The 288,358-nt window shown below is 44.5% G+C and overlaps 3 protein-coding genes and 1 pseudogene across 13 annotated transcripts; 2 read left to right on the top strand and 2 right to left on the bottom strand.

Annotated features, from left to right (window-relative positions):
• Positions 1-102,544: 102,544 nt before the first annotated feature.
• On the bottom strand, positions 102,545-135,332 carry tcn2 (transcobalamin II). Of its 2 annotated transcripts, XM_072247527.1 has the most exons (10): positions 135,061-135,332; positions 131,225-131,312; positions 129,570-129,753; positions 126,906-127,051; positions 122,250-122,405; positions 117,188-117,384; positions 113,897-114,068; positions 111,123-111,318; positions 110,024-110,145; positions 102,545-103,726 (listed from the first exon to the last, which is right to left on the bottom strand). In XM_072247527.1, exons 2-10 carry the CDS (start codon positions 131,280-131,282, stop codon positions 103,665-103,667), a joined length of 1,293 nt encoding a protein of 430 aa, XP_072103628.1. In that variant the 5' UTR covers positions 131,283-131,312; positions 135,061-135,332; the 3' UTR covers positions 102,545-103,664. The 2 variants fall into 2 exon arrangements, with proteins under 2 accessions (XP_072103628.1, XP_072103629.1); XM_072247528.1 differs by lacking the exons at positions 126,906-127,051; positions 129,570-129,753; positions 131,225-131,312; positions 135,061-135,332 and adding exons at positions 122,516-122,592; positions 124,506-124,692.
• A 13,221-nt stretch (positions 135,333-148,553) lies between these two features.
• LOC140190803 (Y-box-binding protein 1-like) lies at positions 148,554-167,088 on the top strand (annotated as a pseudogene).
• Positions 167,089-170,066: 2,978 nt separating this feature from the next.
• Positions 170,067-233,696, top strand: ccdc117 (coiled-coil domain containing 117). 6 transcript variants are annotated; one of them, XM_072247660.1, is made up of 8 exons: positions 172,876-172,983; positions 173,318-173,490; positions 180,156-180,508; positions 183,596-183,649; positions 185,967-186,215; positions 190,255-190,392; positions 191,214-191,448; positions 194,909-198,433. In XM_072247660.1, exons 3-7 carry the CDS (start codon positions 180,204-180,206, stop codon positions 191,419-191,421), a joined length of 954 nt encoding a protein of 317 aa, XP_072103761.1. In that variant the 5' UTR covers positions 172,876-172,983; positions 173,318-173,490; positions 180,156-180,203; the 3' UTR covers positions 191,422-191,448; positions 194,909-198,433. The 6 variants fall into 6 exon arrangements, with proteins under 6 accessions (XP_072103762.1, XP_072103765.1, XP_072103761.1 ...); XM_072247661.1 differs by lacking the exons at positions 172,876-172,983; positions 173,318-173,490 and adding an exon at positions 170,067-170,087; XM_072247664.1 differs by lacking the exons at positions 172,876-172,983; positions 173,318-173,490 and adding an exon at positions 172,817-172,866.
• LOC140190800 (uncharacterized) lies at positions 219,054-285,429 on the bottom strand. Of its 5 annotated transcripts, none has more exons than XM_072247650.1 (18): positions 285,340-285,429; positions 269,660-269,754; positions 266,337-266,430; positions 259,911-261,476; positions 258,841-258,922; positions 256,406-256,568; positions 251,912-252,000; positions 249,715-249,832; positions 248,491-248,607; positions 244,821-244,922; positions 243,922-244,104; positions 242,344-242,475; positions 241,018-241,265; positions 236,702-236,813; positions 233,568-233,654; positions 230,323-230,522; positions 221,251-221,323; positions 219,054-219,353 (listed from the first exon to the last, which is right to left on the bottom strand). In XM_072247650.1, exons 1-18 carry the CDS (start codon positions 285,356-285,358, stop codon positions 219,159-219,161), a joined length of 3,675 nt encoding a protein of 1,224 aa, XP_072103751.1. In that variant the 5' UTR covers positions 285,359-285,429; the 3' UTR covers positions 219,054-219,158. The 5 variants fall into 5 exon arrangements, with proteins under 5 accessions (XP_072103751.1, XP_072103752.1, XP_072103755.1 ...); XM_072247651.1 differs by lacking the exon at positions 285,340-285,429 and adding an exon at positions 272,051-272,119; XM_072247654.1 differs by lacking the exon at positions 259,911-261,476.
• Positions 285,430-288,358: the final 2,929 nt, after the last annotated feature.

The following is a 288,358-nucleotide window of genomic DNA, read 5'->3' as shown; positions in this document are numbered from 1 at the left end:
AAAGGTTCACCATTCGGGACGTGTCACTAACGAGCTTCACCATCCAGGACGTCACTAAAGTCACTATCCAGGACGTGTCGGTGAAGCGCTTCACCGTCCAGTCCGTGTCACTAAAGATTTTCACCATTCGGGACGTGTCACTAAAGAATTTCACTATCCAGGACGTGTCAGTAAAGAGTTTCGCCATCCAGGACGTGTTACTAAGGATTTTCACCATACAGGCCCTGTTGCTAAAGACTGTCACCATCCAGGACGAGTCACAAAAGAGTTTCACCATCCAGGACGTGTCGTTAAAGAGTTTCACCATCCAGGAGGCGTCAGTAAATACTTTTAACATCGTGGCTACGTCACTAAAGAGTTTCACCATTCGAGACCTGTCACTGAAGTGTTTCACTGTCGGGGATGCGTCACTTAATTGTTTCACTATCAAGGACACGTCACGAAAGAGTTTCACCATTCGGGAAGTGTCACGAAAGAGTTTCACCATCCAGGACGCGACATGGAAGTGTTTCACCATCCAGCAAGGGTCGCTGAAGAGTTTGACTATCCAGGAAGTGTCGGTAAAGAGCTTCACCATCCAGGGCGTGTCACTAAAGAGTTTCACAAACCAGGATGCGTCAGTAAATACGTTTACCATCGTGGACACGTCACTATAGAGTTTCACCATCCAGGACTTGTCGGTGAAGCGCTTCACCGTCCAGGCCGTGTCACTAAAGATTTTCACCATACAGAACGTGTCGTTAAAGAGTTTCACCATCCAGGACGTGTCACAAAAGAGTTTCTCACTCCAGGACGTGTCGTTAAAGAGTTTCAACATCCACGAGACGTCGTTAAAGAGTTTTAAAGACCAGGTCGTGTCACTAAAGAGTATCACCGTCCAGGACGTGTCACCAAAGAGCTTCACCATCCAGGACGTGTCGTTCAGGAGTTTCACCATCCAGGACAAGTTGTTAAAGTTTTTCACCATTCAGAACGTGTCACTAAAGAGTTTGACCATCCAGGGCGTGTCACTAAAGAGTTTGACCATTCGGGGCGTGTCACGAAAGAGTTCCACCATCCAGGACGTATGATTAAAGAGTTTCATCATCCGGGACGTTTCACTAAGGAGTTTCACCATCCAGGAGGCGTCACTAAAGAGTTTCACATCCGGGACATTTCACTGAGGAGTTTCACAATCCAGGAGGTGTCACTGAAGAGTTTAACCATAGAGGACACGTCACTAAAGAGTTTTACTATTCGGGACGTGTCACTAAAGAGTTTCACTATCGAGGACGCGTCACTAAAGACTTTGACCATCGAAGACACGTCACGAAAGACTTTTCAGTATTCGGGACGCGTCTATAAAGAGCTTCACCATCCAGGACGTGTGACTACAGAGTTTCACCATCCGGGACGTGTCACTACAGAGTTTCACCATTCAGGACGTATCTTTAAAGAGTTTCACCATACAGAATCTGTTGCTAAAGAATTTCGCCATCCAGGACGTGTCATTAAACCGTTTCACCATCCAGCATGTATGAGTAAAGAGTTTCACCATCCAGAACATGTCACTAAAGAGTCTCACCATCCAGGACGTGTCGTTAAAGAGTTTCACAATCCAGGAGTCGTCAGTAAATACTTTTACCATCGTGGCCACGTCACTAAAGAGTTTCACCATTCGGGACGTGTCACGAAAGAGTTTCACCATTCAGGAAGTGTCTCGAAAGAGTTTCACCGTCCAGGGCGTATCGCTAAAGAGTTTCACCATACAGAACGTGTCGTTAAAAGGTTTCACCATCCAGGACGTGTCACTAACGACCTTCAGCATTCCGGACGTGTAACTAAAGAGTTTCACCATCCAGGCCGTGTCACTAAAGAGTTTCACCATCGAAGCCACGTCACTAAAGAGTTTCACTATCCAGGACGTGTCACTAAAGAGTTTCACCATCCAGGACGCGTCACTAAAGAGTTTCACCATCCAGGACGCGTCACTGCAGAGTTTCACCATCCAGGACGTGTCAGTAAAGAGTTTCACCATGCAGGACGTGTCCCTGAAGAGTTTAACTATCCAGTACACGTCAGCCAAGAGTTTCGCCATCCAGGACGTGTCGTTAAAGATTTTCACCATCCAGAACGTGGCGTTAAAGAGTTTCACCATCCAGGACGAGTCACAAAAGAGTTTCATATTCCAGGACGTGTCTTTAAAGAGTTTCACTATCCAGGAATTGTCCTTAAAGGATTTCACCATCCAGGACGTGTGGTTAAAGAGGTTCACCATCCAGGACGAGTTCTTAATGAGTTTCACCATCCAGGACGAGTTCTTAATGAGTTTCACCATCCAGGACGAGTTCTTAATGAGTTTCACCATCCAGGACTCGTCGATAAAATGTTTTACCCTCCCGGACGAGTCGCTAACGCGATGCACCATCCGGCACGTGTCACTAAAGAGTTTCAACGTCCGGGACGTGTCACTACAGAGTTTCACCGTCCAGGACTCGTCACTGACGAGTTTCACCATTCAGGAAGTGTCGGTAAAGAGTTTCAACATCCAGGAGGCGTCACTGAAGTGTTTCACCATCGAGTCACGTCACTAAAGAGTTTCACCATTCGGGACGTGTCACTAAAGGGTATCACTATCGAGGACATGTCACAAAGACTTGCAGTAGTCGGGACGCGTCTATAAAGAGCTTCAACATACAGGACGTGTCGTTAAAGAGTTTCTCATCCGGGACGTGTCGCTAAAGAGTTTCACCATCCAGGACGTGTCACAAGAGTTTCACCATCCAGGACGTATCGTTAAAGGGTTTCAGCATACAGAACGTGCCGTTAAAGAGATTCACCATCCAGGACGTGTCACTAAAGCGTTTCACCATCCAGGACGTGTCGGTAAACAGTTTCACTGTCTAGGAGGTGTTACTAAAGGGTTTCACCATCCAGGGCGAGTTACTAAAGAATTTCACCATCCAGGACGTGTCGCTAAAGGATTTCACCATCCAGGATGTGTCATTAAATAGTTTCACCATCCAGGAAGTGTCACTAAAGCGTTTCGCCATCGAGGACACGTCACTAAAGATTTTCACCATCCTGGACATGTCACTAAAGAGTTTCACCATCCAGGACGTGTTCTTAATGAGTTTCAGAATCCAGGACGTGTCGTTAAAGATTTTCACCATCCTGGACGTGTCACGAAAGAGTTTCACATTGCAGGACGTGTCGTTAGAGAGTTTCACCATCAAGGACACGTCGTTAAAGAGTTTCACCATCCAGGACGTGTCCCTAAAGAGTTACGCCATCCACGACCTGTCTTTAAAGAATTTCACATTCGGGACACGTTGTTAAAGAATTTCACCATCCAGGACACGTCACTGAAGTGTTTCACCGTCTACGGCACTTCACAAAGAGATTCACCATTCGGGAAGCGCACTAAAGAGTTTCACCACCCGGGACGCGTCACTATAGAGTTTCGCCATCCTGGACGTGTCACTGAAGAGTTTCACCTTCCAGGACGTGTCACTAAAGTGTTTCACCATCCAGGATGTATCACGAAAGAGTCTCACCATCCAGGCCGTGTCACTAAAGTTTCACCATAGAGGACACGTCACTAAAGACTATCACCATCCAGGACACGTCACTAAAGACTATCACCATCCAGGACCCGTCACTAAAGATTTTCACCATCCAGGACCTGTCGCTAAAGACTGTCACCATCCAGGACGAGTCACAAAAGAATTTCAACATCGAGGACTTGTCACTAAAGAGTTTCACCATACAGAACGTGTCGTTAAAGAGTTTCAGCTTCTAGGACGTGTCATTAAACCGTTTCGCCATCCAGGATGCATCAGTAAAGAGTTTCACCATCCAGGACATGTCACTAAAGAGTCTCACCATCCAGGACGTGCCGTTAAAGAGTTTCACCATCCAGGAGGCGTCAGTAAATACTTTTAAAATCGTGGCTACGTCACTAAAGAGTTTCACCATTCGGGACGTGTCACTGAAGAGTTTCACCATCGATGACACGTCACGAAAGAGTTTCACAATTCGGGACGTGTCACGAAAGACTTTCACCATTCGGGAAGTGTCACGAAAGAGTTTCACCATTCAGGACGTTTCACTGAAGAGTTTCACCATCCAGCAAGTGTCGCTGAAGAGTTTCACTATTCAGGACACGTCAGCCAAGAGTTTCACCATCCAGGACGTGTCGGTGAAACGCTTCACCATCCAGACCGTGTCACTAAAGAGTTTCACCATCGAGGCCACGTCACTAAAGAGTTTCACCATCAAGGACGTGTCACTAAAGAGTTTCACCATTCAGGAGGCGTCAATAAATACTTTTACCATCGTGGCCACGTCACTGAAGAGTTTCACCATTCGGGACGTGTCACGAAAGATTTTCACCATTCGGGAAGTGTCACTAAAGAGTTTCACCATCCAGGACGTGTTACTAAGGATTTTCACCATCCAGGACGTATCGTTAAAGAGTTTCATCCTACAGAACGTGTCGTTAAAGAGTTTCACCATCCAGGACGTGTCATTAAACCGTTTCACCATCCAGCATGTATCAGTAAAGAGTTTCACCATCCAGGACATGTCACTAAAGAGTCTCATCATCCAGGACGTGTCGTTAAAGAGTTTCACCATACAGAGGCGTCAGTAAATACTTTTACCATCGTGGCCACCGCACTAAAGAGTTTCACCATTCGGGAAGTGTCACGAAAGAGTTTCACCATCCAGGACGTGTTACTAAAGTGTTTCACCATCCAAGACGTATCTTTAAAGAGTTTCACCATACAGAACATGTCGTTAAAGAGTTTCACCACCCAGGATGTATCAGTAAAGAGTTTCACCACCCAGGACATGTCACTAAAAAGTCTCACCATCCAGGACGTGTCGTTAAAGAGTTTCACCATCCAGGAGGCGTCAGTAAATACTTTTACCATCGTGGCCACGTCACTAAAGAGTTTCACCATTCGGGACGTGTCACAAAAGAGTTTCACCATCCAGGACGTGTTACTAAAGTGTTCCACCATCCAGGACGTATTGCTAAAGAGTTTCACCATACAGAACGTGTCGTTGAAAAGTTTCACCATCCAGGACGTGTCACTAACGACCTTCAGCATTCCGGACGTGTAACTAAAGAGTTTCACCATCCAGGACGTGTCGGTGAAGCGCTTCACTATCCAGGCCGTGTCACTAAAGAGTTTCACCATCGAGGTCACGTCACTGAAGAGTTTCACCATCCAGCACAAGTCTGCCAAGAGTTTCGCCATCCAGGACGTGTCGTTAAAGATTTTCACCATCCAGAACGTGGCGTTAAAGAGTTTCGCCATCCAGGACGTGTCGTTAAAGAATTTCACATTCGGGACACGTTGTTAAAGAATTTCACCATCCAGGACTCGCCACAGAAGAGTTTCACCGTCTATGGCACTTCACAAAAGAGATTCACCATTCGGGACGCGTCACTGAAGGGTTTCACCACCCGGGACGCGTCGCCAAAGAGTTTCACCATCCGGGACGAGTCGGTAAAGAGTATCACCATTCAGGACGTGTCCAAAAGAGGTTCACCATCCAGGACGTATCCTTAAAGCGTTTCACCATCCAGGTCATATCGTTAAAGAGTTTCACCATTCAGGACGTGTCGTTAAAGAGTTTCACCTTCCAGGACGTCTCACTAAAGAGTTTCACCATCCAGAATGTGTCGGTAAAGAGTTTCACCCTCCAGGAGGCGTACACTAAACAGTTTCAACATCCAGGAGGCGTCACTAAATAGTTTCACCATCGAGGACACGTCACTAAGGAGTTTCACCATCGAGGACGTGTCGTTAAAGAGTTTCACCATCGAGGACGTGTCATTATACCGTTTCACCATCCACGATGTATCACTAAAGAGTTTCACCATCCAGGACATGTCACTAAAGAGTCTCACCATCCAGGACGTGCCGTTAGAGAGTTTCACCATCCAGGAGGCGTCAGTAAATACTTTTACCATCGTGGCCACGTCACTAAAGAGTTTCACCATTCGGGACGTGTCACGAAAGATTTTCACCATTCGGGAAGTGTCACTAAAGAGTTTCACCATCCAGGACGTGTCAGTAAAGAGGTTCACCATCCAGGACGTGTTACTAAGGATTTTCACCATCCAGGACGTATCGTTAAAGAGTTTCACCATTCAGAGGCGTCAGTAAATACTTTTACCATCGTGGCCACCGCACTAAAGAGATTCACCATTCGGGACGTGTCACTAAAGAGTTTCACCATCCAGGACGTGTTACTAAAGTGTTTCACCATCCAAGACGTATCTTTAAAGAGTTTCACCATACAGAACGTGTCGTTAAAGAGTTTCACCATCCAGGATGTATCAGTAAAGAGTTTCACCACCCAGGACATGTCACTAAAAAGTCTCACCATCCAGGACGTGTCGTTAAAGAGTTTCACCATCCAGGAGGCGTCAGTAAATACTTTTACCATCGTGGCCACGTCACTAAAGAGTTTCACCATTCGGGACGTGTCACAAAAGAGTTCCACCATCCAGGACGTATCGCTAAAGAGTTTCACCATACAGAACGTGTCGTTGAAAAGTTTCACCATCCAGGACGTGTCACTAACGACCTTCAGCATTCCGGACGTGTCACTAAAGAGTTTCACCATCGAGGCCACGTCACTGAAGAGTTTCACCATCCAGCACACGTCAGCCAAGAGTTTCGCCATCCAGGACGTGTCGTTAAAGATTTTCACCATCCAGAACGTGGCGTTAAAGAGTTTCGCCATCCAGGACGTGTCGTTAAAGATTTACACCATCCAGAACGTGGCGTTAAAGAGTTTCACCATCCAGGACGAGTCACAAAACAGTTTCATATTCCAGGACGTGCCTTTGAAGAGTTTCATCATTCAGGAATTGTCCCTAAAGGATTTCACCATCCAGGACGTGTGGTTAAAGAGGTTCACCATCCAGGACGTGTCGTTAAAGAATTTCATTCGGGACACGTTGTTAAAGAATTTCACCATCCAGGACTCGTCACAGAAGAGTTTCACCGTCTACGGCACTTCACAAAAGAGATTCACCATTCGGGACACGTCACTAAAGGGTTTCACCACCCGGGACGCGTCACCAAAGAGTTTCACCATCCGGGACGAGTCGCTAAAGAGTTTCACCATTCAGGACGTGTCCAAAAGAGGTTCACCATCCAGGACGTATCCTTAAAGCGTTTCACCATCCAGGTCATATCGTTAAAGAGTTTCACCATTCAGGACGTGCCGTTAAAGAGTTTCACCATGCAGAACAGTCACTAAAGGCTTTCACCATCCAGGAACGTCAATAAAGAGTTTCATCATTCGGGACGTGTCGCTAAAGAGTTTTACCATCGAGGACTCGTCACTGAACAGTTTCACTACTCAGGACGCGTCAGTAAAACGTTTCACCATACAGGACGTGTCTGTAAAGTGTTTCACCATCCAGGACGTGTCGCTAAAGAGTTTCACATTCCGGGACGTGTCGTTAAAGAGTTTCACCTTCCAGGACGTCTCACTAAAGAGTTTCACCATCCAGAATGTGTCGGTAAAGAGCTTCACCCTCCAGGAGGCGTACACTAAACAGTTTCAACCTCCAGGAGGCGTCACTAAATGGTTTCACCATCGAGGACACATCACTAAGGAGTTTCACAATCCAGGACGTGACACTAAAGAGTTTCGCAAACCAGATTGCGTCAGTAAATACGTTTACCATCGTGGACACGTCGCTAAAGAGTTTCACCATCCAGGACGTGTCGGTGAAGCGCTTCACCATCCAGGCCGTGTGACTAAAGGGTTTCACCATCGAGGACACGTCACTAAAGAGTTTCACCATCCAGGACCCGTTACTAAAGAGTTTCACCATCCAGGACCCGTCACTAAAGATTTTCACCATCCAGGATCTGTCGCTAAAGACTGTCACCATCCAGGACGAGTCACAAAAGAATTTCAACATCGAGGACGTGTCACTAAAGTGTATCACCATCCAGAATGTACCACGAAAGAGTCTCACCATCCAGGACGTGTCGTTAAAGAGTTTCACCATCCAGGAGGCGTCAGTAAATACTTTAACCATTGTGGAAACGTCGCTAAAGAGTTTCACCATTCGTGACGTGTCACGAAAGAGTTTTACCATCCAGGACGTGTCACTAAAGAGTTTCATCATCCAGGACACGACATGGAAGAGTTTCACCATCCAGCAAGGATCACTGAAGAGCTTGACTATCCAGGAAGTGTCGGTAAAGAGCTTCACCATCCAGGACGTGTCACTAAAGAGTATCACAAACCAGGATGCGTCAGTAAATGCGTTTACCATCGTGGACACGTCACTAAAGAGTTTCACCATCCAGGACTTGTCGGTGAAGCGCTTCACCATCCAGTCCGTGTGACTAAAGAGTTTCACCATCCAGAACCAGTCAATAAAGATTTTCACCATCCAGGACCTGTCGCTAAAGACTGTCACCATCCAGGACGAGTCACAAAAGAATTTCAACATCGAGGACGTGTCACTAAAGAGTTTCACCATCCAGGACACGACATGGAAGAGTTTCACCATCCAGGATGTATCACGAAAGAGTCTCACCATCCAGGACGTGTCGTTAAAGAGTTTCACTATCCAGGAGGCGTCAGTAAATACTTTTACCATCGTGGCCACGTCACTAAAGAGTTTCACCATTCGGGACGTGTCACTGAAGAGTTTGACTATCCAGGAAGTGTCGGTAAAGAGCTTCACCATCCAGGACGTGTCACTTAAGAGTTTCACAAACCAGGATGCGTCAGTAAATACGTTGACCGTCGTGGACACGTCGCTAAAGAGTTTCACCATCCAGGACCTGTCACTAAAGAATTTCACCATCCAGGACTTGTCGGTGAAGCGCTTCACCATCCAGGCCGTGTGACTAAAGAGTTTCACCATCCAGTACCTGTCGCTAAGGACTGTCACCATCCAGGACGAGTCACAAAAGAATTTCAACATCGAGGACGTGTCACTAAAGTGTTTCACCATCCAGGATGTATCACGAAAGAGTCTCACCATTCAGGACGTGTCGTTAAAGAGTTTCACCATCCAGGAGGCGTCAGTAAATACTTTTACCATCGTGGCCACGTCACTAAAGAGTTTCACCATTCGGGACGTGTCACTGAAGAGCTTCCACTGTCGAGGACCTGTCACTGAGGAGTTTCACCATCCAGCAAGTGTCCCTGAAGAGTTTCACTATCCAGGACACGTCAGCCAAGAGTTTCGCAATCCAGGACGTGTCGTTAAGGATTTTCATCATCCAGAACGTGTCGGTAAAGAGATTCACCATTCGGGACGTGTCACTAACGAGCTTCACCATTCAGGACTTGTCACTAAAGTTTCACTATCCAGGACGTGTCGGTGAAGCGCTTCACCGTCCAGGCCGTGTCACTAAAGATTTTCACCATTCGGGACGTGTCACTAAAGAGTTTCACCTTCCAGGACGTGTCACTAAAGTGTATCACCATCCAGGATGTATCACGAAAGAGTCTCACCATCCAGGACGTGTCGTTAAAGAGCTTCACCATCCAGGAGGCGTCAGTAAATACTTTAACCATCGTGGACACGTCGCTAAAGAGTTTCACCATTCGGGACGTGTCACGAAAGAGTTTGACCATCCAGGACGTGTCACTAAAGAGTTTCACCATCCAGGACGCGACATGGAAGTGTTTCACCATCCAGCAAGGGTCGCTGAAGAGTTTGACTATCCAGGAAGTGTCGGTAAAGAGCTTCACCATCCAGGGCGTTTCACTAAAGAGTTTCACAAACCAGGATGCGTCAATAAATACGTTTACCATCGTGGACACGTCACTATAGAGTTTCACCATCCAGGACTTGTCGGTGAAGCGCTTCACCGTCCAGGCCGTGTTACTAAAGTGTTTCACCATACAGAACGTGTCGTTAAAGAGTTTCACCATCCAGGACGTATCGTTAAAGGCTTTCACTATACAGGACGTGTCGTTAAAGAGGTTCACCATCCAGGACGTGTCACTAACGACCTTCAGCATCCAGGACGTGTCACTAAGGAGTTTCACCATCCAGAACGTGTCGGTGAAGCGCTTCACCATCCAGGCCGTGTCACTAAAGAGTTTCACCATCGAGGACACGTCACTAAAGAGTTTCACCATCCAGGACGTGTCACTAAAGAGTTTCACCATTCAGGACCCATCAGTAAGGATTTTCACCATCCAGGACCTGTCGCTAAAGACTGTCACCATCCAGGACGAGTCACAAAAGAATTTCAGCAACGAGGACTTGTCACTAAAGAGTTTCACCATTCGGGACGTGTCACTGAAGAGTTTCACTGTCGAGGACGCGTCACTAAAGTGTTTCACTATCGAGGACACGTCACGAAAGAGTTTCGCCATTCGGGACGTGTCACGAATGAGTTTCAACATCCAGGACGTGTCACAGAAGAGTTTCACCATCCAGCGAGTGTCGCTGAAGGGTTTCACTATCCAGGACACGTCAGCCAAGAGTTTCGCCATCCAGACCGTGTCGTTAAAAAGGTTCACCATTCGGGACGTGTCACTAACGAGCTTCACCATCCAGGACTTGTCACTAAAGTTTCACTATCCAGGACGTGTCGGTGAAGCGCTTCACCGTCCAGGCCGTGTCACTAAAGATTTTCACCATTCAGGACGTGTCACTAAAGAATTTCACTATCCAGGACGTGTCAGTAAAGAATTTCGCCATCCAGGACGTGTTAGTAAGGATTTTCACCATACAGGCCCTGTTGCTAAAGACTGTCACCAGCCAGGACGAGTCACAAAAGAATTTCAACATCGAGGAAGTGTCACTAAAGAGTTTCACCATCCAGGACGTGTCACTAAAGTGTTTCACCATCCAGGACGTATATTTAAAGAGTTTCAACATACAGAACGTGTCGTTAAAGAGTTTCACCATCCAGGACGTGTCATTAACCCGTTTCACCATTCAGGATGTATCAGTAAAGAGTTTCACCTTCCAGGACATGTCACTAAAGAGTTTCACCATCCAGGACGTGTCGTTAAAAGATTTTCACCACCCAGGAGGTGTCAGTAAATACTTTTACCATCATGACCACGTCACTAAAGAGTTTCACCATTCGGGAAGTGTCACTAAAGAGTTTCACCATCCAGCACGTGTTACTAAAGGGTTTCACCATACAGGACGTGTCGTTAAAGAGTTTCTCATACGGGACTTGTCGGTAAAGAGTTTCACCATCCAGGACGTGTCACAAGAGTTTCACCATCCAGGACGCATCGTTAAAGAGTTTCAGCATACAGAACGTGCCTTTAAAGAGATTCACCATCCAGGACGTGTCACCAAAGAGCATCACCATCCAGGTCATGTCACTAAAGCATTTCAGCATCCAGGACGTGTCGGTAAACAGTTTCACTATCTAGGAGGTGTCACTAAAGAGTTTCACCATCCAGGAGGCGTCACTAAGGAGTTTCACCATCCAGGACATGTCACTAACGGGTTTCACCACCCTGGACGTGTCACTAAAGAGTTTCAACATGCAGAACTGTCACTAAAGGCTTTCACCATCCAGGAACGTCACTAAAGAGTTTCATCATTCGGGACGTGTCACTAAGGAGTTTCACCATCCAGGAAGTCTCACTAAAGAGTTTCACCATCCAGAATGAGTCGGTAAAGAGTTTCTCCTTCCAGGAGGCGTCACTAAATACTTTCACCATCGAGGACGTGTCACTAAAGAGTTTCACCATCGAGGACGTGTCACTAAAGAGTTTCACCATCGAGGACACGTCACTAAACAGTTTCACCAATCGCGACGCGTCACTAAAATGTTTCACCATCCAGGACACGTTGTTAAAGATTTTCACCATCTAGGACGTGTTACTAAAGAGTTTGACCTTCCCGGGCGTGTCACTAAAGAGTTTCACCATCCAGGACGTGTCGCTGAAGAGTTTCACCATTCAGGCGGAGACACTAAAGAGATTCACCATCCAGGAGGCGTCACTAAGAATTTTCACCATCCAGGACGTATCGTTAAAGAGTTTCAAGATCCACGACGTGTCACTAAAGAGTTTCACCATCCAGGACGTGTCGTTAAAGGGATTCACCATCCAGGATGTTTCGTTAAAGAGTTTCACCATCCAGGACGTATCCTTAAAGAGATTCACCATCCAGGTCGTACCGTTAAAGAGCTTCACCCTCCAGGACGTGTCGTTAAAGAGTTTCACAATGCAGAACCGTCACTAAAGGCTTTCACTATCCAGGAACGTCACTAAACATATTCACCACTCGGGACGCGTCAGTAAAATGTTTCACAATACAAGACGTGTCGGTAAAGTGTTTCACCATCTAGGACGTGTCACTAAAGAGATTCACATTCCAGGGCGTGTCGTTAAAGAGTTTTACCATCAGGGACGTGTCACTACAGGAATTTCACCATCCAGGACGTGCCACTAAACAATTTCACCATACAGGACGTCTCACTAAACAATTTCGACATCCAGGACGTGTCACTAAAGAGTTTCACCATTTAGGACGTGTCACTAAAGAGCTTCACCATCCAGGGGGTCTCGTTAAAGAGTTTCACCATCCGGGACGTGTCACTACAGAATTTCACCATCCAGAACGTGCCACTAAGCAGTTTCACCATCCAGGACGTGTAACTAAGCAATTTCAACATCCAGGACGTGTCACTAAAGAGTTTCACCATCCAGAATGTGTAGGTAAAGAGTTTCACCTTCCAGGAGGCGTCACTAAACAGTTTCAACATCCAGGAAGCGTCACTAAATAGTTTCACCATCCAGGACATGTCACTAAAGAGTTTAACCATACAGGACGTCTCGTTAAAGAGTTTCACCATCCGGGACGTGTCACTACAGAATTTCACCATCCAGGACGTGCCACTAAACAGTTTCACCATCCAGGATGTGTTACTAAAGAGTTTCACCATCCAGAATGTGTCACTAAACAGTTTCACCATCCGGGACGTGTCGTTAAAGAGTTTCACCATCCGGGACGTTTCACTAAGGAGTTTCACCATCCAGGACATGTCGTTAAAGAGTTTCACCATTCAGGACATGGCGCTAAAGAGTTTCACCATCCGGGACGTTTCACTAAGGAGTTTCACCATTCAGGAGGCGTCACTAAAGAGTTTCACATCCGGGATCTTTCACTGAGGAGTTTCACAATCCAGGAGGTGTCATTGAAGACTTTGACCATCGAAGACACGTCACGAAAGTCTTTCAGTATCCGGACGCGTCTCTAAAGAGCTTCACCATGCAGGACGTGTCGTTAAAGCGTTTCACAATCCGGGACGTGTCACTACAGAGTTTCACCATCCGGGACGTGTCACTAAACAGTTTCACCATCCGGGACGTGTCACTAAACAGTTTCAACATCCAGGACGTTCACTAAAGAGTTTCACCATCCAGGACGTGTCACTAAAGCGTTTCACCATTCAGGACGTGCCGTTTAAGAGTTTCACCATCGAGGTCGTGTCACTAAAGGGATTCACCATCCAGGACGTTTCGTTAAAGAGTTTCACCACCAGGACGTGTCACTAAAGAGTTTCACCATCCAGGACGTTTCGTTAAAGAGTTTCACCACCCAGGACGTGTCACTAAAGAGTTTCACCATTCATATCCGTCACTAAAGTCTTTCACCATCCACGAACGTCACTAAAGAGTTTCATCATTTAGGACGTGTCACTAAAGAGTTTCGCCATCCAGGACGTGTCGTTTAAGAGATTCACTATCCAAGACGTGTCACTAAAGGGATTCACCATCCAGGACATATCCTTAAAGAGATTCACCATCCAGGTCGTATCGTTAAAGAGTTTCACCATGCAGGACGTGTCGTTAAAGAGTTTCACTATTCAGGAGGTGTCATTAAAGAGCTTCACCATCCGGGACGTTTCATCTAAGGAGTTTCACCATCCAGGAGGGGTCACTAAAGAGTTTCACATCCGGGACCTTTCAATGAGGAGTGTCACAATCCAATTGGTGTCAGTAAAGAGTTTCAGCATAGAGGACACGTCACTAAAGAGTTTTACTATTCGGGACGTGTCACTAAAGAGTTTCACCATCGAGGACACGTCACTAAAGAGTTTCACCATCCAGGACCTGTCGCTAAAGACTGTCACCATCCAGGACGAGTCACAAAAGAATTTCAACAACGAGGACTTGTCACTAAAGAGTTTCACCATACAGAACGTGTCGTTAAAGAGTTTCACCTTCCAGGACGTGTCAATAAACCGGTTCGCCATCCAGGATGCATCAGTAAAGAGTTTCACCATCCGGGACATGTCACGAAAGAGTCTCACCATCCAGGACGTGCCGTTATAGAGTTTCACCATCCAGAAGGCGTCAGTAAATACTTTTAACACCGTGGCCACGTCACTAAAGAGTTTCACCATTCGGGACGTGTCACTGAAGAGTTTCACTGTCGAGGACGCGTCACTAAAGTGTTTCACTATCGAGGACACGTCACGAAAGAGTTTCACCATTCGGGACGTGACACGAAAGAGTTTCACCATTCGGGAAGTGTCACGAAAGAGTTTCAACATCCAGGACTTGTCACAGAAGAGTTTCACCATCCAGCAAGTGTCGCTGAAGGGTTTCACTATCCAGGACACGTCAGCCAAGAGTTTCGCCATCCAGAACGTGTCGTTAAAAAGGTTCACCATTCGGGACGTGTCACTAACGAGCTTCACCATCCAGGACTTGTCACTAAAGTCACTATCCAGGACGTGTCGGTGAAGCGCTTCACCGTCCAGGCCGTGTCACTAAAGATTTTCACCATTCGGGACGTGTCACTAAAGAATTTCACTATCCAGGACGTGTCAGTAAAGAGTTTCGCCATCCAGGACGTGTTACTAAGGATTTTCACCATACAGGCCCTGTTGCTAAAGACCGTCACCAGCCAGGACGAGTCACAAAAGAATTTCAACATAGAGGAAGTGTCACTAAAGAGTTTCACCATCCAGGACGTATATTTAAAGAGTTTCAACATACAGAACGTGTCGTTAAAGAGTTTCACCATCCAGGACGTGTCATTAACCCGTTTCACCATTCAGGATGTATCAGTAAAGAGTTTTACCTTCCAGGACATGTCACTAAAGAGTTTCACCATCCAGGACGTGTCGTTAAAGATTTTCACCACCCAGGAGGCGTCAGTAAATATTTTTACCATCATGGCCACGTCACTAAAGAGTTTCACCATTCGGGACGTGTTACTAAAGAGTTTCACCATCCAGCACGTGTTACTAAAGGGTTTCACCATACAGGACGTGTCGTTAAAGAGTTTCTCATACGGGACTTGTCGGTAAAGAGTTTCACCATCCAGGACGTGTCACAAGAGTTTCACCATCCAGGACGTATCGTTAAAGAGTTTCAGCATACAGAACGTGCCGTTAAAGAGATTCACCATCCAGGACGTGTCACTAAAGAGCATCACCATCCAGGTCATGTCACTAAAGCATTTCAGCATCCAGGACGTGTCGGTAAACAGCTTCACTATCTAGGAGGTGTCACTAAAGAGTTTCACCATCCAGGACGCGTCACTAAAGATTTTCACAATCCTGGGCGTTTCGCTAAAGAATGTCACCAATCAGGGCGAGTCACTATAGAATTTCACCATCCAGGACGTGTCGCTAAAGGATTTCACCATCCAGGATGTGTCATTAAATAATTTCACCATCCAGGACGTGTCACTAAAGCGTTTCGCCATCCAGGGCGAGTCCCTAAAGATTTTCACCATCCAGGAGGCATCACTAAGGAGTTTCACCATCCAGGACGTATCGTTAAAGAGTTTCACCATCTAGGACGTGTCACTAAAGACGTTTCACATTCCGGGAAGTGTCGTTAAAGGGTTTCACCTTCCAGGAAGTCTCACTAAAGAGTTTCACCATCCAGAATGTGTCAGTAAAGAGTTTCACCTTCCAGGAGGCGTCACTAAATATTTTCAACATCCAGGCGGCGTCACTAAATAGTTTCACCATCGTGGACGTGTTACTAAAGAGTTTCACCATCCAGGACGTGTCACTAAAGAGTTTCACTATCGAGGACGCGTCACTAAAGACTTTGACCATCGAAGACACGTCACGAAAGACTTTCAGTATTCGGGACGCCTCTCTAAAGAGCTTCACCATACAGGACGTCTCTCTACAGAGTTTCACCATCCAGGAAGTGTCACTAAATAGTTTCCACATCCAGTACGTGTCACTAAAGAGTTTCACCATCCAGGACGTGTTACTGAAGGATTTCACCATTCAGGACGTGTCGGTGAATAGTTTCACCATCCAGGACGTGTCACGGAAGAGTTTCACCATTCAGAAGGCGTCACTAAGGAGTTTCGCCATCCAGGACGTGTCGTTTAAGAGTTTCACCATCCAGGACGTGTCACTAATGGGGTTCACCATCCAGGACGTTTCGTTAAAGAGTTTCACCATCCAGGACGTGTCACTAAAGGGGTTCACCATCCAGGACGTTTCGTTAAAGAGTTTCACCTCCAGGACGTTTCACTAGAGAGTTTCACCATCCAGGACGTATCCTTAAAGAGATTCACCATCCAGGTCGTATCGTTAAAGAGTTTCACCATCCAGGACGTGTTGTTCAAAAGTTTCATTATTCAGGACGTGTCGCTAAAGAGTTTCACCATCCGGGACGTTGCACTAAGGAGTTTCACCATCCAGGACGTGTCACTAAACAGTTTCCACATCCAGTACGTGTCACTAAACAGTTTCACCATCCAGGAGGCGTCACTAAGGAGTTTCACCATCCAGGACGTATCGTTAAAGAGTTTCACCATCCAGGACGTGTCACTAAAGGGATTCACCATCCAGGACGTTTTGTTAAAGAGTTTCACCTCCAGGACGTTTTGTTAAAGAGTTTCACCATCCAGGTCATGTCGTTAAAGAGTTTCACTATCCGGGACGTGTCACTAAAGGGATTCACCATCCGGGACGTTTCGTTAAAGAGTTTCACCACCCTGGACGTGTCACTAAAGAGTTTCAACATGCAGAAATGTCACTAAAGGCTTTCACCATCCAGGAACGTCACTAAAGAGTTTCATCATTCGGGACGTGTCACTAAAGAGTTTCACCATCGAGGACACGTCACTAAACATGTTCACCAATCGTGACGCGACACTAAAATGTTTCACCATACAGGACGTGTTGATAAAGAGTTTCACCATCTAGGACGTGTCACTAAAGAGTTTCTCATTCCGGGAAGTGTCGTTAAAGAGTTTCACCATCCAGGAAGTCTCACTAAAGAGTTTCACCATCCAGAATGAGTCGGTAAAGAGTTTCTCCTTCCAGGAGGCGTCACTAAATACTTTCACCATCGAGGACGTGTCACTAAAGAGCTTCACCATCCAGGACGTGTCGTTAAAGAGGTTCACCATCCAGGACGTGTCACTAAAGAGTTTAACCATCCAGGACACGTTGTTAAAGATTTTCACCATTCAGGACGTGTTACTAAAGAGTTTGACCTTCCCGGGCGTGTCACTGAAGAGTTTCACCATCCAGGACGTGTCGCTGAAGAGTCTCACCATTCAGGCGGAGTCACTAAAGAGATTCACCATCCAGGAGGCGTCACTAAGAATTTTCACCATCCAGGACGTATCGTTAAAGAGTCTCAAGATCCACGACGTGTCACTAAAGAGTTTCACCATCCAGGACGTGTCGTTAAAGGGATTCACCATCCAGGATGTTTCGTTAAAGAGTTTCACCATCCAGGACGTATCCTTAAAGAGATTCACCATCCAGGTCGTACCGTTAAAGAGCTTCACCCTCCAGGACGTGTCGTTAAAGAGTTTCAGAATGCAGAACCGTCACTAAAGGCTTTCACCATCCAGGAACGTCACTAAACATATTCACCACTCGGGACGCGTCAGTAAAATGTTTCACAATACAAGACGTGTCGGTAAAGTGTTTCACCATCTATGACGTGTCACTAAAGAGATTCACATTCCAGGGCGTGTCGTTAAAGAGTTTCACCATCCAGGACGTCTCACTAAAGAGTTTCACCATCTAGATGTGTCGGTAAAGAGTTTCACCTTCCAGGAGGCGTCGCTAAATATTTTCAACATCCAGGCGGCGTCACTAAATAGTTTCACCATCGTGGACGTGTTACTAAAGAGTTTCACCATCCAGGACGTGTCACTAAAGAGTTTCACTATCGAGGACGCGTCACTAAAGACTTTGACCATCGAAGACACGTCACGAAAGACTTTCAGTATTCGGGACGCGTCTCTAAAGAGCTTCACCATACAGGAGTCTCTCTGCAGAGTTTCACCATCCAGGACGTGTCACTAAACAGTTTCCACATCCCGTACGTGTCACTAAAGAATTTCACCATCCAGGACGTGTCACTGAAGAGCTTCACTATTCAGGACTTGTCGCTAAAGAGTTTCACCATCCGGGACGTTTCACTAAGGAGTTTCACAATCCAGGATGTCTCAGTAAAGAGTTTCAGCGTAGAGGACACGTCACTAAAGAGTTTTACTATTCGGGACGTGTCACTAAAAAGTTTCACTACCGAGGACGGTTCACTAAAGACTTTGATCATCGAAGACACGTCACGAAAGACTTTCAGCATTCGGGACGCGCCTCTAAAGAGCTTCACCATACAGGACGTCTCGTTAAAGAGTTTTACCATCAGGGACGTGTCACTACAGGAATTTCACCATCCAGGACGTACCACTAAACAATTTCACCATACAGGACGTCTCACTAAACAATTTCGACATCCAGGACGTGTCACTAAAGAGTTTCACCATTTAGGACGTGTCACTAAAGAGCTTCACCATCCAGGACGTCTCGTTAAAGAGTTTCACCATCCGGGACGTGTCACTACACAGTTTCACCATCCAGAACGTGTCACTAAACAGTTTCACCATCCGGGACGTGTCACTAAACAGTTTCAACATCCAGGACGTGTCACTAAAGAGTTTCACCATCCAGGACGTGTCACTAAAGCGTTTCACCATTCAGGACGTGCCGTTTAAGAGTTTCACCATCGAGGTCGTGTCACTAAAGGGATTCACCACCAGGACGTGTCATTAAAGAGTTTCACCATCCAGGACGTTTCGTTAAAGAGTTTCACCACCCAGGACGTGTCACTAAAGAGTTTCACCATTCATATCCGTCACTAAAGTCTTTCACCATCCACGAACGTCACTAAAGAGTTTCATCATTTGGGACGTGTCACTAAAGAGTTTCGCCATCCAGCACGTGTCGTTTAAGAGATTCACTCTCCAGGACGTGTCACTAAAGGGATTCACCATCCAGGACATATCCTTAAAGAGATTCACCATCCAGGTCGTTTCGTTAAAGAGTTTCACTATTCAGAACGTGTCATTAAAGAGTTTCACCATCCGGGACGTTTCATCTAAGGAGTTTCACCATCCAGGAGGCGTAACTAAAGAGTTTCACATCCGGGACCTTTCAATGAGGAGTGTCACAATCCAATTGGTGTCACTAAAGAGTTTCACCTGTAAGGAGGCATCACTATGGAGTTTCACCATGCACGACGTGTCACTAAAGAGTTTCACCATCCACGACGTGTCACTAAAGAGTTTCACCATCCAGGACGACTCGTTAAAGAGTTTTACCATCCGGGACGTGTCACTACAGGAATTTCACCATCCAGGACGTGCCAATAAACAGTTTCACCATATAGGACGTCTCACTAAACAATTTCGACATCGAGGACGTGTCACTAAAGAGTTTCACCATTTAGGACGTGTCACTAAAGAGCTTCACCATCCAGGACGTCTCGTTAAAGAGTTTCACCATCGAGGTCGTGTCACTAAAGGGATTCACCATCCAGGACGTTTCGTTAAAGAGTTTCACCACCCAGGACGTGTCACTAAAGAGTTTCACCATTCATATCCGTCACTAAAGTCTTTCACCATCCACGAACGTCACTAAAGAGTTTCATCATTTGGGACGTGTCACTAAAGAGTTTCGCCATCCAGGACGTGTCGTTTAAGAGATTCACTCTCCAGGACGTGTCACTAAAGGGATTCACCATCCAGGACATATCCTTAAAGAGATTCACCATTCAGGTAGTATCGTTAAAGAGTTTCACCATGCAGGACGTGTCGTTAAAGAGTTTCACTATTCAGGACGTGTCATTAAAGAGTTTCACCATCCGGGACGTTGCATCTAAGGAGTTTCACCATCCAGGAGGGGTCACTAAAGAGTTTCACATCCGGGACCTTTCAATGAGGAGTGTCACAATCCAATTGGTGTCACTAAAGAGTTTCAGCAGTAAGGAGGCATCACTACGGAGTTTCACCATCCACGACGTGTCACTAAAGAGTTTCACCATCCACGACGTGTCACTAAAGAGTTTCACCATCCAGGACGTCTCGTTAAAGAGTTTTACCATCCGGGACGTGTCACTACAGGAATTTCACCATCCAGGACGTGCCACTAAACAGTTTCACCATATAGGACGTCTCACTAAACAATTTCGACATCGAGGACGTGTCACTAAAGAGTTTCACCATTTAGGACGTGTCACTAAAGAGCTTCACCATCCAGGATGTCTCGTTAAAGAGTTTCACCATCCGGGACGTGTCACTACAGAATTTCACCATCCAGGACGTGCCACTAAACAGTTTCACCATCCAGGACGTATCACTAAATAATTTCAACATCCAGGACGTGTCACTAAAGAGTTTCACCATCCAGAATGTGTCGGTAAAGAGTTTCACCTTCCAGGAGGCGTCACTAAACAGTTTCAACATCCAGGAGGCGTCACTAAATAGTTTCACCATCCAGGACATGTCACTAAAGAGTTTAACCACACAGGACGTCTCGTTAAAGAGTTTCACCATCCGGGACGTGTCACTACAGAATTTCACCATCCAGGACGTGCCACTAAACAGTTTCACCATCCAGGACGTCTCACTAAACAATTTCAACATCCAGGATGTGTCACTAAAGAGTTTCACCATCCAGAATGTGTCGGTAAAGAGTTTCACCATCCAGGAGGCGTTACTAAACAGTTTCAACATCCAGGAGGCGTCACTAAATAGTTTCACCATCCAGGACGTGTCACTAAAGAGTTTCACCATCTAGGACGTGTCACTAAAGAGCTTCACCATCCAGGACGTCTCGTTAAAGTGTTTCACCATACAGGACGTGTCCGTAGAGGAGTTCACCATACAGGATGTGTCGTTAAAGAGGTTCACCATCCAGGACGTGTCACCTAAAAGCTTCACCATCCAGGACGTGTCGTTCAAGAGTTCCACCTTCCAGGACACGTTGTTAAACATTTTCACCATTCAGGATGTGTCACTAAAGAGTCGACCATCCCGGGCGTGTCAGTAAAGAGTTTCTGCATCCAGGACAAGTCACCTAAGATTTTCACCATCCAGGACGTATCGTTAAAGAGTTTTACCATCCACGACATGTCACTAAAAAGCTTCACCATCCAGGACGAGTCTCTAAAGAGGTTCACCATCCAGGAGGCGTCACTAAGGAGTTTCACGATCCAGGTCGTATCGTTAAAGAGTTTCACCATCCACGACGTGTCACTAAAGAATTTCACCATCCAGGACATGTCGTTAAAGAGTTTCACTATTCAGGACGTGGCGCTAAAGAGTTTCACCATCCGGGACGTTTCACTAAGGAGTTTCACCATTCAGGAGGCGTCACTAAAGAGTTTCACATCCGGGATCTTTCACTGAGGAGTTTCACAATCCAGGAGGTGTCACTGAAGACTTTGACCATCGAAGACACGTCACGAAAGTCTTTCAGTATCCGGACGCATCTCTAAAGAGCTTCACCATCCAGAACGTGTCACTAAACAGTTTCACCATCCGGGACGTGTCACTAAACAGTTTCAACATCCAGGACGTGTCACTAAAGAGTTTCACCATCCAGGACGTGTCACTAAAGCGTTTCACCATTCAGGACGTGCCGTTTAAGAGTTTCACCATCGAGGTCGTGTCACTAAAGGGATTCACCATCCAGGACGTTTCGTTAAAGAGTTTCACCACCAGGATGTGTCACTAAAGAGTTTCACCATCCAGGACGTTTCGTTAAAGAGTTTCACCACCCTGGACGTGTCACTAAAGAGTTTCACCATTCATATCCGTCACTAAAGTCTTTCACCATCCACGAACGTCACTAAAGAGTTTCATCATTTGGGACGTGTCACTAAAGAGTTTCGCCATCCAGGACGTGTCGTTTAAGAGATTCACTCTCCAGGACGTGTCACTAAAGGGATTCACCATCCAGGACATATCCTTAAAGAGATTCACCATTCAGGTAGTATCGTTAAAGAGTTTCACCATGCAGGACGTGTCGTGAAAGAGTTTCACTATTCAGGACGTGTCATTAAAGAGTTTTACCATCCGGGACGTTTCATCTAAGGAGTTTCACCATCCAGGAGGGATCACTAAAGAGTTTCACATCCGGGACCTTTCAATGAGGAGTGTCACAATCCAATTGGTGTCAGTAAAGGGTTTCAGCATAGGGGACACGTCACTAAAGAGTTTTACTATTCGGGACGTGTCACTAAAGAGTTTCACCAGTAAGGAGGCATCACTACGGAGTTTCACCATCCACGACGTGTCGCTAAAGAGTTTCACCATCCACGACGTATCGTTAAAGAGTTTCACCATCCAGGACGTGTCGTTAAAGAGTTTCACCATCCAGGACGTCTCACTAAAGAGTTTCACCATCTAGAATGTGTCGGTAAAGAGTTTCACTTTCCAGGAGGCGTCACTAAATATTTTCAATATCCAGGCGGCGTCACTAAATAGTTTCACCATCGTGGACGTGTTACTGAAGAGTTTCACCATCCAGGACGTGTCACTAAAGAGTTTCACTATCGAGGACGCGTCACTAAAGACTTTGACCATCGAAGACACGTCACGAAAGACTTTCAGTATTCGGGAGGCGTCTCTAAAGAGCTTTACCATACAGGAGTCTCTCTACAGAGTTTCACCATCCAGGACGTGTCACTAAACAGTTTCCACATCCCGTACGTGTCACTAAAGAGTTTCACCATCCAGGACGTGTCACTGAAGAGTTTCCCGATTCAGGAGGAGTCTCTAAAGAGTTTCACCATCCAGGTCCTATCGTTAAAGAGTTTCACCATCAAGGACGTGTCACTGAAGAGTTTCACCATCCAGGACGTATCGTTAAAGAGTTTCACCACCCAGGACGTGTCACTAAAGAGTTTCACCACCCAGGACGTGTCACTAAAGAGTTTCACCATGCAGAACTGTCACTAATGGCTTTCACCATCCAGAAACGTCACTAAAGGGTTTAATCATTCGGAACGTGTCACTAAAGAGTTTCACCATACAGGACGTGTCGGTAAAGTTTTCACCATCTAGGACGTGTCACTAAAGAGTTTCACATTCCGAGACGTGTCGTTAAAGAGTTTCACCATCCAGGACGTCTCACTAAAGAGTTTCACCACTCAGGACGTGTCACTAAAGAGTTTCACATCCGGGACCTTTCACTGAGGAGTTTCACAATCCAGGAGGTGTCAGTAAAGAGTTTCAGCATAGAGGACACGTCACTAAAGAGTTTTACTATTCGGGACGTGTCACTACAGAGTTTCACCATCGAGGACGCGTCACTAAAGACTTTGACCATCGAAGACACGTCACGAAAGACTTTCAGTATTCGGGAAGCGTCTCTAAAGAGCTTCACCATACAGGACGTGTCGTTAAAGAGTTTCACCATCCGGGACGTGTGACTGCAGAGTTTCACCATCCGGGACGTGTGACTGCAGAGTTTCTCCATCCAGGACGTGTACCTAAAAAGTTTCCACATCTAGTACGTGTCACTAAAGAGTTTCACCATCCAGGACGTGTCACTGAAGAGTTTCACCATCCAGGACGTGTCACTAAAGAGTTTCACCATTCAGGAGGAGTCACTAAAGAGTTTCACCATCCACGACGTGTCACTGAAGAGTTTCAACATCCAGGACGTATCGTTAAAGAGTTTCACCATCCATGACGTGTCACTAAAGAGTTTCACCATCCAGGACGTATCCTTAAAGAGATTCACCATCCAGGTCGTATCGTTAAAGAGTTTCACTATCCAGGACGTGTCGTTAAAGAGTTTCACTATTCAGGACGTGTCGCTAAAGAGTTTCACCATCCAGGACGTTTCGTTAACGAGTTTCACCATCCAGGAGGCTTCACTAAAGAGTTTCACATCCGGGACCTTTCACTGAGGAGTTTCACAATCCAGGATGTCTCACTAAAGAGTTTCAGCATAGAGGACACGTCACTAAAGAGTTTTACTATTCGGGATGTGTCACTAAAGAGTTTCACTATCGAGGACGCGTCACTAAACACGTTGATCATCGAAGACACGTCACGAAAGACTTTCAGTATTTGGGACGCGTCTCTAAAGAGCTTCACCATACAGGAGTCTCTCTACTGAGTTTCACCATCCAGGACGTGTCACTAAACAGTTTCCACATCCAGTACGTGTCACTAAAGAGATTCATCAGCCAGGACGTGTCGTTGAAGAGTTTCACCATCCAGGACGTGCCGTTAAATAGATTCACCATCCACTAAGTGTCAGTAAAGCGTTTCACCATCCAGGAAGTGTCACTAAAGAGTTTCACCATCCAGGAGACGTCACTAAATAGTATCACCGTCGAGGATACGTCACTAAAGAGTTTCACCATTCGGGACGTGTCACTAAAGTGTTTCACCATCCAGGACGTGTCACCAAAGAGTTTCACCATCCAGGACGTGTCACTAAAGAGAATCACAATCCAAGACGTGTCGTTAAACAGATTCACATCCAAGACACGTATTTAAAGACTTTCACCATCCAGGACGTGTCAGTGAAGAGTTTCTCCATCCAAGGACACTTTGCTAAAGAGTTTCACAATCCAGGACGAGTCGTTAAAGAGATTCACCACACAGGACGTGTCACTAAAGTGTTTCACCATCCAGGACCGTCACTAAAGAGTTACATAATTCAGGACGTGTCACTAAAGTGTTTCATCATACAGGACATGTCGTTAAAGAGTTTCACCATCAAGTAAGTGTCAGTAAAGTGTTTCAGCATTCAGGACTTATCCTTAAAGCGTTTCACCATCCAGGACGTGTCACTAAAGAGATTCACCATCCAGGACGTGTCGTTGAAGAGTTTCACCATCCAGGACGTGTCGTCAAAGAGTTTCACCAGCCAGGACGTGTCGCTAAAGAGTTTAACCATCCAGAACACGTCAGTAAAGAGTTTCACCATCCAGGACGTGTCGATAAAGAGTTTCACATTCCGGGACGTGTCGTTAAGGAGTTTCACCATCCAGGACGTGTCGTCAAATAGTTTCACCACCCTGGACGCGTCACTAAAGAGTTTCACCATCCAGGATGTGTCGTTAAACAGTTTCAACAGCCATGACCGTCACTAAATACTTTCAGCAACCCGGGCCGTCACTAAAGAGTTACATAATTGGGTACGTGTCGTTAAAGGGTTTCACCATCCAGGACGTGGCGTTAAAGAGTTTCACCATCCAGGACACGTCGTTAAAGACTTTCACAGTCAGGGACGTGTTACTGAAGAGTTTCACCGTCCAGGACTCGTCACTGAACAGTTTCTCCATCTAGGACGTGACGTTAAAGTGGTTCACCATCCATGACGTGTCACTAAAGCGTTTCAGCATCCAGGGCGTGTCCCTACAGAGTTTCACCATCCAGGGCGTGTCACGAACGGGTTTCACAACCCAGGACCTGTCGTTAAAGCGTTTCACATCAAGGAAACGTTGTTAAAGAGTTTCACCATCCAGGAAGTGGAACTAAAGAGGTTCACAATCCAGGACGCGTCAAAAAAGAGTTTCACCATCCAGGACGTCTCCCTAAAGAGTTTTACCATCCAGGACGTGTCGTTAAAGGGTTTCACCATCCAGGAAACGTTGTTAAAAAGTTTCACCATCCGGGACGTGTCACTACAGAGTTTCACCGTCCAGGACGTGTCGTTAAAGAGTTTCAACATCCAGGAGGTGTAACTAAAGAGTTTCACCATCGTGGTCACGTCACTAAAGAGTTTCACCATTCGGGACATCTCACTTAAGATCTTCACTATCGACGACGCGTCACTAAGGAGTTTCAGCATCGAGGACACGTCACCAAAGAGTTTCACTTTCCAGGACGTGTCGTTATAGTGTTTCACCATCGAGAACGTGTCGTTAAAGAGTTTCACCATCCGGAGCGTGTCACTAAACAGTTTCACCAACCAGGAGGCGTCACTGAAGAGTTTCACCATCCAGGAGGCGTCACTAATTAGTTCACCATCGAGGGCACGTCACTAAAGAGTTTCACAATTCGGGACGTGTCACTAAAGAGTTTCACTATCCAGGACTTGTCACTAAAGGGTTTCACCGTCGAGGACGCGTCACGAAAGTGTTTCACCATCCAGAACACGTCACTAAACACTTTCGCCATCCAGGACGTGTCGTTAAAGACTTTCACCATCCAGGACGTGTCGTTAGGGAGTTTTACCATCAGGACGTGTCACGAAAGAGCACTAAGTGTTTCACCGTCGAAAACACGTCACTAAAGAGTTTCTCCACTCGGGACGCATCATTGAAGTGTTTCACCATACATGACGGGTCGTTAAAGTGCTTCACCATCCGGGACGTGTCACTAAAGAGTTTCACCATCCAGGACGTGTCGTTAAAGTGTTTCACCATCCGGGACGTGTCACTAAAGAGTTTCACTATCCAGGACGTGTCACTAAAGAGTTTGACCATTCGGGACGTGTCCTTAAGGAGTTTCACCATCAAGGAAACGTCGTTAAAGTGCTTCATCATCCGGGACGTGTCCTTAAAGAGATTCACCATCCGGGACGTGTCCCTAAAGAGTTTGAACATCCAGGAGCAGTCAGTATAGATTTTCACCAGCGAGGACACGTCAGTAAAGAGTTTCACTATTCGGGACGTGTCACTACAGAGTTTCACCATCAGGGACGTGTCGTTAATGAGTTCCACATCCAGGACCTGTCACTAAAGAGTTTCACCATCCAGAAGGCGTAACTAAAGAGTTTCACCACCGTGTCACGTCACTAAAGAGTTTCACCATTCGGGACTTCTCACAGAAGATCTTCACTATCGACCACGTGTCACTAAGGAGTTTCACCATACAGGACCTATCGCTAAAATTTTTCACCATCCCGGACGTGTCACTAAAGAGTTGCACCATCAGGGACCTGTCGTTAAAGAGTTTTACCATCCACGACGTGTCGTTTAAGTGTTTCACCAACCGGGATGTGTCACAAAAGAGTTTCACCATCCTGGACGTGTCGTTAAAGAGTTTCACCATACAGAACGTGTTGTTAAAGAATTTTAACATCCAGGATGTGTCACTAAGTAGTTTCACCATCCAGGACCGTCACTAAGGAGTTTCACCATTCGGGACCTGTCACTAAAGAGTTTCACTATCGAGGATGCTTTACTAAAGGGTTTCACCATCGAGGGTACGTCACTAAAGAGTTTCAGCATTCGGGACGTGGCACTAAAGAGTTTCACTATCCAGCACGTGTCACTAAAGAGTTTCACCGTCCAGGACGCGTCACGAAAGAGTTTCACCATCCAGGACACGTCACTAAACAGTTTCACCATCCAGGACGTGGCGTTGAAGAGTTTCAACATCCAGGAGGTGTAACTAAAGAGTTTCACCATCGTGGTCACGTCACTAAAGAGTTTCACCATTCGGGACATCTCACTTAAGATCTTCACTATCGACGACGCGTCACTAAGGAGTTTCAGCATCGAGGACACGTCACTAAAGAGTTTCACTTTCCAGGACGTGTCGTTATAGTGTTTCACCATCGAGAACGTGTCGTTAAAGAGTTTCACCATCCGGAGCGTGTCACTAAACAGTTTCACCAACCAGGAGGCGTCACTAAAGAGTTTCACCATCCAGGAGGCGTCACTAATTAGTTCAGCATCGAGGGCACGTCACTAAAGAGTTTCACAATTCGGGACGTGTCACTAAAGAGTTTCACTATCCAGGACTTGTCACTAAAGGGTTTCACCGTCGAGGACGCGTCACGAAAGTGTTTCACCATCCAGAACACGTCACTAAACACTTTCGCCATCCAGGACGTGTCGTTAAAGACTTTCACCATCCAGGACGTGTCGTTAGGGAGTTTTACCATCAGGACGTGTCACGAAAGAGCACTAAGTGTTTCACCGTCGAAAACACGTCACTAAAGAGTTTCTCCACTCGGGACGCATCATTGAAGTGTTTCACCATACATGACGGGTCGTTAAAGTGCTTCACCATCCGGGACGTGTCACTAAAGAGTTTCACCATCCAGGACGTGTCGTTAAAGTGTTTCACCATCCGGGACGTGTCACTAAAGAGTTTCACTATCCAGGACGTGTCACTAAAGAGTTTGACCATTCGGGACGTGTCCTTAAGGAGTTTCACCATCAAGGAAACGTCGTTAAAGTGCTTCATCATCCGGGACGTGTCCTTAAAGAGATTCACCATCCGGGACGTGTCCCTAAAGAGTTTGAACATCCAGGAGCAGTCAGTATAGATTTTCACCAGCGAGGACACGTCAGTAAAGAGTTTCACTATTCGGGACGTGTCACTACAGAGTTTCACCATCAGGGACGTGTCGTTAATGAGTTCCACATCCAGGACCTGTCACTAAAGAGTTTCACCATCCAGAAGGCGTAACTAAAGAGTTTCACCACCGTGTCACGTCACTAAAGAGTTTCACCATTCGGGACTTCTCACAGAAGATCTTCACTATCGACCACGTGTCACTAAGGAGTTTCACCATACAGGACCTATCGCTAAAATTTTTCACCATCCCGGACGTGTCACTAAAGAGTTGCACCATCAGGGACCTGTCGTTAAAGAGTTTTACCATCCACGACGTGTCGTTTAAGTGTTTCACCAACCGGGATGTGTCACAAAAGAGTTTCACCATCCTGGACGTGTCGTTAAAGAGTTTCACCATACAGAACGTGTTGTTAAAGAATTTTAACATCCAGGATGTGTCACTAAGTAGTTTCACCATCCAGGACCGTCACTAAGGAGTTTCACCATTCGGGACCTGTCACTAAAGAGTTTCACTATCGAGGATGCTTTACTAAAGGGTTTCACCATCGAGGGTACGTCACTAAAGAGTTTCAGCATTCGGGACGTGGCACTAAAGAGTTTCACTATCCAGCACGTGTCACTAAAGAGTTTCACCGTCCAGGACGCGTCACGAAAGAGTTTCACCATCCAGGACACGTCACTAAACAGTTTCACCATCCAGGACGTGGCGTTGAAGAGTTTCAACATCCAGGAGGTGTAACTAAAGAGTTTCACCATCGTGGTCACGTCACTAAAGAGTTTCACCATTCGGGACATCTCACTTAAGATCTTCACTATCGACGACGCGTCACTAAGGAGTTTCAGCATCGAGGACACGTCACTAAAGAGTTTCACTTTCCAGGACGTGTCGTTATAGTGTTTCACCATCGAGAACGTGTCGTTAAAGAGTTTCACCATCCGGAGCGTGTCACTAAACAGTTTCACCAACCAGGAGGCGTCACTAAAGAGTTTCACCATCCAGGAGGCGTCACTAATTAGTTCAGCATCGAGGGCACGTCACTAAAGAGTTTCACAATTCGGGACGTGTCACTAAAGAGTTTCACTATCCAGGACTTGTCACTAAAGGGTTTCACCGTCGAGGACGCGTCACGAAAGTGTTTCACCATCCAGAACACGTCACTAAACACTTTCGCCATCCAGGACGTGTCGTTAAAGACTTTCACCATCCAGGACGTGTCGTTAGGGAGTTTTACCATCAGGACGTGTCACGAAAGAGCACTAAGTGTTTCACCGTCGAAAACACGTCACTAAAGAGTTTCTCCACTCGGGACGCATCATTGAAGTGTTTCACCATACATGACGGGTCGTTAAAGTGCTTCACCATCCGGGACGTGTCACTAAAGAGTTTCACCATCCAGGACGTGTCGTTAAAGTGTTTCACCATCCGGGACGTGTCACTAAAGAGTTTCACTATCCAGGACGTGTCACTAAAGAGTTTGACCATTCGGGACGTGTCCTTAAGGAGTTTCACCATCAAGGAAACGTCGTTAAAGTGCTTCATCATCCGGGACGTGTCCTTAAAGAGATTCACCATCCGGGACGTGTCCCTAAAGAGTTTGAACATCCAGGAGCAGTCAGTATAGATTTTCACCAGCGAGGACACGTCAGTAAAGAGTTTCACTATTCGGGACGTGTCACTACAGAGTTTCACCATCAGGGACGTGTCGTTAATGAGTTCCACATCCAGGACCTGTCACTAAAGAGTTTCACCATCCAGAAGGCGTAACTAAAGAGTTTCACCACCGTGTCACGTCACTAAAGAGTTTCACCATTCGGGACTTCTCACAGAAGATCTTCACTATCGACCACGTGTCACTAAGGAGTTTCACCATACAGGACCTATCGCTAAAATTTTTCACCATCCCGGACGTGTCACTAAAGAGTTGCACCATCAGGGACCTGTCGTTAAAGAGTTTTACCATCCACGACGTGTCGTTTAAGTGTTTCACCAACCGGGATGTGTCACAAAAGAGTTTCACCATCCTGGACGTGTCGTTAAAGAGTTTCACCATACAGAACGTGTTGTTAAAGAATTTTAACATCCAGGATGTGTCACTAAGTAGTTTCACCATCCAGGACCGTCACTAAGGAGTTTCACCATTCGGGACCTGTCACTAAAGAGTTTCACTATCGAGGATGCTTTACTAAAGGGTTTCACCATCGAGGGTACGTCACTAAAGAGTTTCAGCATTCGGGACGTGGCACTAAAGAGTTTCACTATCCAGCACGTGTCACTAAAGAGTTTCACCGTCCAGGACGCGTCACGAAAGAGTTTCACCATCCAGGACACGTCACTAAACAGTTTCACCATCCAGGACGTGGCGTTAAAGAATTTCACATTCCAGGACGCGTCGTTAAAGACTTTCACAGTCCGGGACGTGTTACTGAAGAGTTTCACCATCCAGGACGCGTCACTAAAGCGTTTCACCATCCAGGGCGTGTCCTTAAAGCGTTTCACCATCCAGGGCATGTCCCTAAAGAGTTTCACCATCCAGAGCGTGTGACGAAAGGGTTTCACAACCCAAGACCTGTCGTTAAAGCTTTTCACATCAACGAAACGTTGTTAAAGAGTTTCACTATCCAGGAAATGAAACTAAAGAGGTTCACAATCCAGGACGTGTCACTAAAGAGTTTCACCATCCAGGACTTATCCTTAAAGAGATTCACATTCCAGGTCGTATCGTTAAAGAGTTTCACTATCCATGACGTGTCGTTAAAGAGTTTCACTATTCAGGACGTGTCGCTAAAGAGTTTCACCATCCAGGACGTTTCGTTAACGAGTTTCACCATCCAGGAGGCCTCACTAAAGAGTTTCACATCCGGGACCTTTCACTGAGGAGTTTCACAATCCAGGATGTCTCACTAAGGAGTTTCAGCATTGAGGACACGTCACTAAAGAGTTTTACTATTCGGGATGTGTCACTAAAGAGTTTCACTATCGAGGACGCGTCACTAAACACGTTGATCATCGAAGACACGTCACGAAAGACTTTAAGTATTCGGGACGCCTCTCTAAAGAGCTTCACCATACAGGAGTCTCTCTACAGAGTTTCACCATCCCGGACGTGTCACTAAACAGTTTCCACATCCAGTACGTGTCACTAAAGAGATTCATCAGCCAGGACGTGTCGTTGAAGAGTTTCACCATCCAGGACGTGCCGTTAAAGAGTTTCACCATCCAGGACCTGACATTAATGAGTTTCACATCCAGGATACGTTGTTAAAAAGTTTCACCATCGGGGAAGTGTCACTATAGAATTTCACCGTCCAGGACGTGTCGTTAAAGAGTTTCAACATCCAGGATAAGTCACTAAAGAGTTTCACCCTCCAGGACGTGTCGTTAAAGCGTTTTACCATCCAGGACGTGTCACTAAAGAGCTTCACCATCCAGAACGTGTCGTTAAAGAGTTTCACCATCCAGGACGTGTCACTAAAGCGTTTCGCTTTCCGGGACGTGTCGTTCATGGGGTTCACCATCCAGGACGTGTCACTAAAGAGTTTTACCATCCAGGACGTGTCAATAAAGAGTTTCACCATTCGGGACGTCTCATTAAAGAGTTTCACCATCCAGGACCTGTCACTAAGGAGTTTCACCATCCAGGACCCTCACTAAAATGATTCAGCATCCTGGACCGTCAATAAGGAGTTTCACCGTTCGGGACGCGTCACTAAAGGTTTTGACCATCGTGGACGTGTCACTAAAGAGTTTTATCATCGAGGACACGTCTTTATAGAGTTTCACCATTCGCGACGCGTCACTAAAGCGTTGCACCACACAGGACGTGCCTTTAAAGTGTTTCACCATACAGGACGTGTCACTAAAGAGTTTCACATTTCGGGACGTGTCGTTAAAGGGTTTAACCATCCGGTACGTGTCACTAAAGAGTTTCACCATCCAGGACGTGTCGTTAAAGTGTTTCACCATCCGGGACGTGTCACTAAAGTGTTTCACCATAATGAACGAGATGCTGGCCCTGGCTGAAGGACACAAACCCTGCCTCATGTTTGAGCAGGCGTTCCTAGAGCAGCTGCCCGAGGACATATGCCTGCTGCTGTCCGACGCAGATTTCAGCAACCCCCGGGAGGTGGCGGCCCGAGCAGATGTGCTGTGGAATGCCAGGAAAGAGAGAGGGGCATCGGTCGCACAGATCACCAAGCCGCGTGCCCAACGACAGACCAGACCAGGCCTGGCAGCAGAGCCTACAAAACCCGGCGACGGGACTGAGGGGCCCAACGAACGATGGTGTTTCTACCACCAGCGGTGGGGCACACAGGCCCGCCGCTGCAGACCACCCTGCAAATTCCCGGGAAACGCCAGGGCCAGCCGCCGCTGATGGCTACGGCGGCTGGCCATCAGGACAGCCTCCTGTACGTCTGGGACAAGCAGTCGGGACGCCGCTTTTTGGTCGACACCGGAGCGGAGATCAGCGTCTTACCTCCAACGAGTTACGACACCCGCAACAGAGAACCGGGACTCACCCTGAGGGCCGCTAATGGCAGCACAATACGAACCTACGGCACCCGCACGGTGCGGCTACAGTTCAGCTCCAGCCGGTTCACGTGGGACTTCACACTGGCCGCCGTGGCCCAACCACTGCTGGGGGCAGATTTTCTGCGAGCCCACAGCCTACTGGTCGACATGCAAGGGAAGCGATTAGTCCACGCCATGACTTTTCAAACATTCTCCCTGGGTGAAGCACAGTTGCCAGCCTCATACTTGGACTCCATCACTTTGTCCGACGATGAATTCACCAGGGTCCTGGCGGATTTCCCATCAGTACTGACACCGCAGTTCACGGCAGCCATGCCCAGACACGGAGTACAGCACCACATCCCGACCCAGGGACCACCCCTCGAAGGCTTCCCCCGGACAAGCTCCGACTGGCGAAGGAGAAGTTCAAGAAGATGGAGGAATTAGGGATCATACGACGGTCCGACAGCCTATGGGCCTCCCCCCTTCACGTGGTGCCCAAGGCAACGGGGGGCTGGAGACCATGCGATGACTACCGCAGACTGAACGAGGCTACAACGCCAGACCGCTACCCTGTGCCGCACATGCAAGACTTCGCAGCAAACCTACACGGCGCAAGGATCTTTTCCAAGGTAGACCTCGTCCAGGGATACTATCAAATCCCTGTACATCCGGACGACATCCCCAAAACAGCACTTATCACCCCGTTCGGACTTTTCGAATTCCTCCGAATGCCGTTTGGTCTAAAGAATGCCGCACAGACTTTCCAGCGGCTAATGGACGCGGTGGGACGCGCCCTGGACTTTGCATTCATCTATTTGGACGACATCCTCATAGCCAGCAGTAGTCGGCAGGAGAATCTGTCCCACCTCTGCCAGCTCTACTCCCGCCTGAGCGAATTCGGCCTTACAATCAATCCAGCCAAATGCCAGTTCGGACTCGACACCATCGACTTCCTGGGCCACAGGATTACTAAAGACAGGGCAACCCCGCTGCCCGCCAAGGTAGACGCTGTCCGCCACTTCCCCCGACCCAACACAATCAAAGGCTTGCAGGAATTCGTGGGTATGGTGAATTTTTACCACCGTTTCCTCCCCTCAGCAGCCGAACCATGCGCCCCCTGTTCACTCTGATGTCGGGTAAGGTCAAGGACATTACCTGGGATGAAGAGGCCGCAACCGCTTTCGTTAAAACCAAAGAAGCCTTAGCAAACGCTGCGATGCTAGTGCACCCCAGAACGGACGTTCCTACTCCCCTAACGGTGGACGCATCCAACACAGCGGTCGGTGGAGTGCTGAAACAACTCATCGAGGGTCGCTGGCAACCCCTGGCGTTCTTCAGCAAACACCTACGACCACCCGAACTCAAATACAGTGCTTTCGACCGGGAGCTATTGGCACTATACCTGGCAATCCGGTATTGCAGGTTCTTCTTAGAAGGTAGGCCCTTCACCGAGTTCACAGACCACAAACCGCTTACCTTTGCGTTCACTAAGGTGTCCGACCCCTGGTCGTCCCGCCAGCAGCGACATCTGTCCTACATCTCCGAGTACACGACGGACATCCGGCATGTCTCTGGAAAGGACAACGTCGTGGCGGACGCACTTTCCAGACCTACCATACAGGCCCTGTCCCAGGAGGTGGACTATGCAGCACTGGCAGAGGCACAGCAGGCAGACACTGAGATCACCAGTTACAGGACTGCAGTCTCCAGTTTGCAGCTTCAAGACCTCCCCGTAGGCCCAGGTGAGAGGACCCTACTATGTGACGTAGCTACCGGCCAACCCCGCCCCGTCGTCCCAGCAGCCTGGCGCCGGCGGGTTTTCGAGTCCATTCACAACTTAGCGCACCCCTCCATCAGGACAACCGTCCGGCTGGTCGCCAACAGGTCCGTGTGGCATGGACTTCGTAAGCAGGTCAGTGAATGGGCCAAAACGTGCATGCAGTGCCAAACGGCCAAGGTGCAGCGGCACACCAAGGCTCCGCCGCAGCGGTTCGAACCCACCCGCCGGAGGTTCGACCACATTCATGTGGATATCGTGGGGCCCCTGCCAGTGTCGCAAGGAGCGCGGTACCTCCTAACTATGATAGACCGGTTCAGCAGATGGCCAGAGGCAGTCCCGCTCACATACACCACCTCCGAATCCTGGGCCCGAGCACTGATCGCAACCTGGGTAGCACGCTTTGGGGTACCGGCCCACATTACCTCCGACAGGGGCGCCCAGTTCACTTCCAGCCTGTGGTCGGCTATGGCCAGCCTTTTAGGAACACAGCTACACCACACAACTGCCTACCACCCACAGCCGAACGGACTAGTGGAGCGCTTCCACCGTCACCTGAAATCGGCTCTCATGGCCCGCCTGAAGGGGCCTAACTGGGTGGACGAACTTCCCTGGGTCCTGCTCGGAATCCGCACGGCGCCCAAGGAGGATCTACACACCTTGTCGGCCGAGTTGGTGTACGGCGCGCCCCTGGTCGTCCCAGGAGAGTTCATACCAGCCCCAAGGGGGCAAGAGGAAGAACCCACAGCAGTCCTGGACAGACTACGCGAGAGGCTCAGTAACCTGGCCCCCATCCCCACTTCACAGCACGGACAGAGCCCGACCTGCGTACCCAAAGACCTGCAGAACTGTAAGTTTCTTTTTGTACGACGGGGCGGACACCGGGCACCGCTACAGCGGCAGTACGAGGGACCGTTTAAGGTAATCAGGAACAACGGGTCCACGTTCGTGCTGGACATTGGGGGGAGAGAGGAGGTTTTCACGGTGGACCGACTCAAACCGGCCCATGTGGACTTGGCGCAACCGGTCCAGGCTCAGGCACCGCGGCGCAGGGGCAGACCTCCCAAACAGAGGCCGATCCAGACTGTAGACATTGGGAGAGGTATCACCGGTTCTGGGGGGAGGGGTTATATGGCGACCCACTTTCTGGCACACACGAACCGGCTCACAACAGCGCGCGCAGGCAGAGGGCCGGCCCCAAAAAGGGCGCCAGGCCATCTTCACCAGCAGGGGAAAATCCCGCGCGCAGAAAGAGTCTGGGAATATGCATTCCCCACAGCAATCCCGCCCCAGGGAGGGCGGGAACGGGAAGGCTTTAAAGCGGGCCGCGAAGGTTGAATAAATCTCTTTCATCGCAACTCTAACTCACCGACTCCGTGTGGTTATTCTAGCGCTGTGTGTAGCACATCGCAACAATACGTTGCTAAAAAGTTTCACCATCCGGGACGTGTCACTACAGAGTTTCACCGTCCAGGACGTGTCGTTAAAGAGTTTCGACATGCAGGCGATGTCACTAAAGCGTTTCACTCTCCAGGTCGTGTCGTTAAAGTGTTTCAACATCCAGAACGTGTCGTTATAGCCTTTCATCATCCAGAGCGTGTCACTAAAGCGTTTCACCATCCAGGACGTGTCGTTAAAGAGTTTCACCATCCAGAGCGTGTCACTAAACAGTTTCACCAACCAGTAGGCGTCACTAAAGAGTTTCACCATCCTCAAGGCGTCACTAATTAGTTCACCATCGAGGACACGTCACTAAAGAGTTTCACCATTCGGGACGTGTCACTAAAGAGTTTCACTATCCAGGACTTGTCACTAAAGGGTTTCACCGTCCAGGACGCGTCACGAAAGTGTTTCACCATCTAGGACACGTCACTAAACACTTTCACCATCCAGGACGTGTCGTTAAAGTGTTTCACCATCCGGGACGTGTCACTAAAGAGTTTCACCATCCAGGACGTGTCGTTAAAGTGCTTCACCATCCGGGACGTGTCCCTAAAGAGTTTGAACATCCAGGAGCCGTCAGTATAGATTTTCACCAGCGAGGACACGTCATTAAAGAGTTTCACTATTCGGGACGTGTCACTACAGAGTTTCACCCTGAGGGACGTGTCGTTAATGAGTTCCACATCCAGGACCTGTCACTAAAGAGTTTCACCATCCAGAAGGCGTAACTAAAGAGTTTCACCACTGTGGTCACGTCACTAAAGAGTTTCACCATTCGGGGCTTCTCACAGAAGATCTTCACTATCGACCACGCGTCACTAAGGAGTTTCACCATACAGGACCTATCGCTAAAATTTTTCACCATCCCGGACGTGTCACTAAAGAGTTGCACCATCAGGGACCTGTCGTTTAAAGGTTTTACCATCCACGACGTGTCGTTTAATTGTTTCACCAACCGGGATGTGTCGTTAAAGAGTTTCACCATAGAGAACGTGTTGTTAAAGAATTTCAACATCCAGGATGTGTCACTAAGTAGTTTCACCATCCAGGACCGTCACTAAGGAGTTTCACCATTCGGGACGTATCACTAAAGAGTTTTACTATCGAGGATGCTTTACTAAAGGGTTTCACCATCGAGGGCACGTCATTAAAGAGTTGCAGCATTCGGGACGTGTCACTAAAGAGCTTCACTATCCAGCACGTGTCACTAAGGAGTTTCACCGTCCAGGACGCGTCACGAAAGAGTTTCACCATCCAGAACACGTCACTAAACAGTTTCACCATCCAGGACGTGTCGCTAAAGACTTTCACCATCGGGGAAGTGTCACTAAACAGTTTCACCATCCAGGACGTGTCGTTAAAGAGTTTCATCATCCAGGACACGTCTTTAAAGACTTTCACAGTCCGGGACGTCTTACTGAAGAGTTTCACCGTCCAGGACGCGTCACTACAGAGATTCTCCATGCAGGACGTGTCCCTAAACGATTTCACCATTCAGGACTTGTCGTTAAAGTGGTTCACCATCCAGGACGTGTCACTAAAGCGTTTCAGCATCCAGGACGTGTCCCTAAAGAGTTTCACCATCCAAAGCGTCTGACGAAAGGGTTTCACAACCCAGGACCTGTCGTTAAAGCGTTTCACATCAACGAAACGTTGTTAAAGAGTTTCACCATCCAGGAAATGGAACTAAAGAGGTTCACAATCCAGGACGTGTCGTTAAAGTGTTTCACCATCCATGATACGTTGTTAAAGAGTTTCACCATCCGGGACGTGTCACTGAAGAGTTTAACCATCCAGGACCTGACATTAATAAGTTTCACATCCAGGATACGTTGTTAAAAGGTTTCACCATCCGGGACATGTCACTAAAGAATTTCACCGTCCAGGACGTGTCGTTAAAGAGTTTCAACATCCAGAATAAGTCACTAAAGTGTTTCACCCTCCAGGACGTGTCGTTAAAGAGTTTCACCATCCAGAATTGTCGTTAAAGCGTTTCACCATCCAGGACGTGTCACTAAAGAGCTTCACCATCCAAGACACGTCACTAAACAGTTTCACCATTCGGGATGTGTCACAAAGAGTTTCCCTATCGAGGATGCTTCACTAAAGAGTTTCACCATCGAGGGCACGTCACTAAACAGTTTCACCATCCAAGACGTGTCGCTATAGAGATTCACCATCTAGGGCACGTCACTAAACAGCTTCACCATTCAGGACGTGTCGTTAAAGAGTTTCACCATCGGGGAAGTGTCGCTAAAGAGTTCTAGCATCCAGGTCGTGGCGTTAAAGAGTTTCACATTCCAGAACGAATCGTTAAAGAGTTTCACCATCCAGGACACGTCGTTAAAGACTTTCGCAGTCCAGGACGTGTCGTTAAAGTGATTCACCATCCAGGACGCGTAACTAAACAGTTTCACCATCCAGGACGTGTCGTTAAAGAGTTTCACCATCGGGGAAGTGTCACTAAAGAGTTCTAGCATCCAGGTCGTGGCGTTAAAGAGTTTCACATTCCAGGACGAATCGTTAAAGAGTTTCATCATCCAGACACGTCGTTAAAGACTTACACAGTCCAGGACGTGTCACTAAAGAGTTTCACCATCCAGGACGTGTCATTACAGAGCTTCACCTCCAGGACGTGTCAATAAAGAGTTCCACCATCCGGGATGTGTCGCTGAAGAGTTTCACCAACCTGGACCCTCACTAAAATGATTCACCATCCTCGACCGTCATTAAGGAGTTTCACCATTCGGGACGCGTCACTAAAGGGTTTGACCATCGTGGACGCGTCACTAAAGAGGTTTACCATCGAGGACACGTCTTTATAGAGTTTCACCATTCGGGAAGCGTCACTAAAGCGTTCACCACACAGGACGTGTCTTTAAAGTGTTTCACCATACAGGACGTGTCACTAAAGAGTTTCACATTTCGGGACGTGTAGTTAAAGGCTTTCACCATCCGATACGTGTCACTAAAGAGTTTCACCATCCAGGACGTGTCGTTAAAGTGTTTCACCATCCAGGACGTGTCAATAAAGAATTTGACAATTCGGGACGTCTCCTTAAGGAGTTTCACCATCAAGGAAACGTCGTTAAAGTGTTTCATCATCCGGGACGTGTCGTTAAAGAGTTTCACCATACAGAACGTGTTGTTAAAGAGTTTCAACATCCAGGATGTGTCACTAAGTAGGTTCACCATCCAGGACCGTCACTAAGTAGTTTCACCATCCAGGTCCGTCACTAAGGAGTTTCACCATTCGGGACCTGTCACTGAAGAGTTTCACTATCGAGGATGCTTTACTAAAGGGTTTCACCATCGAGGGTACGTCACTAAAGAGTTTCAGCATTCGGGACGTGTCACTAAAGAGCTTCACTATCCAGCACGTGTCACTAAAGAGTTTCACCGTCCAGGACGCGTCACGAAAGAGTTTCACCATCCAGAACACGTCACTAAACAGTTTCACCATCCAGGACGTGTCGCTAAAGACTTTCACCATCGGGGAAGTGTCACTAAACAGTTTCACCATCCAGGACGTGTCGTTAAAGAGTTTCATCATCCAGGACACGTCTTTAAAGACTTTCACAGTCCGGGACGTCTTACTGAAGAGTTTCACCGTCCAGGACGCGTCACTACAGAGATTCTCCATGCAGGACGTGTCCCTAAACGATTTCACCATTCAGGACTTGTCGTTAAAGTGGTTCACCATCCAGGACGTGTCACTAAAGCGTTTCAGCATCCAGGACGTGTCCCTAAAGAGTTTCACCATCCAAAGCGTCTGACGAAAGGGTTTCACAACCCAGGACCTGTCGTTAAAGCGTTTCACATCAACGAAACGTTGTTAAAGAGTTTCACCATCCAGGAAATGGAACTAAAGAGGTTCACAATCCAGGACGTGTCGTTAAAGTGTTTCACCATCCATGATACGTTGTTAAAGAGTTTCACCATCCGGGACGTGTCACTGAAGAGTTTAACCATCCAGGACCTGACATTAATAAGTTTCACATCCAGGATACGTTGTTAAAAGGTTTCACCATCCGGGACATGTCACTAAAGAATTTCACCGTCCAGGACGTGTCGTTAAAGAGTTTCAACATCCAGGATAAGTCACTAAAGTGTTTCACCCTCCAGGACGTGTCGTTAAAGAGTTTCACCATCCAGAATTGTCGTTAAAGCGTTTCACCATCCAGGACGTGTCACTAAAGAGCTTCACCATCCAAGACACGTCACTAAACAGTTTCACCATTCGGGATGTGTCACAAAGAGTTTCCCTATCGAGGATGCTTCACTAAAGAGTTTCACCATCGAGGGCACGTCACTAAACAGTTTCACCATCCAAGACGTGTCGCTATAGAGATTCACCATCTAGGGCACGTCACTAAACAGCTTCACCATTCAGGACGTGTCGTTAAAGAGTTTCACCATCGGGGAAGTGTCGCTAAAGAGTTCTAGCATCCAGGTCGTGGCGTTAAAGAGTTTCACATTCCAGAACGAATCGTTAAAGAGTTTCACCATCCAGGACACGTCGTTAAAGACTTTCGCAGTCCAGGACGTGTCACTAAAGAGTTTCACCATCCAGGACGTGTCATTACAGAGCTTCACCTCCAGGACGTGTCAATAAAGAGTTCCACCATCCGGGATGTGTCGCTGAAGAGTTTCACCAACCTGGACCCTCACTAAAATGATTCACCATCCTCGACCGTCATTAAGGAGTTTCACCATTCGGGACGCGTCACTAAAGGGTTTGACCATCGTGGACGCGTCACTAAAGAGGTTTACCATCGAGGACACGTCTTTATAGAGTTTCACCATTCGGGAAGCGTCACTAAAGCGTTCACCACACAGGACGTGTCTTTAAAGTGTTTCACCATACAGGACGTGTCACTAAAGAGTTTCACATTTCGGGACGTGTAGTTAAAGGCTTTCACCATCCGATACGTGTCACTAAAGAGTTTCACCATCCAGGACGTGTCGTTAAAGTGTTTCACCATCCAGGACGTGTCAATAAAGAATTTGACAATTCGGGACGTCTCCTTAAGGAGTTTCACCATCAAGGAAACGTCGTTAAAGTGTTTCATCATCCGGGACGTGTCGTTAAAGAGTTTCACCATACAGAACGTGTTGTTAAAGAGTTTCAACATCCAGGATGTGTCACTAAGTAGGTTCACCATCCAGGACCGTCACTAAGTAGTTTCACCATCCAGGTCCGTCACTAAGGAGTTTCACCATTCGGGACCTGTCACTGAAGAGTTTCACTATCGAGGATGCTTTACTAAAGGGTTTCACCATCGAGGGTACGTCACTAAAGAGTTTCAGCATTCGGGACGTGGCACTAAAGAGTTTCATTATCCAGCACGTGTCACCAAACAGTTTCACCGTCCAGGACGCGTCACGAAAGAATTTCACCATACAGGACACGTCACTAAACAGTTTCACCATCCAGGACGTATCGTTAAAGAGTTTCACCATCGGGGAAGTGTCACTAAACAGTTTCACCATCCAGGACGTTTCGTTAAAGGGTTTCACCATCCAGGATACGTTGTTAAAAAGTTTCACCATCCAGCTTGTGACGTTAAAGAGTTTCCCATCCAGGATACGTTGTTAAAAAGTTTCACCATCCGGGACGTGTCACTACAGAGTTTTACTGTCCAGGACGTGTCGTTAAACAGTTTCAACATCCAGGCCATGTCACTAAAGAGTTTCACTCTCCAGGACGTGTTGTTAAAGCGTTTCACCATCCAGAACGTGTCGTTATAGCGTTTCATCATCCAGAGCGTGTCACAAAAGAGCTTCACCATCCAGGACGTGTCGTTAATTAGTTTCACCGTGCAGGACGCGTCACTAACGTGTTTCACCGTCGAAAACACGACACTAAAGAGTTTCTCCACTCGGGACGCGTCACTGAAGTGTTTCACCATCCAGGACGTGTCGTTAAAGAGTTTCACCATCCAGGACGTGTCACTGAAGTGTTTCACCATCCAGGACGTGTCGTTAAAGAGTTTCACCATCCAGGACGTGTCACTAAAGTGTTTCACCATCCAGGACGTGTCGTTAAAGAGTTTCACCATCCAGGACGTGTCACTAAAGTGTTTCACCATCCAGGACGTGTCGTTAAAGAGTTTCACCATCCAGGACGTGTCGTTAAAGAGTTGCACCATCCAGGATACGTTGTTAAAAAGTTTCACCATCCGGGACGTGTCACCAAAGAGATTCACTTCCAGGATACGTAGTTAAAAAGTTTCACCATCCGGCAGGTATCACTAAAGAATTTCACCATCCAGGATGTGTCACTAAAGAGCTTCACCATCCAGGACACGTCACTAAACAGTTTCACCATTCGGGACGTGTCACTAAAGAGATTCCCTATCAAGGATGATTCACTAAAGAGTTTCACCATCGCGGGCACGTCACTAAAGAGTTTCAGCATTCGGGACGTGTCACTAAAGAGTTTCACTATCCAGGACATGTCACTAAAGAGTTTCACCGTTCACGACGCGTCACGAAACAGTTTCAGCATCCAAGACGTGACGCTAAAGAGTTTCACCATCCAGGGCACGTCACTAAACAGTTTCACCATCCAGGACGTATCGGTAAAGAGTTTCACCATCGGGGAAGTGTCACTAAAGATTTTCAACATCCAGGTCGTGGCGTTAAAGAGTTTCACATTCCAGGACGAATCGTTAAAGAGTTTCACCATCCAGGACACGTCTTTAAAGACTTTCACAGTCCGGGACGTGTTACTGAAGAGTTTCACCGTCCAGGACGCGTCACTAAAGAGCTTCTCCATCCAGGACGAATCCCTAAAAGATTTCACCATCCAGGACGTGTCACTAAAGCGTTTCACCATCCAGGACGTGTTCCTAAATAGTTTCAGCATCCAGGCTGTGTCACGAAAGGGTTTCACAACCCAGGACCTGTCGTTAAAGCGCTTCACATGAATGAAACGTTGTTAAAGAGTTTCACCATCCAGGACGTGACGTTAAAGATTTTCACATCCAGGATATGTTGTTAAAAAGTTTCACCATCCGGGACGTGTCACACCAGAAATTCACCGTCCAGGACGTGTTGTTAAAGTGGTTCACCATCCAGGGCGTGTCACGAAAGGGTTTCACAACACAGGACCTGTCGTTAAAGCGTTTCACATCAAGGAAACGTTGTTAAAGAGTTTCACCATCCAGGACGTGTCCCTAAAGAGTTTCACCATCCAGGACGTGTCCCTAAAGAGTTTCACCATCCAGGACGTGTCGTTAAAGAGTTTCACCATCCAGGATACGTTGTTAAAAGGTTTCACCATCCGGGACGGGTCACTAAAGAGTTTCACCATCCAGCTGGTGACGTTAAAGAGTTTCATATTCAGGAAACGTTGTTAAAAAGTTTCACCATCCGGGACGTGTCACTGCAGAATTTCACCGTCCAGGACGTGTCGTTAAAGAGTTTCAACATCCAGGACATGTCACTGAAGAGTTTCAACCTCCAGGACGTGTCGTTAAAGACTTTCACCATCGAGAACGTGTCGTTAAGGAGTTTCACCATCCAGAGCGTGTCACTGAAGAGTTTCACCATCCAGGACGTGTCGTTAAAGAGTTTCACCATCCAGAACGTCTCGTTAAAGAGTTTCACCATTCAGAAGGTGTCACTAAACAGTTTCACCAACCAGGAGGCGTCACTAATTAGTTCACCATCGAGGACTCGTCACTAAAGAGTTTCACCATTCAGGACGTGTCACTAAAGAGTTTCACTATCGAGGATGCTTCCCTGAAGTGTTTCACCATTCCGGACGTGTCAAAAGATTTACACTATCCAGGACGTGTCACTAAAGGGTTTCACCGTCCAGGATGTGTGACGAAAGAGTTTCACCATCCAGGACGTGTCGCTAAAGTGTTTCACCATCCAGGACACGTCACTAGACACTTTCACCATGCAGGACGTGTCGTTAAGGAGTTTCACCATACAGGACGTGTCACAAAAGAGCTTCACCATCCAGGACGTGTCGTTAATTAGTTTTACCGTGCAGGACGCGTCACTAAAGTGTTTCACCGTCGATAACACGTCACTAAAGAGTTTCTCCACTCGGGGCGCGTCACTTAGTGTTTCACCATACAGGACGGGTCGTTAAAGTGCTTCACCATCCAGGACGTGTCACTAAAGAGATTCTCCACTCGGGGCGCGTCACTTAGTGTTTCACCATCCAGGACGTGTCGTTAAAGAGTTTCACCATCCAGGACGTGTTACTAAAGGAATTCACCATCTAGGACGTTTCGTTAAAGAGTTTCACCTCCAGGACGTGTAACTAAAGAGTTTCACCATCCAGGACGTATCCTTAAAGAGATTCACCATTCAGGTCGTATCGTTAAAGAGTTTCACCATCCAGGACGTGTCGTTAAAGTGTTTCAACATTCAGGTCTTGTCGTTAAAGAGTTTCACTATCCAAGACGTGTCGTTAAAGATATTCACCATCCTGGACGTGACGTTAAAGAGTTTGACATCCAGGATATGTTGTTAAAAAGTTTCACTATCCAGGACGTGTCGCTAAAGAGTTTCACCATCCATGACACGTCAATAAACAGTTTCACCATCCAGGACGTGTCGTTGAAGAGTTTCACCATCGGGGAAGTGTCACTAAAGAGTTTCACCATCCAGGACGTGTCGTTAAAGAGTTTCACCATCCAGGACGTCTCACTAAAGAGTTTCACCATCCAGGACTGTCACTAACTAGTTTCATAATTCGGGACGTGTCACTAAAGAGTTTCATCATCGAGGACAGGTCACTAAAGAGTTTCACCACTCGGGACGCGTCATTAAAGTGTGTCACCATCCAGGGCACGTCACTAAACAGTTTCACCATCCAGGACGTATCGGTAAAGAGTTTCACCATCGGGGAAGTGTCATTAAAGAGTTTCAGCATCCAGGTGGTGGCGTTAAAGAGTTTCACATTCCAGGACGAATCGTTAAAGAGTTTCACCATCCAGGACACGTCGTCAAAGACTTTCACAGTCCGGGACGTGTTACTGAAGAGTTTCACCATCCAGGACGTGTCACTAAACAGTTTCACCAGCAAGGAGGTGTCACTAAAGAGTTTCACCATCCAGGACTGTCACTAACTAGTTTCATCATTCGGGACGTGTCACTAAAGAGTTTCATCATCGAGGACAGGTCACTAAAGAGTTTCACCACTCGGGACGCGTCACTAAAGTGTTTCACCATACAGGAAGTGTCGCTGAAGAGTTTCACCATCTGGGCCATGTCACTAAACACTTTCACCAGCCAGGACGTGCCGTTGAAGAGTTTCACCATCGGGGAAGTGTCACTAAAGAGTTTCACCATCAAGGAGACATCACTAAATAGTATCACCATCGAGGATACGTCACTAAAGAGTTTCACCATTCGGGAAGTGTCACCAAAGAGTTTCACCATCCAGGACGTATCACTAAAGAGATTCACCAGCCAGGACGTGTCGTTGAAGAGATTCACCATCCAGGACGTGTCGTTAAATAGATTCACCATGTAGTAAGTGTCAGTAAAGCGTTTCACCATCCAGGAAGTGTCACAAAAGAGTTTCACCATCCAGGAGACGTCACTAAATAGTATCACCGTCGAGGATACGTCACTAAAGAGTTTCACCATTCGGGACGAGTCACTGAAGAGTTTCACCATCCAGGACGTGTCACCAAAGAGCTTCACCATTCGGGACGTGTCACTAAAGAGTTTGACCATCCAGGACGTGTCACCAAAGAGAATCACAATCCAGGACATGTCGTTAAACAGTTTCACATCCAGGACACGTGTTTAAAGAGTTTCACCATCCAGGACGTGTCGTTAAAGAGATTCACCACACAGGACGTGTCACTAAAGAGTTTCACCACCCAGGACTTATTGTTAAAGCGTTTCACCATCCAGGACGTGTTTCTATAGGGTTTCACCAATGAGGACCTATCAGCAAAGTCTTTCACCATCCAGGACCGTCACTAAGGAGTTACATAATTCAGGACGTGTCACTAAAGTGTTTCATCATACAGGACGTGTCGTTGAAGAGTTTCACCATCCGGGCCATGTGACTAAACCCTTTCACCAGCCAGGACGTGTCGTTGAAGAGTTTCACCATCCAGGACGTGTCGTTAAAGAGAATCAGCATCCAGTAAGTGTCAGTAAAGAGTTTCACCATCCAGGAAGTGTCACTAAAGAGTTTCACCATCCAGGACGTGTCGTTGAAGAGTTTCACCATCCAGGACGTGTCGTTAAATAGTTTCACCATCCAGGATGTGTCACTAAAGAGATTCATCAGCCAGGACGTGTCGTTGAAGAGTTTGACCATCCAGGACGTGTCGTTAAAGAGTTTCACCAGCCAGGACTTGTCGCTAAAGAGTTTAACCATCCAGAACACGTCAGTAAAGAGTTTCAACATGCAGGACGTGTTCTTAAAGAGTTTCACCGTCCAGGACACGTCGTTAAAGAGTTTCACCGTCCGGGACGTGTCACTAAAGCGATTCACCGTCCAGGACGCGTCACTAAATAGTTTCACCATCCAGGACGTGTCGATAAAGAGTTGCACATTCCGGTACGTGTCGTTAAAGAGTTTCACCATCCAGGACGTGGTGTTAAAGAGTTTCACCATCTAGGACACGTCGTTAAAGACTTTCACAGTCAGGTACGTGTTACTGAAGAGTTTCACCGTCCAGGACTCGTCACTAAACAGTTTCTCCATCCAGGACGTGTACCTAAAGGATTTGACAATCCAGGACGTGTCGTTAAAGTGGTACACCATCCAGGACGTGTCACTAAAGCGTTTAACCATCCAGGACGTGTCCCTAAAGAGCTTCACCATCCAGGACGTGTCCTAAAGAGTTTCACCATCCAGGACGTGTCACTAAAGAATTTCACATCCACGATAAGTTGTTAAAAAGTTTCACCATCCGGGACGTGTCACTAAAGAATTTTACCGTCCAGGACGTGTGGTTAATGAGTTTCAACATCCAGGACATGTCGCTAAAGAGTTTCACCATCCAGGAAACGTCACTAAACAGTTTCACCATTCGGGACGTGTCAATAAAGAGTTTCCCTATCGAGGATGCTCCACTAAAGAGTTTCACCATCGAGGGCACGTCACTAAAGAGCTTCACTATTCGGGACGCGTCACTAAAGAGTTTCGCTATCCAGGACATGTCACTAAAGAGTTCCACCGTCCAGGACGTGTCACGAAACAGTTTCACCATCCAAGACGTGTCGCTAAAGAGTTTCACCATCTAGGGCACATCAGTAAACGGTTTCACCATCCAGGACGTATGGTTAAAGAGCTTTACCATCGGGGAAGTGTCACTAAAGGTTTTCAGCATCCAGGTCGTGGCGTTAAAGAATTTCGCATTCCAGGACGAATCGTTAAAGAATTCACTATCCAGGACACGTCGTTAAAGACTTTCACAGTCAGGCACGTGTTACTGAAGTGTTTCACCGTCCTGGACGCGTCACTAAAGAGTTTATCCATTCTAGACGTGTCGCTAAAGAGTTTCACCATCCGGGACGTGTCACTAAAGAGTTTCACCATCCAGGACCTGACATGAATAAGTTTCACATCCAGGATACGTTGTTAAAAAGTTTCACCATCCGGGACATGTCACTAAAGAATTTCACCGTCCAGGACGTGTCGTTAAAGAGTTTCGCCATCCAGTATTGTCGTTAAAGCGTTTCACCATCCAGGACGTGTCACTAAAGAGCTTCACCATCAAGAACGTGTCGTTAAAGAGTTTCAACATCCAAGACATGTCGCTAAAGGGTTTCACCATCCAAGACATGTTACTAAACAGTTTCACCATTCGGGACGTGTCACTAAAGAGTTTCCCTATTGAGGATGCTTCACTAAAGAGTTTCACCACCGAGGGCACGTCAGTAAAGATTTTCATCATTCGGGACATATCACTAAGAGTTTCACTATCCAGGACATGTCACTAAAGAGTTTCACCGTCCAGGACGTGTCACGAAACAATTTCACCATCCAAGACTTGTCGCTATAGAGTTTCACCATCCAGGGCACATCATTAAACAGTTTCACCATCCAGGACGTATGGTTAAAGAGTTTCACCATCGGGGAAGTGTCACTAAAGAGTTTCAGCATCCAGGTCGTGGCGTTAAAGAGTTTCACATTCCTGGACGTGTCGTTAAAGAGTTTCACCATCCAGGACACGTCGTTAAAGACTTTCACAGTCCGCGACGTGTTACTGAAGAGTTTCACCGTCAAGGACGCGTCACTAAAGGGTTTCTCCATCCAGGACGTGTCCCTAAAGAGGTTCACCATCCAGGGTGTGTCACGAAAGTGTTTCACAACCCAGGACCTGTCGTTAAAGCGTTTCACATCAAGGAAACGTTGTTAAATAGTTTCACCATCCAGGAAGTGAAACTAAAGGGGTTCACCATTCAGGACGTATCGTTAAAGCGTTTCACCATCCAAGATACGTTGTTAAAATGTTTCACCATCTGGGACGTGTCACTAAAGAGTTTCACCATCCAGGACGTGACATTAATAAGTTTCACACCCAGGATACGTTCTTAAAAAGTTTCACCATCTGGGACGTGTCACTAAAGAATTTGACTGTCCAGGACGTGTCGTTAAAGAGTTTCACCATCCAGGACGTGTCGTTAAAGAGTTTCACCATCCACGACGTGTCACTGAAGAGTTTCACCATCCAGAACGTGTCGCTAAAGAGTTTCACTATCCAGGACGTGTCGCTAAAGAGTTTCACCATCCAGGACGTGTCGTTAAGGAGTTTCACCATGCAGGATACGTTGTTAAAAAGTTTCACCATCCGGGAGGTATCACTGAAGAATTTCACCGTCCAGGATGTGTCGCTGAAGAGTTTCACCATCCAGGACGTGTCACTAAAGAGTTTCACCATCCAGGATACGTTGTTAAAATGTTTCACCATCTGGAACGTGTCACTAAAGAGTTTCACCATCCAGAACGTGACATTAATGAGTTTCGCACCCAGGATACGTTCTTAAAATGTTTCACCATCTGGGACGTGTCACTAAAGAATTTGACTGTCCAGGACGTGTCGTTAAAGAGTTTCACCATCCAGGACGTGTCCCTAAATAGTTTCACCATCCGGGACGTGTCACTAAAGAGATTCACTTCCAAGATACGTAGTTAAAAAGTTTCACCATCCGGGAGGTATCACTAAAGAATTTCACCGTCCAAGATGTGTCGCTAAAAAGCTGCACCATCCAGGACACGTCACTAAACAGTTTCACCATTCGGGACGTGTCACTAAAGAGTTTCCCTATCGAGGATGCTTCACTGAAGAGTTTCACCATCGAGGGCACGTCACTAAAGAGTTTCACCATCCAGGACGTATCGGTAAAGTGTTTCACCATCGGGGAAGTGTCATTAAAGACTTTCACCATCCAGGTGGTGGCGTTAAAGAGCTTCACATTCCAGGACGAATCGTTAAAGAGTTTCACCATACAGGACACGTCGTTAAAGACTTCCACAGTCCGGGATGTGTTACTGAAGAGTTTCATCGTCCAGGACGCGTCACTAAAGAGTTTCTCCATCAAGGACGAATCCCTAAAGGATTTCACCATCCAAGACTCATCGTTAAAGTGGTTCACCATCCAGGACGTGTCCCTAAAGAGTTTCACCATCCAGGCTGTGTCACGAAAGGGTTTCACAACCCAGGACTTGTCGCTAAAGCGTTTCACATCGAGGAAACGTTGTTAATGAGTTTCACCATCCTGGAAGTGGAAGTAAAGACGTTCATCATGCAGGAAGCATCAAAAAAGAATTTCACCATCCAGGACGTGTCCCTAAAGAATTTCACCATCCAGGACGTGTCCCTAAAGAATTTCACATTCCAGGGCGTGTCGTTAATTAGTTTTACCATCCAGGATACGTTGTTAAAAAGTTTCACCATCCGGGACGTGTCACTAAAGAGTTTCTCCATCCTGGACGTGACGTTAAAGAGTTTCAACATCCCGGGTGTGTCACGAAAGGGTTTCACAACCCAGGACCTGTCGTTAAAGCGTTTCACATCAAGGAAACGTTGTTAATGAGTTTCATCAGCCTGGAACTGGAAGTAAAGAGGTTCACCATGCAGGAAGCATCAAAAAAGAATTTCACCATCCAGGACGTCTCGCTAAAGAATTTCACAATCCAGGGCGTGTCGTTAAAGAGTTTCACCATCCAGGACGTCTGCCTAAAGAATTTCACAATCCAGGGCGTGTCGTTAAAGAGTTTCACCATCCAGGACGTCTGCCTAAAGAATTTCACAATCCAGGGCGTGTCGTTAAAGAGTTTCACATCCAGGATATGTTGTTAAAAAGTTTCACCATCCGGGACATGTCACCTACCGAATTTCACCGTCCAGGACGTGTCGTTAAAGAGTTTTAACATCCAGGACGTGTCACTAAAGAGTTTCACCCTCCAGGACGTGTCGTTAAACAGTTTCACCATCCAGAACGTGTCGTTAAGGAGTTTCACCATCCAGAGCGTGTCACTGAAGAGTTTCACCATCCAGGACGTGTCGTTAAAGAGTTTCATCATCCGGAACGTCTCGTTAAAGAGTTTCACCATTCACAGCGTGTCAGTAAACAGTTTCACCAACGAGGAGGCGTCACTAAAGAGTTTCACCATCCAGGAGGCGTCACTAATTAGTTCACCATCGAGGACACGTCACTAAAGAGTTTCACCATTCGGGACGTGTCACTAAAGAGTTTCACTATCGAGGATGCTTCACTGAAGAGTTTCACCATCGAGGGCACGTCACTAAAGAGTTACACTATCCAAGACGTGTCACTAAAGGGTTTCACCATACAGGACGTGTCGCTAAAGTGTTTCACCATCCAGGACACGTCACTAAACACTTTCACCATCCAGGACGTGTCCTTAAAGAGTTTCACCATCCAGGACGTGTCGTTCAGGAGTTTCACCGTTCAGGACGCGTCACTAAAGTGTTTCACCTTCGAAAACACGTCACTAAAGAGTTTCTCCACTCGGGGCGTGTCACTTTGTGTTTCACCATACAGGACGAGTCGTTAAAGTGCTTCACCATCCAGGACGCGTCACTAAAGAGTTTCACCATCCAGGACGTGTCGTTAAATACTTTCACCATCCAGGACGTGTCACTAAACAGTTTCACCATCCAGGACGTGTCGTTAAGGAGTTTCACCATCCAGGACGTGTCACTAAAGAGCTTCAGCATCCTGGACGTGTCATTAAATAGTTTCACCATGCAGGACGCGTCTCTAAAGTGTTTCACCGTCGAGGACACGGCACTAAAGAGTTTTTCCACTCGGGACGCGTCAGTGAAGTGTTTCACCATACAGGACGGGTCGTTAAAGTGCTTCACCATCCAGGACGTGTCACTAAAGAGTTTCACCATCCAGGACGTACCATTAAAGAGCTTCACCGTCCAGGACGCGTCACGAAAGAGTTTCACCATCCAGGACGTGTCGCTAAAGTGTTTCACCATCCAGGACACGTCACTAAACACTTTCACCATCCAGGACGTGTCGTTAAAAAGTTTCACCATCCAAAACGTCTCGTTAAAGAGTTTCACCATCCAGAGCGTTTCACTAAACAGTTTCACCAACCAGGAGGTGTCACTAAAGAGTTTCACCATCCAGGAGACGTCACTAATTAGTTCACCATCGAGGACACGTCACTAAAGAGTTTCACCATTCGAGACGTGTCACTAAAGAGTTTCTCTATCGAGGGTGCTTCACTAAAGAGTTTCACCATCCAGGAGGCGTCACTAATTATTTCACCATCGAGGACACGTCACTAAAGAGTTTCACTTTTCGGGACGTGTCACTAAAGAGTTTCACTATCGAGGATGCTTCACTAAAGAGTTTCACCATCCAGGAGGCGTCACTAATTATTTCACCGCCCAGGACGGGTCACGAAAGAGTTTCACCATCCAGGACGTGTCGCTAAAGTGTTTCATCATCCAGGACACGTCACTAAACACTTTCACCATCCAGGACGTGTCGTTAAAGAGTTTCACCATCCAGGACATGTCGTTAAGGAGTTTCACCATCCAGGACGTGTCACAAAATTGCTTCACCATGCAGGACGCGTCGTTAAATAATTTCACCGTGCAGGACGCGTCACTAAAGTGTTTCACCGTCGGAAACACGTCACTAAAGAGTTTCTCCACTCGGGACGCGTCACCGAAGTTTTTCACCATACAGGACGGGTTGTTAAAGTGCTTCACCATCCAGGACTTGTCACTAAAGCTTTTTGCATTCCGGGACGTGTCCTTAAAGGATTTCACCATCCAGGACGTGTCGTTAAAGAGTTTCGCCATCCAGGACTTGTCACTAAACAGTTTCACCATCTAGGACACGTCACTAAACAGTTTCACCATCCAGGACGTGTCGTTAAGGAGGTTCACCATTCAGGACGTGTCACAAAAGAGCTTCAGCATCCTGGACTTGTCATTAAATAGTTTCACCATGCAGGACGCGTCACTAAAGTGTTGCACCATCGAGGACACGGCACTAAAGAGTTTTTCCACTCGGGATGCGTCACTGAAGTGTTTCATCAAACAGGACGGGTCGTTAAAGTGCTTCACCATCCAGGACGTGTCACTAAATATTTTGGCATTCCGGGACGTGTCCTTAAAGGGTTTCACCATCCAGGACGTGTCACTAAAGAGTTTCACCATCCAGGACGTGCCATTAAACAGCTTCACCATCCAGGACGCGTCACTAAAGAGTTTCACCATCCGGGATGTGTCATTAAAGAGCTTCACCATCCTGGACGTGTCACTAAGGAGTTTCGCCATCCAGGACCCTCACTAAAAAGATTCACCATCCTGGACCGTCACTAAGGAGTTTCTCCATTCGGGACGCGTCACTAAAGAGATTGACTATCGTGGAGGCGTCACTAAAGAGTTTCACCATCGAGGACACGTCTTTATACAGTTACACCATTCGGGACGCGTCACTGAAGCGTTGCACCACACAGGACATGTCTTTAAAGTGTTTAACCATACAGGACGTGTCACTACAGAGTTTCACCATCAGGGACGTGTCGTTAATGAGTTCCACATCCAGGACCTGTCACTAAAGGGTTTCACCATCCAGGAGGCGTAATTGAAGAGTTTCACCATCGTGGTCACGTCACTAAAGAGTTTCACCATTCTGAACGTCTCACTTAAGATCTTCATTATCGACGACGCGTCACTAAGGAGTTTCACCATCGAGGACACGTCACTAAAGAGTTTCACCATCCAGGACGTGTCGATAAAGAGTTTCACCATCGGGGAAGTGTCACTAAAGAGTTTCACTTTCCAGGACGTGGCAATAAAGAGTTTCACATTCCAGGACATGTCGTTTAAGAGTTTCACCATCCAGGACGTGTCGTTAAAGAGTTTCACCATCCAGGACGTGACGTTAAAGAGTTTCACATCCAGGATATGTTGTTAAAAAGTTTCACCATCCGGGACGTGTCACTACAGAAATTCACCGTTCAGGACGTGTCGTTAAAGTGGTTCACCATCCAGGACGTGTCACTGAAGCGTTTCAGCGTCCAGGGCGTGTCCCTAAAGAGTTTCACCATCCAGGGTGTGTCCCTAAAGAGTTTCACCATCCAGGACGTGTCGTTAAAGAGTTTCACCATCCAGAACGTGTCGTTAAAGGGTTTCACCATCCAGAGCGTTTCACTAAACAGTTTCACCAACCAGGATGCTTCACTAAAGAGTTTCACCATCCAGGAGGCGTCACTAATTATGTCACCATCGAGGACACGTCACTAAAGTGATTCACCTTTCGGGACCTGTCACTAAAGAGTTTCAGTATCGAGGATGCTTCACTAAAGAGTTTCACCATTCCGAACGTGTCACTAAAGGGTTACACTATCAAGGACGTGTCACTAAAGGGTTTCACCGTCCAGGACGCGTCACGAAAGAGTTCCACCATCCAGGACGTGTCGCTAAAGAGTTTAACCATCCAGGACACGTCACTAAACACTTTCACCATCCAGGACGTGTCGTTAAAGAGTTTCACCATCTAGGACGTGTCGTTAAGGAGTTTCACTATCCAGGACGTGTCACTAAAGAGGTTCAGGATCCTGGACTTCTCATTAAATAGTTTCACCATGCAGGACGCGTCACTAAAGTGTTTCACCGTCGAGGACACGGCACTAAAGAGTTTTTCCACTCGGGACGCGTCACTGAAGTGTTTCACCATACAGGATGGGTCGTTAAAGTGCTTCACCATCTAGGACATGTCACTAAAGCTTTTCGCATTCCGGGACGTGTCCTTAAAGGGTTTCACCATCCAGGAAGTGTCACTAAAGAGATTCACCATCCAGGACGTCTCATTAAAGAGCTTCACCATCCAGGACGCGTCACTAAAGAGCTTCACCATCCAGGACACGTCACTAAACAGTTTCACCATCCAGGACGTGCCATCAAAGAGCTTCACCATTCGGGACGCGTCACTAAAGAGTTTGACTATCGTGGACGCGTCACTAAAGAGTTTCACCATCAAGGACGTCTTTTTGCAGTTTCACCATTCGGGACGCGCCATTGAAGCGTTGCACCACACAGGACATGTCTTTAAAGTGTTTCACCATACAGGACGTCTCACTAAAGAGTTTCACCATCCAGAGCGTGTCACTAAACAGTTTCACCACCCAGGAGGCGTCACTAAACAGTTTCACCAACCAGGAGGCGTCACTAAAGAGTTTCACCATCCAGGAGGCGTCACTAATTAATTCACCATCGAGGACACGTTACTAAAGAGTTTCACCATTCGGGACGTGACACTAAAGATTTTCACTATCGAGGATGCTTCACTAAAGAGTTTCACCATTCCGGAAGTGTCACTAAAGGGTTTCACCGTCCAGGACACGTCACTAAACACTTTCACCATCCAGAGCGTGTCGTTAAAGAGTTTCACCATCCAGAACGTCTCGTTAAAGAGTTTCACCATCCAGAGCGTTTCAGTAAACAGTTTCACCAAACAGGAGGTGTCACTAAAGTCTTTCACCATCCCGGAGGCGTCACTAATTAGTTCACCATGGAGGACACGTCACTAAAGAGTTTCACCTTTCGGGACGTGTCACTAAAGAGTTTCACTATCGAGGACACGTCACTAAACACTTTCACCATCCAGGACGTGTCGTTAAAGAGTTTCACCATCCAGGACGTGTCGTTAAGGAGTTTCACTATCCAGGACGTGTCACAAAAGAGCTTCACAATCCAGGACGTGTCGTTAAATAGTTTCACCGTGCAGGACCCGTCACTAAAGGGTTTCACCGTCGATAACACGTCACTAAAGAGTTTCTCCACTCGAGACGCGTCACTGAAGTGTTTCACCATACAGGATGGGTCATTAAAGTGCTTCACCATCCAGGACGTGTCGTTAAGGAGTTTCACCATCTAGGACGTGTCACTAAAGAGCTTCAGGATCCTGGACCTGTCACTAAGGAGTTTCACCATCCAGGACCCTCACTAAAAAGATTCACCATCCTAGACCGTCACTAAAGAGTTTGACTATCGTGGACGCGTCACTAAAGACTTTCACCATCGAGGACACGTCTTTATAGAGTTTCACCATTCGGGACACGTCACTGAAGCGTTGCACCACACAGGACATGTCTTTAAAGTGTTTCACCATACAGGACGTGTCACTAAAGAGTTTCACATTTCGGGACATGTCATTAAACAGTTTCACCATCCCGGACGTGTCACTAAAGAGTTTCACCATCCAGGACGTGTAGTTAAAGTGCTTCACCATCCGAGACGTGTCACTAAAGAGTTTCACCATCCAGGACGTGTAGTTAAAGTGTTTCACCATCCGGGACGTGTCCCTAAATAGTTTGAACATCCAGGAGGCGGACACGTCAGTAAAGAGTTTCGCTATTCGGGACGTGTCCCTAAAGAATTTGAACATCCAGGAGGCGTCAGTATAGATTTTCACCAGCGGGGACACGGCAGTAAAGAGATTCACCATTCGGGACATGTTGTTAGTAAGTTCCACATCTAGGACCCGTCACTAAAGGGTTTCACCATCCTGGAGGCGTAACTAAAGTTTCACCATCGTGGTCACGTCACTAAAGCGTTTCACCATTCGGGACGTCTCACTTAAGATCTTCACTATCGACGACGCGTCACTAAGGTATTTCACCATCGAGGACACGTCACTAAAGAGTTTCACTTTCCAGGACGTGTTGTTAAAGAGTTTCACCATCCAGGACACGTGGTTAAAGACTTTCACGGTCCGGGACGTGTTACTGAAGACTTTCACCGTCCAGGAGGCGTCATTAAAGAGTTTCCCCATGCAGGACGTGTCCCTAAAGGATTTCACCATCCAGGACTTGTCGTTAAAGTGGTTCACAATCCAGGACGTGTCACTAAGGCGTTTCACCATCCAGAACGTGTCCCTAAAGAGTTTCACAATCCAGGGCGTGTCACGAAATGGTTTCACAACCCAGGACCTGTCGTTAAAGCGTTTCACATCAAGGAAACGTTGTTAAAGAGTTTCACCATCCAGAAAGTTGAACTAAAGAGTTTCACCATGCAGGACGCGTCAAAAAAAGAGTTTCACCATCCAGGACGTGTCGTTAAAGAGTTTCACCATAGAGCATACGTTGTTAAAAGGTTTCACTATCCGGTACGTGTCACTACAGAATTTCACCGTCCAGGACGTGTCGTTAAAGAGCTTCACCATCCAGAACGTCTCGTTAAAGAGTTTCACCATCCAGAGCGTTTCATTAAACAGTTTCACCAACCAGGAGGCGTCACTAAAGAGTTTTACCATCCAGGAGGCGTCACTAATTATTTCACCATCGAGGACACGTCACTAAAGAGTTTCACCTTTCGGGACGTGTCACTAAAGAGTTTCACTATCGAGGATGCTTCGCTAAAGAGTTTCACCATTCCGAACGTGTCACTAAAGAGTTACACTATCTAGGACGTGTCACTAAAGGGTTTCACCGTCCAGGACGCGTCACGAAAAAGTTCCACCATCCAGGACGTGTCGTTAAAGTATTTCACCATCCAGGACACGTCACTAAACACTTGCACAATCCAGGACGTGTCGTTAAGGAGTTTCACCATCCAGGACGTGTCACAAAAGAGCTTCACCATCGAGGACGTGTCATTAAATAGTTTCACCGTGCCGGACGCGTCACTAAACGGTTTTACCGTCGAAAACACGTCACTAAAGAGTTTTTCCACTCGGGACGTGTCACTGAAGTGTTTCACCATACAGGACGGGTCGTTAAAGTACTTCACCATCTAGGACGTGTCACTAAAGCTTTTCGCTTTCCGGGACGTGTCCTTAAAGGGTTTCACCACCCAGGACGTGTCACTAAAGAGTTTCACCATCCAGGACGTCTCATTAAAGAGCTTCACCATCCAGGACGCGTCACTAAAGCGTTTCACCATCCAGGACACGTCACTAAACAGTTTCACCATCCAGAACGTGTCGTTAAGGGCTTTCATAATCCAGGAGATCTGATTAAAGAGCTTCACTATCCAGGACGCCTCACTAAGGAGTTTCACCATCCAGGACCCTCACTAAAAAGATTCACCATCCTGGACCGTCACTAAAGAGTTTGACTATCGTGGACGCGTCACTAAAGGATTTCACCATCGAGGACACGTCTTTATAGAGTTCACCATTCGGGACACGTCACTGAAGCGTTGCACACACACACAGGACATGTCTTTAAAGTGTTTCAGCATACAGGACGTGTCACTAAACAGTTTCACATTTCGGGACATGTCATTAAACAGTTTCACCATCCGGGACGTGTCCCTAAAGAGTTTGAACATCCAAGAGGCGTCAGTATAGATTTTCACCAGCGGGGACACCTCAGTTAAGAGTTTTACTATTCGGGACGTGTCCCTAAAGAGTTTGAACAGCCAGGAGGCGTCAGTATAGATTTTCACCAGCGGGGCACGTCAGTAAAGGGTTTCACCATCCGAGACGTGTCGCTAATGAGTTCCACATCCAGGACCCGTCACTAAAGGGTTTCACCATCCAGGAGGCGTAACTAAAGAGTTTCACCATCGTGGTCACGTCACTAAAGAGTTTCACCATTCGGGACATCTCACTTAAGATCTTCACTATCGACGACGCGTCACTAAGGAGTTTCACCAGCGAGAACACGTCACTAAAGAGTTTCACTTTCCAGGACGTGTCGTTAAAGAGTTTCACCATCCAGGACACGTGGTTAAAGACTTTCACAGTCCTGGACGTGTTACTGAAGACTTTCACCGTCCAGGAGGCGTCACTAAAGAGTTTCCCCATGCAGGACGTGTCCCTAAAGGATTTCACCATCCAGGACTTGTCGTTAAAGTTGTTCACAATCCAGGACGTGTCACTAAGGCGTTTCACCATCTAGGACGTGTCCCTAAAGAGTTTCACCATCCATGGTGTGTCACGAAAGGGTTTCACAACCCAGGACCTGTCGTTAAAGCGTTTCACATCAAGAAAACGTTGTTAAAGAGTTTCACCATCCAGGACGTGTCACTAAAGAATTTCATTGTCCAGGACATGTCGTTAAAGAGTTTCACCATCCAGGACGTGTCGCTAAAGAGCATCACCAACCAGCACACGTCACTAAACAGTTTCACCATCCAGGACGTGTCGTTAAAGGATTTCACCATCCAGGACTTGTCGTTAAAGTGGTTCACCATCCAGGACGTGTCCCTAAAGAGTTTTAACATCCAGGACGTGTTGTTAATGAGTTCCACATGCAGGACCCGTCACTAAAGGGTTTCACTATCCAGGAGGCGTCACTAAGGAGTTTCAGCATCGAGGACACGTCACTAAAGAGTTTCACTTTCCAGGACGTGTCGTTAAAGAGTTTCACCATCCAGGACACGTGGTTAAAGACTTTCACAGACGGGAACGTGTTACTGAAGACTTTCACCGTCCAGGAGGCGTCACTAAAGAGTTTCCCCATGCAGGACGTGTCCCTAAAGGATTTCACCATCCAGGACTTGTCGTTAAAGTTGTTCACAATCCAGGACGTGTCATTAAGGCGTTTCACCATCCAGCACACGTCACTAAACAGTTTCACCATCCAGGACGTGTCGTTAAAGAGTTCCACCATCCAGGACGTGTCGCTAAAGAACATCATCATCCAGCACACGTCACTAAACAGTTTCACCATCCAGGACGTGTCGTTAAAGGATTTCACCATCCAGAACTTGTCGTTAAAATGGTTCACCATCCAGGACGTGTCACTAAAGCGTTTCAGCATCCAGGGCGTGTCCCTAAAGAATTTCACCATCCAGGACGTGTCGTTAAGGAGTTTCACCATCCAGGATACGTTGTTAAAACGTTTCACCATCCGGGACGTGTCACTAAAGAATTTTGCCGTCCAGGACGTGTCGGTAAAGAGTTTCACCATCCAGGACGAGTCACTAAAGAGTTTCACCATCCAGAACGTTTCGTTAAAGAGTTTCACAAACCAGGACGTGTCCCTAAACAGTTTCACAATCCACGACATGTCGTTAAGGAATTTCACCATCCAGGATACGTTGTTAAAAAGTTTCACCATCTGGGACGTGTCACTAAAGAATTTCACCGTCCAGCACGTGTCGTTAAAGAGTTTCACCATCGGGGAAGTGTCACTAAACAGTTTCAGCATCCAGGTTGTGGCGTTAAAGAGTTTCATATTCCATGACGAATCGTTAAAGAGTGTCACCATACAGGGCACGTCGTTAAAGACTTTCACAGTCCGGGACTTGTTACTGCAGAGTTTCACCGTCCAGGACGCGTCACTAAAGACTTTCCCCAACCAGGGCGAATCCGTAAAGGATTTCACCATTAAGGACTTGTCGTTAAAGTGGTTCACAATCCAGGACGTGTCACTAAAGCGTTTCACCATCCAGGACGTGTCTCTAAAGAATTTCACAATCCAGGGCGTGTCACGAAAGGGTTTCGCAACCCAGGACCTGTTGTTAAAGCGTTTCACATCAAGGAAACGTTGTTAAAGAGTTTCACCATCCAGGAAGTGGAACTAAAGAGTTTCACCATCCAGATCCGTTGTTAAAAAGTTTCACCGTCTGGGACGTGTCACTAAAGAGTTTCGAAATCCAGGAGGTGACATTAATGAGTTTCACATACAGGATACGTTGTTAAAAAGTTTCACCATCCGGGACGTGTCACTAAGGAATTTCACTGTCCAGGACATGTCGTTAAAGAGTTTCACCATCCAGGACGTGTCGCTAAAGAACATCACCATCCAGGACACGTCACTAAAGAGTTTCACCATTCGGGACGTGTCACTAAAGAGTTTCACCATCCTGGACGTGTCAGTAAGGAGTTTCACCATCCAGGACCCTCACTAAAAAGATTGACCATCCTGGGCCGTCACTAAGGAGTTTCACCATTCGCGACGCTTCACTAAAGAGTTTGACTATCGTGGAAGCGTCACTAAAGAGTTTCACCATCGAGGACACGTCTTTATACGGTTACACCATTCGGGACGCGTCACTAAAGCGTAGCACCACACAGGACGTGTCTTTAAAGTGTTTAATCATACAGGGCGTGTCACTAAAGAGTTGCACCATTCAGGACGCGTCACTAAGGAGTTTTACCATACAGGACATATCGTTAAAATTTTTCACCATCCAGGACGTGTCACTAAAGAGTTTCACCATCAGGTACCTGTCATTAAAGAGTTTTACCATCCACGATGTGTCGTTTAAGTGTTTCACCAACCGGGATGTGTCACAAAAGAGTTTCACCATCCTGGATGTGTTGTTAAAGTGTTTCACCATACAGAAAGTGTTGTTAAAGAGTTTCAACATCCAGGATGTGTCACTAAGTAGTTTCACCATCCAAGACCGTCACTAAAGAGTTTCACCATGCAGGACCGTCACTAAGGAGTTTCACAATTCGTGACGTGTCACTAAAGTGTTTCACTATCGACGATGCTTCACTAAAGAGTTTCACTATCCAGGACGTGTCACTAAAGAGTTTCACCGTCCAGGACCTCTCACTAAAGAGTTTCACCGTCTTGGACCCGCCACGAAAGAGGTTCACCATCCAGGACGTGTCGCTGAAGAGTTTCACCATCCAGGACACGTCACTAAACAGTTTCACCATCCAGAACGTGTCGTTAAAGAGTTTCACCATCGGGGAACTGTCACTAAACAGTTTCACCATGCAGGACTCGTCTAAAAAGAGTTTCAACATCCAGGACGTGTCCCTAAAGAGTTTTACCATCCAGGACGTGTCCCTAAAGAGTTTCTCCATCCAGGACCTGTCATTAAAGAGTTTCACCATCCAGGAAGTGGAACTAAAGATATTCACCATCCAGCTTGTGACGTTAAAGAGTTTCAACATCCAGGACGTGTCCCTAAAGAGTTTCACCATCCAGGACGTGTCCCTAAAGAGTTTCACCATCCAGGAAGTGGAACTAAAGAGGTTCACCATCCAGGGTGTGTCGTTATAGATCTTCACCATCCAGGACACGTCACTAAACAGTTTCACCATTAGGGACGTGTCACTAAAGAGTTTCCGTATCGAGGATGCTTCACTAAAGACATTCACCATCGAGGGCACGTCACTAAAGAGTTTCACCTTTCAGGACGTGTCACTAAAGAGTTTCATTATCCAGGACATGTCACTAAAGAGATTCACCGTCCACGACGCGTCACGAAACAGTTTCACCATCCAAGACGTGTCGTTAAAGAGTTTCACCATCGGGGAAGTGTCACTAAAGAGTGTTAAAGAGTTTCACCTTCCAGGACACGTCGTTAAAGACTTTCACAGTCCTGGACGTGTTACTGAAGAGTTTCACCGCCCAGGACGCGTCACAAAATAGTTTCACCATCCAGGACGTGTCCCTAAAGAGTCTCACCATCCAGGACGTGTCGTTAAAGAGTTTCACCATCCAGCTCGTGACGTTAAAGAGTTTCACGTCCAGGATACGTTGTTAAAAAGTTTCACCATCCGGGACGTGTCACTACAGAATTTCATCGTCCAGGACGTGTCCTTAAAGAGTTTCAACATCCAGGACATGTCACTAAAGAGTTTCAACATCCAGGACATGTGGTTAAAGATTTCACTATCCAGAACGTGTCGTTAAAGAGCTTCACCACCCAGGACATCTCATTAAAGAGCTTCACAATCCAGGACGCGTCACTAAGGAGTTCCACCATCCGGGTCGTGTCGTTAAAGAGTTTCACCATCCTGGACCGTCATTAAGGAGTTTCACCATTCGGGACGCTTCACTGAAGAGTTTGACTATCGTGGACGCGTCACTAAAGAGTTTCACCATCGAGGACACGTCTTTATAGAGTTACACCATTCGGGATGCGTCACTAAAGCGTTGCACCACACAGGACGTGTCTTTAAACTGTTTAACGATGCAGGACGTGTCACTAAAGAGTTTCACATTTCGGGACGTGTCGTTAAAACGTTTGACCATCCGGGACGAGTCATTAAACAGTTTCACAATCCCGGACGTGTCACTAAAGAGTTTCACCATGCAGGACGTGTCCTTAAAGGGTTTCACCATGCGGGAGGTGTCACTAAAGAGTTTCACCATCCAGGACATGTCGTTAAAGTGTTTAACCATCCGGGACGTGTCACTAAAGAGTTTCAACATCCAGGACGTGTCCCTAAAGAGGTTCGCCATCCAGGATGTGTCGTTACAGATCTTCACCATCCAGGACACGTCACTAAACAGTTTCAGCATTCGGGACGTGTCACTAAAGAGTTTCCCTATCGAGGATGCTTCACTAAAGACATTCACCATCGAGGGCACGTCACTAAAGAGTTTCACCATTCGGGACGTGTCACTAAGGAGTTTCACTATCCAGGACATGTCACTAAAGAGATTCGCCGTCCACGACGCGTCACGAAACAGTTTCACCATCCAAGACGTGTCGTTAAAGAGTTTCACCATCGGGGAAGTGTTACTGAAGAGTTTCACCGCGAAGGACGTGTCACTAAAGAGTTTCTCCATCCAGGGCGAATTCCTAAAGGATTTCACCATCCAGGACTTCTCGTTAAAGTGGTTCACCATCCAGGACGTTTCACTAAAGCGTTTCACCAAGCAGGACGTGTCACTAAATTGTTTCACCATCCAGGGTGTGTCACGAAAGGGTTTCGAAACCCAGGACTTGTCGCTAAAGCGTTTCACATCAAGGAAACGTTGTTAAAGAGTTTCACCATCCATGAAGTGGAAGTAAAGAGGTTGGCCATGCAGGAAGCATCAAAAAAGAATTTTACCAACCAGGACGTGTCCCTAAAGAATTTCTCAATCTAGGGCGTGTCACGAAAGGGTTTCGCAACCCAGGACCTGTTGTTAAAGCGTTTCACATCAAGGAAACGTTGTTAAAGAGTTTCACCATCCGGGACGTGTCGTTAAAGAGTTTCACCATCCAGGATACGTTGTTCAAAAGTTTCACCATCCGAGACGTGTCACTGAAGAATTTCACTGTCCAGGACACGTCGTTAAAATGTTTCACCATCCAGGACGTGTCGCTAAATAACATCACCATCCAGGACATGTCACTAAACAGTTTCACCATGCAGGACGTGTCGTTAAAGAGTTTCACCATCAGGGAAGTGTCAATAAAGAGTTTCACCATCGAGGACGTGGCGTTAAAGAGTTTCACCTTCCAGGACACGTCGTTAAAGACTTTCACAGTCCGGGACGTGATACTGAAGAGTTTCACCGCCCAGGACGCGTCACAAAATAGTTTCACCATCCAGGACGTGTCCCTAAAGAGTTTCACCATCCAGGACGTGTCGTTAAAGAGTTTCACCATCCAGCTCGTGACGTTAAAGAGTTTCACGTCCAGGATACGTTGTTAAAAAGTTTCACCATCCGGGACGTGTCACTACAGAATTTCACCGTCCAGGGCGTGTCCTTAAAGAGTTTCAACATCCAGGACATGTCACTAAGGAGTTTTAACCTCCAGGACGTGTGGTTAAAGATTTCACCATCCAGAACGTGTCGTTAAAGAGTTTCGCCATCCAGAGCGTGTCACTAAAGCGTTTCGCATTCCGGGACGTGTCCTTAAAGGGTTTCACCATCCAGGACGTGTCATTAAAGAGTTTCACCACCCAGGACCTCTCATTAAAGAGCTTCGCCATCCAGGACGCGTCACTAAGGAGTTTCACCATCCAGGATCCTCACTAAAAAGATTCACCACCCTGGACCGTCACCAAGGAGTTTCACCATTCGGGACGCTTCACTAAAGAGTTTGTCTATCGTGGACGCGTCACTAAAGAGGTTCACCATCGAGGACACGTTTTTATAGAGTTACACCATTCGGGACGCGTCGCTAAAGCGTTGCACCACACAGGACGTGTCTTTAAAGTGTTTAACCATGCAGGAGGTGTCATTAAACAGTTTCACCATCCAGGACGTGGCGTTAAAAAGTTTCACATTCCAGGACGTGTCCTTAAAGAGTTTCACCGCCCAGGACACGTCATTAAAGACTTTCACAGTCCGGGCCGTGTTACTGAAGTGTTTCACCGTCCAGTACGCGTCACTAAAGAGTTTCTCCATACAGGACGTGTCCCTAAACGATTTCACCATCCAGGACGTGTCGTTAAAGTGGTTCACCATCCAGGACGTGTCACTAAAGCGTTTCAGCATCCAGGGCGTGTCCCTAAAGAGTTTCACCATCCAGGGCGTGTCACGAAATGGTTTCACAACCCAGGACCTGTCGTTAAAACGTTTCACATCAAGGAAACGTTGCTAAAGAGTTTCACCATCCGGGACGTGTCGTTAAAGAGTTTCACCATCCAGGATACGTTGTTAAAAAGTTTCACCATCCGGGACGTGTCACTAAAGAATTTCACTGTCCAGGACAGGTCGTTAAAGTGTTTCACCATCCAGGACGTGTCGCTAAATAACATCACCATCCAGGACACGTCACTAAACAGTTTCACCACGCAGGACGTGTCGTTAAAGAGTTTCACCATCAGGGAAGTGTCACTAAAGAGTTTCACCATCCAGGACGTGGCGTTCAAGAGTTTCACATTCCAGGACACGTCGTTAAAGACTTTCACAGTCCGGGACGTGTTACTGAAGAGTTTCACCGCCCAGGACACGTCACAAAATAGTTTCACCATCCAGGACGTGTCGTTTAAGAGTTTCACCATCCAGCTCGTGACGTTAGAGAGTTTCACGTCCAGGATACGTTGTTAAAAATTTCACCATCCAGGACGTGTCACTACAGAATTTCAACGTCCAGGACGTGTCGTTAAAGTGTTTCACCATCCGGGACGTGTCACTAAAGAGTTTCACCATCCAGGACTTGTCGTTAAGGTTTTCACCATCGAGGACACGTCACTAAAGAGTTTCACCATTCAGGCCGCGGCACTAAAGTGTTTCACCATACAGGACATATCGTTAAAAATTTTCACCATCCAGGACGTGTCACTAAAGGATTTCACTATCAGCGTCGTGTCGTTAAAGAGTTTCACCATCGGGGAAGTCTCATTAAACAGTTTCACCATCCAGGACGTGGTGTTAAAATGTTTCATATTCCAGGACGTGTCCTTAAAGAGTTTCACCATCCAGGACACGTCGTTAAAGACTTTCACAGTCCAGGACGTGTGACTGAGGTGTTTCACCGTCCATGACGCGTCACTAAATAGTTTCTCCATCCAGGACGTGTCCCTAAAGGATTTCACCATCCAGGACTTGTCGTTAAAGTGGTTCACCATCCAGGACGTGTCACTAAAGCGTTTCAGCATCCAGGGCGTGTCCCTGAAGAGTTTCACCATTCAGGCCGTGTCACGAAAGGGTTTCACAACCCACAACCTGTCGTTAAACCGTTTCAGATCAAGGAAACGTTGTTAAAGAGTTTCACCATCCAGAAAGTGTCGTTAAAGAGTTTCACCATCCAGAATGCGTTGTTAAAATGTTTCACCATCTGCGACGTGTCACGAAAGAGTTTCACCATCCAGGACGTGATATTAATGAGTTTCACATCCAGGATACGTTGTTAAAGTGTTTCACCATCCGGGACGTGTCACTAAAGAATTTCACCTTCCAGGAGGTGTCGTTAAAGAGTTTCAACATCCAGGACAAGTCACTAAAGTGTTTCACCCTCCAGGACGTGTCGTTAAAGAGTTTCGCCATCCAGAACGTGTCGTTAAAGAGTTTCACCATCCAGGACGTGTCACTAAAGAATTTCACCATCAGGGCCTCTCTTAAAGAGTTTCACCATCCACGACGTGTCGTTTAAGTGTTTCACCATCCGGGACTTGTCACAAAAGAGTTTCACCATCCCGGACGTGTCGTTAAAGAGTTTCACCATACAGAACGTGTTGTTAAAGAGTTTCACCATCGAGGATGTGTCACTAAGTAGTTTCACCATCCAGGACACGTCACTAAACACTTTCACCATCCAGGACACGTCACTAAACGCTTTCACCATCCGGGACGTGTCTTTAGAGAGTTTCATCATCCAGGACGTGTCCTTAAGGAATTTCACCATCTAGGACGTGTCACGAAAGAGCTTCACCATCCAGGACGTGTCAGTAAATAGTTTCACTATGCAGGACGCGTCACTAAAGTGATTCACCGTCGATAACACGTCACTAAAGAGTTTCTCCACTCGGGACGCGTCACTGAAGTGTTTCACCATACAGGACGGGTCGTTAAAGTGTTTCACCATCTCGGACGTGTCATTAAAGAGTTTCACCATCCAGGACGCGTCACTAAGGAGTTCCACCATCCGGGACGTTTCGTTAAAGAGTTCCACCATCCTGGAAGTGTCACTAAAGGGTTTCACCACCCAGGACCCTCAGTAAAAAGGTTCATCATCATGGACCGTCACTAAGGAGTTTCACCATTCGGGACCCGTCACTAAAGAGTTTGACTATCGTGGAAGCGTCACTAAAGAGTTTCACCGTCGAGGACACGTCTTTATTGAGTTTCACCATTCGGGACGTGTTACTAAAGAGTTTCACCATGCAGGACGTGTCGTTAAAAGGTTTCACCATGCGGGAGGTGTCACTAAAGTGTTTCACATTTCGGGACGTGTCGTTAAAAAGTTTGACCATCCGGGACGTGTCATTAAACAGTTTCACCATCCGGGACGTGTCACTAAAGAGTTTGACCATTCGGGACGTGTTCTTAAGGAGTTTCACCATCAAGGAAACGTCGTTAAGTGTTTCATCATCCGGGACGTGTCGTTAAAGAGATTCCCCATCCGGGACGTGTTCCTAAAGAGTTTCAACATCCAGGAGGCGTCAGTATAGATTTTCACCAGCGAGGACACGGCAGTAAAGAGTTTCACTATTCGGGACGTGTCACTACAGAGTTTCACCATCAGGGACGTGTCCTTAATGAGTTCCACATCCAGGACCTGTCACTAAAGAGTTTCACCATCCAGTAGGCGTAACTAAACAGCTTCGCCACCGTGGTCACGTCACTAAAGAGCTTCACCATTCGGGACGTGTCACTAAAGAATTTCACCATCAGGGACCTGTCGTTAAAGTGGTTCACCATCCACGACGTGTCGTTTAAGTGTTTCACCAACCGGGATGCGTCACAAAAGAGTTTCACCATCCCGGACGTGTCGTTAAAGAGTTTCACCATACAGAACGTGTTGCTAAAGAGTTTCAAATTCCAAGATGTGTCACTAAGTAGTTTCACCATGCAGGACCGTCACTAAAGAGTTTCACCATCCAGGAACGTCACTAAGGAGTTTCAGCATTCGGGACGTGTCACTAAAGAGTTTCACTATCGAGGATGCTTCACTGAAGAGTTTCACTATCGAGGGCACGTCACTAAAGAGTTTCAGCATTCGGGACGTGTCACTAAAGAGTTTCACTATCCAGGACGTGTCACTAAAGAGTTTCACCATCCAGGACCCTCACTAAAAAGATTCACCATCCTGGACCGTCACTAAGGAGTTTCACCATTCGGGACGTGTCACTAAAGAGTTTGACTATCGTGGACGCGTCACTAAATAGTTTCACCATCGAGGACACGTCTTTATAGAGTTTCACCATTCGGGACGCGTCACTAAAGCGTTGCACCACACAGGACGTGTCTTTAAAGTGTTTAACCATACAGGACGTGTCACTAAAGAATTTCAGGTTTCGGGACGTGTCGTTAAAAGGTTTGACCATCCGGGACGTGTCATTAAACAGTTTCACCATCCCGGACGTGTCACTAAAGAGTTTCACCATGCAGGACGTGTCGTTAAAGGGTTTCACCATGCGGGAGGTGTTACTAAAGAGTTTCACCGTCGAAAACAGGTCACTAAAGAGTTTCTCCACTCGGGACCCGTCACTGAAGTGTTTCACCATACAGGACGGGTCGTTAAAGTGTTTCACCATCCAGGACGTGTCACTAAAGAGTTCCACCATCCGGGACGTGTCGTTAAAGAGTTTCACCATCCTGGACCTGTCACTAAGGAGTTTCACCATCCAGGACCCCCAGTAAAAAGATTCACCATCCTGGACCGTCATTAAGGAGTTTCACCATTCGGGACGCGTCACTAAAGAGTTTGACTATCGTGGACGCCTCACTAAAGAGTTTCACCATCGAGGACACGTCTTTAGAGAGTTTCATCTTTCGGGACGCGTCACTAAAGCGTTGCACCACACAGGACGTGTCTTTAAAGTGTTTAACCATACAGGACGTGTCACTAAAGAGTTTTACATTTCGGGACGTGTCGTTAAAAAGTCTGACCATCCGGGACGGGTCGTTAAACTGTTTCACCATCCCGGACGTGTCACTAAAGAGTTTCACTATGCAGGACGTGTCGTTAAAGGGTTTCACCATGCGGGAGGTGTCACTAAAGTGTTTCACCATCCACGACGTGTCGTTTAAGTGTTTCACCAACCGGGACGTGTCACTAAAGAGGTTCACCATCCAGGACGTGTCGTTAAAGTGTTTCACCATCCAGGACGTGTCACTAAAGTGTTTGACAATTCGGGTCGTGTCCTTGAGGAGTTTCACCATCAAGGAAACGTCGTTAAAGTGTTTCATCATCCGGAACGTGTCGTTAAAGAGATTCACCATCCGGGACGTGTCCCTAATTTGTTTCAACATCCAGGAGGCGTCAGTAAAGAGTTTCACTATTCGCAACGTGTCACTACAGAGTTTCACCATCCGGGACGTGTCGTTAATGAGTTCCACATAATGGACCTGTCACTAAAGAGTTTTACCAGCCAGGAGGCGTAACCAAAGAGATTCAACATCGTGGTCACGTCACTAAAGAGTTTCACCATTCGGGACGCGTCACTAAAGAGTTTCACCATACAGGACCTTTCGTTAAAATTTTTCACCATCCAGGATGTGTCACTAAGTAGTTTCACCATCAAAGACCGTCACTAAAGAGTTTCACCATCATGGACACGTCATTAAAGAGTTTAACCATCCGGGACGTGTCACTAAAGTGTTTCACCATCCAGGACGTGTAGTTAAATGGTTTCACCAGCCGGGACGTGTCACTAAAGAGTTTCACAATCCAGGACGTGTAGTTAAAGGGTTTCACCATCCAGGACGTGTCACTAAAGAGTTTCACCATCCAGGACGTGTCACTAAAGAGTTTCCCCATCCAGGACGTGTCGTTACGGAGTTTCACCATTAAGGACGTGTCACTAAAGTGTTTCACCATCCAGGATACGTCACTAAAGAGCTTCCCATCCAGGACGTATCGTTAAAATTTTTCACCATCCAGGACGTGTCACTAAAGTGTTTCATCATCCGGGACATGTCGTTAAAGAGTTTCACCATTAAGGACGTGTCACTAAAGTGTTTCACCATCCAGGATACGTCACTAAAGAGCTTCCCATCCAGGACGTATCGTTAAAATTTTTCACCATCCAGGACGTGTCACTAAAGTGTTTCATCATCCGGGACATGTCGTTAAAGAGTTTCACCATTAAGGACGTGTCACTAAAGTGTTTGACCATTCAGGACGTGTCATTAAAGATCTTCACTATCGACGACGCGTCACTAAGGAATTTCACCATCGAGGACACGTCACTAAAGAGTTTCAGTTTTCGGGACGTGTCAGTAAAGAGTCTCACCATCCAGGACGTGTCACTGAAGAGTTTCACCATCCATGACGTGTCACTAAAGAATTTCGCCATCCAGAACGTGTCGTTAAATAGTTTCACTTTTAATTTCACGTCACTGAAGAGTTTTACCATCCAGGTCGTGTCGTTAAAGAGTTTCACAATCCAGTACGTGCCACTAAAGAACTGCACCATCCAGGACGTGTCCCTAAGCGTTTTACCATCCAGGACGTGTCGTTAAAGAGTTTCACCATCCAGGATACGTCACTAAAGAGCTTCCCATCCAGGACGTATCGTTAAAATTTTTCACCATCCAGGACGTGTCACTAAAGTGTTTCATCATCCGGGACATGTCGTTAAAGAGTTTCACCATTAAGGACGTGTCACTAAAGTGTTTGACCATTCAGGACGTGTCATTAAAGATCTTCACTATCGACGACGCGTCACTAAGGAATTTCACCATCGAGGACACGTCACTAAAGAGTTTCAGTTTTCGGGACGTGTCAGTAAAGAGTCTCACCATCCAGGACGTGTCACTGAAGAGTTTCACCATCCATGACGTGTCACTAAAGAATTTCGCCATCCAGAACGTGTCGTTAAATAATTTCACTTTTAATTTCACGTCACTGAAGAGTTTTACCATCCAGGTCGTGTCGTTAAAGAGTTTCACAATCCAGTACGTGCCACTAAAGAACTGCACCATCCAGGACGTGTCCCTAAGCGTTTTACCATCCAGGACGTGTCGTTAAAGAGTTTCACCATCCAGGATACGTCACTAAAGAGCTACCCCATCCAGGACGTATCGTTAAAATTTTTCACCATCCAGGACGTGTCACTAAAGTGTTTCATCATCCGGGACGTGTCGTTAAAGAGTTTCACCATCTGAGGCCTGTAGTTAAAGAGTTTCACCATCTACGACGTGTTGTTAAAGTGTTTCATCAACCGGGTCGTGTCACAAAAGCGTTTCTCCACCCCGGACGTGTCGTTAAAGAGTTTCACCATACAGAACGTGTCGTTAAAGAGTTTCACCATCCAGGACGTGTCGTTAAAGAGTTTCAACATACAGAACGTGTTGTTAAAGAGTTTCAACATCCAGGATGTTTCACTAAGGAGTTTCACCATCCAGGACCGTCACTAAAGAGTTTCACCATCGAGGACACGGCATTAAAGAGTATCACCATTCGGGACGCGTTACTAAAGCTTTGCAGCATACCGGACGTGTCTTTAATGTGTTTCACCATCCAGGACGTGTCACTAAAGAGTTTCACATTCCGGGACGAGTCGTTAAAGAACTTCACCATCCAGGACGTGTCACTAAAGAGTTTCACATTCCGGGACGAGTCGTTAAAGAACTTCACCATCCGGGACGTGTCGCTAAAGAGTTTCCCCATCCAGGACGTGTCGTTAAGGAGTTTCACCATCCAGGACCGTCACAAAGGAGTTTCACCATCGAGGACACGTCACTAAAGAGCTTCAGCGTTCGAGACGTGTTAGTAAAGAGTCTCACCATCCAGGACGTGTCACTAAAGAGTTTCACCATCCAGGACGTGTCACCAAAGAGTTTCGCCATCCAGAACGTGTCGTTAAACAGTTTCACTTTTAATTTCACGTCACTCAAGAGTTTTACCATCCAGGTTGTGTCTTTAAAGAGTTTCACAATCCAGTACGTGCCACGAAAGAATTACACCATCCAGGACGTGTCCATAAGCGTTTTACCATCCAGGACGTGTCACTAAAGAGGTTCATCATACAGGACGTGTCATTAAAGAGCTTCACCATCCAGGACGTGTCACTAAAGAGTTTGACAATTCGGGACAAGTCCTTCAGGAGTTTTACCATCAAGGAAACGTCGTTAAAGTGTTTCATCATCCGGGACGTGTCGTTAAAGAGATTCACCATCCAGGACGTGTCCCTAAAGAGTTTCAACATCCAGGAGGAGTCAGTATAGAGTTTCACCCGCGAGGACACGTCAGTAAAGGGTTTCATTATACGCGACGTGTCACTACAAGAGTTTCACCATCCGGGACGTGTCGTTAACGAGATTCACCATCCAGGACGTGTCACTAAAGAGTTTCACCATTCGGAACGTGTCACTAAAGATCTTCACTATCGACGACGCGTCACTAAGGAATTTCACCATCGAGGACACGTCACAAAGAGTTTCACCATTCGGGACGCGTCACTAAAGAGATTCACCATTCGGGATGTGTCACTAAAGAGTTTAGCGTTCGGGACGTGTCAGTAAAGAGTCTCACCATCCAGGACGTGTCACTAAAGAGTTTCACCATCCAGGACCGTCACTAAAGAGTTTCACCATTCGGGACCTGTCACTAAAGAGTTTCACCATTAAGGACGTGTCATTAAGATCTTCACTATCAACGACGCGTCACTAAGGAGTTTCACCATCCAGGACACGTCACTAAAGAGTTTCAGCGTTCGGGACGTGTCAGTAAAGAGTCTCACCATCCAGGACGTGTCACTAAAGAGTTTCACCATCCAGGACGTGTCACTAAAGAGTTTCGCCATCCAGAACGTGTCGTTAAAGAGTTTCACTTCTAATTTCACGTCACTGAAGAGTTTTACCATCCAGGTCGTGTCGTTAAGGAGTTTCACAATCCAGTACGTGCCACTAAAGAATTGCACCATCCAGGACGCGTCACGAAAGAGTTTCACCATACAGGACCTATCGTTAAAATTTTTCAGCATCCAGGACATGTCACTAAAGAGTTTCACCATCCACGACGTGTCGTTAAAGTGTTTCACCAACCGGGACGTGTCACTAAAGAGTCTCACCAACCAGGACGTGTCGTTAAAGAGTTTCACCATAAAGAACGTGTTGTTAAAGAGTTTCAACATCCAGGACGTGTCACTAAAGAGTTTCACCATCCAGGACGTGTTGTTAAAGAGTTTCACCATCCAGGACGATTAAGAAAAGAGTTACACCATCCAGGGGGCGTCACTGAAGAGTTTCTCCATCGAGAACACGTCACCAAAGAGTTTCACCATCCGGGACATGTCACTAAGGAACCTCACTGTCCGGGACGTGTCACCAAAGAGTTTCTCCATCCAGGATACGTTGTAAAGAGTTTCACCATCGAGGACACGTCATTAAAGAGTTTCACCATCCAGGACGTTTAAGAAAAGAGTTTCACCATCCAGGGGGCGTCACTGAAGAGTTTCTCCATCGAGAACACGTCACTAAAGAGTTTCACCATCCGGGACATGTCAAAAAAGAACCTCTCTGTCCGGGATGTGTCACTAAAGAGTATCACCGTCCAGGACGCGTCACCAAAGAGTTTCGCCATCCAGGACGTGTCCCTAAAGAGTTTCACCATCCAGGATTATTTGTTAAAGAAATTCACCATCCAGGACGTGTCACTAAAGCGTTTTACCATCCAGGCCGTGTCGTTAAAGAGTTTCACCATCCAGGACGTGTCACTAAAGAGGTTCATCATACAGGACGTGTCATTAAAGAGCTTCACCATCCAGGACGTGTCACTGAAGAGTTTCACCATCCAGGACGTGTTGTTAAAGAGTTTCACCATTCAGGACGTGTCACTAAAGGGTTTCACCATCCAGGACGTGTCGGTAAAGAGTTTTACCATCCAGGACCGTCACTAAAGAATTTCACCATTCGGGACGTGTTACTAAATAGTTTGACTATCGAGGACGTGCACTAAAGAGTTTCACCATCGAGGACACGTCATTAAAGAGTTTCACCATTCGGGTCGTTTCACTAAAGCGTTGCACCATACAGGACGTGTCTTTAAAGTGTTTCCCCATCCAGGACGTGTCACTAAAGAGTTTCACATTCCGGGACGTGTCGTTAAAGAGTTTCACCATCCGGGACGTGTCACTAAAGAGTTTCACCATACAGGACACGTCAACAAAGAGAATTCCCATCCAGGACGCGTCGTTAAGGAGTTTCACGATCCAGGACGTGTCACTAAAGAATTTTACCATCCAGGACGTGTCACTAAAGAGTTGCACCATCCAGGACGTGTCGTTAAAGAGTTTCAGCACCAAGGACGTGTCGTTAAAGAGCTTCACCATCCTGGACTTGTCACGAAATAGTTTCACATTGCAGGACGTGTCATTAAAGAGTTTCACCATCAAGGAAACGTCGTTGAAGTGTTTCATCATCCGGGACGTGTCGTTAAAGAGATTCAGCACCCGGGACGTGTCGTTAAATAGTTTCACCATCGAGGACACGTCACTAAAGAGTTTCACCATTCGGGACGCGTAACTAAAGAGTTTCACCATACAGGACCTATCGTTAAAATTTTTCACCATCCAGGACGTGTCACTCAAGGGTTTCACCATCCAGGAGGCGTAATTAAAGAGTTTAACCATTCGGGACGTGTCACTAAAGATCTTCACTATCGACAACGCGTCACTATGGAGTTTCGCCATCCAGGACACGTCACTAAAGAGTTTCACCATTCTGGACGCGTCACTAAAGAGTTTCACCATACAGGACATGTCGTTAAAGTGATTCACCATCCGGGAAGTGCACTAAAGAGTTTCCCCATCGAGGACGTGTCAGTAAAGAGTTTCACCATCCAGGAGGCGTCACTGAAGAGTTTCTCCATCGAGGACACGTCACTAAAGAGTTTCACTATCCAGGACGTGTCACTACATACTTTCACCATCCAGGACGTGTCGTTAATGAGTTTTACCATCCACGACATGTCGTTAAAGAGTTTCACCATCCAGAACTCGTCGTTAAAGAGTTTCACCATTCAGGACGTGTCACTAAAGAGTTTCACCATTCATGACGAGTTTTAAAGAGTTTCATCATCCAGAACACGTCACTAAAGAGTTTCACTATCCAGGACGTGTCACTACATACTTTCACCATCCAGGACGTGTCGTTAATGAGTTTTACCATCCACGATATGTCGTTAAAGAGTTTCACCATCCAGGACGTGTCACTGAAGAGTTTCACCATCCAGAACACGTCACTAAAGAATTTCACCATCCAGGACTTATCTCTAAAGAGTTTCACCACCCAGGACGTGTCATTAAATATTTTCACCATCCAGAACGTGTCGTTAAAGGGTTTCACCATCCAGAACGTGTTACTAAATAGTTTCACCGTCCAGGACATGTCACTAAATAGATTCAGCATCCAGGATGTGTTACTAATGAGTTTCACCATCCAGGACGTGTCGTTTAAGAGTTTCCCCATCCAGGACGTGTCACTAAATAGTTTCACCATCCAGGACGCGTCGTTAAAGAGTTTCACCATCCAGGACGTGTTGTTAAACAGTTTCACCATCCAGGACATGTCACTAAATAGTTTCACCATCAAGGACGCGTCGTTAAAGAGTTTCACCATCCAGGACGCGTCGTTAAAGGGTTTCACCATCCAGGACGTGTCGTTAAAGAGTTTCACCATCCAGGACGTGTCGTTAAAGAGTTTCACCATCCAGGACGTGTCATTAATGTCTCTAGGTGGTGCCTTGGAACGGACCCAAATGCGTGACACAGACACTGAAGTATAAGGAATTGGACTTGACTAGAGTAGGGACGTGACAGGATTCAGGCAAGGAGCAGGGACAAGATCACAGACTTGGGCTGGGGAAAGCGGGACCAGGACTAGGAACCATGGACTAGATGACAAGTTTGGACTCCGAGCCCGAGATTGGACCAGGCCCCAGAACCTGGGTCTTGCCTCAGGCTCAGAGTCGGAACCGGGGAAGGACATGCCATGGCTTCAGGACAGGACGTGCTGGGGTCTAGAGGCCTGAGTTTGGAGACAGGCTGGGGTCTTAGCTCTTGAGGCTTGAGGCTGGGGCCTTGGGTCTTGAGCTTGGCTACGGGATCCTCGAGGCTGGGGTTCTTGAGTCTTGAGCTTGGCTGTGGGATTCTCCAGGCTGGGGTTCTTGGAGCTTGGCTGGGGGATCCTGGAGGCTGGGGTTCTTGGAGCTTGGCTGCGGGATCCTCGAGGTTGGGGCTCTTGGAGCTTGAGCTTGGCTTGGGATCCTTGAGGCTTGGGGTCTTCGTCTTGAAATGCGGAGGCTGATAACTTGGAGACTGAAGCTGAGAGACAGACTGGGAACTGGACATCAACATAGAGCCGGGACTTATCCTTCGACAAGCCAGGACTAATCTTTAACACAACACAAACATGAGACAGGACAGAACATGAACATGGAGCTGGGACTTATCCTACGACAAGCTGGGATTCAACTTCATCTCCACACCAAGGCGGGACAGATCTCTCCAACAAGTAACGGCATAACGGCTGGACTTACCTCACAGAGGCGAGGACAAGACAAGACAGGACAGGACCCCCCCGCAGGGTAACGGCAAAATGGCCTGACTTACCCCACGGATGCAAGGACAAGAAGAGACAAACGCCAAAGAACAACAGACAGTTCCATCTCTGCTGTGGGGGAGCTCCAACTCTCAGTTCAGCCAGCAACCTCCGCTGGCTACAGAAACAGCCGGATTCCTACCTAGCTCAGAATGGCTGGCAGCCACTAATCTGGCCCGGGAAACAGCTGAATCCATACCGCAAAGACTACTCCAATGAGTGGCAACAAGGCTCCATGAAGCAGTGGTCATCCAACCAGGCCTAGAGATCACAAATGGTTTCATCAGCAGGTTGCTCCAAGGAGGACTGACGAGACAAACCAGTAGCCCACACTCAATCCCAAGGCTACTTATATTGCAAGCCGAAAGATGGAAATCAGGTGCCTTTGGTTTAGTCAAACAAGGGACAGCTGGAAGAACCAGAGGCATGGTTCATGGACCGGACCATGAACCAGAATGCAGATTTCATGGATGGACCATGACAGTACCAATGAGAGAAGGGGCAGTGTTGGATGTCCTGTTAGGGAATGAGATAGGTCAGGTGATAGAGGTTTGTGTTGGGGAGCACTTCGGGTCCAGTGATCACAATGGTATTAGTTTCAATATAATTATGGAGAAGGATAGATCTGGACCCAGGGTTGAGATTTTTGATTGGAGAAAGGCTAACTTTGAGGAGATGCGAAAGGATTTAGAAGGAATGGATTTTGACAATTTGTTTTATGGGAAGGATGTCATAGAGAAATAGAGGTCATTTAAAGGTGAAATTTTGAGGGTACAGAACCTTTATGTTCCTGTTAGGTTGAAAGGAAAGGTTAAAAGTTTGAGAGAGCCATGGTTTTCAAGGGATATTGGAAACTTGGTTCAGAAAAAAAGAGAGATCTACAATAAATATAGACAGCATGGAGTAAATGAGGTGCTCGGGGAATATAAGGAATGTAAAAAGAATCTTAAGAAAGAAATTAGAAAAGTTAAAAGAAGGTATGAGGTTGCTTTGGCAAGTAAGGTGAAAATAAATCCCAAGGGTTTCCACCGTTATATAAATAGCAAAAGGACAGCGAGGGATAAAATTGGTCCCTTAGAGAACGAGAGTGGACGGCTATGTGTGGAGCTAAAAGAGATGGGGGGAGATTCTTAACAATTTCTTTTCTTCGGTATTCACTAAGGAGAAGGATATTGAATTGTGTAAGATAAGGGAAATGGGTAGGGTAGTTATGGAAACTATGATGATTAAAAGTGTAAACACGAGGAATTCTGCAGGTGCTGGAAATTTAAGCAACACACATCAAAGTTGCTGGTGAACACAGCAGGACAGGCAGCATCTCTAGGAGGAGGTACAGTCGACATTTCAGGCCGAGACCCTTCGTCAGGACTAACTGAAAGAAGAGCTACTAAGAGGTTTGAAAGTGGGAGGGGGGGGGAGATCCAAAATGATAGGAGAAGACTGGAGGGGGAGGGATGGAGCCAAGAGCCGGACAGGTGATTGGCGAATGGGATATGAGAGGATCATGGGACAGGAGGGCCAGGGAGAAGGAAAAGGGGGAAGGGGGAAAACCCCAGAGGATGGGCAAGGGGTATAGTCAGAGGGACAGAGGGAGAAAAAGGAGAGAGAGAGAAAGAATGTGTGTATATAAATAAATAACGGATGGGGTACGAGGGGGAGGTGGGGCATTAGCGGAAGTTAGAGAAGTCAATGTTCATGCCATCAGGTTGGAAGCTACCCAGACGGAATATAAGGTGTTGTTCCTCCAACCTGAGTGTGGCTTCATTTTTACAGTAGAGGAGGCCGTGGATAGACATATCAGAATAGGAATGGGATGTGGAATTAAAATGTGTGGCCACTGGGAGATCATGCTGTCTCTGGCGGACAGAGCGTAGGTGTTCAGCAAAACGATCTCCCAGTCTGCGTCAGGTCTCGCCAATATATAGAAGGCCACATCGGTAGGTCGGACGTAGTATATCACCCCAGCCGGCTCACAGATTAAAGAAGAAGTAGTACTGGAGTTTTTAAGGAATATAAAAGTGGATAAGTCTCCGGGTCCTGACAGGATATACCCTAGGGCATTGAGGGAAGTTAGTGTGGAAATAACAGGGGCTCTGACAGAAATATTTCAAATGTCATTAGAAATGGGGATGGTTTCGGAGGATTGGCATATTGCTCTTGTTGTTCCATTATTTAAAAAGGGTTCTAAGAGTAAACCTAGCATTGAAGAATGCAGTAGAACAGAGGGATCTAGGAATAATGGTGCATAGTTCCGTGAAGGTGGAATCTCATGTGGATAGGGTGGTGAAGAAAGCTTTTGGTATGCTGGCCTTTATTAATCAGAGCATTGAGTATAGGAGTTGGGATGTAATGTTGAAATTGTACAAGGCATTGGTGTGGCCAAATTTGGAGTATTGTGTACAGTTTTGGTCACCGAATTATAGGAAAGATGTCAACAAAATAGAGAGAGTACAGAGAAGGTTTACTAGAATGTTACCTGGGTTTCATCGCCAAGTTACAGAGAAAGGTTGAACAAGTTGGGTCTTTATTCTTTGGAACGTAGTCTCATAAGGTGGTGGCTGGGAATGGACCCGAGTGCAAGACACAGACACTGAAGTACTAGGCACAGGACTAGGATACAGGGTGAGGGCAAGGACATGGACACGAAAACTGGGAACCCAGAACAGGGCTGGACAAGAGAGCTAGGAGCCCGGGCTTGCACTCCAAGCCAGAGACTGGACAAGGACCCAGAACCTGGGTCTTGCCTCTGGCTCGGACCCCCAGAACTAGGCAAGGACATGACTTTGCTGGCAGGCAGGACGAGGCTGGAGTCTTCAGACTTGAGGCGAGGCTGGGGACCAGAGATTTGAGCTGAGGCTTGAGACCAGAGGCTTGAGACTAGAGACTTGAGGCGAAGCTTGAGGCTTGGGGTCTTGAAGCTCCTCCTGGGCAGGGCGTGGTACTCCTGGGCAGGGTGCTGATCACCTGGGCAGGGCACGGATCTCCATCCGACGGAGGCAAGGGACAGGAAAGGACAGAACCAACTGTAGGTAATGGCAAGATGGTCTGGCTTACTCGATGGAGGCAAGGGACAGGAAGGGACAGAACCACCCACAGGGTAACGGAAAGACAGCCTGACTTACCCGGCGGAGGCAAGGGACAGACCAACCATAGGTAACAGCAAGACGGTCTGGCTTACCCAACGGAGGCAAGAGATGGGAAGGGACAGAACCAACCATGGGATAACGGCAAGACAAGGCAGGGCTTCAGGCAAGGAAACAGAAGGCAGGAGAAGGGATACAAGGAGTAAGGGACAAGAACAATCCAGCAGCCACGCCCTGGTCTCTGGAGGTATTTATGCAGGCAGCCCCAACAAGAATCAGCTGCCTCAATTAGTGCTCAACAGGAACTGAAACAGGGAAGACAGGAAAACCTGGAGAAAGAGTCAATGGACTGGACCGTGAACCGGAATGCGGACTTCACGGACCTGACCATGACACGTAGAAAGTTGAGGGGGGACTTGATAGAGGTGTTTAAAATTATGAGAGGGATAGATATAGTTGACGTGAATAGGCTTTTTCCATTGAGAGTGGGGGAGATTCAAACAAGAGGACGTAAGTTGAGAGTTAAAGGGCAAAAGTTTAGGGGTAACATGAGGGGGAGCTTCTCTACTCGGAGAGTGGTAGCTGTGTGGAATGAGCTTCCAGCAGAAGTGGTTGAGGCAGGTTCGATGTTGTCGTTTAAAGTTAAACTGGACAACTATATGGACAGGAAAGGAATGGAGGGTTATTGGCTGAGTGCAGGTCGGTGGGACTAGGTGAGAGTAAGAGTTCAGCACGGACTAGAAGGGCCGAGATGGCCTGTTTCCATGCTGTAATTGTTATATGGTTATGTTATATGAACCATGGAAAGGGGAAAGGAGATGGGGTGGTAGCGTTTCCTTTTCTTTTTCTTGTTTACTACACATACATTCCTTTGATTTTCATTACGTTGTTATAAGAAAGAAAAGAAAAAAGAGGCATTTTACTTTAGGACATTGTCTGTTGTGGTTAAGCTGATGTTGCATCACAATAAAAACATTTGAAACAACAGATATACCGTGGAGAGCATCCTGACAGGCTGCATCACTATCTGTTAATGGGGTGGGGACGAGTCTACTGCACAGGATTGAAGGAAGTTACAGAAAATTGTAAGATTAGTCAACTCCGTCTTGGGTACTAGCTCCATAGTATCCAAGACATCTTCAATGAGGAGTGCTTCTGAAAGGCAGCGTCCATCATTAAGGACTCCAGTCACCCAGGACATGCCCTCTTCTCATTGTTACTGTCAGGTAGGAGGTACAGAAGCCTGAGGGCACACACTCAATGATTTAGGAACAGCTTCTTCCCCTCTGCCATCCAATTCCTAAATGGGCATTGAACCCATGAACATTCAGTCAGTCAGTGGGTGCCGTCCTGAATCCTTCGATCTTGTGCTCTTTTTCTGGCCATGAACATTACCTCACTTTTATTACTTCTGTTTTTGCACTATTTTTAATTTAACAATTTAATACACATATATATATATACTTCCTGTAAATAATTTAGTTATTATTTTTCCCTGTATTATCATGTACTACATTGTACTGCTGCTGCTAAGTTAACAAATTTCACGACATATGCCGGTGATAATAAACCTGATTCTGATTCTGATTCTGTTGCATCCTGGCTGTCACATGAAGATCAATACACAAGCCAAGCCAGTATGATGCGGAGAGCAAGCTGTTGCCCATGCAGCAGGCTCCTCCTCTCTATGTAGATGAGGTTTGGGATCGAGATTTCCATCATCTAGATGAGCTATCAACCACAGCTGACGTGCCCCATCTGCATAAAGCGATTGGTTGTAAGGTGCCAGTAACCCGCCTTTGCCCTTTCTCCTGTTAGTAGAAGCAGTTCCAGCAGGCTTAGTAGCTAAGCCACACATGAAGGCCAGGAGCTGAATTTGGTTGTCAGAGGCTATTTGGAATGCACGTAATTGGGAACATTTAATAAGTAGTGGGAGCTATTCCCACTACACCCCATCCCACCCCTGCAAATGGGATTAATCCCCATCCCATCTCCCCCTCCCCCCACTCGATGATGACAGCCTTAAGGAACTGCAGTGACTAGAACCACACACAGGTGTGGGCTGACTAAAGTTTTATCTTGCTGCAAGGTGACTTCCTGACATTTGTACTCAATGCCCCAGCCACTGAAACCAAGCATACCACATGCCTTCTTCACCACTCTACCCTTTTGTTTTCCCAATATCAGGGCGTAAAGACTTCCACCTCAAGATCCTTCTATACGTTAATGCTCCTCGGGATCCTGCCACTTTCCTCTTGCATTTGGCCTCTCAAAATGCAACATGTCACATTTTTCTGGATGAATCCCATTTGCCTCAATTTCCAACGGATCTATATCCTGACACCCACAGTTCAGTCAATTTTCCTGTCATCTGCAAACTTACTGATCAGACCACCTATCTTTCCATACAGATCAGTTATATATGTTTATTGACTACAGTTCAGTAAGATGTTATCATACTATGTTGGCGTGAGAAGCATGGCGACACTCGCACGGTACCCCCAGCACGTATTTGGACAGTGTTGGTTGTTGACATATGTAACACATTTCCCTGTATGTCTTGGTGTTTCAATGTACGTTTAGCAAATTGAAGCTAATCTTTACCATTACTCCATGCAAACTCATCATCAAACTCCGGACCCTCGGAGTTAATGCCTCCCTCCACAACTGGATCCATGACTTTCTGACCAACAGACTGCAACACACCTGCCGTGATTATTCTAAACACAAGGCTGCATCCTCAGCCCCCTTCACTATTCCCAGTAAACTCACAACTGAGTGGCCAGTTTCTCTCTAACTCCATCAGCAGGTGATACCACTTGTAGTGGGCTACATCTCCAATAATGATGAGTTGGAGTTCAGGAAAGAGAAAGAGAGTTTAATGACATGGTGTCATAAAAACACCTTTTCTCTCAATGTCAACAAAAGACTTGGTCATTTGTTTCAGAAAGAGGGATGGTGCACGTGATCCTGAAAACTGTATCTCAATGATGTTGAGGTTGAGAGCTTCATGTTCCTAGGTATTAAGATCACCAATAGCCCGTCCTGTCCAATTATGTTGATGTCACAGACAAGAAAGCTCACTTACGTCTTTAGTCAGAGGGTGGTGAATCTATGGAAATTTGTTGCCACAGGCAGCAGTGGAGGCCAAGTCATTGCGTGTATTTAAGGCAGAGATTGATAGGTATCTGAGTAGCCAGGGCATCAAAGGTTATGGTGATAAAGCAGGGGAGTGGGACTAAATGGGAGAATGGATCAGCTCATGATAAAATGGCGGAGCAGACTCGATGGGCCGAATGGCCAACTTCTGCTCCTTTGTCTTATGGTCTTATGGTCTTACGGTCTCTACTGACCCAGGAAGCTGAAGAAATTTGGCATGTCATTATCAATTCTTACCAATTTTTATCAAACATTAAGCCTGGATGTATAACAGCTTGGCATGGCAGCTGCTCTGCAGATGACCACAAGAAACTGCAGTGTTACGGACAGTTCAGCACTTCATAGGAACCAACCTCGCTTCTAAGTACACTCTCTATACTTGTTGCTGCCTCGGTAGAGCAGCCAGTGTACTCAAAGACCCCACCCGCCCTGGACCTACTCTTTCTCCCAGCTCCCATCAGACAGAAGATACAAAAGCCAGGTTCAAAGACAGCTTCTATCCCACAGTTACCAAACTCTTGAGTAGAGCTTTTGTACAGTAGGATGGACTCTTGGCCTCACCTCATTATGATCTTGGACTTTATTGTTTCCCTGCACTGCACTTTTCTGTAGCTCTCACATTTTATTCTGCATTGTTATTGTTTCACTTTATTCTAGTTCAGTGCCCTGTGTAATGACTTGATCAGTATAAACAGTATCTTGGTATATGTGACAATAGTAAACCAATGCCAATACCAATACAGTTTCCCTTTATATTGTGTGCAGTACCTTGTTACAGTGCTGTCAGTAAGTCAGCCTGTTAGGCTACATTTCACCCACTGACATGTTCACTGAGATCTGTGCTATCTCATACAGTACATAATACAGATTATATTACCCCTTTGAAATTTGAATTTGGAATTGGTTTATTATTGTCACGTACTGAGGTACAGTGAAAATTTCATCTCGCATGCTATTCATGCAGGTTAATTCATTACACGGTGCTTTGAAGTAGAACAAGGTGTTGGACGGGATTGTAGAATTATTATTTTTCTGGTAGTTGAAGATTCCTATGCTTCTTATATTTTTATATAATCCTCCGGATACATGTAATTGTTCAGTGAAATTTTAAGTAATTATGGTTCAGTTGCTTCTGTATTTTTCTGGAAATGTCTTAGTTTTCAGAAGCAGGTGTCACAACACTGGAATCTGGCTAGCTTACAGGTTAATTGTTACCACTGGAATTTTTGTTATTTCTGGTCTGATGGTGAGACGACCACAACTGCTTTTCCCTTTCTCTGTTTTGTGTTCTCTCAGCTCCTCGTTCTTGTTCAGCTCCCACTCTTGTGGCACAAAGTAAAACAACTGTAGACAATGCCTCTTATGCCTCATTCTTGACTTCCAGACCCGGAGGACAGGCACCAGAAGGAGGTGATGGGCAGGTCATGAGGATGGGGAGGGGAAGAGTATGGGTGAAAGGACCCCCAGAATGAGGGAGAACAAAGGGGGCAGGGAATCAGAAGGGTGTGCTTTATATATAGAGATAGATAGATAGATAGAGATATGTATATGTATATGCAGATAGGTACATACAGATGGATATATAGATATAGATATACAGTGGATTCCAGTTAACATCGAGACAAATACATTTTGGCCCAATTAAGCAGCTGCCACAATTAGCCGAAGTTTCATGGAACTAGTTAAAAAGACAAACTGAGTGGTTAAGAGTTGAAACACTCTGTGAAGGTTGGGAACTACCTCTGACATCTGCTCCTGGCTGAAGGCTACAATTACCTTATAAGGTATCTGGAGAATGCACCCTAACAGGTGTATGTAACAAGTAATGGATTTAAATGAAACACAGAACAAATTATAAAACTACCAATAGTACTACAGTACTATAAAACTGTGTATTAGTTCCTAATAGTTATCGACGGAGGAATTCATCCAGTGCAGCCAATGAACAAAATCAGCACAATCACATGGTGCAGATAATGGACTAGCTTCACACAATGATATCAACGATTGCATCCTCTGAATCTTCATTTTCGTTGTAACATTGTAAATTGACATACGCACAAGACAGTGTGGCCATCATTGGCAACTTTCAGTGGGCTGGAGAAAATTGTTCCTCTTTTGAATTGCTTTTGTTGCACTCTGCTGCTTGTAACTTTCCTCCAAACAATGGACTTTTAAATCACCTCAATGACCTTCAGATCTCACGATCAACCGAAGAACCCAGACCAGTCAGGCATGTCGCCATGGGCAAAAGTGTGGCAGGAGAGGAGAATCCAAGCCAGGCTGAAACGCAGAGAGGTAAGACCCCTCTACCCAGCATCTTGACAAATGTGAAGATGCTGGAGAATAAAACTAAGGATCTGAGGGCAAGACTTCTGTATCAGAGGCAGATGAGAGTCAACTCAATTGTATGTTTTATCAAAACTTGGTTATATGTGGACACAGCAGTCAGACCAGAAGGATTTACGATTTACAGAATAGACTGAATTGCAGATGAAGGGAAGAGGTGTGTGTTTGAAGTTAATTCTCACTGGTGCTTCGACATGGTGGTTTAGTAGAGCTTGTGCTTCCCCAACTTGGAACATTTAACAGCGAAATGCCGTGCATTCTATTTACCTTGGGAGTTCTCATGTGTAATCCTGACTACAGTGTATATACCACCAGTGGCTGACTATAATCAAGCACTCACACCACACCATGATGCCATCTCCACACAAGAAACAGCCCATCCGATGCATTCAAACTATAGTTGGAGACTTCAACCAGGCTTGTTTGAAAAAACCCTGCCCAATTAGCAACTGGCCCCAACATACTAGACCACTGCTATATTAAGATAAGGAATGCCTACCGTTCCTTACCCAGACCAGGTTTTGGCTGTCCTCCTCCTACCTGCATATAGACAGAGCTGAAAGCGCAAGGTTCCAGAGATTTGGACAACTGAGAGGTGGTCGCAGGAGGCAGAGGAGCACTGATGGGATTGATCTGAGTCAGCGGACTGGGCCGTGTTCAAGTCCTCATCTAGAGATCTGAAATGAATACGCCATGGTTATAGCAGACTTCGTTAAAGCAGCTATAGACGAGTGTGTCCCCACAAGCCCTGGATGAAAAATCTGCTGAGGGTCAGATCAAAGACATTCAAGTCTGGAGACCAAGAAAGCTACGAGAGGTGCAGGTATAATCTCCGGAAAGCCATCTCACGGGTGAAGTGGAAATTCAAGACCAAACTTGAATCAATGAAGGATACTCGTCAGCTGTGGCAGGGTTTGAATACGATCACCTCCTACAAAGTTCAATCAGGTGACATGGGAGATAGCAGGGCTTGGCTTCCAGATGAGCTCAATGGCTTCTCAGCTCACGTTGACCATTAGAACATGGAGAAACCATGGCGAACCCCTACATCCTCCAATGAACCAATGATCTCAATCTCTGAAACTGACGTGCGGGCTGTCCTCGGGATGGTGAATCCACAGAGAGCATCTGGACTGGATGGGGCAACCTGGCCACATACTGAAGACCTGTGCTAACCAACTGGCTGGTATGTTCTCTGAAATCTTCAACCTCTCACTTCAGCAGTGTGTGCTACCCACCTGCTTCAAGAAGGCTTCAATTATGCAAGAGCTTGGTGGCCTGCCTCAATGACTATCACCCAGTGGCACTTACACCCACCAAATCAAAGGAGGAGACTGAAAATTTGGCCAAGTGGTGTCATGTCAACAACTTCTCACTCAATGTCAGCAAGACCAAGGAACTGATCATAGACCTCAGGAGAGGGAAACGAGAGGTCCATGAGCCAATAATTATCAGAGGATCAAAGGTGGAGAAGGTCAGCAATTTTAAATTCCTAGGAGCTGCTATTTCAAAGGACCTGTCCTGGACCCAGCACATCAGAGCAACTGCAAAGAAAGCACAGCAGTGCCTATATTTCCTTAGGAATTCGCAGAGATTCGGCATGACATCTAAAACTTTGACAAACCTCTGTAGTTGTGTAGTGGAGAGAGTATTGACTGGCAGCATCATGGCCATCATGGTATGGAAACACGAATGCCTTTGAACAGAAAATCATACAAGAGGTAGGAGGTTTGGCCCAGCCCTCCCAACCATTGAGCATATTGACATAAAATGCTGCTGTAGGAAGGCAGCATCCAACATCAGAGATCCCCACCACACAGGTCATGTTCTTTTGTCATTGCTGCCATCAGGTAGAAGGCACAAGAGCCTCAGGACTCACACCACCAGGTTCAAGAACAGTTAATACCCCTCAACCACTGGATTCTTTAATAAAAATGGATAATTATGCTCACTTGCCCATCATTGAAGAGTTCCTACAGCTAATGATCTCACTTTAAGGACTCTTTAGCTAACCATCTCATGTTCTCATTATTTGAACTTTGAACATTCAAGATGATTGTGATACCTTCAACTTCTTTGTAGTTCCCAACTTGTAGTGAAATCATTTCATTTTCACTCCTGGCCATTCTGGTATCTCCAAGCCTGAATGTTTGAAACCAAGTGAGCAAAACGGTTCAAAATTGTCTTACTGCTTACTTCTCAACAACTGTCAAAGGTTCAAAGTTTCATTTATTATCAAAGCAAGTATCCATATACAACTCTGAAATTCATCTTCTCCAGATAGCCACGAAACAAAGAAAGAATACGAAAGTCGTTCAGAGAGAAGCTTCAAACCCCCATCCTGCCCACTCAAAAAGAATGACATCCCAATCATCAACCCCAAAATCCATCCTCTCACACAAAACAGAACAAAGAACATTGATCCCCAAAACAACCCCTCTCCCACACAAAAAAACCTAACAGAACACAGGAGAACATCAATCTTCAACCCTCCTTCCCTCGCACAACAAAACAGAAAAGGAACAGGCAATAAAAGCACAGAATATAAAAGCCATAAGTCTGAAAATGTCCTTGGTCCATAAATGCAAGAGTCCAATCTATAAACACAGAACCAATAGACAATAGGTGCAGGAGTAGGCCATTTGGCCCTTTGAGCCAGCACTGCCATTCACTGTGATCATGGCTGATCATCCACAATCAGTATCCAGTTCCTGCCTTATCCCCATAACCTTTGATTCCACTATCTTTAAGAGCTCTATCCATCTGTTTCTTGAAAGCATCCAGAGACTTGGCCTCCACAGCCTTCTGGGGCAAAGCATTCCATATATCCACCACTCTCTGTGTGAAAAAGTTTCTCCTCAACTCCGTTCTAAATGGCCTACCCCTTATTCTTAAACTGTGGCCTCTGGTTCTGGACTCACCCATCAGCGAGAACATGCTTCCTGCCTCCAGCGTGTCCAATCCCTTAATAATCTTATTTGTTTCAATAAGATCCCCTCTCAGCCTTCTAAATTTCAGAGTATACAAGCCCAGTCGCTCCAACCTTTTGACATATGACAGTCCCGCCATCCCGAGAATTAACCTTGTGAACCTACGCTGCACTCCCTCAATAGCAAGAATGTCCTTCCTCAAATTTAGAGACCAAAACTGCACACAGTACTCCAGGTGTGGTCTCACCAGGGCCCTGTACAGCTGCAGAAGGACCTCTTTGCTCTTATACTCAATTCCCCTTGTTATGAAGGCCAGCATGCCATTAGTTTTCTTCACTGCCTGCTGTACTTGCATGCTTGCTTTCAGTGACTGATGTACAAGAACACCTAGATCTCATTGTGCTTCCCCTTTTCCAAACTTGACTCCATTTAGGTTATAATTTGCCTTCCCGTTCTTACCACCAAAGTGGATAACCTCACATTTATCCACATTAAACTGTATCTGCCATGCATCTGCCCACGCACCCAGCCTGTTCAAGTCACCCTGCATTCTCCTAACACCCTCCTCACATTTCACACTGCCACCCAGCTTTGTGCCATCGGCAAACTTGCTGATGTTACTTTTAATTCCCTCATATAAATCATTAATATATATTCTAAACAGCTGCAGTCCCAGCACTGAAGCCTGCAGTACCCCACTGGTCACCGCCTGCCATTCCAAAAGGGACTCGTTAATTGCTACTCTTTGTTTTCTGTCAGCCAGCCAATTTTCAATCCAGGTCAGTACTCTGCCCCCAATACCATGTGCCCTAATTTTGCCCACTAATCTCCTATGTGGGACTTTATCAAAGGCTTTCTAAAATTCCAGGTACACTACATCCACTGGCTCTCCCTTGTCCATTTTCATAGTTACATCCTCAAAAAATTCCAGAAGATAAGTCAAGCACAATTTCCCCTTCGTAAATCCATGCTGACTGGGACCAATCCTGTTACTACTATCCAGTTGTGTTGTAATTTCATCTTTTATAATTAACTCCAGCATCTCTCCCACCACCGTACCACAATACCATCCTCCGATATCGCCGACGCTCATCGAAAGAGAGGGACATCACACAAGGCAGAGAGGCCTACCTACCTGCTACAGTGAGCCACCCAGCGATTAGCCTCTCACAGATTCCTTCTCCGCCAGCAATCAAAAGGAAGGCAGTTGGTGCTGAACTTTTGCTCACCATCCACATGTATCTGTGGAATTCTCTGCCACAGGAAACAGTTGAGGCCAGTTCATTGGCTATATTTAAGAGGGAGTTAGATATGGCCCTTGTGGCTAAAGGGACCAGGGGGTATGGAGGGAAGGCTGTTACAGGGTTCTGAGTTGGATGATCAGCCATTACCGTACTGAATGGCGGTGCAGGCTCGAAGGGCCAAATGGCCTACTCCTGCACCTATTTTCTATGTTTCTATCTTGATGTCTCAGTTTTCCTCAGTGTTTTAATTGGTGATTAATGGACGCTTTAATCAGTGAAATGAGGTCGAACATCAGCTCACATTCTGTCTTGAAGTTTCTTTGCCTCAAGGCCGTGCGAGTACACGTTCACTTCTCGGAATCATCTCAGAGACAGCAAAGTGCTGGATTACTCAAATGATCTCCAACCTAAATAACAGGCTCTAATAGTCTTAGAAACACATTTAAGGTGAACAACAGACATTAAGAAAGTAAAATTGATATTTTTGTGGCAAAACTATCAGTGACAAAAATCACTGCATTTTTAACATGATCACATGTAACTGACGCTATTTAAAAACTGTTTTCTTTAAGCCTGGCTTAACACCTGATGGCCACACAAATGGGTGAGACTGACGCTACTTAGAAAATATTTGGCCACAGTTTCTTGCACCACCTTTTCCTTCTCTTTCCTCTTTGTTCTTAGACTGATGCTACTCTCCATTTGCAATTCCTTTGTTCTGTTAACACTTTATTAAAATGATCATGAAGCAACATGTTTTATGCCCTGTTCTTGACTTCTGAAAGAACCTTATAGCAAAAACACCAGAATACAAAAACTTGGCGTAGTCGGCAGGATGTCAACAAAGATTTAACAACACAGAAGAATCCCAGCTGATGTGGAAATTTTCTGTGCAAACTTAAAAGAAGGTAAGAGCTTCCTCTAATTCTAAATCATCTAAGGAACACTACTTAGTCCTGCTTCAAAACACCACCTGGTGAAAGTATAAGAATGAAGAAACTACTATGCATTGTTATTCTAGAAAAAAACAGATCTGTAAAAATCAGTTGTAATCTCATGAAATTTCACTTGTAATCCAATAAAAAGTATGCAGAAATTAAGTTTTGCACAAGATTGAATTATGCTCGTGGAACACTAAATTTGTACATACTTTACCCAAGTAAAACATTTCAGTTTGATAACATTAAAGAAAAAATCTGGTTGAAAAATATCAGAATGGGCAACTAATCCAAGAACTTATGGATGTCAATCAATGGTTGTCAGAGGTGGCCCAGTTAAAAATGTAAAAAGCACTCCAAAATGGTTTAAATGGAAAGCCATGGAAATGCATTCTCAGATAAAATTGTGAAAGGACAAGATGTGAAGAAGTAAAGGAAGTTAAAAGGGCCAAAGAATTAAAAGCACCAAGAAGATATGCAGTGGATGTGACAACTGAAATCTTGGAAACAAAGTTGGACAATCATAGAAGATGTTGGAGAGATGCAAGCTCAATGCTCTAACCAGGAAAATTAATTCTAGATGGAGAATGGTGGGAGGTTACACAGTGATGGAGCATGGATTTATGACACTAGCTATAGACTAGTAGCTCCAACTATAATGCTTCCTTATCTGGTACAGCATATACACCCCCCAGGACACATTGGAGTGCAGAAAATAATCAACAGATTTTCCCAATGGTGGTGGAATCCAAAGTTCAGGGCACAAGCTTGACAAATGTTTGAATGTTCTGATAGAAGCTCAGAGCAAAAGCATTAGAACATCCAACATTCCCCGGTTCGTTGTCGTGAACCTTCTCTGGACCTTCTCCAAAGCCAGCACTTCCTTTCTTAGATATGGGACCAGAGCACAGGAGTGTATGACATAGAGCAGAGCGCACTATCTGCAAAGTGAAACAGATCGGTCTTCTTCCAATTCTGGTGCATCCTCTGCAGATAGGCACAGAGTGAATCATTGACATAACCTTTCCTTTCATTTGTCTTTCAACATGCTGCTTAGAACTATCTCGTGAATCAAGCTTTTGGTCTAATATCTCCTAATATGGCTTGGTGTTCATTTTTGTTTGAGAATGCAGGACATTTTCAAGATTCAAGATTTAAAAATCAAGTTTATTTATCAAATGTACATTGAAATGAATCACTGGCATTAACACCTAAGGGCGTGCCAAGGGCAGCTGGCAAGTGCTACCACGCATTCTGGCACCAACATAGCGCACCCATAATGCTCAGTAGAACAACACAGAACACAACAAGCAATAAAACAAGAACAGCTAAACCAGCTCCGTTCCTCCCTCCCACCCATGCACGTACACAGCCTTTTAACCCCTGGAGTCTTCTTCAGCCTCCAGCAGATTTGGACTCGGGCCTTCAGACACTGGGCTTTGACTTCCCCTGAGGGCTCACAGAAATTTACAGACCCGACACCAACCAACAGGCCTCAAAAAATGTCTTTTACTTTAGTACATCTCCCATGTTGTTGGTGTTTGATTTCATGTGAAATCCACGTCACTATGTGTCATACAGCTTACGTATATCTCCCTGTCTATAACAATTCATTACATTATAAACTAAATTTTCTAGTGATTTTTATATTTCATTCTATTTTATTTTGTGGGGAACAGCATTGTCCTACTTGGAATGCACTCTAGTGACTTGGTTTGAAGCACATTTTCATCTGTGCAATATTTATTATGCAAAAGAATCTATACAACTGATGTTGTTGTTGTTTTATCTGCCATCGCACTCCGGCTACTGTTAGAACAATGTAGTATATTCAGATCCCATTCCAGAGGCATGAGCAAGATGACATTCCATTGGATAGCAGTGTCACTTTACGATGTGAAATCCAGGCGACATCTGCCCTCTGAGATGAGCAAGGTCTAAGAATGCTATTAAAGAAAAGGATCAAAGTCATGGTAAATTTATTATCAAAGTACGTACATGTCACCGTATGCTCCCTTGAGATTCATTTTCTTGCAGGCATTCACATGAAAATAAAGAAATACAGAAGAACTTATGAGAGATTATATATAAGCAAGTTTGAAAAAAAATCAAAGTGCAAAAGAAGACAAATCGTGCAAATAAAAAATAAATAACACTGAGAACGTGAGTTGTAGAGTCCTTGAAAGGGAGCCTGTGTGTTGTGGAATCAGTCAGAGTTGTGATGAGTGAAATTATCCCCACTGGTTCAGGACTCTTATGGTTGAGGGGTAATAACTGTTCCTAAACCTGGTAGTGTGGGACCTAAGGCTCCTGTACCTCTGCCTGATGCTAGAAATGAGAAGAGAGCATGGCCTGGAAGATGGCAGTCCTTGCTGATGGATGTTGCTTTCTTGTTACAGCAGTGCAGGTAAATGTGCTCAATGTTGGGGAGGGCTTTTCCTGTGATGAACTGGGCTGTGTCCATAACTTTTTGCAGACATTTCCATTTCTGTTTCCATTTCTGGGCATTGGTGTTTCCATACCAGGCTGTGATGCAGCCAGTTAGGATGCTCTCCACTGTGCATCTATAGAAGTTTATCAAAGTTTTAGATTACATGCCAAATCTATGCAACACATCCTCCATTCTGCCGGCCTTGATGATCCATCATCCAAGATCATCTTCTGAGAAAATGTTAGACAGACTAAGCTTAAGTTTCAAAGAATGAAAAGGGACCTGAAAGACTCTGGAATGTTTTGTCAAGGTGAATGAGGATGATTCCTCTTGTGGGAGGACCCAGAACTATGGATCACTGTGTTATCACCAGTGAAGAATGGAAACATGATGGAAGCGGTTCTGAAGAAACTTAACGAACTAAAACCTGGAAGGGGTTATAAGCAAAGGCCGGAATAAGACCATCAGATATTGGAGCAGGATTAGGCCATTTGGCCCATCAAGTCTGATCCACCATTTCATCACGGCAGATCCATTTTCCCTCTCAACCCTAATCTCTTGCCTTCTCCCTGTATTCCTTTATGCCCTGACTAATCAAGAATCAATCAGCCTCTGCCTTAAATCACCCCAATACCTTGGCCTCCATGGCCACCTGTGCAACAAATTCCACAGATTCACCACTCGCCGGTAAATAAATTCCTCCTTATCTCCATTCTAAAAGGACTCCCCTCTATTCTGAGGCTGTGTCCTCTGGTCTTAGACTCCCCACCAAAGGAAACATCCTCTCCACATCCACTCAATCAAGGTCTTTCAACATTCGATAGGTTTCAATGAGGTCACCCCTCGTTCTTCTGAATTCCAGTGAGTAGAGGCCCAGAGGCATCAAGCACCCTTCATTTAACAAGGCTTTCAATCATGGAATCATTTTCATAAACCTCCTCTGAACCCTTCCAGTTTCGGCACATCCTTTCTTAGATAGATAAGGGGCCCAAGACTACTCACAACACTCCAGGTGAGGCCTCACCAGTCCTCAACATTACATCCTTGCATTTATATCCTAGTCCTCTCGAAAAGAATGCTAACATCACACTTGCATTCCTTACTTCCTCACCACCTACAAATTAACCTATAGGGAATCCTGCATGAGGACACCCAAGTCTCTTTGCACCCCAGATTTTTGTATTTTTTTCTACATGTAGAATTAGTCTATGCTTTTATCTTCTGCCAATGCACATAACCATGTATTTCCCAACACTGTACTCCATCTGCCACTTCTATGCCCATTCTCCTAATCTGTTTAAGTCCTTCTCTAGTCGGTCTACTTCCTTCAAAACTACTTGTCCCTCCACTTGTCTTTGTATCGTCCGCAAACTTGGACACAAAGCCATGAAGTTGCCATCCAAGTCATTGACATATAATGTAAAAAGCATCAGTCCCAACACAGACCCCTGTGGAACACCACTAGTCACCGGCAGTCAAGCAGAAAAGGATCCCACTACTCCTATTCGGTCTCCTACCAATCAGCCAATGTTCTATCAAAGCGTGTATCTTTCTGTAATATCATGGGCTCTTAACTTGTTATCACTGGTGTCTGTCATGAAATGATAATTGGATTATTATTGCCGCATGTGAAAAGCCTGCCTCACATACTGTTCATTGAGATCAATGCATTACACAGTCCTTTGAGGTTTGGTAAAGCAACAACAAGGTGTAGAATAAAGTGTAACAGCTACACTGTAGGTGCAGGGCAGGCAGACAATAAGGTGCAAGAATTTGGAACTGGTTTATTATTGCTGGGATGCAGTCATACAGATCAGATCATTACACTGAGCTTTGAAGTAGAACAAGGTAGAACAATGACATTGCAGACTAAGGTGTAACAGCTACGGAGGAAGTGAAGTACAGCTAAAAATACAGTACAAGATCATAATAAGGTGGATTGTGAGGTCAAGTGTCCATCTTTCAGTACTAGGAAACCATTCAAAAGTCGTATAACAGTGGGATAGAAGCTGTCCTTGAGACATTTGTATGTCCTGCCCTTTGCTTTGCGGAGGCAGTGTAGGGCAGAACATGAAAATTTATGGTGCTTATAAAAAGTATCCACCACCACCCTCCCTTGGAAGTTTTCATGTTTTATTGTTTTACAACATTGAATCACGGTGGTTTAATTTGGCTTTTTTGACACTGATCAACAGAAAAGTGAAAACAGATCTCTACAAAGTGATCTAAATTAATTACAAATGTAAAACACAAAATAATTGATTGCATAAGTATTCACCCCTTTAATATGACACACCAAATCATCACCGGTGCAGCCAATTAGTTTTAGAAGCCACATAATCAGTTAAACGGATATCACCATGTGAAGCCAAGGTGTATCAATTGATTGTAATAAAAATACATCTGTATCTGGAAGGTCCAACTGCTGGTGAGTAAGTATCCTGGCAAAAACTACACCATAAAGACAAAAGAACACTCCAAGCAACTCCATGAAAAGGTTATTGAAAAGCACAAGTCAGGAGATGGATACAAGAAAATTTCTGAGTCACTGAATATCCCTTGGAGTACAGTTAAGTCAATCAGCAAGAAATGGAAAGAGTATGGCACAGCTGTGAATCTGCCTAGAGCAGGCTGTCCTCAAAAACTGAGTGACCGTGCAAGAAGGGGGCTAGTGAGGGAGGCCACCAAAAGACCTATGACAACTCTGGAGGAGTTACAAGCTTCAGTGGCTGACATGGGAGAGACTGTGCATACAACAACTGTTACCCAGGTGCTTTATGGGAGAGTGGCAAAGAGAAAGACACTGTTGAAAAAATCTCACATGAAATCTCAGCTAGAGCTTGCCAGAAGGCATATTGGAGACCATGAGGTCAGCTGGAAGAAGGTTCTGTGACCTGATGAAACCAAAATTTTTTGGCCATCAGATTAAATGCTATGTTCGGCATGAGTCAAACACTGCACGTCATCAAAAACACACCGTCCCTACCGCGAAGCATGGTAGTGGCTGCATCATGCTGCGGGGTCCTGGAAGGCTTGTAAAGGTAGAGGGTAAAATGAATGCAGCAAAATACAGGGAAATCCTGGAGGAAAACCTGATGCAGTCTGCAAGAGAACTACGACTTGGGAGAATATTTGTTTTGCAACAAGACGGTGGCCCCAAGAATAAAGCCAAAGCTACACAGGAATGGCTTAAAAACAACAAAGTTAATGTCCTGGAGTGGCCAAGTCAGAGTCCAGACCTCAATCCGATTGAGAATTTGTGGCTGGACTTGAAAAGGGCTGTTCGCTCATGATCCCCAGGTAATCTGACAGAGCTTGAAAAAGAAGAATATTTTTTTAAAGTTTTGTTAAGAAGAATGGGGGAAAATTACAGCGTCCATATGTGCAAAGCTGGTAGAGATCTATCCACACACACTCACGGCTGTAATTGCTGCTAAAGGTGCATCTACTAAGTACCGACAAAGGGGTTGAGTAATTATGCAATCAATTATTTTGTGATTAATAATTGTAGAAACTTAGACCAATTTGTAGGAATTTGTTTCCACTTTGACACAAAAGAGTCTTTTTCTGCTGATCAGTGTCAAAAAAGCCAAATTAAATTTACTGTGATTCAATGTTGTCAAACTTCCAAAGCGGTGGGGGGGGGGGGAGATACTTTTTATAGGCACCGTATGTTGCTAAAGTAAATAAATGGTGCAAACAAACAATAATGAGGTAGTGTTATGGGTTTAGAGAGGTCCCTTTTACAATGACCTATGGTCTCACCAATCTACAACCTGACCAATGTCTATTCCTCACAAGAGGGGCATCCAGGCTGTTACGCTTTCAACCTTTGAATCACCAAGTACACAGATCATGTGATTTTAAGGAAGCTGTTCAGAGCCTCTGACCTCAGAGAACTATTTTGTTGAGCTTCAAGCAGATTCCTGTTGCGTTGTATCCACCTGTGCCTTGAACATTGATGAGACTTGCCCCTCAGACAGACTCATATTATCCAGAGTGAGTCAAACTGGAGAAAATCCAGCATAGGAGCATAATTATCCCTCACCACAATTCATCAGCCACACCAAAAATCACCTAAGGCACTTCTCAGGAAAATAAAACCTGGCACCAAGCCTCAAAACGAGAGGATGAACAGCCAGAAGTTATGTTATATATTGGAACCAATGACATCCATAGATGGGAAAAGGGATGAGACCCTGAGGAGAGAATATAGAGAGCTAGTAAAAAGCTGCAAAGCAGAACCTCTTAGGATGGTAATCTCTGGATTACTATCTCTAGTACCAGTGAGTGTAAGGTTGATTTGGCAGATGAATGCGTGGCTGACGCTAGTTCAAGGTGCAGGATTTCAGATTTCTGAATCATTGGGATCTCTTCTGGGGAAGGTACGTCCTTTACAGGAACGATGGGTTACACCTGATCCTGAGGGAGATCGATATTCTTGTAGGCAGGTTTGCTAGAGTTGTTTTGGGCACATCCCAGGAAATAACATCTGGCACCCAGTTACATAGCGAGATCAGTATGGGCAGATGACCAAGTGATCCATCACTGAGTTGGCCCTAAAGGCGGTGATGGGAAGACACAGAGGTTAATGGGTTTCAGGAGTTTGGGTCCGGGCTTGGTGAAGGTAGCGTTGTCAATGTTGAGGTGAAGGAAAGTTGAGCAAGAGGGCTCACACTCGGAGGAATAAAAGATCTGTTGAGTGCTGGAAGGTGATGGAATTGGAATTGGTAAATTGGTTTATTATTGACACTTGTACCATGCAGATCACTTCAAAGCACAAGTAGATTGAGTTACTGCAAAGGGAAGAGTAATAGCAGGATGCAGAACATAGTATTATAGTTATGGTTAAAGGAAAGTGCAGGTAGATAATAGACATGCTGAGCTAGATTGTGAGGTCAAGATTTCTTTTTTTAATGTACAGGTCATTCAAGAGCATGGTAGAAGCTGTCCCTGGAGTTGGCAGTATGTGTTTTCGGCTTTTTCTGCCCGATAGGAGAGAGGAGAGAAAATATCTGAGGTGCTAAGGCCTTGGTTTCGCTGGCTGCTTTGCTGAGCCAGTGAGAACTGTAGACAGGGACTACAAAGCGGAGGATGGTCCTTGTGCTGGACTGTAACCATAACGAGAGGCAGCGAGCTGAGGTATGGGGACTGAATGAACACAAATGGCTTGTGTGGCACAATGCAAAGTGAGTCAACCCATGTTTGGAAATCAAAGAAGGCACCACAGGGGTGGCCCAGGTTCAGCTGGAATAATTGCTGGAGTTACACGAGGAAAGGCTTCGGTCTCTGGTTTCTGGCAGCTGCTATGGCCTGCAACTGACGGGCTCCTGGATCAGCTGTAGTGATGACTGGTTTTGTGGCTTTAGTTTGAAATGTTATTTGCTTACTTTTATTGTTTGCATAATTTGTTTTCTCTGCACATGAGGTGTTTGATGGTCTTTTGTAAAAATGGGTTCTATTGGGTTTAGTTGTTTCGTGGCTGCCTGTCAGGAGATGAATCTCAAGGTTGTATATACTATACATACTTTGATAATAAATTTACTTTGAACTTTTTTTAAGATTAGGTATTTGTTATACACAGCACCCTATCAATGGGACATCACAAAACTGAAGAAAATGCACAAAGCATCAGATTTCCCTTTGATTTCACAACCCACAAGCAAAATCTCATTAACAGTCCTCTTCGTTTTGCAAACTAGGTGATTATGGCAGGAAACGTGTCTTTAGTCACAGCTTCACTCTAACCATGGCAACTACTAGGATCTCACAGCGTCACTCTAACCATGGCAACAACTAGGATCTCACAGCTTCACTCTAACCATGGCAACAACAGGATCTCACAGCTTCATTCTAACCACGGCGACAACTAGGATCTCACAGCTTCACTCTAACCATGGCAACAACAGGATCTCACAGCTTCACTCTAACCACCACAACAACCAGGATCTCACAGCTTCACTCTAACCACCACAACAACCAGGATCTCACAGCTTCACTCTAACCTCCACAACAACCAGGATCTCACAGCTTCACTCTAACCACGGCAACAACCAGGATCTCATCCTGGCCACCCATTTAAACTTCCCATGCTCATTTTAACATGTCTCTCCACACTTCCTCTACTGCCATGATGAGGCCAAATACAGACTGGAGGAGCGTCACCTCATGTTCCATTTGGGTAGCCTCCAACCTAATGTCATGAAGATCAATCTCCTTGACTTCCATGAATCAGTCCCACCTGTTCTCTCTTTCTCCATTTTACCCTCTTCACCTTCCCTGCCCTCATGGTGTGCCCATCACCTCCATCTGGATCTGCTTCTCTTCCCCTTCATCCATTCTGCTCTCCTATTGGATTCCTTCTTCCTCAGCCCTTCACCTGTTTCACCTATCACCTCCCAGTTTCTCACATCCCCCACCCACTCACCTTCCTCCTTACTCAGTCTCACCTATCACCTGTCAGCTTGTACTCCAACCCTCCACCCACCTTCTTAATCTGGCTTCTGCCTCCTTCCTTTCCAGTTCTGATGAAGTGCCTCAGCCCAAAACGTTGTCTCTTTATTCCCCTCCATAAATGCTGCCTGACCTGCTGAGTTCCTCTAGCATTTTGTGTGTGTTGCTCAATGCAATCCCATTGACAATTGTGCTTGTTCATTTTGTTATGTATTCTTAAAATGACTGTAAAATAGTAATTGCAATGTGTAATGATGGTTTAAGTATAACCATTTAAATTCAGTTAAGAAAAATGCATTAACCATTAAATAAAAACATTCCAAGTATTTTCCAAACTCACCAAGTACTTAGTTCTCAGTTCACAGGTCGACAGGGTCCTCAGCAAGTGCTGTCTATCTAACTGCCTGTTTAAAAGTCAGGAGGCTGCTTAATGCCTGGGACAGAAACATTAAAGGGGAGAGCGCAGGGGCCAGGATGGATCCCTGATCTGGAGCTCACATGGAATTCCTGGAACATCGGTCAAATCCGGAGAGTTCCCAGCTATCAGTCTCATGACCAGTAAGGACAGGGTGCAGCCAGACAGGGTGATAGTGAGTGGAGACTCAATAGGAAAGGGACAGACAGAAGATTCAGCTGCTGCAGAAGAGATGCCAGGATGGTGGGGTGCCTCCTGGGTGCAGAGCCAAGGAGTCTTGAGGGGGAGGATAAACAGGCAGAGGTCATTGTATACATTGGAACAAATGACATAGGTGGAATAAGGGATGAGTTCCTGTCGAATGAGTATGAGGAGTCAGGTACAATATTAAACTCAGGGACAGTGATACCTGGACTCCTCCCTGATAAACGGTCTTGGCCCAAAACGTTGTCTGTTTATTCCCCTGCATAGATGCTGTCTGACCAGCTGAGTTCCTCCAGCATTTTGTGCGTGCTGCTTTGGATATCCAGCATCTGCAGGATTGCTTGTGTTCTGGGTTACTCCCGGTGCCATGCACTAGTGAATCTAGAGACAGGAAGGAAGATGGACCAGCTAGGTCACCTTTACAAGAGGGATAGGGTGCACTTGAACCAGAGGGGACCAATTTCCCAGTGGGAAAATTTGCTTTTGCCACCAGCAGGCTGCTGCGACTCGAGAGAGCAAAGTCAGTGAGAAGACAGGGACACGTGAGCATCCAAAGTGTGTAAGCCTAACAATCAGGATAGCCTCGTCTACAGTAAAAGAGTAGACAGGACCACGGCTTTAAACTGCTTCCATTCCAATGTGCGTAGCTGAACAGATAGAGTGGGTGAACTGAATGTGTGGATTGCTTCTCGGAACTGAGATATTGAGCCCATCACAGAAAAGCAGCTGAGAGAAGGATGCTTTAGGCATGACAGAGGGACAGGTAAGAGTGGAGGAGAGTTGCCATTTAGATAAGGAGGACATTATTGCTGAGTTAGAGAGGATATTTTTGAGGGATCATCTAACAAGACAACTTGGGTAGAAGTAAGAAATAAGAAGGGAATGGTCACTTTTATGGGGCTGTATTATAGCCCCCCTCCCCCCTAAACGAGCAAAAGCTGAGGAGCAGATGTGTTGAGGAAGTGCACATAGTTGAGAGAATAGTATAGGGTAGTGCTCGAGGGAGATATCAATTTTCCTGGGCCACCCAGAATGCAAAGGATCTGGATAGGGCACAGTCTGTGCTGGGCATTCAAGACAGTTTCCTTATGCAATATATAGAGGAACCTTGGAGAATGAGGTGGGCCAGATTACCCAAGTAACAACTGGGGAGCACTCTGGGTTTAGTGACCACAATTCTATTAGATTTTAAATAGTTATGGGAAAAGATAGAACAGGTCCACAGGTTGAAGTCCTGGACTGGAACAGGAGCAACTTTGAGGGCATCAGGCAGAACCTAGCTGGCATCGACTGAGTGACTCTATTAAAAGGCAATGAAACAACTGGCAAGTTGGAGGCTTTTAGAAGGGTCACATCACTGTTAGGAAGAAGGGTAGACATACCAAGTTCAGGGAAACCTGGCTGTCCAGAGATACCATGGCTCTGTCAAGGGAAAAGGGAAAAAGCATACATCACATTTAGACAGCTGGGTACAAATGAATCCCTCGACAGATATAAAAAGTTTAAGGCCAGGTTTAAAAGGGAAATCAAGAGGGCAAAGGGATAGTGGGAGATGAATTTAGCAGGCTGGGTTAAAGAAAATCTCATGAGGTTCTTCAGTCATATTAACATTAGACGGGTGACTCGGGAGAGACCAGCTCCCCTTACAGACCTATGGATGGAGCTGCAGGGGATGGCTGATATATTTAATGTCTATTCATCCTTGATGCCAAAGAAATGAGGGCAATAAATAGTGAAGTCTTGGATCTTATGCAGATTACAAAGAAAGAGGTACTCACAGTCCTAAAGCACATTAAGGTACGGGAATCCCCAGAGCCTGACCAGATACACTCCTGTACATTATGGGAGGCCATGGATTAAATTGTGGAGGTCCTTGTAGTGATATTTTCTTCATCATTAGCCACTGTTGAGGTTCCAGAGGACAGGAGAGTGGCTAACACTGTGTCATTGTTCTAAAAGGGTAGCAAAGGCAGGCCAAGGAACTATAGGCCTGTGAGCCCGAGTTCGGTTATAGAGAGTTTACTGGAGGCAATGCTAAGGGGTGAGATCTGCCATCACTTGGATAGTAAAGGCCTCATTGAGAGTTTGTGAGACATCATAATTTTGTGTGTGGGAGGTCACAATGATGAGCCTTTTTGAGGTTTTTCGGGGACAGCTGAAGGTAGGACAGTGAATGTTGTTCAATATGGACTTCAGTAAGGCCTTGCATGGTAGGCTGATCTGAAAGGTCAGGGTAGATGGGGTTCAGAGGGAGTCAGTGAGGTGGATTCAGAATTGGCTCGATAGTAGGAAGCAGAGGGTGATGGTTGAAGGTCAGTTCTCCAATGGGAGGCCTGTCAAGAGTAGGGTGCCCCAGGGGTCAGTGTTGGGACTTTGATCATCCCTGGGGGATGCAGAAAATAAGAGACATTAGAGGAAACATATTAAAAAATATTATGGTCGGAGGGGGTGGGAAACAATAGGATTAGTCTTGGATTTCTGGAGGGAAGAGAAGTCTATGTTCATCCATTTCATCTTCTACCAGCTTGGGCTACATTGCACAACTGTAATACAGATTATTGAATGTGTACCCCATCAGCCAGAGACCTGGACCAGGGAGATTCCAGTTCAGGGCAGTTTTGGAGACCAGGCACCTTCCACTGACTACATGCTGATTTGGAGATGAACGTGGTGTAGATGCCGGGGAAGTGAAGATGTCAGCACAACACTGTGGGCCAAAGACCTGTAATGTGTTATGGAGCTGAAATAAGAGCTGAGACATAGCCACAGGAACACGGCAAAAAAAGGGAGTCATTCATGACACTTTAGTATTTAATATTACAAAAACTCAATGACAAAATGTATCAATAACAGTAAAAGTATCAGGCCACAAGTCGAATCAATTTCCCCACCTTCTTTGCCAGTGTGCTATTCAGCACAATGCTCATGGTTCAACAGTTCATCTTTTTACTCACACATTTGTTAATATTAACCAAAAGCAGGTTACTGAAGAAAAATCACTGAAGGAGAATCAATATGTAAATATGGATGCCGTGTGGAAGTGAGGCCTTCCGGCCTAGTGAGGAAGTGGTCATAAATTTGATCGCTCTGTCCACAGACTGGAGCAAGGACACAGTAGGCAGAGCTGCTGCCTCTGGGCTTCAGCAACCCAGGTTCAATCCCGACCTCTGCCACTGTTTGTGTGCAGTTTGCAAATTCTCCCTGTTGCTGTGTGGGCTTCCTCATTTGCATGATGATTGGCCCGCTGGGAGTAGGTGAAGGGTAGAATCATGGGAGAGTTAATGGAAGTAGGTTACAGGGAGTGTTAGAACTGGCACAGAGATAAAGGCCAAGGGGCATATGCTGGATCGGTAACCAGGCACTCCTGTACATCACGCCGGTTAGCAAGGAGACTGGTGCAAAAGGACGAAGGGAGCCGCATCCCGGTAAATTCCCAAGGAGCAGCGGGAATAATCAAGCGTGGCAAGATTAGTCAGAGTGGACATTGCACAGACTGTGGGGTGGTGAATCACGGACTGGTCCAGACACATTAACTGGCTCAGTAATGGCCGAAGAAAAGGAAGTGGGCAAATGGAATACAAGTGCACTCGGTGTCTGGGATTTTACTGGTAACGATAAATTGGCAGACTAAGGTGAGTATGTCTTTTCATCCATTTGCCTTTTAGTTAGGCTGTGACAGCCCAGGAATGAAGGTTTTTGGATTTAAAAATCCCTTATTGATTAATTCCATATTGTTTGTTCCTTTCCACAGATGCTCCCCGACCTGCTGAATTCCTCCAACATTCTGCGTGTGCCCCTTAATCATTAACCTGCTTTTCAGGGCTCTGAATTAACTCATTAATCATCGACCGATTGGAAAGCGGGAGCTGCGGGTGGGTGAGCAGGACGCAAGTCATCGGGAGCTGGCTAGAAGTTGCTGAGCTGCAGGAGGATGTGTTCGCCCTGCTGGGGGTGATAATCCTGGATTCCTGCGGGAAGAACACAACGTGAGAAAAGTGAGAGTGTACATTCTCCCTGTGACCATGTAGATTTCCTCCAGGTGTCACGGTTTCCTCCCACATTTCAGAGATGGATTAGGGTTAGTAGGTTCTGAGCGTGCTATGTTGGCGCCAGAAGCACTTGCAGGCTGCCCCCTGACCCCCCCAGAGTACCTCAGACTATGTTGGTCATTGGTTAAACAATGCATGTTTTGATGTTACAATGTACACGTGACAAATAAAGCTAAGCTTAATCATAAAGCAATTTTGCATTCGGAAGTTACCTGCCTTCAACAAGCATGTTATTTGCAATGTGCAGTAAACTGTGTGGAATAACGCAGTATAATACGCAGAGTATACAGTACACATATTGCACTGCCTTCCATTTGTACCTGTGCATGTCCAGCACTAGACGTTCATTGTTGGCTTTCCACTTCATCACTACAAACTCTGAGCATTAAATCCATTCTCTCAGCAGTAATGCAAGTTCATGCAGTTCAGAAGGAAAAATCACCTGGTCAAAGGTGCAACCTTTCCAACACACTTCCCAGGGCACCATTTTGAAAAAGGCAGGGCCATTTTCTGCAACCAGTATCACAAAGAACAGGATTCTCAGGTTGCTGTTCGTGGCTGTTTGGCTCGGCACATATTGCTGCATTTTAAGTTCGAATGCGGTCTTCAACCATTCGCTTCTTGAACTGAGCAGCATAACCCTAATCACTGCAGTATATTACACCATGACCACTTTGCACAGACATGGACTGCTTTTTTAAAATTCTAATTGTGTTCTTGTAAAAACTGTTCATAACATCCCATTTATGTTTTCCTTGTGAATGCTGCTCCTCTGATGCCACATGCCCGTGATGTCGCTGCAAGTAAGTTTTTTTTATACTTGGACATACGACAGTAAACTCGACTTCGACTAAGTCCGTCAGGAGTGAGACACTCTGTGGATGTGATGCATGGTGCAAGTGTGGGCTCCGTGCTAGTCTTTAGTCATAAATGCAGAAGCAATCATTTCTTTCTTCAACGCGCTACGGAACAGCTCACTCGGGGAAAGTCAGTGCTTTGGATCAGGGCATTTCTTCTGAGCTGAGTTTGGGTTTGCAGTGCCGGCGGCTGCGAGCACCGTGGCTCCCTACACTCGGAAGAGACGGGGACCAGGATCCTGCTGCTCAACAGCGACGCCTGCAGGAAGGCGCGGGTACTGCTGCCAATCAGGCTGAACTGCAAACCAGTGAAACCACTGGGATGAGTTTGCAAACCGCCACCGATTTTCAACCCAGACGCCGACTGGGAACGCAACACCAAGGAACCATTATTAAATTCAAAGGGAGTTTAGGATAAAACATAAGACATAGAAACAGAATTAGGCCATTCTCAAACTCATTCTCCTGCTTTCTCTCTGTAACCTTTGACACCCTTGCTCACAACAATCAATACATTCCACAGATTCACCATACTCTTGCTAAATAAATTCCTCCTCATCTCTGTTCTAAAGGACGTCCTTGTAATCTGAGGCTGTGCCCCCTGGTCCTAGACTCGGACTCTCCCACTATAGGAGTGGGGAGATTATAGGAGAAGGGTGCCCGCTTTGAATGGGAGAATATAACTACAGCTGTGAAGATCCCTGCTGGACCTGGTGACCCTGTGATCTCTGTCTCAGAGGCCGGTGTTAGGTTGTCTTTCAGAAAGGTGAACCCTCACAAGGTGGAAGGTCCCAATAGAGTACCTGGTAAGGCTCTGAAAACCTGTGCCAACCAACTGGCAGGAGTATTCAAGGATCTTTTCAACCTCTCACTGCTATGGTCAGAAGCTCCCACCTGTTTCAAAAAGGCAACAATTATACCAGTGCCTAAGAAGTGTAGTGTGATGTACCTTAATGACTATCGTCCACTAACGCAGTGATAAAATGCTCTAAGAGGCTGGTAATGACTAGAATGAACTCCTGCTTCAGCAAGGACCTGGACCCACTGCCATTTGCCTTTCGCCACAATAGGTCAACAGCAGACGCAATCACAATGGCTTTTCACACGGCCTTAGACCACCTGGACAATACAAATACCTATATCAGGGTACTGTTCATTGACTATAGCTCAGCATTTATCACCATCATTCCCACAATCCTGATTGATAAGTTACAGAAACTGGGCCTCTGTACCTCCCTCTGCAATGGGATCCTTGACTTCCTAGCCGGTAAAACACAATTAGTGCGGGTTCGTGATAATATCTCCTCCTCACTGATGATCAACACTGGAGCACCTCAGGCGTGTGTGCTTAGCCCACCGCTCTATATACCCATGACTGTGTGGCTAGGCATAGCTGATGATACAATTGTTGTTGGTAGAATCTCAGATGGAGATGAAAGGGTGTACAGGAGTGAGATATAACTAGTTGAGTGTTGTTGCAGTAACAACCTTCCACTCATCGTCAGTAAGACAAAAGAGCTGATTGTGGACTTCAGGAAGGGTAAGATGAAGGAACACAAACCAATCCTCAGAGGGATAGAAGTGGAGAGAGTGAGCAACTTCAAGTTCCAGGGTGTCAAGATCTCTGAGGATCTATCCTGGTCCCAACATATCGATGCATCAAGACAGCAGCTCGATTTCATTAGGAGTTTGAGGAAATTTGGTTTGTCACCTAAGACACTTGAAAACTTGTACAGATGAAACATGGAGAGCATTCTGACAGGCTGCATCACTGTCTGGTATGGGACGGGGTGGGGGCATGCTACTGCACAGGACCAAAAGAAGCTATGGAAAGTTGTAAAATTAGTCATCTCCATCTTGGGTACCAGCCTCTGTAGTATCCAAGGCATCTTCAAAGAGCGGTGCCTCAGAAAGCTGACGTCTGTTATTAAGGACCTCCTTCACCCAGGGCATGCCCTTTCCTCACGGTTACCATCAGGTAGGAGGTACAGAAGTCTGAAGGTGCACACTCAGCGATTCAGGAACAGTCTCTTCCCCTCTGCCACCTGATTCCTAAATGGACATTGAACCCTTGGACACTACCTCACTTTTTCAAAATATATCATTTCTGTTTTGCACGATTTTAAATCTAACTATTTAATATATATATATAAACACACTGACAGTAATGGATTTAATTATACATTTGCTAAGTTAACGAATTTCACAACACATGCCGGTAATAATAAACCTAATTCTGATTCTACAGGAAACATCCACTCTATCTGGGCCTTTCAGTATCTGATAAGTTTCAATGAGACCCTTCCCCATTAATCTACAATTGGAAAACAGGTTACCAGGGTAGTGACAACCTTCATGAGGTTCACCTCTTTTCCAATGTTTATAACTCTGCATACACATGGCTGCATAGTTGTACTTGCATAATGTGGATGGATGCCTTTACATGTGTAATGTCAGGGCATACCGTAGTCGTGCATGTCACATCTACACAGTGACACATGTACATGTCTGTGCATGCTGGATACCGGTGGTAGAAGAGAGCGTAACGGATTTGGGGTACTTCAAGGCTGGAAGCTGTAGTGGCAGGATTTCGGGAGGAAACGAGGTCCGTGACCACACCAGAGTCATGTACCGGGAGGAGGTCTGAGGGCTGCCATTTACTCTCTGCAAAATGCAGGTCACCGCCAAGACCCCAAAGGTACCTCCTTGTCGGCAGGTTTGACTACAATATTAGGCTGAGTTCTGAATGAGTGGAGGGGCTGCAAGTTCAGACGGGGGCAGGTCCGAGCCAGGACAGTGAAACAAGGAAAGCAACTAATTACTTTGCTAATCACGATTTTTCTGGCAAACAATCATTGCAAGTAAAAGTCTGTAACTTCCCTTTGGACTTGAAGGCAATTTGACGTGGCGGAACCGAGGTGAGGTGAGGCGAGGAGGACCTGAGGTTCAATCAACTTTAACACAGTGCTAAAGGCTGAATTGGGGCGGCAAGTTTCCGGCACCAGAGTGTACCAATTCGACTGAACTCGATGTTTGTTTGGAGACTTAAATGTGCCGTGCCAAATCGGAAAGGTCGGTTACAGGCTGAATCGAGGGGGTGAGGTCCAGGCACCAGAGCATATCAAGGTGATTGAACCCAATATATGGTCGTCGATTTAGGCGCTGGGCCAGACTGAAAAGGTCAGGGTGTCGGAGCCCAAAGCGAGGGCCGGGCCGGTTCAGATCGCTGCTCCACAATGTTCACTCAGCTCTGCGCTGAACTATTGGACTCTTTTGCTGACTCCAGCTCAGAACTCCATTTGCTTGCGTTTTCTTCTCTGCACATTGTGTGTTGGTCAGTCTTTTTTTCATATGGGTTCTTTTGATTTTTTATGGGTTCTCTTTTTACGGGCATGACGTGTGTTTTTCCTCTCTGCAGAATAGGTGTTTGACGGTCTTTTTGTATATATGGCGTTTTTTGGGGTTTCTTTGTTTTGTGGCTGCCTGTTAGGAGATGGATCTCAAGGTTGTACAATGTATATACACTTTGATAATAAATGTACTTTGAACTTTGAAAATCAATGCAATTAGCAATATAGAGGGTAAAGAGGACAGAGGTGCCTGAATTTGGATTTATATATCCGTACTATGTAGGAATCAGTATGTACCTGGAACCCACTTCACACAGTGTCTGTTTTCCACCTACGCCTCTCTTGGCCTCTGCTGCCCCCATGGAACAGCAAGTTCGCTGGGCTTAAAAGTGTAAAGTTTATAAACCAGGTTTCTGTCCCCTTTAGCGAGGGAATTTGTCGTGTTTAAAATCTCTCTGGTGGGGAACCACTCCCTCTGGCGGTGAAGGTGGGAAATGCTGGATCTAGTCCTGCAATCAGAACGCACCGTCCAGACGACAAGTAGTTTACGCACAAGAAGCAGAGGAAAAGAGGAACTCTGTCCCCTCAGAGAGACACAGGTGCTGGGCAGAAATCTGCAACCGCAAAGGAATAGATTTTATAAAATTCAGTCAGGTTATCTGGGATATGACACGTAAATGAAAGTTCTCATGTTTTCTTAGAACACAGAGGCCATTCAGCCCAGTGAGACATGCCAGCTCTCATCAATCCCATTTCCCCTTTATTTCATCCTAACCTATCCTCTCTCCCCACTCACCTACACACAAGTGACAGCTTACTGTGGGCAATCAACCCACCCAGCTGCTCGTGCCTTTAGGATATGGGAGGAAACTGGAGCCCAACCCCACCCAGGGAGAACATGCACATTCCACACAGAGCGCGTCAGAGATCAGAATCAAACCAGGGTTACAGAGTACTACAGCACAGAAACAGGCCCTTCAGCTCATCCAGTGCATACTGACCTGATCTTCAGTCTAGTCTAGTCTAGCCCACCTGAACCCAGATTATTTCTAGCCAAACCCCACCAATCCTTGCACCTTTCCAAACTTCCCTTAGGTGTTACAATTGAACCTGCGTTCACCACTTCCACCGGCAGCTAATTCCACATTTACACCACCCTCTGAGTGAAGAATCCCACCTGATTCTCCTTAAATATTTCATCTTTTATCCTCAACCCATGACCTCCAGTTCCACTCTTAGTCTTCACTTACAAACAGTTTTTCATACATTCTATTGAACTTCTTTATTTTCTTGTAAATGCTTGAAAAATTAATCTCAAGGAGCTGCTGATGCTCGGCTGGGAGAAGGGGAGGCCGGCAGACGGCTGGGAGAAGGTTGGGAGGAGCTGACATGGGTGCGGACCGTGTTTCTGCCGGCTACTTGAAGACATGGGAGTTAGTGCAAGAAAGCAGCGTGCAGTGTAACTGTGAGTGACTGTCTCAGACATTTCTCTTCCAATCACAAGATCCTGTTGGACATTGATAATGTGAGATGCCGCAGCCTGTTTCCCCTGTTTGGTGGGGAGACAGGTGACGAGGCAGCAGCGTGGCTTTGGTTGTAGCAAGAGCTAGGCCTCAAGCTGCGGGCTTGCATGCTGCTTCAGTCCAGGTGAGAAGACGCTGGAGGCGGTGTAGCGTAGAGTCTGTGTTTGGTTGGGAGCTGGTCTCTCCTGTCAGTGCTGCCCTCCAGTGTTCGATCAATAGAATGAGAGGCTGGATTGCCAGGAGATGTACCATCAACTTGCATGTCTCTCACGGACTTGGACAATATATGTGTTTTCTTGTGTTTAGATGTGTTTTTTTCTCTCTTGCTATTTTAAGTATCTATTATGACAAGAAATACTGTCTTCTTTGACTGTATGATGTATGGTTTTAATGATAATTAAACTTGATTAGATTTGTTAATCCGTTCGGTTCCCCAACCTAACTAACCACGTAGCCCAGTGCCTTCACCACCCAACGACTTCTCACCTTGAATTAGTGGGGTGTGTGTTCCCGAATGGAGACGCCAGTAGGTCCTTGTGCTGTCCTGTCCCGCTATGTGGTTCACTGAGGTCAGGAAAGGTCCCCACATGGTCGGCACGGTCTCAAAACTGGAGCAAAGAGGAGGGAAACAGAACCGATTGAGATTTACTTACCACATGCACATCAAAATACAGTGAAATGCGTCATTTGGGTTAACAACCAATTCAACCTAAGGCTGTGCTGCCCGCAAGCGTCACCAAACATTCCAGTCCCAACATAGCACACCCACCATGTTCGCAGAACAACACTAACAACAAACAACAGCAACAAAACAAACCCCTTAATGTGTGCGCGCACACACACACTCTTCTCTAAGCCCAGGATTCTGTGTCTCTGGACCTTCAGCCTCCAGTGGATTTGCGGAATATTTTAACTAGCACAATAGTTAAACGAGAATTTCCTCTTCCAATAAAATGAGGATATGGAAATTGACAATGCCAGAAAAGACAAAGTTGTTTAGCAATTAGCTTTATTTGTCACACGTCCATCAGAACTTGGACACATGGAGCGAAATGTGTTGCCTTTCACCAATGACCGACAGTCCGAGGATTAAGCTGGGAACTGACCTTGGGAGCTGTCTCACATGGAATTTACACCCTCCCTCCAGGGCTGGGTTTCACTGCACATCTCAAAGACGTGTGCTGGTATGTGAACCTGTCCTCAGTGTGTAGGTGAGTGGTGAGATCTGCAGGGAGTTACGGGAACATGGGGACAATTCATTGAGCTTGGGGAGAATGATATAAATGGGTGTTATGCTGGTCAGTGTGGATTCAATGTGCCAACAGGCCTCCTTCCATGCTGGGAGACTCCGTAACTTTAACAGGGAATTGTTACCCTTAAACCAGTACTGATTAATTGTTTATACATTTCTCATTATCATTTAGAGTATATTTTATGTATTTCACTGCACTGCTGCCACAAGCTCTGAGAACTCAGGGAAGCATTCAGACTTCAGGGAAGGAGGTGCCGCCCGCGCCCCGCGTGGGGGGGCGGGGGGAGTTGCCACCTGTAACCTGCAGTCACACGCAGTAAACCACAGCCTTACCTGAAGTTGGTGTCATTTCGTTTAGCTTCATGCAGGACTTCAAGGAGGGACATCCCACTGTGCAGTGGCACCCTGGCCCTGTAAATAGTCGCCAGGTTCTTATCCTTCGCACTGAGATAGACAAATCCTGGCAGTGGGCTCGGCTCAGCCTCATCGGTAGTGGTCTGCAGTTCCGGATCATTCCACCTCAGGCCCCCTGTCAACAAAAGAATAAAGTTTCTCAGTTTCCCTTCTAGGAGTGGAACACGTTTTGTACAGAACCTTTGGGCTTGTAGATATTGGCAGCTCTGAGGAAGGCCGATCCCTACAGAGGGAGCATGGTGCTTATCGGATTTTTGGAAGCATAGAGTGGAGATAAACGTTCTGTAAATGACTGGGATGAGGAAGTGAAAGGATGGGTTGCTAAATTTGCAGACGGTTGGTGGAGTTGTGGATAGGGTGGAGGCCTGTCGTAACTTGCAGTACAATATTTTCAAGATGCAGAACTGGACTGAGAAGTCGCAGATAGAGGGCAAGCTGGAGAAGTGTTCACTGATACACTTCGGAAAACCAGTTCTGAATGCAGGATACAGGGATTCTTGTGTGCAGGAACAGAGGGATCTTGGGGTCCACGTCCATAGGTCCCTCAAAATTGCCATGCAAGTTGATAGGGTTGTTAAGAAACATGTGGTGTGTTGGCTTTCGTTAGTCAGGGGGTTGAGTTCAACAGCCACAAGGTAATGTTGCAGTTCTATAAAACCCCAGTTAGACCATACTTGGAGTATTGTATTCAGTTCTGAACATCTCATTATGAGCTCTATAAAACCCTGGTTAGACCACACTCGGAGTATCGTGTTCAGTTCTGAACATCCCAGTATGGGAAGGGTGTGGAAGCTTTAGAGAGAGTGCAGAGGAGATTTACCAGCATGCTGCTTAGACTTAGACTAGACGATGAGAGGGAAGTTGACAGAGGTGTACAAGATGACAAAAGGCATAGGTAGAGTGAGCAGCCAAAGACTTTTTCCCAGGGCGGAACTGGCTAACACAAGGCGGCATAATTTTAAGGTGATGAGGAAAGCATATGGGGGATGTTTTTTCTTACACAGAGTGCTGCGAGCCTGGACTACACCAAGGGGGGTGGTAGAGGCAGATACACCATGAGTATTTAAGAAAATCTTAAACAGACACATAGATGATAGAAAAATGGAGGGCTATGTAGGAGGGAAGGGTGAGGTTGATCTTAGAGTAGCCAGCACAACATTGTGGTTTGAAGGGCCTGTAATGTTCTATGTTAATGAAACAGATTGTTCTCAGGTTGGTGGACAGCAACTAATGGGGCATTGCAAAGACGGGTCTTGGGCCCCAGCTCTTCACTACCTGCATTGTTGGATTGGGGTGTAGAATTGCTACTTTTCATGTAGTTTAACTTTCCTATGCTTGCTTGCATTCTTATATAATTAATTGTGATAGACTTCTGGTAAAGGTGACGCTGACAAGACATGGCAACACTTTACAGGCAGCAAACAAAAGTGCTGACTGTTCTATTAAATACACTTTTTCTGGACTATGATCACCGCAATCCACCACCTGTAATTTCCCTTTGGGAGTCGTGCCTTTGAACCGTCTCTACGGACTGACATTTTTGCAGTATCCTGAAGGATTCAGGGAACTGGGCTCTCAAGAATGCTGATACAGCCGCTGTGGCCATTGCTGAAGCAGATCGAAGCAGCGGGGCCCAAGCCCAAGAACGAAATTTAAACGCCTAGCCAGATTAAAAAGAGGAGGCCAAATTGTGTGTATTTAAGGCAGAAGTTGATAGGTTCTTGATTGGTAAGGAAGTCGAGGGTTGCGGTGAAAATGCAAGAGAATAGGGATGGAAAAGAATCTGCCAATATTAAGTGGCAGAAGGGTCTTGATAATTGTGCTCCTATGTATTATGGTCTTATGGAATATAATGTGGAAAGATATGAGGTCATCAATTTTGGTGCACAACATTGAGAAGTTGAGTATTTGTGAGATGGAGAGAGGTTATTTGTTCATTAATCAAAGAGACCCAGGTATGTTTGAACACAAGTAACTCAAGGCCAACATGTAGATACATCAAGTGATTATGAGGGCAAATTAGAGGGACATGATAGCATTTACCATGAGAGATTCAAGAGCAAAAAAGTCTTATTGCAGTTGTACTGGGCCCTAGTAAAACCTGGAGTATGGCCCACAATTTTGGACTCCTTACCTAAAAAAAGGCAAGTGGAGAGCTGTGAACATTTACTGGACTGAAGGTTTACTGTGTGAAGAAAGACACAGCAGGACCACATTCCATAGAGCTTAGGGGAATGAGGGAGATATCATTGGGACATACAAATTTCCTAAAAGGTTCAAAAGCTAGGAGGAGGGAGGATGTGTTTCCTTACTCAGAAATCTAGGTTTGAGGACAGAGTTGCAGAATAAGGGACAGACTAGTTAGAATTGAAACATGCAGTAATTTCTTCATTCAGAGGGTGGCAAGTGTTTGGAATTCTCTAGAGAACTGAGGAAATTCAGCCACTTTCATCCAAAACAGGAATTTCTGGACAGTAAGGGAATCAAGGAAAAATGTGACAGTGCAGGGAAACAGCACCAAGAGGAAACTGAGTCACTATTGCACTGAATGGCGGATTGGTGACTCCTGCTCTTATTTCCTACATTATTAACATGTTGCACACACTTGGAGACATGTAGGGGATCTGCTGACTGCCTCTATTAGCAATTACTCACATCCATCTTCTCTACCTTAGCACTGGGGAATCCTTTACCTGTCTCGTTGTGGCAGTCCATTTGGCCAATATCTAGGTAGGTTTTCTGGTAGAGAACAGGTAGCAGCTGAGACAGGGCCATTGGATTTTGAAAGGCTCCTTGTTTGGCTTTTTGCAGTAGATAACTTCTTCCTTTTAACCATTGCTCCTCGTGCCCAGTGGCTAAGAGAGCCTGGTAACGACAGATCATCAGAGCTCAGTGATACACGGCAATTACTTTTATATCTTGCATTGTGGTGCTGCTGTGCTCTGTGACAAAATCTGTGATAGCTCAGTGATAATAAACCTTAAAGTTCAAGACATGGGTGGCGCGGTAACATAACGGTTAGCGTAACACTATTACAGCGCCTGCAACCCGCGTTCAATTCTGCCGCCGTCTGCGAGGAGTTTATACGTTTCCCCCGTGATTGCATGGGTTTTGTCCCACAATCCACAGACACACGGGTTAGAGGGTTAATTGATCACGTGGACGTATGTGGGCGACGCGGACTCACTGGGCCGGAAGTGCCTGTACTGAGCTTATTTCTAAATAAATAATAAACCTAATTCTGATTCCGACTCACCATCAAACCCAGACAAACATCATCGGTTTAACTGTAGACAATGGACTGTAACCCACACGTTTTGAACTTGTTCACTCTCACAGGATGGAAGGTGAGAGAATGAGCCCAGGTTGTGGTACACATCGGTCTAGGGAGGGAACTGTCAATCAGCCTCTCTACAGACATACCAAGTGACACATCCACTGCCATCTGTATTACTCTTGCATTGAGCCAGCATCAGACTTGATGAACTGAATGGCCTCCTTCCAGTTTGCAACCTATTTGGAAATGCTACAGGACCCAGTGTGACTATCATCATTTCCAAGGGCACTGAGGCCAAGGATGAGGAGGCAATGGCAACACCTCGACCCTGGTCATGATGGCCAAGGGAAGCCATTAGATCCATCATGTCTCTGCTGTTGCACAGAGTCCACTGTTCCCACACACGAGGTCCTGTCACAGGGTATCAATATTCCCCTTCCCTCAACCGCAGGTGCTGCTCAACCCAGAGCTCCTCCAGCAGATTGTATATTGCTACAGAAAGAAAACTCAAAAGCCAGGGAATGTCTGGGCCGTATGTGAGTTTGGAAGGTCTGGGGGATCTAATTTTCAATGACAAGTGGTTAAAGCAGGCAGCATTATGAATGAGATGGTGGTGACCTCACATCAAGTGGAAACAGTAAGCTGAACTGCGGCCTGGTTTGTCCTGGGAAAAGATGGAGGCAATGGCTAGACTGGAGAGGCTGTGCCAGGAATAAGGTGACAGCTTTCATCTTCCCTGTGTTTATGCAGCTCAAGCAAGCCAATATGAGGGGAACACACTGAGACCACAGGACGATGGAGGGGCTGAGAGAGCTGGGCAGACCTCACAAATGATGCCAAAGAGAAGCTTGTTGAGTTTGAAAAGGAACACAAGGTTATAAAAGACCTATGAGTAGATCTTCAGGCTCTTCAACCTGCCCTGTGTTTCAGAAACATGATGGCAGTTCAGAGGTAGGCTTTTTATTTATAAAATTAGATATACAAAAAAAATGAGTGAGAGAGAAAGTGAGAATGAATGAGAATGAGAATATATATGGTGGTAGAGGCAGATGCATTAGGGACATCTAAAAGATGCTTGGATAGGCACATGGATGAAAGAACAATAGAGGGTTATGAACTAGGTAGGAGGGAAGGGTTGGATTGATTTTAAAAGGCTGGAAGAACATCATGGGCTGAAGGACCCGTACTGTGCTGTCTTATTCTATGTTCTATGTCTTCAACACCATTTTCCTGCCCTTGATCCCTTAAATCCCGAAATCTATTGTTCACAGTTTTAAATGCTGTTGGTGACTAAACTCCCACACCTCTCTGCATTGGAGAATTCCAACAATTCACCACTCTCCAAGCCATGAAATCTCCTCTTAAATTTTAGACCCCCAGCTCTAAACTCGTCAACCAGGGGAAGCAGCCTCCCCACATCTACCCCACCAAGCCCTCTATAGATCGCGTTTGTTCACTTCACTGAGGGCATCTCTCCTTCCTCCAACGGACCAAGGGTGAATCCTTGGGTGGAATCACTGAAAGGGAAGCCTTCATTTGGGTGAGTTCAGTGTGACGGCAATCCCAGGAGAGCTATCAGAGATGGTCAAGAAGAAGGGAGCTTGTCACAGGAGACAGTCAGGGAGCATGGAGCATTATAGCACAGTACAGATTCTTCTTGTGCCAACTTTTTAATTGATTCTAAGATCAATCTAATCCTTCCTTCATAACTCTTCATTTTTATATCATCAATCACCCACCTAAATTCAACTAATGTACCTGCCTTTACCACCAACCCAGCAAGGTGTTCCATACACCCACCACTTTCTGTGTCAAAGGCTTGCATCTGACATCCCCCTCCCAATACTTTCCTCCAGATGCCTGAAAATTATGCCTCCTTGTATTAACCATTTACTCCCTGGGAAAAAGTCTCTGGCTGTCCACTCAATCTATACCTCTCATCATCTTGTACACTTCCATCATGTCTCCTCTCATCCTCCTTCACTCCAAAGAGAAAAGCCCTAGCTCACTCAACTTATCCTCATAAGACATGCTCTCTAGTCCAGGCAGCATCCTGGTAAATATCTTCTGCATCCTCTCTAAAGCTTCCTCATCTTTCCCATAATGAGGTGACCAGAACCCAAGTGTGGTCTAACTATGGCTTTAGGGAACTGCAACATTATCTGTGGCTCCTGTACTCAATCCCCCGATTAATGAAAGCCAATACACCATACTTAACAACCCTATCAACTTGCATGGCAACTTTGAGGGATCTATGACGTGGACCCCAAGATCCTCCACACTGCCAAGAATCCTGCCGACAACCTTGTATCTTGCCTTCACAGAGACAGGAAGAGCAATGTAAAAGGCCACAGATTCCCCACCAACACCTTTTTGTCACGAGTTGTGTGACCTCTATTTATTGCACGTCACTTACATCTAAAACTAGGAAGAAATTGCACCCAATAGATACGCCTGGAGGAAATCTGTTCAATGGGCGCTGCGGTTCATGCGAACAAGGGGCAGCTGTGGAAGAAGAGACCGAACAGCCAAAAGACTCAACCACTAACCACAACAACAACTTATTCTTGCCCACATTGCACCAAAATATGTAGATCCTGGATCAGCCAATAGACATCCCCTTAGGATAATATCATACTCAACTCCAGTGATCACACCACTACTGCTTTGTACGTCACAAGCACAAAGCCAAGAAACTTTTAAGTACCTGCAGAGCAAGCGATGTGCTGTATGGGTTCCCGAGTGCTCCACTGCTTTCTTGCTTTCTCCGTATCATTTCCATTAGCTCGTTCACTTCATTCTGCACCTTGTGCCTTGTGTGCTGACTGTACATCCAGTGATTACTATTGGGCGCTTTCGACTCCAATACACACTTCAGTGCCAACACCACCATGACTGATGTGTCTACCATTGAAAGACAAACTCATATTAACCATTAGCAAAGATTGCTTGGACATTATCAGGGATTTCAAGAAAGAGATCTCAGATTGCACTCATCATGACATTAGAGTCAGAGAGTCAAAACACTACAGCACAATTAGGTCTCACCAATATCTTATACAATTTCAACATAACATCGAACTCCTGTACTCAGTACTTTAATTTATGAAGGCTAATATGCCAAAAGTTTTCTTTATGACCCTATCAAGCAATTATGGACCTGTATTCCCAAATCTCTCTGTTCTACCACACTTCCCAGTGCCCCATGCTCACTGTGTAAGAGCTACCCTGGTTGGCCCTCCCAAAGTACAACACCTCACACTTCTCTACATTAATTTCCATCTGCTATTTTTCAGCCTATTTTTTCCCAGCTGGTCAGATCCCACTGCAAGCTTTGATAGCCTTTCTTGCTGTCCACTACACCCCCAATCTTTCTGATCCAGCTTGCCACATTATTGTCCAGATCGTTGAAATAGATAACAAACAACAATGCACCCAGCATCGACCCCTGCAGCACTCCACTAGTCACAGGCCTCCAGTCATTTACCTACCATCCTCTGGCTTCTCCTGTGAAGCCAATGTCTAATCCAATTTACTACCTAATCTTGAATGCCAAGCGACTGAACCTTCGTGACCAATGGGAGATTGTCGAAAGGCCTTGCTAAACACATGGCCTTACGAGCCTGGTCTGATATTCAGTAACATCACGATTAATCTTGACCTCATTACCCCTTTCCTGTGCTCTCCCATATCCCCATCACCTCATTACCACTTTCCTGTGCTCTCCCATATCCCCATCACCTCATTAACACTTTCCTGTGCTCTCCCATATCCCCATCACCTCATTACCCCTTTCCTGTGCTCTCCCATACCCCCACCACTTCATTACCCCTTTCCTGTGCTCTCTCATACCCCCGTGACTTCATTACCCCTTTTCACTGCTCTCCCATACCCCCATGACCTCATTACCCCTTTCCACTGCTCTCCCATACCCCCGTGACCTCATTACCCTTTTTCACTGCTCTCCCATACCCCTGTGACCTCATACCCCTTTCTGCTACTCTCCCACACCCCTCATGGCCTCATTACCCCTTTCCACTGCTCTCCCATACCCCCGTGACCTCATTACCCCTTTCCTGTGCTCTCTCATACCCCCGTGACTTCATTACCCCTTTTCACTGCTTTTCTATACCCCCATGACCTCATTACCCCTTTCCAGCACTCTCCCATACCCCCGTGACCTCATTACCCCTTTTCGCTGCTCTCCCATACCCCCGTGACTTCATTACCCCTTTCCGCTGCTCCTCCATACCCCCGTGACCTCAATACCCCTTTCCACTGCTCTCCCATACCCCCGTGACCTCAATACCCCTTTCCACTGCTCTCCCATACCCCTGTGACCTCATACCCCTTTCTGCTACTCTCCCACACCCCTCATGGCCTCATTACTCCTCTTTGGTGCTCTCCCACACCCCTCATGGCCTCATTACCCCTTTCTGCTACTCTCCCACACCCCTCATGGCCTCATTACTCCTTTCTGGTGCTCTCCCATACCCCTGTGACCTCATACCCCTTTCTGCTACTCTCCCACACCCCTCATGGCCTCATTACTCCTTTCTGCTACTCTCCCACACCCCTCATGGCCTCATTACTCCTCTTTGGTGCTCTCCCACACCCACACCCCTCAACTCCATTGCGGTTTCAGTGCCTGTCGGTCTCCACCTTGAAGCAATCCCATATGCCACCTCTCTGGGGCAGGGAACTACAAAGAATCTGAACAGAGAAATTCCTCCACATCTCTCTCTTAAACTGTGCCCCGTAGTTCCAATGTAATGCCCTCAATAACCAGTTCTGAGTCCCCCATAAAATCTTGTGTTTCAATATCAAATCACGTCTCAAATACTCAACCTCTCTTGATACGACAAACCTTTCATCCCTGGAATCAATCAACAATTCTAATACTATTTCCCATTCCCATCCTGACATGTCCGTGGCTCCACCTGCTGCCGCGACGAGGCCAGTCTCGGGCTGGAAGAGCGACGTCTCACGTTCCACCCGGGCAGCCTCTGATCTGGCCGCATGATCAGAGCTGGTCTTTGATGTGCCAGATTTTTGAAGCATTTGATACTGGAACATTCCAGAATTGCTAATACAAGGGGGTATAATTTTAAGGTGACTGGAGGAAATAATCAGGAGGGTATCAGAGGAAATTTATGTTGGTGATATTGTAGGATGGTATCGTGGTTCTGTGATATGGATTGGACTACTGCGTTTATGGACTGTGGACTTTTCCAGACTTAAGTTTTTATATTCTGTGTTTTTTAATTGCCCAATCCTATTCCGTTTTGTTGTGCAAGGGGAGGGGGTTTGGAGGTTGATGTTCTGTTAGATTTTTGTGCGGGGGAGAGGTTGTTTTTGAGGGGGTCGATGTTCTTGTTTCATTTTGTACAGGGGGAGGGATTGGGGGGTGTTAATGATCAGGATGCCATTCTTTTTTGTACAGGGTGTGGGTTTGATGTTTCTCTCTGAATGACTTTCATGTTCTTTCTTGGTTTCGTGCTATCTGGAGAAGACAAATTTCAGAGTAGTATATGGATACATGCTTTGATAATGAATGAATGGATAAATGAATTTGTTCGTTTGTTTATTTAATGTTTACATAGAATGTGGTTGGTGTGTGGAACACCCTGACGAGGGAGGGGTGTGTGGTGGTAGAGACAGATAAAAAAGGACATTTACAAAACTCTTAGATAGGCACATGGGTGATAGAAATATGGAGGGTTATGTGGGAGGGAAGGGTTAGATTGATCTTTGAGTAGGTTAAAAGGTCAGCATAGTATCATGGGCCAAAGGACTTGTGTTCTATGTAACTACTATGCAAACACATCGGAGTATGAAATTCTCCTGCGTCTGACAGAACTGCTCCTTACCCTCAACAATTTCTCCTTCAGCTGCTCCCACTTTCTCCAGATTCAAGGGCTAGCCATAGGCACCCACATGGACCCCAGCTGTGCCTGCTTTTCGTGGGCTATGTAGAACAGTCCACGTTTCAAGCCTTTCCAAGTAATGCTCCCCAACTCTTCCTCAGCTACACTGAAATCTGTGCTGGTACTGCCTCATGCATCCATACTGAGCTCCTCAATATCATTAACTTTGCCTCCAACTTCCACCCTGCCTTTAAATTCACTTGGTCCATCTCTGACATCTCACTCCCTTTCTCGATCTCTCTGCCTCCATCTCTAGAGACAAACTATCAACCAACATCTTTTATAAGCCTACCAATTTCCACGGCTATCTTGACTATACCTCCTCCCGCTGTCTCCTGTAAAAATGCTATTCCCTTTTCTCAGTTCCGTCATCTTCACTGCATCTGTTCTCAGGATGCCCCTTTCCTTTCCAGTACATCAGAGATGTCCTCCTCCTTCAATATTCTTCCAATATTGATGCCGCCCTCACCCACATCTCCTTTATTTCCCAAACATCCACTCTTACCCCATCCTCCCGCCACCTTAACAGTAGTAGAGCTCCTCTTGACCTTGCCTACCACCCCACGAGCCTCCACATCCAACAGGTCATTCTCCTTAACTTCTGCCATCTCCAAAGGGATCCTACCACCAGACAGAATCAATCAGGTTTATTATCACTGGCATGTCACGTGAAATTTGCTAACCTAGCAGCAGCAGTTCAATGCAATACATAATATAGAAGAAAAAATAATAATAAATAAGTAAATCAATTATGGTATACGTACATTGAATAGACCAAAAATCATGCAAGAAAAACAGAAATACTGTATATTAAAAAAAGTGAGGTAGCGTCCGAGGATTCAATGTACATTTAGGAATCGGGTGGCAGAGGGGAAGAAGCTGTTCCTGAATCACTGAGTGTGTGCCTTCAGGCTTCTGTACCTCCTACCTGATGGTAACAGTGAGAAAAGGGCATGCCCTGTGTGCTGAAGCTCTTTAATAATAGACACTGCCTTTCTGAGATTTTACTATGTCTTCACCTTGCCCCCACTCTCCATTATCCACAGGGATCACTCCCCCCATGATTTCCTTGTCCATTCATCTCTCCCACTAATTTCCCTCTAGGCACTTACCCTGCAAACAGCCAAAGTACTACACCTGCCATTCACCTCCTCCCTCACCTCCACTCAGGGCCCCAAACAGTCCTTCCAGGTGAGGCAGCACTTCACCCGTGAATCTGCTGGGGTCGCCTATTGTGTACGGTGCTCCTGATGTGGCTTCCTCTACAATGGTGAGAGCCATCATAAATTGAACACCTCCACTCCAGCACCAAAAGTGGAACTTCCCAGTGGTTAAACATTTTAATTCCAATTCCCATTCCCATTCTGACATGTTGATCCATGGCCTCCTCTCGTGCCTCAGTGTGGAGGAGTAACACCTTGTATTTTGTCTGGGTGGCTTCCAACCTGATGGTATGAATGTTGATTTCTCTTTCTGGTAAAAAAATTGTTTCCCTCCTGTTCCCCTCTTCTCCCATTCTCCACTATGGCCTTTTACTTCTTCACACCTGCCCATCATCTCCCTCTGGTGCCCCTCTTCCTTCCCTTTCTCCCATGGTCTACTCTCCTTTCCTATCAGTTTCCTTCCTCTCCTGCCCTTTACCTTTCCCACCCATCTGGCTTCACCTATCACCTTCTAGTCATCCTCCTTCCCCTACCCCCCAGCTTTTTATTCTGGCATCTACCCCTTCCCTTCCAGTCCTGAAGAAGGGTCTCGACCCAAAACGTCGACTGTTTGGATGCTGCCTGTCCTGCTGAGTTCCTCCGTCATTCTGCATGTGTTTCAGAGAATGCAAGTGCTCACCGATTGAGTGATGGAGGTGGTGGAGGTGGTGGTGGTGGTGATGGTGATGTGGCATCAAACCAGAAAGGACAACGTGATGTACCCGTATGTTGTTCACACACAGAGCCAGCACTCCCAGACTGTATTGGTAGTGGCTGCTCAGAGGCACGTGGTGATCTGCAATTCAGAGATAAAACAGGGGTTAGTGACGCAGCAGTAGTGACTAACGTGAGGGAACTGTTTAAGTGACTCACCCCGAACCCACAACCTGGACCTTTCAAAGTTACCTTTTTGATTAACACTCCAGTTAACCATAGATAAGCAGTCAGCGTCAATTGGGGCTGCCCTTACTGTATTTTCCAAACTGCAAAGCACAATTTATAATTTAGAGTGCACTATACTTGCACATTCGTACACTCTGACAACAACCGACGCACAACATCCCATAAACCGTAAGACATAGCAGCAGAATAAGGGCATTCGGCCCATCGAGTCTGCACTGGCATTCCTCCGTAACACTCAAGCGATCCTACAGTCCACACAAGCTGCATCATACCATCAGAACAACGCCATGGCTGGGCAGTGACAGTACAGATGAACTCGTGTTTGTTATGACTGTCAGGAAGCTGCGGTGACTCCTCGTCCCTCCACTCTCTAGCTCCAAAACCTCAATATCCTCCATTAGAAAGGATGTGGAGGGCTTGAAGAGGCTGCAGAAAAGGTTTATCAAGATTCTGCCTGGATCAGGGAGTGTAAGCTATAAAGAGGTTGGACAAGCTTGTGGAGTGTCAGAGACTGAGGCCTCATAGAATTTTACAAAATTACGAGAGGCATAGATAAGGTAGATGACCAGTCTTTTTCCCAGGGTAGAAATGCTGAATACTAGAGGGGACAGCTTTAAGGTAAGCAGGAGGGGATGTACAGGACAAGCTTTATTTTACACAGAGAGTGGTAAGCCCCTGTAACACACTGCTAGTGGTGGTAGTGGAAGCAGATACGATAGTGGTATTCAAGAGGCTTTTAGATAGGCAGATGAATGTGCAGGGTATAGGCTATGTAGACCAAGTCTAGCAGAAGGGATTAGTTTAAACTGGCATTACGCTTGGCACAGGCACTTGTTACGTGTGCGCCTAGCAAGAACAAGAACGAAGTAGTAAGATTAAACGTTTTTACTGAGTCGTGTTAGCCATGGTACACACTGGCCAATTTGCACCGCGAGAGTGACAAACTGGGCCCGCCAAGGTTAAAACAAATATGCGCACTCAAAGGCCCGTGGTAAAGGAGGGCCTTCCGTGAGTAGGAAGCCCAGTGAAGTCACCACGTGATCAATTGGCCGTACATGCAAATACCATATTCTTGCAATTGATCGGATACGGTTCAACATTATTGACCAGAGGTCCTGGCCCTCTTATGTTCTGCTCTATGCCGTCAGGTACCTGTACAGCTATTTGTGGAACGGTGGGGTTTACAAACAGAAATCCTCATGCTTACAGTTCATGAACTCTTCAACAACTGGTCATTCTCAGCTACTTCACAGACAGAGAAGTCTCTCTTTACAGGTGCCAGTACGTCAGACTTCAGGGCCCCCCACAAGTTGTAGACCCTTTGTGATTCCTGTGCCCTTGCAGTTGACCAGTTATCTGAGAGAAGAGCTGACTCTGTGGTTCACTGAGCAGTTTGGCACTGATCTTCGTGCCGCCTCCGTCCCGTCGACACCGATCTTCCTGCCGCCCCCGTCCCGTCGACACCGATCTTCGTGCCGCCCCCGTCCCGTCGACACTGATCTTCGTGCCGCCCCCGTCCCGTCGACATCGATCTTCGTGCCGCCCCCGTCCCGTCGACAACGGTCGTCGTGCCGCCCCCGTCCCGTCGACTCTGATCTTCGTGCGGCCCCCGTCCCGTCGACACTGATCTTCGTGCCGCCTCCGTCCCGTCGACACCGATCTTCCTGCCGCCCCCATCCCATCGACACCGATCTTCGTGCCGCCCCCGTCCCGTTGACAACGGTCGTCGTGCCGCCCCCGTCCCGTCGACTCTGATCTTCGTGCGGCCCCCGTCCCGTCGACACCGGTCGTCATGCCGCCCCCGTCCCATCGACAACGGTCGTCGTGCCGCCCCCGTCCCGTCGACCCTGATCTTCCTGCCGCCCCCGTCCCGTCAACAACGGTCGTCGTGCTGTCCCCGTCCCGTCGACCCTGATCTTCGTGCCGCCCCCATCCCATCGACACTGATCTTCGTGCTGCCCCCGTCCCGTCAACACCGATCTTCGTGCCACACCTGTCCCATCGACACCGATCTTCGTGAGGCCCCCATCCTGTCGACTCTGATCTTCGTGCGGCCCCTATCCTGTTGACTCTGATCATTTAGGCCACGTTAACAGAAATAATACAGCAGATCGGGTGGTGGTTGGATCTGTAGCCATAGGCGATGCAGACTGCTCTGCTGTCCTGCGCTTGGACAATGTGCCAGTTCTTGGATGGGGTGTTGCCATGACATCTTGTACTTGTCTCTCTGGTGAAAAAAGAGTGTAGATTAGGATAAGTCTGTGCCGAGGATGTAGAGCCTGTGGGTTGACATCCTGTAGACAGTCTGCCTAAGCTGATACACCAGCACTGTACCTAGGGATTCAGCATTGTTGAACGCTGCCATCCTAGGTGTACGTTAGGCTCCAACGGCAATATTTGAAGAGGCAGAGATGTGCACCCAATATCTATACTGCAACTTGTCATAAAACTAATGATGTAGCCTCCAACCTGATAGCATGAACATCGATTTCTCTAATTTCTGGTTAATTCTCTTTCCCTTTTCAATTCCCCATTATGGCTCCCCTCTTATGCCTTCTCTTCTGCTCAACAGCCTATCACCTCTCTGGAGTCTTTCCTCCTTCCCTTTCTCCCATGGTCCACTCTCCTCTCCTATCAGATGCATCCTTCTTCAGCTCTTTACCTCTTCCCTTTATCACCTCCCAGCTTATTTATCCCCACTCCCCACCTACCTACGTTCCCCCACCTATCACTTGTCAGTTTGTACTCCTTCCCCTCCCTCCCAACTTCTTATTCTAGTTTCTTCCCCTTCCTTTTCTAGTCCTGATAAAGGGTCTCAGCCCAAAACACCGGCTGTTTGTTTGTTTGTTTATTTATTGGGATACAGCGCAAATTAGGCCCTTCTGGCCCTCTGAGCCACGCCGCCCAGCAACCCCTGACTGAATCCTAGCCTAATCCTGGGACAATTTACAACAACCAATTAACCTACCAACTGGTACGTCTTTGGACTGTGGGAGGAAACCGGAGCACATGGTCATGGGGAGAACATACAAACTCCTTACAGGCAGGGGTGGGAATTAAACTCCTGTAAAGCATTGTGTGAATCACTACGCCACTGTGCTGCCCCATTTATTCCTCTCCATAGATGCTGCCTGACCTGCTGAGTTCCTCTAGCATTTTGTGTGTCAAACCACTGTCAGATGTCAAATCTTGTTGACAGTTGTATTTTTTCATGACAACCACACCTAGTTCCCAGGTGTTTTGGTGTCTATAAAACATATTAAGGCATCTTAGGACAGCACAATAGTGTAGTGATTAGCACGATGCTATTAAAAGCTCAGGGGGTCAGAGGTTAGTGTTCAATTCCGGAGACGTGTGCAAGGAGTTTGTACATTCTCCCCATGAAAGTGTGCATTTCCTTCAGGTGTACCGATTTCCTTCTGCAATCCAAAGACGTAGCAGTTAGTAGGTTAATTGGTAATTGTAAAGCATCCTGTGATTGGGCTCCTGTTAAACAAAGACATAGCAGTTAGTAGGTTAATTGGTAATTGTAAATTGTCCTGTGTTAAACAGGTGCATTGCTGGGTAGCACGGCTCATTAGGCTGGGAGAGTCTGTTCAGTGCTGTATCTCTAAATAAAATGAAAATAAAAGCAAAAAGCAAATGCAAGTCCTTCTCGTTTTGTCTTTCTTTGTGCTGCACTTTGTCTGTGTGACATTTCCATGTAGAACAAATGCTTCTCAGGCAAGGTACCTAATCCTCAATGGTCCATTTCCCAGTCAGAGAATCAGCACGTTTGAGGGTGGCTTGTCCTGCATCCTCCTCACCACCAGATGGCAGAGGAGGCAGTAACTCCAATAATCTGTATCCAGCTACCTGAAATTCCCAATGATTGGACATGACGTTTGTTGGGTTCCCCTTCTGCTCCCTTGAAATGTTCCTGGTCTGTTTCTCACCCTCCGGGCTCACTGGAAACTATGGTGCTGTTGTGTAACATTTAAGAAAGCATGAATTAAGTGTACTCAGATAGTGTAGGAAATCTATTAGTACGGCACCCAGGTACTGAGTGTCTTATAGAATTATGAGTAACACACACGCGCCCGAAGGTATGCATATACACACAGATGCGCATAGAGACGTGCACACACACGTATCAAGTACACAGCTAGTGAGCCAGAGGTAACTCAAACCCAATCCCCTCTCAGTAAGCATGTTAGGTTACATACAGAGTCATTATACAAGCTGTTAGTCTGATTTAATTCAATCAACTGGAATTTTATACCTCTACGTTGAGATTTGAAGTCATGATTTCAGAGAGTTCGTTCAACCTGAGAATTAGATTACAAACCAAGCAACATGAGGACTGTGTAAATATACCCCAAGACAGAAGTGGGGGTGTGGAGACAGCACGTACGTTTGGTGTCGTTTCCTTCAGCATCAAGTTTGTTCTTCAGGTACAGCAGTGCTGGCTGCCGTGCTTGCATACTCTGGCAGGACGCACGCAACGCCAACAGGTACAGAGCTACGAGGCCTGTGGAGGGCTCAGAACCCGGCTGTGATCTGGGGGAGCCAAGTGAGAGAACCATGAAAGTCAGGCAGACTTCTGTTGTTGTTACTAGATTCAGATTTATCTATTTACTGAGATATAGACTGGAATAGGCCCTTCTGTTGTTGTTAATAGATTCAGATTTATTTATTTACTGAGATATAGGCCCTTTCGTCTCTTCGAGCCACACTGCCCAGCAACCCCGGTTTAACCCCAGCCTAATCATGGGACAACTTATAATGACCAAGTAACTGGCCAACTGGGACGTCTTAGGACTGTGGGAGGAAACTGGAGCTTCTGCAGAAAACCTACGCATTCCACAGGGCGGCACACAGATTCCTTACAGATGACATTGGAATCTAACTCTGAATTCTGACACCCCGAACTGGAAAAGTATAGTGCTACCGACTGCCCCACCGTGCTTTTCTTTTGGAGTGGAGGAGGAGGAGAAGTGACTTGATAGAGGTGTACAGAGGCATTGATAAAGTGGACAATTAATGCCTTTATCCCAGGGCAGAAATGGCCAATAAGAGGCAGCATAATTTTAAGGTGATCGGAGGAAAGTACAGGGGATGTCAGAGGTACGTTTTGTTTTTTTTACCCAGAGAGTGGTGGGTGCATGGAACATGCTGCAGGTGTGTGCAGTGGCAGATACATCAAGCACATTTATGAGAATCTTATATCACGGGTGAAAGAAAAGTGGAGGGCTATGTGTCAGGGAAGTATTAGATTGATCTTGGAGTAGGTTAAAGGGCCAGTACAACATTATGGGCCAAAGGGCCTGTACTGTTCTATGCTCCCAGGCCTTTCTTCAGGTTACTTCCTCCATCTGCACAAATTTGTCCAATCAGTGGCCTTGAAAGTTCAGCATCTCTTCTTGCCTGATTTGCAAAGTCAAGTATAATGCTTCGAGTGAGTCAACAACCAGGAAGCTACAGGGGAGGGAAAGTAGCTTTTCCAGCCTCAGGTCAGGCTACAGACTTGCTGAATCTTGGATCCGGCAGAAGGTGAAAGGAATACAGCCAAACATAATTCAGCAAGGAATTTCAATGAGTCCCAGTGTTGTGTGCGATTTCTTATTGAGTTTTTGTAGCTGTCCTTTGTCTTAACATATTTTAATTAACTGAAAGTGACTGATTTTCCACAGTTCAACACAGCGAGTGTCTTCACTGACCCTCACCAATCTTTACCGATGCACCACAACAAGAATCCTATCCATTGGCAACTGATCTGCCTGTAACCGCAAGAAAGTGCAGAGAGTTGCGGACACAGCTCAGCCCTAACAGAAACCAGCCTCTCCTCTATGGACTCCGTCTATACTTCTCTCTGCCTCAGCCTGGACATCCCCTCTTCTCCCCTCTTCCATCAGGCAGAAGTCACAAAAGTGTGAAAATACGTACCACCAGGCTGAAGAATAGCATCTACCACGCTGTTGTAAGACCTCACAATCTACCTCATTATGTTCTCGCACCTGCACTGAATTTTCTCTGTCACTGTAACACTTACTGTTTCCTCTTGTAACACCTCAGTGCACCGTGTAATAACATGATCTGCAAGGATGGTATGCAGGACCGGTTTCTCACTCTATCTTGGAAAATGTGGGACTAATGAAACAATTCTAGCTCCAAACTAATTCCAAATCTAAGTTAAATATTAAGGTCCAACACTGTTAGAGAATGGGGGGGGGGAGAGGGGGGGAGGGCTAGAGAAGTTGTTTCCACATCTGAAATTAGTGGCACAACTGTAACAACACAAAAAATAAAATCTGAAATAAAAACATGAAGTATTTGAAACACTTGAAAGATCCAACAGTACCTGTGGAGGTAGAAGCAGCATCAGGTCAGTCAACCTCCATCAAAAATGAGAGAGAAAGCGAGGGGAGGTGAGGGAGAGGTCACTGTCGGGGGCGGCGGGGTGGTGGTGAGGTTGTGTCTGCTCTCTGCTCTCTCTAAACCTTTGGTTAGAGGGGTAGGCTGAAGCATTCAGGGCTAAGCAGCCCTGTCGGTGAAGTCATGGTCGATAACAATGAATCAGAAATATTCACAGCAGAAGCACAGGTATTGCAGAAGCTTGTATCGTTTGAGAGGTTCAGAGATAATGAGGGCAAGAGACCATGGAGAGGTTTGGAGAAGAATAAGCATTTTCAAAATGGAGGTATCACAGGAGCCAAGGTAGATCAATGAATAAACAAATTAACATTTGATGTAAGTCACAAAATAGGGTTTTGAATGAGCTCCACTGTACAGAGAATGACATTTTGACTAGGAGAACTCTTGACTTGTTGGGTCTGGAAGTTGCAAAGGCATTGGGTAAGGATGGCAGTATCATTTTCCCATATCGGCACAAAACTGGCTTTAATGCATAATAAATTCAACATAATCCCAGGGCTACCTTGCTTAAATCCTTCAGACTGTCACCAGCCCTGCTTCCTTCACACATGAGGCATAATTTACAAGTACCAGGTGAAAGGGTCGGTGCCTGGTGCACTGGGGAGCAACCTGGCCGGTGTACAGAGCAAGCAGGGGCAATTACCTGGAAAGTTTCCTCCGGAGATCAGTCTTCAGCCGGTGAAGGTACTTCCAATTAACATTGAGGTTATGGTGCTCCGACAGTCGTAAGGCAATGTGGATACTGGGATTGGCCGGTAATGTACCCGTATATCTAAGGAGACGGGAGTTCAAGGCCACGATGGTCTTCTTGTGACTGGCTTCCAGTTCTGACATAGACAGAGCAAATTGTTGTCAATGTTGTTTGTTTGTTTAGTGATACAGCACGGTAACAGACCCATACACCCATGTGACCAATTAACCTACTAACTCATACGTCTTTGGAACATGGGAGGAAACCAAGAACGCGGAGGATATCAACACAGTCACAGGGAGAATATATAAACTCCTTACAGAGAGCAACGGGAATTGAACCCGGGACTCTGGTGCTGCGAAAGTTTACACTAACTGCTACGTTACCATGCTGCCTGAAGTGTTCTGACACTGTCCTCCCAACACAGAGCACTCGTTTTACAAGACAACAAGATAACCCTCCACCCCACACACACGGTGCATCAGTGACGCTGGAAGAAATTCACCCCTGGAGTGTGAGCTTTGGGATAGAGTTGGTGCAGGAGAGGGGGAAGAGTCTCCTGTAGAACAAATTCCCCCCACACTTTCCTCTGGATGTCAGTCTAAGATTTCAGCCACAGCTACGTGTATGTTTGATAAGTGCTGGACATGGAGATCCAACGGCCAGCCAATGACCACTCGGACACATCACAGTGGGGGATGTGTTCCTTGAAGCTACCATAGAGCTGGAGGCAACAGGAAGGTGGGGCAGAGCTGGGAGCACAAAAGAGCATTATTTTGTGTAGGAGCAGCCATTCAGCCCCTCAAATCTACTTTGCTGTTCAAAAGACCATGGCTGACATCTACTTTAATTCCATTTACCTTTTCACTAGAGTCATAGGGTTGTAGAGAGTTAAGCAAGAACACTGCATCTTCAGCCCATCAGTTCTACATTGACCATCCAGCATCGTTTCACACTAATCCCACTCTGTATCTTTTCATCTCTAACTGCTGAGACATCAACCATCCAGACTTCAACATTCTTCTCTCCTATTCAGACCTCATGCCAGTCCTGATGAAGTGTCTTGGCCCAAAACTTTGACTGCTTTTTCACAGATGCCACCTGACCTCCAGCGTTTTGTGTGCGTTGCTCTGGATTTCCTGCACCTGAAGAATCTCTTGTGATTATGAGTTGCACCAACTGCTTTTGTCTCATTTTGACACAGAACAGCCTCATCCTATCCCTTCTGTACACTGGAAACTCTCTGCAGATTTCCAAGCGTCCAACAAAGAGTGCAGAAATGTACATTGCCTGCTGTGCTCCTGATCAAAGGCACAGGAGACTTACAAACGCAACAAAGGCAGAAACAACACTTCCCTTAAAGCATTTTTGGTTCATTTGTCTCTGGCAGAAGCCCGGAGATGCCCATTAAATTCTGTGTCGAGGGTCATCACCCAAGAGGATCTCAACCCTGCTGCACCCTGAACTCAAGAACAGTGATGAGTTCCCTCCACTACCACTGCTATGGTATAGTGCAAGACACAAAATCGGATCTGCTATAAATTACAATATCAATATACACACACACATTAAGCATGGGGGGGGGGTTAGAAAACAGTAGTACTTACTGACTGTGAGGAAAAGAATCCCCATGCAGGATATCAACAGCAACAGTCTGGGCTGCATGATGTGTTTTTCCTTCAGAAATGCAGTGTTCTGGGAAAAACAGGAAGGGAGATATTTGATAAAATGGAAAAAATATTGAAACAATCATAGAAAAAAACTGCACCCTCGAGCCTACAGTTCAGTTCTTCTTTTTGTAATTTATTTTAATTGAATTTCATCAAACATTTCCATAAGATGTATTTCAGATACTGTACATATATATCATACAATCATATTTGTCACAAATCTCCACATAATATTTATCTAAGGTATATATTTATAGAAAGGAGAGGGAAAAAAGAAGAAAACTATGTACAGAGTAGAGAGTGATCTTTTTTTTTTACAACATATTCATTTACAGTTCAGTTCTGCCCTTACAGAGCCTCACCACTATCACCAGGTGAACTCCTCATCCTGATGAACTCTTTTGGCATTCCACCCCTTGCTTTTCAAGAACATCAGATACAGCAGGAGAAGGCCAGTCAGTCCCTTGTGCCGACTCCACCAGTAAGACCACGGCTTATCCAGTCTTAATTTCAACACCACTTTCCTGCTCTCTCTCCCATTACTCCTTTAACTCTTTTGTATGTTAAATGTGAACTTGCCATAAATATAACCAATAATGTCACCTGACATTTGTTTTTTTTTACCAGATCCTTAACCTACCTATCTTTCTTTGCAATCTCCTGTTGTCCTTTCCATAAACTACTTCCCCCACCCTTCAGCCCATTTATCAATTGGACCTTTGGTACCTTCATCCAAGGCACCCATGTTAAGACACCCATGGAATGCCTCTCCTTCTGTTCTACCAACCAAAAATCCATTTATACCTATTCCAGTTCATCACCTACGTCGATCTGCAATCTCCAACACAATAATTTTCTACAGCTGAAAGAAGTCTTTGAACAACTACCACCAACATATCACCTGTGGAACCAGAAGAGCCAACACACTTGACCACTGTTAAACCACCATCAAAAACGCTTACTGTGACATCCCACGTCCGCACTTTGGAAAGTCCAATCACCTGGTTGTGTTTCTAGACCACAGCATCAGTGGTGAGGACAAAGAAGGTATGGTCAACGGAGATGGAGAAGCACTTACAGAATTGCTTTGAGTCAGTGGACTGGACAATATTCAGGGATTCATCTTTGAATCTGAATGAAAACGCTACAGCTGTCATCAATTTCATCAGAACCTGTGTGGATGAACATACCCAAACCAAAAGCCATGGATGAACCAGGAGATTTGTAGCCTGCTGAGGGCTACATCTGCAGCATTCAAGACCGGTAATCCAGAAATCTACAAGAGACCCAGGTACAACCTATGGAAGACTATTTTAAGAGCAATAAATCAATTCCAGTTGAAGATAGCGTCAGAATTGGATGCGTGTCAGCTCTAGCAGGGTCTGCAGGCCATTAATTCCTACAAAGCAAAACCTAACATCATGAATGGCCATGACATTTCACTCACAGGTGAGCTAAACACCTTTTATGCACACTTTGAAAGGGAGAATAAAACTACATCTGTGCAAAACCCTGCAGTACCTGACGACCCCGTGATCTCTGTCTCAGAGACCGAAGTCAGAATATTTTTCAAAAGGTGAATCCTCAAAAGGCATTGAAAACCTGTGCCAACCAGCTGGTCTAGTGGGAGGGGGACTGCTGCAGTCAAAGATTCCCGTCTGCTTCAAAAGGACAAGTGCTCAAGAAGAGCAGTGTGAGCCACCTCAATGACTATCGCCCAGTGTTGCCGGAATCAACTCCTAACCAAGCTAAGACCTGGATCTGTTGCAATTTGCACATCGCCACAACAGATCCCACTGACTCTCCAGTCAGCCTTGAATCATGTGAACTACAGCAATACCTATGTTAGGCTGCTGTTTATTGGTTATAGCTCAACATTCAACACCATCATCTCCTCAGTACGAATCAACAAGCTCCAGAAGGTGGACCTCTGTACCTCCCTCTGCAACTGGATCCTTGACTTCCTCACCGGGAGACCACAGTTAGTGTGGATTGGAAATAGGATCTCCTCCTCACTGACAATCAACACTAGCACACCTCAAGGATGTGTGTTTAGCCCACTACTCTACTCTCTCTACACCCACATCTGTTGGATAGAACAGCTCAAATGGCATCTATAAATGTGCCGATGACACAACTGTTGTTGACAGAATTTCAGATGGAGGCGTACAGGAGTGAGGCAGAACAGCTGGTTGAGAGGTACCGTAACAACAGCCTTGCACTCGTTAGAAAGACCAAGGAATCGATTATGAACTTCAGGAAAGAGAAGTCAAAGCAACACACACCCATCTTCATAGAGGGATCAGCAGTGGAAAGGGTGAGCAGTTTCAAGTTCCTGCGGGTAAACATCTCTGAAGATCTATCCTGGGCCTAACAGATTGATGCATTTTCTCTGTAATTGTAACACTTAATTCTGCACTCTTATTGTTTTACCTTGAATTACCTCAGTACAAAGCAAGTTTTTTCACTGTACCTGTGACAATATAAACCAATGTAAATTTACCAACATACTGGTGAACCTTCTCTGAACTCTCTGGGCAATCATATCTGCTACAGTATGGCAAACAGAAATGCACACAACACTCCGAGTGCATCTTAACCAGACGTAATGTCCCACCTTTATATACTCCCACCTATGGAGTCTGGCATGCCATATGGTTTTTTCAACACTCTACCTGAGTTGCCAATTTCAGTGCACAATAGACACACTCCCAAGTCTCTTTGCTCAGCAATAGTCCTTAGCACTGTGTATGTCCTACCCCTATATGACTTCCAAAATGCTCACTTCATACTTGTCTGGGTTGAGTTCCAATTGCAGAGTACTCTGTTTGACCTGTGGTAGCATTAAGGGGCCTTTGTCACTTTCTACACCACCACCAGTTCTGGTGTCAGAGGCCAAATTCATCAGATCCATGAGGAATGCGACTTCAGGATTAAATCGATTTTTGCTGCCAGGAAATCTTTAAACAGGCTTTATTTTGTTTAATGTCGGACTGGATCAGTACATCTGTTTACTGAAACACAAATCCACCATGCCTTCCTACAGCGTTTTATAGACCCTATGAAGCTCAGAGACCAATTTAGGTACACCAAGGCCCCACGACGACCAACATTGTGTAGGTTTACCTAATAATTATTAGCTTGGACACCAGGGATAACTCAGATCCTCTTGTGCAAGATCTTGCACACCAAGGATTAGTTTATTGTCCCATCGAGGAGGGGAGGGGCGGGCTGGCGATTCCCCTCTGCACCCACCCCGTCCTGATTCCCCACCCCCGGCACCTACCCCGTCCCGATTCCCCCCCCTCCCGGCACCTACCCCGTCCCGATCCCCCCCGGCACCTACCCCGTCCCGATCCCCCTCGGCACCTACCCCGTCCCGATCCCCCCCCCCCGGTACCTACCCCGTCCCGATCCCCCCCCCCCGGTACCTACCCCGTCCCGATCCCCCCCCCCCCCGGTACCTACCCCGTCCCGATCCCCCCCCCCCGGTACCTACCCCGTCTCGATCCCCCCCCCCCCCCCGGCACCTACCCCGTCCCGATCCCCCCCCCCCGGCACCTACCCCGTCCCGATCCCCCCCCCCTGGTACCTACCCCGTCCCGATCCCCCCCCCCCCCGGTACCTACCCCGTCTCGATCCCCCTCGGCCCTCCCGCCTCGGTGGTTTGGAGGAGGAGATTCCGGAGAGCGAAATCGTGTATGGGGTAAATCCGAGCTAACCCAGACCACCACCGAGTTGGGATCCACAGGATCGGCCCACTCCGTACTCACCCGGTCCCCGCTCTCTGAGCCTGTGGAAAATCTGGCAGCAAACTACGTGACCAGGCTTTCCGGCGAAAGTTAATACCGTACGTTGTTATCGCCTGGGTAAGCGGCTGCCCGGTGTAGCAGGACCCGCTCCCCAGGCGGCACCCTCTGCACTCAGGGTAGGAGAGTGTCGCCCCTCAAGGTAGGAGGAGAATGTCTTCCCTCGGGGTAGGAGGAGAGTGCCGTCTCTCCGCCCCTCTCCGCGGTCTTCAACTCACCGTCATGTGAGCGCTCAGCTGACTAACTGTCAGCACGAATGGGAACCGGGAGGGCGGGAGGAAGGAAGGTGGAGGGAGGAGGGAGGAGGGAGGAGGGAGGAGGGAGGAGGGAGGAGGGAGGAGGGACCGGGGATGGGAGCGGTAGGGAGGGAAGGATCGAGGATGGAGCAGGAAGGGAGGGAGCGGAGGATGGGAATCTGAGAAGAGGAAGGTAAGGGGGAGGACGGCACTGTCGGAGAGGCAGGCAGGCGGGCAGGCAGGCAGGCAGGCGGGCGGGCGGGCGGGCGGGCGGGAGGGAGGGGGGGGGAACCAGCGGTGCGGGGAAGGAGAGGGAACCGGTAAGGTAAAGGGTCATGGAGGGGGAGGTAACGAGTGGGAAGAAAGGGGATCGAGAAGAAAGGAGAAAAGGTGGAGGGTGGGGGGTAGAGGGGGAGGGGGGGAGGGAATGGGGCAATGGAGAGGGAGGAAGGAATCGGTCGGCGGGACTGAGAAGAACGGGGATGTCCCGAAAGGTTAACTTGTAGGTTTAGTCTGTAGCAAGGAAGGCAAAAGGGAGGATTTGTTTCAAGAGGACTAGAATATAAAAGCAATGATATAAAGCTAAGCATAAACACGAGATGCAGATGCCGGAAATCTTGAGCAACACACTCAAACTGCTAGAGGAACTCAGCAAGTCAGGCAGCATCTATCAAGGGGAATAAACCCTTCAATGTTTCGGGCTGAGACCCTTCACCGGGACTGATGAAAGGACTCAGCCCGAAACGAAAAAGCAACTGTTTACTCCCTTGCATAGATGCTGTCTGACGTGTTGAGTTCCTCTAGCATCTTAGAGGCTTTATAAGACATTGTTCAGATCACATTTCAAAGTTCAAAGTAAACATATTATCAAAATACATATATGTCACCATATACAACCCTGAGATTAATTTTCTTGCTGGTATACTCAATAAATCTATAATAGAATAATAACCATAATAGAGTCGATAAAAGACCACACCAACCTGGACATTCAAGCAATGTGCAAAAGACAGCAAACTGCATAAATACAAAAAGAAAAAAAATAAATATAATAAATATTGAGAATGTGAGCTCCTGTACCTTCTGCCTGTGGGCAGCCACGAGAAGAGAGCATGACTTGGGTGGTGGATCCTGATGATAGATGGTGATTTCCTGCAACAACACTTTGTGTAGATGTGCTCAATGGAGGGGAGGGCTTTGCCTGTGATGGACTGGGCTGTATTCACTTCTTTTTGTAGGATTTTCCATTCAAGGACATTGGTATTTCCATATCAGGCTGTGATACAGCCAGTCAATATACTCTCCACCACACATCTGTAGAAGTTTGTTAAAGTTTTAGATGTCATGCCAGACCTTTGCAAACTCCTAAGGAAGTAGAGGTGCTGCCGTGCTTTCTTCATAATCACACTTACATGCTGGGCCCAGGACAGGTCCTCTGAAGTGATAACACCGAGGAATTTAAAGTTGCTGACCCTTTCCAACTCTGATCCTCTGATGCAAACTGGCTTATGGACCTCTGGTTTCTTCCTCCTGAAGTCAATAATCAGCTCCTTGGTCTTGCTGACATTGAGTAAGAGGTTGTTGTTATGGCACCACTCAGCCAGATTTTCAATTTCCTCCTTTCTGCTGAGTCATCACCACCCTTGACTCGGCCTATGGTAGGGGTGTCATCAGCAAACTTGAATATGGCATTGGAGCTATACTTAAGCCTGGTTTATACTTCTGCGTCAACAGGTCGCCGTAAGGTCTGCGTCGCCGCAAACCCTACGCAAAACCAACGCGGAACCCTACGCGAGAGCTTGCATTGCTGCGACGCGCACCTCCCCCAAAATGTAACTGTGCATTGCAGCAACACAGAACGCAACAACTGTGATTCGTCTGCTTGGTAGCATCACATGTCATCCTACGCTGCAATAGCTTCCCATTGGGCGACTGAAGGGCAGGGAAGGAACTCTGGCTGCAATGTTTTCCATAAAACTTTACAGACCTCCGAAATTATGGAGGACACATTTCACACGAAAAAAGACGCTCGTGTCTTGTTTACCCCAAGACTACCATGACCATGAAGCCTTGCGTGGGCAGGTGAGTGCACATGCGTGACGTGCGCAAATTGCCGAGCGATGCAGACACACCAACGCACAAGTATAAATGCTCACAACGTGCGTAGGTCACTTGCATAGGTTATGGCGTCCAGTTAACGCAGAAATATAAACCAGGCTTAAGCCTCACAGTCATAAGTGAAAAGTGAGTAGAGTAAGGGGCGAAGCACACAGCCTTGTGGTGCACCTGTGCTGATGGAGATTGTGGAGGAGATGTTGTTGCCAATTTGAACTGACTGGGGTCTGCGAGTAAGGAAATCAAGGATCCAATTGCACAAGGAGGTATTGAGGCCAAGGTCTTGAAGCTTATTGATTAGTTTTGAGGGGAGGATAAAGACCATCTTGATGTATGCACCTTTGCTGTCCAGATGTTCCAGTGTTGAGTGAAGAGCCAATGAGATGCCATCTGCAGTATACCTGTTGCTCCAGTACGCAAATTGGAGTGAATCCAAGTCACCTCTCAGGCAGAAGTTGCTATGTTTCATCACCAGCTTCTCAAAACGCTTCATCACTGGATGCAAGTGCTATTGGGTGATAGTCATTGAGGTAGGTTACCACATTCCTCTTCAGCACCGGTATTAGTGAAGCCTGCTCGAAGCAGGTGAGTACCTCAGACTGCCGAAGCGAAAGGTTAACGATGTCAGTGGAAACTCCAGCCAGATGATCAGCACAGAACTTTGGTACTTGGCCAGGTACCCCGTCTGGGCTGGATGCCTTCCCTGGGATCCTCCTCCCGAAGGCTGCTCACAGGTCAGCCTCAGAGACTAAAATCACAGGATCACTGGGGACTGCGGGAGTTCATGATGGTTCTGACGGTCAACGTGAGCAAAGAAGGTTTTGACCCTTTGAGACATTTGGAGTATTGTGAGCAGTATTGAGCTCCACACCTAAGAAAGAGTGTGCTGGCATTGGAGATGTTCAGAGAAGATTCACGAGAATGATCCTGAGATTAAAGAGTTATCATATGAGGAGCTTTTGATGGCTCTGGGTCTGTATCCACTGGAGCTCAGAAGACCGAGGGTGGATCTCATTGATACGTACCAAATATTGAAAGTCCTAATAGAGTTGACATGGAGAGGAGGTTTCCTTTAGTGGGGAAGTTAGCACCAGAGTGCACAGCCTCAGAATGGGAGGACGTCCCTTTAGAACAGAAATGAGGAGGAATTTCCTCAGCCAGACAGTGGTGAATCTGTGGAATTCATTGCACATACAGCCATGGAGGCCAAGTCATTGGGGTGGTCCACAGGTTCTTGATTAGTAACGGTGTCAAAGAATTAGCGAAAGACAGAAGAATGGAGTTGAGAAGGAAAATTAATCAGCCACAATCAAATGACGAAACAGACTCAATAGGCTGAATGGCCTAATTCTGCTCTTATTTCTTATGGTCTTATTATGGAATGTTGTGGATTTGGAGAAGAGGAGGGGAATGTTACTGGATAGATGATGGAGGGGAGGGAGTTAGGGTCTGGTGATAAGTGTCCCACGTTTTAATTTTACACACTGATCTTTTACATGGGATTTTATCAAAAGCCTTTTGAACATCCATATACACCACACCCACTAGTTACAGCTTTATTCACCTCTGTCTTGGAAATGATGCTGAGTCCAGGTGTATAACTGACCATTGGTCCTGAGTCTGCAAGCCATCATTATAAAAAGATTAAAATGTTTTTTTCAGTATAAGATAGATTGATAAACTACAATCTGTGAGACGTCCAATATGAAATAGTTTGCTATTGATATTTAACTACAAAGCTCAAAACACATCAGAGATTAAATAAACCATTAACAAATGAAGATTAATTTCATTGGGAGATTTTAAGTTTATCATAGAATTGGATGCCTCGTAGATTTTAGAAATGTAATAGTTTTCTTGAGCACATTTAAGAGAGTTTACTGCAATCTTCTGTCCTTGAATCCACAAGGAGGTAATTTGTATTTGATATAGTAACGAATAAAAAATTATATTTAGTTCATTGAACTCTTAATGATAATCATAATACGATCAAATTAAGTATATGGGTTAAGAGAGATGGGAGAAAGGTAAGATTCTCCATCTAAGGTAAGATTTCTCCCCAAGGAATGAGGAAAATGCTCTCCACAATAACCTTATTACACTCTAATGTGTAAAACAGTGGAGGATCAAGGAAAGCATTTAATAACAAGTTTATACGTTGCATGCAAGTAAAATCAAAATCAACTCATTCTTATACAATTTTCTCAGGGAAAGGTCTTAGAAGTAATGTGTGATCCCGTAAATTGATAATTGTAAATGAAATTAAATTTAAAAAGTAAACAAGTTAAAAATGATTTTAGACATAAGATACAAGACATAGGAGCAAAATCAGGCCATTTAGCCCATCGAGTCTACTCCACCATTCCTCCATGTCTGATTTATTATCCCATTCCTCTGCCTTATCCCCATAACTTTTATGCCCTTACTATTCAAGAACCTATCAATTGCCTCTTTAAATACACCCAATAACTTAGCCTCCATAACCATCCATCTGTGGCAATGAATTCCACAGATTCACCAACCTCTGACTGAAGAAATTCCTCCTCATCTTTGATCTGAAGGAATGTCCTTCTATTCTGAGTCTGTGCCCTCTGGTCATAGACTCACCCCTGAAGAAAACTATTACTGAATCAGAGAATAAATCTTTGTATGATTAGTAAGTGCAAAATAATAGTAATTAAGAAAATAATAATATTAAATAATGAGATATTATGAGCAAACTGACATTTTTCAGTTGTGTTACTCTGATTAAATTCATAGGCAGGCTCTTAATTAATTTCTAATTGATGGTGTAAAACTGAAACACATAATTAATGGAAATTATATCATGGCTTAGTAAGCATCATAATGCATCCAGTCCATTTCTGTGCTTACAATTAATCCTTGGTTGCTTTGGGTAAATTGGCTTAAATCACTAATTTCATAATGCTGACATGAGAACCAGGAGTTAACAAGTGCAGAGCGTTAAACTTGTGGATCCAGGTTCTGATTAAACTATGCATTAATTGGAAGTTACGGTTGGATAAATGACTGACTATAATAATTCAATAGGGGTTTCATTCTAGTAGTACAAAATCCTCTCTCCTGAGCCTATCTGCAGCATTAGTCAATATGATTTTGATGCACCAAGAGAGACCTTAATAATGGCAAGAATTTACAGCTGGAAAATTCCTCCACATATTATGTTCAGCTGATGAACAAGGACACAAGAAAACAGGAGCAGAAGTAGGCCCTTCAAGCCTGCCTCACCTTTCAACATGGCTGATCTGCAAAGGCAAACAGGAGAAAATATGCAGATGCTGGAAATCCAAGCAACACACAGACACAATACTGGAGGGACTCAGCACTGTGTGTGTGTGTTGATCTGCAAAGGCTTCTGTTCACCGTTAGTTCCCCAATAGACCTCCAGAACAGAAGCCTGAGCAATGAAAGTGTTAACATATGAGGAGCGTTTGATGCCTCTGGGCCTGTACTCACTGGAGTTCAGAAGAATGAGGGGGGAATCTTATTGAAACCTGTTGAATAATGAGAGGATGTTTCCAATAATGGGGGAGTCTAGGACCAGAGAGCACAGCCTCAGAATAGAAGGCCATCCCTTTAGAACAAAGATTCCAAGGTAGAGTAACAGTTAGTAGGATGCTATTACAGCTCTGGGCGTCAGAGTTCAGAGTTCAATTCCAATGCCACCTGTAAAGAGTCTGCATGTCCTCCCTGATCTAAGTTCAAAGTAAATTTATTATCGAAGTACATGTATGTTACCATACACAACCTTGAGATTCATTTACTTGTGGGCATTCACAGTAATACAGCAAAAGCTATAGAATCGATGAAAGACTGTCTCCAATAGGATGGACAACAAACAATGCATATGGGGCAACAAACTGTGCCAACACAAATGAGAAAAATATAAATAAATAATTAAGCAATAAATGTTGAGAGAAAAAGTTTAGAGTTATTAACGTGAGTTCATTGGTTGTTGGAAAGGTCAGTGACCCCGTGAACATGTGCATTTACCCTGGCTGCACCAGTGCGTTCCTCCCACTGTCCAAAGATTAATTGGTCATTGTAAATTGTCCTGTGATTAGGCTGGGGTTAAATTGGTCAGTGACTGGCGGCATGGCTCGAAGGGCCTATTCCACACTGTATCTCTAAATAAATAAATAAGCAGACGGATAAATAACTATCTAAATAAACAAACACATAGATAAATAAATAAGTGGAAATAAACAGGCATGATGAAGAATTCCTTTGCCAGATGGTGGTGAATCTGTGGAATTCATTGCCACAGAAAGCTATGGAGGCCAAATCATTGGGTCTGTTTAAATTAGATGTTGATAAGTTTTTGATTAGTAAGGGTATCAAAGGTTAAGGGAAGAAGGCAGAAGAATGACTTTGGGAGGGATAATAATTCAGGGAGGGGGTGTGATTGTTGCCTTACTGCTGCTTATGTGTGGAAGGGGGGAGCTGGGGGAGGCTTTGGGGTTCTAACACTTAACTGTCATTCATTCTTTGGAGCACTCCTCTGTTTTCGTGGATGTTTGTGAGGAAAAAGAATCTCAGGGTGTATATTGTATACATTTCTCTGACATTAAATGTACCGATTGAACCTATTGAACACACACACACACACACACACACACACACACACACACACACACACGCGCGCGCGCGCACACACACTGCATTTGCATTCAGATTTGTAATCAGATGTGATTGCATATTTGTGGTTTGTGGGACAGGAGATGATAAGGATGAATTAGTGTTGCAAAGGCTTTGGCAGGGCTCTCGTAGAATGTTATATAACTTCAGTGTTATTCACAGAGTTGGAACAGTAGATAAGATAGGGTTTCAGGTTATCTTTGGATAAACAGCAGTAGTGTCATGAGTCTAGACTTTGGCTGACACTAGAAATATTGCACAATAGCACCTCACTTTAAAAAGAACAATATGATAGCTCTTTCCTAAATCCTGCCCAAAGCAATAAACTTCCTGTAAGAGGGCTGCTCACACATAGAAGTTTTTCTATGCTACAGATAGGGCTGTAGATCAACAACTGGGGACATTAATATGAAAAAAATCATCCTGACCCAGACAATGCACTTGACAAAAACCAAATCTGAATTCATATCCGACCTGAAATGAAGCCAGTCCAGTTAGTTGAGTTCTATCGAGCTCAACCAGGGAGCCAGGATTTGCCTTCCATTAAGCTAAACCTGCTAAATATCCTCTATTCATTTCTTTGGGAGAGGAATTCCAAACATTCACAGCCCTCTGAGAAGAAATTCCACATTATTTTGATTTCAAGGAGTGACACCCTATTCTCAAGCCATGCTCACTTGTTTGAGACATTCCCTCTGGGAGAAGCATCCTTTCACCACCCATTTCATCAGCCTCAAAAGATCACCTCTTGCTCTCCTGAACTCATGGAAGACGTCTGCTCTAGACAGTGTACATGGCTGAGTACTGAAGACCTGTTCTAATCAACTGGTTGGAATGCGTATGGACATCTCACTTCAGCAGTCTTCAAGCAGGTTTCAGTTATACCGATGCCCAAGAAGAACGTGGTAATCTGCCTCAATGACTATCGTCCAGTAGCACTTACATCCACCGTGATGAAGAGCTTTGAGAGGTTGGTCATAAGGCATATTAACTTCTGATTGAGGAGTGACTTGGATCTGCTCCAATTTGCCTTCCGTAACAACAGGTCAACAGCAGATGCCATTTCATATGCTCTTCACTCAACCCTGGAACATCTGGACAGTGAAGGTGCATACATCAGGATGCTCTTCATTGACTACACCTTGGCATTCAATACCATCATCCCCTCAAAACTAATCAGTAAGCTCCAAGACCTAGACAAATACCTCCCTGTGCAACAGGATCCTCGATTTCTTTACTTGCAGACCTCAGTCAGTGTGGATTGGCCACAACATCTCCTCCAAACACCATCTGCACAGATACACCACCAGGCTGTGTGTTTAGCCCACTGTTCTATTCACTTTATACTTATGAATGTGAGGCTAAGTATAGCTCCAATGCCATACTTAAGTTTACTGACGACATCACTCTTGTCCAAATCAAAGGTGGTGATGAGTTGAAAATCTGATTGAGTGGTGCTACAACAACAATCTCTCAACGTCAGCAAAACCAAAGAGCTGATCATTGACTATAGTAGCAACACTTGTGGGATACCCAGGCCAATCCTTACTGATTTGATTTAACACAGAATGTCTTATTCACTGTACAGTTCATAGTGGCCTATAAAGCTAATCTTTAAATCTTCCTAAGAGTGATATACTTGCACTAGAAACAGTCCCCTACTAAATCTTTGCACAGTTCCATATCATAGCTTTATTTTTGTAGAATTTTATTAGAAACTCACTCTCATAAAATAGCCAACCCGGATATCCTCTTGTCTCACATTACCCAATTTAGACAATCCCACCCCAGACTGACACTTTTCTACAATCCATTACAGACCTCTGCACTTCCCCAGTGTCACTTTGGGGATATCACTGATGCAAGATAGAAGTAACCACATTTATTTTATGGACAATACAAATCATAGATTGAAAGCCAAGTTTTAGGGAAGATATAATCGACGCAGAGATAAGGTCCAGAGAGAGGGCAAGAAGTTGCTTAATTGATTATGCAACAGGAAAATGTAAAATTTTCAAAAACGGAACAAATAGAATAAAAATGCAGAAAACTGCAGCAAAGGAGAATTTGCGCATGAGACAAAGAAAGTTAGCACAAGGGGGTGGGGGGTTGCGTATAGAATGTTGGCCCTTATTTCAAGATACACGGAATATGATAGGAGGGAAGTCTTTCTATAATCATACAAAGACCCAGTCTAGAGTACTGTAAGTATTTTTGGTCCTTCTCTTTCAGAAAGATTATATTGCATTGGGAGTGGTTTACAGAAGATTCACTGGGATGATTCCTGATTAAAGATTAAACAAAGTAGGACTCTGCCCATTGGTGTTTGGTGTTTAGAACCATGAGGAACGATCTTATTGAAACACATTGAATTTTTAGTGGGCTTGACACAGCAATTGCTGAGGAAGTACACACTGTTCCTAAGTCATTGAGTGTGTGTCTTTAGGCTCCTGTACTTCCTCCCTGATGGTAACAATGAGAAGAGGGCATATCCAGAGCCTTTGTTGGAGCAGCCATTGTGTGAGTGGACAGTGTTAAAGTGACTTTGGCTCAACAGGCATGGGCGAGAATAGGTACAGGCTAAAGCTTAAGTTTTAGATGTTAGATGCATAATAGACGCAGCATGGTAGTTCAGGCATCCTCCTGTGAGACGTGGGATGTCAGGGTACCTAACTGTCTTCCCGATGACCGCACCTGCAGGATGTGCACCCAACCTTAGCTCCTGTCCGACAAGGTTACGGAACTGGAGCTGAATGCACTCAGGACTATCCAGGAGGCTGAAAACTTTATTGATGAGTCTTTTACTGAGGTGGTCGCATCCCAGTGCAGGCTTTGCATAGCAGGTGGGTTACCACCAGGAATAATTAGTCAGTAAAGAGTTCCCCTGTGGTCATTCCCCTTTGAATAGTGCAGGTGGTGGGGGGGGGGGGGATGGATGACCTATCAGGACACAGCAGCAGCAGCCAAGCCAGTGAGACTCTGGCACAAAAGAAAAGCCAGGATGGTGTGTTACCTCCCACATGCTAGGGTCCAGGATGTCTCAGAGTGGCTGCAGAAGATTCTCAAGAGGTGGGGTGAGCAGCCAGAGGTCATGGTGCACATTGGCACCAATGACATCGGTAGAAAGGGAGATGAGGTCCTGCGCAGTGAACAGACAGTAAGGAGTTTGGGAGAAGGCTGAAGAACAGGAGCTCCTGGGTAGTTACCCCTAGATTATTCACAGTACAACATGCAAGACATGGCAGGATTAGGATGATGGTACGGATGAATGAACAGCTGAGGAACTGGTGCAGAGAGCAGGGTTTCAGATTTCTGGATCATTGGGATCTCCTCTAAGGAAGGTATAACCCGTATGGAAAAAGCGCAGGTTACAGCTGAATGCAAGGGAGACCAATGTCCCTGCAGCCGGGTTTGTTAGAGGATTTAAGCTGTCGGCAAGCGGGGTGGAACTAGAGTGATAGGTCTGAGGATGGGGTACTTGGTATACAAGTCAATGCACTGTGTAGGGAGATCGTGATGATGGATAGGCAGATGATAGGGCAAAATTGCAGACAACGGGATGAGGTGAAGAGTGACGGGGTTGAAATCAAAAAGAATGATGAATACAGGGCCAAAGGTGTTATACCTAAATGCACGCAGTATACGGAATAAGATAGATGATCTTGTAGCACAGCTAGAGATTGGCAAGAATGATGTTGTGGGTATCAGTGAGACATGTCTGAAAGAAAATTATAGTTGAGAGCTTAACATCAAAGGATACACCTTGCACTGAAAAGACATGTAGGTAGGCAGAGGGGATTGGGTGGGTCTGTTGGTAAAAGATGAAATCAAATTCTTAGAAAGAGGTGACATAGATTGGAAGATGTAGAATCCTTGTGGGAATAACGGGAGGGAGGGAACGTCGACTCAGACCATGAGAGACCTGCACTGGGCATTTTAGAGCAATGTGTGATTAAGTGCCTTGCTCAAGGACACAAACACGCAGCCACAGCTGAGGCTCAAACTAGCAACCTTGAGGTAACTAGATGAACGCCTTAACCACTTGGCTACGTGCCCAACACGTGGGAATAACAGGTACGATAATCAAAGGAGAGTCAGTGGAAGTTGTTTACTTGGATCAGAGGAAAGATACTCCAGGGATAGAAGATTGACTGACTGGAAGGAGGCAAAGAATGGGAATAAAGGGGGCCTATTCTGGTCAGCTGCTGGTGACAAGTGGTGTTCTGCAGAGGTCAGTACTGGGACTGCTTCTTTTCATGTTGTACGTCAACAATTTACGTGATGATATTGATGGCTTTGTGGCCAGGTTTGTAGATGGCACAAAGCTAGGTGAAGGGCAGGTAGGCTTCAGAAAGCAGGGAGTCTGCAGAAGGACTTGGACAGATTTGGAGAAGTGGCAGATGGCATAGAGTGTAGGGAAGTATATGGTCATGTCCTTCGGAAAAAGGAATAAAGGCATGGGCTACATTCTAAACAGGGAGAATTTTTTTTTTTAAAAATCAGAGCTGCAAAGGGACTTGGGAACCTGTGGGCAGGATTCCCTAAAGGTTATCTTGTGGGTCGAGTTGGTGGTAAGAAAGGGAAATTTCCGTGCTCTAGAATATGAAGGCAAGGATGTGATACCGAGACTTTGTAAGGCATTGGTCAGACCACACTTGGAGTATTGTGAGCAGTTTTGGGCCCATTGTCCAAGAAAAAATGTATTGCACTGGCGAGAGTCCAGAGGATGTTCACAAGAATTATTTCAGGAATGAAGGGGTTTATGTATGAGGAGCATTTGATGGCTGTGGGCCTGTGTTCACTAGAATTCAGAAGAGTGGGGGTGGGGAGCGAATCTCAGTGAAGCCTATTGAATATTGAAAGATCTAGATAGAGTGGATGTGGAGAGAATGTTTCCTATAGTGGGTGAGCCTAAGGCCAGAGGGCACAAACTCCAAATAGAGGGATGACCAATTAGAACAGAGATAAGAAAGAATTTCTTTAGCCAGAGGATGGTGAGGCTGTGAAATTCATTGCCCTAGATAACTGTAGAGGCCAAGTCATTGGGGATATTTAAAGCAGAGGTTGATAGGTTCTTGGAAAGTGAGTCTATAGGTTGTGGAATCAGTTCAGTGTTGAGGTGAGTGAAGTTATCTACACCAGTACCGGATCCTGAAGCTTGAAGGATAATTGCTGTTCCTGAACCTGGTGGTGTGAGATGTAAGGCTTCTGTACCTCCTTCCCAATGACAGCAGTGAGGAAAGAGCATGGCCCAGATGATGGATGCTTCTTTCTTGTGGCAGCACTCCTTGTAGACATGCTCAGAGTGGGGAGGCCTTTTCCTGTGAAGTTCTGAATTTTATACTTTTATACAAATATACTTTTACCATATAGCCTACTATATAATATGGGACTATTTTATGTCATAGTAACACGTTATTGAGCATGAACTATCGGGCGCGATATCTGTATATATCTGTATATATGTGTTCGGTTCGGGTTCCGTAAGTAAAAAGCCCTGTTAACTTAGCTCCAGTCTCTAGCATTTTTATTAATGATATTGCTGTGTAAACTGGCCACATACACAACAAATTGGCGACGAGGTTAATGAACCTACATCGTATCGGAACGCCGTGTTTTAATTGATAGCGGCACTCGAAAGAAGAGCGAGGCCGTGGCAGTCCGAAAGGAATTGGAGACACTCTCGGAACGGCAGCACGTCAGGAGACCAGGAGACCACAGCCAGCGCTGACCCCAGGGGCTGAGGGTCTGCCTGCCCCAGAAGGGAGAAAAAAGAGGAGTGACACACACATCCAGTCAGAGTGCACTCGCGACGTTAGCAAAAAAAGGTCACGTGAGTCAAAAAGTAAACAAGGGACCGGGGCTAAATTAACATAACAAGGATAGCATTAATTGGAACCATTACAGCATTTGGTAGTGGCATTGAAGACTGGGCAACTTATATTGAAAGAATAGTTATATTGTGATGCTAGCAGTGTTGATGAAGGAAAGAAAGTCAGCATCTTACTTAGTGTAATGGGCGCAAGAACATACGGCCTGCTATGGAGCCTGTTAACCCCTGAAAAGCCAGCTGACAAGACATTCAAGCAAATAGTAGACACTCTCTAACAACATTTAAACCCCAAACCACTGGTCATTGCTGAAAGATTTAAATTTTACAATCGGAACCAAGAAAAAATGAAAGCATTTCTGAATATTGTGCTGAATTGGGCAAATTATCAGAACATTGTCAATTTGGAGCTGGTCTATCAGACGCATTGAGGGACAGGTTAGTGTGTAGCATGTACTGTGAAACCACACAGAAGAAGCTTCTGTGTGGAAAAGACCTTACACTGGAGAAAGCGCTAAACATCTCAATATCATTAGAATCAGCCGCACGAGGTGCTGCAGAGATACAACAAAACTCTCTGGAATATGCCACAAATAAAATGTCACTGAGCAGAAATGAAGGAAAGAAATGTTACCGTTGTGGGAACATGCTGTACAGAAATGAAGGAAGGAAATGTTACAACAGGTCATATGACCCTGATGGCTGTGGGTTTAAAGACAAAGAATGCAGAAACTGTGGCAAACAGGGCCACACTGGCAGAGTATGCAAAGCCAGTGAACTGCAGGAAAGGACAAAATACAGAGAAACAAGAAACACCAGGAAGGAAAATACAACAAGGTACACAAAATGAAAGAAAGCAGTTCTGATGAAAATGGCTCCGACGAAAGTGAATTGTCTTGTCTGCAACTTCACAGCGTGAAAGAGACAGATAATCGAAGAGTAATAAGGATCACTCCATAAGTGGCAGGCGTGAGACTGAAAATGGAGTTGGATACAGGCTCAGCTTTAACAGTGATCTCTATACATGATTACAAACGCCTGGTTTCTCACATACCTCTGAAACAAACTAAACTACTGCTAAAGACTTGCACAGGACAGAAAGTGCGTCCCAAAGGTAAAATTAAAGTGACAGTGACCTACAGGGACAAAGGCAGCAGCTGACACTCTATGTACTGGAAAATGGAAGACCACCATTGTTGGGACATGAATGGCTCAGGAAAATCCAGTTGGATTGGCATACCGTCAAGGCACTAGATGTGTCAACAAAGGAGGGCAGCTCGGCGGGGAAGATGTCCACAGCTCTCCTCTCACCCATTGTCGACTATTACAACAATGAGGAGGAGCTAGACAGCGTCAACGATGAGGACAAACGCAGTATCCGTGGCTGCGACTCGGATGAAGATACAGAGGATGCAAGGGAGACAGATATTGCCAATAAGCAGGATGATGAAGACTACCTGGAAGTAAAAGAGCAGATGTACCAGGAGAAATTGACATCTCTCAAAAGACAGCTACAGCAGTTAGAGGAAGGCACTTTGCAGGAGTATCAGAAAAGGATGAAGAAACTAGATCAACAATACAAGCAAGGAATATGAAATGCAGAGCTTTTTCTGCAACTGGAGACAGAAAAAGTGGAAAGGAATTATATTAGAGAGAAGAAAGAAGCGGAGAGAGAGCAGGAACCCCCACCTCAGACCAGCCCAAGCCACAACCACCTCATGCAGCCTGTCAACACCATGAGAGAGGCCGGGACAGAGCAGCAACCCAAACAGCAGCAACAGCAACAGCCAGACAAACCCAAATCCCCGGGGAGAAGAAGGTCATCACAACAAAGGTTCTTGGAACAGTAAAGTGGTTCAATGTATGAAATGGATACAGACTCATCAACAAGAATGGTACAAAGGAAGATGTGTTTGTACATCAGACTGCTATAAAAAAGAATAACCCACGGAAATAACTCCGCAGTGTTGGAGACGGTGAAACTGGAGTTCGACGTAGAGGAAAGCGAAAAGGGTGCTGAAGCAGCAAAAATAACTGGTCCCGGAGGACTTTCAGTCCAAGGAAGCCGATATGCCATGGACAGAAATCGTTATCGTCTCTACAACCCTCACCGGCAAGGTTCTCCACGTAATTACCAACAGACCATTGAAGGTGGAGAGAAAGGAGGGAGCAGAGCCAGCAACAGATGGAGAAAACCAAGATTATCAAAATCGGCAACATCGCCCTCCTTACAGAAGACAGCGTTACTCACCTTACTTTGTTCGTCATCGCTATGGTTGCCGCCCACGATATAGCGACCAGCCTCAGGAAGAAATTACTGAAGGTGGTGAAATAAATGAAAACCAGGTTGCTGGGGAAGAAGGTAAACTTAACAGAGGACAAAATGAATTCTATTCAAACAGAACAGTTTTCGCACAAGGTAAATCTTGAACCAATTTTTTTCCTCCATTGAGAATCATACACTTAATCCTTTGCGAGAAAGTTTCTTTTCCACGTACATATTTTGGAATCCTCAGCCAATGTGTCTTGTTTTTCACAAAGAAGTTGGGAAACAGCATCAAAACAGAGGTGAATTCTGGCAACAAACTGTAGGGTTTCTATTGTATTTTCACACTTTTGCTGAATGTGCATCTGAAGGAATTCTCCCTCCTGAGCCAGACAGATAGCACTGCCCGTAATCCTTAATATCAGCAAAACTGTACTTTAACAGCAGCTTAAGAAGAATGGAACGAACAACAGGATTTCGATCAAATGCTGCACCAAATGGTGAAAGGTTACTGGTAAGGTACTGATCTTTCTGTGAGTCATTGGTTTGCCCTGACTTTTGGATAACTAGCAGAGACAGCAGATCACCAACCACTTCTTTGTTGGTGGCAAGTCATCTTTGAAGCAGACCATGGAAACTCTCTATGCTCAGAGGTCAACTTTTCATGACTTTTATATAGAAATCTATATTAAAACAAACAAGTTTATTGACAGACGTTACTCAGAGGGGCAGAGAAGACCCCCCAAAAGACCTGAGTTATAATAATAATAATCATTATTAAGTTACTTTGTTATAATTTCATATGATTAAGTTACTAATTAAACAGTGGGTGGGCATTTGTATATTAAGGGTACACATACAGTATTTGATTAGCGTAAAAGAAAAATTGATACACTTTTTAAATAAAAGGGGAGGAGTGTACCATATAGCCTACTGTATAATATGGGACTATTTTATGTTCTAGTAACATGTCATTGAGCATGTGCTATCGGGCGCGTATTGATCTGTATATATGTGTTCAGTTCGGGTTCAGTAAGTAAAAAGCCCTGTTAATTTAGCTCCATTCTCTAGCATTTTATTTAATGATATTGTTGTGTAAACGACCACATAGATAACAGTACTTTTATATATTTTAATATAATATGGTAAATAAATCTGAACCTGAATCTGAATCAATGGAATTATGTTTTAAAGAGTTGAACCCAACAGGTCCATGAGGTAATTTATTTTCAGCTATCACAAGGTCATTGCCCCTTTGGGTTTTTGTGGTTGCATTTCTACAAGGACAACATCAAGGGAAGTGTTGCTGACACTGGAGGAGCAGGGCAGTGGCAGAAGCAGGTTTGTACCTCTAGTGTGATTGGGGCATGATATCTGTTCATGAAATTAATCTGCTGCTCTGTGTGGACAACTGTTGAAGACCATAAGTGTCCTATGCCAGAGATGTGGATTAAGAAATTCCCCCCTAGCCTAACATATACACAAAGAAAAGAGATTCTGCAGTTGCTGGAAATCCAGAGCAACACACAAAATGCAGGAGGAATTCAGCAGATCAAGCAGCATCCATGGAGGAGAATAAACAGTTGATGATCTGGGCTGAGACACTTCATCAGGACTAGAAAGGAAGGGGGAAGATGAACATTGATTCTCTAACTTCTGGTAATTCCTCCTTCTCCCACTTCTTCCTTTTTCTATTCCCCATTCTGGCACCCCTCTTACCCCCTCCTTCCCCTCATCTGCCATTACCTCCCTCCGGTGTCCCTCCTCCTTCCCTTTCTCCCATGGTCCACTGTCCTATCCTATCAGATTCCTTCTTCTTCTGCCCTTAATTTTTCCACCTTTTGCCTCTCAGCTTCTCACTTCACTCCTCTCTCCTACCCACTCAACTTCCCCCTCAGCTGGTTTCACATATCACCTGCCAGCCTTCTTCCCCTCCACCCACCTTCTTATTCTCCCTTATTTTCCATTCCTTTCCAGTCCTGATGAAGGGCCTCGGCCCAAAACATCAACTATTTATTCCCCTCCATAGATGCTGACTGATCTGCTGAGTTCCTCTTTGTTACTCCAACAGATACATTGTTTTAAAGCATTGTAGAATGAGAGAGGTTTTTCATTTTCATCCACCAATACAGGATGAGGTTAGATTCATTTGTTGCTGCATTTATAGGTCTGTCCACAGTGAGTTATATAGAGGCAGTTACTTTACCTTCATGAAATTTAATTTCACCATGACACAGTAATCAACTCCATGAACTGGATTATCTTGTTATTTCATGCTCGTTATTTATTGCTATTTACTTATACTTGCATTTCCACGGTTTGTTGTCCATTGATCCTGTTTACAGTTACTGTTCTATAGATTTGCTAAGTATGCCCACAGAAAAAGAAACTCAGGGTTTTATGTGGTGACATGCATGTACTCTGGTAATAAATTTTACTTTGAACTTTGAAGACAGCAGTAAGAGTGAGGTAGTGTTGGGTTCATGGGTCCATTGTCCACTCAGAAACCTGGTAGTGGAGGAAAAGAAGCCATTGCTAAAATATAGAGTGTGTGTCTTCAGGCTCCTGTACCTCCTCCGTAATGGTAGTAATGAGAAGAGGGCATGTCCTGGGTGGTGGGGGTTCCAATGATGGATCAGATTCAGAATCAGGTTTAATCACCGGTCTATGTCATGACATTTGTTAATTTTACAGCAGTAGTACACTGCAGTAGTGAGGTAGTGATCAAGGGTTCAATGTCCGTTTAGAAATCAGATAGCAGAGGGGAATGATGCTGCCTTCATTAAGGTCTCCTCTGTGTTTTAATAAGTCAGATAAGGAACACAATGACATCAAGTGGTGGTGAGATGATATGATTGCAACACACGCTTACCAAATAGAGAACAAACTCCCAACCGTTTTACAGAGCTGCTTTATAAGCTTTTGACTAACCTTATCTCACAACAAGCTAATGCAACTGTTTCAATCAACTGCTGTATCTGGAACAAGGACAATCAAGAGATTACCAACTTGAGTCATACTATAGCTGTTAAGCAAAGAATCCCGAACCTTCCAATGAAATTCATTTACTTAATTAAATCTTTGAGGTGAATGGCCCTCTCTAGTGAAACAAACAGTTCAATAATTTACAGCAGCACATGATTGAATGCTCCAAAGCAGCTTATTTCCATTCATAAACATGTTGAGTTTGGTATTTAGAATTTAACTAGTGAAATATTTTTTAAATGTTCTTCAAAATATGTGGCAAAGCAAATAGTCATTTCAAAGTTTACAAATGACACCATACAGCAGATATAATTAATTTAGTTCAAGGAAGAGAATTTAAAATAAGCAAAGTCCTTTAATGAGTTATAAAATGCTTTGGGATACAAAGTAAGCTGAAGAATTTTAGAATCAAAAGAGAAAGCAACTGAGGGATTTATAGCAGACAAAATCTTTAAAATATTGAGCTAACATGTAGGTGATTCGATCATTCATTATGTGCCGTGTCATATGATGTAGGCGATCATGGGCTTTGACCATGATTGTTCTTGGCAAATTTTCTACAGAGGTGGTTTGCCATTGCCTTCTTTTAGGCAGTGTATTTACAAGATGGGTGACCACGGCCATTACCAATACTCTTCAGAGATTGTCTGCCTGCCGTCAGTGGTTGCACATCCAGGACTTGTGATAAGTACCAGCTGCTCATATGACCATCCACCACCTGCACCAATGGCTTCATGTGACCCTGATCGGTGGGGGCGGGCAGGCGGAGGGGCGGGGAAACAAAGAAAATAAGGACAGTTAACGAAAGTGATCCTATTGGTATGTTGCAGGTTTGGGTTTGATTTTAGGATATCTATTAAGATGGTTGCTAGATGTAATATAACTTGTACTATGGTATTAGTTAACTAACATAGTTAACTATTAACCCAGCAGGCCAGGCAGTATCTATGGAAAAGAGTAAAGAGTTGACGTTTCGGGCCAAGACTCTTCATCGGGACTGGAAAGGAAGGGGAGAAGTCAGAATTAGCAGGTGGGATGAAAATGTACAAAGTTGCAGGTGAAACTGGGAGAGGGGAAGAGGGGAGGTAAAGAGCTGGGAAGTTGTTTTGTGAAAGAGATAAAGGACTGGAGAAGGGGGAATCTGACTGGAAAGAACAGAAGACCATGGAAGAAAGGGAATGTGGAGGAGCACCAGAGGGAAGTGATGGGCAGACAAGAAGCGAAGGTGTGAGAGGGAAACCAGAATGAGGAATGGTGAAGGACAAGGGGAGGGGCAATTACAGGAAGTTCAAGAAATCAAAGTTCATGCCATCAGGTTGGAGGCTACCCAGATGGAATATAAGGTGTTGGTCCTCCATCCTGAGAGTGGTCTCATCATGGCAGTCGAGGAGACCAACCAGAGGCACTCTGATAAGAATAAACTACATGAACAATACTTGAACATGTGTGTACATTCCACAATGCACTTTGTTAGGAGTGAAGAATCCACCCGGCATGCAGGAATATTTTTAGATGAGAAGTTCAAATTGCAATAGATTTCAGGATTGGGGTAAGGAGTTGTCAACTGGGAATTATTAGGATTAGGAATGGATTATTTTAGAAATGGATTTGAATGGTCTTACTGCAAAACAGAATCTTAGCTTAAGTTCGAATTCCAGTATAATTAAGTCAGAGTTAAGATTAGTAGTGTACGTTTTTTAGGATAGGAAAATTCTTTTTGGGTTACAGTTTAAGCTCATGTTCTACATTTCCACTGGTTAGAATCAAGATTAGGGTTGTTGTATTGTGAGACTAGAATAAAAAGTTAGGTAGGCTCCTTTTTGGACAACTTCCTTGCAACTTAAAACATAACATTGATGGGATGAAGGACCTCGACCCAAAATGTTGACAGTTTATTCCCCTCCACAGATGCTGCCTGAATTGCTGGCCTCCACCAGCAGTTATGTGTGTTGTTCAAGATCTCCAGCATCTGCAGAATCTCTTGTGTCTACAATAGCTTTGAATAAATAGTTCAGCTGTCTCTGTCAAATCATGCGCACATGCTGTTTCAAGATTGTTTAATGTTTAACGTTATTTCCTGTACACTAGTGTAAAGGAGAAAAAAAAATTTTTACGCTAGATCTGATGCAGCACAAAAAAAAACAGAATAAAATAAAGAACGCAATAATAAAAAAGACACGATAAACATAAATATATAAGATAGCTTATATACATAGATCGACGGTATGTACATAAAGTGATGCTAGGCACGGGAGTGTCTCCACATAAGGTGACATTGACAGGAAATAATACAGTAGTGGTGGTTGGGGGTGTAGAGTGCTGGATCAGTGGGTGGAGATGTTGATCAGCCTTACTATTTGGGGAAAATAACTGTTTTTGAGTCTGGTGGTCCTGGCGTGGATGCTATGTAGCCTCCCCCCTGATGGCAGTAGGACAAACAGTCCATGAGTAGGGTGTGTGGAATCTTTCATGACGTTACTGGCCCTTTTCCAGCACTGTTCAGTATATACATTCTTGATGGCAGGTAGGCAGGTGCTGATCTGTTGGACAGTTTTGACCACCCGTCCACTGCAATGCAGTTTCTGTTCCATGCAGTGATGCAACATGTTAGGATGCTCCCTACTGCACATCTGTAGAAGGATGTGAGTATAGATGTGCCTAGTAAGGCTAGTAGGCAACTTAGATGAATTTTCCACCTGATGCGTTGGTTTAATTCACCACTCGCTACATTTCAGGAGATTCAGTGAACAGTGCTAGAGGATCAAACCAATACATTCAACAAGTTAGCTGACAACAGCAGAAGAGAGGAGTAAATGATCAAACTGCTTGATAGAATTGTTACCTGCAGGATGAATGCCTGTGTTCAGTTCTGGTCACCAAGAAACTAGAGACATTTTCAAATGATGGAAACATTGCACATAGGATCAGTGAGACTGATTTTCATTGCACTGCTCTGAGTTATGAAGAATGACTGGATTGACACTGTTTTTCTGTTTAAAAAGTCTCTAAGTGAACACTTGTAACGTGAACAGGAGAGACACTGAAGCTAGTGGATATAGAAGTGTTTTATTCAACAAAAACAAGCAGCAGACATCATATTGAGACACTCTTATGGGAAGGGGCCTCCTGACCCAAAATTACATGACATTTTTACATGCTAAAGATCAAATGTAGGACAGTTCTCTAGTTACTGTGTATCTACAATGCTTCCGTTGAATTACATGTAATTTCCACATTCCTTCTTCGCACACACACTCCAGATACCCAAAATGAAAGTTAATTAGCATTGTCTGGTTTGCAATCAGCTTCAGTGCACAGCCCCAGAAAAATTATTATTCAGGGCTATTATTCAATTTACAACCCACATTCATGCCTAAGGATTGGTTGCTGGTAAAGTTAAAATTTGCTATATACCCTAACTCCAGAATATGCTCTAACAGGCCCTCCTGGCCATAAACACATTTGTTCCAGGAAAGTCCAAACTTAAAGAAGGGTCTAATCAAATTGAGCAGTTAAAATGCCCTGTACTTTGTGGGCAGAACTAAAGATGGCGCTAGAGGGCAACTTCTCCCAGCTCATCAGCAAAACAGTTAAATACTTCCTATTCTAATGTCTCTATTTTCCTTTCAGGGCTGCTGGGTCTTATTGGGATGTTTGATCAACTGCAGGAGTCAAGGACTGCGGTTCTGCACGGCAGTGTGTTGCCATTCTCGGAGCTCAGCGATCGGCTGCATTTTGGCTTGTCCAGGTTCAACCTGAAGTCGGATGACTTCGGGGCCTGCGCGGCCCTGTGGACACAAACTCTCAATGGTGTCACATAGCGGGAGCCAGAACATCGAAGACAGCATGAGTGAGTATCAGAGGGCTCTACACTCAGTAATCAATTTGCCAATTCTCAAGTCATGGAACTCAAAGAAAAAGCAACTCTTCAGACTGACTGTAACATCGAAATAGCGAGAGTTGTCTCCTCTGTCGCTGTGGAAGGAGCAATATCTGTCTCTACCTTGTTAGTGAGAGAGAGAGAGTGCCTGCAGGATGTCGAAATGTTGGAGTGAACAGTTAGTTTTTGATGGACTGTAGACCATGATCTCTCTTTGGGGACTTTGCCTTTGGTTCCACGGTGGGTGGTGGGAATGCTGATGCTTTATGCTATAGTGTGGGGGAGGGGGATAGTTGATGCTGCTTGTGCGGGGGAAGGGTGCAGGGGGCTTTGGGGTTCTAATGTTTTTTCTGTCATTCATTCTTGGGTGTTTTATTCTGTTTCAAGAATGTCTGCAAAGAGTAAGAATTTCACGTTGTATATTATATACATTCTCTGATATTAAATTGAACTATTGAACTAGCCCCTTCCCCAATGACCTATCATTTCCCTATGTGCATCTACATCTACGCTATCATCCCTAATTGCTACCTACAAGGCTCTAAGCGAAGATTGTTCCAGAAATTTGGCCAACATTATTTAAAATGCAACTGCCATTCGTATGCCTGTTCCTTCTTCCCTGCTGGTCAATTGCAGTTTAATCTAATTCTTTATCTTCGCCCCCTCATTCTCTGATAGCTAGAACTCTAGCCAGGGACACCAGCAAAGTACATCTATCAGGCTCACATGTCCTCTCGTCGATGTACAGGAGAGTTTGCAAGGACCTCAACCCAGTGGCATCCCAGTCCGGCTGTCCATTCGATCACTGGCCCAACCATTCAGGCTAGAGTGACTGTTTTCAGATGCTGTGTATTTTCTTTTCCTTCTCGGTCTGCCACACCATTGAAGTTCTGAAGCCTAATGTCTCTGCTGAAACTCAGATCCCTTCCTATCTGTTTTCCCCAATGTTTTTTCTATTCTGAGCTATACAACTAATCATCTATCTTCAGCAACCAGACTTCATTACAGAATACAGTTATTGTTATACCTTAATATGCTGTCCACGGCTTGCTGTCACACTCTCTCGGTGTGCTCTGCCTTTGTGTTTGCTGTGGGTCTGCTTCCATCAGCTGTGGTCAGAACTGATGCAGCCAGCTGGTGTTCATCACTTCAGTTCCCTGCAGTGACACTATTACCATGTACACTTGATCTCTTGCAGTCTGTGAGGGAGACAAGAAGGTGGGTCATACGATTTAACCTGCGTCCAGTGTTTCCACTGGCTGCCTCGTTGTGACTGTACACCAACACGGGCGCTGTTCATCGGGAGTACCACCTGTGTTTCTATCCACCTGGCAGTGAAATCTGTCTTTTCAACCAGCTCCCTTACCGTGACTGGATCATCCTGGCTGTGTGAGGACTACCCTCTCTCCCTCTGGCTCTTTCTGATCCGCAATATGTCACTGCTGCTTTGCTTGATCCCTCGGTGTTACCCTGGTTACAGTGGCCCTTCACATAGTTTCTTCCTGAACACTTGAAATTTCTGTTGCTCCTTGTTCTTCCGCTGCTCTCCTTGTACTGATGTCTGCCCACTTGTTCGCTTTCTGCTCCTTACTATCCCCTTTCTGGTGAGCCGTTACTTTAATCACTGCTCCCTCCTCAGGCAGCTGCGCTACTTCCAACAGCCCCTGACTGTGCTTGGCCCCGACTCTCGGGATCTCCTGACATGATTTCCACACACCGCTGGGGCTGTTGTCTTTCTGTGGGCCATGTTAGCCGCTCTGCAGAGCACACATGTTCGCTGTCCCTGTCTTGTCCATGTTATATCTCCTTTTCCTGAGTCTGTGATCGCATCTGCCTTTTTCCATGTGTCTTTCATTGTTTGGGCCCACCCAAAAATCCACAGGAAGCTGCACTCTCTCAATATGAAGTACCAGGGGCTGACTTCTCTTCACCTCATTCTTTCATCTCCTGCACTGGTAATGTAAATGGCCTCTCCAGTTGTGGAGAAGGGTAGATCAGTTATAGTTACTGACTACCCTGTGTCCACTAACACATCACAATGCTGGCCCCCTAAGAAGCCCCTTGAGGCTGCTGTCAGGTGTGCGTCTGATCTCCCCACCCCTATAAACTGGTCAGCAGTCAAATCAGAAAGAGAGGGTGCTGCTGTGCATTCTGCTTGTTTTGGTGAGTGACCTCCTCTGTTCTCAGGTTACTGCCTCCAACCATGACCTGAGATGCCACAGCTGTACCAAATCATCTCCGTTACCCTCTCATGTCTATTCAACCAGTTCCTTGCTACACGCCCCAGTTGCTGCACAAAAAGGCAAGTTCTCTGTAACGTCACAGCAGCTACACTCACTGCTGCCACTTTATGACTTCTTTTCCCCTCTTCTCTGATCTACCTCATCAGCTTATGATACTATTGCTGAGTAGGCCGCTACTCCCAGATCTGAAACTTCCTGGTGGGCTCTGCACAGGTTTTCCTTCAGAATCTCAGGAAGACGGGCTCATGGCTCCCTGGATTATCTGACCCTAAATACTCCTCATATGCTTGATATTTACATTCTGCATAATCCAAGGCACTGAACCACTGGCATTATTGTTCTGCAGTTACTCTCACCTTCCCCCCAGTCACTGCCTCACTTCCCCTTTAAAATCTTTCTTCATTGCTGGCATTCCCAGTAGTTGCTCCTGTACCATCCTGCACCCCTTGGGCCATCCTGTGACACATATTCCTCGGGCACTTTGCTTTTACCAAACATGTATATCTTTAGGGTGCATTTGGTGAATTTCGATCATTTCCTCGAGTTTGCACCAGAATTCTGCATTCCCGCAGGCAACCTTCAGTGAGGGAAACCCTGACAAAATACTTTGCTTCTCCCCAGGAGTGAAGGGCTTGTGGATGGTCACGATCAAGGTCAAGGGCTGGCTTAGGTCATCAGGGTTCTCGACCTGACGCTGCCTAAACTCAATTGGTGCCAGTCCATCAGATATATCTGAGTATAACCTCTCCCTCACTATTTCCCACACTACGCAAAATATGAATAATGGATGAAAATTAAACAGGACATATGTAAAGCCACAGAGGACATACTCTGCACCTGCCACTTATGTGCGTCTGAACTCATAATGCCTGTTGTATTCCTTTGCATATAAAAACTGTTGCATCAAGGTTACAGACTTATTCTTAAGACACACAAACACATTTACACACAACCCACTAGTGACCCTGCCTCACCAAATTAACACAAAAATATCTACTCCTACATAAACACATGCAAGCACACAAACCACACTACTTTAATATCTACCAGTCCAGCTGTCTGTCGTATTCGTGATACATATTACCAACCTGAACAGAACCAAGTGTTAGTGCTAATTTTGAAAATACTCACCCACTTAGATTGCTGGCCACATGATGGGTCACAAACATATCCCGGATGAGCCCCCAAATGTTGTAATGTGAACAAAGTCACCAGAGAGACACTGAAGCTAGAGGATTTAGATGTGTTTTGTTCAACAAAAAATGAGCAGCAGGCATCATATTGAGATATTCTTGCAGGAAGAGGCCACCTGACCCAATATTACATGACATTTTATATGCTAAAGATCAAAGATAACACCAAGACAATTCTATAGTTACAACCTATCTACAATGCTTCCTTTGAATTACATATAATTTTCACACCTCCTTCTTCACATCCACACTCCAGACACCCAAAAGGAATGTTCATCAGCATTGTCTGGTTTGCAATCAATTCCAGTCCACTGCTCCAGGAAAACTATTGTTCAGGGTTGCATTTTAAATTTAACCTACAATCCACATTCAGGTCTGAAGATTGGTTGCTGGGGCCGTACCCCAGTTGGTTTGGAGGCTAGAAAGAACTGAGACAGAACACAACCATTGAACCGTGAGAGTAGAATTTGAGGCACTGGCTAAAAATTAGAGAAAGGTAATTTTAGGATTGACATTAGGAGATACTACACACAAAATAATTAACAAAGGAACAATCTTTCAGATGAAATAATAGGATAAAATACTGTAATAATTTAAAAATTGCATTCTGCAATGGAAACATTAGGATCTCTGCAAAAGGGTGAATTAAGTTGGATTGAATAGTCTTTTTCATCTTAATTAACTGGTAAGTGAGTAAGTGGATTAGATGCAAGTATTTAAAAGATATGATGTACTGGCAGGCAATCAGTTTCTCATTTAGCTTACTAAAAGAGCTTAAGTACCTTTGATCTCTTCACGATCTAATTGGACATATGTCTTGAAGGAAGAGCTTCAATTTTGTTGATCTTATGGTTCACTCTGCATAAATCAGCCAGGATATTGCAGCTGAGCCAGTGGGAACCTGGTGGGGGAGTGGAAGTAGGTGCTCTCATAAACCCATTACTATGATTACTTTGAGGAAATAAGTCAGTTTATTTGTAGTGTTAGCAATGGGATAGCAATTTACTAATTTAATTTTTACATTTTCAATTGCAACAGATCAGACCATTCAGAATACGAGGAATTGCATTGTATCTACGTTGTGCCAAGATTGTCAATCCTGGAATTTGATCTCGCCAACCTATTATTCTTAGTAACGGAGGATGGAAGAAAGTCAGGTGGGAACTCGATACAACTCTAGTCTAGAAATGCAAAAGTTTCCATCCACTCCAGTACAGATGAAGGAGGGGTTGGTGGTCTAATTCTCCTTTTCAAATCTGCATGGAGCTCATATGTGGTAATTGGGGATTGGATTGTATTTTTGTGAGTATTAATCACTGGCCAAGGCACTACAGCTACAGTTATTGTTGAGTGCTTACATAGAACACAGGACACAGAACATTACAGCACAGTGTACGTCCTTCAGCTCATAAATTTGTGTCTATTTTTAACCCACTCTAAGATCAATCTAACCCTTCCCTCCTACACAGCCCAACATTTTTCTATCATCCTATCTAAGAGTTTTTTTTTAAATGCCCCTAATGCATCTACTTCTATCACCACCACACATTCTGTACTCTGTGGTTAAAAAAAACTACCTCTGACAACTCCCTCTATATTTTCCTCCATTCACCTCAAAATTATGACCCTTGTATTAGCTATTTCCACCTTTAAAAAAAAGTCTCTGGCTAACCATTTGTTCTATGTCTCTTATTATCACGTACACCTCTGTCAAGTCACTTCTCATCCTCCTTCGCACCAACCAGAAAACCTCGAGCTCTCTCAACCTGTCCTCATAAAACATGCTCTCCAATCCAGGTAGCGTGCTGGTAAATCTCCACTGCACCCTCTCTAAACCTTCCACATCCTTCCTAGAATGAGACAATCACTTGAACCAATAATTCTGATCCTAAGGTAGCTGTTTGTGCATACAGTGTCATATATATGGTATCAATACTTTCATATGGAAAATCAGTGGAGGTGGATGATACATATGGTAAGAGTCATGCATTTTGCTCTCTGAAGAAAAAGAAGATGTCCCTCACATGCAGGTCATGGCAAGTTAGGTAAGACACACCTTTTAATGAAATAAAAACAGAAAATGCTGGAGAAACTCAGCAGATAAGACAGCACCTGTGGAGAGAGAAACAGTGTTAATGGTTCAAGTCAAAGACTCCACTGGAACTGGGAAAGAGCAAAAAATAAATTACATTTCAGTTGCAAAGAAGATTGGTGTGGGATGGACACTGAAATTGCCCAGTACGTCTATCGAAAGAGAAAGCTATATTAACCATTACATGTCGGTAATCTTACAGCAGAAATTAACAGTTCTGATACAAAAAGAAAAAGTGAATTACATGAAATCATTTGGTTTGATGTTGGAAAGGTTGCAACATACCCAGATGGAAGATGAGTTGCTGTGCCTTAAGCTTTCGTTAAAACACCACAGAAGGCCGCAGGCAAATAGGTCAGAGAATTACAGTGATGAGCAGCCGGAAGCTCAGGATCATCCCAGTGGTTGAATGGAGATGTTCCATAAAGCCGTTATGCACTCTGCATTTGGTTCAGCTGCAGATCTGACCTGCATTTCATGTTCCTTTGTTTGCTTTCTCTCTCTCCAAATGTCTTTACAATCTGTTAACCAGATAGCACTGTAAATATTGAAATCACATGGGCAACTACAGCCTTATCTAAAAGATATTCCTTTTGTCCGATCTGAGGTATTCCACCTTTGACCTATTCCCCCCCACCACCCTATCTTTTTACATTGATGGCTCAGTTTAATTTGACATCATGTTCGGCATAGTTTTCTGTGCTGCAGGATGCTGTGTTCTATGTCTTATGATATCTCACCGTAAATTAAAATAAAAAAGTGCACCTGCTGGGAGTCTGAAATAAGAATAAAAACTGCTGGAAACACTCAGCAGATCAGGCAGCACATATGGAAGTAGAAGCAGTTAATGTGAACTCACTGATGCTACTAGACCTGCTGCATTATTCCAGAGTTTTTGGTTTTACTTCAATTTGCTATCATCCACAGTTATTTGATTTCCAGCTTTCAATGTTTATGTTTTTGTACAATACATTTAAAATTTGTTGAAAACATCATGGAGTGACCTTTTTTTCCTTTTGGAATCCAGTCAGGTACGATTTGATATGAATTCTCATGTTTGGTTTTCCCAGCCATTTTGGTCGGTTGGGGAAACCATTGACAGAATTCAGGTTAAAATATTTGTCATGTAATCTGTACATGATAATCATTTTCTCCCACTGCAATACACTTTAACACTACATAAACCAGGACATTAATGCCATAATATACAGTGCAGATGGAACATTCAATTTTATGAAAAAGATTTAAAATATATCACCACATATATTTTTTCTTTCATTTTCATTCCCTGAGAAAATTTTCTTAAAAAATCATTGCTCTCTCTACGTTAAAACTTCCAGATTGAGATAAGGAAGAAGTGGGCAATCCTCCACATTCATAACTAACCTCAACCCCAGAGGCCAGTTCCAGATGAGTCTCCCATCTGTGAGGTCAATTTTAAATCAAATTTGAGAATGTCAGGTTAAGAACATTAGAAATAGAAATGGAAATAAGACATCCAGCTGCTTGAGCCCACTTGACTATCCTAAAAGATCCTGAACATTGCATTCACCTTCTTGCCTGGTCCCTATATCCCATGTGAACTTTAATGCCAAAATCTATTGATCTTAATCTTGAGTAAACTCACTGACTGAGCATTCATTGCACATACAGTGGCGAATTCCAACTACTTTAATGATTTATGACCAAGTAATTCCTGTCTCAAATATTGAATGGCTGATCCACTATTTCAAGACTCGTCAGTTACAGGGATTTTCTTACACATTTTCTGCCCATGGGCAGCCTGCAGACAATCACAAGTGGCAAAAGGGCATGATCAGGAATGAATGAATTGTGTATATTAGAATCCCTAGTGAACACAAGATGGTAAATAAGTAATTTATTATGGACAGATCTGCAGAGTCTCCATGTTAATTTTTAATTGACATCTTGAGAGCTTTTGAAGAAAATCATCCTAGATGTTGCCTTTCAGAAACTCAGAATATCACAGTGTTCTGTAGTTGAACAATATTGAAATCAATTTGTACAAGTCACCCAAAAGGAAATTGTATAATAACTAAGAGTTATTTTAGTGATATCTATTGGTCTAGATCATTGTAGAGAACTCTGCAATTCTTCATTGTAGTGCCATTAAATCTTAAATTTATGCACTTGAGAAAATGAACAGGGTCAAAATTCTACAGCACATTACAGGCCCTTCAGCCCAAAATGTTGTGCCGACTATGTACCCTACATAGAAGAGGTAAGAAACTGAAGAAAAGGGAATATCATGGAATAGACAGGAGGAGGTCGGGACCAGAGGGAGGTGACAGGCAGGTCATGAGAGGGGGGAGTTGTAGAGGAGGAATGAGAGGGTAGCCACCTACCTTCTTATTCTGGTTCCTGCCCGCTTCCTTTCCAGTCCTGATGAAAAGTCTTGACTCAAAACACTTATTGTTTATTCCTTCCCATATATGCTGCTTGACTTGCTGAGTTCCTCCATTTTGTGCATATTGTCCTCATCTCTTTATCTGTAAGGTCACTAATTGCCTACGACCTGGTCTTCGCAAGAAGAATGATGACCAAACTTCACTAGCTCCTGTGGAACAGGGAGTTCAACCAATTCCTGCAAACTCTTTGGACGAACATTTCCATAACTCACTCTAAGCTCTCAATCATAGGAATAGGAATGTTATTTGGTCCTCACCTCTAAGTTCAACAATTGACGAAGGTCCACAAACCGATTTATCTTGTGTGCAATCCTTCAGCAGAATGTCTATTGAAAGCACTGAATCAGTGAGTTGGTTCGGATTTGGAATGTGTTACTTTCCTCACAGTAAAAATTTATAGCACAGCAAACAAAGTCAAAGCCAATTTACTTAAAAAGTTATATACATAAGTACATGTGCAATTTAAAACTTACTTGCAGCAGCATAACTTCAGATAAACAGCATTCACATGGAAAACCCTCAATGTGGACTGGTGTTCCCCCCCCCCCAACTTCCCCTTCCTGAAATGCACAGTCAGTTCCTTGGTCTTGCCGACGTTGAGTGCAAGGTTGTTGTTGCAATACCACTTAACCAGTCAATCTGTCTCACTCCTGTATGCCTTCTCGTTGCCATGTGAGATTCTGCCAATGACAGGGAATATACACTAGGTGCATCCTATGTCTAATGAAGTGGTCACTGACTGCATGTTCATGGTCTTCTGCTGTTCTTCAAGGTTCAACATGTTGTGCAAGGACATGTTGTGTGTTCAGAAATACTCTTCTGCACACCACCTTTGCAATTCATGGTTATTCGAATTACTGTCACCTTCCTGTCAGCTTGAACCAGTCTAGCTATTCTCTGAGTTCCCTCATTAACAAGGCACTTTTGCTACAGAACTGGAGGTTTTTAGTTTTTTTGCACCATTCTCTGTAAACTCTAGACTGTTGTGTGTGAAAATTGCAAGAGATCAGCAGTTTCTGAGATGCTTAAACCACCCATCTGACACCAACAATCATTCCACGGTCAAAGTCACTAGATCATATTTCTTCCCCATTCTGATGTTTGATCCAAACAACAAACTTTCATTTTATTGTCAAAGTATGTCTCAGAATACCACTCTGAGCTCTGTCTTCTCCAGATAGCCATAAAATACAGAAAACCATCGAAGTAGTTGAAAGACATCAATTCCCCTCTTGCACAAGAAGAAACAAAAACTCACAAAACCTCAAACCCTCCAACTCCTCCCCCACACAAAAACTAAGAGATCATCCAAACTCCCCAAACATTTCCACAGACGGCTGTGGAAGCCAAGTCATTGGGTATATTTAAAGCAGAGGTTGATAGGTTCTTGATTAGTCAGGGCGTCAAAGGGAGAAGGCAGGAGAATGGGGTTGAGAGGGATAATAAATCTGCCATGATGGAATGGCGGAGCAGATTCAATGGGCCAAATATCCTAATCCTGCTTCTATGTTTTGTGGTCTTATAATTATGCTGTCCATAATTTCATATCTCAAGAACAATCCCTAACAGTTATAAATAGTCAAACCCTCCTCTGAGGATGATCAGAAATATTCAGGTGTTAGTGTTATTCGCGTCGCCATTGAATGATTGTCTTTAAACTGCATCAGGAGGCACAGTAGCGTAGCGGTTACGATAACTGCATTATAGCACCAGTGACTCAGGTACAGTTCTGCTGCTGTCTGTAAGGAGTTTGTACGTTCTCCCTGGGTTTCTTCCGGGTGCACAGGTTTCCTCCTACATTCTAAAACTGTACAGATTGGGTTAGTGAATTGTAGGCTTGTTACGTTGGTGCCAGAAGCCCCCATCAACTGTGTTGGTCATTGACACAAATGATGCCGTTCACTGTATGTTTTAATGCACATGTGACAAATAAAGCTTCTAATCAGCCTCAATGGACATTGGATTCAAGTCTCTCGCCTGCTTGTGCAAATACTTCTGTATGTGTGTCTCTCAGGAACAACCACCAAATTGGAATATTGAAAAAAAAGTTCAATGCCTTAAGATCTGGCCTCTGAAGTTATTTGCATTTAATAAAGCTGCATTCTGTAACTGAAAGAATCAGTGTTTCTCATTGCTTTTGATTTTGAATCTAGTAGAGAATTAAAGACTACTTTATGTCATATCTTATCAGCCATCACTTATACTATTGACACAATTACCAGTTGGCTGAAAGTCTCTTCAGGTACATGGGCGATTGTAATTTGTACAAATGCTTAATGAAGTGAATTGTTTGCCATAAGAAGAGTGACCTCTCTGCAAAGTGACAGCCAGTCTGATTCCAATATGTGATGTAATTATAGCCTGACAATTTCAACAACCACCAGAAGGTAGCAGACTGATTCTTCCCCCCAAAGTTCAAAGTAAATTTATTATCAAAATACATATGTGTCACCATACACAACCCCAAGATTCATTTTCTTGTGGGTGTTCACAGGAAATACAAGAAACACAATAGAATCAGTGGAAGACCACAGACAACAAGAAGGATGAACAACCAATCTGCAAAAAGTCAACAAACTGTGCAAATACAAGAAGAAAGTAAAACGGAAGTAAAAATAATAAAGAAGCAAAAATATCGAGAACATGAGATAAAGAGTCATGGAAACCGAGTCCGTAGCTTGTGGGAAAAGTTCAGTGATGGTGTGGGTGAAGTTGAGTGAAGTTATCCCTTCTGGTTCAAGAGCCTGATGTTTGAGGGGAATAACTGTTCCTGAACCTGGTGATATGAGTCCTGAGGCTCTGGTACCTCCTTCCTGGAGGCAGCAGCGAAAAGAGGGCATGGGCTGGGCGGTGAGGGTCCCAGATGATGGATGTTGCGTTTCCTGCGACAGTGTTCCATGTAGATGTGCTCAGTGGTGAGGAGGGCTTTACCCGTGATGGGTGGAGCTGTATCCACTATTCAAGGACTTTTGGTGCATCCATACCAGGCCATGATGCAGCCAGTCAATATACTCTCCACCATACATCTATAGAAGATTGTTGAAGTTTTAGATGACATGCCAAGTCTTCACAAACTTCCAAGAAAATAGAAGCACTGCCATGCTTTTTCTCGTAATGACGTTTACGTGCTCAGCCCAGGACAGGTCATCTGACAAGATAATACCAAGGAATTTGGAGTTGTTCCTTCTGTATCTCTGATCCCCTGATGAGGACGGGCTCATGGACCTCCGATTTCCTCTTCCTGAAGTCCATAATCAGTTCCGTGGCCTGCTGACGTTGAGTGAGAGATTGCTGTGGCACCACCCAGCCAGATTTTCAATCTGGGCCAAGATGGCCTGTTTCCGTGCTGTAATTGTTATATTGTTATATATGCTGATTTGTCACCACTTTTGATTCGGCCAACGACAGTGCTGTCATCAGCAAACTTAAATATGGCATTGGAGCTGTGCTTAGCATCAGTCATAAATATAAAACGAGTCGAGCAGGGAGCTAAACACACGGCCTGTGGTGCTCCTGTGCTGGTGGAGATTGTGGAGGAGGAGAGCCAATCCAGAATGACTGAAGTCTGCAAGTGAGGAAATCGAGGATCCAGTTGCATAAGGAGGTACTGCCGAGTGGCACTGACACCAATCATTGTGAAGTGCTTTGAACTGCGGACAATGGCGCACATCAGAAACTCTACTCCTGACACATTGGACACTCATGAATATGCTTACTAACAGAACTGCTCTACAACAGATGCCATAGCATCTGTCATCCACCTGGCCCTGTCATGACAAGGGCATTTATGTCAGAGTGCTGTTTCTGGATTTCAACACTCTTGTTCCACAGACCTTTGTGAACATATTCCTGCTCCTCGGTCTAATTACACCACTATGCAACTGGGTGTTGGACTTCCTAATGAACAGACTTCAGACATGCACAACTGCTCATCCCTCCCCATCACTCTCAGCATGGGTTCCCCCCAGCTCTGTATGCTGAGTCCATTGTTGTACACTCTGCTCACACATGACTGCACAACCAAACACCCAAGCAATCACATCATCAATTTTGCCAATGAGATGACAGTGGTGGGACTCATCACCAACAAAAATCAGACGGCCTACGGAGAGGAGGTAGAAGAGCTTGAAGTCAGCTGCCAGGCAAATAGCCTCTTGCTTAACGTCAGCAAGCAAAAGGAGATGGTTATTAACTTCAGGAGAACTCATACCCCTTTACATCGGCAGCATAGCAGTGAAAGCTGCAAGCAGTTCCAATCTCCTGGGAACGTACACCGCGCACAACTTCTCACGGTCCCAGAGCATATCCTACGCAGCCAAGAAAGTTCACCAATGCTTTTATTTTCTGAGGAGGGTTAAGAGAGCTAGACTTTGCATATCTATACTCATGTTATTTTACAGATGCGCAGTAAAGAGCATCCTAACAGTTTGCATTACTGCTTGGTACGGAAACTGCACTCTGGTGGATGGGAAGGCTCTACAATGGGTAATCAAAATGACCCAATGCATTCCTGGCACCAGCACACTCACCATTAAGGACATATATACAGAAAGGTGCCCGAACAGGGCCAGTAACATCATGATGGATCCCACTCTGCTCATGAACTCTCATCAGTGAGGAGACTATGTAGTATCTCTGCCAGGACCACCAGACTCAAAAACATTTACTTTTCCCAAGCAGTGAGGCTGATCAACAACCCCACCACTACTTTGTTATTTCCAGTCAGTCACCTTATGTACAACCTAGTTCCACTTTATGGATATACAATCAATGTACAAAAGCTACCTTATCTATTTATATTTATTCTATGTTTTTATCATTGTTATTGTGTTCTATATCTTTGTGGGGTGTTTTTGTGCTGCATCAGATCCGGAGTAACAATTACTTCAATCTCCTTACACTTGTCTATAGGAAATGACTTGAAAAGATCTTGAATCTTGAGGCATAGATCTTGAAGTTTATTGATTATATTTGAGAGGATGATAGTATCGAATGCCAAGCTGTAGTCAATGAAAAGCATCCTGATGTATGTATCTTCTTTGTCCAGATATTCCAAGGTTAAGGTAAGTGCCAACGAAATGACGTCTGCTGTTGACTTGTTGTTAAATTAGACCAGATCCAAGTCTTAACGTTGTTGTAACATTGGGTTGTATAACATGTCAGCACTCTTTCATAATGTCTGAGGGCATCACTATGATTTCATGTCCACTGACAGAGACAATACACTGCAAAATTAATTCTTGTATGTGGCAATAAGCATTTCTGGAATACCTTTCAGTAGCTTGTGGAACAGTGGTCTTCTGGAGAATGAAAGAATGCTGCAGATTCTTTAAGATACTTCTCAATGACATAAATAATCTGTTATAATTGGCAATGGCAATGGGTTGGCTGGGAAGTATTGTTGTGTACAATTAAGAGAACCTGTGCTTTATAATACAATCCCTGGCAGTACCAGGGACCAATGAAGTTCTGCAGGGTTATGTTTTGGGACTCCTGCACTTAGTGATTTTTATAATTTCTTGGATAAGGATGTGGAAGGGTGGATTAGGAAATTTGCTGATGACATGAAAGCTGATGGAGTTGAAGACAGTGTGGAGGGTTGTTGTAGGATGCAACAGGACATTGACAGATGCAGAGCTGGGCTGAGAAGTGGCAAATGGAGTTCAACCCAGAAAAGTGTGAAGTGATTCACTTTGGATGGTTGAATTTGAAAGTAGAATACAGAGTTAATAGCAGTGTGGAGGAAGAGAGGAAACTTGAGGTCCACTTCCATATATTCCTCAAAGTTTCCTCACAAATTAATAGGATTATTACGAAGGATTATGGTGTGTTGGTCTTCATTAGTTGGGTGATTGAGTTCAAGAGCTAAGAGGCAACGTTGCAGCTCTATAAAACTCTAGTTGGACCACACTTGGAAATATGCGGAATAAAGTGTAAAAGCTACAGAGAAAGTGCAGTGGAGGTAGACAATAAGATCCATGATTATAACAAGATAGATTGTGAGTTCAAGAGTCTTATTGTACTAGAGAACTATTCAATAATCTTATTAGAGTGAGGCAGAAGTTGTGTGGTATGTTCTTTCAGGCTTTCGTGTCCTCCACCCAGTAGGAGAGGGGAGAAGAGTGAGGTGGGGTGGATGGCATCTTTAATTATGTTGGCTGCTTCACCGAGGCAGTGAGAAGTATAGACATAATCCATGGAAGGACAGCTGGTTTCCGTGACGTGTATGGCAACAGCTCTCTGCAGTTTCTTGCAGTCATGGGCAAGGTGATTGCCATACCAAGCCATGATGCACTCAAACATAATACTCCCTATGGTGCATTGATAAAAATTAGTAAGGGCCAGCAGCGACATGGCAAATTTGTTTTAGTGTCCTGAGGATGTACAGGCATTGATGAGATTTCTTTGCCTTGTCATCTACATGGTTGGATCACAACAGGTTTTTGGTGGTGTTCACGTGTAGGAACTTGAAGCTTTCAGCCTCATCATCGTTGATGTAAACAGGAGCATAATACCACTCCCTTTCCTGAAGCAGATGGGAACCTCAGACTGAAGCAGGGAGAGGGTAAAGATGTATGCAAATACCACTTCCAGCTGCTCTGCATGGATATAAGGACGTGGTCAGGAACATCATCCAAGCCAGATACTTTCCATGGGTCCTTTCTCTGGAAGTCTGATCTTATCGGGAAGGGATGTGATATCGTCAGTGATGCTGCGTATCTTAGTTTTGTAGCTCATTATAGCATGTAGGTCCTGCCACAGAGATGGCTGGTAAAAAATGAGATATATTAGTAAGTAGATTTGGTCCTTCGTCCTTATCCCTACTTGTCCATGGTGACCAAGATGCCTACCTAATCTGGACCCATCTGCAAACTTGTTTTGATCTCTCTACTCACATTCTGACCAAGGACTGGAGCTGCTTCCCTGTCTCTGAGTGCTTCCTGAACTGACATCCAGTCCCAATTCATCCACTCTCTCCTAACCACTTAAGTTTCTGTTGTTATTTTGACATGCCAGAATTGCCCAGTGCAATTCTACTGAGAAGGTCTTGTTTTGTTGCCTTTCCCTGCAGCTGCAAATTTTTCATGTGAACTTTGCGAATCCTGTCCGGGCACATTTTAAGTGATATCAGTAAACTAATATTTTCACCAGGAGGAAAACCCAACACACTGGTTTAATATGTTGATGCAATTGAACAGTGGAGAAATGTCCAGAAGTTTCCAAATTAATGATAGTATTCCTCATCTTTCTTTCTCCAATCCTGCTGAAGGGTCTCAGCCCAAAATGTCGACTGTACTCTTTTCCATAGATGCTGCCTGGCCTGCTGAGTTCCTTCAGCATTTTGTGTGTGCTGATAAAATATGTTTGATTGTTTTGCAATGACTTTAACTGTATTGATAACATTATTGCTTTGTGATTTAGACATGTTTAAAAATACAACTATGGAATCACCAAATTTATTAAAAGAAGCTGATTAACTTGTGTTATTGTGGCAGTGTTTTGGGTTCACATCTTTCCTCTGACATAAATGGCAACTTGAACCTTGGTTCCTGAGAAACGGTTTATTTCATTTTGCTGTATACAAGTGAATGGTTGAATGGCAATAAACTTGAACGTGAAAAGATCCGGATCAGGGAACAAAAGACCAATTGCATTGACGACACGGATGACAAGCAGAATCGAGGCGGCCTGCCTCCTCCACCGCCGGTCCGCCCCCAACAAAGGTGGCGATCGCCACCTCTGCCCCTTTCGTCCTCGCAAAAACGCGCATGCTCAACCGCGGCCCGGCAGCCAATCGCAGCGTGCGCTTGGGAAAATTCCGCGGACGAGCTGGCCAAGCGTGTGAGTTGAAGCGGAAGGTGGCGATAACCGACAGCCGAGAAACGGACGCGCGGGTGAACGGGACCGTGGGCTTGGAGGCGGAATAAATAAAAAAAATAAACCTCAGCGTTGCTTCCCGTAAGCGCCGGCGGTTTCCGTGTCTGTGGCGTTGGTGGGGGGAGGGGGAGGTGTTTGTATTGACTGTCGGTTGTGACCTGCGCGAGCGAGCGGGGTCGATTGACAGCCGTGCGCCCCCGGGGGGAGGGGCGGGCGTCGGGGGGGGGGTGGTCTCGGCCCTCGCCTGTGTGCGTGACTGGCCTCCCGGTGCTGCGTGTCATAAATAAACACGATCATGTGCTGTGTTTATGACATTTCCACTGATGATGTTTACCAAGTCAGCCCTGAGCCATGCCCCTCACTCAGCTGTGCACGCTGCTCGGGTGCACGCTTTTGTCTTCTTTCTCTTCCCCAGCCCGCCGGCACTCCCGTTCCCGTTCCCCCGTGACGGACTTAATGTTTACAATCCGGCTCCGCTCCGAAGGCTCAGACCTGACGAGGCACTGAGTGTGTGGTCGCCGCTCTGGCTGGAAGGGCAGAACCGTTGTGGCGTCTCCTGTAACTTGGATGGTTTGTTGCACGATTTAGGTTAGTGAGAATTGATGATCATCTGTGGGAGAAATTAATTATAGAATACAGCGACTGGAGGAGAGAGAATAGGATCGTTTCCCTTGAGAGTGGGCATAGAATTGATAGTTTACATCAATTTAAATAAATTTCCAGAAGACGGCAGGCTACGAAGGCGGGGTAGTGGGCGTGCGATCAAAAGTATCCAGTTCCATTTGAGAACCGTAGTTGCTTTTCTTTGCAGTATTTTAAGCTCTTGCTTAAGAGGTATTTCGTAAACATTGATATCTCTGTTACATGTAATGCATAAAACGTAACACTCCACTCCAGCGATTGTGTGCAGAATCTGGCTTTAACTTTTAAAGTGATATCCAATTGGAACGTCAAGAGAGTAACATTTGATTAAGGTTACACGGTAAGAGCTAACTTAAGCTATGCATGCATCGGTGATGAAGAAGAGAAAATGCTGGAAATGCTCGGGCAGCATTTATGGAGGGAAATGTGATTGACGTAAATCATGTCAACAGAACTGAGAAGTTAGCAATGAAACAAGTTGCAAGGGGGGGGGACAACAAAGGGTAAAAAGTTTGTTTTTAGGATAGAGATAAATAATGATTGAGTAAATTAAATTCTGTCTTACAGTCTTACCATGATGGGTAAATTAAGCATTAAATACTTGTAGCAAACTTTTATGTAGAGCTGTATACAGACAAATGAAATCCATAATTTCAGAAGTAAGGGAGAAAATAAACTGTAAGTATGGGACTCAAGGCTGCAGTATACCTGGTTTGAAGATGTGTGCTTTCCCTTGAGCTTTAAGCTCCATTGGAAAAATGTAGGAGGCCAAAGACAAATTGGAGTGGGTTGGAGAATTAAAATCACAGGCAACTGTCCACCTTTATGGACTGAACAAATGCTTTTCATACAGTAATTCAATTGTAATTTGGTTTCTCTAATTTAGAGAGAACATATTGTGAGCATAGAATGCAGAACACTGCATTTAAAATACAAATAAATGGTTGCTTATTGCTGGGAATATTCAACAATTCAAGCAGTATCTGTGGAAAGAGATACAGTTAATGTTTCACATTGAAGACCTTCTTTCAGAAATGCGAAAGAGAAAGTATGTTAGTGTTAAGTTGCAGGTATGGTAGGGAAGAGATAGGTCGGATAATAGGAATCTTTGATGGAATGGTTAGAATCACTTACTGATAATCTGTTAGACATCACCTAGTTAATGGAGGCAAAGAGGAAGAGATCTGGAGGAGTAGTTAAGGGGATGTGAACAGACAGTGGAATGTAGGAGTTGAAAAATCCACGATGTGCGTCATGTTATTTTAAAAAAAAAGAGGTGACCAGTCAACATATCATCCTTCACAGGTTCCACCATCAGCTGTATTCATCTTCCCTTTCCTTAGAACCATAGAACATTACAGCACAGAAACAGGCCTTTTGGCCCTTCTTGGCTGTGCTGAACCATTTTTCTGCCTAGTTCCACTGACCTGCACCTGGACCATATCCCTTCATACACCTCTCACCCATGTACCTGTCCAAGTTTTTCTTAAATGTTAAAAGTGAGTCCGCATTTACCACTTCATCTGGCAGCTCATCCCACACTCCCACCACTCTCTGTATGAAGAAGCCACCCCTAATGTTCCCTTTAAACTTTTCCCCCTTCACCCTTAACCCTTAACCCATGTCCTCTGGTTTTTTCTCCCCTAGCCTCAGTGGAAAAAGCCTGCTTGCATTCATTCTATCTATACCCATCATAATTTTATATATCTCTATCAAATCTTCCCTCATTCTTCTACGCTCCAGGGAATAAAGTCCTAACCTATTCAACCTTTCTCTGTAACTCAGTTTCTCAAGTCCTGGCAACATCCTTGTAAACCTTCTCTGCACTCTTTCAACCTTATTTATATCGTTCCTGTAATTTGGTGACCAAAACTGTATACAATACTTCAAATTCGGCCTCACCAATGCCTTATACAACCTCACCATAACATTCCAACTCTTATACTCAATACTTTGATTTAAAAAGGCCAATGTACCAAAAGCTCTCTTTACGACCCTATCTACCTGTGACGCCACTCTTAGGGAAGTTTGTATCTGTATTCCCAGATCCTTCTGTTGTATTGCACTCCTCAGTGCCCTACCATTTACTTTGTATGTTCTACCTTGGTTTGTCCTTCCAAAGTGCAAAACCTCACACTTGTCTGTGTTAAACTCCACCTGCCATTTTTCAGCCTATTTTTCCAGCTGGTCCAAATCCCTCTGCAAGCTTTGAAAACCTTCCTCACTGTCCACTACACCTCCATATTTGATAGAGACTATTTCATTTGTAAATTCTTGGTCTGCTTTTCTATCTCCCCCAACCATTCCCCTTATTGTACTTTGCAAAGCATCTGGAGGAGATGAAGTAACTGGCCTTTTACCTCTTGAAGTTGTGATTTACTTGCACTTCTGTCAGTTTACTTCATTCGGTGTTCCAAAGAAACCAAATGATTGGGTGACTGCTTTGCAAAGTACAAGCCTTTGTTGGCAAGGGTGATCTTGAGCTTTGTGTTTCCCAATTTAATTCAGCATCTCTGAAATGAAGAATGCAGATGATATGATGTGGGCTGTCCAAACATAAAGCGGGAATATTGTTGAGGAAAAGATATCTGAAGCATTGTTTGATAACTAGCATAATTTTTTTAAAAAAATGCAGTAGAGTTGGAGAAAAGAATGAGTTCTTACAGAGTGCAGGATGGGAGGAGGTTTCTACAAGATAGCTGTGTGGTTGCTAACCATTTGAAATGCTCATGGTAAGGTTGAGAAAAGAAAGTGCCAGATCTAGATTTTGAAAATGAAACCAGGCTGAAAGGAGGTAGCAAATATGAAGAAGTATTCAAGTTCTGTATGAGAGTAGGGAGCAGCACCTCTTAAATCTTGATCTAAAATTTCATTCACCGTCTCATCTTTACACCTCCCCAGAGACATGCCCTTTTGTTTTCATTTGAAGTTCAAGCTCATGAAATTGAAATTGAGCCAGAGAGGAAATTGGTGAGGTGCCAAAGAAATAGAAATATTTCAAGATGTGAGCATGGTGTTATAATGGAGTCTATATTGTAGCTTCAACACTCTGCCTATTAGTGATTTAGATGATAGAGTAGAAACATACATTTGCCAGTGAGATAACATGATTCCTGTAATAACTGTATGCAGAAGTACTAAACTAAAAAGATAGTAATAAATAAAGTGAATGGGCTAAACTGTGGACAATGCACTTTGATAGAAGCAAGCATGAGATTATTCACAAATTTAAAAAGTACTTGAGATTTCATGTACATACAGGAGGTCAGTAAAGTATACTGGCAAGACTTGGGAAAAGAAGCTTTGTGCAATATTTAGAAAGGAAGAGTGTTGTGGATAGAAGACAAAAGTGGCTGCAGATTCTGGGATGTAGAATATAAATAAATGTTGGAAGAACTTGTTCATTCAGCAAAAGGTGTAAATTGACATTTTGGCGCAAGACCTTGCATCAGCGCTGAGAGGAATGAGGAAAGATTACTAGTAAGGAGGTGATCGGGGAACTAGATGGGGAGTGAGTGATGATAGGTGGAACTAGTGGGGAGAGTGTGATCAAGGTACTCTCTTCAATTCTGATTGTCATAAGTGCTTGCTATTCATTTTTAACTGTTTGTGGAAACCAGAAACTTGTCCGTAGCAGAAACAAGACAAATCCCTATAGTTTTCTGTTGACAGCTTTCTGTGCTCATTTAAAGAGGCAGTCAGGGTGAAATTGCACTCTTAACCCTCTGGCACAAATTTCCTTTATAACTTTTTGTAAAATTATGATGAGACCCTTCATCAGGTCTTGAAGAAGGGTCTTGGCCCAAAATATCATCTCTTTATTCCTCTCCATAAATGCTGCCTGACCTGTTGAGTTCCTCCAGCATTTTGACTATGTTGCTCTGGGTTAACAACATCTGCATAATCTCTTGTGTTTACAATTAGACCCCTCAACTGGGTAAATGATTAGTTGCCTTATAATGAACATGTGCAGCCGGCTCTCACACTTTGAGCTGTTCTTTAAGTGCAAGTCAAGGTAGTAAATGTTAGAGCAATTAATAAAACCTAAGAGGTTTATGCTGTATTAGTTGGTCCAAAATGATAAATTATCGAATATTCAAGTATGGATTGGGTGTCAAGAGCAGGGTATAATGAGCATAAATTGGCTGCCGTCTCTGTGACTAGGAAGTCTGACCTGAACATGAATTGTTTCACTGATGTTCTTGTATTTGATTGCCTGCTTGCACTGCATTTTCTCTGTATCTGTTGCACTTTATCCTGCATTCTGTGATTTGATCTTTATGAACAGTATGCAAGACAAGCTTTTCATGGCACCTTGGTACACGTGATAATAAACCAATTCCAATGGAAAAATGAAGTGTTGTTTAACAGTTAACTCCTCATAATAGCAGCTTGCACTATGGTAGCAAATACTGTGGATTTAAGATATCAGGTCACAAGTTAAATTGCTGTGAATAAAGAATGTGGGAATCTGATCAAGTTCCAATGATGTGCAAATAAATGGTTGGGATAGTGCTGTATTAAAGTAGCTTACTTGAAAGAATGTAATTGAGAACACGTTAAAATTTGTTCAGGAGTAACACAGTGTTATCTTGTGTAAAGCCAACTAACTAAAGAATCAGGCCATATGGTAGTAGTGCAAGGTTGAATTCTTTAGTTTAATCTTGTTATCCTTTTCAGCATTTACTCAGCAGGAGTTGTTATGGTATTAGTTTTTGGCTTAATTCATTTGATATCCCAACTGTTGAACTTGAGGGTTGCTCAGAGTAGCTCTGTAGTACATCACAATACACTTTCTTGTCGCTCAAACAACACTATCCTCTAAACCATCCAGGCCAAAGCAGCCCAGTGGGTTATCATCTCTTGGTTCCCTTAAGCAGTTACTTCTCTCACCACCAACATGGTTATAATGCATACCATCAACTTATTTACATGGACTACTCTAATGGCACCTTTCATACCCACAGCCTTTGCTGCTAAGAAAGACAAGCACAACAGGTGCATAGGAGCACTACAGCAAGGAATTCCTGTTTCGTTGCTGTCTAAATCCTGAAATTTCAAGGGCAGATAGGATGAGGAATAAACAACACCCATGTCCTAAAATATGATTACGTTATAAATAGCTGAGCATACATTAATTTTTTTAATGTATAGTGATAAATATTCTACACCCAAGTTTGCTGATGCAGAATCTGGTGAAAAATTAAGCTGAGGAGAACATGAATCTAACAAAAGACCAACAAGAGCTGATGAGAAGATGACAGTTGCCTTCATTCTGGTAGGAAGAGTAGAAAAACAATAATCTTCAAATATGAAAACGTTGGTTTTCAGAGAGATTTTGTTGATCTTTTACAAGAAATGTGCAGCTACAGCAAGTAGTCAGGAAGGCAAATAGTTGGTGATCTTTTTTTAATAAATGACAGATTTGTTTCAGTTCTACAGTGCTTTGATAAATTACGCTGTATTAATTGTTTAGCTTCTGTCTTGATATTACACCTAGTGAATGATATTTCAAAGCAAGAGGCCAGGCCAACGATTGAACAGAAGCAAATGACTAGATTCGTAATTAAATGGCATTTTTGATTCATTGGTACCTATTAAGGTCTTTTTTGGCTTACTTGGAACTAGTATAATAAAGGCTTATTTATTTAATTGCTGGATAGAGGCATTTGTCAGAAGAGTGAAGAAGTGGGATGTGTTTCTAGTCTGGAGTTTAGAAACAGGTGATCCTTTTGAAAACCAAAGCTAAATGCTTGACAGAGTGTATACTGAGAGGTATCTAAGATGGCTAACAATTCTAGTATGAGAATGCATAATCTATGGATAGATGCTGTATTGGAGGAATTTCTGATTTTTGTATATTGTATATTTTTGGATTGCTTATCAGTCTTTATATGCTTGGTTGTTGATTGCATCCAGGGCTGATTAATTTTGGAGTCCCAAGAGAATCAGAGATTTATGACACTTTGCAGAATGCTGTTAAATTTAAGAATTAATACTGAATTTGTTAAATGACAAAACAATCTCTGGTGGTCAAATAAGTTGCTTCTCCCTTTATTGTGTTCACATTTTACCTAAACTAAGTCTGAGCAGCAGTTTTATGGGTCAAATCCTGTTGATTGTAAGTGGTTTAGAGTTGTCAGTAATGCATGCTAGGTGAAGGTACATCTAATACATTGTGATATGTGTGATGCCATTGGTATGTCAATTCCTTGTACTTGTGTATTGGGTCCCTGGAGGTGAAATACTTGGAGTGTACTCAAGAAGGTAGAATTCTACCTGGTATAGTGGGAAGGAGTGTGTAAAAAAAACATGGAAATTGCTTGAGTAAACAATGTAGTCATCAAAGCTGGAGTAGAATTAAAATGAATCTAATGGTATAGATTTTATAAGCTGTTCTGTAAAGTATCACACTCATTATTTGGGCTCCAGTATATTCTTGTGGTAGTGCTATAAAGACAACAATGAAAATGAACTGATGATTCTGTAATGGCTTAATTAAATCAGCACCTTATTTTCTTCATGTGTATGATCTAGCTATTCTGGCTTAGTCTTGCCTACAAAAAGCATCATTGTTTATTCTTCTGATGAAGTAATTTTGTTTTTTACAGGAACTGGCATTTATTTAAATATCTGAACTTCAGAGTGGATTGCTTGCTATGGTGATGGCACACAGTCTCTGTTACAGCTCATTGGCACCTTCTGGCAGACAGCTGTGTCAGACACCTGAACTGGAAGTATATGGGAGAAATGCATCGCATATGGCAGCGCACATCCAGAATGCAAAGCAGCAGTCAGATTGTTTCATATCAGAGCATTGTGATCCCAATTTACAACTGAATGGAAGTGGATTTCGGCAAGCGGAAGGTATAAATGAAAATATGGATATTACTGTGGAGACTCCAGTATGTAATCCTTTAAATGGAACGAGAACTACTGCAAATGAACTTAAGCACATGCCTATGTGAGTATGAAGAATCTCCATCTCTGTTTCTGAATAAAAGATGGTTCTGCTTGGCAATAAATAAAGATTGTGTATCTTCTGTGTTGCAATTTTTAAAAATTGCCCTCTAGTTGTCTGTTAGATCCAGTGAGAAGGTTACACAACTACAGAGGGCAATTAAAAAAAATTGTTAGGTTGCTTTAATACTTCTGCACATTGATTCTGTATCTAATGCTATTGGATTCTAATATCTCACTTGCATTGACTTGCTCAGGGCTGTTATAATGATAGAGCTCAATGAAGAATTTTTCCTGTTAACTCAGTATGTAGTGAGGGAATGCAAAAGGCATAAAAAGAAACAGTAAAATTTTAATTTGGATGAATATATTTTTCCTAGAGACCCAAATGAACACCCCAGGATTTTCAAACAAGAATATCTTCAATTTTAGCATTTGACTGTTTTGAACTTCAGTGTTGACTCATTGCTTCCTTAATGCAGTTTTTGCTGTGTTTCTTTTTCTAAAAAAAATACATAGTGATAGTTAATAAGTACTCTAAATTTGTGAAGATACGAAGAACTCTTTACAGATAGAAAATCGGATAACACCTGTTATGTAGTCTGAATCTAAGCAGAGAGGTTATAATAGGACTATTTGATATATAACTTCTTCCTTGTATGAGCAAATGTTTCTTGGTTATTCGGGATTCATTCCACTGGGAGCTTTCTCTTGCATTTGAGATACATGAGATACAAGTTCTATGCTTGATTGATACAGTTGTTATACTTACTGAGTTGAAAGGGTTGCGAAGATTCATGTTATAATCATGGGCATTTCTTCAGATGATACATTTTGTGATTACTTAAATTTTTGTCACTTGTGGAGAGCTTGGATACTTTATGATCCCATTGCTTTGGTATTTACAGTATGTGAATTTTTGTTTGTACTTTATTGTGGTAGAGATTAGTGCTAACACTATATATTTTTCATGTATTTTCACTATCCATTAATAGTCAATCGAACAACATGACTTGAGTCAAATGTAGCTTGCGTTGAGGAAAAGGAACTGACTCTTCAGTAGAAGATATTTGTGTGCCTGTTGGGTTTATGTGGTAGTCTGGCAGATCATATGACCCCTTTCTGCTGTGATTGCAAGAGTGTGTTCTAAATTAATCTCTAGCACATCACATCCAGTATTTTAATTAAGTTATATAGAAACAGAAAATATAGGAAATACTCAACAGGTCAGGCTGTGGGAAGAGAAGCAGGGTTAACGTTTTGGGTTGAAGATCATTCCTCAGTACCAGTGTTTATGTTAATTATGTTTCTCTTTTCAATGCCTGGGGATTATGTGCAGTGTTGCAAAGGCCTATATTTATTCTCTTTCTATCCCTGCTCAACGCTCTTCAGAGCACTGATATGCTGAATGACAATTTCACTGATGGTCAGTTGTCCTCTAGTGCATCTTTCAGGTGTGGCTCTTCTACCCATGAATCCTTATTAAAAGTAATTAGCATTTTCTCAACTGTAGGAGAAAATTCCTAAACTAGATCTCAGCTGAGCATGGCACGCCTGTGCTACTAATTTGAATTCACTGCAGTGCAACAGTGCTTGCTGATTATAGCACAGTGTTAATATGACTAAATTTTCTGAGGCATTTTTCAATTGATGCCAGAAAATAAACTCCAAACCACGGAATACTAAAGAGATTGCCAATTCATATTGTACTTCAGAGACCTTCAGAACAGAGGAGTGATGATATGGGATCTAGGAAAATGAAAACACAAAAGAAGGGAATCTGCCGGAAACGTTAACTCTTTCCCACAGATGCTGCCTGGCCTGCTGAGCTCCTGCAGCATTTTGTGTGCGTTGCTCTGGATTTCCAGCATCTGCAGATTTTCTCGAATATGGGAAAGAGGGTAGAATGGAGGATCTTTCTGGATAGCAGAGTTGGTTGAGGTAGCTTATACCAATAAAGGTAGACTGCAGAGTGAAATACATATAAGACATCAGATTTATAAGTGCTTTACTTTAGCCCCTGTGGTACTTTGATTTGCTCAGAATGGTTCATTCAGTTGTTATGGAAAGCTTGAATTGTTAGCATTAAACTGAGATGAAAGTGGCCTAGAATAAGAGAGAAATTTTACATTTTATTTCAGGATGTGGACTTATTCATTAGCAGAGCTAGTATTTATTGTTCATTCCTAATTGCCTCTGAACTGTAGTACTTTCAATGGGCATATTAAGAGTCATCTCTATTGTTGTGAATCCAGAATCCTGTATAGGCCAAACTGGGGCAAGGATAGTAAGTGTCCTCACATGAAATGTAGATTCATAATGAATGAGGTACTGGACTACAGCTGACCTCCTGAGAAATTGTTCTTCAGCCAATTGTCAGTGAACCAGATGAGTTATCATGACAATCTGCAATTTATGAGCATTATTACTAAGTCTAATCTCTTTCAATTTGATATTTACTGAATTTTTTTCAGATCCATTAATCTAGACCTTTAGAGTTACTAGTTTGGTCATTTAACTACTGTGTTAGCACAATATCCTCTTTTCCTACAGTGCTAACAGAAGCCAGTAAGTAAACACTTTGTAATATGTAGACTCTGAATATTACTGTGTCACTAGGCTCAGTGACCCCTCATGACACTCTTTATGATGTCTGTATGTCTGCATTATGTGGCTGTGTTTGCCCCAGTCTCTTGCTTAGAGATACCATTTTTACCTACAGTGCTCCTTGGGTTGTAAAAGCACACAGAGCAGATGTAATGCACTGCATAGTGACCATTGTCCATTAATTAAAAATGGTGTCTGTCTAAAGTGAAATCTGCAGCATTACGTTTATGCTGTCAAAGAAAAGTGACATGCCTGTATTCCAAAACCAAGTGTTTTGGAGGTTCTTCAGGACTTGGATTACCAATGGCACTTCGGAGTCTAAAGGAATTCTACAACATCACGCTACAGTTTTATAGAAAAAACACTTTCTTAAGCAGGTAGAATGACTTCGGTGTAGTTTTTAGTCAAAGTGACAAATCAATAAATAATTACTGTTGTAAAAATTTCCTCTTTCAACTAACATTGATTTCTCATTTTTAAACAGGAGGAATGAGTTTTTTTCCAGGAGGAAGCATAAGCGGGAGCATGAGGAAGATGAGTAAGTAAAATTGTAGGGCCCTGTTCTTTTGCTATGATACTAGAATTTTGGAAAAATAGTTGAAATGGGATGTTTGGTGTTCATGCTCACCATTGAATTTGTTCTATTATGGCTTTATAAATAGTTGGAATATTGAACTTCTGCTGTAGTGATGACTATGTCTTCATCCAAGACCTCAAACATTATGATCAACAGCTGAACTTTGCTCAATAGAAACAAATTGGATGATTTAAATGTAGAGAGAAAAACTGACAATTGAAAAGAGACCATAAGACAAAGGAGCAGAAGTCAGCCATTTGGCCCATTGAGTCTGCTCCGCCTTTTTATCATGAGCTGATCCATTCTCCCATTCAGTTCTACTCCCCTGCCTTCTCACCATAACCTTTGATGCCCTGGCTACTCAGATACCTATCAATCTCTGCCTTAAATGCACCCAATGACTTGGCCTCCACTGCCGCCCGTGGCAACAAATTCCATAGATTCACCACCCTCTGGCTAAAAAAATTTCTTCGCATCTCTGTTCTGAATGGGTGCCGTTCAATCCTTAAGTCATGCCCTCTTGTACTAGACTCCCCCATCATGGGAAACAACTTTGCCGCATCCACTCTGTCCATGCCTTTCAACATTCGAAATGTTTCTATGAGATCCCCCTCATTCTTCTGAACTCCAAGGTATACAGTCCAAGAGCGGACAAACCTTCCTCATATGTTAACCCTCTCATTCCCGGGATCATTTTGGCAATATGCTGCATGATTCGAGGCCTTCTACCCAGTTTAAGCGTGGGCATGTGGCCAAGTGGTTAAGGCATTGGACTAGCAACCTGAAGGTCGTAAGTTTGAGCCCCAGCCGCGGGAACGTGTTGTGTCCTTGAGCAAGGCACTTCATCACACATTACTCTGCGACGACACTGGTGCCAAGCTGTATGGGTCCTAATGCCCTTCCCTTGGACAACATCAGTGTCATGGAGAGGGGAGACTTGCAGCATGGGCAACTGCCAGTCTTTCATTCAACCTTGCCCAGGCCTGCGCCCTGGAGAGTGAAGACTTTCCAGGCTCAGATCCATGGTCTCACAAGACTAACGGATGCCTTTACTTAACCAGTTTTATCCCTTTTCTTTTTTTCCAAAACTGCTCAATTCACCTGAACAGTAATCACTGCCACAAAGGTGGTCTTCTACTAATACTCTTTTCACTTGCACACCTTCAGTCCGTAAAGTTAAATCCAGAATTGTTTTCCTCTGGCTTTTGGAAATTGATTCTGAAGGTATTTTACAAACTCTACGTTGGTGTTATTTTGATTAACATTAGGGCAATTGAAGTATCTTATTACTGTCCTTGCAGTTTTGCTTTTGTCAGAAATGTATCGACATGTTTGTTTTTCTATCTCCCTCAGATGGGAGGAGTAACGTATTCTGTTTTGGCCTTCAATGCTTTTAATTTAATCCTAATATTCACTGCTTCTCATAGTTATATTTCTTTAACTAATATTAACAAATGCCTCTCTTGTCTGCTTTGCTATTTCTTAATGATAACCCTGTTAATCGGAAGTATTAGATTAGCATTCATTTTCTCTGAGCTACATTTGAATAATTGCCAAAACATAAGTTTCCAGTGGAGAGCCATAGCTAGCTTTGATTTCATACTCCCTTTTCACTGTGGGTCATTAAGAGATTGAATGGGAAGTCTAACTTTCTTGTTTGTCTTTCCTTCCATCCTAAGGGTAGGAATAATCTCTTCATGCCATCTTGGGAATGATTGATACATCAGCCCAATTTTGGATCCTATTTGATTGTATAGTGTACCACATTAACTTGTGTAGTTTGCAAATGAGCCTTTTTGGAGATTATAAAGATTTTCTGAATGGTTGTTTAACTGCTCTGTCCATTGATTTTCAGTCTATCTCCACTGAGTACTTGCTGCTATCTGAAGCCGTTGAACTTTTTTTGCTTCCCATTTCACCCCACATCCTAATTTTCTTCCCTTGTCATTATGTTCATCATAATCTCATCCAGATTTTGTAAAGGGATGATTTATTCAGAATTAGCACCATGGCATTCCCTTTCAACACCTTTACAGCTCTAGACAATGGAGATCAATTTCAATGATCCTGCTGCTCCCTCAGTGATTATTTAACACTGCTGTATGTAGACGTGTCATCTTATTGGAAAACTAAACTGTATGAAGGGTTAACTTTGGCCTAACCATGTAACATGCACCTTTTGAGTAGTAGCTCTTGTAAATAATTTACTAAGATTATCTTTAGTTTCCATATAAAAGCTTCTTTAAATAATATAACCCATTGATATTTTGTCTCACAGAGCTCCTGCTCAAAAGAAACGTTTAACGGAAAAGATGCTGGATTGCCTGGTAATATCAGGAAACATTTCATATCCCTCTTGGCCTTGCATTCCATATCCCCAAGGAAAAGGGGTACCTGATGTTGCCTCCACTTCTTGGCAGGATGAATCTACCTCTCAGGAATCTGTCGAGAACAAAGAGGGTTGCATGGAGGTGAAAACTGATCCAAACCAAATCGGACTGGAAAAGCTGAAGGAAATTGAAAATCGGTGGGTGAAATCTGTTCATCCAGTTTCTGTATTCTGCTGCATGTTTCACATGGATGTAACTGGCCAGAACCTTGCACATTAACTCATTTTGTCCTTGGTGTGGTTTATCATAAAGTAGTATTGCTGCCTGTGAGAAGTTTAGAAATTAAATTTGATAACCTGGAGCTATCATATACTTGCTGCCATCTGTACAGTATCAATTCTATGAAGACAATGGCTTGAGTTCCATGAAAGTTCCCAATAGCATTCCTGAAATCTTTTTTCAGGTAAAGGTCTGATTGAAGAACAGTTTGGTGCACAAAATTGTCTTAGTGATGGTGAAGGAGTGTGATAAGGGAATTGACCAAAATTAAAGCTAATCTTACTAGTATATTTGAACACCTGATGATAGTGTGTGCAGTTATACACTAATAGAGTGTATTGCCTAAATTCTGCCTTTGCTACCAGAGGTGAGAACACATTAGACCTGGTCTATACCAGCATTCCTGGTGCATACCATCTCAGATACTTTGATCACTTTTGTTAGAGCCGTGGGGGAGGATTTAAAATAATTTGGTAAGTGGATAGGAAATGGAGTGATAGGGCTGAGGATGGGGCAGCTGGTATGCAGCTAGAAGGAGTGTGTAGTGAGACTTTGAGGAAGTACAGGCAGATGATGCTTTCCCACTCCATCAGGAAGGCAAAACAGGGTTATTCACAGAGAATATACTGTACAGCCATTTCTTGACACCAGAAACACAAGGTGCATGTGGCAGGGCATTCAGACCATAACAGATGACAAGTCCATCCTGCACATTAATGACAGTGACACCTCTCATCCTGATAGGCTGAATGTCTTTTACACTTGAGTTGTTGCACAGTATGATGCGCCAGTGAGGAAGGCTCCCCTGCCCCCCGAGAGAGGCACTCTAGTCTGGCTGCAGCTAATATGAGAAAGGCTCTAGCAGGGTCAACCCACCTAAAGGTGTGGGGCTTGATAACATACCTGGTTGAGTGATGAGGAGCTGTGTAGCGCAGTTAACAGTCAACTTCAGCAACTCTTTGAAAGAGTCCACTGTCCCCACAGGCTTCACAGCAGCCACCTCAGGTGCCTAAGAGGACAATGGTAACCTACCTCAATGACAACCATCCAGTGACACTGACCTCAGCAGTAATATAGTGCTTAGTGCGGCTGGTTATGGTCACTTTAAATCCCATCTTCCTAATACGTTGGACCCTTTCCAGTTGGCTTATTGCTCAAATTAGTCTTCTGATGAAACCATAGCCTCTGCACTCCACTCTATCCTGTCCCACCTGGAAAATGGTGCTTCTTACGCCAGGCTGCTGCTTATTGACTTCAGCTTGGTATTTATTATGATCATCCCTTAGAAGGATAAACTGTCCTTGTTGAGTCTCAACACCCCTCTCTGCAACTGGATCTTGGTCTTCTCAACAGAAAGGCCACAGTCAGTCCATGTTAGCAGTATCATCTGTAGCTCCAGCATGCTGAGCACCAGTGCCCCCGAGGGCTGCTGGCTCAGCCCACTGTCATTCATGCTGCTAACACTTGACTGCACTGCTAGATTCAGTTTGAACCAAGTCATTAAGTTCACTGATGATACAACAGTGGTTGGCCCCATCAACAATGACGACAAGACAATATGGAGAGAGGAGGTATATCAGCTAGTAGAATAGTGTGAGCACAGCTAGAGTCTCAACATTAACAAAATCAAAGAGATAATTGTGAACTTTAGGGAGGTGCGGCTGACCATTCCTCACTACACATAAATGGCTCCTCCGTCAAGAGAGTTAGGAACACCATTTTTCTGGGAGTGAACATAACGAACAATCTCAGCTAGTCCTTCAACACCTCTGTGCATTTGGTTAATAAAGCACAGCAGCATCTCCACTTCCTGAGGAGACTGAGGTGAGTGGAGCCTCCCAGCCCCACCATTCTACCAGTTTTTACAGGAGCATCATCGAGAATCCTGAGCAGCCGCATCACCGTCTGGTATGGGAATTGCACAGCATTAGACTTCATCTCCATATAACCATATAACAATTATAGCATGGAAACAGGCCATCTCAGCCCTTCTAGTCCATGCCGAACTCTTACTCTCACCTAGTCCCACCGACCTGCACTTGGCCCATAACCTTCCATTCCTTTCTTGTCCATATATCTATCCAATTTAACTTTAAACGACAACATTGAACCTGCCTCAACCACTTCTGCTGGAAGCTCGTTCCACACAGCTACCACTCTCTAAGAAAAGAAGTTCCCCCTCATGTTACCCCTAAACTTTTGCCCTTTAACTCTCAACTTATGTCCTCTTGTTTGAATCTCCCCTATTCTCAATGGAAAAAGCCTATCCACGTAAACTCTATCAATCCCCCCTCATAATTTTAAACACCTCTATCAAGTCCCCCCTCAACCTTCTACACTCCAGAGAATAAAGACCTAACTTGTTCAACCTTCTCTGTAACCTAGGAGATGAAACCCAGGCAACATTTTGGTAAATCTTCTCTGTACTCTCAATTTTATTGATATCTTTCCTATAATTCGGTGACCAGAACCCTACACAATACTCCAAATTTGGCCTTACCAATGCCTTGTACAATTTCAACATTACATCCCAACTCCTATACTCAATGCTCTGATTAATAAAGGCCAGGATACCAAAAGCTTTCTTCACCACCCTATCCACATGAGATTCTACCTTCAGGGAACTATGCACCATTATTCCTAGATCTCTCTGTTCTACGGCATTCTTCAATGCCCTACTGTTTACCATGTATGTCCTATTTTGATTAGTCGTACCAAAATGTAGCACCTCACATTTTTCAGCATTAAACTCCATCTGCCATCTTCCAGCCCACTCTTCTAGCTGGCCTAAATCTCTCTGCAAGCTTTGAAAACCTACTTCATTATCCACAATGCCACCTATCTTAGTATCACCTGCATACTTACTAATCCAATTTACCACCCCATCATCCAAATCATTAATATATATGACAAACAACATTGGACCCAGTACAGATCCCTGAGGCACACCGCTACACGCCGTCCTCCAATCTGGCACACAGTTATCCACCACTACTCTCTGGCGTCTCCCATCCAGCCACTATTGAATCCATTTTACTACGATATTAATGCCTAACAATTGAACCTGGCAAAGGATTGAACCATACAAAGGATTGCAAGGACTGTTGAGAGAATAATCAGGGTCTCTCTACTATCATCAGAGATATTTATCAAAAGCACTGACTGCATGGACAGGGACAGCCCTCGGCATTGTCAGTGACCCCTCCCATCTGTCTAACCATCTCTTTGACACCCTACGATCAGGCAGGAGGTACCGTAGCATCAAGACAAGAACTGTTAGAATGGAAGACAGCTTCTTACCTCAGGTCATAGGGCTACTAAACTCCCTGCCATTATCCAGGTTTCAGCACATATGAAGCATGAGTGACATACTGTTTACTTTTTAACTTTTGTCATAAATGCACCTTATTATCTGTTAGTTTATTTGTGATAATATTTGTGTTGTGCACCTTGGTCCAGAGAGAGGTTTGATCGTTTGGCAGTGCCACTTGTGTAGGGTTGAATGGCAATAAACTGAGTTTGAACTTGAGCTGTAAATAATGGCTTTGCCTGATACTGATGTGTTGATTTTGATGTAACTTTTTGAAATGTCTATCAGGAAAAGTCAAAATATATATGTTACTTTTGTGGGGCAGGAAGAAAATAATCTTGGAGACCCTGAAGACAGCAACTGCTTTCGAGTTAAAGAAATTGACATTGGAGACTATCATATTCCCTCTGAAAATCCCATTTTTTAAACAGGTTTAAGACTTGACAGGGCTTGAAAAAGGAATTGGTGAGAGGAAAAATTATATGCATGGATTAAACATTTAGGATTTAGTTGCTAGGGTGTCCTTGAATTCTATTTTAGGAACTGCAGAATTCCATTTCCTAGAAGTGATAGGTTGAATTGTTGCTTAGCAGACAAATATGAACCAATTTGTTGTTTACTCCTTATACTATATTTAAATTTCACAGGCTGGTTACAAGGGATGATCCAGAAACTGACGCAGTTGAGATTTCAGATATGCCAGTGCTGGTCTTGTCTGATTCTCTCCGAGAAGAACTGAAACATGGTTTGGAAGAAGTTTTGCCTCGTACAATAATGGAATCCCTGTAAGTATGACATCAGAAAGAAGTGTAGTTTGTTACTAATAGACGGTCTAATGATAGGGGATTATTACAGGTGTATGATTTTATATGAGCAAAAATAGTTATTTCTGATTCTGAAAAAGCAAATTATAATAAATTCAAGAATGAGTGCTATCTCTCAAACTTGTATGGGCCTCTACAGTATAACTGCAGAAAGCCAAAGGTAGAAAGATGAGTAGGGTGGGAGAAATAATGTGGCAGTTAAAGGGCCAAAAAAAATTGGATCTTCTGTAATGTGTTCCATCTTTATTTCCCTGTTGGTATAGTCCATGCCCCTTTTTACAAATATCTGTGTCCTCCATACAGCCATGTTTCCAAAAGTAAGAAGTCTTGGCTCAGGAAAGTTGAATGAGTTTGGTCGGAGATGAGAAAATAAATAAATGAATTATTGGAGGGTTTAGAACATAGGCCTGCTAATCAGGGTTGTACTATTGGGTGATAGCAATCATGAAGAAAGGGAAATTGTAGCAAGGATAATGCAATAATTGTTGACAAATTTAATCTTCATGGACAATGGGCAAATTAAATTGACATGTTATCAGCAGATATGGATACAATACATAGAGTCTCTTCATCTGCAAGTCATAATACAGATTGCAAATAGTCAGACCCCCAGCACTAATCTTTAGTTATAGCTTGCCAACTAGAAAATTCTCATTCATTGTTTTTGATCAGATTGGTCCTCTTTTAACTAAACATGTAGATTCTTGTTACTGTGCTTTGACCTACTCTATAAGTTGTCCCTGAACCCTCTAATAATTTTTTTTCCTTTCTTGCAATCTTAGGAATCGTCCATGCATGGAACTTGTTCTTTGGAGACCCCCATGTGAACCTCTTTCAGATAAACTTGCGGCATTAACAGAGCAAAGGAAGTCCAAGCATAGAGAGCTACAATGTGATCCTGATGTATACAAGAGCACAAAACTGGATTCATCCTTAATGTGCGGTGATATGAATCAAACCAACACGCTTGAAGAGGACATGGAGCTTTAGACACAGCTTGCAGCACAGATCTGTGGGGTAAAAGCATTGTAACTTACAGAGATTCTCCATCAGCAGGGAATGGAGTATTTTGTTGAAGTCTTAAAAGTTTTAAGTGACATTAAGGTTTTGATGGCCCAACTGTTCTTGCATAAACCAAACACTGAAACTAGTCATTGTTGCAGTCTATATAGTGTCTGTACTGCACATGGATATTCTTTATATATTTTTAAAGTCTGTTCCTGTTGCACCCAGTTTATCTTTGATCTCTGATCTGGGATAATCAGCCATAGGCTGTCCAGTGTCAAATAAATACTTGTGGTTAGTTTTGAGAAAGTAAGTGCCGTAATTTATAATGCTCTTGAAATGCTATTTGTTATGTAATACATGAAGAGATAGGGAACTAGTAGAAGCATTCCAAGGAGTATACAAAAGAATTTTATGCTATATGGATGTTCATTGAAGCATTATTTCACTCTTGGCTGGAAAAGTTTTTAATACGAACTTTTGTTATTGAGCTTAAGATAAAGAATAGCTTTTCTTGCACTATAACAAATGAAGAGAAAACTAAATACTAGCTGAGGAATTGAATTAAAAAAAGGAAACTAAATCTTGTACTTAAGATCTCTTCTTGTTACTTGTACTTGCTTTGGGGAGGAAAAAAACTAAAATGCCTGATACTTAAGGTAGCAATGCTGTGGGAGTATTGAGCCTGAGCTCATATACCCTAATGTAGTGTTAGCAGATAGTGAGGAATTGCTCATGGTGGATCCTATTTATCTCTCTATTTTTAAAGGTTCTGATCTTTGTAGAAAGTTGCGGTCCTTTCTGAGGTGTCATACGTGTATTTTGCATTTTTTGTAAAGCTTTTTGGGGTTCTTGGAATGGTCTTGGAAAAAATTTTGCTCTTGAAATTTTTCATTGGATCATACCACCCTTGCCCATCCTGCATTTCTTCTCACTCTTACACCCTTCCTTCTTCCTCTTCTTCTCCCTATCATTCTCCAGTAATACAGGAAGAAGAATAAACCTGTTTCAAATAATACCTCTCTGTAACATTGGGGTAAATTTTCTAATCATTTGCTAGCAGATCCTCCTCAAATTATTATCAATTGTGCATTCCTTACTGGAAGATTGGCCACCAGCTGAGAACCTATCATCTGATTGGTATTCAGTCAATCCAATAAGGGCTTCAGCTACACCTCTGAGTTTTTTACAGGTTTGCAGAACCTTCCAGTCTTTGTGCATCACTTCTTAAAAAAATTCTTAAGATGGATTTGAAATGTTTGTTATCTAAAGCCGAGTTGAGCTTTGGTTATAGCTTTGGATTCAGCAATGATATCCTAGCTTTTGCATTTTTGTTACATTTTAAGCATCCCTGTGTTTGCTTTCACTGATTTCTCCCACACCCAAACATTGCTTATGGAAAAAGTGTAAACCAGATTCGCAACAAATTATCGATCAACATTCAAGCTGTTAGTACGGAGCTGACTTTGGTTGGCATGAAGCAGGTCTGAGATGCTGGGCTGTTTCATTGGGTATTGGATACCTGTGATCCTTGGGTAGACTTCTGTGACTGTCAAAGCCATTCAAGAATAGAGCTAGTGCTTGCAAATCCAATCAGCTGGAGACCAACCTGCCCTTGGTAGAATCATTCTGCTTATCGTAATATAACTGGTCAGCTCAGGCATGTGGATGGATGTTGAAAATAGTTTGGCCATTTTGTTTTGCTCTTTGTACTTGTTTTGGAGATTTTTAAAAATGACTGTGAGTAACCCAGGATTTGGTTCCCTACAAAGTATTGATTCAGATTAATTTATTTATCAAATGTACATTGAAACTTGCGGTAAAATGCATCATCTGCGTTAATGACTAATACATCCCGAGGATATGTTGGGACAGCTATAAGTGTCACCACTCATCCTGGTACTAAAGTAGCATGCCCACGATGTGTAGCAGAACTACACAACAACAACAACAACAATAGTACAAATAAAAAAAAACAATAATAAAACAAGCCTCCAACTTTCAGTCCCCGGCTTGGACATACAGACATTGGGCCTCCAACTTCTGGACGCACTGTCCTAGGGGCTTCAACCATTGGTTCTTGACTTCCAGACTCACTGGCTTCAGTCTTCAACCTTTGGTGTTAATCCCAAGCCTTACTAATTTACGGACTTTAAACTCCAGGCCATGAATTCCAGACTCGCAAAGACCTCCAATCCTTGGGGGGAGGGGGGGTTCTCGCCCTCGTCCACAGAGCCTGCCTAACCCTACATCTGCCTGCAGGTATACTGGCCTTCTACCATGGAATGCTCTGATCTGGACACCAGCTCCTGCCCCTGACTCTCCATATATTTCCTCTGAAATCTAACTCCCCTCATCGATGGACCCAAAGCCATCTTTACAAATGAACAAAAACAACTAAGTCTGAGCCATGACCTCAACAGATATCACAACTTGGCACCATCTGTTGACCAGAGTAATTTGATTCACTCGTGCTGGGTAATCTTGGCAATACTTCAAATCTTGCTGGGAAGATGTTGCAATTCCCTAAGCAGTATATAGTGAAACCTATAATCTGGTATGCTTGGAACTTAGGAGACATCGACAGATTTTTAAAACTGTTAAATGTTCTATTATTAATACCAATGTTAATTCACATTTATAATGCAGTGTTACATCAAATAAAAAAAAAAATTACAGGTAAGATGAAATGGAGTTCAGGAACCAGGGCCTCACTGAATGGAGAGGAGGGTAATTTCTGTCTCAGGAATTATGAAGGTCTAAACAAGCTGCTACTTGAGCAGCACCTGTTGGGTGTGGGAAGATATTGTCTATGTTTTGGGTTGAAATCCTGTATCAGGACTAAGTGGAGAGGCGAGATGGCCAGTATAAAGAGGAGAAAGGGAGTGGTGAGGCAGGAGCCCGAAGTATTTGATGGAATGAGGAGCAGTGAATGATGGGCCGGATGAGCTAGGGGAGGGGTGGAGTTGAGAGATGGAGGCAGGTTGGATAATGGATTGCCTGCGTAGATGCTGTGAGAAAGGGAATAGATATCAGTGAAAGTGAAACTAAATCTGCAAGGTATTAATGGAGAGTTCCCTTTGAAATGCTGGGAGTAGAGGGCATGCTATCTGGTGGTGGCATTTAATTCAAGGTGCCAAAAATTATAGCAGATCAGTTGAATGTGGAGGCTGCGGGATGAGGAGGAGAGAAAACATCCTTTTTGCAAAGTGTTTCGTGCACAATTGTAGGAAATGGAACAAATATGGCTGAGAGTCTGTCAGCTGTGGTGGAGGGTGCAAAGCATCACTGGCCCAGCCTACTCGCCATCAAGGATATACATTACACACACACACACATATATATAATATACATACACACACACACACACACACACACACACACACACACACAGGAAGGTGCTGGAAAAGAGTCAGTAGCATCATGAAGGATCCCACCTTGCTCATGGACTGTTTTGCCTTACTTCCATCAGGAAGAAGACCACGTTGCATCCACACCGGAACTACCAGACTTAAAACTTGCCCCCAGCAGTAAGGCTGATTGACAGCTTCTCTTAATGACTCCAATCACTACTTTATTATTTCTTGTCACCCTATGTACGGCCTAGTGTCACTTTATGGATATACAATCGATCTATGTATATAAGCTATCTTCTGTATTTATTGTGTTTTTTGAAATTGTGTTTTGTGTTTTGGATCTGGAGTACCAATTATTTAGGTCTCTTTTACACTTGTGTACAGGAAATGACATTAAACAATCTTGAATGGACAAGGAGAAGAGTAAACTACTTAGAACCACTGGTCTGCAACGGTTCATTGTCATTCAAATAGATGCACTAGAGTTGAAATTGAGGCCTTGTGAGAAGCAGGGTGGGAGGAGATGTATTTAATAGCTGTGGGAGCCTCTGGACAGTAGTGGCTATTAGTTGCTAATGCTATTCTTGAGATGGGGGCAGAGGAGCCAAGAAAATAAAGGATCGCAGATGAATTTGGCACCAAAATGATGACATTTTCATGTTCTCCTACCCTACTTTCTGTAAAGAATCAATTCCATTAAGATGTGCACCTTTTTCCAACTATGTAGTAAATTTGTGTAATATTGTCTCTGCAATGCCCCTTCAAGTAGTCAAAGATTCAAAGCACATTTATTATCAAGGAATGTAGAAACGAGGACGGGTACAAAAAACAGACATCCCACCCCTCCAGGAAGTTCTGGGAGTCTCCCGCATATTGATAGTGGCTCCCTGATGCCTGCAAATTATATACAATATCCTGGAATTCGATTTTTTGAGAGCAAGAGAGAGAGCATGAGAAAGAGCGAGAGCGCGAGCGAGCACCATGGCAGAGTGTTCCAAAAAAAGAAAATATAAAACGTACTTCACCCCAGACTACACTAAAGTGTACCCCGCCTAATAGGGGTCAAAAATAATGACAGTGTTGCTCACTGCACTGTTTGCAACAGTGACTTTTCTATTGCCCATGGTGGGTTAAGACTGTAAAAGACTTATGAGGTGAGTTTAACTGGTGTCATTCGTTTATTAGCATAGCTAACGTTACTTAAACTAGCTGGCTAGCTGCTAAGGAGCTACTCTATTGCAGACATCCCACACCTCTCCTGGAAGTTCCTGGAGTCTCCCGCAAATTGATGGTGCTACCTCCCTGAAATGAGTTTTTGCAGGGTGGGATGTCTGAAAAAATATTTTTAAAAAAGAAAAATAATGTATAAATTATACACCTTGAAATTTGTCTACTTGTAGGCAGTCACAAAGCAAGAGACTCGAATAATTCAACTTCAAAAAAACAAAAGAGAGCAAAAACCACTGCATAGAGAGAAAAAGAGGGGAAAAACAGATCATGCAAACAGTAAAAACAAGCCAACAGCATGCCAAACCAGACCGAGTCCCAGGTCTGCTCCCGGAGCAGCTTGAGTAGACTCATGCCAAGTCTCGGTCCCTAGTTTTTTACACCAGCGGGGCAGAGCAGCCGGGTCAGTTCAGTCTTTTGGCAGCAAAGAAAGGAATGAGCATTCACGAGAGAGTGAGTGAAATCAGCCCAACCATCCCTTCCATAGCCACACTCGAGCTTCCAGTCTACCTGCGCCGACATTTAAATTGTCCTAACACCAAGTAGTGCCGCATTTTGTGACCCGAATCCAGGCGCCCCAATACACCTGGGCTGCCTTGCCCGAAGTCATTCTTTATCTCACCAAATTGGTTCAGTGCTGGGTGCGATCCGTCCTGGCACCCAGATTAGGTGGACGGACATCGAAACTGTTCGCATTGACTCCTCTCCAAAATGCTCACTCCATCTCCAGAAGCGATACTACCAACTCTGTCAAAGAACCAGCAGCCCAAACATGTTGCACCTCGCGATGCTCAGCACGGCTCATTCCCCAAACCAACCTCGCCTTCACCTGCTTCCTCGCTGTCTGCAGCGATAGTTCACCACAATTTGTTTCACGAAAAATGTTAAATGTAGTGTTTTTAGTCGATTATCTTGCCTTATAATTTATAGTAAGCTGTCACACATCTTCGGTAGTGCCGTCTTAAACTGGAACCAAGTACAGACTTTATCCTCTATGTTTGATTAGTGTATTTAATGTTTTCTTTCAAATTTGTCTGTCTCATCTGTTAATGGCATTTCTCATCTGACTAGTTTACTAGCAAATTCTGAAGTAGTAATTAGTGTTACTGCTATTTTACTGTTGCTGCCTGAAATTTTATTCTGTCTATAGTTGGCTAATTTCCCTCCCAGACTTTCTCCTTTCATAATATTTTGCTACTAAATGTTACTGAATAATTGTTCACTCTAATCTACCATATTCTTGCTCATGTATTCCCTTGGTCCATAAGATTACCCTGATTAAAATAGTAACTACTTACGGGTTATGATAGATACAGGATTCCACATTCTGTCCTTTCAGGGAGGAAAAAGTAGTTTCTATAAAAGTATGCCCCATGTCAATGATGTTGATGTGCATCTATTTGTGGCTTGACTAATTACTTCCAGTTTCTAGAATTGAGATTCCAGTTATCTTTTTAAACTGCTGTGTTGGTCCTTGAAGGTGACCCTGTCAACCCCATGATCAAATTGAAATTAATTAACAGAAAAATGTCAGAAGCGGGTCCATCAACTAGAATAAAGAAAGTTGCATGAGGTTTGAAATGGCTGACTTTGGATTTGGTACATTTGTTAACTTTAGCCCACAAATGATCATAAATTGTTTCACGGTGGTCAGAACAGAATTTTATTGCAGATATGTCTGCGATCTCTGAAGTTTATACGTGGCTACTAATATTCAAGGCTGTGTTGTGTAAGCTTTTCTTGGGTTGCAGCAGAAGTACGTGAATAGATGACCTGTACGAGTCATTCATCCTGTCAACATGGCCCTTTTCAAAAAGTTTTAAGAATACATTGCCAAACTATTATCAAAGATGCCATTTCAGTTGACTTTAAATTTACTCTAATGGAGTTACTGGATTGGGTCAAGTGGAATCAGAACTCGAAAATACGAGTCTATATTTGTTTTAAAAAAAAGATATTAGCTGTCCAGAATGTGCATCAGTGGTGACTCTTATTCACAGTGGATATGCCAGTGTAAACTGTGTCGATCAGGCAGTGCCAAGTAAAAGAGTGCACTGTGTTCCACTTACTTCATTCTACATTGTGCATTTTCTGGGATTGAATCTATAATATACCCAATATACTTTCATCTTCACATTTGGTGTTTATTTTGTGTGATTAGCCTCACTGAAATACATTAGAATTTGTACTCTTGAGGGGCAAGGCTCTGCAAAAGTCTTAGGCACCCTAGATTTTTACTATAAATTTTGTTTTAGATGTTTATTTTTTGCCTTTTGCATTTGTGTGTCAGTAGAAAAGATCAAATTTTAGATTTCATTAAGTGCATACAACATAGAAGAGAATTAGGCTATTTGGCCAATCGAGTCTGCTGTGCCATTTCATCATGACTAATCCACTTTTTTGCCCAATTTGCTCAATCCTTCTGCGGTCTCCCTGCTTCCCCAACATTAACTGCCCTTCCACCAATTTTCGTATTGTCTGCAAACTTGGCCACAAAGCTATCAATTCTGTCAATCGTATTACTGATGTACAACGTAAAGAGAAGCGGTTCATGTGGAACACCACTAGTCACCGGCAGCCAATCAGAAAATTCTCCCTTTATTCCGACTCTTTGCCTCCTGCCTATCAGCCAATGCTCTGTCCATGCTTGTAAATTTTCTGTAATACCATGGCCTCTTGTTAAGCAGCCTCATGTGGCACCTTGTCAAAGGCCTTCTGAAAATCCAAGTACACAACATCCACCAATTCTCCTTTGTCTATCCTGCTTGTTATTTCTTCAAAGAATTCCAACTGATCTGTCAGGTAAGATTTTCCCTTAAGGAAACCATATTGAGTTTGGCCTATTTTATCAGGTGCTTCCAAGTACCCTGAAACCTTATCCTTAACAATTGACTCCAACATCCTCCCAACCAGGCTAACTGGCCTATACTTTCCTTTCTTCTGCTGCCCTTCCTTCTTGAAGAGTGGAATGACATTTGCAATTCTTCCAGAAATTCCAGAATCTTTGGAACCATTCCAGAATCTTTTGATTCTTATCAGATCATTACTAATGCCTGCATGTTACCTCTTCAGTTACCTCTTTCAGAACCCTGAGGTGTAGTCCATCTGGTACAGCTGACTTATCTACCATAAGGCTTTTCAGCTTTACAAGCACCATCTCCTTGGTAATAGCAGCTGCATTCATTTCTCCCCATGAACTTTTGGCATACTGCTCGTGTCTTCCTCAGTGAAGACTGATGCAAAATGCTTATTCAGTTTGTCCCCCATTACTAACTCTTCAGCATCATTTTCTAACAGTCTGATATCTACTCTCGCTTCTCTTTTACTTTTTATATATCTGACAAAAAAACAGTTGGTATCCTCTTTGATATTGTTGGCTTGCTTACCTTTATATTTCATTTTTTTACCCCTTTATGGATTTTTTTTCAGTTGTGGTCTGTACATTTTTAAATGTTTCTCAATTCTCTAGCTTCCTACTAAATTTTGCTCTATTATATGCTCTCTCTTTGACTTTTATGTTGGCGCTGACTGTTCCAAACATTCATTTTCCAAAAAAAGTTAGTTTTTTTGTATTTCATTAAAGAAAGTAACATATTAAGTAGCAGACCACTTTTCAAATAAAAACTCGATTACTTTGTATTTATATGTAGCCCAGTGCATGATGAAACAAATATAACAATCATGTTAATGATCAATGACATAGGGACTAGTGCTCTGCAGGGGTCAGTGTTGGGAATGCTGCTTTTTATGCTATGTTTGAATGCTTTAGATGATGGAATAGATGGCTTTGTTACCGATTTTGTAGATGATACAAAGATTGGTGAAGGGGCAGGTAGTGTTGAGGAAACAGGTAGACTGTGAAGGACTTAGACAGATTAGGAGAATGAGCAAGAGAATGGGAAATTAAATATAATGTTGGAAAATACATGGCCATGCACTTTGGTAGTAGAAATAAATGTGCAGACTATTTTCTAAATGGGGAGAAAATCCAAAAACTTGAGATGCAAGGGGACTTGGGAGTCCTTGTGCAGAACACCCAGGTTAACTTTCAGGTTGAGTCAGTGGTGGGGAAGGCAAATGCAATGTTAGCATTCATTTCAAGAGGTCTAGAATACAAGAGCAGGGATGTGATGCTGAGGCTTTATGAGGCACTGCTGAGGCCTCACCTTGAGTATTGTGAACAGTTTTGGGCTTCTCATCTAAGAAAAGATGTGCTAGATTTGGAGAGGGTTCACAAGAATGATTCTGAGAATGAAAGGGTTATCATACAAAGAACATTTGTGGCTCTGGCCCTGTACTTGCTGGAATTTAGAAAGATGAGGGGGAATTTCTTTGAAACCTTTCAAATGTTGAAAGGCCTAGACAGAGTTGATGTGGAAAGGATGTTTCCCATGGTGGGGGAGTCTAAGACAAAAGGGCACAGCCTCGGAATAGTGGGGCATCCATTTAAAACAGATGCAGAGAAATTTCTTTAGCCAGAGGGTTGTGAATTTGTGGAATTTGTTACCACAGGCAGCTGTGGAGGCTAGCTCATTGGGTGTATTTAAGGCAGAGAGTGATAGGTTCTTGATTGGACACGGCATCGAAGGTTACAGGGAGAAGGCCAGGGGAGGGGCTGAGGAGGGGAGAAAAGGATCACCCATGATTGAATGGCAGAGTAGACTCGTTGGACCAAATGGCCTATTTATGCTTCTGTGTCTTATAGTCTTATAATAAGTTGAATGAACTGAACTGATTAACTGAAACAGAAATGTGTAGAAGGAATCATACTGGGCAAAGGACAACCAAACTAAAAGGTGAAAGTGTTGCAGATGTGACAGTTTACCATTCAAATCATCAATTCTTACACCATGGTAGAGCGAGCATCGCAAGAAGATACGAGGAGGTCATCTTGCATCAGCAAGGTCTCTCCCAAGCAGAATATTCGCGACAGTCGGGAGTTTCAATATGTGCTGTCCAAGCATTTCTGAAGAAGCACAAAGAAACAGGCAAGGTTGAGGACCAGAAAGGCAGTGGTTGGCCATAAAAACTTGAGTGCAGCAGATGAGAGATGCATCAAATTGAACTGGAAATTGGAAGAAATCCAGCACTGCTATCAACTCTGAACTCACAGAAACCACTGGAACTCAAGTACACCGCTCTACAGTCCAGATAAGTCTTGTCAGAAGTGGCCTTCATAGAAGAGTTGCTGGCAAAAAACATTCCTCAAAAGTAGAAACAAAGCCACGAGACTCAACTATGCACAAAAACACAAGGAATGGGGTACTGAACAATGGCTCTGGACGGAGGGGTCAAGATTTGAAAATTTTAGCTCACACAAGAGGTAGTTTGTCTGTAGAAAAGCTGGACAGTGTTATATGGATGAGTGTCTGCAGCCAACAGTGAAGCACAGAGGAAGTTCTCTGCAGTTTTGGGGCTGCATTTCTGCAAATGAAGTTGGTGATCTGGTCAGAATTAACGGGATCCTCAACACTAAGAAATACAAGCAGGTTCTTATTCATACGCAGTACCATCAGGGAGGCATCTGATCAGTCCCAACTTCATTCTGCAGCAGACCCCAAATACACGTCCAAGGTCATCAAAAACTATCTTCAGTGAAAAGAAGAACAAAGAGTTCTGCAGCAGAGTGTATGGCCTCCAAAGTGTCCTGATCTCAACATCATCGAAGCTGTCTGGGATTACCTGGGGGAAAGCAATTGAGGCCGCCAACATCTGCAGAAGAACCGTGGTAAGTTCTCCAAGATGTTTCGAACTACCTAACAGCCGTACCAGGTGAATTGATGCAGCTTTAAAGGCAAAGGATGGTCATACAAAATAGTCATTTGATGTAGTATTTTACTGTTTATTGTTCTTTATAGTAATTTTTTGATATTTAGAAACTTCTCATTTAATTTTTTAAGCTGCTTCGCTTTACAGAATTTTTTTTTGGCATGTGCCTGCATGCGAGTCTGTGCGTGCGTGCATGTGCATCTGCGTGTCCATGCATCCGTGATGATGTCTTTTTCATGGCTTTTTACAAGGCGCGGAGCAAGAGAGAGACTGTGTGGCGCGCCACTCCTCACACAGACATTTTATCGCAGTATTTTCCCTTTATTTTACGAGGTCAAGTCGCAATCTTGACACTCAACCCGGCACGGATGGAAAGCGTACTCGGGGGTGGACCCGACTAGTTTCGAACCCAGAAACCTCCGCTTCCGGGTCTGGCGCGGATGTCGTTGTGCCACCAGCCAGCCCTACAGAATATTTTTTACACGTGCCCAAGACTTTTACACTATACTTTTAATTGGTCTAGCCTCTGAGGTTGTGACATTATGAATGCATAGGATGCTGTCTTTAAATGTAACATTGGAATTCTTGCACCAACCTTAAAAATATAAATGTAGAGTTTAATCTATCCCAATAATTGATGTTTGATATAAACACTTTTGAATGCCAAATTTTTGAACATAATTCATTTTTAATATTTATGTATATTTTAGAAAAATCTACAGAAATTACCATTTTGCCTGTTGTTTAGAATAATGTACAGGTGCAATCAGGTGCTTACAGTGCAATCTCAAGTATATAAAATTCTTATTAATCAAAGGATACTTGAGAGTCATCACCTGAAACTAACTGCATAATAGCTTTTGCTTTATCAGAAGCTGCAGTCAAATGCAACAACTTGAATTTCTATAGCCTATTCTTGGTTCAATTCCCCGGTAAGTATGGAACAACAATGAGATCTGCCAGTGGAGTTTTACAGCTTTAGTTAATCCGGTGCAAGGCTTTTAGTTGTGTCATTTTGTAAAGAATTAAGGAGCTCAACATTAAATAAGAGCTTTAAAAATATATTCAAATAATTTATGCTGTATGGTACTCAATCTGGCTTTCCTCATAGAATTGTTGTTTTGCTTCTGGCCTTCTCCATGTTAGCCCGATGGACTCCAGTCTGAGCTCAATATGTTAGAATAATGGATGGCTCGGATTACATGTTATCTCACTCTGGAAAATGGAGGAAGCTGAGTGAAATGATTTTCTCTGGAAACAGTCTTCTGTTCTGGTTAGTTCTTATGCAGATCCTGGAGAGAAGGAAGAAAAGATACTACTGAACCTGCCAAACCTTTCCTTCAGACTTCATGACTTTAACTCTTTTTTTTTTGAGGAAAGTGAAGTCATCAGCCCTCAGTTATTTTGGGGTGGTTGGGCAATATTTACAAAGTAAAAGGTTCTTTTAATTGTGTTTGCATGGACAACATGGGAGTCTGTGGTGGCCAGTGCTATCATGTTTGCTGTTGTGTGCTGGGGCAGCAGGCTGAGGGTAGCAGACACCAACAGAATCAACAAACTCATTCATAAGGCCAGTGATGTTGTAGGATGGAACTGGACTCTCTCATGGTGGTGTCTGAAAAGAGGATGCTGTCTAAGTTGCATGCCATCTTGGTCAATGTCTCCCATCCACTATATAATGGACTGGTTGGGCACAGGAGTACATTCAGCCAGAGACTCCTTCCTCCGAGATGCAGCACAGAGTGTCATAGGAAGTCATTCCTGCCTGTGCCATCAAACTTTACAACTCCTCCCTTGGAGGGTCAGACACCCTGAGCCAATAGGCTGGTCCTGGACTTATTTCATAATTTACTGGCATAACTTACATATTACTATTTAACTATTTGTGGTTCTATTAGTATTTATTATTTATGGTGCAACTGTAACAAAAACCAATTTCCCCCGGGATCAATAAAGTATGACTATAACCAAACATACAGTGGCATGCAAAAGTTTGGGCACCCCGGTCAAAATTTCTGTTACTGTGAATAGCTAAGCGAGTAAACGATGAACTGATTTCCGAAAGGCATAAAGTGAAAGATGATACATTTCTTTAATATTTTAAGAAAACTTTTTTTATTTCCATCTTTTACAGTTTCAAAATGACAAAAAAGGAAAAGGGCCCAAAGCAAAAGTTTGGGCACCCTGCGTGGCAGTACTTAGTAACACCCTCTCTGGCAAGTATCACAGCTTGTAAATGCTTTTTGTAGCCAGCTAAGAGTCTTTCAATTCTTGTTTGGGGGATTTTCACCCATTCTTCCTTGCAAAAGGCTTCTAGTTCTGTGAGATTCTTGGGCTGTCTTGCATGCACTGCTCTTTTGAGGTCTATCCACAGATTCTCAATGATTAAGTCAGGGGACTGCGAGGGCCATGGCAAAACCTTCAGCTTGCACCTCTTGAGGTAGTCCATTGTGGATTTTGAAGTGTGTTTAGGTTCATTATCCTGTTGTAGAAGCCATCCTCTTTTCATCTTTGGCTTTTTTTTACAGACAGTGTGATGTTTGCTTCCAGAATTTGCTGGTATTTAATTGAATTCATTCTTCCCTCTACCTGTAAATGTTCCCCGTGCCACTGGCTGCAACACCAAGCCCAAAGCATGATTGATCCACCCCCATGCTTAACAGTTGGAGAGGGGTTCTTTTCATGAAATTCTGCACCCTTTTTTTTCCCGAACATACCTTTGCTCATTGTGGCCAAAAAGTTCTATTCAAAAGGTTCCAAGGAACACCTAAACAAGCCTGTTGCATTTTGGAAACAAGTCCTGTGGACTGATGAAGTTAAATTAGAACTTTTTGGCCGCAATGAGCAAAGGTATGTTTGGAGAAAAAAGGGTGCAGAATTCCATAAAAAGAACACTTTTCCAACTGTTAAGCACGGGGGTGGATCAATCATGCCTTGGGCTTGTGTTGCAGCCAGTGGCACGGGGAACATTTACAGGTAGAGGGAAGAATGAATTCAATTAAATACCAGCAAATTCTGGAAGCAAACATCACACTGTCTGTAAAAAAGCCGAAGATGAAAAGAGGATGGCTTCTGCAACAGGATAACGATCCTAAACTCACCTCAAAATCCACAATGGACTACCTCAAGAGGCTGAAGGTTTTGCCATGGCCCTCACAGTCCCCTGACCTAAACATCATCGAGAATCTGTGGATAGACCTCAAAAGAGCAGTGCATGCAAGACAGCCCAAGAATCTTACAGAACTAGAAGCCTTTTGCAAGGAAGAATGGGCGAAAATTCCCCAAACAAGAATTGAAAGACTCTTACCTAGTTACAAAAAGCGGTTACAAGCTGTGATACTTGCCAAAGGGGGTGTTACTAAGTACTGCCATGCAGGGTGCCCAAACTTTTGCTTCGGGCCCTTTTCCTTTTTTGTTATTTCGAAACTGTAAAAGATGGAAATAAAAAAGTTTTCTTGCTTAAAATATTAAAGAAATGTGTCATCTTTAACCTTATGCCTTTTGGAAATCAGTTCATCTTTTACTCGCTTAGCTATTTACAGTAACAGAAATTTTGACCAGGGGTGCCCAAACTTTTGCATGCCACTGTATGTAAAGCAGATTTACACACCCACCCCCACCCTGCCATTCTTCTCAATACAATGCAGTACTGATCCCTTGTTGGCCTTTCACCATGTTCTACCAGTAGTTACAGTGCTTGGAATGAAATATCAGCCATTGGTGTGGCTGAGGGGTAAGTGAGCAAGCTGACAAATCTTTCTTGGTACTAAACTATTCCAGGGTGTCACCCACTATAGTTCATAAAGGATATACAAATGTCATTTTTGGTTTGCTTTCCCCATGATTCATGGTGGTCTTTCTGATGTCACTTGGTTCTGGAAAAGAGAGTGATTCAAATGCTTTTGATAATATAACTAATGGACAGACTATGAAATGACTGCCAGTTTTCATCATTGCCAGGAAATCAAATGAACAGTTCAAAATTGTGAATTCATCTTTCCTTCACCCCTTATAAGCAAGATTTCCATGAATATTGCTATCTGAGACATTAGTTAAGATGATTAAAAAGGAATTTATAGTCTGGGGAACAGATGTGAATCCAAGTCATTTGTTGTCCAAGAGCAAAACATAAGAGAGAAAGGCATCTTTTCAAAAAAAAAAAGATTAAGCAGGGCTAATGAGGAATTAACCTTAAGATTGCTGCAACTGCCATGTGTTAAAGGGCAAGAAATAATATGGAGGAATGTGTGGTTGGAAAGTGTATTGGAAGGAAGTCCTGGGGTATCAGAACTAGACTGGAGTCCCATCTCCACTGAGGTAAAATGTTCTCTTGGAGGGCGGGGTTGTGGGCTTAAGGTGTGACTTAATGGGGTAGGAGAATAGGCTCTAGGATGTAGGAATGAAAAACAGGAAAAAAATGTGTACAAACAATTGGAAGAGATAAATAGAATTTAAACAATGTAAGGTTTTTGTAGAAGCCATATAGCTATTTTCTGTCTATCTATAATGTATTTTGAGTTGCGCATATATTATGGGTAGTTGGGACATGGTAGAAGCAAATGAGTATAGTCACATATTCCCTCTTTCTCAGTTATTTCAGTTTAGTTGAGAGTTGGACCCAGGGAGTGAACCATGGGTGATTTTTTTTTTGTTGACTACTTATATATGTTACTTTCTCTAGTACACTATTAGAACACTAAAATACACTAATTATGTTTAGTTGTGCTAAATAGTAACATAGAAAACCTACAGCGCAATACAGGCCCTTCGGCCCACAAAGCTGTGCTGAACATGTCCTTACCGTAGAATTTACGTAGGCTTAACCATAGCCCTCTATTTTTCTAAGCTCCATGTACCTATCCAGGAGTCTCCTTTCCACCTCCGACACCGGCACTGGCAGCCCATTCCATGCACTCACCACTCTCTGCTTAAAAAACTTACCCCTGACATCTCCTCTGTACCTACTTCGAAGCACCTTAAAACTATGCCGTCTCATGCTAGCCATTTCAGCCCTGGGGAAAAAGCCTTTCACTATCCACATGATCAATGTCTGTCATCATCTTGTACACTTCTATCAGGTCACCTGTCATCCTCCGTCACTCCACGGAGAAAAGGCCGAGTTCACTCAACCTATTCTCATAAGGCATGATCCCCAATCCAGGCAACATCCTTGTAAATCTCCTCTGCAACCTTTCTATGGTTTCCACGTCCTTCCTGCAGTGAGGCGACCAGAATTGAGCACTGTACTCCAAGTGGGATCTGACCAGGTTCCTATATAGCTGCAACCTTACCTCTCGCCTCTTAAACTCAATTCCACGATTGATGAAGGCCAATGTACCGTATGCTTCTTAACCACAGAGTCAACTTGCACAGCAGCTTAGAGTGTCCTGTGGACTCGGACCCCAAGATCCCACTGATCCTCCACACTGTCAAGAGTCTTATCATTAATGCTATATTCTGCCATCATATTTGACCTACTGAAATGAACCACCTCACACTTATCTGGGTTGAACTCCATCTGCCACTTCTCAGCCCAGTCTTGCATCCTATCAATGTCCCACTGTAACCTCTGACAGCCCTCCACACTATCCACAACACCCCCAATTTTGTGTCATCAGCAAATTTACTAACCTGTCCCTCCACTTCCTCATCCAGGTCATTTATAAAAATCACTAAGAGTAGGGGTCCTGGAACAGATCCCTGAGGCACACCACTGGTCACCGACCTCTATGCAGAATATGACCCGTCTACAACCACTCGTTGCTTTCTGTGGGCAAGCCAGTTCTGGATCCACAAAGCAATGTCCCCTAGGATCTCATGCCTCCTTACTTAATAAGCCTTGCATGGGGACCTTAACAAATGCCTTGTTGAAATCGATATAAACTACATCTACGGCACTACCTCCATCAACGTGTTTAGTCACATCCTCAAAAAATTCAATTAGGCTCATAAGGCTCGACCTGCCTTTGACAAAGCCATGCTGACTATTCCTAATCATATTATGCCTCTCCAAATGTTTGCCTTGGACCTGTTGGCAGAATTGAAATCATAACCCCAACAACTTGCAGCAGGTAAATGACCTTTTGTTGATTCATGCTGTGTGTTTGTGGTTTGAATACAGTTTTGAATGGTAATGCCACCTGTCCATTGGGGACCACTGGGGACATGTGTTTGCCAAAGGGTTTGATGCTTTGCTTTATTAAAGTGCTGAAGTATTCCAGTTGCCGATGTTTGAATTGAAGGCTGTTCGGTCTGGTTTAAATGCTGTGGATGTATAGGCAGTTTATTCACTGGTATTTCAGGCAAAGAAAGAGTTAATTAAGGATGGCGCAATAGGGAAAAAGTAACATGAATGAATCAAGGCATGGAACTGACCCACACTTTGGGACTGGAAAAAGAGAAATTAAACTTGCTTTGAAAGTGTTAGTGGCTAGAAGTTTTCAAAGGAATACAAGACAAATGTGAACAGAATTAAAGGTTTGATACCATCAGTTAAGGGTCTTATGGGCAACAAGATTGCACTTTTAAGGCATTTTCCTTATCTTAAGAACTTGACTAGTCTCTGTGAAGTTGTTGCTAAGCAACATCACATGCTGTTGTCATTACTTCCCAAGGTCAAGCAAGACATACAGAACCAGTATTTTTTGTACTGTGTAATAAATAGTGCACTAATAGAGGATATGAAACAATGGTTGACCCAAACATGTCCCATTGAAGGTCATGTTGCTACAACAAGTGAAAATGCTTCTCAAATTCCAAGGCTTTTTTTTTGACTACCATATAGCAGAGGACCTACAGGATGACATCAAACTAAGCAACAGTGTGTCAAATGTCAGTGCTCTAATCTGCACTAATTGCATGACGAGTTATTGAAGGACAAGTTCGGGTAGAGGAAGAGCTTTGGAAAAGGAAGGAGCAGCTTAAGTTGCAGGAAAAAAAATTGCCGCACAGTTAATGTGCTGGTGGCTTTAAATGAGGTGAGTGCTAAAAGTGCTCCAGCAGGACAGTCGTATATTGAGTTTCTATATGAGTTCCTATATTGATGAGGCACAGAGGAAAACCAACACAGTCAATGTCAATGTTGATTCATTAGTTCGAGTGTCTGTGAAACATAATCAAGACCCCCAAGAGGTGGTTCAGCTTAAAGGGTTCATGGGGACATTCACTTACAGCATGGAAGCATCCTTGCTTCAGATGATAGATGTCAGAATAGTGTTATTAATATTATGAAGCAGCAAAATGAAATAACAACCTTATTGGCATAACAATGCATTTCATCTTTGCCTAAAAGAGAGATTCAGCTCTTTGATGATGATCCATTGCAGTATCATGCATTCGTGAGGGCTTTTGAGAATAGTGATGAAAGAAAGACTGGCTGCCTCTATTTCCTTAAACAGTACACCTAGAGACTTATCAGAAGTTGCCAGCATATTAACCCTAAGAGAGGATACTAAAGACAAAGGCTTTATTACAGGAACATTCTGGTAATGAACATAAAATTGCGTATTCCCACAGGCTCCTTTCTTGGGTACCTATCAAATCTGAAGATGTAAAAGCTCTTCAAAATTACAGTCTTTTTCTTAGAGGCTGTTGCAATGCCATGGAAGAAGTACAGTAGATGCGTGATTGTTGATTGTTATAAAGAAATTGCCTTGTATGCTTAGGGATAAATGGAGAACAGTGGTCTGAACTACAAGAAAGGCATAACCGATAGTTTCGCTGACATTGTTGATTTTATTGAAAGGCAAGTAAAGATTGCTACACACCCAGTGTTTGGGTGTATACAGGATGCCACATTACCTGCAATAAGCAAAGGTGTAAACAAAACTAAGTCACAACTTCATTCTGAGGCTAAACGAATCAGCAATGGCCCTGGTACCATGTAAGTCTAAAACTGAACCTGGAACTAAAGGGTTTGTTTGTTCGTTCTGCGAGGGTGAGCATATATTGGATTCATACCCTTAACTGGAAAAAAGGGCTCATAGTGAGAAGATTGCCTTCCTAAAATGAAAATGGTGTCTGCTTTAGCTATTTATGTACAGGACACATCAGCAAGGATTGCAAGAAGCATCTTTTATGCAAAGTATGCAGTGACAAGCATCCTAGCATACCTCATATTCACTCTTAACATAAAGGGTGCTGAATCAAAACAGGTTGTGAAAGAATTAGACAGAGCAGTGAGTAGCGCCATGGTATCTAATAGCCTTACAAAGGCTGGTGATCATGATTGTAAACTTCCCATAATCAGAATCAGGTTTGAATATCACTGGCATGTGTTGTGAAATTTGTTGACATGCGGTAGCAGTACATTGCAATTCACAGTTTTTGTTATTATGTATTGCAGTAAGTGTGTGTATATGTATATGTGTGTATATGTATATGTGTGTGTGTGTATATGTGTGTGTGTGTGTGTATATGTATGTGTGTGTGTGTGTGTATATGTGTGTGTGTGTATATATATATATGTGTGTGTGTATATGTATATGTGTGTGTGTGTGTATATGTATGTGTGTGTGTGTATATGTGTGTGTGTGTGTGTGTGTGTATATGTGTGTGTGTGTGTGTGTATATATATATATATCTCACACACACACACACACACACACACACACACACACACACAAAGTTTGGGCACCTGTGGTCAAAATTTCTGTTACCATGGATAGCTAAGTGAGTAAAAGATGACCTGATTTCCAAAAGGCATAAAGTTAAAGATGACACATTTCTTTAATATTTTAAGCAAGAAAACTTTCTTATTTCTATCTTTTACAGTTTCAAAATAACAAAAAAGGAAAAGGGCTTGAAGCAAAGTTTGGGCACCCTGCATGGCAGTATTTAGTAACACCCCCTTTGGCAATTATCGCAGCTTGTAAATGCTTTTTGTAGCCAGCTAGGAGTCTTTCAATTCTTGTTTGGGGGATTTTCGCCCATTCTTCCTTGTAAAAAGCTTCTAGTTTTGTGAGTTTTCATGCACTGCTCTTTTGAGGTCTATCCACAGATTCTCAATGATGTTTAGGTCAGGGGACTGTGAGGGCCATGGCAAAACCTTCAGCTTGCACCTCTTGAGGTAGTCCATTGTGGATTTTGAGGTGTGTTTATGTTCATTATCCTGTTGTAGAAGCCATCCTCTTTTCATCTTCGGCTTTTTTACAGACAGTGTGATGTTTGCTTCCAGAATTTGCTGGTATTTAATTGAATTCATTATTCCCTCTACCAGTAAATGTTCCCCGTGCCACTGGCTGCAACACAAGCCCAAAGCATGATCGATCCACCCCCGTGCTTAACAGTTGGAGAGGTGTTCTTTTCATGAAATTCTGCACCCTTTTTTCTCCAAACATAACTTTGCTCATTACGGCCAAAAAGTTGTATTCAAAAGGTTCAAAGGAACATCTAAACAAGCCTGATGCATTTTGGAAACAAGTCCTGTGGACTGATGAAGTTAAAATAGAACTTTTTGGCCGCAATGAGCAAAGGTATGTTTGGAGAAAAAAGGGTGCAGAATTTCATGAAAAGAAGCCCTCTCCGAAACTGTTAAGCACGGGGATGGATCGATCATGCTTTGGGCTTGTGTTGCAGCCAGTGGCATGGGGAACATTTACTAGTAGAGGGAATAATGAATTCAATTAAATACCAGCAAATTCTGGAAGCAAACATCACACTGTCTGTAAGAAAAAAAAGCAGAAGATGAAAAGAGGATGGCTTCTACAACAGGATAATGAACCTAAACACAGCTCAAAATCCACAATGGACTACCTCAAGAGGCACAAGCTGAAGGTTTTGCCATGGCCCTCACAGTCCCCTGACCTAAACATCATCGAGAATCTGCATAGACCTCAAAAGAGCAGTGCATGCAAGAGGACCCAAGAATCTCACAGAACTAGAAGCCTTTTACAAGGAAGAATGGGCAAAAATCCCCCAAACAAGAATTGAAAGACTCCTAGCTGGCTACAAAAAGCATTTATAAGCTGTGATACTTGCCAAAGGGGATGTTACTAAGTACTGCCATGCAGGGTGCCCAAACTTTTGCTTCAGGCTGTTTTCTTTTTTTGTTATTTTGAAACTGTAAAAGATGGAAATAAAGTTTTCTTGCTTAAAATATTAGAGAAATGTGTCATCTTTAACTTTATGCCTTTTGGAAATCAGTTCACCTTTTACTCACTTAGCTATTCACAGTAACAGAAATCTTGATCAGGGTGCCCAAACGCTGTGCGTACGTGTGTGTGTGTGTGTGTGTGTGTGTAAAATATTTAAATTAAATAAGTAGTGCAAAAAAAGTAGAGGTAGGGTTGATGGTAAAAATGAGAAGAGGGAATGCCTTGGGTGATGAGGGTCCTTAATGATGGATGCTGCTTTTTTAAGGCATTGCTCCTTGAAAATGTCCTGGATGCTGGGGAGGCTAGTATCCATGATGGAGCTGAATGAGTTCACAACTTCCTGCGGCTTATTTCAATCCTGTGGAGTACACCCCGCCCCCCCCACTGCCTCCAATAGCAGCCAGTTAGAATGCTCTCCATGATACATCTGTAGTAATTTGCCAGTGTGTTTGGTGACATAGCAAATCTCCTCAAACTCCTCATGAACTATAGCCGCTGTCTTGCCTTCTTTGTAGCTGCATCAATATGTTGGGCCCAGGATAGATCCCCAGAGATGTCGACACCCAGGAACTTGAAATTGCTCATTCTTTTGACTTCTGATCCCTCTGAGGATTGGTTCCCTCATCTTACCCTTTCTGAAGTCTACAATCCATTCTTTGGTCTTGCTGACATTGAGTGCAAGGTTGTTGCTAAGACACCACTTAACTAGACGATTTATCTTGCTCCTGTACATCCTTTATCACATCCTGAATTTTGCCCACAATAGTTGTGACAGCAAATTTATAGATGGCATTTGAGCTGTGCATCGCCATACAGTCATGGGTGTAGACAGAGCAGTGCAGTGGGCTTGAGGTGCACATTGTTGAGGTGCACCAGTGTTGATTATCACCAAGGTAGAGATGTTACCTTCAGTCTGCACATACTGTGGTCTTCCAGTAAGGAAATTGAGGACCCAGTTGCAGAGGGAGGTACAAAGGCCCAGGCTTTGGAGCTTTATGATCAGACCTGTGGGAATGATTGTGTTAAACGTTGAGCTGTAGTCAATAAACAGTAGCCTGACATAAGGGTTAGTATTGACCAAGTGATCCAAGGCCATATGAAGAGGCAATGAGATTGCATCCGCTGCAGACCTATTGTGGTGATAGACATTGCACTGGGTCACGGTCCTTGCTGAGACAGGAGTTGACTTATAGTCATAACCAATCTCTTATCATCATAGAGGTGAGTACTACTAGATGACAGTCATTAAGGCAGCTCACCCTGCTCTTCTTGGGCATTAGTATGATTGTTGCCCTTTTGAAGCAGGTGGGAACTTTCAGCTGGAGCAATGAGAGATTGAAAATGTCTTTGAACACACCCACCAGTTGGTTGGCACAGGTTTCAGAGCCCTACCAGATACCCCATCAGGACCTGTCACCTTGCAAGGGTTCACCCTCTTGAAGGACAATCTGATGTCAGCCTCCGAGACAGAGATCACAGGGTCACCGGGTGCTGCAGGAATCTCATAGCTGTAGTTTTATTCTCCTTTTCAAAGCATGCATTCCAGTAAAAATGAAATCTAAGAAGGGTAACAAGATAGTAGTTACTTATGTTTTCCTAGATCAAGGAAGTACAACAGTGTTCTGCACAGGGGGCCTCATGATCAAGCTCTACCTCACAGGAGAAAGGACACACCTTCTCGTGCATCATGGGTCAAGAGAAAATCTTGAATAGCCACATTGTTTCAGGATTTGAAGGGGCTGACTTGATGGTGAAAGCTATTGTAAACTACCTAATATCTATATGCAGAAAAATATGCCTATCCACAAGTGGAACATTCCACGACAGTGGGCTCTCCAGGGATAGTCTCACCTGAAAGGTGTCCATTCGCCAGAGACAGATTCGGAAATTGAGCTGCTGATAGTGACAAACGTGCCTAAAGCATTGGAGCTGTTGCAAGTGATTGGCAGTGTTAATGATGGATCCTATGCAATTAGAACAATGTTGGGTTGGATTGTGAATGGACCACTGAAAGACCATGGTGATGGAAGAGACTGTACACAGGCAGAGCTGCCAGTTAACAAGGATCTCAGTTTTGAACTTGGATGAGCTTTGGCAGCAGCAGTTTATTAAGGCAGACTTCAGTGAATACAGTCAGGATGAACAACCTGATTTGTCAAGAGAAGATCTCAAATTCATGGAGCTGGTTGCAAATTCTGCAAAACTAGTCAATGGCTACTACTAGATTGGCTTACCTTGAGAAAGGAGGAGGTTAATATGCCAAATAATAGGAAGATTGCTGAACAGTGTGCTCTAAATCTAAGGAAGAAGTTTAAGAAGGCTTTGTCATTTCTCACTGACTACACAGTTTTCATGAAGGAAGTCATCTCCAAAAATTATGCCGAAAGAGTGCCAGCAGAAGATCTGAAACGCAGTGATGGGGGAAATCTAGTATATTCCGCATCATGCTGTTTACCACCCCAGAAAAGGGAAACTTTGTGTTGTGTTTGACAGTGAAGCAACTTTTCAGGGAATGTCACTTAATGCTCAACTTTTACAGGAACCAGATCTCACTAGCTCACTGACTGGAGTCATAACCAGCTTCAGTAAAGAACCAGTGGTGATCATAGCAGATATTGTATCAATGTTTTATCAGATTGAAGTATCATCGGAAGTTGCAGTTCTGCTGAGGTTTCTGTGGTGGCCTGATGGTACCCTCAGCCAAGGTAAGGTGGACCTTAGAATGGTGGTACATCTCCTTGGAGCAACTTCATAATCGGCTATGCCAACTTCGTTCTTAGGAAATGTGTAGAAGACAAGGAAGAGCAGTTTAGTTGCGAGACGGTGGATAGGGTTTTGCATTGCTTCTACATTGATGACTGCCTTGTGTCAGTATCCTCTGAGGAAGAAGTGGTGTCTCTCTATTATGATCTTGTATCTAGTTGTGGTAAAGGCAACTTTTGATTCACAAAGTGGATAAGGAAGGGCTTGGCACTATACCAACATCAGCTGCTCATGAGTGGACAAGCTGGCTGGAAGAACTCTACCAGTTGGAAGACTTCAAGGTTGTTAAATGTTTGAAACCCCAGGAATTTGGAGTAGTTACTGCTACACATTTACACCACTTTACAGATGCAAACAAAGATGGCTATGGAGCAGTTACCTACCTATTGTTGCACAACATGCGCTTTCATGCACACAGTGTTTTTATCATTGGAAAATTTAGGCCTGTTGAAGTCAGTTTGCATCTCTCATATGGAGCTCATTGCTGCTACGATGGCAAGTCATATGGACATATTGTGGAGGAAGGAGTTGAACACGCAGCCTGAGGACTCAGTTTTCTGGACTGATACTACTTGCGTGCTGAAGTATATCAAGAGTGAAACTTCCAGGTTCTGAACCTTCATTCCAAACAGAGTTTCAGAAATTCTTAAGGTCTCAAAAGCATCTCAATGGAAGCAAGTAAACCCTTCAAGCAACCCAGAAGATTTGTCCACTAGAGGGTTGAAGGTGAAAGCGTTCTTGAAGAATGAGACATGGGTGTCAGAGCCTCTGTATCTTCTTCAGCCTGAAAGGGAATGGCCTGTGAATCCAAATTGTTCTGGAGAACTTCTGTTAGATGATCCAGAAGTTAAGAGGAATGTTACAATTAAAGCCATGTCGATTGAAGAGAAGATGAATGTGGCAACATGCATAATCCATCACTTTTTGTCTTGGATCTGTTTGAGGAAGATGTTGGCCTGGATTTTTAAAGCTGAGAACTTTCTCTTATTTCTTAAGTCAGAAGAGAAAGCAATTGAACATCACTTTTGCTCAGTTTGACTTGGATGAAGAACAACAAGAGTATTTCCTGGGGAGATAGAGAAAGCCAAAGATCAAATCAGCCAAAATTCCCTTTCAGTGGAGGAGCTCAGAAAGGCTGAAATGGAGATCGTTTGGGTTTTGCCTGAGAAAGAGATTTCCAGATGAATTCTCAAGTTTGCAAAGGGTAAAAAATGTGAAACGGAATCGCCATATTTTCATGGTCAGACAAATACTTGAAGATAATGTCTTAAGAGTTGGTGGATGACTTAGTAGGGCAGCCATGCCTGAAAAGTCCTGTAATATTGGCATGTTTAGACCTAAGATCTGTCTTCTGCAGGCAGGCAGAGGTGTGAAAAGCTTTGTGACTTTGACTTGACAAAGAGTGTTGGAAAAGATCACTCTTACTGAGCTAAGTGCTGGAAATCTCTGGCCTAGATGACTGTTGCATGACTCAAATGTAAGAGGAACAAAAGGAAGAGCACATTTGCATAAATGTCAAGATGTTTATCCTTGAAGAATTCATGTCTCCTATTTTGGTAGTATGTGGTTGTAATTATTATAGTATAATGTCAGTCTGTATCGTAATTGTGTTGCACATTTATGGGTAGTTTGACATAATGTAATTGGGGTGTGGTGGAAGCAGATGAGTATAGTTATGTATTCTCGCTTTGTCACAGTTAGTTCAGTTTAGTCTAATTGAGTCTAATTTAGCCTGAGAGGAAGCCACGGGGTGGGTTTTTTTTTGTTGACTGTTTAAATACGTTAATTTCTCTATACGCTAGTTACAGTAATTGGAATGTTAATTTTGCCATATCACAAGTTTTAGTTTTGTTAGCTTTTTAACACTACAAGATTGTTCATCTTTGCTGGTTTTGTAATAAAGGATCAAACGTACCTTTTTCAACCTTGGAACTTCATTACTGTGGAAAGCAGTGTCAATCTCTGTACTCAGTCTCTGAGCGATTTTAGTTTGTTTTCAAGTAACCACTGTATTTTTTGATAGCGAAGAAACGTGTACAGAGCATGTACGTGAGAGCATGCAATTCATTAAACAAAACTGGCGCATAGTCCATCATAGGATTACAATGTTGTGGCCATAATAAAAACCTATTTTAAAAGGGAAAATTGGGTACTAAATATTCATGGATTCAAGGTTTTATTTACAGGAGACAGCATTTATTTAGTCAAGGCTGAGAATTGCATAGTGTGGATTAAATTGACTGGTCCTAGTTGCTGAGGGAATTAAAATGCTCATAATCTTCCAGCTCGCTGCCCATTGTTGTGCACATGTATGGACTTTGCAAATAATTATATATTTTAAAAGAAGAGTATAAGGATAAACTACAGGCCCATTAACTATTAAGTCTTGGAAGTGGGTGGCAACATTTAGAAACAATTGTCAGAGACAGAATTAGTAGACATCCACACAGGTTAGAGTCAAGCAATGTGGAAATGGGCCGTGCAGACTACCAGGTCAGCACCCATTCACACTGGTCCCTTTTTTAATCTAACTCTCCCCCTGGAAGTGTGGATTGATTGCAGGAACCAACATGAGTTTGTCTATGTTACAGGAAACAATGTATTAGTATTTATTTTTCAGACTGGAGACAATGTTGCCCAGAGATTAATATAAGGATCACTTATTTACTTAATATGTATTAACAATGTTTACTTGGTATACAAGTACAGTTTCCATATTTACAGAGAACCCACATGATTGAAGCATAGTCAACCCTGAGGACTCCAGCCAGCAAGAGACTGCAAAGAGATTAATGGAATGGACAGATAAAACTACAAAAAAATGCTATAGTTCATTTGAAAGAATGTATAAACTTGGAGGCACAATTCTACGTGATACCAGGATGTATGAGATATGTATGCATTGAAAGTAGCAGCAAGTTTAGAAAAAGTACTTAAAAGGAGCCTCTATATTCATGGGATTTATAAATAGAAGTATGTGTACAACAGAAGGAAGTTGTAATGACCTTTTGTAAAGCAACAATTTGGCCACAGCTTGAATATTGTATCCAATTGTGGGTATTATACTGAACGCACTAGAGTAATTCCAGTGGTGAAAACAGGGATAACTGTGATTCTCCTAGGAGCAGGGCAGGTTGTAAGGGATTACAGCTATCCAAATTCACTAAGTGTCCAAATAATAGTTGGAGGGAGGAACATACACAAAATGCTGGAGGAGCTCAGCAGGCCAGGCAGCATCTACGGAAAAGAGTGAACAGTTGACATTTTGGGCTGAGACCCTTCATCAGGACTGGGAAAAAGATGAGAAGACAGTAAGAAGGTGGGAGAGAAGAAAGAAGTACAAGGTGGTAGCTGTTAGATGAAAGTGGGGGAGGGGTGCAGTAAAGAGCTGGGAAGTTGATTGATGAAATAGAAAGCTGGAGGAGGGGGAATCTGATAGGAGAGGGTAGAAAGAAAGGGAAGGAGGAAGAGCAACAGAGGGAGGTGATGGTTAGGTAAGGAGAAAAGGAGAGAGAGGTAAACAGGAATGGGGAATGGTGAAGGAAGTGGGGGGGGGCATTACCTGAAGTTTGAGAAATGGATGTTCATGCTATCAGGTTGCAGGCTACACAGAAGGAATATAAGGTGTTGTTCTTCCAATGCCATCGTGGCAGTAACGGAGACCATGGACTGACATGTTGGAATGGGAAGTGGAATTGAAATGGGGGGCTCCCGGGAGATCCCATTTTTTTCTGGCAGACAGACGATAGGTGCTCAGTGAACGGAGACTGTTCTCACTGGCGGAAGAGTCAAGAAAAAAAGACCTACAAAAATAGCCAAAAAATACATGTGTAAAAACATTGTGTAGCAAGTAGTTAGGATGTGAATGTAGTGGAGAGACAATCAATTGAGGTATCAAAGGGAATAAATGGATAAGTACTTGAATAAAACATCTTGGAGCCATAGGACATGTTGGATGAGGGGTGGGAGGGGAGGACTAGTTGAATTATTTTGCATAGATTGGTCAGGACAAATAGGCCAAATGACCTCCTGGTATGACAGGTTGAAGCTCTTTGGTCCTACATTTTGTCCAGCATGCTTTGAATCTGAAATACAGATCTGTGTTAAGTTAACTAATACTAATTAAGGTCTGTACTGATCTGTAACCTTTAACCTTTTATGGACATTTCTGATTTGCAGAAACTTAGATAATGGACACTACTCAGAACACTGGTATAACCCAGGTAGTGTCTACACTTAATGGTTCTCCTGTTCAAAGGAAAATAATTAGGGGTTAATTGCTATGGTCTGGCATCAGTCATGTCCTAACAATTCTGAAGAGAATATAGTTTCAACATGTTTGAAAGGAGTAGAGAGTTTTAAGTATTGTACACTGTACACTGATCTTGCATACAGTTGCAGTCCACAAAGTTTTTTTTCCCCAGACCAACATTCTATCAGTTGCCATCAATTTGATGACGGTACTTTACTACCAAGGACCAGACTCACCATCTTTCTATGTGAGTTTCCTGATTCAGTGTGCAGTGTTCATATCTTTCAGGCCAGTTCCACGGTAGATGCGGTTTTCTTCCCGCAGCTGCTTCACACGACTTTGCAAATGTCGTAGCAGCTTCAATGTTCCAAAGTTCTGCTGTCTCAAAGAGACAATTGCAGAGGAAGTCAATGATGGAGTGGATGTGGATCGCAGAAACAAATTTTCACTGTGTCCCTGTTAAGGAATAAAAAGTACACACAGATTACTGAACTGCAGAATTCTGGTTGCTCTGCAATATAATAATCTATCAAAGTTCAAAGTAAATTTATTACAAAGTATGTACAGTATATGTGACCATATACAACTCTGAGATTCAGTTTCTTGTGGGCATTTATAGTAGATTCAAAGAAACAATAAATCAGTGAAAAACTATACACACAAAGACAGAAAAAAGACAACCAATGTGCAAAAGAAGACAAACTGCACAATTGCAAAAAAAAACAATTGAACTGATTGTACTATCATCCATTTCTCTATCACAGTCAATGCTTGGATTTTTTCACTGCTTCACCGACAACTCCTAAGGAATTCTTAGAAGCCCAGTTGTCTATGGAATGTAAACTTTGTTTACTAAAAAACATTGAGATAAAGGTGGAGGTCAGCTTTTTTGGAAAATTTCCCAGTCATGGTGGGAAAATGGGAGTGCCAAACCTACACAAATCAGACCTTAAACACGAAAGAGTCTGCAGATTCTTGAAATCCAAAGCAACACACAAAATGCTGGAGGAACTCAGCAAGTCAAGCAGAACACGAGGAAATGAATAAACAGTTCATGTTTCAGGCCAGGGCTCTTCTTCAGGACTGGAAAAGATGGGGAAAGACACCCGATTTCAAAAGGAGGGGCAAAGGGAAGGAGGTGATAGGTAAAACCAGGTGGGTAGGAATGATCAAGGGATGGAGAGGAAGGAATCTGTTAGAAGAGGAGAGTGGACCATGGAAGAATGGGAAGGAGGTGGTAATAGGCAGGTGAGAAGAGTTAAGAGGTCAGAGTGGGAAATAGACAAGGCAACGGGAGGGAATTTATTTTTTTTACCAGAAGGAGTAATCAATATTCATGCTATCAGGTTGGAGGCTACCCAGACGAAATGTAAGGTGTTGCTCCTCCACCCTCATGGTGGTCTCACCTTGGTACAAGAGGAGGCCATGGGCCCACATGTTAGAACAGGAATTAGAATCAGAATTATAATGTTTGGCGATTGGGAGGTTCACTTTCAGCAGCTGGAGTGGAGCTGCTCAATGAAGTGGCAACCCCCCCCCCCCCAATTTACAACGGGTCTCACCAATGTAGAGGAGGCCACATCGGACACAATAGACGGCCCCAGCAGACTTGCAGATGAAGTGATGCTTCACCTGGAAGGATGGTTTTGGGCCCTGAGTAGAGGTGAGGGAAGAGGTGAATAGTCAGGTGTAGCACTTTGGCTGCTTGCAGGAATAAGTACCAGGAGGAATAAATGGACAAGGGATCCACAGAGGGAGCAATCCCTGTGGAAAGCGGGGGCGAGGCGGAGGTAAAGACATATTTGGTTGTAGAATCCTTTTGGAGATGGTGGAAGTTTCAGAGGATGATGTGTTGGAACATCAGTCCTATTGTTGATCAGTAACTCTATTCATATCAATAGAAGGAAATAGATAAGTTTCACATCATTTACAGCTTTTTGTATTTACTTGTTTTTAAAGCTTTTTTAAATATTTTGTTTATTTTTAATATTTAAAAATTACGCTAACAATTTCAATTTTTTGATTAGTTTGAATGTGAATTGAAGAGAGATTCAAAGTATTTTGACAGTTTTGAGAGTTAGTTCAGCCAGCGGATATGGTTTGACCAGCTGCTGTTGCTGATTATGGACCAGCTTCAGGGATCTGGCTGGTGAGTTAGAATTCATCATTGTGAAATAACCAAACCGAGACATTTCCCACCCCCGCCCCTCCAAAAATGATGTTGCAAGTAAATATGGCTATAGAAGCAGCTCTCAACTCACACAGACCCAGGCATACAGGACACATCAGACAGCGTGGCTTCAACCCAAGGTCATGTGTTACATATATAGGGTTAGATTAAATCAAAATTTACCAAAGATAGTTGTTGGATTTCATTTTCCAGTTTTTCTGTCTTCTTTTCATGTTCACCTTTCTTCAAGAAATTGCTAAAGTAAAGGAAACTGGTTTGATAATTATGACCCACAAAACAGATTACTCCCTTATGCTTTGATAGTTAAGACCAACTCATGGCCAAAGTTCAAGTGACTGCTCTTAATTAATTGGATTTTATTCAATTTTCTGCAAAAAAATCTTCTCCTGTAGCTAAGTTCACTCCATAACACTAAGCAGGCAGCCTTTCACTTTTACCAAGCATCATAACCTGCCAAAGGACAAGTGCCATCAAATATTGTACAACAAGCAGTATGTCTTTTTGCATACTGAACCATTTTTCCATTTGTAATACAACTGTCTTGTCAGCCTGCTAAATGACTAAGGAGCCTGTCACAAGCTCACTGGACTTACCATAGTATATCTCTCATAATGCCTTTCCATGTTCCAAAGATTCTAACTCACTTTTTTTGAACAATTAAATATTTCCTCAATATTAAACAAATCCTGTCCAAAATTCCATTAAGTGATCATTAACTTCAAAAGCCTGAAAATCTAAACTGCATATGCTGGAGATGTGAAATTAAAAGATGCTGGAAACACTCAGCAGGTTAAGCAGAATCTTTGCAAAGAGAATCAGCCTTAACACTTCAGATCAAAGATCCTTCATCTGCTGAAAAACTGTAGCTTTAAGTTGCATGGAGGGTGGGGGAAACAAAAGGAACTGATTTGATAGAGTGAGTCCAGGTTTGCTGAGTGGATATCCCTATATTGACCATGTCTTCATTTTCTTTGCAACTTATGACTAATTTGTTTTCTCTTTTCCTAGTCAACTCTACTTCTCTTTCCACACTGCTGAGTGCTTCCAGCATTTTTGGTTTTTGAAACTAACCTTTGTGGTCGGCTCACACATCCAGTTTTTTCCAGCCCATTTGTCACTCAACTCTTTATTTTTTAAATTCCCATTGTTATTTTTAAATTTTGCTATAGTTTTGCCATTTCATTATCTTACTGATTTCTTCTAGCCCAAAGGCCTTTTATCTGCAATTTTCTATTTCTTGCCTCTTGAATATTCCTCATTTAGGTTGTAATTTGTAGCCATGGTCTTCAACTGCCTAAGCCTGAAATACTCTCCCTTAAGTTTTGCCTTCTTTCTTCCTGTTAAGGTGCTTGTTAAAATTCTTTGTCTTTGATTATCCATCTTAATAGCTTTTCCCTTGGTGTCAAATGTTATCTGATAATATTGCTATTTAAACATCCTAAAATGTTTTATTATTTTAAAAGGCAATGGAAAGAAATGATAATCCACTCAAAATATACTATCCTTCCTTTAATACCAGTTGGTAGTTGTACTAATTGGAATAGTTAAACCCTGAGAACAGTTCTGTGGCCTGTTGTATTTTCAATGTACCAACTCTCCATGTTGGTGGAGAAAGTAGAACAGGGGTATTGAGAGATCGGGTCCCACCCTATTTTAGGGGTACAGGTTGGCACTGAGAAAAGCCAGTGGAAGGTTGGCACTGAAGGTTCTCAGGTTGGCACTGAGAAAAGCCAATGGAAGGTTGTTCAGCTGTATTCTGAGATCTAGAGAGGCACCCGAATAGGGAAAATAGTAAAACCCCCATGTTTTCAGCTCAGCAAAAGCAGCCAGAGAAAATGGACAGAGTTCAAAGATTCAGTCAAGGAAATTAGTGTTAGAATTACTCAATGTAACAGTCACTATTCCGATCGGTTCCTATGCTGGGAATTTTGATTTGGCTCAGGAGCTTGAAGACTCGTACGGCCAGATTTGGGAACAGCTTCTTTCCATCTGTAATAAGACTGCTGAACGGATCCTGACCCAGATCTGGGCCGTACCCTCCAAATATCCGGACCTGCATCTTGGTTTTTTTTGCACTACCTTACTTCCCATTTTTCTATTTTCTATTTATGATTTATAATTTAAATTTTTAATATTTCCTATCGATTTGTAATCCAGGGAGCGGGAAGCGCAGAATCAAATATCGCTGTGATGATTGTACGTTCTAGTATCAATTGCTTGGCGACAATAAAGTATAAAGTATTCACTTTTTGCCTTGTAGCATTTGGCTCTGACTTGACAGGTCTCAAAGGGCACAGTTCCCTTTAAGATTCTAGCATTTGTTACAATCACTGGAAAGACTTTGGATAGGAGGGCAACTAGTGATTAACAAGGGAAGGGATTATTATTGGACAGACCACTAAGAATGTATTAATTATTGATTACAATGGGTTATGGTGGGGCCAGGGTTGCTGGTGGTAGAGGCAGGAATGGTGGCGAATATGACGGTATTTAAGCAGTACCTGGTGAAAGGTCATAATATTGGATGAAGTATTTAATGAGCAGAAGTGAATTTAGATTTAATGTCAGAAGAAAGGTGCCATGCTGACTTCAATATAGATTTCCCATTAGTGAGGAAGGGTGTTACTGGACGCAACATTAAGAGTAGGTAGTAAAGGACTGGACAAGAAGGAATATGTGGGAGTGAAATTCAATTCTGGCCAGGGTCATTCTAACATTCGGGATTAGTTAAGCATGAGAGAAGTGAGGAAGGCTTGCAGGGCTACAAGTATAATTGAAGTGCAGAGCACTGAAACCACCATTCCTGCACGCAGATGTACAGTCTCTGTAAAATCAAATTGAAGACGTCGGACCAAGATTGCAGTACCAAGGACAGCCATGTACTTTATTTCACAGAAACATGGCTCATCCCTGCTGTAATGTATGGATCTATTTCTCATGAATAGGTCGACTGGTAGGATTTGAGTTAAGTTTATGTGAATGGGGGGCAGTTAAAAATGAAGTTGAGTATGATTAGTATAAACAGGTGCTTGATACATAGACAAATTGCTGAAGGAATTCAGGAAAATGTGGCCGCTTGGTGCGAAACACTGATTATTCAGTTCCCTCGACAGATGCTGCTTGACCTAAGGACCCCAGCACCCAGGGCATGCCCTTTTCTCACTGTTACCATCAGGGAGGAGGTACAGAAGCCTGAAGGCACACACTCAGCGATTCAGGAACAGCTTCTTCCCCTCTGCCATCCGTTTCCTAAATGGACATTGAACCCATGAACACTTCCTCACTTTTTTATATATATTTCTGTTTTTACACGATTTTTAATCTGTTCAATATAATAAATTGTAATTGTTTTATTGTAATTGATTTACCTATTTATTATTTTTTTTCTTCTATATTATGTATTGCATTGAACTGCTGCTAAGTTAACAAATTTCACGACACATGCTGGTGAAATAAACCTGATTCTGACCCACTGAGTTCCTAGGCAAGTTGTTTGTCGCTCCAAATTCCAGCATTTATATTCTCTTGCGTGGATCTGTTTCCATCCTACATGACTCGTAGTTCATACGGCAATCAAGCAAACTTAACATTCTTTCACAAAAGGGAAATCATTTACAAATTTGCTAAAGTCCTTTGAAGATGTAAATACATGGGGTGGATTAAAGGGATCTAGTAGAGTATTTGGATTTCCAGAGATATTTAATCAGGTGCCACATAAAGCAAGGGTTCTTAACTTTTCTTGCAGGTCTGTAATTTTTTTGGCAGACCAGCAAAGCCTATGGACCCTTTCTGAGAATAATGTATTTAAATATATAAAATAAAAACATAAGATTACAAAAGAAACCAGTTATACTGAAGCAACACACTTCAAAGTTGCTGGTGAACGCAGCAGGCCAGGCAGCATCTCTAGGAAGAGGTACAGTCGACGTTTCAGGCCGAGGTGCTTCGTCAGGACTCAAGACGAAGGGTCTCGGCCTGAGACGTCGACTGTACCTCTCCCTAGAGAAGCTGCCTGGCCTGCTGCGTTCACCAGCAACTTTGATGTGTGTTGCTTGAATTTCCAGCATCTGCAGAATTCCTGTTGTTTGCAATTATACTGAAATAGAGTTATCAAAATATTTTTTAAAATTTCTGATTTAGTAATATGAACTTCTTTAATAAGCATTAAATAACTACCATAATTTCAAAGTAGTGATGATTGTGCTGTAAATGATATTCTGAGCTATTTGTAACAACTGTAATGTGATATGAAAATGTGATTTCTATTGGTGACAAGGTCACAGGTACTGCTCATACTATTGTGGCTTGTTGTCTACATTCATAATGGAAGGAAATGCTAAATTTCCAGTTAGAGTTTAGTCAAAATAAAGATGTAAATTTTTTCCCTATTGAAATTCAGAGCCCTGGAATCTATCCACAGATCCCTGGTTAAGAACCCCTGACATAAAGGGTTACTGCACAAGCTAAGAATGCAGTCAGTAGCTTGGCAAGTTGTGAGGGCAGCCTTAAGAACTTGCGGGGGACATATTCAATGAGTGGCCAAGAAGTTGACGGGTGGAATCTAAAGTGAGAAAATGTGCCATTGTCTATTTTGGAAGGAAGATTGAAAAAGCAAATTATTTGCATGGAGTAAGACGACAAATAGTGCAACACAAAGAGATCTAAGTACACAAAATGAAAAGAAATTAGCACACAGGTTCAGTAAGCAAGTTAAAAAGCCAATGACATGCTGATTTTTATTGCAAGAGGTAAAAATGTGGTTTTGGGGAGCTTGGAGGCACATGATAATGTAGGACAAAGTCAGCATGGTCCCCTTCAGAGAAAATCTTGCCTGACAAATCTGTTAGAATTCTTTGGAGAAATAACAAGCAGGATAGACAAAGGAGAATCAGTAGATGTTGTACAGTTGGATTTTCAAAAGGCATTTGGCAAGGTGTTGCACATGAGGCTGTTTAACAAGTTGAGAGCCCATGGTATTAGAGGAGAGATACAAGCATGGGTAGAGCATTGGCTGATTGGCAGGAGGCAAAGAGTGGGAATAAAGGGAGCCTTTGCTGGTTGGCTGTCGGTGACTAGCAGTCTTCCACAGGGATCTGTATTGGGACTGCTTTTTATGTTATACAGTATGTCAGTGATTTGGATGACAGTATTGATGGCTTTGTGGCCAGGTTTGCAGACGATATGAAGATAGGTAGAAGATTGGGATAGTGTTGAGGAAGCAGGGAGGCTACAGATGGACTTAGACAGATTAGGAGAATGGGCTAAGAAGTGGCAGATGGAATATAGCGTCAGGAAATGTATGGTAATGCACTTTGGTAGAAGAAAAAGCACAGACTATTTTTTAAATGGGAAAAAAAGTTCAAAAATCTGAGGTTAAAAGGGACTTGGAAGTCCTCATGTAGGATTCCCTAAAGGTTAATTTGCAGGTTGAGTTAGCAGTGTGGAAGGCAAATGCAATGTTAGCATTCATTTCGAGAGCACTAGAATATAAAAGTAAGGGTGTAACGTAAAGGCTTTATAAGGCACTGGTAATTGTGAGCAGTTTTGGAACCCTTATCTGAGTAAGGATGTGCTGACATTGGAGAGAGTTCAGAGGAAGTTCAGGAGACTGCTTCCAGAAATGAAAAGGTTACCATACAAGATAAATCCAAAGGGTTTCTAAAGTTATATTAATAGCAAAAGGATAGTGAGGGATAAAATTGGTCCCTTAGAGAATCAGATTGGACGGCTATGTGCGGAGCTAAAAGAGATGGGGGAGATTTTGAACAATTTCTTCGGTATTCGCTAAGGAGAAGGATATTGAATTGTGTAAGGTAAGGGAAACAAGTAGGGTAGTTATGGAAACTGTGGTGATTAAAGAAGAGGAAGTACTGGCGCTTTTAAGGAATATAAAAGTGGATAAGTCTCCAGGTCCTGACAGGATATTCTCTAGGACCTTGAGGGAAGTTAGTGTGGAAATAGCAGGGGCTCTGACCGAAATATTTCAAATGTCATTAGAAACGGGGATGGTGCCGGAGGATTGGCGTATTGCTCATGTTGTTCCATTGTTTAAAAACTGTTCTAAGAGTAAACCTAGCAATCATCGGCCTGTGCGTTTGACGTCAGTGGTGGGTAAATTGATGGAAATATAGAGATGGTATATATAATTACCTGGATAGACAGGGTCTGATTAGGAACAGTCAACATGGATTTGTGCGTGGAAAGTCATGTTTGACAAATCTTATTGAATTTTTTGAAGAGGTTACTAGGAAAGTTGACGAGGGTAAAGTGGTGGATGTTGTCTATATGGACTTCAGTAAGGCCTTTGACAAGGTTCCACACTGAAGGTTAGTTAGGAAGGTTCAATCATTAGGTATTAATATTGAAGTAGTAAAATGGATTCAGCAGTGGCTGGATGGGAGACACCAGAGAGTTGTGGTGGATAACTGTTTGTCAGATTGGAGGCCAGTGACTAGTGGTGTGCCTCAGGGATCTGTACTGGGTCCAATGTTGTTTATCATATATATTAATGATCTGGATGATGGGGTGGTAAATTGGATTAGTAAGTATGCAGATGATACTAAGATAGGTGGAGTTGTGGATAATGAAGTAGGTTTTCAAAGCTTGCAGAGAGATTTAGGCCAGTTAGAAGAGTGGGCTGAAAGATGGCAGATGGAGTTTAATGCTGATAAATGTGAGGTGCTACATTTTGATAGGACTAATCAAAATAGGACTTACAGGGTAAATGGTAGGGCATTGAAGAATGCAGTAGAATAGTGGGATCTAGGAATAATGGCGCATTGTTCCCTGAAGGTGGAATCTCATGTGGATAGGGTGGTGAAGAAAGCTTTTGGTATACTGGCCTTTATAAATCAGAGCATTGAGTATAGGAGTTGGGATGTAATGTTGAAATTGTAAAAGGCATTGGTAAGGCCAAATTTGGAGCATTGTGTACAGTTCTGGTCATGGAATTATAGGAAAGATATCAACAAAATTGAGAGAGTACAGAGAAGATTTACTAAAATGTTACCTGGGTTTCATCTCCTAAGTTACAGAGAAAGGTTGAACAAGTTGGGTCTTTATTCTTTGGAGCGTAGAAGGTTGGGGGGGGGGGAAACTTGATAGAGGTATTTAAAATTATGAGGGGGATAGAGTTGACGTGGATAGGCTTTTTCCATTGAGAGTGGGGAAGATTCAAACAAGAGGACATGAGTTGAGAGTTAAAGGACACAAGTTTAGGGGTAACATGAGGGGGAACTTCTTTACTCAGAGAGTGGTAGCTGTGTGGAATGAGCTTCCAGCAGAAGTGGTTGAGGTAGGTTCGATGTTGTCATTTAAAGTTAAATTGGATAGCTATATGGACAGGAAAGGAATGGAGGGTTATGGGCTGAGTGCAAGTCGGTGGGACTAGGTGAAAGTAGGAGTTCGGCACGGACTCGAAGGGCTGAGATGGCCTGTTTCTGTGCTGTAATTGTTATATGGAGAACCAATTGATGGCTCTGGGCCTGTACTCACTGGAATTCAGAAAAAGGAGGGGGATCTCACTGAAACCTATCAAATGTTGAAATGCCTCAATAGAGTGAATTTGGAGAGGATGTTTCCTTGGGCGGGGGGGGAGTCTAGGTCCAGAGGCTACAGCCTCAGAATAGAGGACATCCATTTAGAACAGAAATGAGGAGGAATTTCTTTAGCTAGAGTATGGTAAATCTGTGGAATGTGTTGCCACAGGCAGCCGTGGAGGCCAGGTCATTGGATACATCTAAGGCAGAGATTGATAGATTCTTGATTAGTTCAGGGCATGAAGAGTTACAGGGAGAAGGCAGGAGACTGGGGCTGAGAGGGAAATGGATCAGCCATCTTGAACTGATGGAGAGATTCGATAGGCGAAATGGCCTCATTCTGCTCCCATAATTTTTGGTCTTATGGTATGGAATATAAACATAGAATATAGAATAGTACAGCACAGTACAGGCCCTTTGGCCCACAATGTTGTGCCGACCCTTAAACCCTGCCTCCCATAAAACCCCCACCTTAAATTCCTCCATATACCTGTCTAGTAGTCTCTTAAACTTCACTAGTGTATCTGCCTCCACCACTGACTCAGGCAGTGCATTCCACGCACCAACCACTCTCTGAGTAAAAAACTTTCCTCAAATATCCCCCTTGAACTTCCCACCCCTTACCTTAAAGCCATGTCCTCTTGTATTGACCAGAGTTTTATAGAGCTGCATCATTACCCCGCAAGTCTTAAACTCTATCCCTTGACTTATGAAGGCTAACACCCCATAAGCTTTCTTAACTACCCTATCTACCTGTGAGGCAACTTTCAGGGATCTGTGGACACGTACCCCAAGATCCCTCTACTCCTCCACACTACCAAGTATCCTGCCATTTACTTTGTACTCTTCCTTGGAGTTTGTCCTTCCACAGTGTACCACATCACACTTCTCCGGGTTGAACTCCATCTGCCACTTCTCAGCCCACTTCTGCATCCTATCAATGTCTCTCTGCAATCTTTGACAATCCTCCATACTATCTACAACACCACCAACCTTTGTGTCATCTGCAAACTTGCCAACCCACCCTTTTACCCCCACATCCAGGTCGTTAATAAAAATCACGAAAAGTAGAGGTCCCAGAACCGATCCTTGTGGGACACCACTAGTCACAACCCTCCAATCCAAATGTACTCCCTCTACCACGACCCTCTACTTTCTGCAGGCAAGCCAATTCTGAATCCACCTGGCCAAACTTCCCTGGATCCCATGCCTTCTGACTTTCTGAATAAGCCTACCGTGCGTAGGGAAGTTTTGATGCAACTTTCCATAGTGGCGAGACTGCACCTGGAGTACTATGTACAGTTTTTTTTGTGTGTAAATATATACATATATATTTATGGTGAATGACAGGGTGAATGTTCAGAGAATGTAATGCAGAATAGGAGAGCACCTTTTCAGAAAAAAGGTTTATCATTTAAGGCAAATTTCTCAGAGTTGTGACTATGTAATTCTCTGCCCCCAAGTGCTATGGAGATGGAACCATGGGTGTGTTCAAGGTTCAAATTGCTAGACATTTAAATGAGAAAGCAATGAAGGGGAATGAAGAGAGAATGGGAAAGTAATGTTGAGACCAAGTTTGGATCAATCATTATCTTATTGAATGGCAGAGCAGGTTACGGAGCAGATTCCTGCTACTTGCTCCCATTTCTTATATTTCTATTGTGTACTTGCCCACGTTTAAGGTCATGTCACATACTTGTCATATTCTTCATTCAATTCTTCTCTGAAATTGTGGGTGAGCTTGCAGACAGTCTCATCTTTCCACTTGGCCCTGTTCCATTGGACTGTTTGTAACTTGGGGCCCTTCTCCAAAAGCTGCTGCTGCAGTGTGTGATCCTCTTCGCTCCCAGACTCCTGCATTGGTGAATTCTTCAACCTGCTGTCTTCAGTGTGATTCTGTACAATGGACAACATAGAACTGTTGATACTATCCCAGGCATGGATGCCTCAGTTTGGCAGCATGTTTAGCACCAGCCTATGGGCTCATATCTATCTCCCAGGGATACTGTTTGTGATGTTTCCCGGTTCTGAGTTGAAGTAGCTCCCCTTCAGTGGCAGGAGACTTGACTGACAGGTCTCATACTTAATTCCCTGCATGGCTTTGGTAGAGGCCAGTCAAGAGGAAGCAGCATTTGTTCAGCCTAATCCCACATTCAACCCCCGGTTCCTGTAAATTATGACTCTTCAAGTACACATCTAAATACAGTTTAAATGTGAAGAGGATTTCTGTCTTCATCACCCTTTCAGCCATTGAGCTGTAGATATCCAAAACTGCTGAGCTGATTGTAAGATACTTCGAACTAATTCTAACATACCCTTCCTTCTAAAAGAAATTTTCTGGTATGGTTTCTTAATCACCTTAGTGGCTGTTGCATTTAAGGCCCCGTGGACATACACTCCTATTCTTCCTTGCTATTCAGTAGCCCCCATATTACTGTACGTTCTCTTAGCAGCTTTCCATGTCCATTATTTCACATTTACCTACATTCAATTCACTTTTTGACCCAAATGCTGCGTCCAGCTCTGGAAGTCTGACATTAGCCCTTTTTTTGCTTCATCTTACCCTGAGCACTTTGTTATTCAGGTTGTCTACCCTTGGTAGCCCATCCATTTTGTTCATGAGATCCTAATACTCCAATATACTTTCAGATGTCCATAAGTGCCTCAGTTCATTTAACTTAGTCAAGATAATGCATCACATTTAGCTATATATAACCAAAACCCTTTAGTCTATTTCCTAACTTCTGTTTTATCTGCCTTTCAAACATTAGTTTTCTTCTTTCCATTTCCAGTTCTGCTTTTCTTCCTTTTGGCATTTTTACATAGCTTTCTACCTCCTGGCAAACTCATCCTGCCCCAACAGCAAAAGTAGACCTTCCTGTAAGACTAATGGTCCCAACTCTGTAGAGGTGCAATCGACCCAGACTGTACAGAGGGAGCTAGTGAGGTGAATTCAGAATTGGTTTGATGATAGGAAGCAGAGGGTGATGGGTTGACGGTCAGTTCTCCATCTGGAGGCCTCTGACTAGTGGGGTGCCCTGAGGTCAGTGTTAGTACCTCTGTTACTCATTGTTTAAATAAATAATTTAGATGTGAATGTATATGGCACAATCAGCAATTTTGCTCTTGATACTAAATTAGAAGACCTTGTTGATACTAAAGCTGGTTGCAATGAATTGATTTGGGCTAGATTTGGGAACAGCTTCTTTCCAACTGTGATAAGACTGCTGAACGGATCCTGACCCAGATCTGGGCCGTACCCTCCAAATATCCGGACCTGCCTCTCGGTTTTTTCTTTACTTTCCATTTTCCTATTTTCTATTTATGATTTATAATTTAGGTTTTTAATATTTACTCTCGATTTGTAATCCAGGGAGTGGGAAGCGCAGAATCAAATACCGCTGTGATGATTGTACGTTCTAGTATCAATTGTTTGGCGACAATAAAGTATAAAGTAAAGTAAAGTATCTTGACCAGGTAGGAAGACAAAATGAGGTTCAGAAAATGAATGTCAACTCAGTTAAGTGTAAGGGGATGCATTTAGAGCAGTCAAATGAGGTTAGGCCTTGTACAGTGAATGGCAGGGCACTGTTGAGTGCTGTGGAACAAAGGGACATGGGAATATAAGTGTGCAATTCTTTGAAAGTAGCCATGCATTGAGACAGCGTGGTGGAGAAGGTTTAGCATGCTGGTCTTCATCAGTCAAGGCATTGCGTTTTTGAACAGGAACATTATGGTGTAGTATTGTGTACCACTGTGTCCCTGGAATGTAAAACTTACCCTCCAGCTACAGATTAATCTGTACTCTCCCATTTCTGCACTCACAGTGCGTGGCACAGAACTAATCCAGAGATTACTACCTCAGAGTTCCTTCTTTCCCAATTCCCACAAATATCCCTATAGGAGGATATCATCACATTTTAGGAGCAACAGTAACCACTCAACCATTCCATTTCTGCTTTACCATTCAGTACAGTTATGTTTGATCTTGTATCTCTACAGCAAAGAATGGTAGGGTGAAGAAACCATGGTTGGTGAGATGTGCAAAGGTCTAGACAAGAGGAAGAAAACATACTTGAGGCTTTGGAAGCAAGGATCAGGCAGGGCTCGAAAGTTACCAGGTAGCTTGGTAGGAGCTTAAGAAGGGACTTTGGAGAGCTAGAAGGGAACAAGAGAAGACCTCAGCAAGTAGGATTAAGGAAAACCCTAAGGCATTCACGTACATGAAGAACAGGAGGATAACAAGAGTTGAGGGTAGGACCAATCAGGGATGGAACAGGAAATGTGTCAGGAGTTGGAGGAGGTAGGGGAAGTTCTTGATGAATACTAGGAATGGAAGGCTACGTGCAGGGAAGGGTTATATGGATCTTAAGAGTAAGTTAAAAGGTCAGCACTACATCATGAGACGAAGGGTCAGTACTGTGCTATACTGTTCTATATTAATACCAGCACCATGTAACCGTGAATCAGTACGACATGGGTTCAAGCTAGTTCCACACACTTGTGCACAAGGTCACTGCAGGCACTCCCACTCTGAAAGTGTCATCTCTCAGTTGAGAAGTGAAACTCCTCAGGTGTATGTGAAAGCAAAGAATAGAGCATTTCTGCCAGTATTCTCATCAATATTTTTACATCAGCCACTGCCAGTGAAAGCAGATGTTTTTGTAATTGCCTGATTGCTCTTTGCATCTTGGCTACCAAATTTTCGACGCTATAAAACTGATTACTTTGCAAAAGAACTTAGGGACGTTGTGAGATCATGAAGGGTGTTATATAATTGCGAGGTCTTTGTTTTCTTTTACAGCACTTTCAAGAAATCAGGCCAGTCACAGAAGAAGCTGTGTGACAGTGTTTAGAGTTATATCCTACTCTCTGTTTTGAAATACCTCATCACTCATAAAATTGAAGAATAACTCAGAGCTGGAAAATGGATTGAGTTACCTGGATCAGCCTGTCCTCCAAGGCAGCTAGAGCCTTTCCTTTATCCAAGGAAAATTGTTCTCCTTGTTGCTGTTTGAGCTCTCGTTCCTAAAGACCGAAAAGAATAAAATTGGTTTGCAATACATTGAAGAGTTGATGAGTAACACAATGACTTTACTGAACTACTGAAGGTATTAATTAAGTACTCCATCAACTCAGGGTCCATATCCTCATTGGAACCCCCTTTGCAACACAGTCTCAGTACAGTACTTTTGATGTATGAATATCTTAATTTGCCTCTTCAAGCAGAAGTACAAATTTGCTTGGCACAGCTGTCAACCAATTAGAACAATTAGATTGTTTTAATTGGCCTGTTAACGAGCAATATTGCTGTTCTGAAAGGCTTGATGGAAATCCTTGCATCATTGTCTTCAAATCCATCCATGAGTTTGTCACTCCCTAATGCTGTAACTTCTGCCCTATTGTCATCTGATCTCTGCACGTCCTGGATTTCCTGTGTTCCATTATGTGCCCAAATAGTCAATTACTTTGGGTGTAGTCACACTAAGTTTGCAAACTGAGAGTTTGTTTTTTTTAATGAGATGAGAAACTGCAAAAGAAAGAAGGGAGGAGCAAAGTCTAGTTAGAGTCTCCACATCCACATGTGGGAGAGTGAGGCTGACAGGGGAGGAGACCAGAAAACCCCAAAGAAAACCCATTCATTCCAAGGGAGGAACATACAGAGGCTCCTTACAGAGTGGCATAAAAATTGAGCTCCCCTTCTTTCCCTTAATCCAGGGGTGGCCAACCTTTTACATTCCATGCGCCAATTTTTTCACTCATGAGTTCAGGTGCGCCATACAACCCTTGTACCGCCATTCAATTCTGTAAAAATGTTAATATAGAACACGTGCATGAAAAAAAAGCTCCTTGTCTCCATCTCTCTTTCCCTGTAACCTCTGGGTCTACTTCCACCCTTACTTCCTCCTAACCTCTATTTCTCTCTCCCGTCTCACTACATCTCTCCCTGCATCCATAAGCAGTTTGGTTGGCTGTGGAGTATGGTTTGCAATTCTCCTCAGTCACCCACCTAATCTCTCCTCAATGGTTTCATTAGCTGGATTAGCATTGTTTACTAACTCTCCAAATAGTGGGAGGTGGAACGTGTAAATGTCTTTATGCCGCAGGAAGGGTTGAACAACATTGCACCAACATCTGCTAACTGCAGTCTAGCCAATTTTGTGAAAGACAAAGTATTAATGTGCCCCATTAATAGATTAATTAAAGTAATCTGGGTTAATTTGCAGTAACAGTAATCATAGATGTTAATACTGGTTAAATGAAATTGTATTGAAGATGACCCTATATCCAGGACAACAATAATCTTCCATCCTCATCGAAAAGCAATTAGCTGATCATTGCTGTACAGTATCATAGTATTATTGCAAACCTCTTTTTGCAAATTGATTCTTTCCCCAAATCCTTTACATTGGAACAATGGTTATAAAAACAACATGGGGGAGGGAGAAATTCATGTGTGTGGAACTAACAGTTATTGGAAACCCAATATTACGCTCTGTTCCAGTTTCTCAGGTTAGTGATATTTTTGTCAATATTTAGGAGGTTTACGGATTTTCTCCCTGTTCAACAACAGGTAATTCTCATCCCTAACTTTTTCAGCACATACTCCGGCTTGTATACAAACAGCTCATTTAGTTGTGTATTAATTGTACATTAAATTGGAACAGAAGAGGTGTGTTATAATGAACAACCAATGCAATTGAATACAGTTGCTTAAACTGATCTCATGCAAATCAGCCATTTCCATTTCCGCATTGGAAGGGTGTGAAAAAATACCAACTCATCGTCATCCATTTTGCATTGTGCACAGGTAAAATTTACTACAGCATTTCTTCCACTCCCAACCTACTCCTGGCACTCATTTATATTTGTGTATTTTGAGATCATGTGGATAGAGAAATGTGCTTACTGCAACAGATTCCCCTTTATTTATTTATTTAGCGCGGAGTCAGCCCTTCGAGCCATGCCACCACAGCAACTCCCAACAAACCCAATTAACCTTTGCTTGTATCTTCGGAAACAGCTCTATTTCCATCTTTAATATCTCTATTTTTCCCTTTCAAGGTTCTTTTAAAGACCCTGACCTGGGGTTACATGCTGACCACGATTCTTTGCGGGAACGGGACCCGCTCTTGGGCTTTCACAATTGGCCGTTATATGGCATGCCAAGGGCTCGGCCCAAGAGCACAACTTGCCTTCGGAGGGCCAAGATCTCGTGGCTCTGGAGATGGGCGGATTGGTGTGTCAAGTGAGGTGGAAGATCTGAAGCTGTGTGCCCAGAGGCCCGAGATCTTTGGGCACAGAGCTCGGAAAACGCGACGCAACGGACTTTTAGCATCATAAACCAGCAAGTTGTTTGTTATGTCTCCCCTCTCACTGTGCAATGGAGACACCTCTTTCTCCCTTATTAGGGAGAGAGAGAGAGCCTGTTGTATGTCGAATACCGAGTGAAACAAGTAGTCTTTGGGGTAACTGCAAGTCTTGTGTATTTGCTGTTGCTTTGCTCACACTTGAGTGCTCGGTGGTGGGTGCCAATGCTTTTTTTGCTGGTGGGGGGAGGGGGGGATTGTTGCTTGCTGCCACTTACGCACGGGAGGGAGGGCAGCTGGGGGAGACTTTAGGGCTCTAACATTTAACTGTCATTCATTCTTTGGGGCACTCCTGTTTTCATGGATGGATGCGAAGAAAAAGCATTTCAGGATGTATATTGTATGCATTTCTCTGACATTAAATGTACCTTTGAAACCTTTGATTTCACAGGAGCTACTTACAGAGACTCCCTATAGAACGGTACCAGAATTGAACTCTGAACTCCATAATGTCCTTAGCAGTAATAGCGTCAAGCCACTGCTACACTACTGTAGCGCTTTTTTAAAATGATCTTTAAAAAAATGAATCGCCAACTCTCAAGTTACTTGGTCAATTAAGTTCATTTGAATGACACAAATGGTGTGATTAAATCTCCGTGCAGAATTCGGTCCAAAATTCCGCACCTGAAGCAACCAACCTATTTTCCACCACATACATTTAATTTAGGCACCTAGTGCTTTGCTCCTCTGAGAATAACAACCCACCTGCCACTGGGTCTCCAATTCCTGACACAGGTCCTTCACGAGTCTGTGTATCTCCTCACGCACTCTGTGCAGTGTGTGAAGAGCTTCCTGCAGTGTCATCTGCGATGGGCTTCTGAAAAGCAACAAGAATTAATGCTTTGCAGGGATGATTTTCTTCTAAGCAACCCCTGGTGACGTGTGGGTGGAAGGAGAAACCAAGACTGGGAACATGAAAACGACAAAAGACGAATGCCGCCAAGGACTGGAAGGTGAACAGTGAGATAGTGATATTTTTAACACTGATCTGGGCTTCTCCTCCATCTTCAAGCTGCTTCACAAGTACTCATTATAACTACAGCATTGATTACTTAGGCGGCTGCTGCTCCAGTAGAGAACCAACTATTAGAAAACGGGTGAAAGAAAAGAACATATACCCTCTGCTTCAATGGGTTATCTTGGTCTTCTAAACACTCTACGCCTAGGACAAGTGTCAACCATTACCAGAACCCAGCATACTGCAACAGAATGGATTAGGGATTGATAGGAAAAGAAGATAGCTTTCCCTTCTATGCTGTTTCTGGGATTGGAGCATTCCAATAATGCGATGAGAGAAGTCTTACCGTAATAGTTCCATATAACGAAAACTATCATCATCATCATCAGGTGCCGTGCCCAGTTTGAGCTTTGACTGCCAAGGCCCACACTCTCCTGTTTCGGGTCAAGTGGATCAATTCATGGGTATTCATTCATAAAAACTATCATACAGGCCAGTATAATCTGATAGCCCTGCACAGTGCCATATAAATGTCACTTAGAGTCAAACTAGAACTAGGAACAGTTTTTACCTTCGACCGTCAGGCTTTTGAATCAAAGGGGATAACTTCATTTGCCCCTTAAGTGAAATGTTCCCACTACCTATGGATTCACTTTCAAGGACTCTTCATCTCATGTTCTCAATATTTATTGCTTATTCATCTATTATTATTATTTATTTTTGTATTGCATAGTCTGTTATTTTTTACACACTGTTGAACACCCAAGTTGGTGCAGTCTTTCACTGATTCTATTATGGCTATTATTCTATTATGGATATATTAAGTATGTCCACAAGAAAATTAATTTCAGGGTCCCCTGGTGACATAAACGTACTTTGATAATAAATTTAATTTGAACTTTGACCTTCACCACCATTCACATATCTTGCAAACTAGAGCAAAGGTCTGAGTTAAACTTTGATGTTCAGGTGCATAGCTTAGCATTCAACTACCCTCCACATACCCAGCCTCAAATAACTGCAAACTTTGAAGTCAAATTAAACATGGAATGATGGCAGAAACTTTCAAAAATATCTCAGTCTATAATGCAAAACTTCTGAAAGAGTTCTCTCCTGATGAGGCACTGAGATTGGATCCCTGTATTCTCCATTGATTCAGTGATCTTCACAGCTTCTCTTGGAATTCTGTAGATCTGCTCAGTCTCAAGTCTCCTGTACTTTGAAATCTATTTTGCTTTTTATATTCATTTCAGTTCAACAGGGAAATTGTGTTGATCATATCACATGCAGCCAATGGTTCCTTTTTGGACACCTCCCCCCAACATACCATGTCCCTCTCTTCTTCAGTCCTTTGTTGCCACTCAGTAGTAAGTGTAAGACAGTGAGGTACACTTTAGCACCAACAGGCAATAGCAGGTAGGCAGCCCATTTATATTTCACATAGTTTTTACTTTCATTGAAGCCATTTGGGAAGGATGGAAAAACACGTCTCTGATTGGCTACTGCCGTCTTAGGTTCATCATATAAAAGCATGATTTACCCAGACAGCACTTTTCATGGGAGACAACTACACATCTGCAATCACAAGGGCTTTAACTGATGGCCTGCAGCAGATGCCCTTCTGTGTAAATGGTTAGCCTGGTCACATTTACAAACTACAATTCACTGTTTTTAGTTGAAAGATGTCCTTCAGAGTTGGTTTTTATCCTAGTTTGCTCATTTGGTGCTCTAAGTAGTACTACACAGACTGCTGAGACCCACGTGGATCTCCTGAAGAAACTCTGTGAAATTGGGTTAGATACTGGCAGCTCAGGCATGTTGAGAGCCGTATGCAGAGCTCACGACTGAAAACTTACTGTTGTGCTATCCATTGGGATGGAAATCAGCCTTAAAGTTTGTATGTGAAAGCCACGGTCTAGCTGGAGAAAAGGCTGGTATAGTGGAGAAAGGAAAATGAAAGGGAGAGTGAAAGGGTTTGTGTGTGGGCATCTCCACTACAGTCCAGTGTATTGATCAGATCAGGTGTTCATCCACAGATCCAAGCTGATCAGAATGGCAAACATCACAGCAGAAATGGGGTGATCATAGAGATGCTTCTGCATTCAGACTGAGCGATGGAGAATGGGTCTGGCAGAAGCTACAAATCAGAGACCCTTCAATTCACACCTTTTCCTTTTATTGTGATCAATCAACAAACCTTGTACCTTTATGTGGCTTTTTAGTTCGGTAGTCGCAGAACTAGACAAAGGCCATGGTACTTCTCTCTATGGTCACATCCGGTCGAGAGAAAGCAGAAGTGGTTACCTCAAAAAGTTAAATTCAATATTAGGTTTTGAGGACCTGAAAGATGGGAGACTCAAGCTTATGTTGGACATTTATGGAGCAGAGGTAGAGGCAAAAAACAGAGAGCTCAGAGGAGTAAAGTAACAGGCACCTGGAAGATCAAGCTATTTGGTCGGACTGAATTGAGGTGTTCTGCAAAAAGTCTGTGTTTGTATCTCTCAATGTAGAAGAAACTACATCATGAATGTCGAACACTGTACACTAATTGGAAGTAGAAGTGAATTGTGGTTTCACCTGGAAGCACTATTCATGGATGATAGCTAGAGAAGAGGTACAAGAGCAAGTGTGGAATCTCTTATGGTGTGGGGAAAAGTGCAGTGGGAAGATGAGTGGTTGGGGAGACTGAAGAGTGGACCAGGGAGCTGTGAAGGAAACCACCTGTTGGAGTGTTGAAGATGGAGTGGAAGGGAAGGTGTCACTGGTGAAAAAGGTGGAGAATGATCCACTGATTCTGGGTTTGGTGGGATGGAAGATGAAGACAAGGGGAGCCACATGCATATTCTGGTCAGGATGAAACTGGGTACAAACAGACGTGGAAAATTTACATGACAAGGTTGAGAAACCTGTCTGCTGTGGTAGAGGGAAAGTTATGTTTAAGGATGAAGGAATACAGCTTTAAGGCATTGGCGTGGAAAGCTTTGATATCAGAGTAAACATGACAGAGACTAAAATCGGAGAATGGAATGACATCTTTACAGGAAGCAGGGTGGAAGGTGTAGTGGAGGTGGAAGGTGTGGGAGTCGGATTTATATTGGGCATTGGTCATAAACCAATCCCTTGAGATGGAGGTAAAGGGGTAAAGAAAGGGAAGAGCTAAATATGGACGATGGAAGAGTGAGTGGAGGGATTTTCAAATTCTGTCATTGATGTAACAATAGCAGAGAGAGAATCGAGGCAGTGATTCTGAATGATACATACAGATAACGTTCCATGTATCCAAAGAAGCCACAGCAAAGCTGAGGCCAGTGGGAGTTCCCAAAGCTTTATCTATACCTTGCTGAAAGTGAGTGGAGTTGATGGAGATGGTCTGTGTAAGAAGTGGTAACCAGAGAGAACAGTGGTAGGGGACTGGGTGACTCTCTGAACTGAAGGCCCTTATATTATCCTCATGTGGAGTGAAATTAAGAATGTCTTTTGCTAAGATGAGCTGGTTGGCACCAAGAAACTGAAAACTGCCCAAGTCATGGAGGGTGCAAGATGGGAGTGGGAAGGGGAGAAAGAAGAGTCATGGTAAGAAGAAACAGGTTCTGTGGGACAAGAGCAGGCTGAAATTAGGGGTCTATTGGAACAAGTCCTGCTGTAGGTCTTTTCCCACCCTTCCATAGAGGTTACATACTAATGTTACATGTCTACCTTTTTTTTGTCTCCAACTGCCACTCTGTGAAATCATTGTTGGCTGGACAATTTGCTCCATATCAGAGAGATTCCTCCTGTTCTCTGTCCTTCTTCTCTACAACTTAACATATTCGCCTTCTGGCCTTTCCCAATTATTGTGAAGGGTCCTTGACCCAAGATATCAAGCCTTTATCTGCCCACAGATGGAGGCTGAACTGGTGAGTGCCTGCAGAATTTTCCACTTTTCTTTCAAATTTCCAGCATCTGTAAGTTCTTACTCTGACTATCAAAATTTGCCTCGTGTGTCCTGCACCATTATTGACCCTGAGGATCAGACACTTGGGAAGGGGTGCAGGAGTTGTCAGAGGATGTTCAAATGACCTACCTCAGTTCAGTGGACGGTAGACTCATGATCTCCCCCAGTGCAGGTTTCCTGGTGCTTTGTATCAGTGCCTGGAGGCACTCGCACTCCTTCCTGATCTCAGTCACAAAGGATCTCTCCGCTTGCTCCCTCTGCTCCTGGGCTTCCCTCTCTCTCTCGGTAGCCTCCTTGATCATGGACTGCAGGGTAGCCAGCTCACCCTCCGTCTGTGCTAGCTTCTGTGCCAACCTCTCGACCTCACGCTCTTTCTCCTGGACACGGTGGGGGGGGGGCAGTGCGGTGGTATTCAGGTAGACAACATGAAAATCACAACCATTTCACATGATTGGAGAATGTTCTACAATAAGTCAGCTTCTCCCACCCCACCCCCCATCCCATCCTCCAGCTGTTGGGTTGCTCTGACTGGCTGTAATCGCCTCTGATGCTCAGGATCAAACCCCTTTCACCGAGACTCAAATGGGACTTAAGTCAGCCAAGGCTCAAAGATCAAACCAACTTACTCCTTCCACCCCTTCCCCACTCTCACATCCCACCCTCCCTACTCACACACTTCCCCTTCCCCATTTACACCACCCCACCCTATCCTACCCTACACTACCCACTCTCACACAGTTCCACCTCCCTCCCCACCTTTCCTATTCCCACATCCCTCACAGATCCATTCCTTCCATGGCCATCACACTGCCCAGGGCCATCACACATCCCTCATGGCCATCACACTACCCAGGGCCATCACACTGCCCAGGGCCATCACACATCCCTCATGGCCATCACACTACCCAGGGCCATCACACTGCCCAGGGCCATCACACATCCCTCATGGCCATCACACTACCCATGGCCATCACACTGCCCAGGGCCATCACACATCCCTCATGGCCATCACACTACCCAGGGCCATCACACTGCCCAGGGCCATCACACATCCCTCATGGCCATCACACTACCCAGGGCCATCACACTGCCCAGGGCCATCACACATCCCTCATGGCCATCACACTACCCAGGGCCATCACACATCCCTCATGGCCATCACACTACCCAGGGCCATCACACATCCCTCATGGCCATCACACTACCCAGGGCTCCACAAGAACCCACCACACTGCTGTCTGAACTCCTGTCAACATCACTGGTTCTCCCACCTCCACCACCAGAAGGGATTTCCTCTCCATTTCTCAAACAATTGGATCCAGCCGTCCACCTCCCAGAACTTCAGCCAACAGAGTGGCAGAGCCGCATGCTGCCTGCTGGTAGCAACTCCCTTCCCTGTACTGGAGAACCCGTACTCAACCAGCAGACATAAAACCCATAGTCCCCTTGGCATACCAGCCCCATCTCCTCCCTGAGCCGCTGCAGCTCCTTGTTCTTCTCCTCAGCCAGCTGACTCCGCACATCTCCCAGGGCTTGTTCCTTCTCCTGTTGCAGGGAGTGATTCTGGAATTTCAGCTCCTGGACTCTCTGCCAACACAAACGGAACAGAGAGTGACTGCAGGACGACCTCATGGACTATCAGTGTTTATGGTAGTCATGCAACATCAGGGAGATGCTGAGCAGGGAGAAAGGATACCTAACTCCTATGGGTTCCTCTTCCTGGGAAACTACTTGGGCCATGATCTTGTCATAATCAACATCCTAATCTATCAAGGAGCCAAGGTCTTGTGGCAACAATGCCCCTCTTTCCACTTGAGCCTGCTCTGCCATTCATCCTGGCTGATCTACCTCAGCCCCATTTCCTAGCATTATCTCTATATCATTTTGATACCCAGAAACCTATTGGTCTCCATTTCAAATGACTGAGTCTCCATGGGCCTCCACAATAGACAATCCCAAAAGTTCATCCACTGAGTGAAGAAGTTTATCATCACCTCAGTCCTAAACTGCCTACCAATTATTCTGGCACTGTAACACTTGGCCCTAGACCTCTCAAGCAGGAGAAACATTCCTCCCCACGCAGCTCACCTTGCATTTCATCTGTCAAGCCCTTTGAGAACTTTGCAAGTTTCAATCAGATCTCCACTCATTCTTATATGAGAAGACAAACTTGTCACACTTTACAATGCCAGCTATTGGAAGATCAGGATTTGATTCCTGATGCTGTCCGTAAGGAGTTTGTACATTCTCCCTGTGACCGCATGGGTTTCCTCCCACGTTCCAAAGACGTATGGGCTAGGGTGAGTAAGTTGTGGGCATGCTATGTTGGCACTGGTAGCGTGACAACACTTGCGGGCTGGCCCACCCCACCCCAGATCAAACATCCCTGAACTATGTTGGTCATCAATGCAAACACCACCTTTCACTGTATGTTTTGATAATTCAAAGTACACATGATCATTAAAGCTAATCTTGAAGAGCTGGGGCCCAAGCATTGATTTCTCTTGAGTCCCACTAGTCACAGCCCAGTTAGAAATTACTGCTAATTCACACTGTTTTCCGCCCAGTGTTCAATTTGCGATCCCTGTCAGTATGATCCCTAATTCTCTGTGACTTAACCTTGTTAACCAACTTCCTGTGCAGAACCTAATCAAAAGGCCTCCAGAAATCTTAATACACCCCATCTACTAATTGCCCTATCTATTCTACCAGTCACATCTGCAAATGGTTCCAGCAGATTATCTAAAAGAGTTCAGAGATCTGAACTAACTGTCTCCTCCAGAGAGGGTCTCCTCTGGTGAGGCACCATCTTCAGAGAAGGCCTCCTTGAAGAGGACGGGATTGCAGCTGAAGATTAATTTGAAGTTACCAGCAGCATCTATTTCTCACAGAAGAACAAAACAAACATTACACCATTCACATTTTGATGCTCTACTTCTAAGACCCACACACACTGACTAGGTATAAGGCTTACATTGTTCAACTGATTAGCAGCATGGCTACCTATTCATCCTCGTATTTTTACGTGCTAACCTTCTTCAACTCAATAATCTTATCTTGTAATGCCAGTGAATTCCTTCGTTCCTTCTCCAACTCCTCCTTTGCCCGAGTAATGTCTCTTCCATTCTCCTCTGTCAGAGATAATCGCTGTTTTTGGAGCTGTTCCTCCCCTTCCACTTCCCACTTCTTGTATTCCTGGGCCAGGGCATTCTGGACCTGAGGGGAGACAGACAGACAGACAGACACCGACACACACACACGCACGTAAGTATCTCCCACAAATGAATATCACTGACAGGTTTGAAAATAGTTGTTCTTAAATTTAAAAGGAAGGTACGATATGAAGATTTTGTCTATAGAAGGTACTAAGGTATGATGGTACCTATCAAGGGAAATTTGGCCTCAGAACCTTGGTGGAGAAGGGGAAGACAGCCAGTCAACAGAGGTTAGATTGGATTAAACTGCAGGTGTCATTCATGTTACCAGCAGCTAACATGCAGAATAGTAAACATTCATCATCCAAGAGTGAAATGGCCACGTGGATGAGGTATGAAGGAGTACTGATATTTCTGAAGTGTCACTGCACTAGCATCTTTAGGAGAGGACGTACAGTCCCAATGAACAATGAGAGGTTTCAGGGACATTAAGGGAGACTTACACATGGGCATATTGAGTACAGAGAGGAGCCCCAGGAGAAGGAGGAACTCCAGTAAAAACAAGTTGTGGAGTAGTCATTCATTTTTTCCACAGCATCCCCCCCACCCCCTTTGCACTTCACCCCAGGTGGTAGAAGCAAAGATCTATCTAATGGACAATATAGGAAAATAGTCTGAAATATTGTCACCAACTGTAGCTTGTCATCAGTTTCTTGCAGCAGACAACTGTGCTCATATGTCGGGGTGTTGTATTCCAGCCACAAAGATGTTGCTCACCATTGTCATTGCCTCCTGCTTCAGTTCCTCACTCAGTTTCTTCATCGCCTCTTCTAGAGGACAAACCAGTTCTCTCAAGGTCAGGCTTTCTTCATGCTGGGCCTGAGAAAGACAAGAGTAAACAGAACTGCAGCACCACAATCTTCCCATCTCACCTTCTACTTCCACTCACTTCAAATCTATCAACAATGGGCAAGGTGTACAGCAGGTCTTCATTCAGTCTTTCCCCCAGGATAAAAATGGGCCATCTGTGCACTGATAACTTGCAGATATGTCTAGAATTGTGTATGAATGTACTGTAGGTAGAGTTTCATTTTTAAATCGATCTGCATTACAAATGAAGTAAACATTTCACACAAAACACAATGTCCAGGCGCGTCACAATGCCAAGTGAAGTCCATTAACAACTTTTTAATGGGCATGTTTTTACTCATTGTGATGGCATTTCCAGTAAAGCGACAGTCACTCGTATTCCACCTGAGAGGCGCTGGACCTTCTTGAGCCACTGTAAATATAGCGATTTAAAGTGCAACTCAAGCACTTGGCTGGCAGTGTCACTCCATCGGACAGTTAAGAATTAACCTCACTGATGTGGACCAGAGTCATGTATAGGCAAGGTGGGAAAGCACAGCAACTGTTTTACCCTCACTGCTGAAACTGGTGGGTTCTTCACTAATCTGTTACAAGAACAATTCCTTTAGTGACTAGGGATGGTCAATAAAGGCTTTCAACACAATGTTGTAGGTTACAGAGAGATTCCAAAGGGGAAAAAATGTAATAAATCTACTCAAAATGCTGAAGAAGCTCTGCAGGTCAGGTAGCATCTATGGAAATGAATATATAGTTGATGTTTTTGGGGCCAAGACCTTTCATCAGGATTGGAAAACAAGGGGAAGATGCTAGAATAAGAAGGTGGATGGAAGGGAAGGAGGACAAGCTAGATGGTGATAGGTGAAGCCAGGTTGGGAACATCCTCCTCCATCTTCACCCCCCTCCCCCCAACTCCCTACAGGATGAACAAAAATGAAGGAGGTGGGGCTAAATTGTAACCAGTCTAATTACCTGCCTCTGTCTCCCTTCTTCTACATTTGACGCCTGTCTCCACACGTGCTCCTTCCCCAGAGTCTCTATGGTGGACAGCTGGGCCTCCTGTGCCTGCAGCATCACCACAGCCTCCGTCAACCTCAGCCTCTCCACCTCCTTCTCTGGCAGGATCTTCCCCAGAGCGCTGACCTTCAGGTCGCGTTCTGCCAGCTGCACCAGGAGCTTGTGGAAATGATCCAAGTGCCAGGAGAGTGGGCTGGTCTTCTGTCGAGTTTGGAGAGAAAATGTGACCTCATGGCGAGGGAGATGCACAAGTGTTGATGTACTCGCTGGAGTTTAGAAGAATGAGGGGGGATCTCATTGAAACCTATCGGGAGTGGACATGGAGCGGATGTTTCCTATACTGAGAGAAGTCTAGGACCAGAGGGCACAGCCTCAGAATAGAAGGACTTCCCTTTATAACAGTGATGAGGAGGAATTTCTTTAGCCAGAGGGTGATGAATCTGTGGAATTAATTGCCACTGATGGTTGTGGAGGCCACGTCTTTGGGCATATTTGAAGCAGAGGTTGACAGGTTCTTGATTCGTAAGGGTATCAAAAGGTTACGGGGAGAAAGCAGAAAAGTGGGGTTGAAAGGGAAGATAAATCAGCCATGATGCTGCAGGCAGGGCAGACTCGATGAGCTGGATGCTTAATTCTACTCCTATGTCTTATGGTATGAGGTGCCAGCCCTGAGCAGCAGCAGCCAAGAGCTTTGAGTTGAGCAATGGCACCAGAAGGTGGACCATGGTTCAGCTAATGGGCCAAGGGGAAATAAACAATTTCAGTCAGTGAAAATCAGAAAGAAAAACCAAAGATGATCAAAGTACTCAGAGCAACATGCACAAAATGCTGGAGGAGCTCAGCAGGTCAGGCAGCAACTCTGGTAATGAATAAATATTCAACATTTTGGGCCAAAACACTCAGTCCAAAGTTGACTGTTGTCATAGAGCTGCCTGATCTGCTGAATTCCTCCAGCACTGTGTGTGTGTGTCCCTCAGATTTCCAGCATCTGCAGAATCTCGAGTTTATGATCAAAATACTCAGTAGCTTGCGCAGTCAGCCACTGCCTAACCTGCCAGGTATTGCATGTACGAGGAAATCTGCAGATGCTGGAATTTCCTGGTGAAAGTTGCTGGTGAACGCAGCAGGCCAGACAGCATCTATAGGAAGAGGTACAGTCGATGTTTCAGGCCGAAACCCTTTTATTGCATGTTCTGGTTTTACAGTGGGACAAGGGATGTGGTCATCATCGCATGATGGATAACCAACCCACCCTGTCTTGTCCATGTGTATCCTGGAAGACTTTCTATTCCATTACCTCAGGGAGAATGTCATTCCCAGCAACAATGTTTATTTCTAGGAAGGATCTCTTCCTGACCTTGTTATCTGCTGACATACTAACAGTATTTCCATATACTCTGAGTCCAGGTGTGTGTCATTGGGAATGTTGGTACGTACGGTGCATACTCTGGTACTCGGTGAATCCCATGAGCTGTGGGATATCTTGTTTTGGCAGGTGGCAAACTTCAGTAGTAGGTGTTGTGGTTGGAGCCATTTCAAGAGGAGATACCGGAGATCAGGAATGTGAGTAGGTGTGTTCCAGGAGTCACAATGCTTATTTGTTACAGCTCGTTCAGATATTCCAGCTGAAACAGACAGGGGTGTAGGGGTGGAAGGGTCAAGGGGGATGTGAGGGGTAAGTTTTTAACTCAGAGAGTGGATGTCTGGAATACACTACCTGGTATGAAGAGATGTTTGGATAAGCAATGGATGTGAGGAAAATGGAGGGATATGGGCATGTGTAGGGAGGAGGGATTGGTGTTTGGGTGTTTTTAATTTGCTTTTTAGCTGGTTTGGCACAATATTTTGGGCCGAATGGCCTGTTCCTCTGCTGTACTATTCTGTGTTCACCGGGAGATGCCCTCTTCTCATTACTATCATCAGCGATGAGGTACAGGAGCCCGAAGACACAAACTCAATGTTTCAGGAGCAGTTCCTTCCTCTCCGCCATCAGATTTCTGAATGGACAATATATTTCTCTTTTTTTTGCTTTCTTTTTTCCACTACTTACTTTATTTTATTTTTTGTTATGTTTCTTATTATAATTTTATAGATTTTTAAAATATGTATTGCAATGTAATTCCTCCACAAAACAACGTATTTCACCACATATACCAGTGACATGAAACTGGATTCTGATTCTTTATTCCGTATTGTAATTGTTTTACCTCTCTCTACCTAAATGCACTGTGTAGTGACTGGATCAAATGAACGTTATAAGCTTTTCACTGCACATGTGACAATAATATTCCAGTTCCAGTTCAGTGGTCAGTGAAGATCTGCTTTCCAGCACCTCACAACCAACTGGAGTGAAAAGGCACCATGGGGCGAGGAAGGTCTGGGTGTGAAGGTGTGGGGTTCCAAGGAGTGGACGTTGTCTGAGCTGATCATAGAGATCCAATAGTCTGACCAAGAACAGAAACATAGGAAAGGAGCGGAGCAGAGGAGATCTGCTCACTGCACGTACCCAGTGAGATAGCGGCCATTAATTCAGCTGTGACTTTCTCCACGTCACCAGACTCACCGCAGATTCCAGGCTCCTCTCCAGCTCCCTGACCCGTGCTTCCAGCTGGCTGTTCCTGACCAGGAGTTGTGTGAGCTCGGCTGGCCCTGGCTCCTGTCTCACCTCCAACCCTCCTGGCTACCGTAGGGATAAAGAGAGGGAGAGAGATGAGAAGCCTGCAGAGCGGCGAGGAAGCCCCGAGGGAGGCAGGGCCAGCTAGGACAAAGGGATAACAGCACGCTGAGAGAAGGTCTTGGCCAGGCCACAGTGAGAAGATTTGGGAGCCAAAGTGTAGAGAGGTTACCTGGGCTTTAGCTATGAGGAGTTTGCTTATTCAGACAGAGAAGGTTAAGAGAAAATGTGGTAGAGGGACTCCAGATTTGGGGCAGCATGGTAGTGAAGTGGGTAGCATAACACTATTACAGAGTGAGCTACCCAAGTTCAATTCCCATCACTATCTGTAAGGAATCTGTACGTTCTCCCCATGGCCGTATAGGTTTCCTCTGGGTGCTCCAGTTTCCCCCCATGTCCCAAAGTCATACGAGTTAGCAGGTTAATTTGTCACATGATTTAAATAGGCTCATGGGCTGGAAGGTACTGTATCTCTCGAAAAGTAATTACTTGGAGTAGGTGAAGGAGGAACAACTACCTCCTTTGGTTTTACTGTTAGGAAGAGGAGACAAGAAGTCTGGATGAAGTATTGTCTACACAACAGCTGAAAGTTTTGGGAGCCAAACTACAGAAAGGGTATAGTTGTGTTTGGCCGAGAATGTGGAGGTGATACCAGGGCTTTGGTTGTCAGGTGGGAAACAGGGTTTGCTTATTCAAATAGAGAAGTCCAAGAAACTTGATGGAGGCACTCCAGATCATCTGTGTTTCTGATGGAGAACATGAAGGGAGGGACGTAAATAACTCCAAATAGACCAGCAGTAAATGAATGAGGAGAAGAAAAATACAGCACAATAGTACTTAGGGCATGGAATGCCCCACAGAAGCAGTGGTGGGAGTAAATCCAGGATATTGTTCACAAAGGACATGGACAGATACTTGAAGGGGACCATTTCAGAATAGATTGATGAATGCTAAAGTGGACAGCTCTTTCACTGATATTCCCAATGCGTTGGTAAATTCAGTGGGGACAACTTGTGTCCGTGCCAGTGAAACAACAGAGCAGTTAATGTCAATCCCATTTGTCCTACCGTAAGGGGGTCAGAATTCGTGAAACTCCGATATGTTCTCCAGTACCTGGTGTTGCACCCCCTCGGTGACCTTGTGCTGCCTCCAAGTGCTGCAGAGGTCACTCCATCCCCTGGGCTCTTGCTGGCCACTATCTCCATCACACTCTAGTAGCACCAACTCTGTCCTGAGGAAGATGGAGAGAGAGACGGGGTGAAGAGGGGACAGTGGGGGTGATGGGGGGGGGGGAAGAGAGTTCATTACTGTGTTCCTGCTGTAAATACAGTTCCCTGTCATCACAACAACAAACAACTGCAGAAACATCAGCTCCCTCCTCCACCCTAATGTAAATCATCACACTGTGGTCCCCAGGAGCACGTCACCATGCATTCACTATGAATTCAAAACCCTTCACGGTCAGCTGAACCCAGAATATGCTGACAGCACTGAGGGAGTGCGACACTGTCAGAGGTGCCAGTGTTTGGACTGACGTTGAACATAGTGCATTGCCTGCCCTCTCGGGTGGATCATGGAGATCGCAGTGCACTTTTCTAAAGTGGAGACTGCTCTCGGTGCCCTGTACACGGTGAGTAAGGGGTCATGAGCAAGTAGCATAGAAACAAACCCTTTGGCTCAACTCATCAATGCCAACCAAGGTGCCCACAAAGCACATCCCATTTACCCACACTTGGCCAGTATCCCTCCTGCTATCCATGAAACACTCCAATGCGTCTTTAAAATGTTATTTTTCCTGTCTCAGCCACTAACTACCTCCAGTAGCTCATTCCATATATATACCACCTCCTCAGTGAGGCATTTGCCCCTCAGGCTTCTAATAAATCTCCCCCTTCCCATCTTAAACTTAGACCCTAATTCTTGATTCCCTAACCCTGGGGGAGAGGGTGTGCAATCACCCTATCTATAGCCCTCGTGAGTTACACACTCACTCCAATCACTCCACCAGCTGTGATGTGTCCTGAATACGCCCCTGTGAATACACTTCAAAACACTTCACTGACTGTAAACAGTTGTGAGGCTTCCAGCCATTTAGAAAAGTGCTATCAGAATTGGATTCAGGTTTATTGACATTTGCAAATGTTGTAAAATCTGTTTTTTTTGCTGCAGTAGTACAGTGTAATGCATAAAATTTACCATAAGTTACAATATATAAAAAATTAAATAAACATTGTAAAAAGAGAATGAAAATACTGAGGTACTGTTGATGGGTTCATGGGCAGTTCAGAAATTTGATGGCAGAGGGGAAGAGGCTGTTCCTAAAATGTCAAGTGAGTGTCCTCATGCCCCGGTAACTCCTCCCTGATGGTGGCAGTGAGAAGAGGGCATGCCCTTGCTGGTGGGGTCCCTAACGATGTTATCAAAACAAACCCTTTGTTTTAACCTGGCTGCACTGGTTAATTGTCTCAGGTCAGAGACAGCACTGCGCTCCCTCAGTCCTGCTCTCAATGTGCGCTGCTCTCTGGCCTGGGACTTGGACCCAGAGCCCCTGAACGTGGGAGAGAGAGGAGAGAGGGAGGATCCTCTGACCTCCCCAGCCTGACAGACTGCAACTGAGGGTCCACAGCGGGTTTGCTGGACGGCATTGTCTGGGGTGTACGGCAGAGCACTACTACTCTGGGGGGTGCTGTGGAAAAGCCGGCAGTGTGGTGACCTCTCCCTCTCACATGCCCGGTCAGCTTCAGAGAAAGGGGCCGCAGAGCCCAGCAGATCCCTGATCCCAGGCAACGCAGGAAAGGACTGGACGCTCTGGCCAAGGGGAACAAGCTCTGCTGCCTCTTGCCCAAGATCTGCGTCAACCTGTCCATGGAGCCCAGATACAGACTCTGTGTGAAGTTTGCAAGGGGTTGGGGAGGGTGGAGATGGACGGTCGGGGTTTTAGGCTGAGGTGGTAACAGAATGCGACACTGTTGATCATCTGCTGGTTAAGGCAACTTCTGCTAACCTTTGGACAAAAACGCAATGTTCTGCCTTTACCATGAGAACTGTCACCCCCACCTTACTGGGGCTAACCCCTCTGCACTCCTACAGAGTGAAAGGTTTCCAGCTATTGCCCCCTCCCCAACCCGAGGTCTTCAGACAACTGGTTGTTTGAGGTTTGGACTCTGCAAACACCCCTATACAAAATGCAGCCAAACTTAGGCCCCTTTTATTCTTTTGTTTCTCTGAGTTTCCCTCGTTTCCACTTCAAATAATTGGCAAACTCAGCACAATTGGGCAAAGTTTTGGCCCAACGCAGGTACTCTCTCACCTGACCCGATCAGACCTGCTCTCTGTCTCCTTCCCTGGGACCTCCGAGGACCTTGTCTCACTTTGACCTCTCTCTGCTACCTTCCTCGCCTGCTGGAAGAAACGAGAAAGAAGGAGCTTCTGTTAGGTTGTGAGAGCCAAGGCCTCTCCGCACCACCCCAGCCAGGGCCCTGTCCACAGCTTCATCCTGTCTGGTTCCAATCAGCACACCCCCTGGGTGTGCTGGCTGTTGGTTAAACCACCCCTGGTGTAGGAGGTAATGGGTGAATGGGGTTGGGAGGTAGATGGGTATATGAGAGGGTGATAAATAGGATTAATAGGATAAATAGGATTAATAGGATAAATAGGATTTTTATCAATGCACCGTAGAAAGCATTCTTCTAGGGTGCATCACAACCTGGTATGGAAGTTGTCCTGTCCAAGACCGGAAGAAGCTGCAGAAGATCGTGAACACGGCGCAGCACATCACACAAACCAATCTTCCGTCCTTGGACTCACTTTACACCACACGCTGTCAGAGCAGTGCTGCCAGGATAATCAAGGACACGACCCACCCAGCCAACACACTTTTCGTCCCTCTTCTCTGCGGGAGAAGGTTCAGGGGCTTGAAGACTCGTACGGCCAGATTTGGGAACAGCTTCTTTCCAACTGTGATAATGCTGCTGAACGGATTCTGACCCGGATCTGGGCCGGACCTGCATCTTGGTTTTTTTGCAATACCTTACTTTCCCTTTTCTATTTGCTATTTATGATTTATAATTTAAATTTTTAATATTTACTATCGATTTGTACTCCAGGGAGCACGAAGAGCAGAATCAAATATTGCTGTGATGATTGTACGCTCTAGTATCAATTGTTTGGTGACAATAAAGTATAAAGTATAATGTAAGTGGGTACTTAATGGTTAGTACAGAGTTGGTCTGCTTCTGTGCTGTAAGACTCTATCAGAGGCACCCCTGTTAACACCGTTTGTGTGTAGGGAGCACTAAATGCTAGCTGGCGGTGTCGGCTGACTGCCTTTGTGTATGTACAGATCTTTCACACAGATTGGGGATTGGCTTGCTCAGTATCTGGCGGAGGGTAAGTGGGGGAGTGGTCTGTGGGGGTGGGGGTCTGCACTGTAACATGGCAATTAGGCCTGATACAGTTACACGGTGGGAGATGAGACAAGCCATTAGTTAGTCTAATAAAATGTAAAGGCGAGAGTCCGGCAATTAAAAATGACACAGCAGCCTTATTCTGTATTTTGGTACCAATTCCAATATTAATACCAAACTGACACAGATACCAAAGCTGGAAGGATCCTGTGATTCAGAGAAGACTAGCTTCCAAACCTCTGGCTGCAACTCCGTAATTAAATATTTATTTTCACTTCCAGCATTAGACTGTCTCCATCTGCTGCAACAATCAGCATGAGAATCAGGTTTATCACTAACAATTGCCGTGACATTTGTTGTTTTGTAGCTGTAGTACAGTGCAATACTTAAAATATACTATAAATTACAATTAAAAATATATAAAAATTAACTAATAGTTCAAAAAGAGAGGAAAAATAGTGAAAGAAACAAATCTTCAAAGAAAAATGAATTCACTGGAAATTGGCAACCAGGACTGGAGAGCGAGTGATATAATGATATTTGCAAGGCTCTGTTCAGAGGTGCCTCTCCCAATGGCTAGAGGGCTCAGCGTTTCTACAGACACTGGGCAGATAAAGACTCAGTGGAAAGTGGACAGAATCCTTCGTGAATTAGTGGGCTATTCCACTGATCTGACACCAAAATTATGACCCTGCTCTCTCACAAGTTCAGCACTCTGTGTGTGTTCCACCCAAGAGCGAGAAACTCGGGTCTCAGTACAATTATAGACACAGGAGCCTGCTGAATCCGAAATCCGGAGGAAGCCAGCAGGTCAGGGCTGGGTGGGGCGAGGTGGAATCTGACGGGAAAGGGAGTGATGGGCAGTCAGAGAAAGGAGGGTGATGGGGGAATGGGTGAGAGTAGTGGGGTATAGTAAACAACTGGATACCCTGTCACTACTGTTCCCATCCGACCACACCACCTCCTCTACTTGATTCTGTGCTCCCCCTTCCTTTCCTACCAGATTCCATCATCCACAACCCTTTCCTGCTTTCACCTGCCACCTCCCAGCCTTGGTCACTATTTCTTCCCCCTTCTCTTTTTCTATTCCCCTTTCTTGCTCCCTTCTTATCCCCACTCTTCACCTCACCTGTCATTCACTTCCCTCCAATGCCCGTCCTCCTGTCCTTTCTCACTTGGTCTACTGTCTTTTCCTATCAGATTCCTTCTTCTTCAGCCATCTGCCTTTTCAACCTATCATCTCCCAGCTTGTCTCTTTATTCCCCCCTCCTTACTATTCTCTTGCTAAAATATTCCTCCTTACCTCTGTTCTAAAGGGATGCCCCTCAATTTTGAGGCTGTATCCTCTAGTTCTGTATACCCCCACCATAGGAAACATCCTCTCCACATCAACCCTATTTAGTCCTTTCAACATTCAGTAGGTTTCAATGAGATCCCCGCGCATTCTTCTAACTTCCAGGCCCAAAGCTGCCAAATGCTCCTCGTATGTTAACCCCTTCATTCCTGGAATCATCCTCATGAACCTCCTCTGGACTCTCTCGAATGACAACACATCCTTTCTGAGATATGGAGCCCAAAACTGTTGGCAATACTCTAAGTGTGGCCTGACTAGTGTCTATTTATAAAGGCTCAGCATTAACTCCTTGCTTTGATATTCGATTCCCCTTGAAATAAATATCAACATTGTACTTGTCTTCTTTACCATAGACTCAACCTGTAAATTAACCTTCTGAGAGTCTTGCACAATGACTCCCAAATCTTGCGGCATCAACACTTGTATCACTTCCTGGGATTTTGAGAACCTTTATTTGGACTCTTAAGTCTCAAGTCTCAGTGCGAGACCCACCTTTGCACATTGTGGAATACTGGACATATTGAGCAGCCTAGGCCACAACCGGTAATCCTACCTCTGTTTCATCTCCCACAGCTACAGACTGTGGTGGCACTGCATTTCCAGCAGTTTCTGCTTTGGTTTTAGATCTCCAGCATTTGCAGTTTGATTTTTGTTTATGCGTTATGGCCTCACCTTTGGGGTGCTGCCATCTTGTTCAAACTGTTAGTTAGATACATTCTGAAGTTAGGGTGTAGGAGGGTGAGTGAGTGAGGAAACATAGCAGTTACTGGCCAAATGGGTGTCTTCTACACACAACGCCCCCCCAGTAGCAGGCAGGTCACCAGAAAAGGAGAGGAAACCCCCAACTACCCCCATCACCTTCTCCAGTCACAGAGACTCAGATCCGGTTTGCCCAGACACCTGGAGCTGATGTTGGTTCACGATTAATTTGTCCTCATCCATGAAGAGACCCTGAGTTAAGGACAGAAGTTACAAGCCCACTGACTGCGTAAAGGTGATTACAGTGTCTCACTGAACAAGTACGCCCCACATTCCATCCCTGATCCAGAGTGAGAATGGGCTGTTACGCCCCAACATGCAGTCCCACAGCAGAGGTGAAGTGTATAAAGGGACAGAATCAGTTGTAAGGCCTCCATGGCTGAATGTCTCCTGTCGCTATCTTTCCCTTTCAAACAAAACTATTCCCAAAGATTTTCCGTCAATGCCCATTGCAGATTTCTTTTCATTGGAATTTATAAATAACTCCTGCTGTCCCCCGATGCCGCCTTTCCCACATACCAACAGCAACTTGAAACTACCTTCCAGAAAGTCAAAGTTGACCTTATTTAGGAACCATCCTCTCGATTTCTGCTGCTTTTCACAGTCCTGTGAGATGTATCTAGACTCAGACCATTCAGATGTAGTTTACTGTGGGGTCACAGTGCCTGGTATCGTGTCTTTTACCCTACGCTCAGTACATGTCCTATGTGACAGACAACATTCCCTCTAAGGTGTGCACACACACACTTTTCCTACTAGTGCACAAAGGAGTTTACACTACGCACAAACGGTTGTCGTTGGCATGTTAAGTATACTTCACGATCGTACACGGTCACATTTCCTTTTCCAGTTTCTGATGCGGATGCTGTTGACAACATGGAGTTTGCAATGATTTGTCTGCAGATTTTAGAACTAGCTTATTTATTCTGTACTTATTGAAATTATTGATTCCCTATGTCAAATTCCAAAGAAGCAAAAGGCGTGAAGTGCAAATGAACTGCTAGTTCACTTAAAGTGAAGTGGTTTAATGAAACAGTAGAAACTGATACACCGAAAGCTCATGATGTGTATTATTTTATTTCTTTTAAACAACAAACAACAAACTGTACTTGGTAGTTTGTTATTCTTAGGATAGCTTCAGGTTTACTTCCACTTAAAAATTCAGTGTGCACATGTTGTTGTCACTGGGCAAAAACTTGCACAGCACAAGACTTCTGCGCACACCAGTCATTACAGATTAGAGGGAACTTGTTGACAGAGTGTCTGAGGAAGGAGTATACTGCACCCTGTTTGTGCTGGACATCTGAGGACTTCTGTTCCACTTCCAGGAACGGTTTGGACATTCATTCAAGCTGGAATCCCACTTGGACTTTCTCCGCTCACTGTTCCACTCTGCAAACGGCCTCCCGAAATTTTCACCCACTGTCACTTTCTGGGAGTTTCCATACCTGGAATCACCAGAGCAAACTCACAGTCAAAGTCCAGTTTACTGTTCAATGCACATGCATACGCAGCAGCACCACAGGCACACACTGTAGCACCACATAAACAGCAATGACAAGAATTAAATCTAACAAAAAATAAATGCACTCACACCATCTCAGGAGCCTGTCTCCTGCCAGCCTCCTTCACCTTGGCAAGCTCAAAGAACCAGGGTAAACTTGCAGACAGGTTCACTGGCTGAGGCACGGTACAGGACAATCTTGAGAAAGGAGGTGAACAGCCAGCGGTCATGGTCCATAGACGCATCAGTGACAGAGGCAGGAGCAGGGACGAGGTTCCACAAAGGGATTTTAGGGAGCTAGGTAACAAGTTAAAAACAAGACTTCAAGGGTTCTAATCTCAAGATTACTACCTGTGTCATGTACTAATCAGGTGAAAATTAGAGATACAACAGAGTCCAATAGAAATAGTGATAGAGGAGGCATATGGCAAGCTTGCCTTCATTGTTGAGTATAACATTAAGGAAGTCGTGCTGCAGCTACAGTAAAATTTAGTTAGACACACTTGGAGTATTTACATACAGTTCTGGTTACCCCATTATAGGAAGAGTGTGGGGTCTTTGGAGAGGTTTGTCAGGATGCTGCCTGCATTAGAAGGTAAGAACTATAAGAAAAGGTTGGACAAACTCAGGTTGTTCTCTCTAGAGTGCTGGAGACTAAGGGGAAAAGTTTTCAGAATTGTGAGAGACATAGATATGGCAGACAATCAGAATCTTTTCCCTAGAGCAGAATTATCAAACACCAGAGGATATGATTTTACGATTGGGGGAGGAGTGGGATGAAATTTAAAGGTGAAATGAAAGGCAAGTTTCTTTTATTCAGAGTGATAGGTTCCTGAAATAGATTACCAGGGGTGGTTGTGACAGTTTTGTGGAGTTTGAAGCTTTTTTAAAATAAATACTGTACATTAACATGAAGGGAAGAGGAGAGGGATGACACACGAGGAGCACAGTTAATATAAGTTGGCATCAAGATCGGCCCAACGTTGTGGGCCAAGTGGTCCGTCCAGCACTCTACTGTTTAATGTTCTATATTCTATATGGCTTTGAAATGATTTTATGGGAAAAATTTTATTGGAGTTGCTGCCTCGATGATAACCTCAAGGCTGCACTTCAGGATGAAAGGGAGCGTTTGAGATTTCCACTTGGCTCCACGTGTTGGTTCTGCAACAACTTCCTGCTAGGGAGAGTATGGATGTCCTGTTAATGGACTGCACTGCCGTCTCGCTTGTTGGGGGACTCAGTTTAGAACCATTCACTGCCTAGTCCTGCATGCCAAACACATTCAGTGGCTGCTTTTTAGGTAAATCTGTATACCTGATTAATGCAAATATCAAGCCAGTCAATCATATACCAGCAACTCAAATGCATAAAAGCATACAAACATGGTCATAAGGTTCACTTGTTATGCAGCCGGGGAAGAAATGTGACTTTAACCATGGAATGATTGTTGGTGCCAGATTGGGTGGTTTGAGTATCCCAGGAACTGCTGAACTCCTAGAATCTTCACACATATCAGTCTCTAGAGAATGGTATGAAAATCATAAACTATCAATGAGTGGCAGTTTTGTGGGTGAAAACACTGTGCTAATGAGATCTGTCAGGGAATTGGTTCAAGCTGACAGGAAAACGACAGTAACTCTAACACCACACATAACAACAGTGGTGTGCAGTAGAGCATCTCTGAACACACAACACATCGAACGTTGAAGTGGATGGGCTACAGCAGCAGAAGACCATGAATATACACTCAGTGGTCACTTTATTAGGTACAGGAGTCATCTAACAAAGTGGCCACTGAGTGTATGTTTAGTTTAGGGAGTAAGAGCAGGGACATGGGCTTTTCAGCCCACCAAATCACACCAATCATCAAACACCCTTTTATACAAATCCCATTTTATTCTACATTCATGAACACACAGCCTCCCTATGCTGACTAAGATGCTTCTCCAAGTTAATCTCAAGTCTTCCAACATTCTCATTAACTCCCTCCAGATACCACTACTCATCTACACAAAGGGGCAATTTAACAGTGGCTAATTCACCTGACAACCTGCACATCTTTGGGATTTGGGAGGAAACAGGGGGAATGTGCAAACTCCTCAGGTACAGCAATGGAGAGCAGAATCAATCCCAGTTCCCTCCTCTCTCAGCACCGACACACTCAAAGGATGTAAATTTCTCTGGGGTGAGATAAAACTGCGCTGCATTTCTCTAACCTGCTGGTCTCCTTCGTGGGGCTACAGCACGTCCTCGCAGTGTAGCACCCGCTCACGTCAGCAAAGGCCTGGAGTCCCCCACCTGTAAAATGAGACATTAATGGTGACATTCTCTCAGCAGCTGCAGTAATGCCAGCAGTCCTGAGCTGCTCCACCTTACATAAATGGGAATAGAAACACCGAAACATGGAAAATAGGACAGTTCCGCCCAATGGACGAGGATGGTGGGGAAGGGGAACTCGTTAGGTCTGTTGTCCAGAAAGAAGCAGAGGGCATTAACACCTTCCTGATAGGGATGAAAGTGTACAGGGAAAAGATGTTCATAGTGAAAGTAAGGCAATCTGGGTTGATAACTTAAAGTGATTGATGAAAATTCTAATGAAGCATCTTATCCTGAAACGGCGACTGTTTATTTCCCTTCATAGATGCTGCCTGACTTGCTGAGTTCCTCCAGCATCTTATGTGTTGCTTCAGTTCATCTTTCCCCAAAGGCTGTGTGGTTTCTCCTTTCCTACTGTTCTTTTTCCTTTTTCAATATTTTTATTGATTTCTTACATAAAAGAATACAAAGTACAGGAGGATATATATTATATATCAATTGTAATATACTTAAATCACACTTAGTCTCATTACCCCATATTCATGTTCTGAAAGGCTATTCCCTCTCCACCACTGAACTTACTGCCTGGAACAGGCTAGCTATTCTCTCCTCAGCTTTAGCAAACAAAGCATCTACAACCCTCCAGCCCCTGCAAATAAAATTTGCAGAGATCAGGTTAGGTGAAGGGAGACTTGAGTTTCTGGACATTGCACATCACACCGTCTCCATGAGAGGGAGGGAGGGAGTGAGTGAGTGAGGAATGGGAAATGCAGGAAGCCGCTTTTTTCCAGCCACTTCCCTGTTCTCTTCCTGAACCACAAGTGTACTCCCTGAGGGTCATGTTGAAAGCTAAGGTAGTAGTACTGTCATTTGTCAGGTAAATATTGAGCAATGGATGAAATGTTAGATACGATTAATGCAGTTTTATTGACAAATGCACAAGACTGATTTTTTTGAAGTCCGAACTTACCAGAAGAAGGTTTATCTTGGAAGGAGCAGAGACCCTCGCGGTAAGCCCCCTGCGTGATGCTCGGTGAATGTGGCCCTTTTGCTGTGGCCACACTGCTGGAGCCGATCAGCTTGTTGTGTGGTGGATCCAGGGACCTCATCCTGTCCCTGGGGACGTGCACGGGGCAGCAGTCCACAAAGCTTTCACTGACACCGCTGCCTCTCCGGGCAGGGCAAACTGGAGAAGCAGCAGAATCCAGCGACTGAACCGGCCGGTTCCTGCAAGGATAGGAGAGCTGCAACTTGCAGTTAGAGCCTCCTAGACCACTGTTCGTTCTCTTCCACTGGCCCAAAATGATGGGTTTACCTGCAGTGCCCTCACCTGCTGCAGGGCTGGCATTCCCTGTACGGCAAAATACTGGCACGGGTGGGCGGGACCTGTTCATCGCCTCTTTATCCGGCTGAATTTCCCCTTGGTAATGTGGAGGGGCTTTGGATGCTGTGTTCCCTTGCTGCAATGGGATTGGTTCATTGATACACCCAGCGGAAAACGCCTGAAGTACTGGGCGGTTATCTCCACCTCGCCTCTCTCGGTTCTGTAACGGTCTCTTCGGAGCCTCGGTAAGTTTTATTCCGAGACCATCACGATTGGTGATGAGACCTCCACAATTCATCACACCTGGGGGGTAATCTGCCACCAAAACGCTTCCTCTCTGGGGATTGGAGTTCACGGGTGCTTTTGTGGTGGAGTTTGGAAGCTCAATTTCATACCCAGCAGGAGGGTTTTGTAGCAGTGAAGTTTGCTCCAACATATTGTCCTTGCTGAGCTTGGAAATCCTGTCACCTAAAGACTCAGTGCTTCTGGATCTATGGGTCCGGCCCCGGGGCACGGCCTGTTCCCAATCACACCCAGCCCATGACCAGGTCCCGGTCCCGGTCAGAACTTGCTTCAACTCCTCCTCAAACTGTTGGACAATCTCTTGATCCTGGGCCATGGAGTGAGCAGACTTGTTAATGATAGCCTCATCATTAATGAGCCCAACAAGCTCACCCTTCCCTATGGTTTTGGGTGCCTGAATTCTTCTTGAGGTTTCCTGAAGAGCTGCTGCGCCACCTTGCTGGCACACCTGGTCACACCAAGCCCTCTCCTCCCTGGACTCTTTACAAGGAAGTTCTCTGGCTTCACTTCCCAGATTTCCCAGTGGCTCTGGATAATAGATGGTGGAATTGTGAGAAGGTTCTCCCAGGCAAGCCTGGCTGCAGAATGAGAGGATGCTGTCTGACCCAGAGTCAAAGCTCAGCTCAGGGTTCACCATCCCCTCGCGGAAGCGGGAGGCGAAGTCCTCGGTGCACACGCTGTTGGAGTCGCTGTGGTGGGCTGCCTCCTGCATCTGCTGGGGTCCCAGCAGGCTCTGAACTCTCCACTCATACTGCCTCCTCCTGCACTCACCATCCGCCCCTCGCTTTCCAGGCCCCACCAAAGAAACTTCAGCATCGCTTCGGGGACCCATCATCTGACCACATGTTACCTTCACATCTCCAGGACCAACTGAACTCTGAACTTTCACCTGCCCAGGGCATCCTGCAGCTGAGAGACAACAGTAGAGCTTGAGTGAGAGACAACAGTAGAGCTTGAGTGAGAGACAACAGTAGAGTTTGAGTGAGACACGACAGTAGAGTTTGAGTGAGACACGACAGTAGAGTTTGAGTGAGAGACGACAGTAGAGTTTGAGTGAGAGACGACAGTAGAGTTTGAGTGAGAGACGACAGTAGAGTTTGAGTGAGAGACAACAGTGGAGTTTGAGTGAGAGACGACAGTAGAGTTTGAGTGAGAGCCCCAGTTGCCCCTGATGTCCCTGTGCTGTAGAGACTCTACAAATCCCAAAGCCAAGGAATGTAGCTCCACTAGGAATGTTGTGACCACGGTGGAGCCCAAAGCAACGTGCTTTGCACCAGGATTTGCACACTCTGCACCAGGACGATATACCAGGAGGGGCTAGTCTCTGATTGATTCTCCTCAAAACCAGCCAGGTGTCCGTGCCTGACTCAGTGACCTTTCAACCTGAACCATCGGGGGAACAAGGCAGGACATCCCACTTCCCCACTAGTATTGTCACTGAATGATGTTCAGTGCTGAAGACTAAGGAAATTCGGCAGGTCCCTGTTGATCCTCACCAATTTCTAAAGATACTCCACAATAAACATTGTATCTGGATGCCTAACAGCTTGCTATAGCAACTGCTCTGTCCAAGGCTGCAAGAAACTGTGGAGATCTGTGGACACAGCTCAGCATATCACAGAAATCAACCTGCTCTCAATGGACTCTCAATACACTTCTCACAACCTCAGTAGAGCATCAGACATTATCAAAGACCCCATACACCACAGACATTGGGCAGAAGATATAAAAGCATGAAGGCATGTACTACCAGGCTTAAGGACAGCTTCTATCCCAATGGAATAAGACTGACACATCCTAACAATCTACCTCGTTATAGCCTCACATTTTCTCTGTAACCGCAACACCTCATTCTCCAACAGCACAGAAATTGTTCCTCATCCTATCTGGTCCATGCTGACAAAAATACCCATCCAAACTAGTCCCATTTGCCAGTGTTTGGCTGATAACCTTCTAAACTCTTCCAATCCATGTACCTGTCCAACAGTCTTTAAAAAATTGTTATTGTACCCGCATCAAACATTTCCTCTAGCAGGAGATTCTACACAGATACCAACTTTTGTGTAAAATGTTGCCCCTCAAGTTCCTCAAAAGTCTTTCTCTCTCTTTAAACCTGGGTATTAGTTTTTAATATCCCAACTCTGAAAAAACAAAGACTGAGTGTACCCACCCTGTCTACGCCCCTCATGATTACCCCTCAGTCTCGTATGCTTTAAGGAATAAAGGCCCAGCCCATCTAACCTCTATCTGTAACTCAGCCCCTCAAGTCCCTCGTAATCTCTTCCACACTCTTTCCAGTCTAATGCAGTCTCACCATGTCCAGTACAGCCAGTCCATGACATTCCAACTTTTGTACTCAAAGCCCTGACTTATGAAGGCCAGTGTGCTTCTTCTTCACTCTGTCTACCTGTGACTACACTTATAGGGAGCCATGCACTTTTACTCCAAGGACCCTCTGATCTACAGCACCCCTCCAAGCCCTGCCATCCACTGTGAAAGTCCTACCTCAACTTGATTTTCCAAAATGCAATACCCCACACTTATCCAAATTAAACTCCATTTGCCATTCCTCAGCCCACATATTCAGCTGAACAAGAGCCTCCTGTAATTTCTGATTCTTCATTATCCACTATACTTTCTATCCTGGTATCTGCAAATTTACTAACCATGACTAGTAATTCTTAACCAAATCATCAGTATAGGTGATGAACAGCAATTGGTCCAGTGCCGTCCCTTGAGGCACACCATTAGTCGTCAGCCTCCAGTCTGAGAAACAATCTTCTACCGTCACCCTCTGCTTTCCATCGTCAATTGTGTATCCAATTACCCATCTCTCCTCGGATGCCATGCAATATAAGCTTCCAAATCAACCTACCATGTGAAACCCGATCAAAGTCTTCAGTGAAGTCCATATAAACCACAGCCTACCCTCACCAACCTTCTTGGTCACCTTATCAAGAAAACTTAACTAAGTTCATAAGATGTGATCTCCCAGGTACAAAGCCATGCTGTCTACCCTAATCAACACCCATCTTTCCAGCTGCATGCATATATTTTCCCCTCAAAATCCTCTCCAGTAACGTACCTACCACAGATGTTAAACTTATTGGCCTGTAGTTTCCAGTATTTCTTCGCTGCCCTTCTTAAATGAAGGGAAAACTTTTGCTGCCCTCTGGTCTACGGCACCTTATCAGTGGCAAATGGTGCAAATATTTCAGCTGGGGTTCCCACAATTTCTTCTCTAGCCTCTCTTAGTTTCTTGGATAAACCTGGTCACTCCCTGCATATTTGCCTACCTGCATACCTTTAAGATATTCAGCACCTTCTCTAATTTAAAGCAGACCATTCCCAACATCTCACTATTTACTTTTCCTAGTTCCGGAAACTCCGTGGTAAAAACAGAGGAGAAATATTCATTAAAGACTTTGCCCATCTCCTGCGGAGCCGCACAAAGGTGTCTCGTTTGATCTTTGAGGGACCCCAATTCTCTCTCTAGTTACCCTTTTTCTGTTAATATAAAACCTCTTTGGATTGTCTCTAATCCTCTCTGCCAAAGTTATCTCATGTCCCCTTTTTACCCTCCTGATTTCCTTTCCGAGTACACTCCTGCATCCCTTATACTTCTCCAGGGATTCACTAGGTCCCAGCTGTTTATGAGTGTAATGACTGAAAACTTAAGCCACACCAACCACATGGCTACAAGAGCAGGTCACTGGCTGGATATCCTACTACAAGTGACACACCTGCTGACCCCCAGAGCCTTCCTACCAAACAGTCATGCAGCCAACCAAGATGTCTAACTGAGATAATAGTCCCATCTACTTGCATTCGGTCCCTTTGAATCTTTCCTATCCTTTAAACATTGTAATTGCACCCACCTCTACAGCTTCCTCAGTTAGCTCATTCCATAATCAAGGTAATTGGGCTAATGTTTAATCGGGGCAGCCACTACTGGGGAAAACTCTTAAAGAACAAAAACGAATCCAGAAAACAGCTAGGGTTCCCTTCATTTATTTGGGATTCTGTGCCACTTAATAAGGGCAGAAGACAGTTGCCAAGGTTTCTAACTAGTATCAGTCACATTCACATGTGTGGCCATTAAACACTACACGATGCTCAGAGTGAACAGTTTTTAAATAGCATCGGTTGAGTGTGTCTGTGATTTTTGTCACTGATAGTCGACAAGAAATAAGCAGTAAGACAATTCAGAACCGTTTCGCCCACTGTGGTTTGAAACATTGAGGTTTGGAGATGCCAGAAACAGCCGGGAGTGAAAATGAGATGTTTCACTACTTCAACAAGTTAGGAACTATGGAGAATTTGAAGGCATCAGCAATCACCTTGAATGTTACAATGAGAATGAAGATTTGGAGAATGCAATCATCTAAAGTATTGCATGACAGTAGTCCAGTATCTGCACTGGGTGTCTGCACTAATTTTGTTCAGTTACAGCCAATCAAAGGAACACGGCAGTGTACATTGGATGAATTCCACTGTCGATAACTACTAGGGCCTACAGTTTTATAGTACTGTGGTAGTATTGGTGGTGCTCTAATTTGTTCTGTATTCCATTTAAATACATAATTTGTTATTCAGTTAAACTGTACTTTGTCTTTTTAATATGTTTTCACGACTTCCATGAAACTTCGCCCAATTGGGGCAGCCGCTTAATTTGGCCAAAATATACTTGCTCAATGTGCCCCAGTTAACTGGAATTCACTGTGGAAGAAATTATCCCTCAGATTCCTTTCAAATCTTGCCCCTCTCACCTTAAACCCATGTCGTCCAGTTTTAGACTCTCCCACCTGGGAAACGACTGTGACTCTTCACCCTATCTATTGTATATCCCTAATGAATTTATAAAACTCTGTAAAGACATCACTCAGCTCCATATACTCCAGGGAGAAAGGTACCAGCCTATCCAGTCTCTCTTCGTAACTCAAGCCTCCAGTCCCATTAACAATCTCTTCTGCACCCTTCCCAGCTTAATGGCATTCTTCCTGTAGCTGGTCGACCAGAATTACACACAATAATGTAAGAGTAAGATCAATTGACAAGTTGCAACGTGATATCCCAGCTCCTGCAGTCAATTCCCTGATGAAGGCGAGCACCTGTATCACCATGTTCAAGGGACAATGTAACTGTACCCTCAGGCCTTGGTTCTACATCACTCTCCAGGGTCCTGTCAATCACTGTGCAAGTCCTGTCATGGTTTAATTTACTAAAATGTAACACTGCGCTGCCATCCAAGTTACCCTCCATTTGCTTGGATAAGTGCAGTCATGGTAACATTTACAAAGCTTGGTATCGAGTACAGCAAAGCAGCCCATTTACCAGGCACCCACCTATCACACTGAACGCTTATTCCCTCCACCACCAATGTACATTAGCTGCAGTCTGCACCACAGCACACACTGACCCAAACCGCACCTCCTGATCCCATGACCTCTAGAAAGAAGGATTGTAGCAGGCAAATGAGAAACACACTTTCTCCATATTCCCCTTCAGCCATGCACCACCCAGACTTGGTACGATATCAGCCACCCTTCCTCATCGCTGGGGCTAAATCCTGGAACTCCCCTCCACACGGCGCAGTGGAAACTCCGTCAACAGAAGATACTGAAGGTGGCAACTCAGCACCACCTTCTCCAGAATGATGGAGGATTGGTAATAAAAACCGGCCTTGTCCTAACAAACAAATAAAATTTACAAGAAAATCAGAACTGTGTTTCACAGTGATTCTGTGTTTTGTTAATGGATAAGCCTCACCTGTCCTTTTAGAGAGTTCTGCCGTGTTCCAGGAGGTGAGCCCCTCAGTCAGGCTACCAGCAGTTGACTGTCCATGACTCATTGAGTTCGAATCCTATGAAAGTTTAACAGTTGTCATTACACAACAAGAGACACAAGGCATTGAAGATGCAGCAATCGGGAGCCACAAACAAAACACTGGAGGAACAGTGAGTCAGGCAGGGTTTGTGGAGGGAAATGGATAGTCAATATTTCCGGTCGAGACCATTCATCGGAGAGGAAGAGGCTTGATAGCCGTATAAAAAAGGTCGAGGGAAGGGGCGGAGCAAGCGCGTGTAAGCAACTGATGTATCCGGGTGGGGACGGTGACAGGCGATGGAGGGGTGAGTGACAATGGCGTCAAAGGCTGGGAGGTGATTGTTGGAAGTGACAAAGGACTGAAGTTGACGGGAATCTGACAGGAGAGGAAGGCGGAGGACGGAATCGAGGGAGGGAGATGGGAGGGGAACCGGTGGGAGAAGTATGTGGGTAAAGGGCAGATGGAGAAGGGAGGAGGGGAAGCAAGATGGGGTGATGGGGGCTGTGGATCAGGAGAAGAGACAAAATGGGACAGAGGGGAGCAGATGCTGGAAGCTGGATAATTCAGTGTTCTTGCCACTGGGCTGTAGGCCACTCAGGAGGAATATGCGCTGCTGACCCTCTAGTTCAGGTGTCCCCAACCTAGGGTCTACTGACCCTTTGCTTTATGGTATTTGTCCATGGCATAAAGACGGTTGGGAACCTCTGTTCTGCTTTTTACATAACAGCTGGGCTCAGTGTCAACATAAGGACAGCTAATAGCTTAACACAGTTCAATGGTGAATCAGAAGTCTGGAAGCAAAGGTCTGAAGGCCAGAGCCCCAACCCAGCAAATCTCTGTAAGTCGCTGGGGAAGTCGAAGCCCTAAGTCTGGAGGCCGGAGGCCTATCCTGTGCATATGCGTGGATGGGAGGGAGGAATGGGTTTGTTTTTCCCTGTTGCTTGCTGTGTTCTGTGTTGTTCTGCTGAGCGTTGTGGGCACGCTATGTTGGTGTTGGAATGTGTGGTGACACTTGCAGCTGCCCCAGCATATCCCTAGGTTGTGTTGGTTATTTTCACAAACAACTCATTTCACTGTATAATATCAGCGTGCACATGATAAATAAACTTGAATCTTGAATGACGTAGGAGTATTGAAACCCTCTGGGAGATGACCTCAGTGCCTCCAGGACAGGCCCAGATAGTGGAACGTCCAAGCTCGGTCATGTACTACCGTTGAATGTCACAACACAGCACACCGCACGTCCCCACACGGCCCTCCTGACTACATCCACCCCCAAATGTCCAACCAACAAGATTCATGGAATGAAGGCACTTACTGTAAAATCAAAGGGCACAGGGTTGAAAGGATAAGGTTATGTAATGCACTGCTTAATATTTTTAATGCTGTAGGGTATTTCATTTAGTAGCTTTCTGTAGAAGCAGAATGTCACTGCTAGTGTTTGGGTTTCGGTTAAAGATAAGGGGCTACGATGTTCAACTTAGGAATGTTGTGTCAGCCAATCAGGATGGTGGAATTGGGAGAAGGTTCTAGAGAAAGCTGGGTGGAGAGAGAATTGGGATGGACTCCGGTGGGGTTCATGGTCTTTTTGGGGGGAGATGCAGAGAAAAGAAGTTTGGGAGAGATGGCTGTAGGATTCGATCAGACCGAAAGATGCGATTGCAAGTAGTGCTTCGTGAGTTGAAGGAGTCCAAGATGGGAAGTTCTACCAGTGACTGGTGATGAGAATTTGGCACCGTGAGAAATGGTCAGCTTTTGAAAGATAAAAGCTCCAAAGCTGTGCACGTTTAGACTGGTTTAATTGCAATGGGCCCTTCTATTCTTTTTCTTTTTTCTTTTCCTCTAAACAACTGGTTGATAAAGCTGAAATTAGCAAATGCCCTTTCTTTATAATTGTATGTGGTGTACCATCTGTTATTTCTTGCCGATGGATAATTGTGTATGGGCAGTACTTACACAGAATTCGCTCAAATTGGGGTTCCGTTAACCAAAACCTCCCAACTTTCCTGTTTGGTTGGTCCCAAATCATACCGACCGTGTTGTTTATTGTTTAAGAGAAGTGGCTTTCTCACCACTGAGGCCAGTGGCTGTTAGCAGAGCTGGCTAACGAGACAAGTTTCTGTATGAGCCCGGTGAAGGGGCTTCAGTTAGTATGGGTGCTTTGTGATTTCATTGGCTATCCGTTAGAGTTCAGGGAAATAGTGAACCCTGGGGTTCAGAGACAGCCTGGGAGAATACTTCCCCAAACCCATGACCTCTAGACCAGGGCTATTCTAGGTTGGTACTGAGTGACAAGGCTCAGGGTCATTGTGAGCTTAGTCCAGAATGTTCCGTGCAGTTTACTTCAATCGCTTTGCCAAAAAGGCCAGAATTTATTGCCCATCCCTAACTAGCCAGGAGTGGGTGAACAAAAGCCAGCCCCTTGAACATCCTGGTGAAGACATATACACAGTGTAGGTAGGGAGGGAATTCCAAGGTTTAGATCCAGCAACAATAAGGAGAAGGGCCATAAGTCACGCACCATCCGACCGTGGACATATATCATAAGCTCAAAAATAAAACTAAATTAAAATGCATGAATGTTTGGGACTGAGGCTAGGATATCTCACATCTGAGCCTTGTCAGAGAGTCATACAGCATGGAAACAATGTCTTCTGTCCACTACGTCTATACCAGCCATCAGGTTGTTGTCTATGCTAATCCCAGTCACTTTGGCCTAAAATTAGATAGTCCAGATCTAAATCCAGGACACTGAAAACCAAGGCAAGGGCAGGCCCAATGCCGATGGGCAGAAGGTACTCAGGTGCCTCACACTTTTCTGAGATGACCAGCAACAAGGTTTGCCTGCCTTCACAAAGGTCATGACATTTACCTGGGACATTGGGCTCAAAAGGGAGCTGGTGATCCGATTCCATTGAGGGGAGGAAGACCTTTTGATAAGGAAAGCCAGCGAGTGCTAGGGTTTCCATGAAGTTACCACAGCAACTAACGAGATACTTCCTGTTAACAGTGTCCGAACTGGGGAGTCTCGCGCTCCAGCAGACCCAATAACATTCAGTGTTGGTCATTCACCTCTCGCACAAAAACATAAGGTTTAGATTAAAAATGTATCAGCCTGAATGGGTTTGGAATGAGATGGTTAAACTGTCTAATGGTGGTCACCTCTGTCTGAACTAAACATGTTTGCAATCACGTGCTGGGACAGTCCTGGTTCCAGGTCAAGCTGGTTTTAGATAAGATGGAGATAACTTGGTCTCTGCTTTACCTGCATCTGACTGAGCTGAATGTCAATGGAGTCCAGGAGATAGTCACAGTGGTCTTTCGGGGAATGTGATGTGGTCTCATTTCCAACTTGACTCTCTGTGCAGGGATGGAGACAGCAAGTTAAACTGGTTAGACTTAACAGTTTATTTTGAACAAGCGGAATCTTTATACTATCTGGTAACATCTCCGCCAGTTTGAAAAACGACAGGAATACTTCCCAGTAATTTCCTTTTAAACCCTTCTTTGAAATCCTGTCAGATTAAATTCTGACCTTGGTTTTAGTGGTTCCACAGATCAGAATTCTGATATTCCTCAGGGACTCTCCTGTCTCCTCTCCAATCCAAGAATGACTGGAATGAGCTGAATGGAGGACATCCAACCTCCTCTGTAGACCGCACAAAATTGCTGAAATGTTTAGCATTCAGAGGGAGGCCATTTGGCCAGCTGAGCCATGCTAGTTCTCTATCAGCAATGCAGTCAGTCCCATTCCCCATCTCTCTGGACCAGTAGCCCTGCACTTTGTTATTCATAGAGTTCCCTTTTGGAAGAGACAATGAGTGTTTTCCAGATTGAGTTCATTTGTTGTAGGGAAGGTTTTCTTCATTCCTTCCTCGATTCTTTGTCCATTGGTTCAAGCCTGTGCCCTCTGGTTCCTGGTGCTGACACCACTGGAAACAATTCGACTGTCTTCTCTTTGCTCCATTTGTGACCTTGAAAATCTCCCTCATATCAACTGTCTCTATTCTAACACCCCTTCCAACCCATGCACCAGTCCTGTCCACAGAACTGTGGTTCCCTCTCACCAGGACTATTCCTACAAATCCCTTCTGTATTCTCTCCTGGGTCTTCACATCCTTCTTGTGGTGATGTGACCAACACTAGGTACAACGCACAAACTATGGCTGAATCAGTGTTGTATGGAGGGTCAATATAACCCTGTGGTTTCATTCTCTAGACCTCTCCTAATAGAGGTGTCTTTAAATCCAGTCTCTCAACCTTCCCATTCAGCCACTAGCAGACTCTGTTCCTCCACCCCTTTTCAAAATGCACCATTTACACATTGCTCTTCCTTGCTCCTCCAATTAAAATGTATCATTTGAACTTCACCATGTTGACACAACATACATCTCACTCTTGATCACACTTCCAAGTTATATGATGTCTAGAAGTCAGTGATGACGTTCTCCATGCGTGAGCCTATGTAATTAACGGTTGTACCAAGATGAGTAGAACTCCTAGTACAAAGTCCTAGGTCACACCAGGGTGTTCCTTATTGAGCCCATAAAAATGTTTATCACAACACATTCTGCATCAACTCTTTTATTTCACAGGCTTTGATCATGTTGACAGATTTCTTTATTAAATGGCTTTCAACATTACCCCTCATTAACCCTCAGCAATTTGTCTTGAACAAGTCCCTGATTATTACTTCTAGTAGTTTCCCCAAACTAAACTGTAGTTGCTGGGTTAATTTTTACATTTTTTGAACAAGATTATAATATTTTCAATCCTCTGGTCACTTGACACTTTCCCAATTTCTAAAGGAACTGGGAAGCTTAATTTAATTCATCCCCTCGGCATCCCATCTGGACCTGGGGATTTATCCATCTTAGACATGCAGCTTTTCCATTGTCTCCTCTTTATCAATTCCTGGTCTACGCTACTTCCTGTTCTTTAATTTGGCAGCATTTCCTTCCTTTTGCTAAAAATAGATGGAGTTTAAAACATCATCTCTCTGCAGCGCTAAAGCATCCAGGTTGTACACTATAAACTAGATTATAAACTACGTTATGAACTAGACACAGGATTATATCTACATGAGACTGCAGACAGTGAATAGCAGAAGTTCAAACAGAAAGAGCTGGAAATGCTCAGCAGGTCAAAGTTTAAAGTAAATGTATTATCAAAGTACATAAATGTCACCATATACTATCCTGACATTCATTTTCTTGCTGGCATTCATAGTAGAGATACACCAGAATTAATGAAAAACTACACACAAAGAACTGACAACCAATGTGCAAAAGACAAACTGTGTAAACATGGGATGTGGGGTGTCAGGGAAAATAAATAAATAAATAATACTGAGAACGCGAGTTGCAGAATCCTTGAAAGTGAGTCCATAGATTGTGGAATCAGTTCCGTGTTGAGGTGAGTGAAGTTATCCACGCTGGTTCAGGAGCCTAATGGCTGAAGGGTAGTAACAGTTCCAGAACGTAGTGATGTGGGAACTAGTGCGGCTTTACCTCCTTCCCATAGTGTCCACAGACAGATAAGGGTTAATGTTTCCGATCGATGATCTCGCTAGAAAATCAGGTACAACACTGAACATAAAAAATGAGTAGAGTAGGCCATTTGGCCCCATTTGCTCCCCCACTAACTGATCGCTTACCTCAGCCTCAGGTCCCCGCACTAGCTCCATAGGCCATGATGGACTATGGTGCTTCTTGTAGGATTTTCCATTCAAGGCATTGGTGTTTCCATACCAGGCTGTGATGAAGCCAGTTAATACACTCCCCACTGCACATCTATAGCAGTTTGTCAAAGTTTTAGATGTCATGCCAGATCTTCGCAAACTCCTAAGGAAGTAGAGGTGCTGTCGTGCTTTCTTCATAATTGCACTTACATGCTGGGCCCCGGTCAGGTCCTCTGAAATAAAACACTGAGGAATTTAAAGTTGCTGACCCTCTTCACCTCTGATCCTCTGATGAAGACTGGCTCACGGATCTCTGGTTTCCGCCTCCTGAATTTAATAATAAGTTCCTTGATCTTGCTGACATTGAGACCACTCAGCCAGATTTTCAATCTCCTTCCTGTGTGCTGATTCATGACCACCTTTGATTCAGCCAACAATGGGGTCATCAGCAAACTTTGTCAGAGATGTAAGTTTGAATTAAGATGTTAGAGGACTTAATGTGCAAGTTTGCAAATATGTAAATTTAGATTCAATTTGAACCAAAGTTTGATAAACTCTGAAACATTTTATTTGAATAAAGAGAGTCTACTGGGGAAGTCTGTGAATCCGCGTGTCCGCTGGAGGATGAAGGCCACAGACGGACTGTCTAGGGATTAGAGTACTGTGTACGTGCGTGGGTGGAAGCAACAGGGCATGTTATGTTGCAGTTGCTTTGTCGCTCGATATGTCGTTTTGTTGTGTTCTGTGTTTTATTGTGGGCACACTATGTTGCTGCCAGAATGTACGGTGACATTACGGGCTGCACCAGCACATCCCTGGGCATGCTGGCTGTTAAGTGAGAAAAATAGATCTGAATCTATTTTGTCGAGCAGTCAATCCATGATGGTGTAGTACTCCACCACTGCCACTGGAGGGTGCCAGCGAGCCATTATTTTTACAAGCAACAGGCATCAAGGGTGGGCTATGAAACAGAGTTGATTGTCAATGTGAACAGGTACAGTACAGTGGGGTACAGGTACAATGAAAAACTTACTAACAGGCACATAGGTTTAGACTGATGGATTTCCTTCTTACACTGCAGCCCAGTACCAACAATAGCTGCCGCTCGTCCACACGTTACAAGCACTGTAACTCTACAAAATATAAAGCAAATCTATAGAGGCTGCAAGTATGAGGTTGATAAATGAAGAGGGCGGTTGAAATACTCGGCAAAAAGGTAGCCCTCATGGGGGGGGAGGGAGGGAGGGAAGGAGAGAGAGAGAGAGAGAGAGAAAGAGAGAGAAAGAGAGAGAGAGAGAAAGAAAGAAAGAAAGAAGTGGGCTTTATTCAAGGAATGCCAGTTAAACTCCAGTAACTTCGACTTCAATAGACTGGCAGATTTTTTGGACGACTGGATGTTATTTATATGAACCTGGGAGATTAACAGAGAAACAGGAGATAGATCACTCGGTAGGAACTGGAACCCCAGTGAAGGTGCAGCTAAACATCCCTTGGGTCAGATTAGCAGAACGCGGTGCCCAGCTCCAGAGTTAAGTGGACAGTCCAAGTGCCCGGTGAAGGGGTAACTGTCACTGAGCAAGGGACGGTACTGATCTCCCTGAGTCTACCCTTCAGAGCGACTGGCCCTCTGAAAGGTGAGGGGCAGTGACGGTTTTCCCGAGAACAAACAAGTGGCCAGCACCCCTTCAACGGGAAGGAGCCCCAGCGGCCTCTCACTGACGGGACATCACGGCCTTCCCCCTCAGCGAGTCCCCATCGACGGTGGCGGGTAATGTGGCGTTACCAGCAATATTGGTGTCGGCCACAAACTTACCGACCACGTTGTGACCGTCGTTGTCCACACCACTGGTCAGCGAGACCCCCACAGACTCCCCACTCCTTCCCTCGGCCAATCAGCTAGCTCTTTCGCCCCACATGACCCAACCTTCCACACCTGCCCAGAGTCACTGCTCGGAAACAGGCTGTTCGGCCCATCTAGTCCATGTTGAACTATTATGCTGCCCGGTCCCATCGACCCACCCCTGCCCCATAGCCCTCTACACCCCTTCCATCCAAGTATTTATCTTAAATGTTGAAATACGCCGCCGGCAGCTCGTTCCACGCTGTCCTTCAATCTCTGAGTGAAGACGTCCCCCCCTCGGGTTCTTCTTAACAATTTCAACTTTCACCTTCTGTGGGAATTGTAGCAAAATAACAGTTAAAATGTGTGCTGGCCAAACAGAGCGCAGACACTTTGGATAATGTTGGATCAAACATTTTGTCTACAACTAAACAATTTCTGTATAAAAATAGAATTTCTTTGTTCAAATTACAGAACAGTGTGGCGGCAGGAGCCAGACTGTAAATAGTAAATTGACCAAAGAATTCAACGGGAAATAGAAAAGGATGCTGAAGGGCAATGTTATGATAGTCATGGGAGATTTTAACATGCAAGTTGGCTAGGAAAATCAGGTTGGTAATGGATCTCCAGAGAGAGTTTGTTGAATGCCTACAAAACAGCTTTTTAGAGCAGTTTGTCATTGAGCCTGCTAGCTAGGAGATCAGATATACTGGATTGGGTGTTATGTTAACAAACTGGAATTCATTAGGGAGCTTAAGGTAAAAGAACCCTTAGGAGGCAGTGATCACAATATAACTGAGTTCAAATTGTAATTTGATAGGGAGAAAATAAAGTCTGACATAGCATTATTTCAGTGGAGTAAAGAAAATTACAGTGGTACGAGAGAGGAGTTGGGCAAAGCAAATTGGAAGGAGCTGCTGGGAGGGGTGTCAGCAGAGCAGCAATGGCGTGAGTTTCTGGGGGAAATGAGAAAGGTGCAGGATAAATGTATTCCAGAAATGAAGAAATGCTCAAATGGCAAAATAGTACAACCGTGGCTGGCAAGGGAAGTCAAAGCTAATGTAAAAGCAAAAGAGAGGGCATACAACAAAGCAAAACTTAGTGGGAAGATAGATGATTAGGAAGCTTTTAAAAACCTACAGAATCATTAGAAGGGAAAAGATGAAATATGAAAGCAAGCTAGCAAACAATATCAAAGTGGTTAGTAAAAGCTAATAAAAGAGAAGTGAGAGTGGATATAGGACTGCTAGAAAATGAGGCCGAAGAAATAATAACAGGGGACAAGGAGATGGTAGAGGAACTAAATGAGTATTTTGCATCAGTCTTAATTGTGGAAGACATTAGCAATGTATTAGATGTTGAAGGGGGTGAGGGAGGAGAAGTGAGTGTAGTTACTATCACACGGGAGAAGGTGCTTAAAGAGCTGAAAGATGTAAGGATACATAAGTCACCCGGTCTAGATAAACTGCACCCTAGGGTTCTGAAAGAGGTAGCAGTAGAAATCGTGGAGGCATTAGTAATAATCTTTCAAAAATCATTGGACTCAAGCATGGTGCCAGAGGACTGGAAAACTGCAAATGTCACTCCACTCTTTAAGGAGGAAGATAACTGAAAGGAAATTATAGACCAGCTAGCCTGACCTCAGTGGTTGGGAAGATGTTGGAGTCGATTGTTAAGGATGAGGTTATGGAGTACTTGGTGACACAGGACAATATAGGACAAAGTCGGCATGGTTTCCATAAGGGAAAATCTTGCCTGACAAACCTGTTGGAATTCTTTGAGGAGATTACAAATAGGATAGATAAAGGGGATATAGTTGATGTCATATATTTGGACTTTCAGAAGGCCTTTGACAAAGCGCCACACATGAGGTTGCTTACCAAGTTGAGTGCCCATGGTATTATGGGATAATAACTGGCATGGTTAGAGCGTTGGCTGATTGGTAGGGGGCAGCGAGTGGAAATAAGAGGATCCTTTTCTGGTTGTCTGCCAGTGACTAGTGATGTTCTGCAGGGGTCAGTGTTGGGAACGCTTCTTTTTATGCTGTATATCAATGATTTAGATGATTGAATAGATGGCTTAGTTGCCGAGTTTGCGGATGTTATGAAGATTGGTGGAGGGGCAGGTAGTGTTGAGGAAACAGGTAGGATGCTGAAGGATTAAGACAGATTAGGAGAATGGGCAAGAAAGTGGCAAATGAAATACAATGTTGGAAAATGCATGGTCATGCACTTTGGTAGTAGAAATAAATGTGCAGACTATTCACTAAATGGGGAAAAATCCAAAAGTCTGAGATGCAAGGGATTTGGGGGTCCTTGTGCAGAACACCCTAAAGGTTTACTTGCATGTTGAGTCAGTGGTGAGGAAGGTAAATACAATGTTATCATTAATTTCAAGAGGTCTTGAATACAAAAGCAGTGTTGTGATGCTGAGGCTTTATGAGGCACTGGTGAGGCCTCACCTTCAGTGAACAGTTTTGGGCTCCTCATCTAAGAAAAGATGTGCTAGCATTGGAGGGTTCAGTGGAGGTTCACAAGAATGATTCTGGGAATGAAAGGGTTATCATATGTGGAACGTTTGATGGCTCTGGGTCTGTACTTGCTGGAATTTAGAAGGATGAGGGGGAATCTTATTGAAACCTTTTGAATGTTGCAAGGCCTAGACAGAGTAGATGTGGAAAGGATGTTTCCCATGGTGGGGGAGTCTAGGACAAGATGGCACAGCCTCAGAATAGTGGGGCGTCCATGTAAAACAGAGATGAGGAGAAATTTCTTTAGCCAGAGGGTGGTGAATTTGTGGAATTTGTTTCCACAGGTAGTTGTGAAAGCCAGGTTGTTGGGTGTATTTAAGGGAGAGAGTGATAGGTTCTTGATTGGACATGACCTCGAAGGTTATGGGGAAAAGGCCGGGGAGTGAGACTGAGGAGAGAGAAAGGGATCAGCCATGATTGAATGGCGGAGCAGACTCAATGGGCCAAATGGCCTCATTGTGCTCTGATGTCTAATGGTCTTGTGGTCTAAATAAAGTAGGATTGAGGAACAAGTGCAAGTTTGTGTATTGATTGATTGAGATATTGCGTGGAAAAGGCCCTTGTCAACAGTCCAGTTCAAATGTGACATCACCTTAACCCAGTGATTCCCAACAGGGGGGTTACGTGTCCTAAAGGAGCGTTAGGGGAAATAGGAGTCATTAGGGGTGTTCAATATTCTTGGGGAGGGTAAGCGACACCCTGACTTGAGGCACGAGACCTGACTGACCACGTCAACTCACTGCCGTCGTCAATATCCAATTGGCATTCTCAGTTTGTGTTAAATTTTTATTTTAATCTAGCCCCTTTAATGATGGATAAATACATATGGCGTGATCTCAGAGTCTGAAGGTCATGAAGCCTTGAATTTTAATCTTGCTAAAAAACAGGAACTACAGAAAGTGCATCAGTACAATGTTATACACCAAGAGTATGGTTTTATTCCGTTCCATCAGATCGGTGACGTCCCATGTGTCTTATTTGTAATACTTTACTCTCTAATAAAGCCATGAAACCATCAAGATTACAGGAATCCTTCTGTAAAAGACACCCTGGAAAGGCCACTTATGGTATTACTCAGTTCCAGAAGATGAAAGAAGCATTTGAAAAGCATAGCACACTCGAGTCATTTGCCAAGAAAGCTAAAAATTACCTTTACAAGGGTTCATTGCTTCTTATAACATTTCCAAAATGATAGCAAAGTGTGGAAAATCTCGTACAATTAAGGATTAACAATGCCTCCTGTATCAGAGATGCTCACTACTGTTCTCAAAATGGATACCAGTATTTTAAAATCAATTCCTCTGAGTAATAACTCTGTAGCTTGAGTTGTTGATGAAATGAGTGAAGACATTGAGTATTAACTATGCACAGAGCTACAAAAAAAAAGAATTTGGGATACAACTGGGTGAGTCAACTGTGTGAGACAGTGTGGCTTTGCTAATGGCACATGTACAGTTTATCAACAATGGAAAAGTTTCTGAAGAGATTCTCTTTTGTAAGAAGTTAAAAACAAATATCAATGGAGAAACAATCTGCAAGCTCAAAATGTATATTGAGCATAAAAGTATTCCATTTAGGAACATGATTTCTTGTGCAACAGATGGAGCACCATATACGACAGGTCACCCTGCTGGTTTAGTGGCATTTATGAAAAAAGAAATTCCAAGTTTGTTTGCAATCCATTGTGTAATTCATCAACATCTCACAGCCATAAGCCTCAGCCAGTGACTTTTTCAAGCATGACTCTTGTAATATCTGTTATCAACAAAATTAAATCTCAACCATTAAATAGCAGAATATTTTGCCAGTTATGCCAAGATAAGGATGAAGAGTTTGAACACTTGCTTCTTCACAGTGAAGTGTGTTGGCTGTCAAAAGGCTGCTGCTTAAATATTTCTTTGATCTTTTTGACACTGTAGTTGAATTCTTGCTCAAAGGTGACAAGAGCGGGGGAAACAAGGTTGAACTTCTACGTGGAGATGTGGCATACCTAATCAATTGGTACAACAAAATTAACATTCTAAATATGAAACTGCAGGGCCAGAATTTCAATTTAATCCGGGCAAAAAGTGCACTGTACACTTTTATTGGAAAATTGGAAATATATAAGCAAAACATTGGGAGAAGAATGTTCTCAGTTTCCCTGAATGGAAAGTTTGGCACTCTCTTTCACAGATGGTGATTTGCAAGAGTACTGCTTACACATGCAGTCACCGAAGAAGGATTTTCAGAATTGATTCAAGGATTCGAATGGTCTGGAAATTCTGGACTGGATAATTAACCCATTTATTTGCAAGGTGGAAGAACAGGTAGAGAACTTGCAAGAAGAAATTGTCAAAATTCAGAATGATGAAGAATTATTTTTTAAAATAGTCAGCTTTTGTGGCATGTGGCTTTGGAAAAGAGCCAAACGGTTCTTCATTGCATTTCCATCCTCCTACCTTGTTGAAAGAAGCTTCAGTGCAGTGAACCACATACTCACAAGAAACAGAAGCCGCTAGGACATTGTTACCCGTGGGGACTCAAGGCTTTTGCTGTCACATCTTGAACCAGATACTTCTCTTGCTAAAAACCATCAAGGTCAAGGATCACACTGATATCCAAGCTGCTGTACAGCACACAGATACTGTGTAAGCTAGGTTTAAAGACAAATAAAAATTTAAAGCAGTATCATTTTTCTCATTTTAGCATATGGTAGACATGTTTTTGCGCTATGGGGGCGCTGGAAAGTATATTGTACCTAAGAGGGGTGTTGGCAAGTATGAAGGTGCTTTAGGAGGCATTGGGCTAAAAAAGGTTGGGAAATCTGTCTTAACCTATGAGCTCTAGTCCTAGCAACCTCAGTGGAAAAAGCCTGCTTGCATTTACTCTATCTATACCTCTATCAAGTAGCTTCTCATTCTCCTATGCTCGAGTCTAGGGAACAAAGTTTTCGCCTATTCAACCTTTCTTTATAACTCAGGTCCTCAAGTCCCGGCAACGTTATTGTAAATTTTCTCTGCACTCTTTCAGTTTTATTGATATTAAGGTAGGTGACTAGAACTGCACATAATATTACATAAATCGTCAACTCTCTTGGTTACGTATTCAAAAAAGTTCAATCAAATTTGGAAGACACAATGTCTCACACTCAAATCCATGCGGACTATTCCAATGCTGCTAGATCCTGCCCGACTCTCAGAATCCCCGGCAGTAACTTTCCCACCACTGACATCACGTTTATCGACCAGGGGGTTCTCCGGCTTGTCCACGCAGCCTTTCTTGAAACAAGGGCGCAGAGTTAGCCCTCCCATTCTCGTGAATTCTATTAGAGCACCGAGCGTCAGTGACAACACCCCTCCCCTCAGTGCTGGCTATGGACTGCAAACCGAGCAGCAACCTCGACTGGGACTAAGTCAGGAGGGAGAGCGGTGAGGGTATGTGAAGCACCTTCAATTACTCCGAAAGACTGAGGTTTGGTAAAATACTGAAAGGCTTTTATTCGCTGTACAATACGACCTCCACAGTGAGTGTCTGCCCCCGGACTGAGGGGGAGGGGCAAGGCGAGCACCTTTATACAGAATTCTGTGGGAGGAGCCGCAGGGGCAGTCAGCAGAGGTGTGTGTCCAGACAGGTAACCGAGTTACAACATATATACATGGTTTACCACAGTACGTTAAACGAGGCTACGGATTTCTGCGTGGAAACGCGTGAGACAAGTGGACGGCGGCCCAACCCTTGACAGCAAAACAAAAGCTGAATGATGCGTGAAGCTCATCAGATTGACCCTGCGGGTGACGGATTTTGGGTGGTGTGCTGCGGACTGCAGGCACCTGGGTGGGTTTCACTGCCGAGGAAAGAGCCGGCTAACACCACAATCTGACCAAAGGGCGAGAAGAATATTTCACTCACGGGAGCGGAGGGGCCCACAAACGGGCAGAAAGTTGCTCTCTGCATTCACCCCAAACCGTCCGCGTCATAGCAGTGTCGTTTCTCTGAGGGCCAGTGAATGGAAAGGTTATCACGCCACTGAAACAACTCAAACTAATTGTGCCACATAAACACCAAATGCAGATTTCCGGAGAGCACAATTTGCGAGAGAATTCGTTAAAAATCACGACAATTGCAGTTACATGGCAGGAATCTGTTGTACTTTGGCTGGGACTGGATAGCACCTGTTCAGTGTAAAGCAAAGTGAAATCTAATGATCCGGTAAGTAACTTCCTGGCTTCTATCTAGAATGACCGTTGCCCTGGTAACCTGTACCATAAAACTCCGCAAAAATCTGACCTCATTCTTTCCTCGGGTCAACGACAAACAATTCCTCTGCTCTCCGTTTAGGGTTTCTAAAGCGACGGCTTCAAAAGAAGTTGCACGCAGGACGCAATATAAAAGGACCCGGGCGTGAAAACTGAGACCCTTCTGGTTATCCCGAGCCACTGGGAGACGAGCTGCTGAATTGTCCACGGGTTCCAATAGAAACATTAGTCATGAAGTGACCCTCACCCACACTGACCCCCACCCACACTGACCCTCACCCACACTGAACCTCACCCACACTGACTCCCACCCACACTGACCCTCACCCACACTGACTCACCCTCACTGACCCTCACCCACACTGATCCTCACCCACCACAGACACTCACCCACACTGACCCTCACCCGCACTGACCCCCACCCACACTGACTCACCCACACTGACCCCCACCCGCACTGACCCCCACCCACACTGACTCACCCACACTGACCCCCACCCGCACTGACCCTCACCCACACTGAACCTCACCCACACTGACTCCCACCCACACTGACCCTCACCCACACTGATCCTCACCCACCACAGACACTCACCCACACTGACCCTCACCCGCACTGACCCCCACCCACACTGACTCACCCACACTGACCCCCACCCGCACTGACCCTCACCCGCACTGACCCTCACCCACACTGACCCCCACCCACACTGACCCTCACCCACATTGACCCCCACCCGCACTGACCCTCACCCACACTGACCCTCACCCGCATTGACCCTCACCCACACTGACCCTCACCCACCACAGACCCTCACCCACACTGACCCTCACCCACCACAGACCCTCACCCACATTGACCCTCACCCACACTGACCCTCACCCACATTGACCCCCACCCGCACTGACCCTCACCCACACTGACCCTCACCCGCACTGCCCCTCACCCACACTGACCCTCACCCACCACAGACCCTCACCCACACTGACCCTCACCCACCACAGACCCTCACCCACATTGACCCTCACCCGCACTGACCCCCACCCACACTGACTCCCACCCGCACTGTTTTACCCTCACAGATCCTCACCCACCACAGACCCCCACCCACACTGACCCTCACCCACACTGAACCTCACCCACACTGACTTCCACCCACACTGACCCTCACCCACACTGACTCACCCACACTGACCCTCACCCACACTGATCCTCACCCACCACAGACACTCACCCACCACAGACCCTCACCCACACTGACCCTCACCCACACTGAACCTCACCCACCACAGACCCCCACCCACACTGACCCCCACCCACACTGACCCTCACCCACACTGACTCACCCTCACTGACCCTCACCCACACTGATCCTCACCCGCACTGACCCTCACCCACACTGACTCACCCTCACTGACCCTCACCCACACTGAACCTCACCCACCACAGACCCCCACCCACACTGACCCTCACCCACACTGACTCCCACCCACACTGACTCACCCTCACTGACCCTCACCCACACTGATCCTCACCCACCACAGACACTCACCCACACTGACCCTCACCCGCACTGACCCCCACCCACACTGACCCCCACCCGCACTGACCCCCACCCGCACTGACCCTCACCCACACTGACCCCCACCCGCACTGACCCTCACCCACCACAGACCCTCACCCACACTGACCCTCACCCGCACTGACCCTCACCCACATTGACCCCCACCCGCACTGACCCTCACCCACACTGACCCTCACCCGCACTGACCCTCATCCACACTGACCCTCACCCACCACAGACCCTCACCCACACTGACCCCCACCCGCACTGACTCACCCAAACTGACCCCCACCCACACTGACCCTCACCCACACTGACCCCCACCCACACTGACCCTCACCCGCACTGACCCTCACCCGCACTGACCCTCACCCACCACAGACCCTCACCCACACTGACCCTCACCCGCACTGACCCCCACCCACACTGACTCACCCACACTGACCCTCACCCACAGTACCCATACGAGTATCTTAGATTGGCCTCTACAGTCACCGGACATAGACAAGTCCTTCGAGAACGGGTGTAATGCTGCGACATTGTCAGGCATTAGTCAGACCACATGGAATATTGTGAGAAGTTCTGGGCCCTTATCTCAGAAAGGATGTGCTGGCATTGGAGAGGATCCAGAGGAGGTTCACAAGAAAGATCCCAGAAAATACAGGATTACGACTTGAGTGTCTGAAGTCTCTGGACCTGTACTCACTGGAGTTGAGAAGAATGAGGGGTATTTTTTTGAACCTGACTGAATATTGAAAGGCCCAGATAGAGTGGATGTGGAGAGGATGTTGTCTACCTGGGGGAGTCCAGGACCAGAGGGTACAGCCCCAGAACGTGGTTGAAAGAGATGATGAATAAGCCAGGCTGGAATGGCAGAGCAGACTCCATGAGCTGAAAGGCCGAATTCTGCTCCAATATCTAATGGAGAACATCATACTCAACTCAAGTGATAACACCATTGCGCCTACACCCCTCCACATGTGATCCTACAGTGTTGTATTCTCCTTTGTGTGTTCAGATCCTGCCCTGGCCTCATCTTCCTCCAGAGCACTGACCCTCCAAGAGCTCCCAATGACTGGACATCCCATATCTCCTGAGCACCACCCTCCGAGATTTCCAGGCCACAAGATCTCCTATATCAGCAGACCACCGACCCTCCAAGAACTCAGCACCACACAGTCTTGGCCTCTTGCCCACTCCCATCTCCTTTGCCCTACCACCAGTAGCCAAGCCTAAGCCCTGGAATTCCTTCACATATCCCCCAACATCTGTTCACCACTCCTGCTTGAAGCATTTTATTGCATTAAGTACTTTCCAGAACAGTGGATCACCGAAAACATTAGTGGCACCGACTTGAAGCTCAGATAAAACTCCTGTCGATAAATACTGTGTAAATAAATATTGTGTTTTCCTCCCGGCAGCGCTGATCTACCTCCTGTAGATTTACAAAAAATTCCCGTTTGACAAGCCTGAGAACAAAAGCTGGAATTACAGATGATAAAAATAAAACAAAGATATATTTAATTCTTCAAAGTAAGATTTTAGTATCACAGACATTACATTCACAGATTAATGTCGATTGTTAAACCGTGAGAGCATTTGCAGAGATTGTGGAAAGATTTATCAGGCCTCGTTTCCTGACACTAATCGCATTTGATGATATCGCAGATTTATCCTGAACAAGCTGAGAAACCGAGTCATCATTTTAAAGTGTGGAGATGGAAGTGCAGAGGGGAAATGTCTTCACCCTGGTCACTGGGACATGAGTTAATTCACCATAAATCACCGCTGGGTTATGTTACAGACCAGCACAGCTGAGGTCAGGCAAAGAACTGATGCCCGAGGCAAACGGAGAGAGGTCCTTGATGACCCGGGGGAAAAGGTTATGCATGAATCTCCAAGACATTACAGGCCAAAGGAGACAAGAGTGCTTCTCAAAGAATTCTAGAGTTTTATTTTTGCTTTTCCCAGTTCACACCGCAATCTGTGCACGTTCGTCTCTCTTCGTATTTATTACTCAGTTCACTCTGTGGGTGCGCTTCATACAAACAAGGAAATTACATGACAATAAACTAATCTAATCTAAAAATATTGTAGGTTCTAGTTTTCCTTTTGAAAGTATGCTGTGTGAGAGTAGCGATGCACTTTGCCGTTCAGACGCGTGAGGTGTGGATGTGGTTCGCAATTGATTGATTCAATGCACGGCCTGGGACCGTGATCCCAGGTAGAAAACAACACAGGTAGAACCAATTTCCCCCGGGATCAATAAAGTATGACTATGACAATCACTCGTCCTCAGTCTCCTCACCCAAGCTCCCAACAACCTCTGACCCCATAGCTCACCCTCTGACCTTGTCCCCACTGACCACACACCCGCACCTCACCCTCTGACCCTGTATCCTACTCTATCTGCCCTGCCTGACCCTACCCCTCATCGTAACCCACAGTGCAAGTGAAAGCGGCCGGCAGGCAGGATCTTCCTTCAACATGAGCGGCCCTTTTCTACTTCAAACCGTGACATCTATGGACGTGTACAAAGAAGCGTCTCCCAAATTATACCCCGTCCCCCGATTGTTTTCACCCAACCGTCAGGCGAATCGGTCCTGAAATTGCCGGATCACTGGGCTGCGGGCCACAACAACCGGAATTCACCATTTAAACCGGCATGCGCCGTCCAGTGACTCTACCAACAGGAATTCTGCAGATGCTGGAAATACAAGCAACACACATCAAAGTTGCTGGTCCTGACGAAGGGTCTCGGCCTGAAACGTCGACTTCCTAGAGATGCTGCCTGGCCTGCTGCGTTCACCAGCAACTTTGATGTGTGTTGCAGTGACTCTACCGCACGGATTGTGCCCCAGTCAATACTACAACCGACTAGTTCGCCGCTTTAACCCAGTTAACAAGTTTCACCGTGTCAAGACTCCAGAACAAAAACGATTAATGTGTTTTAACCATCTAGAATTAAACTGCGACAAACAAATTGAATGGACATTATATATTTGTTCGCTTAAAGCTTAGTAATATAAGTTCTATTTTCCATTGATACATTATTCATTGCATTGCTTGTAGACATGTTATAAAACACTAACCAGTTGGAACTGTCTCCATTTACAATTTTACGAAGTTTTGCAAATTATCCGCAAGCGGTGTCTCCGGGAACCTGCTCCAACCCCCAATCCGTGCGGCTGCACCGGGAGATTGACAGCATCCAGTCGACTGTCGCCTAGCAACCAGCACAAGCCGGAAGTCCCTGCCTGCTTGATTGACAAGTGCGGTCATGGTTACTAAGTGACAGAACACGCCGGAAGAAGTGAGGCGGGAATTTTAGCGCCGATTGCAGCGGAGGGAGGCAGGGTGAAATTGAGAGAGGAAAGGAGGGTGAGTGGTAGAGAGGATGGGAGGGAGGGAGGAAGTGAGAGAGGGAGGGGGAGGAAAGGAGGATGGTAGGGCGAGAGAAAGAGGAGGGAGCGAAAGAAAGTGAAAAGGAGGGAGGGAGAGAAGGTGAGAGAGAGAGGAAGGGAGGAGGGGGCGGAAGGAGGTGAGAGAGGGAGAAAACAAAGAAATGCGCAGGGGAGAAGGGAGTGAGGGGAGGGTGAGAGAAAGATGGAAGGTGGGTGAGAAAAGGAGGGAGGAATTGAAGAAGAGAGGGAGGGAGGGTGAGAGGACAGGGAGTGGGGCAGCAAGAGTGAGACTACAGCAAAACGGAAGGAAGAAAAATGGAGAACAGGAGGAAGGGAGAGTGGGGATGTGACAGGGAGGGAGGGTAATAAAAAGGAGCGATGGGGTAGAGAGAGAGAAAGAATGATGCAGCTGGGGGGGGGCATGAGAATCAGAAGAGGAAAAGAAGTAAAAGGGAGAATGGTGGAGAGAGTCCCAGCACAACTGCAGTGGAGCAGCTGCATAAAGACAACAGGTCATTCTTATTTGAAAGATTCAGCATCTCTGCCCTGTCAGCTTTCCCCAAATCATTCACCAGTGTGCTGACCATTCACCATTCATCTTCCCTCTGATCACACTGGTAACGGGCTTGACCCGTGAATACAGGACTCGCTGCTGGGGAACCAACAGGGTCACAGTACTGAAGTAATGTTAAAACTGGAGGGCAGAGCAAAACCATCCGGTGCTGGAGTTTTGTCATGACATGTTGGATGAGTAGAAGACACAGGTTGAGGAATTTCTGGTAACCACGGTGGGTCAACTAGGGAAGTTGCAGTTTCCAGATCCCAGGGTCAATTCTGACATCAGATACTGTCTCTGTGGAGTCTGCACGTTTGCCCACATGCTCCAGTGTCCTGCCATATCCCAAAGACGTGGTAAGGCAGCTTAATAGGCTATTGATAATTCCTCCTAATGTGTAGCCGAGCGGTTGAACTCGTGGAGAATTAAATACGATTAATGTGAAGTTTGTATAAATTTGTGTTTGAAGGTCAGTGCACTGGAGAACCTGTCTCTGTGCTGTATGACTATGGGACGTGAGAGAATTCAGAAGGTTGACATACACATGTTGACAAGATAAGTTTTTCAATACTATTAGCCTTTTGTTTTGGCCTCTATTCTCTTCCTAATCAGACCTGACAAAGACCCTCGGCCTGAAATGTCAGCTGTTCATCTCCCTCCGTGGATGCTGCCTAAACTGCTGAGCTCCTTCAGCATTTTGTGTGTGTTGCTCCCAGTTAATACTGGCTGTAGGTTGCTGCAGGAGAAGTTATGGCAGTTGCTCTGCCCTGAAAATGGGAAATATCTGCAAAGCAGTGTGTCGCTCCAGATCCATTAAAGCTCAGGGCATTCGCTGTTTTTTTTCCTTATCCCAGCAGGAGGTGTGTCTGGGAATCTAGAACACATCAAGAATGATCAATCTATAATACGTCTATTAATCCAGAAAGGACAGATTGATTATCTCTAACAGCACAGAGCAATGAATCTGGGAATCTACAAGATAGTGATTAAGATCGCAGAGGTGTTCTCACCAGACGAGTTGTTGCAGAAAATTATTTTTTCAATGGCTCAGGCGTGGTAAATACTGGTGTCAGAGCCTTACTGAAGGTCAGGTGAGAGACAGATTAAAAATGGAGCAGCTCCAGGTAAGACCTGTCTTCTTTGGCTGCACAGGCACGGTAAGTATCGATGTCAGAGGCCTCAATTCAACAGCAAAGAGAAGGAAGTCAGTGTCAAGTGGAGCAGCCATTGTTGGAGTGTGCCAGTAAGAGAATGGGAAGGCTTTGGCCTAACAGGCTTTTGGTGAGAACAGGTGGAGGCACAGGTTAGAAGAGGTAAGTGTTTTTTAGTACAGAGTAGTCAGGAAGGAATGCTCCTCCGGTTGGATGTGGGAGTTCAGGATACCTGACAGCTTCTCAGACATTTGCGGGAAGTGCACTGGGTCAGGGAGTTGGATGTACTCTGGATCTTCCAGGAGGCTGAAGACATTATGGACGAGACTTTTGAAGAGGTGGTCACACCCAGAGTATAGGCTTTGACAGTGGATGGGTGACCACCAGGAGAGATAAGGGGATTAAGAATTCAGTGCAGGGTTCCCTGTGGCCATTCCCCTCAGCAAAAGTCTACCCCTTTGGATACTGCTGGGGGAGTATGATCATCAGGACACAGCCACAGCAGCCAGGCTAGTGGCACTATGGCCAGATCTGAGATTCAGCAGGGAAGGGTAAAGTCAGGCTGGGTGGTAGTGATAGGGCTCTCCATAGTTAGGGGGACAGATAGGAGATTCTGTGGCCACAAAAGAGACACCTAGATGGTGTGTTGCCTCCGGGGTGCTAGCATCCAGGATGTATTGGAGCAGCTGCAGGATATTCCCAAGAGGGAAGGTGAACAGCCAGAGGTCATGGTGCATATTGGCAGCAATGACATAGGCAGAAAAGAAGAGGTCCTACACAGCGAGAATATAGAACTATGAAAGAGGCTGAAGAGAAGGACGTCGAAGGTAGGAATCTCCGGATTGCTCCTGGTATCATGGGCAGGTAGGAATGGGGGATGGCACTGCTGAATGAGTGGCTGAGGAGATGGGGCAGGGGGCAGGTTTCAAATTCTTGGATCATTGGAACCTTTTCTGGGGAAGGGGTGACCTGTACAAGAGGGACGGGTTGCACCAGAACT

The sequence above is a fragment of the Mobula birostris genome, chromosome 31 (genome assembly GCF_030028105.1).
Source record: "Mobula birostris isolate sMobBir1 chromosome 31, sMobBir1.hap1, whole genome shotgun sequence".
NCBI lineage: Eukaryota > Metazoa > Chordata > Chondrichthyes > Myliobatiformes > Myliobatidae > Mobula > Mobula birostris.
The sequence above is the reverse complement of the archived record's forward strand: the minus strand, read 5'-3'. Positions and strand labels throughout refer to the sequence as shown.

Coding starts and splice junctions, on each gene's coding strand:
- LOC140190800 (XM_072247650.1), bottom strand. Junction 266,431..269,659: donor TTCAGCTCAGTCAGATGCAG/GTAAAGCAGAGA, acceptor AAACTTTCATAG/GATTCGAACTCAATGAGTCA. Junction 244,923..248,490: donor AGAGGAGCCTGGAATCTGCG/GTGAGTCTGGTG, acceptor TGTCTTTCTCAG/GCCCAGCATGAAGAAAGCCT.
- ccdc117 (XM_072247663.1), top strand. CDS start 180,204: ATGGTGATGGCACACAGTCTCTGTTACAGCTCATTGGCACCTTCTGGC. Junction 183,650..185,966: donor CGGGAGCATGAGGAAGATGA/GTAAGTAAAATT, acceptor TTTGTCTCACAG/AGCTCCTGCTCAAAAGAAAC. Junction 186,216..190,254: donor CTGAAGGAAATTGAAAATCG/GTGGGTGAAATC, acceptor TAAATTTCACAG/GCTGGTTACAAGGGATGATC.
- tcn2 (XM_072247527.1), bottom strand. CDS start 131,282: ATGCAGCCCAGACTGTTGCTGTTGATATCCTGCATGGGGATTCTTTTC. Junction 122,406..126,905: donor TGAAGGAAACGACACCAAAC/GTACGTGCTGTC, acceptor TCTGAATTGCAG/ATCACCACGTGCCTCTGAGC. Junction 103,727..110,023: donor ACACACCCCACTAATTCAAG/GTGAGAAGTCGT, acceptor TTCTTCCCGCAG/GAATCCAGGATTATCACCCC.